Source organism: Hypanus sabinus, chromosome 32, assembly GCF_030144855.1.
Source record: "Hypanus sabinus isolate sHypSab1 chromosome 32, sHypSab1.hap1, whole genome shotgun sequence".
Lineage (NCBI taxonomy): Eukaryota > Metazoa > Chordata > Chondrichthyes > Myliobatiformes > Dasyatidae > Hypanus > Hypanus sabinus.
This window is the reverse complement of record NC_082737.1, coordinates 4,759,100-5,027,302: the sequence shown is the minus strand read 5'-3', so window position 1 is coordinate 5,027,302 and position 268,203 is coordinate 4,759,100. Positions and strand designations below refer to the sequence as shown.

General features: G+C 41.8%; 2 protein-coding genes, 1 long non-coding RNA gene and 1 pseudogene across 16 annotated transcripts; 2 read left to right on the top strand and 2 right to left on the bottom strand.

Annotated features, from left to right (window-relative positions):
- Positions 1-8,250: 8,250 nt before the first annotated feature.
- On the bottom strand, positions 8,251-14,747 carry LOC132384379 (zinc finger protein 229-like; annotated as a pseudogene).
- A 9,894-nt stretch (positions 14,748-24,641) lies between these two features.
- On the top strand, positions 24,642-72,028 carry LOC132384418 (gastrula zinc finger protein XlCGF57.1-like). 7 transcript variants are annotated; one of them, XR_009508886.1, is made up of 3 exons: positions 24,642-25,204; positions 26,170-26,337; positions 70,953-72,028. XR_009508886.1 is itself a non-coding variant. In XM_059955552.1 (3 exons), the coding sequence occupies exon 3, from the start codon at positions 53,040-53,042 to the stop codon at positions 54,999-55,001; it is 1,962 nt and encodes a 653-aa protein (XP_059811535.1). In that variant the 5' UTR covers positions 24,642-25,204; positions 26,173-26,337; positions 52,800-53,039; the 3' UTR covers positions 55,002-56,398. The 7 variants fall into 7 exon arrangements, 6 of the variants coding, with proteins under 6 accessions (XP_059811535.1, XP_059811534.1, XP_059811539.1 ...); XM_059955552.1 differs by lacking the exon at positions 70,953-72,028 and adding an exon at positions 52,800-56,398 and having other exon boundaries at positions 26,173-26,337; XM_059955551.1 differs by lacking the exon at positions 70,953-72,028 and adding an exon at positions 52,800-56,398.
- A 30,407-nt stretch (positions 72,029-102,435) lies between these two features.
- On the top strand, positions 102,436-170,434 carry LOC132384415 (gastrula zinc finger protein XlCGF57.1-like). Of its 8 annotated transcripts, none has more exons than XM_059955547.1 (3): positions 102,436-102,540; positions 103,417-103,581; positions 145,758-150,486. In XM_059955547.1, exon 3 carries the CDS (start codon positions 146,070-146,072, stop codon positions 147,915-147,917), a length of 1,848 nt encoding a protein of 615 aa, XP_059811530.1. In that variant the 5' UTR covers positions 102,436-102,540; positions 103,417-103,581; positions 145,758-146,069; the 3' UTR covers positions 147,918-150,486. The 8 variants fall into 8 exon arrangements, 6 of the variants coding, with proteins under 6 accessions (XP_059811530.1, XP_059811528.1, XP_059811533.1 ...); XM_059955545.1 differs by having other exon boundaries at positions 102,447-102,540; positions 103,414-103,581; XM_059955550.1 differs by lacking the exon at positions 102,436-102,540 and adding an exon at positions 102,964-103,048.
- On the bottom strand, positions 156,539-235,049 carry LOC132384416 (uncharacterized). Its single transcript, XR_009508884.1, has 3 exons — positions 234,918-235,049; positions 233,470-233,632; positions 156,539-162,817 (listed from the first exon to the last, which is right to left on the bottom strand). It is a non-coding gene; the product is annotated as an uncharacterized LOC132384416 (long non-coding RNA).
- Positions 235,050-268,203: the final 33,154 nt, after the last annotated feature.

Below are 268,203 nucleotides of genomic sequence, written 5' to 3'. Positions count from 1 at the left end.
CAGGGCCACCCCACCCCCTCTTCCCATATTTCTGTCTCTACGATAGCACGTATACCCTGGTACACTCAATTCCCAGGCCTGATCCCCTTGCAGCCATGTCTCCGTTATCCCAACAATATCGTAGTTCCCCATTTTCATCTGAGCTTCAAGCTCATCTGTCTTATTTCTGACACTACGCGCATTCAAGTATAGAATTCTTAGCCCATTCCTCCTCTCTTTGCTTAAAACACTGTCTACTGTACCTAACCCAGCTCCTTGAACTTCCATCGGGCAAATTGCACCCTGAATTTTGATGACCTTCTCAAAATCACCCAAACCTTGTACACATTTAACCCCATGCACCTTCTGACCAATCCTCTGGATCTGGATCCCTGCCCCCTGCACATCTAGTTTAAACCTCCCCCCCCCCCCCCCCGAGCAGCACTGGCAAATACTCCTGCAAGAATGTTAGTACCCCTCCTGTTCAGATGTAGACCATCCCTTCGAAACAGATCCCAATGTCCCTGGAACAAAGACCAATTATCCAAAAACCTGAACCCTTCCTTCCTGCACCATGCTCTCAGCCTCGTATTAATGTGCATAATCATTCTATTCTTCGCCTCACTCGCACGTGGCACAGGTAGCAATCCCGTGATTGTCACCCTGGAGGTCCTGCCTTTCAGCTTCACTCCTAACTCCCTGAACTCTCTAAGCAGGACCCCCTCACTCACCTTACCTACATCATTGGTCCCTACACGGACCACTACATCTGGGTTCATGCCCTCACTCTCAAGAATAGCCTGCACCCGATCTGAGATGTCCCGGACCCTGGCACCAGGGAGGCAACATACCATCCGAGACTCCCGATCTGCCCCACAAAATCTCCTATCTGCCCCCCTAACTATAGAGTCCCCTAAAACTATCGCTCTCTTCTCTTCCCTCCTCCCCTTTCTAGTTGAGTGTTCAACCTCTGTGCCAGAGGCAGGACCACTACAACTCATTCCTGGTAGGTCATCCCCATCAACAGTATCCAGTACGGTATACTTATTGTTAATGGGAATGGCCGCAGGGGTGCTCTGCTCTCTCTGCCTGCTCCCCCTGCCTCTCTGGACCGTCACCCATCTGCCTACTTCTTGGTTTTTTGGTGTGACTACCTCCTGATAACTCCTATCTATCTGTGTGGCAAGGTTTGCTCCAGAATGTGTGTCTGTCACTTCGTATAAACCAAAGGAGTGGATTTAGGAATGTAATGTGGGACCACTTGAAGTTAACCCTTGCCTGGATATGTTATGTGGTAGTCACTTGAAGACGACATTCGTCTGACAGATTTTGGATCAATTCAACAGACAAGATCTTCGACGATGGTTTGCGTCTACCTGTGGAATTCGACATAATTGCCTTCTCTCTACATTTACCCTGGACTACATATATATCTCTCTGATCATTTATTCCTCGGATTACTGAACTTTCCTACGTTACCATCTCAAGACACTAAGCCTTGATCCCCCAGGCTCGATAGTTTAGGAGTTATATTTACACATATTTATACGCATAACACTGTTAACTTTATAAGTAGTTACTAATAAAGATAATAGTTTTAACATCAAAACCAGACTCTGGTGTGAATTGTATTGCTGCTGCTTGTTTCTAAAATGTTACACAGGACTCTGGGATGTACACCATCTGGTCCAGGTGTCCTATCCACTTTAAGAACCTGAATTTGCATCGCACGTTTTCCTTTGTAATAACAATGGCATTTACTCCTGCTCCCTGACACTCACGAATCTCTGGCACACTGCTGTGTCTTCCATAGAGAAGACTGATGCAAAGTTCCTGTCAAGTTCATCTACCATCTCTTCCCCATTTCTACCCCATGAGCATAATTTTCCAGAGGTCCAAAATAAACTATCGCCTTCCTTTTGCATTTTTATAGTGGTGTATATTATTGTCTAGTTTGCTCTGATATTTCACCTTCATACAGTTTTTTTTCAGTTGCCTGTTGTTATATTTTCAAAGCTACCCAATTATCTAACTTCCTACTCGCTTTTGGTACCTGAAGTCCATAACTTCCTTTGTCAGCCACGGTAGCCTAGCACCGCTGTTTGCAAAATACTAATGTGGGACATTATGACCTATTCTGTTCATTATGAACTATTCCCAGAAACGTCAGCCACTTCTGCTTTAATGACATCTCCACCAGTATCCTTCTTAAATCCACCTGGGGAATCACGCCTCTCATGCCTCTGTAATTCCCTTTATTCGATCGTGATATTATGCATGTGACCTATGTTTCTCCCTCACAAACTGTTGTAGGAATTCAATCATTATGATCACTGCTTTCTGATGGTTCCTTTACATTAACCTCCCTAATAAGATCTGAGTTATTACACGACACCCAATATAAGATACCGGTTTCCCGAGTAGGCTCATCAATCAGCTGCTCTACAAATCCATTTCATAAGCATTCAATACATTCCCTCTCTTGTGACTTCACACCAATCTGACTTTCCCAATTCTCCTGCAGATTGAAGCCACCCACTGCTGTTACAAAGGAGGGAACGTGTTTTGGAAGCTGAAAAGCCTGAAGGCAAACACACCAGGGTTCAGAAAGAGGCAGCAGAAGAGATTGTGAAGGCATTAGAGTCATAGAATACGACAGCACAGGAAAATCTTGTCCGTCCTGAAGCATTAATCTGCCGAGTTCCAACAACTTCCACCTGGCCATAGCCCTCCATATACTTCTCATCAATGGACATAAGCAAACTTCTCTTAAAGGTTGAAAACGTCCCTGCCACTTGCTCTGGCAGCTCGTTGCACACGCTCCGACTCTGAATGAAGAACTTCCTCCTAAATTTTCTCTTAAAGTAATGAGTACTGATCTATCACCAATGACTAGATTTTGGAACGGTTCTGGCAGACTGGAAAGTTGCAAATATTATTCCACTCTTTAAGAAGTGAAAGAAAATTATAGAGCAGTTAGTCTGACCTCAGTGGTCAGGAAGATGTTAGAGTGCATTAAGGGTGAGTGTTTTTGGGTACTGTATTTGGGGATGCATGATGAAATAGGCCAAAGTCAGCAGGATGCCTTTCGAGAAAATAGTGTTTGACAAATCACTTGGAATACTTTGAGCAAATAACAGGCAAGATAGATAAAGCAGAAGCAACGGATGTTTCTCGCTTGGATTTTCAGATGATCTTTAACAAGGTATCCCATGCAAGGCTTATTGAGAATGCAAGCAGGCATGGGATCCAAAAGAACATTGTTTTGTGGATCCAGAAGTGGCTTGCCCACAGAAGGAAAAGAGTGGTTGTAGTTGGGTCATATTCTGCATGGAGGTCGGTCACCAGTGGAACACCTCAGGGATCTGCTCTGGGACCCAAACTCTTCGTGATGTTTATAAATAACATGGATGAGGAAGTGGAGGGATAGGTTAGCAAATTTGTTGGTAACACAAAAGTTGGGGATGTTCTGGATAGAGTGGATGACTGTCAGAGGTTACAGCGGGTTAGTGATAGGATGCAAAACTGGGCTGAGAAGCGGCAAATGGAGTTCAGTCCAGAAAAGTGTAAGGTGGTTCATTATGGTAGGTCAAATCTGATGGCAGAATATAGCAATAATGGTAAGACTCTTGGCAGGGAGGAGGATCAGAGGAATCTTGGAGTCCGTGTCCATTGGACACTCAATGCTGCTATGCAGGTTGACTCTGTGGTTTAGAAGGCAAGCGGTGCATTGGCCTTCAGTGGGATTTAGTTTAAGAGCCGATTGGTAATGTTGCAGGTTTACAGGACCCTGGTCAGACCCCACTTGGAGTAAATTCTGGTTGCCTCACTACAGGAAGGATGTGAATATGATAGAAAGGATGCAGATGATATTTACCCAGCACTGGTCATGACCTGCCAAGAATCACTTGCTTCTGGCATGGTCCCGGAGGACAGGAAGATTGCAAATGTCAATCGACTCTTTGAGAAGGGAGGAAGGCAAAGGAAAGCAAATTATAGTCCAGTTAGCCTAACCTCATGCTGGGGAAGCGTTTGAGTCTATTATAACAGATGAGGTTTTGGGGTACTCGGAGACTAATGATAAAATAAGTCAAAGCCAGCATAGCTTCTGTACAGGGAAATCTTGCCTGACAAATCTGTTAAGAGTTTTTCGAGCAAGTCCGCTGCTTTTCACATTATTTGTCAATGATTTGGATAATGAAATTGCTGGCCTTGTGGCAAGGTTTGCGGATGATTCAGAGATAGATGGAGGCGTTGTTAGTGCTGGGGAAGCAATGCGATTGCAGCAGGACATACAAATTTGAAGAATGGGCAAAAACTGAGAGAGGGGGAGTAGTGAAGGAAGAAACTTCTTTGGATATAATGACAAACAGCCGTGCTTTATTGATCCCAAGGGAAATTGCGTTTTGTTACAGTCGCACCAACCAAGAATAGCATAGAAATATAGCAATATAAAACCATAAATAATTAAATAATAATGTAAATTATGCCAAGTGGAAATTAGTCCAGGACCAGCCTATTGGCTCAGGGTGTCTGACCCTCCGAGGGAGGAGTTGTAAAGTTTGATGGCCACAGGCAGGAATGACTTCCTACGACGCTCAGTGTTGCATTTCAGTGGAATGAGTCTCTGGCTGAATGTACTCCTGTGCCTAACAAGTACATTATGGAGTGAATGGGAGACATTGTCCAAGATGGCATGTAACTTGGACAGCAACCTCTTTTCAGACACCACTATCAGAGAGTCCAGTTCCACCCCCACATCACTGGCCTTACGAATGAGTTTGTTGATTCTGTTGATGTCCGCTACCCTCAGCCTGCTGCCTCAGCACACAACAGCAAACATGATAGCACAGACTCATAGAACATCCTCAGCATCGTCCGGCAGGTGTTAAAGGACCTCAGTCTCCTCATGATATGGAGACGGCTCTGACCCTTCTTGTAGACAGCCTCAGTGTTCTTTGACCAGTCCAGTTGATTTGCAATTCATATCCCCAGGTATTTGTAATTGTATTTGTAATGGAAACAGAGGTCACCGGTGCCTTTGCCCTCCCCAGGTCCACCACCAGCTCCTTAGTCTTTTTCACATTAAGCTGTAGATGATTCTGCTCACACTATGTGACAAAGTTACCCACCGTAGCTCTGTACTCAGCCTCATCTCCCCTGCTGATGTATCCAACTATGGCAGAGTCATCAGAAAACTTCTGAAAATTTCCTTAACGATTCTCGAAAGATCATTGCTAATGCCTTCAGATCTCTTCAGCCATCTCCGGTTGGTATACCACCTGGTCCAGGTGACCTATTTACCTTCAGACAATCGGTTCCCCAAGAACCTTCTCCTGGGTAACGTAACTTTAAACATTCTGACCACTAACATTTGGGACTTCCTTATTCCTGCAAATGTTGCGACAGATAAGTGTGATGCATAATACTTATTCAGTTCATCTGCCAACACCCCCACCCCATTACTACCTCTCCAGCATTATTTTTCAGAGGTCTGATATTCACTTCAGCCTCTCGTTTACCTGAAGAACAAATTGGTATCCTCTTTAATATTGCTGGCTAGCTCATCTATGTATTCCATCTTTTCCTTATTAATTATTTTAGTTGCATTCTGTTTGTTTTTAAAAGCTTCCCAATCATCTAGCTTCCTAGTAATTTTTGCTCTAAACCATCTCTTTGGTTTTTATTATTGTCTTTGGTTTCTCTTATCAGCCATGGTTTTGTTACCTTACCTTTAGAATCCTACTTCTCTTTGTGATGTGTATATCCTGTGCCTTCCGAATTGCTTCCAGAAATTCCAGCCATTGTGGCTCTGTTTTTAACCCTGCCTATGGTCTTTTCAAATCAATTTTGACCGATTTTTGTCTCATGCCTCTCTAATTCTCTGTATTCCCCATTTGACTTTAGCCTCCCCTTTTCTAATGTCGGGGTGAATTTGATCACATTAAGATCATTTGCCCCTAAGGGTACTTTGAACCTGAGTGACCTAATTAATTCCAGTTCATTACAACACCCAATCCAGAATAGCTGATCCCCAAGTGGGCTCAACCACGAGCTGCTCCAAAAAGCATCTCGTAGGCATTCTAGGAGTTCTTCCTCCTAAGACCAACACCATCCTAATTTTCCTAATCACCTACATGACAATACCCCATAACAGTGCCCTTTTGTCACGCATTTTCTATCTCGCATTCTAATTTGTGGACCACATACTTACTACTGTTTGGAGGTCTCGATACAATTCCCATCAGGAATTTTTGTTTACATTTGCTATTTCTTAATTCTACACACAGTTTCTACAACTCCCAACCCTATGTAATCTCTTTCTAATGATCTTATTGAATATTTTAACAACAGGGCCACGCAACCCCATGACCAGCTTGTTCTTGGCTTGTTCTTTCAAGAAACATATAAGTATCTGGAAAACAAGAGGACCTGAAGATGCTAGAAATCTAGAGAAATACACACAAAGTGCTGGAGGGGCTCAGATGTCAGGCAGCATCTATGGATGGGAATCAACATTTTGGGCGAAGACCATTTATCAGGACTCTTGATACCCACGTATCTGGAATATCAAGAAGCAAAGAAAATAGGAAGTAGTGCGAAATAGGGAAAACCTTTCACAAAATTTATTTCAAGGCTTTAAAAAAACCTGTCAGAGCTCAATAGTTAACAAACACAACAAAGGCAATAAACACTTACATCAACACTGACATTGAATTATTTGTTATAAAAATATCTTGGTCCCATTTCAATCAGTAGAATTTGCAAAGATAAATAAGAACTTTAGAAAAGACAATTTACACCCAAACCCACTTAGATTAACACTAGCTTGGACAGAAGGAGGAAGAGAAATAACACACATGAACAGGATTCAGCACTTCATGTGTGTATATGCAATCGTGATAAGCAATACAGACCAGAAAACTTAAATTAAAGGACAACTCAGAAAAATGAATCACCACTATGGAAGAAAGCATTAACCAGTGGAATGAGTATGATCCTCCATGGGAGGCATCCCAACAATCTGAGCAGATGAGATGTTGACAAGGAAGCATGGAGCACTCCACTGAGAGTTGGAGACCTCTTCCCAGAAACAGGGTTCCTTGCAGAAATACAGGACAAGGTGGTTAACAACATGAAAAAAAATCGAAAATACATGAAATACAAAAAAAAACAAAACAGTAAGTGCAGAAAATGCCAAGAGAAACTAGACACAGTCCAACACATTCCAGGATTCTGCTGCAGTTGAACTCAATCTGATCACTTGTGCAGGTACAATCAAGTGGTAAACATCATTCACCCACATCTTGCTTGAAAATATAAACTCATGAATGACCTCCAGCACTTCATCAAGGCACCATGAATTCAAGCCTGATCCAGCTTTAGAGATAAAATCTAACAAATTATATGATAATCAATACATTATGTCAGATAGAGAATACGTAGGAATTCCTGATGAAGGGTCTCGGCCTGATACGTTGGCTGCTCTTTTCTCACAGATGCTTCCTGATCTGCTGAGTTCTTCCAGCATTGTGTACATATTCTTTGATCCACAGCATCTGCAGTTGTATTTTTGTATTATGTCAGATAGGACAATCCATAATAATTATCCGGATATAATATTACAGGATAAATAAGCAGGAACAACCCCGTCAATAGATAAAACCATTCCCAACACACAAATGTTCCTTGACCAGCAAAGCACCTCACCACAGCTATTGTTTGTATTATCAGACAACCGAAAGATTTTCTCTGTCAATCAGCTTCCAAATGTTGCAAATCTGTCAAACGTTGCCACGCCCTGCTGAATCCCTTCTCCTGATCATACATTCTTACACCAACCATCATCCAGAGCCCCAAACTGCCCTGTGCAGTCCCGCCTCTGGCTTCTGACCCTCCCTCGTTTCCCATTCTGCTTTCAGTCTTTAGAGGACAGTGGTGTTTTCTTAAGAAGCAGGGAGAATTACTCATAATGTGGAAATGAGCCCTGAATAAGGAGATTAACTATGAATAGCATTCTTCCTCAGCTCAGACATTAGAGGGCCGAAGGACATCTCAGACAGAACTGCAGTCAGCTCGACTTCTTCAGTCTGCAGAAAATTCAAGGGAAACCTCTTCACCCACTGTTTGGAACCCATCACGACGGAGAGCAAGAGGGGAACAACAGGGGAGGATTTAAAAGGACTGTCGTGGAACAGAATCCCTGGCAGTGTAGGCCAGCCTGAGTTGACTCACACCAGGTGAGTTATAAATTCACTAAGTACTCCGGTACAGAGTTCAAAATAGAACAGATTTATTTGTCTCCAATCCAGAATATTAAACTCCAGTCCCATTAAAGGTAAATATGCAGCAGAAGAAACTCCTCCTATGCCCAGTGACCAGGGTGCAGAAATGGGTGTGGTGAGCAGCAGCAATAATTGCAGAGTTCAGCACCGACAGTCACTCTCAAAATTGCATTCAGCAACAGTGATAGACAAATATCCAACATTCAGCTTATTGAAACTTTCTCCCCAATGTGAACCCGGAAGTACGTCATAAGTGTAACATGCTGCAAGGTTTCACTGCTAATGTAATGGCCTCTATGTAATTTTTCACTGCTGAGGTAAAGGTTTCTCTGTAGCAGCATTGTTTAGGTTACAACAAGGGATAAAAGTGTTTGGAGTGCGGGGCTATCCAATGACAGCAATGTTCTTTCTTGTGAGACTGGAAGAGAGATTTTCATGGTCTTTTGATGTGGAGAGATGAGAAAACTCAAATGGTGAGAGTGGGCCCTTTCTCTCTTTTTTGGTTTATTTCACTAACCTTATAGTCAAAGTAATAATTATAAAGCTCAATTGTTTAATTGCATATTGTGTACCATTTGTTATTTCAGGGTATTGATTTGTAACAGGGGACATCATGCAGCATCCACCCAAACAAGATTCCTTACATTTGGCTGGGCCAGTGGGCTATCACGCCCTATATTAAGCTACTAGCCAAAGCGAGAGTTACACGAGGTTTAATGACTGAGTAAATTGCTTCCCACATTCACAGCAGGTGAATGGCCTCTGCCTGTGTGAACTCAATGATGCACATTTGGTTGATTTGACTGAAATATTCTCTTCTGAAAGCCTGAGCAGGTGAGCAAGTCTACCCAGTGTGAAATTGCTGGTGTCTCTGTAGTTGAGATGACCGACTGAATCCTCTCCCACAGTCTCAGCATGTGAACGGCCTCTCCCCTGTGTGAACTCGCTGATGTACTTTCAGCTTAGATGAGCAAGTGAATCCCTTCCCACAGTCTGAGCAGGTGAATGGCCTCTCTCCAGTGTGAACTCGCTGATGTAACTTCAGTTTAGATGAGCAAGTGAATCCCTTCCCACAGACTGAGCAGGTGAAAGGCCTCTCCCCAGTGTGAACTAACTGGTGTGCCTTTAGTGTGTATGACTGAGTGAATCTCTTCCCACAGACTGAGCAGGTGAAAGGCCTCTCCCCAGTGTGAACTGACTGGTGTCTCAGCAACTGAGATGACAAAGTGAATCCCTTCCCACAGTCTGAGCAGGTGAATGGCCTCTCCCCAGTGTGAACTCTCTGATGTACCTTCAGTTGGGATGAGCAAGTGAATCCCTTCCCACAGTCCAAGCAGATGAATGGCCTCTCTCCAGTGTGAACTCGCTGATGTACCATCAGTTTAAATGAGCAAGTGAATCCTTTCCCACAGTCCGAGCAGTTGAACGGCTGCTCCCTGATGTGAACTCGCTGGTGTACCAGTAGGTCGGATGACCGAGTGAATCCTTTCCCACAGACGGAGCAGGAGAATGGCCTCTCTCCAGTGTGAATCCTCTGATGTACCTTCAGTTGGGATGAGCAAGTGAATCCCTTCCCACAATCCAAGCAGGTGAAAGGCCACTCCCCAGTGTGAACTGTCTGATGTACTTTGAGTTGGGATGAGAAAGTGAATCCCTTCCCACAGTCTGAGCAGGTGAACGGCCTCTCCCCAGTGTGACCTCTCTGATGTACCTTCAGTTGGGATGAGCAAGTGAATCCTTTCCCACAGTCCGAGCAGGTGAATGGCCTCTCTCCAGTGTGAACTCTGTGATGTACCTTCAGTTTAGATGAACAAGTGAATCCCTTCCCACAGTCTGAGCAGGTGAATGGCCTCTCCCCAGTGTGAACTCGCTGATGTAACTTCAGTTTAGATGAGCAAGTGAATCCCTTCCCACAGTCTGAGCAGGTGAATGGCCTCTCTCCAGTGTGAACTCGCTGATGTACCTTCAGTTGGGATGAGCAAGTGAATGTCTTCCCACAGTCCAAGCAGGTGAACGGCCTCTCTCCAGTGTGAACTCGTCGATGTACCTTCAGTTTAGATGAGCAAGTGAATCCCTTCCCACAGTCTGAGCAGGTGAACGGCCTCTCTCCAGTGTAAACTCGCTGGTGAGCCATTATGTCAGATGATCGAGTGAATCCTTCCCCACAAATACAGCAGATGACCAGCCTCTGCCCAGTGTGAACTGACTGGTGTGTCCACAGGTGGGATGACCGACTGAATCCCTTCTCACATAGAGAATAGGTGAATGGCCTTGCCCAGTGTGAACTCGCTGATGTACCTTCAGTTGGGATGACTGAGTGAATCACTCCCCACTGTCTGAGCAGATGAATGAGTTCCCCCGTGTAAAATGACTGGTATGTCAGTCGGTCAGGTGATGGAGTAAATCGCTCCACGTAGTCTGAGCAGGAAGGATGATCCAGTGAATCCCTTGCTCCGCTTCTTAAATATCTGGACAGAGACAGCAAAACTGGTGTGTTGTGTTCGAGATTCCTGCAGACAAATTCCTTTTCATTCTTAACCTGTAAAAAGATTTATTAAATCCATCAATGGGTGTAGGACAGATAAGATCACTTGATTTCTTAAGGTGTGATTTCAACCCAAGATGCAGCGAGAAGTCATCTTCTAACTTGGTACAGTTCTGGTATCTGGAATGACCATCAAATTCTCTGATGCTCTACCTGTCTCTGTAAGAATGGGACATTTCTGCCATCTCCAACATGTGATCTGGCTCAGTTTGTCTCTGGCCATTGGCATTATTCCCTGTTCCCACTGAGCTGCATGGGAGCCTGGCCCCACAGTAACTGAAACACTCTGGGAATAATACTCTGGTTATCCACGCGATCAATGCCACTCATCATCTTATACACCTAAAAAAGCTCTAAACATAAACAAGAAAATTATATATTGTTTTGAGGATTTGTTGTAAGTATACAATGTTATGAGGGTATAGATAAGGTAAATGCAAGCAGGTTTTCCACAGAGGTTGGGTGGGATAAGAACCAGAGGGACATGGGTAAGAGGGAAGGTGAAAATTTAATGGAAACATTTGGAAAAGCTCTTTACTGAAATGGTCGTGAGAGAGTGGAATGAGATGCCAGCACAAGTGGTGAATTGAGCTCAAATTCATCATTTAAAAAAAGTTTGGATGGGAGCCTGGATGGTAGGGGAATGGAGGGTGATGGTCCCAGTGCAGGTAGTTGCATAAGGCAGCTAAATCTTTTTTTCAGCATTGGCAGGATGGGCCAGATAGCCTGTTTCCAAACTGAACTTCTCCATGATTCTATGACAGAGAAACTGGCCAAACTTGTTTGGAAGGGAAAAGTTAGGACTGACAATGGAGCAGCAATGTCTGGAGTTTCTGGGAGCAATTGAGGAACTGAGTGATCGATACATCCCAAAGAAGTGGAAGCATTGGAAGTGCAGGAGGACACAACCGTGGCTGAAATGAGAAGCCAAAGCCAACACAAAAGCCAACTAGAAAGCAAACAAAAGAGCAAAAACTATTGGGAAGCTTTTAGAAACCAACAGAAGACAACTAAAAAATAAGTCAAATGAGCTCAGGGCATGAAATTATGATATTGTAGTTATTAATGAGTCTTGGTAGCACCCAACACTCTGTGGCATTTGGAGGAACACAATATCTCTTGAAAACCAATGTTGCCTGCACCAGTTACACTTCAACATTTATTTCGACAAGCACATACACACTCTACATTCTCAAAACTTCACCTGAACAACTGCCAAGTACTCCTTTGCCAGAAAATGGCCTGACCCAAGCCACATTTGTTAGATCCCTTCTGATACCATCAATATTGACCTTTCTCCAACTTAGAATCTCAACCCATGGTCCAGACCTCTCTCCTTCCATCTTTACTTGGAACCTCATGGCCTTATGATTACTAGATACAAAGTGTTCCCATACACTAATTTCTGTCACTAGCCCTGGATCAGTTCCTAATAGCTTTTTGCACACTTCTATGTCTGGAATTCTATGAACTGATTAAGGGCATTTGATCTCTAGTCAAATTAGTTCCTCTCAATCCCTCAGACTGTTGGGTGCAATCATGTCCCAGTAATGGCTACAATATCATAATTCCCTGTCCTGAGCTCATCAGGCTTTCCTATGTTAATTCTTGCATTGTGATATACACAGCTCAGGACAGTCTTCACACCATGCTCAACCTTTTGATTGATGACTTTGTCTGAGGTCTGAACAACATCTGTCCAGTGTCAAAACAAACTCTCTGGGACAGATTCTTCCACCAGTCCATCAGACTGATTAATTCAATGCTGAAAGAATTGTATTTCTGTATAATATTGACTGTGCTGTTGTACATACAATTTATTATAAATTACTATAAATTGCACATTGCACATTTAGATGGAGATGTAACATAAAGATTTTTACTCTTCATGTATATGAAGGGTATAAGTAAGAAAATCAATTCAATTCACCCTCTCCAGTATCTGTTCTGGCATTCTGGCCCATACCCCTTGAAACTTTAGTTTAACCTCTAACCCCCCCCCCCCACCCCCACTAGCAGTAGCAAGCCTCACCCCTAGGATATTAGTCCCCTTCTAGTTCTATTCCCCTAACAAACAAATCCTGTATCACAACTTTGACATTCCACTGCCAGCTAATTCCCTTCAACAGATTCTAAAGTGGACCACCTATTGTTATGGGATATGGCCACAAAAGTACTCTGCAATGCCTACTTAACATCGTTCCCCTTCCTAACTTTCATCCAGTTTCCTTTGTCCTGCACCTTGGGTGTAACACCTCTCTTCTTGTCATACCTATCACCCCCTCTGACTCCCGGATGATCCGGAATTCATCCATTTCCAGTTCCAACTCCTTAAAGTGCAGGGTTACAAGCTGCAGCTGGATGCACATCTTGTAGGTGAGGGTGTCAGGGACACTGGAGGTCTCTTCACCTTCCCACCAGTCCCTTCTGATATGTGAAGACCAGTGTGTGCAAAAATCTTATGCTGTGCAATTTTGACCCAGTGACAGCAATATGTGAACACTGAATTTTATATAGAGAGATGTTCATTTTGACAGCTAGTAAATCATTGTCAATAAGAACTTCTATTTCCTCTGGGTTTGATCGGGTTCATCTGCACTCTCACACAACCTTTGTAGCAGGCCTCTAGTGGATAATTAAGGATTTTCTCATCAGAGCATTTGGACACCATCCATATGTGATTTGCTTACTAATCAATGCTTTAAAAAGTCAAATTTCCAAATATCACTCCACTTCTTCTCACTTGCAAATTCTCCAGCAACTTCTACATCACTACAATACATGCAGGTAACAGGTTTTTGCTCTGTACGTAAATATTCCCTCTGAACCCTCCCCCAGGTGACAGACGGTGCTGAATTCATTGACAGCAATGCCAATGAATATGAACGGAAGGGCAGTAGTCTGTCTCACTGGAGTCTGGCACATCTGTGATGTGAAAGCTACTTGATGCCCAGGGCAAAGGTGTTTGATATCATTATGTACCAAGAGAAAATGGGACAAAACATGTACTCACGGGTAGAAAGGTCCAGAGCAAGACGAGATAGAACAAGCAACACACTCAAACTGCTGGAGGAACTCAGCAGGCCAGGCAGCGTCTATGGAAAAGTGTACTAATGCTGAGTTCCTCCAGCATTTGTGTGCGTTGCTTGGAATTCCAGCATCTGCAGATTTCCTCTTGTTTGTGATTATATAGACATCCGCTAGTCTCGTGAGACCATGGATTTGCGCCTTGGAAGGTTTCCAGGGCGCAGGCCTGGGCAGGGTTTTATGGGAGACCGGCAGTTGTCCAAAGCTGCAAGTCTCCCCTCTCCACGCCCCCGATGTCGACCAAGGGAAGAGCATTAGGACCCATACAGCTTGGCATCGGTGTCGTCGCAGAGCAATGTGTTGTTAAGTGCATTGCTCAAGGACGCAACGGGCTGCCTCAGCCGAGGCTCGAACTAGTGACCTTCAGATCATTTAGCCACGCGCCAAGTGAATAAGTGTTTGTAATTGGAGGTAGAACAAAGGTGATTTTCTCAACTGGTGATGGAAACGATTTTGTTCCCTTTCTCCGAGTTCCCAATCCTTGCATTCAGGTAGCGGGAGCTCAGCTCTGTCTGACAGATCCATCGGCTCCCATTCCCTCATCAGACGGAAGCTCCCCGGGGCTGGCGTACGGGTCGTGGGGCTGTAGAGATGGAAGAGGGGAGGACTGTCCCGGGATTGTGGGGTGCAACGTTGGGAAGTCAGAGCAATTGTCCCGAGGTCGGAGCTTAAGATGTCTCACGGAGAATCGCTCTTACCTGCTTCCGACATTTTCCTCTGCTTTTTGTGTACTGCGCGCATGCGTGATGTTCGGGGACCGCAACAGCCCTGACGCCTGCGCATTTGATCGGTGCTTCACAGGTAATCACGCTGCAGTTAAAAGTTTCTGTATGTACTGGTTCAATGTCCATACCTCAGTTTTTTTCTGTGTGTATAGAAAACTCAGCAGTTGTTTTAATGCAGAAAGCGGCTCCCATAAGAATATAATCAATATCAACGTGTATCTAATGGCAAAGTACAATCCTCTTAAAATGCAGAAAGGCAGACAAAATATTCTGCAGTTGCTGGAAATACAGAGACGCACACACACAAAATGCTGCAGGAACTCTGCAGTTCAGGCAGCAACTAAGCACAGTCCAGCTATGCTGAAGGGAGTCGGCCGAAACGTTGTTTATTTATTCCTCTCCACATTTGCTGCCTGATCTGTTGATTTCCACCAGTATTTTGCAGTAATTAACCACGATTTTTCGGTCAACCGTTTTCCAAATGTTTCTAATCTTTCATTTTTAGCAACATCCTGCTGGTCTGATTCCTCCTCCTCCTGCCCTTGCACTTCCTCCCTCACCACAATTCAGGGCCCCAGACAGTCTCGACAGTGAGGCGACACTTCACCTGTGAGTCGGCCGGTGTGGTATACTGCGTCCGGTGCTCCCCGTGTGGCCTTTTATATATTGGTGAGACGCAGACTGGGAAACCGTTTCGCTGAACACCTACGCTCGGTCCGCCATAAAAGCAGGATCTCCCAGTGGCCACACATTTTAATTCCACGTCCCATTCCCATTCTGATATGACTATCCATGGCCTCCTCTACTGTGAAGATGAATCCAAACTCAGGTTGGAGGAACAACACCTTATATACCGGCTGGGTAGCCTCCAACCTGATGGCATGAACATTGACTTCTCTAACTTCCGTTAATGCCCCTCCTCCCCTTCTTACCCCATCCCTGATATATTTAGTTGTTTGCCTGTTCTCCATCTCCCTCTGGTGTCCCCCCCCCCCACCTCCTTTCTTTCTCCTTAGGCCTCCCGTCCCCTGATCCTTTCCCTTCTCCAGCTCTGTATCACTTTCGCCAATCACCTTTCCAGCTCTTAGCTTCATCCCACCCCCTCCCGTCTTCTCCTATCATTTCGCGTTTCCCCTCCCCCCACTACTTTCATTCTCTTACTATCCTTCCTTTCGGTTAGTCCTGACGAAGGGTCTCGGCCCGAAACGTCGACAGCGCTTCTGACTATAGATGCTGCCTGGCCTGCTGTGTTCCACCAGCATTTTGTATGTGTTGTTCACATTTTATTTACACGGCTGCGACTAAAGACTTTCTGATTATTGTGCCCCTCCTGGCATTTGACGGTGGTAAACTCAGAGTCAGCAATGATATTGATCCTCAGAAGTAGGTGATGAGGCTTTTTCATTGGAGATCGATAAACTGCCGGTAGTGTGTGTCTGGATGAGTGGCTGGTTTTCAGACTGGAAGGAAGTAGCGTTTGGAGTTCCCCAGAGATCAGTCCCTGACCACAGTTGTTCACAGTTTAATGTCCTGGCGGAGGCAGCGAGATGTGAGTTATCCCAGTCTGCTGGTGATGCAGAAAGAGTGGATTTGGGGGAGTGGATCCTATTCATAATTTCGTAGCTTTGCAATCAGTACACAGTGCACTGTGGGGCTGCAGTGGCGGGTTCCATTGCTGGGATCAGTGCACAGTCACTGGGGGCTATGAGGATTTTGTGAACAAAGCCCCATTCTCCAATTTAGAATCTCCAGCCGAGGAGCAAACCTATCGTTTGTATACTTAAGTTGTATTTATTGCATTGTGATAACCTGATACTATAGCCCACCACGACCTCTTTATCCAGTCCTTTCAATATCGACTTCATTCGTTTATTTGGCCACAGGGCAATCAATACTTTCACCCGATGCAATGACACAGAACGTAAACAGAAACGTTGCCAACTCAGACCCCTATGGGCCTCTGGGGTAGTAATCTCGGGATTGCTGCCTGCGCCACGTGCTAGCGATGAAACAATAGCATGATCAGATGTATTAATGTGGGGCTGAGAGTCTTGTGTAGGTCTTCAGATTTCTGGATCATTGGAGCCTCTTCCGGGGAGGTACGACCGGTACAAAAAGGACGGGTTACACCTGAATACAAAGGGGCGCAATATCCAAGCAGGCACATTTAATAAAGCTGTTAGTGAGAGTTTAAACGAATTTGGCCAAGGGATGGGAACCGGAGTGATTGGGCTGAGGAAAGGGAAAACAGAAATAAATCAAATATGGCGTGCAACAGAGATTATAGAAAGAACAGGCAGGAGATAAAGCTTGATCAAAGCCAGTGGCATGAGTTACAGGGCAATGGAGTCATGATGCGATTAAAACAGAAAGCAGCAAATACTGGACTGAGAGTGTTGTATTTGAATGCACGCAGCATCAGGAATAAAATGGACACTCTTGAAATCCAGCTACAGATTGGCAAACATGACGCTGTAGCTATCTGTGAGACTTGGCTAAAGAGTGGCTGCCATTGGGAGCAGAAAGTCCAACGATGTACGGTGTATCTGAAAGAGAGGTGAGTAGGCACAGGAAGTGGTGTGGCCCTGTGTTCAATATTAAATCATTAGAAGGAGATGACATATGATTGGAAGGTGCAGGGTCTCTATGGGTTGAATTAAGAGCAGGGATGCGATGGTGAGGCTCTGTCAGGCACTCATGAGATCACACAGCCCATTCTGCACAGTTTTGGGATCCTTATTTTAGAAATGATATACTGGCATTGTAGAGGGTTTAGAGAAGATTCACTAGAATTATTCCAGCAATGAAAGGTTTACCATATGAGAAGGGTCTGACAGCTCATGGGCTGTGTCCCCTGGAGTTCAGGAGAATAATAGGGTACTCATAGAAATATTCTGAATGTTAAAAGGCCTTTACAGATTAGATATGGCAAAGTAAATTTAAAATGGTAGGGGATACTAGGACAAGAGGGCATGTCTTCAGAATTGAAGGACATCCATTTAGAATAGAGATGCGGATAAATTACTTAAGTCAGTGGGTTGTAAATCTGTGGAATTTGTTGCCATGAGTGGCTGTGGAGCAAAGTCATTGGGTGTATTTAAGGCAGAGATAGATATGTTCTTGATTAGCCAGCGCATCAAAAGGTTTGGGGTGAAGTCAGGGGAGTGGAGATGACTGGAAGAATTGGAACAGCCCATTATTGAATGACGGAGCAGACACGGTGGGCCGAATGGCCAATTTCTGCTCCAATATTTTATGGTCTTATGGTCTATTCCACTGTTTCTCCCTGCCAAAGTGCTGCTAATATTTCTGGGTATATGACCCATTCATATGAGAATATACCCTTTTCTATTTTTCTGAGTTTCTCCTCAATGTGTACAGATCAGTTAAGCTGTGCTCCAGAATTTCCACACTATTAAAAAAGTTTAGCGCAGTTTTAATTTTTTATGTTGCGTTACTTATATAACTTAACTATTTAATATTTATATTATTGTAATTCATAGTTGTTAAAATCTATTGTTATGAATTACGTTCTCCTGTTGCCGCAGAGACAACGAATTTCATGACATATGCCGGTGCTGTTAAACCTGATTCTGATATTGATATGGGAGATCGCCTGATCCCAGTTTGCACAGATCGTAACGCGAGATCGAAGCCTTTTCCATTTATTCGCATTCCCCAGAAATGACAGCAGTTCAGTTCAGTTTCCTTATTAGGTTCCAGAGCAGAAGCTCAGTCTGTCTAATGTTTCCACACAATTAAAATGGGTAATTTGTTTATTCTTATCACGTACTGAGCTACAGTGAATAGCTTGTATGAAGTACCATCCACACAGATCAATACATTACGACAGTACATTCAGCTGATATACGACAAAACAATAACTGTATGGCTGCAGAGCGGTGCAGTGCAGATAGACATATGGTGCAGGGTCAAGTCGAGTTACATTGTGAGGTCGAGTTCATTTTATCATTCATTTGTCTTATAACCACAGACAGAAAACCGTCCTTGAACCTGGTGGTACTTGCTTTAAGGCTTTTGTATCTCTTACCCGATGGGGGAGTCGGTTTGCAGCAAGAATATCCAGGTTGTGAGGATCTTTGAGTTCATATCCTGCTTTTCTGAGGTAGTGGAATTGTAGGAAGAGTCCATGGAGAGGAGGCTTGTTTCTCTGATGTTCTCTGTTCTCCAAAGTTCTCTGCAGTTCCTTGCAGTGATGGACAGAGCAGTAGCCACACAAAGGCGTGAAGTGTCTACAAGAAGCTCAGAGACTTCGGCCTTCACCCTGTCTTGTGTAGCTGGATCCTGGTCTTCCTGTCAGATCGCCAGCAGGTGGTAAGAGTGGGCTCCTTCACCTCTGTTTCTCTGACCCTCAGCACACAAACCCCATTGGGTTGTCTCCTTGGCCTCCTCCTTTACTCTTTGTGCACCCATGACTGATGTCGCCACCCACAGCTCCAATCTGCTAACTAATCTTGCTGACGACACTACACTAACTGGCCTAATCAGTCATCACCCCGACACAGTGGTGTTGTAGCGGTGTGCTACACGCAGCGCTAAAATTACGAGTCGAAGGAAAAAACTTTATTCGAAATCCTCAGCCTCACTTTTAAGCCTCCCTCAACCTGCCCCCCGTGGCGCAGAGGCTCCAAAGCTCTGTGCTCGCAAACCCCCGTAGGCTATCTAATTGTGAGCCGGTTCGGATGTGCCAGGAAATGGGTCGCCACATAACCCCCCCCCCCAGAACCGGCGATACACCCCCCAATGTCCACAGTCTGGGCCAGAACCTGCTTGGGAGGTCGGCCTCTGCGCCGAAGTGCCGGAAACTCGGCCGGTTGCGCCAGGTCCACATGGGCCGGTTTGAGGCGGTCCACCGTGAAAACCTCCTCTTTCCCCCCAACGTCCAGCACGAACGTGGACCCGTTGTTCCGGAGCACCATAAACGGCCCCTCGTATGGCTGTTGCAGCGGTGGCCGATGCCCGCCCCTTCGTACAAACACAAACTTACAGTTCTGCAGGTCTTTGGGTACGCAGGTCGGGTTCCGCCCGTGCTGTGAAGTGGGTATGGGGGCCAGGTTACCGAGCTTCTCGCGTAGTCTGCCCAGGACTGCTGCGGGATCTTCCTCTTGCCCCCGTGGGGCTGGTAGGAACTCCCCGGGGACGACCAGGGGCGCGCCGTATACCAACTCGGTCGACGAGGCGTGCAGGTCGTCCTTGGGCGCTGTGCGGATGCCGAGTAGGACCCAGGGAAGCTCATCCGCCTAGTTGGCTCCTCGCAGGCGGGCCATGAGGGCCGACTTCAGGTGACGGTGGAAACGTTCCACTAGTCCGTTCGACTGTGGGTGGTAGGCAGTTGTGTGGTGCAGCTGAGTCCCCAAAAGGCTGGCCATAGCTGACCACAGGCTGGAGGTGAACTGGGCGCCTTTGTCGGAGGTAATGTGGGCCGGTACACCAAAGCGAGATATCCAGGTGGTGATCAGGGCTCGGGCGCAAGATTCGGAGGTGGTATCGGTGAGCGGGTCCGCCTCTGGCCATCTTGTGAACCGGTCCACGATAGTCAGGAGGTGCCGCGCTCCGCGCGACACTGGCAGGGGGCCCACGATATCCACATGAATGTGGTCGAAACGCCGGTGGGCGGGATGGAACTGCTGCGGTGGGGCTTTGGTGTGCCGCTGCACCTTGGCCGTCTGGAAGTGCATGCTCGTTTTGGCCCATTCACTGAGCTGTTTGCGGAGTCCGTGCCAAACGAACCTGCTGGAAACCATCCGGACAGTTGTCCGGATGGAGGGATGCGCCAGGTTATGAATGGAGTCGAAAACACGGCGCCGCCAGGCTGTGGGGACGACGGGACGGGGCTGGCCGGTGGCGACGTCACAGAGTAGGGTCCTCTCACCTGGGCCCACGGGGAGTTCCTGGAACTGCAAACCGGAGACTGCGGTTCTGTAACTCGGAATCCCCTCATCCGCCTGCTGCGCCTCTGCCAGTGCCTCAAAGTCTACCCCTTGGGAAAGGGCATGAACGGTAGGGCGAGAGAGCGCATCCGCCACGACATTGTCCTTACCCGAAACGTGCCGGACATCCGTCGTGTATTCCGAGATGTAGGACAGGTGGCGTTGCTGGCGGGACGACCAGGGGTCGGACGCTTTCGTAAACGCAAAGGTAAGCGGTTTGTGGCCCGTGAACACGGTGAAGGGCCGACCTTCTAGGAAGTACCTGAAATGCCGGATTGCCAGGTACAGCGCCAACAGTTCCCGGTCGAAAGCACTGTACTTGAGCTCGGGTGGCCGCAGGTGTTTGCTGAAAAACGCCGGGGGTTGCCAGCGACCTGCGATGAGTTGGTCCAGCACCCCACCCCCTGCCGTGTTAGATGCGTCCACTGTGAGGGCGGTAGGGGCGTCCATTCTGGGATGTACTAGCATTGCGGCGTCCGCCAAAGCTTCCTTCGTTTGAACGAAAGCGGCGGCGGACTCCTCGTCCCAGGTAATGTCCTTGCTCGGACCCGACATCAGGGCGAACAGGGGGCGCATGATCTGGGCAGCTGAAGGGAGGAAGCGGTGGTAGAAATTGACCATACCTACGAATTCCTGAAGCCCTTTGATCGTGGTGGGTCGGGGAAAGTGGCGGACCGCATCTAACTTAGCGGGCAGAGGGGTTGCCCCGTCTTTAGTAATCCTGTGGCCCAGGAAGTCAATGGTCAATGGTCCGAACTGGCATTTGGCGGGGTTGATTGTAAGACCGTACTCACTCAGTCGGGCGCAGAGTTGACGGAGGTGGGACAGATGCTCCTGACGACTGCTGCTGGCTATGAGGATGTCGTCCAAATAGATGAACGCGAAGTCCAGGTCCCGTCCCACCGCGTCCATTAACCGCTGGAACGTCTGTGTGGCATTCTTCAGTCCGAACGGCATGCGGAGGAACTCAAAAAGGCCAAACGGGGTGATGAGAGCCGTTTTGGGGACGTCGTCAGGATGCATCGGGATTTGATGGTACCCTCGGACGAGGTCTACCTTGGAGAAGATCCGTGCGCCGTGCAGGTTTGCTGCAAAATCCTGAATGTGCGGCACAGGGTAGCGGTCCGGTGTGGTAGCCTCGTTCAGCCTGCGGTAGTCGCCGCACGGTCTCCAGCCTCCCGTCGCTTTGGGCACCATGTGCAGGGGGGAGGCCCATGGGCTGTCGGACCGCCGGATGATCCCCAATTCCTCCATCTTCTGGAACTCCTCCTTCGCCAGTCGGAGCTTGTCGGGGGGAGCCGCCGAGCGCGGGCGTGGAGGGGTGGTCCCTGGGTCGGGATGTGGTGCTGTACGCCGTGTCTGGGCATGGCCGCTGTGAACTGCGGTGCCAGAACCGATGGGAAATCCGCCAGGACCCTGGTGAAGTCGTTGTCGGACAGCGTGATGGAGCCGAGGTGAGGGGCTGGCAACTGGGCTGCACCCAGGGAGAACGTCTGAAAGGTCTCAGAGTGTACCAGTCTCTTCCTGGGCAGGTCGACCAGTAGGCTGTGAGCTCGCAAAAAATCCGCACCCAGAAGCGGTTGGGCTACGGCGGCCAGTGTAAAGTCCCACGTGAACTGGCTGGAGCCGAACTGTAGCTGCACCTGACGGGTGCCATAGGTCCTTACTATGCTGCCATTCACGGCCCTCAGGGGGGGGGGGCCCCGGTGCCCTGCTGCGGGTGTCGTAACTCGTCGGAGGTAAAACGCTGATCTCCGCACCAGTACTGACCAAAAACCGGCGTCCCGACCTTCTATCCCACACATACAGGAGGCTATCCCGATGGCCAGCCACCGTAGCCATCAGCGGCGGCTGGCCCTGGCGTTTCCCGGGAACTTGCAGGGCGGGCGACAACGGCGGGCTTCTGCGCCCCACCGCTGGTGGTAGAAGCACCAGTGTTCATTGACCGGGGGTTGGCGGGCTCTGCGGCCGGGCCTGGACTGGTTTGCTGCTGGGAGCGTGGCTGGGAGATCTGTGCGATGGACGCCCCGCTCACCTTTTTGGCGTTCCACAGCAAGTCCGCCCGGGCTGCCACCTTCCGGGGGTCACTGAAATCCGCGTCGGACAGCAACAGACGTATGTCCTGGGGCAGCTGCTCCAGGAATGCCTGCTCAAACATGAGGCAGGGTGTGTGTCCGTCGGCTAGAGACAACATCTCATTCATTAAAGCCGATGGAGGTCTGTCGCCCAAGCCATCCAGGTGCAGTAAACGGGCAGCCCGCTCGCGCCGTGAGAGTCCGAAAGTCCTGAGGAGCAGGGCTTTGAATTCCGTGTACTTGCCGTCTGCCGGGGGCGACTGTACGGACTCCGCGACCTGGGCCGCTTTGTCCTGGTCGAGGGAGCTCACCACGTAGTAGTAGCGGGTGTCTTCTGAGGTGATCTGGCGAACGTGGAATTGGGCTTCGGCTTGCTGGAACCATAGGTTCGGTCGCAGTGTCCAGAAACCCCGCAGTTTCAACGAAACCGCATGAGCAGAGGCGACGTCGGTCATTTCTGGTCCAAAAATCGTTTGGACGGTCGGGGTCACCAATTGTAGCGGTGTGCTACACGCAGCGCTAAAATTACGAGTCAAAGGAAAAAACTTTATTCGAAATCCTCAGCCTCACTTTTAAGCCTCCCTCAACCTGCCTCCCGTGGCGCAGAGGCTCCAAAGTTCTGTGCTCGCAAACCCCCGTAGGCTATCTAATTGTGAGCCGGTTCGGATGTGCCAGGAAATGGGTCGCCACAGTGTCAAGAAAACAACCTCTCCCTCATTGTGACAAAAACAAAGGAGCTGGTTGTGGAATACAGGAGGAATGAAGACAGGGACCAAATTCAACATTTCCAAGTCTGTTATTGCACATTTTATATTGATCATGACAGAATGCACTGTATTTTATATACGGTTAATGACGTATTTATGGACTCCAGATTGTTACTGACAGAGAAACGTATAATTTGTGTTTCGTGTGTTATCTGAATGTACTTGTCTGCGATGCTGCCACAAGTCAGTGATTCTCTGTACCTGTGCCTTCCCGTACTTGCGCACTTGGCAATAAATTCAACAGGACCTGAGAAATCTGAGTGAGATTTGATTAGTGATGATCATCTTTGCAGCTCGGTAGGTCGAATGTATAAGACAGCGAGTACACTGTTAAATGCAAAACCCTGAATCAGAGGGATCTTAGACTCCAAGTTCATCGCTCCCTGAAAGAGACTGCACAGATTGATCGGGTGGTTAAGAAGTCAAATGAAATGTTTGTCTTTATTAGTTGAAGCATTGAGTTCAAAAGTCGGGAGGGTGTGTTGCAGCTGTTACGAGCCTGCGGTCGTACTGTGACTGTTTCTTTAAGAGCGCCGGCGTCAGGAGGCGGGACTATGACGTCAGTCACAGGCTGACAGCGCGAACTGTGGACTAACCATGAGAGGGAGAGAGAGATCTGCAGACAGGCAGTCAGTCAGTCTAAAGAGAGAGAGAGAAAGACCGGAAAAGCTGATAGCTTCAGTTTGTCGCAGCTGAGGCTTGGAACTCTCCGATGCCCTCAAGTGTGGGGTGATCATCGGTACACGGAACAACAACGAATGTGTGTGGCTGTCAATTCGTATAATCCATAGGAATGGATTGTGGAATATCTTGTGTTAACCCTTGCCTGGGTATGTTGTACGGTAACCCCCAGAAGACGGTATTCCTGTGACAGGTCACTTTCGCTGATAACTGGTATATGGACGGATTCAACGGATAAGAACTTCGTTATTTTGAAGTAACGGCCTTTTCTCTACGTTTCACCCTGGATTACAAATATCTCTCTCCCATCATTAATTCCGTGGATTACTGAATTTTCCTACTTTACCATCTCAAGACTCTAAGCTTTGTTCCCTCAGGCTCGATAGTTTAGGACTTATAGTTGCACATATACACACATAACACTGTTAACTTTCCTTTATTTCGTTGTTATTATAAGTAGATCCTAATAAAGAAGTGGTTTTAACATCAAAACCAGACTCCAGTATGAACTCTATTGCTGCTGGTTCGTTTCTAAAACGTTTCATTTCGTAACACAGCTTTATAAAACCAGTTAGGCCGCATCTGGAGTATTTCACACAGTTCTGGTCGCACCCATTCTCGGAAGGATGTCGGGGCTTTGGAGAGGGCGCAGAAGCGGGTTACCAGGATATCGCCTGGATTAGAGGCATGAGCTATAACGAGAGGTTGGACAAACTTGTGTTGTTTACTCCAGAGCGGCGCAGGCTGGGGTGAGACTGGATGGGCGTTTACAAGGTTACCAGTGGAATAGATAGAGTGGACAGACGATATATTTTTTCTGGGGGTGAAATGTCTAATACATTTAGGGTGAGAGGATATGTGAGCGGCAAGTTTCCTTCTGTCCACAGAGAAATGGATAGCTGGAGTCACTGCCCGGGGGTGTAGAGTCACGTGATCCCATTTGCCCCTCCCATTTAACTGCAGATGGGCAGCATCTGTGCATCGCTTCCGAGGCCCCGCCCTCCGGATGATGCACCGATCACTTTGCGCATGCTCACAGTCTCCAGTCAGGCGGCGTTCTGCGGATGCGGGGCTACTGACTGCAGGCCGAAAATATCACTTTCTCATCGGTGAGTATTTAGAGCGATCCCGTGCGGGGAGATCTGATGTTTGCCGTCAGCCCCGAAATGAGGGCCAATTACTCATTAGTACCCAGTTATCTGGGCTCGTCAGAAATGTGTTGACTTCACTGAATCTGCATTAAGCGATCCAAACCAGGAGCCTACGCTGTCTATTTCCTCAGCACTGAAAGGGGAGTCCCGCCAACAGGTCACGTGAGGCTGTGTGCCGCAGATCTGCCCCGCCCCCCGCTTTGTGTCGCAAGATCACGTGGTGTGTTGCTCAGAATGTTTACAAGAATAATCTTCAGGAATGATCGGCTTTCTGCATGAGGAGCATTTGATGGTTCTGGACCTGTGCTCAATAGAGTTCAGAGGGACGGTGGGGTTGGTGGAGGGATGTGTGGTTAAGTAAATCTACCGAATGCTGAAAAGCCTGGATACAGTGGACATGGAGAGCATGTTTCCATTAGACGGAGAGTCTGTGATCTGACGGCACAGGCTCAGAATAAAGATGAGAAAAAAATTGGGATTAGAAAAACTTTTTGGCCAAAAGATGTCTGATCTGTGGAATTTGTTGTCACGGAGGTTGGTTGAGGCTGCAATTTGGGTATATTAATGACAGAGATTAATAAATTCATGATTGTTAAGTAGTTTCGGGATTACAGGAGAAAGGCAGGAATATGATGTTGGAATAAAAATCAGCCATGGTTGAGTGGTGGAGCAGACCAGATGGATCGAATCACCTAATTCTGTTCCTGTGTCTTATGTCTTACCATGACTGAATGATGGCTCCTTCTTATCCCATATCGTTTTGTGACGTGTGAGGGATAATAAAAGATTGTTCACAGAGATCATTATATCTGCCTTCAACGTTTAAATTTCAGTGAGTTTGGTTTTGTTCTTAGTAACATTAAGCAGATATGTTTGTTTCTCCTTTCTATTGTTAATGTGCTTCATTATCTTTCATGTTAAAGTAGACCTGAGGTGAGAGATTTATTGGAAGAAAAAAACCCAACTGGAAGCAAACTACAACTGAAGACAGGGGAACATCAACAAGCGAACCAGCCCGAGGATTGTGAGCATCAACTGGGTAGAACTCATCTGACTCAGAGATTCCAGTGATTCAGTCAGGAGAAAGTTTGGTGAGTTTCATTTACTCAAACACTGGTCCTTTAGATATCACATATCTGTACAAAGGAAGGTAGGAAATAGTTGGAGTGAAACTGAATGTGCCCAGAACAACCAGTTATGTGTCTGTCAGATCCAGTTGCAATCATTCCAGGTCTGGTAATGTGCTTCCAGCAGCCCGGTCCTCTCCCATTCTGTGGAAATCGAATCTAGTAAAAGTCACTCAGAGACCATATAAATACAAACTCTTTACTCCAAGCACCTGGGACTTACTCAGTTAGTCACTCAAAAAGGAACAGTCTATGACTGTTCCCACCCAATCCACTAACTGACTAACAATTCTCCTTACACCACAGATATATCTGTCCAGATACCCACCACACAAGAGAGGCTGGAGCTAAAGTTATTTACTACATGACAGCCCCTAAAGACAAATTACAAAATAGTCATAATGGCTTACACACACAGAACAGTCTGAAGGTGTCCTATCTCTATGCATTAGTGTACAAGGAAATGAGGATCCTGAAACCCTAGCTGGCTTCCCTCAAGAAGAAATATGCATCAGCATGGCTTAGCACATCTGTTCATCATCAGCAGTTTCTTTCGGAAAAACAGGCTGCTATTGTTTAACAAAGTGTTAATCCTTTTACATACTTTATCATTCCCTCCTTTTGACCACTGCATGATCAACAAAGCCGTAATTTTTTATAGAGAAAGCAACCCAGTACAGCATTGACTTATCAGTAGGAAGAAACAGTGTATAACAGTTATTATTACAATGATATGTACAATTATTAGACCATAATGCAATATCATGCCTCACAAACAGGACTTCAAATCCCACCATTTCGACCCTTCAGTGAACCTCTGTACATCCTGCCCTACTTTCTTGATGCTGTCAATCTCCTTGGCAGTGTGCTCAGAGAGGGATATAATGTTAGTAGACTCATCAGGGATATAGGTGCAGCATTCTGTGTCACTAATAGCACAGGTTCCCCCTTTCTCAGCTAGGATAAAATCTAAAGCCATAAAATTCTGTAGGACTGTTTGCGGATTGCAATCATTTCAGTGGATATTTCTGTTACTTGGACCTGTGTTTCTGTCAGTGCCCCTGCAGTATTGAGGCCAGCTCCTCAAATGCTGTAGCCAAATTCATTATCCCTTGTTAATTCCTAGAAACTCCATAGGAGAGAAATGTGATCATCCAAAATCACTCAGTCTCAGTTATTTCTTTCCACTGCTGGGCACCTGCAAGTATGGCCATGCTTCATGTTTCCCAGTGTACTCTGACTGAACCACAGTTCATTATCTCTCTTCCCTGGGTGTTATTTGAGAAAGCCCAGGCTGAGAGTTCCTCTCTCTGATTGAGCGGGATTACTGACATTGGAATCATAGTTTTACCATGCTGCAGAATTTTGACACAAACCCAGCAGGCCCCTAGTTCTACCTGCTTGGCATCGGTGTGACAGAGAGACAGAAAGGTGTTAACATGGGGGCCCCCGGATGCTGGTGTGAGCCCTTTCAAAGACATAAACACGAACACCACTATCAACCAAAACATTTTCCTTCAGTCAGAGAGAGTCCTTCTACTCAGTTAACTTCAGTAACACTTCTGCAGTCTGTTCAATGTATCCAAAGAAATTGCCCCTTCAGTTTCATAGCCATGAGAGTGGTCAGTAACACCTGATATGGTCCTCTCCACTGTAATACCTGTGAATGTAATGCTTCAAAAATCTTGGTTAGTTGGCATATATATTTCCCCATCTCTTCCCCTAGGGTATGCATATCTGATTTTGCCGATAGACTTTCTGGGAGCAATGGTGCACAGGTTTTAGGTCCCCAGGGTGTCCTCATGGGCTGTCCATAAATGATTTCAGCTGGTGACAACCCTGTTTTCCCCTGTGGGGTGACCCTCATGTGGAATTGTGCTTGCCAGGTGAATCCTGTCTCCGCTGTTCATTTGGCCAATTTAATCTTCAGAGTGCCATTGGCTGTTTCCACTATGGCAGCCCGCGGGTGGTGTACACAGTAGAATTATTGCCTGATAGCTAGTTTGTTACATACCTCTTTGTCACTTTCACCAGCAGTGTGGGCCATTGTCAGAGCTCAGCATCTCTGGCAGGCTGTACCTGGGAATTATTTCCCGTAATAATACCTTCACAACAGTCATAGCTGTATTAGTGGTCATTGGAATAGCTTCAAATCATCTACTAAACATGTCTATAATAACTAAGCTGTATCTATAGCAATGTACTCCAGGCAATTCAATAAAATAAACTTGTAGACAGGATAAAGGTCCACCTGTCAAGGGAGTCATACCTGGTGTGCAAGGTACAGGTTACCACCCATTCCCTCCTTTCTCAGTTGTGTACAATTATGTATATAATTGGCCGATGTTGGTAAAAACTGTGTAGGAACACAAACCTGTCCCGCTGGGGTGATCCAAAGACCTAGATTGGGGTCTTTCTGGCATCCCATCTGGGATCACAGTTAGCACTCCTCCTCAGAGGCATCCCACTGACGTATGTACCTCCCACGTCTGACAAATCTGTTCTGCTTAAGTCATGGAAGGTTGCTTGACAGGAGCCTGAGGGGACTAAAACTACTGTGATTGTGCCGCACTTCTCGCTATCTTATCTGCTAAAGCATTGCCTTTAGTGACCCAGTCGGACATGTGGGTGTGGGCCACACATTTAATAATAGCCAAAACTCGAGGTAGCTATAGAGCAGTGAGTTGTTTACAAAGTTGTTTACAAAGGTGGCATTACTAATGGGGTGGTCAGAGGAAGTCAGGAATCCCCATGTTCCCAGAGAGCCCCGTAGTCATGTACAATTCCAAAAGCATAATGGGAGTGTGTGTAAATGTTCACACTTTAGTCTGTTGCTAAGATACAGGCACGAGTCAGAGCAAACATCTCAGCTTTCTTGGCGGAGACAGTCGCTTCAAAAGAGGCCTGTTCAATTACTTCAGTCTGTCATTATCACATAGACAGAATATTGCTGCCCTGCTGGATCCACAAAAGAGCTTCCATCCTCATAAAACGTTGCCTTGGGCTTGAGGGGGTATTGCAGAATGGATGGGAGAGTCTTTCTTTCTTTCACGGTGATCCAGACAGGGGGGCAGTTGGTGCAGCCGACTTCATGGCCTGAAATTGCACAGAGATAGGGTACAATGTCTTGGGTTCGGTCACTATTAAAAGAGTTTCTTACCAGATGTCCTGTCTTCACCTCAGACTCCTTCCAATATCAGAGTTGACCCGCAGCCAAGTCTTGCCAGTCTCCATCAGGAACCACCAGTCCTGTCTGTCGCCAAAGGAAATTCAGAATTTCAGCCAGTAATGCATTGTCCTCTCGTCCGTTAACCTCTCCAAACTCCGTGATTGGGCACATCTGTCCATGGAGGAGAACAAAATATTGGCTTTCCTCAGTTGAGCCCGTAGGGTCAAAGAACCATAGAACCATAGAACATTTACAGCACAGATTTAAAAAATTAAATCTAAATAAATCTTTATGGTTTTTTGTGATTTTGATCCCTAAATAAATAAAAGAATCATTAACTACTTTAAAAGGTAAATTTCCATAAATTGGGACCTATCTATTCAAAGGAAACAATTCACTTTTATTAAGATTTAACTTATACCCAGAAAACTCACTAAATTAAGCCAATAATGATAAAACTGCTGGGATAGATTTCTCAGGGTTAGAAATGAATAGTAATAATTCATCTGCATACAAAGATAACTTATGAATGTCTGTCCCACGATTAATACCCAAAATATCCTGTGATTGTCTGATGGCAATTGCCAAAGGTTCTAAAGCAATGTTAAATAGTAATGGACTAAGAGGACATCCTTGTCTAGTGCCCCGAAATAGGCGAAGAAAAGGGAGATCTTTGATTATTGGTAAACACTGAGGCTACTTGAGTGTGATAAATCAATTTATTCCATGATATAAATATCGGACTAAAATCAAACTTCTCCAACACATGAAATAAGTAAGGCCATTCAACTCTATCAAATGCTTTCTCCGCATCTAATGAAATCACGCATTCTGAAATATCATGTGTGGGAGTATAAACAATATTCAATAATCTCCTAATGTTGAAAAAAGAATAGCGATTTTTAATAAAACCGGTTTGATCTTCTGAAATAATTTTGTGTAATACCTTCTCCAATCTGGATGCCAGTAACTTGGAAAAAATCTTGGAGTCTACATTCAATAAAGATATTGGTCTATAGGATGCACAGTTAGTAGGGTCTTTATCTTTCTTCAATATTAGAGAAATGGAAGCTCTATAAAAAGATTGTGGCAAATTCCCCAATCTAATTGCTTCCTCAAAAACCTTACATAACCAAGGGGAAAGAGTAGCGGAAAATTTTTTTAAAAATTCAACTGTATAACCATCTGGACCCGGTGCTTTCCCAGAATTCATTGAGGAAATAGCCCCTTTAATTTCTACATCCGTAATAGGAGTATCCAATATTGAAAGATCATCAAATAATAATCTTGGAAAATTTAATTTCCCAAGAAAATCACACATTGTATTACGATCCTGAGGAAATTCAGATTGATACAGGGAGGTATAGAAGTCTTGAAATGCCTTATTTATCTCATCATGATTAACTGTCAAATTCCCATTCTGCTGACAAATCTTAGTGATTTGATGTTTAACCAAAGCATTCTTCAATTGACTAGCTAACAGTTTACCAGATTTATCACTATGTATATAAAAATCAGATCTAGTTTTCATTAATTGATTTTCAATCGAGGATGTAAGTAATAAACTATGTTCCATTTGAAGTTCAACCCTTTGTTTGTAAAGCTCCTTACTAGGAGCAATTGAATATTTCTTAGCAATCTCTTTAATTTTATCGACCAATAAAAGAGTTTCCGTCTTAGTACGTTTTCTCAAACCGACAGAGTAAGAGATAATCTGTCCACGTATATACGCTTTAAAAGTGTCCCAAAGTGTTCCGCAGGAGATATCATCTGTGGAATTAGTTGAAAAGAAGTCGATCTGCTCCTTCATAAATTTTATGAAGTCCGAGTCTTGCAATAAAGTAGAGTCAAATCGCCATTGTCTGGTATTAGAAGCTGTATCCATAATTTTCATAGAAAGTAATAATGGAGCATGGTCACAGATAGCTATAATATCATAGTTACAACCGATTACCGATGGAATAAAACAAGAGTCTACAAATAAATAATCAATTCTCGAATAAGAGTGATAAACATGTGAGAAAAAAGAAAACTCTTTGTCGTTAGGATGCTAAAATCTCCAAACATCAAAAACTCCTTTGTCAGTCAAAAAAGAGTTAATACAAGTGGCCGACTTATTAGGTAAAGTCTGAATAGATAAAGATTTATCCATCAAAGGATTTAAACAACAATTAAAGTCACCACCCATTATTAACTTATATTCATTTAGATTAGGTAAAGAAGTAAATAAGGACTTAAAAAAGTCAGGACAATCCACATTTGGAGCATAAACATTAACCAAAGCAACCTTTTTATTACAAAGTAAACCCATAATTAACAAAAATCTACCATTCGGATCTGAAAAAATATCATGTTGAACAAATGGAATAGAGGAGTCAATAAAAATTGAAACTCCTTTTACTTTAGCGTTCGAATTTGCGTGATACTGTTGACCCCACCAAAATCTAAAAAAACAAAATTTGTCCTCCTTCCTCACATGAGTTTCTTGTACAAAAATGATATGAGCATTAAGTCTTTGGAATACTTTGAAAATCTTCTTTCGTTTAATTGGATGATTTAAACCATTAGTATTCCAAGACACAAAATTAATGGTTTGAGCCATAATTCTAAAATCAACCCTTTGGTATAAAAAGGGTTAACCAACTTGTAAACTCATGCACCCGGAAGAGGAACAAAAGTAAAGAGAGGACCCGGAAGTGACGACAACGCAGACATATTTGAAGTTCAAAAACAGCCCAAATGAAAAAACTAACAGAAACTGATGCAAGAAAAAAGAATTAAGAAACAGACCATACCCCCACCCCCCAAGAAAAAGAGAAAAAGAAAAAGGAAAATATGACTTAAAAAAGGAAAGAATGAGACTAATTCTACCCCTATGTCAGTGGAAGAACACTCCGTATTTAAAGGATATATATATATATAAAAAAATCACCCCAACTTTAAAAATTAAAATCGCTATAATTAAAACCATATTTCTAAGTATAGTTAGTTGTAAAAAATAAGAATATAGTCACTAAAAAAAACCTTATAAATCGGGCTCTAGCCCAGACAAAACAAAAAATATTTATGCTATGATAAGCGATGCATTGTAGGAAGAAGTCGAAAGAAAGAAAAAAAAAACGCCATCTTAAGCAAAACCAAAAATCTTTTTCAAAAAACCACCATCTTAATCAAAAAAAATTCACCTTCAAAGGGTTAAAAATATACCTTCAAAGGAACAAAGTTAATAGACAAGAATGTAGTATAATGGTTAAAGTGTATATGGCAAAGCAATTGATATAACGAAAACACACTTTAACTTCAGTATAAAGTATAGGATGAACCTACACCAATTACCAGAGGTTAATTCTGGTTTAAGAAATCGAGAACCATCTTACACGATCAGAATCATTCATTTATTAGAGAGTGGTGTCTATAGCAGTAGGAAAGTTCTTCTCCAGTTAATTTCTCGCTTCTGAAGTTGAAACGAAAACCTGGCGTGGAGCATTCAACGGAGAAATTCGAAGCTTCGCAGGGTAAAGGAGTGCAGGTTTCAAATTTTTCTCTTAACATTCAGCCATCAACGGTTTAAAAAGAAGCCTTTTTTTTAAAAGATCAGGACTAAAGTCTTCAACCAGATGGAAGCAGTAATCTTGAAATTTAAACATCCCTGCCCGACGAGCTGCACGTATAAGTTGTTCTTTGTCGTGTACATAATGGAACCGGACAATTACAACCGAAGGTTTGTCTGTAGCACTCGGTGATCGACGCCGAATTCTATGTGCCCGATCCAATAAAGGAGGGTTATTCGGGAAAATCGTCAGAAACGCTTCTTTTAATAGTTGAGCAAAATATTTTGAAGGGTCATCTTTTTCTATGCCGTCTGGAAGACCAAGTATACGTAGGTTCTGTCTTCTGGGCCGATTCTCAAAATCGTCACTCTTGCCTTTAAGGGCTTCCATCAGCTTAATGGTCGAAATTAAATCCTGTTGCAGTTTATCAATAGTCAAATCTCGCTTCCGAGCATCTTCCTGCAGAGATGCGATAAGAGCTTATTGCTGGTTAATTACTGAATCCATCTTAACCATGTACTCTTGAAAAGCCTTTATATCTTCTTCAAAAAATTGTTGTAGTTGATCAAATTTTTTGTCCAAAACCTCCATAAACAATTCATAAGTTAATTGAGTGTTTTGTGGCTCAGCCTGCTTCTTTCCGTTACCGTTCGGATTGCGTCCAGGTTCTCGTCCCTTAGACCTGAGAGACATTTCTGTTTGCATATTTTCAAAAGTACATGACAAACTCTTAGCAGTAAGTTAAAAAAAAAATTAACAAAGAAACTTTCGGTATAGGTAAAAATAAGCTGAATATGGGTGATCCAAGGTTATAAAAAAAGTAAAGGTTATGGAGCGAATCCAAAACAGTACTCACTCCATGAGCGTCTCCCACTGACTCCTTCGGCAATTTAGAAAGAGCAAAAGGGAGAGAAGTCCCTAAAGTAGAACCCAGAGCATAACCTGGTACCGATTTAATTTCCAAACTTACCCAATGAGGGCTAAAAGATCCATCCCAGTCTTTCAACCAACATAACAAATATCTAATATTAACTGTCCAATAATAAAATCTGAAATTAGGTAATGCTAACCCACCTTTCTTTGCCTTCTGTAAGTATATTTTACCTAACCTGGGATTTTTATTCTGCCATATATATGAGGAAATTTTTGAATCAACATTAGTAAAAAAAGATTTCGGAATAAAAATTGGTACCGCTTGAAAAATATATAAAAACTTAGGTAAAATAACCATCTTAATAGCATTAATCCTACCTATCAGAGATAAAGATAATGGTGACCACTTAGTAAACAAGCATTTAATCTGATCAATTAAGGGTAGAAAATTAACCCTAAGTAAGTCTTTATGGTTTTTTGTGATTTTAATCCCTAAGTAAATAAAAGAGTCATTAACTAATTTAAAAGGTAAATTTCCATAAATTGGGACCTGTCTATTCAAAGGAAACAATTCACTCTTATTAAGATTTAACTTATACCCAGAAAAATCACTAAATTGAGCCAACAATGATAGAACTGCTGGAATAGATTTCTCAGGGTTAGAAATGAATAATAATAAATCATCTGCATACAAAGATAACTTATGAATATGTCCCATGATTAATACCCAAAATATCCTGTGATTCTCTGATGGCAATTGCCAAAGGTTCTAAAGCAATATTAAATAATTACAGGCTAAGAGGACAGCCCTGTTTAGTGCCCCGAAATAAACAAAAAAAGAGAGATCTTTGATTATTAGTAAACACCAAGGCTACTGGAGTGTGATAAATCAGTTTAATCCAGGAAATAAATGTCGGACTAAAATTAAACTTCTCCAACACATTAAATAAGTAAGGCCATTCAACTCTATCAAATGCTTTCTCCGCATCTAATGAAATAACACATTCAGAAGTGCTATGTGAAGGAGTATAAACAATATTCAATAATCTCCTAACATTGAAAAAAGAATAACGATTTTTAATAAAACCGGTTTGATCTTCCGAAATAATTTGGGGTAATACCTTCTCCAACCTGGATGCCAGTAACTTGGAAAAGATCTTTGAGTCTACATTCAATAAAGATATTGGTCTATAGGATGCACAGTCAGTAGGGTCTTTATCTTTCTTCAGTATTAAAGAAATGGAAGCTCTATAAAAAGATTGTGGCAAATTTCCCAATCTAATTGCTTCTTCAAAAACCCTGCATAGCCAAGGAGAAAGAGTAGCAGAAAAACATTTTAAAAATTCTACTGTATACCCATTTGGACCTGGTGCTTTCCCAGAATTCATTGAGGAAATAACCCCTTTTATTTCTGCATCCGTAATAGGAGTATCTAATATTGAAAGATCATCTGATGATAATTTTGGAAAATTCAATTTCCCAAGAAAATTACACATGGTATTACGATCCTGAGGGAATTCAGAATGATACAGGGAGGTATAAAAATCTTGAAATGAATTATTTATCTCATCATGGTTAACTGTCAAATCCCCATTCTGCTGATGAATCTTAGTGATTTGACGTTTAACCAAAGCATTCTTCAACTGACTAGCTAACAGTTTACCCAATTTATCACTATGTATATAAAAATCAGATCTGGTTTTCATTAATTGATTTTCAAGCGGAGATGTAAGTTATAAACTATGTTCCGTTTGAAGTTCAACCCTTTGTTTGTAAAGCTCCTTACTAGGAGTGATCGAATATTTCTTATCAATCTCTTTAATTTTATCAACCAATAAAAGAGTTTCCTTCTTAATGCGTTTTCTCAGACCAACAGAGTAAGGGATAATCTATCCACGTATATATGCTTTAAAAGTGTCCCAAAGTGTTCCGCAAGAAATATCATCCGTGGAATTAGTTGAAAAGAAGAAATCGATCTGTTCCTTCATAAATTTAATAAAATCCGGATCTTGCAGTAAGGTAGAATCAAATCGCCATTGTCTAACATTAGAAGCTGTATCCGTAAATTTAATAGAAAGTTTTAATGGAGCATGGTCAGAGATGGCTATAGTATCATAATTACAACCAATTACCGATGGAATAAAACAAGAGTCAATTAAAAAATAATCAATTCTCGAATACGAAAGATACACATGTGAGAAAAAAGAAAACTCTTTGTCCTTAGAATGCCGAAATCTCCAAATATCAAAAACTCCATTATCAGTCAAAAAGGAGTTAATACAAGTGGCCGACTTATTGGGTAAAGTCTGAATAGATATAGATTTGTCCATCAAAGGATTTAAACAACAATTAAAGTCACCACCCATTATTAACTTATATTCATTTAGATTAGGTAAAGAAGTAAATAAGGACTTAAAAAAATCAGGACAATCCACATTTGGAGCATAAACATTAACCATAGCAACCTTTTTATTACAAAGTAAACCCGTAATTAACAAAAATCTACCATTCGGATCTGAAAAGACAAATGCAATAGAGGAGTCAATAAAATTGAAACTCCCTTTACTTTGGCATTCGAATTCGAATGGTACTGTTGACCCCGCCAAGACCTAAAAAAGCAATATTTGTCCTCCTTCCTCACATGAGTTTCTTGTACAAAAATGATATGAGCATTAAGTCTTTGGAATACTTGGAAAATCTTCTTTCGTTTAATTGGATGGTTTAAACCATTAGTATTCCAAGACACAAAATTAATGGTTTGAGCCATATTTCTAAAATCAACCCTTTGGTATAAAAAGGGTTAACCAACTTGTAAACTCATGCACCCGGAAGAGGAACAAAAATAGAGAGCGGACCCGGAAGTGACAACATCGTAGACATATTTGAAGTTCAAAAACAGCCCAAATAAGAAAACCAAAACAAACTGGTAAAAGAAAAATAAAATTAGAAAACAGATCATCCCCCACCCCCACAAGAAAAAGAAAAGAAAAAGCCAAAATATGGCTAAAAAAAGGAAAATATGAGACTAACTCTACCCCCATATCAGCGGAAGACCACTCCGTATTTTAAGGATATATATATATAAAAAAAACACCCAGACTTTAAAAATTATAATCACTATAATAAAACCACACTTCTTTATATACTTGGTTGTAAAAAAAAACAAAAAGAATATAATCACTAAAAGCTTATTAATCGGGTTATAAACCAAACAAATCAAAATATTTAAACTGTGATAAGCGATGCATTGTAGGAAGAAGACGAGGGAAAAAAAACGCCATCTTAAACAAAACCAAGAATATTTTTCCAAAAAACCACCATCTTAATAAAAAAGAATTCACCTTCGAAGGATTAAAAATACACCTTCGAAGGGTTAAAAATACACCTTCGAAGGAACAAAAATAATAGTCAAGAATATAGTACAATGGTTAAAATGTATAAAACAGAGCAATTAATATGACGAAAACACACTTTAACTTAAATATAAAGTATAGGATAAACCTACACCAATAGCCAGAAACTAAATCTGGTATGAGGAATCGAAAACCATCTTACACGATCAGAATCACTCATTTATTAGAGATGAGAGACTGTAGCAATAGGGAAGTTCTCCTTCAGAAAACTTCTTGCTTCAGATGTAGAAAGGAAAATCTGGCATGGAGCATTCGGCGGAGAGATTCTAAGCCTCGCAGGGTACAAGAGCGCAGGTTTTAGATATTTCTCATAACATTCAGACATCAGAGGTTTAAAAAGAAGCCTTTTCTTCATTACTTCAGGACTAAAATCTTCAACCAAACGGAAATAGTAATCTTGAAATTTAACCATTCCTACCCGTCGAGCCACACGAATAAGTTGTTCTTTGTCATGTACGTAATGAAACCGGACAATTACAACCGAAGGTTTAGCTGGAGCACTCGATGATCAACGCCTAATTCTATGTGCGCGATCAAGTACCAGAGGATTATCTGGAAATACCGACGGGAACGCATCTTTTAAAAGTTGAGCAAAATATTTCGAAGGGTCGTCTTTTTCTATGCCGTCTGGGAGACCAAGTATATGTAGGTTCTATCTTCTGGACCGATTCTCAAAGTCGACACTCTTGGCTTGAAGTGTTTCCACCAGTTTAGTGGTCGAAGTTAAAACTTGTTGCAATTTTTCAATGATCAAATCCCGTTTTCGAGCGTCTTCTTGCAGAGATGTGATAAGAACTTGCTGCTGGTAATTACTGAATCCGTCTTAACCATATAATCTTGAAAAGCCTTTATATCTTGTTTAAAAATTTGTTGTTGTTCAATAAACTTTTTATCCAAAACTTCCAGAAACAATTCATAAGTTAATTCAGTGCGAGGCTGATGGGATTGCTTCTTTCTGTTACCATTCGGGGTCCGCCCAGGTTGCCGATCTTTAGATCTAAGAGACATTTCTGTTAGCATATCCTCAAAAATTCACAATAAACTCTTAACGATAAGTCCAAAAAAATAGCAAGAGTCTTTTGGTGTAGTTAAAAATAAGTTGAATAAGGGTGATCAAAGGTTAAAAAAAGTAAAGGTTATGGAGCGAATCTGAAACAGTACTCACTCCATGAGCGTCTCCCGCTGACTGCACATTTTATTTTTTTATTGGTTTTTTTATGCATTTTCTAGAACAGTACAAAGAAAAACCCAAGAACAAAATAGGAAATTAATACAGTGCAAGATAAATATAATACAGAATATAATAATTGAAAAAGCATCCATATTAAAGTTGTGTAAAGTTAGTGTCCACCCCCACCCCCACAAGAAAAAAAACTCCAGACCAACCACAGCAAAATGTAGGAAATATAAATCAGAACATTCGTTTCATTTCAATGGACATTTACAAAATGGAGAAGATAACATCATCTGTTAATCATAGGCTGGAACAATTTGATTCGTACTGGGTAAAATGGTTTAACTACATAATGCCTCATAGGCCTGATTTTATTCTCACAGATAAATGAATCTGTTGTAAAAAAAATCATTCCCTACTTATACATAGTTCTTTCCTTTCGCTTGTTTTTTTTCTTTGCACTCTTTTCTATAAGTGTATACCTCAGATAAATACTTTGTGGAGATTTTGTGATATATATGATTATATGATATATATGTACAATGTCTGAAATACATCTTATGGAAATGTTTGTTTGATGATGAACTTCAATAAAAAATAAATTTTTTAAAAAATCAGAACATTCAAACCCCCCAAAACTGTAAATACTATTAAAAATAGAAGATAATAGTGCCTACTACCAAAAAAAAAGCTGAAAGTAAGGGACTGAAAAAGAAACTTAATCAAAAGGAAAGTTATGAAAATATTCAAGAAAATGTCCCCAGACCTTATGAAACTTTATGTCCAAATTAAGAACTGAGTAATGAATTTTTTCAAGGTCTAAACAGGACATAATATCATTGAGTGTGCGTGGGTAGGGAAACATCTCTCCATCTAAGAAGAATTGAACATCTAGCCAGGAGAGAAGCAAAGGATAGTGTTCGACATTTAGTCGAACTCAAATGTATATCTGTCTCACCCAAGAAACCAAAAAGAGCAGTTAAAGGGTTAGGTTCTAAGTGGCAATTCAGAATATATGATAAAGTTAAGAAAACGTCTCTCCAAAATTTCTCTAGACCAATACATATGAAGGAGAGAACCCTCATAATCCTCACTTTTGCATTTATTACAAAGAGGACTAATATTAAGGTAAAATTGAGATAATTTAGATTTGGACATATGAGCCCTATTAACAATCTTAAACTGTAAAAGACAGTGGCAAGCATAAAGAGAAGTTGAGTTAACCAACTTGAGAATTGAGTCCCAAACCTCATCAGATAAAGGGATATTTAAGTCATGCTCCTAAGCCATTCGGATTTTATCCAAAGGGATACTAATTTATCAGGAATAAAAGATATTAAGCCTTTACCCAATGGATTAATAGAAAGAAACAAGTCCATAGCATTTTTCTCGGGCATTTCAGGAAAGTTGGGTAGTAAAGGATTAATGAAATGTCTAATTTGGAGATATCTAAAGAAATGGGCATTATGTAGATTAAACTTAGCAGAGAGTTGTTGAAAAGAAGCGAAGCGATTATCAATGAAAAGATCTTCAAAATACCTAATGCCCTTTCTATACCAATCATAGAATGTCGAATCATTCATAGAAGGTAGAAAAAGATGATTATGTAAAATAGAACTAGAAAGGGAAAACCATAGAAACCATTAAATTTCCTAAACTGGACCCATATTTGCAGAGTATGTCTAACAAGAGGATTAACAATTAGTCTAGGCAAACTACTAGGGAGTGCAGATCCAAGAAGTGCAGAAATAGAGAGATCCTTAGTAGAATTTAGCTCCATTGCTACCCATTTAGAGCAGTCAGACTGGCTATGAAAAAAAGACCAGAAGATAAGACAATGAATGTTGGCTGCCCAGTAGTATAGACGAAAATTAGGTAAGACCATGCTACCCTCTATTTTAGATTTTTGAAGGTAAGCTTTGCTAATTCTAGAATGCCTACCCTTCCACAGATAGGACAAAATAATAGAGTCTAAGGAGTCAAAAAAGGTTTTAGAAATAAAAATTGGAATAGATTGAAATAAGTATAAAAATTTAGGGAGAACATACATTTTAATAACATTAACACGACCTACCAAGGACACAGATAAAGGTGACCATTGTGACAAACTCTGTTTTGTAGAGTACAAAAGATTGGCAAATTTTTCACAAAAAAGATCCTTAAAATTCCTTGTAACTGTAATACCAAGATAGGTAAATTGATTATCGACTACTTTAAAGGGGAGGTCATGAAATACTAATACTTGTGCTTCTTTATTAATTGGAAAAAGTTCACTCTTATGTAGATTAAGTTTATAGCTAGAGAACTGGCTAAATTGATCAAGAAGTGAAAACATTGGAGGTAAGGATGTGGGGATGTGGACAGATTTGAAAGAAAAAGTAATAGACCGTCAGTGTAAAGAGACCCCCCCCCCCACCCCAGATCCCCATCAATACAGGACAGCTTTGAAATGCAATCGCCAGAGGCTCTACAGCCAAATCAAAAAGAAAGGACTTAAGGGGCATCCTTGATGGGTACCACATTTAAGTTTGAACAACCAGGATTTCTGAGAATTAATCAAAACAGAGGCAGTAGGACATAAATATAGTAATTTGATCCAAGAGATAAAACTTTGACCGAGGCCAAATTTTTCTAAAACCGCAAAGAGGTAGTTCCATTCTATATGATCAAACGGTTTCTCCGCATCGAGAGAAATAACACATTCAGGAGTCCCAGTTGAAGGTGAGTATAAAATATTAAATAAACGCCGTATATTGAAAAAGGGAAGACGATTTTTAATAAAACTAGTTTGATCATCAGAAATAATAGAGGTTATAACAGTTTCTAATCTATGAGCCAAAACTTTGGCCAAAATTTTAACATCAACATTAAGCAAAGAAATCGGCCTGGAAAAGAAGCACTCTGTTGGATCTTTGCACTTTTTGAATAAAAGAATAATACATGCCTCATTAAATGAGGGTGGCAATTTACAATAGTTAAACAAATCAGATAGTACTGAGAGTAACTCAGATGAAGGAAGTGAAGAGAATTGTTTATAAAATTCTACGGGGAACCCATTAGGTCCAGGAGATTTGCTGATGACAGTGCAGAGATTGCAAAAGATACTTCTTCTAATGATATAGGCTCATTAAGTTTTGCTTTAGAATCAGATGAAAATGAAGGGATATTCAAGCTATTTAAAAAAAGGTCAACAGAAATATTCTCATTCAGGGATTCGGAGGAATAAAGCCGAGAATAAAAATTCTTAAATAAGTCATTAATTTTTGAGTGATTTGATGTAATATCCCCGTTCTCCTTCTGAATCTTTGTAATATGTTGTTTAGCTTTAGAATGTCTCAACTGATTAACTAGAAACTTGCCAGATTTGTCACCGTGAATATAAAAGTGACTCTTACTTTCAGGAAGTTGACGTTCAACTGGTTGAGTAGAGAGAAGGTCAAATTTAGTTTGGAGTTCTACAAGCTTCTTATATAATTCAGGGTTTTTAGTCTGAGCATATAATTCTTTAATCTGATTAATCAAATCTATTCACTCTGAACGGGACTTTCTATTAAGATTCACTGTGTATGGAATTATTTGACCCCTCAACTATGCTTTCATAGCATCCCAAACGATCTGGGATGAAATTTCAGCTGACGTATTAATGTTTAGGAAAAAAGTTATCTGATCCTTAATAAATTTTACAGAATCATCATCCGATAATAAAGTCAGGTTAAAACGCCAATGTTTATTCCTCTGAGGGAGACCAGGAAAATTTAGAGACAAAGTGACTGGGGCATGATCGGAAATCAGTATACTCTGATAGTCACAAGAATGAACAAATGAAATAAGTTGATTATCAATTAAGAAAGTCAATTCTAGTAAAGGTATGATGAACATGTGAAAAAAAGGAATAATCTCTCTTAGTAGGATGAAGGAAACGCCATATATCGGAGATAACATAGAAAGAAAAGAGTGAATAGCTAAAGGAGATTTACTAGGTAATCTAGGAATAGAGGACAATTGATCCAAAGCTGGGTCTAACCAGCAATTAAAATCACAACTCAGTATAAGAGAATATAGATTCCGATCTGGTAATGAGGAAAAAAAGTGTTCAAAAAAGTTAACATAGTCAAAATTGGGAGCATACAGATTAGCTAGTACTACCTTAGTATTATATAATTTGCCAGAAACAATAATAAAATGTCCATTTGTGTCAGATATCTTACTATGGAGTTCATAAGGAACATTTGAGTTGATAAGAATGGAAACTCCCCCCTCCCCCCAGCTTTGGCTGGGAAGGATGAATACTCCCCCCCCCCCCCAGCTTTGGCTGGGAAGGATGAATAAAAATGCTGACCCACCCACTTTGACATAAGCTGAGAATTGTTGAAACAATGAATATGAGTTTCTTGGAGGAAGGCAATGTCCGCTTTAAGTTGCTTAATATGGGAGAAGACCTTTCTTCTTTTAACAGGATGATTCAATCCCTTCACATTCCAGCTCACAAATTTCAATGGACTAACCATTATGAATTGTTAAAATGTAAAAGGTAGTAGGCATATATAAGGTCAAACATTGCAATAACAGTTTGGAAGCAAGAATATAAACATAAATCAATAAAGTCAGGACACAGACAAGTCCTGAATAACAAGGAAAAACAAAAAAAAAACAATAGATAGTGTTGGTACTGGAGAACCCACCCCACCCTCACAACCCAAAACTAGATGGCTACCCAAAAAAGCAGCTAGCTGTATAAAAAATAGGACTCCCCAAAAACTAACTTCTAGTTCCGTAACATTAACATAAGCTCCATGTAAATAATATAGCAAACACTAATTTATGCACTACAAATGAATATTACAAATAGGAACAACTTCCTCAGAAAGAATATAAACCTTAATACAAAATAATAATCAAGAGCCATGAGAAACCATGAAAAATTTGAAAAAAAAAGGTAAAGGGGGGAAAAGGGGAAATTTTACATATAAAGAGAGTACATATCAGCCGTTTAAAAAAAAGGCAAGTCTTCTACAGTAAATTGACAGGGAGACCTTCAATAAAAAAAACTCTAAGCCTCACAAATAAATTAAGACCAATTGTAGTTCTCTAAACTTAAAGTTACTCAAAAGTAAACTAAATTACACAAATGCAATCTAAGTCCACAGGAAAGCATTTAATTCAAACCATCTATTTAAGAAAATCACACCAAGTCCAAGGAGAGACCAACTAAAACCCTTAGGTTCTCAGTTCTAAAGGACTAAATTACTCAAATAGAATCTGAGTTCGCAAAAAGACTTTAATTCAAGAAGTACTTATCAGCCATTTTAGGAAGTCACACTGGGTCCGAAGAAGTCACGATGGCTGGGAGATTTTCAACAAACATCCCAGCCTCCCTAACTGACTTAAACCATTTATAATCTCCAGTAGTAAGTGTAATTCGAAAATCAGCAGGATTGCAAAGGGAAAGTTTGAATCCATGAATATAGAACTCTTTCATAACGCCTTTGAAATCGGCACACATCTTCATAACCTGGGGACCATAGTCTTCCACGATACGAATGGTATTATTTCAGAAAGTCAGAGTTCCTCTTCGGCATGCCTCCATAATCAAATGGTTTTTCACCTGATAGCGATGAAAACACAGGATAACTGGCCGTGCTCTGGAACCCAAAGCAGCTCGAGAGACATAAACTCTGTGAGCTCTTTCTAGCTCAGGTGGAGTCAGGAGAAATTCATTCCTGAAAATCTCACAGAGAAGAGAAGAGAAAAATTCAATGGAAGAACCCATTTCTGTGTCCTCTGGCAAACCAAGAATTCACAGATTGCAGTGCCTGCTCCGATTTTCGAGATCCGCCATTTTGGAAATAAGTTTGCTGTTTTGCTCCATTAAGCTGGAGCAGAGAGTTTCCAGATGCTGAATGTGGCATTTTAAATCTTCAGAGGTTAGGTTAATGTGAGATAAATGTTCGGCTTGATCATCCACTCTGGAGTTAATTTGATCCAATTTTGACTCCAGCTGAATGATAGCGGCTCTAAATTCAGTCTTGATATCAGTTAGAATGTCTTGTTGATTCTGCTCCAGGATAGAGAGAATCTCGGCAGACAGAGACATGGAAGCTTTTTTTTTCCCGGATTTAGAAATCTTTGTAGCCACTGTAGGATAGACATATTTGCTGGCAGATAAGAAAGCACAGATAGATTAACGAACTACAGTTTAAAAAGGGAGACACGTAGTGCAAAGGTAAGAAATGTAATGGAGCAGAAGTTTGAAGCGACTAAACAATTGCCATCTTACCGGAAGTCCCCCCTTCCACATTTTAAAACATCTATTTTGATCGCCCGTTTTGATATGTGGTTTTTGAGCAAAAATTTTATTGGGTTGGAATCGATTAATGATTTTAAAAGTCTCCTTTTGCTTAATAGGCTAATTCTAACTTGTAATGTTTATCTGTTTAGTTACCATATAAAAAATATTGTATTTAACACGTAAATACACACATACCAGCGCGGGCAAATCAGAACTGGCTGCGATAAGTATAACCATATACAAATCATGCATGCTCCGGAACTCCGTAATGGGAAAAAATACAAAAAAGAAAACTAAAATTAATCTTACAGTTAATTGTATAAATCAAAACTAACCCCAATCCTCCCACCACCCCAAAAAGCCCAAAATTTGGCAAAAAAAGCTGAAATGCATCTGATAGATTAAAAAAGAGAGACTCCGTGAGCTGCCCATTTTATAATAATAGTTTTTAAAAACTTTCCTTAACTACTCCCCATTACCAAAAAAAGGCCCTAAAACAGAAAAGCCCTACAGAGAAAAAAATTTTTGCTAAATATAAAAAGCCAAACACTACAAAGCAACACACCACCCTATCAAGTCATGTTAACTAGTTCTCACTTACATGTTACCCACTTACAGCCCTTGCTTCTAACTGATACATCTGCAATTTAAATATCAATTTACTTTGATGCCTTCCATTGCTTTACAGTGTATTATTGTGCTGGGAAATTGAACATGGAACAGATTCCTAGCTGAAATGGCTAATAGAAGAAGGCATAATTTTACTGTGATCAGAGGAAAGTATAGGGATCTTAGAGATTTTTTTTTCATAGACCAGTGGGTGTGTGGAAAGATCTGCCATGGGTAGTCATAGAGGCAGACACAGTAAGGTCATTTAAGAGACTCCTAGATTTGGCTCATACTGAAAGACGAATGGAATTCTCTACTGGACAGAAGCATTAGATTAATCATGAAGTAGATTGAAAGGTAAGCAGAACATCATGGCCCAAAGGACCTGTACTGTGCAGTATTTCCCCACAACATCTGGCTCCCCATATCCAGCATGAAAGTTCAGACAAAAACAAACATGCTGGTGAATGCAGAAACAATCTCCAAAGACACCAAAACAATAACATTAAACAAAGAGAAAAATGCCTATGTAATCTCTAGTGAAGAAAAATCAGCACCATTTTCCATTTAACTGACACACCCAATGAAAACCTGTTTTTAGACAAAACTAATTATCACTCTACTAAGCACTCCCAACTAAGTATATATCAGAAAAGGTCCTTATGAACTATGGAAACTATCACTTAATTAATGATAAAAAAGGAGGATAAAAACAAATAATCAAACAATCTGTCCATTGTGTTAATTCGCTCAGTAGACCAAACAGATTTCAGGAAACTCATTCATCATTCACATCTAAAAGTTCATATCTTCTTTAAATGGTCGATCGATCAAAGGACATCTTAAGTAAATCAGCAATCTTCAAAGCTAATCTTATAGACAATAGACAGTAGGTGCAGGAGTAGCCAGTACTGCCATTCACTGTAATCATGGCTAATCATACACAATCAGTACCCCGTTCTTGCCATCTCCCCATATCCCTTGACTCCACTATCTTTAAGAGCTATATCTAACTCTCTCATGAAAGCATCCAGAGACTTGGCCTCCACTGCCTTCTGGGGCAGAACATTCCACATATCCACCACTCTCTGGGTGAAAAAGTTTTTCCACATCTCTGTTCTAAATGGCCTACCCCTATTATTAAACTGTGCCCTCTAGTTCTGGACTCAACCATCAGCAGGAACATGCTTCCTGCCTCCAATGTGTCCAATCCCTTAATAATCTTATATGTTTCAATCAGGTTCCCTCTCATCCTTCTAAATTTCAGTGTATACAAGCCCAGTTGCTCCAATCTTTCAACATATGACAGTCCCGCCATTCCGGGAATTAACCTTGTGAACCTACGCTGTACTCCCTCAATACCAAGAATGTCCTTCCTCAAATTTGGAGACCAAAACTGCACACAATACTCCAGGTGGGGTCTCACCAGGGACCTGTACAGCTGCAGAAGGACCTCTTTGCTCCTATACTCAACTCCCCTTGTTATAAAGCCCAGCATGCCATTAACTTTCTTCACTGCCTGCAGTACCTGCATGCTTGCTTTCATTGACTGATGTACAAGAACACCTAGATCTCGGTGCACTTCCCTTTTTCCTAACTTGACTCCATTTAGATAGTAATCTGTCTTCCTGTTCTTGCCACCAAAGTGGATAATCTCACATTTATCCACATTAAACTGCATCTGCCATATCTTCACCCACTCACCTAGCCTGCATTCTCATAAAATCCTCCTGACATTTCACACTGCCAGCCAGCTTTGTGTCATTGGCAAATTTGCTAATGTTACTTTTAATCTCTTCATCTAAATCATTAATGTATATTGTAAACAGCTGTGCTCACAGCACCGAACCTTGCAGTACCCCATTGGTCACTGCCTGCCATTCCGAAAGGGACCTGTTGATCACTACTCTTTGTTTCCTGTCAGCCAGCCTATTTTCAATCCATGTCAGTACTCTGCTCGCAATACCTTGTGCCCAAATTTTGCCAACTAATCTCCTATGTGGGACTTCATCAAAGGCTTTCTGGAAGTCCAGGTACACTACATCCACTGGCTCTCCCTTGTCCATTTTCAAAGTTACATCCTCAAAGATTCAGATGATTAGTCAAGCATGATTTTCCCTTCGTAAATCCATGCTGACTTGGACTGATCCTTCTATTGCTATCCAAATGTGTCGTAATTTCCTCTTTTATAATTGACTCCAGCATCTATCCCACCACTGACATCAGGCTAACTGGTATATAATTCCCTATTTTCTCTTTCCCTCCTTTCTTAAAAAGTGGGACAACATTAGCCACAGAAACCAATCCACAGAAACTAATCCTGAATCTATAGAACATTGGAAAACGATTACCAATGCATCCATGATTTCCAGAGCCACCTCCTTAAGTACCATGTGTTGCAGACCATCAGGTCCTGGGGACTTATCAGCCTCCAGACCCACCAGTCTATCAAACACTGTTTCTTGCCTAATATAAATTTCCTTATCCATCCATTTCATCCATTTCCCCAGTTCATTTGGCCACTATTACATCTTCTTACTGAAATAATAATTATTCAGCAGAGCTAAAACCATTCAAACCAGAATAGAGTTAACATAATCCAATGCCTTTTTGGGGACCAGCTAAACATGCGGAGTTGAAGCTTTGGGAAATAATTTTAATCGGGCTGGATATTGAAGTGATGGGAATATTCCCTTATCATAGGCTATCTTCATGGTTGGAACAAATTTAGACCGGAGGTCCATAACTTCCCTTGGTTTATCTTCATATAAACGAATCTCGGAACCTTTGTTTCCTTGCGTATTTTATGATTTGGTCTTTAACTTTAAAACGAAGGAAGCAAACCAAAACTTGACCTTGGTTTATTCAGGTCCTGGGATTTCGAATTGAAAATGCTCTGTGCTCTTTCGATGTTGGGAGGTTGAGGTAAAATATCCAGAAACAGAGATTGAAACATGTTAGCAAAATAGTCTAATAAATCTCCACTCTCAAATCCTTCCTTCAATCCAACAATATGAATATTATTCCATCGGGATCTTGCTTCCAAATCAATAACCTTATGTTGAGACTTTTCCAAGTGAGCTGAAATATCCGCTATTTTGCGCTTCACTGCTTTAAGTTCAGAATTCAGGGGAGTAATATTTTCCCACACAAAATGAAAACTCTCGTAACAACTTCATTTCAGAAGATGTAGCATCAAGTTTTACCATGTTGTTGTCTATTTTCTTGTCGAGGCCCATCAGTGAATATTCTAGATTCTCGACCCAAGTCTGTGTTTCCTCTGATTTTTTTTCCCCTTTCCATTGCTGTATTCAGGAAGCTGCTTTCCACTTCTTAAAGATTGTGATATAGTAACAACCATTCCCCACTAAGATCCGACAAGTAAAAGTTAAAAATTCCAAGTTTAAACTGGGGAAAAGAAAGAATTAATTGCAGCGACACAAATTTGTGTTTCACTCCATTAGACAGTAGGCCGAGTCTCCCCAATTTATAGTAATTTATGATAGACAGTTTGTATATAGGACAAAGATGATGTTCCGGATTCTGTGGGTCCTTTTGCTGTGGTACCATTTTCTGGATGGTAGCAGCAGGAACAGTTTGTAGTTGTGGTGAATTTCATCCCCGATATCCTTTGGGCCCTTTTTACATACCTGTCTGTGTAAATGTAATGAATAGTGGAAAGTTCACATCTACAGATGCACTGGGCTGTCCACACCACTCTCTGCAGTTTCCTGCGATTAAAGGAAGTACAGTTCCCATACCAGGCTGTGATACAGCCAGTCAGGATGCTCTCAGTTGTGTCCCTGTAGATAGTCCTCAGGATTTGGGGCCCCATCCTGAACATCTTCAACCATCTGAGGTGAAAGAGGTACTGCTGTGCTCTTTCCACTACACAGCTGGTACATACAGACAATGTGAGATCCTTGGTGATGTTTATGCCAAGGAACTTAAAGCTGTTCATCCTCTCAACCCCAGATCCATTGATGTCAATGGAGGTTAGCCTGTCTCCATTCTTCCTGTCATCCACAATCAGCTCCTTTGTTTTTGTGATAATGAGGGAGAGTTTGTTTTCTTGATTCCAGTCAGATGTTGTTCAGACCTCAGACAGAGTCAGCAATCAAATGGTTGAGCATGGTGCGATGAATGTGCTGAGCTGTGTATATCAGAATGCAAAGCCAGATGAGCTCAGGACAGGGAATTATGATATTGTAGCCATTATTGGGACTTGGTTGAACCCAACATTCTGAGGGATTTTGAAGAACAAATTTATACAGAGATCGCAGACCGTGCCAAGAAACAAAGGTTGATTCAGTAAGCAATTTTAACTTTCCATATATTGACTAGGACTCCCATACTGTAAAAGGAATAGATGGAGTAGAGTTTGTCAAATGTGCCCTTAAACAGTATGTAGGATTCCTGACGTAGAAGTGATCCAGGACTGTTAGGAAATGATCTAGGACTGCTGACAGAAATTAGTGATCATAATGCCATGAGATTCAAAGTAAATATGGAAAAAGAGAGGTTTGGACCATGGGTTGAGATTCTAAGTTGGAGAAAGGTCAATTTTGATGGTATCAGAAAGGGTCTGACATGTGTGGTTTGGGACAGGCTGTTTTCTGGCAAAGGTGTAGCTAGCCATCTGGACACAAGCTGGGGTCTGATCAGCCCCAGTTGGGTCACCTGTAGAAAGGTGTATGATGCTGAAAGACCTGAAACACCTGACGATTCCAGGAACATCACTGATGATGTGTCCAGAACCAACAACAGATGTAGCACACAACAGGTAAGTGGGAGGCCTTCAGAAGTGAAATTTTGAGGGTGTAGAGTTTGTATGTGCCTGCCAAAATAAAGGTTGAAAGGTAACTGGTTCAGGAACCTTGGTTTTCAAGAGATATTGAAGCCCTGGATATTTTGTTCCTCTAAATGTCTCAGACATCTAAATGTCTTGGTTCTGCCAAGACTCATCAATGACTGACTCATTAATCATCATTCCACGCCCTGAGCTTATCTGACTTTTTTTGAGTCTTCTGCTGGTTTCTAAAAGCTTCTCAATAGTTTTTGTTTGCCCTCTCTTCGGCTTTTATGTTGGCTTTAGCTTCTCATTTTAGCCATGGTTGTGTTCTCCTGCCTTTCCAATGCTTCCACTTCATTGGGATGTATCGATCACTCAGCTCCCGAATTGCTCCCAGAAACTCTAGCCATTGCTGCTCCATTGTCAGTCCAAACAAATTTTTCCAGCTTCTCTGTCATAGAAACATGGAGAAGTTCAGTACAGAAAAATTCAAGTCAAGTCATTATATTGTCATTTCGACAATAGCTGCTGCTACAGTACACAGTAAAAATGAGAATGTTTTTCAGGAACATGGTGTTACATGAAACAGCTCAGAAACTAGACTGGACTACGTAAAAAACAACACAGAAAAAAAAAGCTACTCTATACTACAGACCTACCCAGGACTGCAAACAGTGTGGGCATTATAATATATAATAAAAAAGACAATAGTGTAGTAAGGTGTCAGTCCAGGCTCTGGGTATTGAGGAGTCTGACAGCTTATGGGAAGAAACTGTTACATAGTCAGGTCGTGAGAGCCTGAATGCTTTTCCCAGATGGCAGGAGGGAGAAGAATTTGTATGAGGGGTGCATGGAGTCCTTCATAATGTTGTTTGTATTGCGGATGCAGTGTGTAGTGTAAATGTCCATAATGGCAGAAAGAGAGACCCCAATGATCTTCTCAGCTGACTGCACTATCCACTGCAATACAAGATGGTGCAATTTCCAAACCAGACAGTGATACAGCTGCCCAGGATACACTCAATACAACCACTGTAGACTGTGATGAGGATGGGGGCTGGGAGTTGGGCTTTCTTTGCTATGGCGCTGGTGTTGAGGGACCAGGTGAGATTCTTCGCCAGGTGAACACCAAGAAATTTGGTGTTCTTAACGATCTCTACCAGTGGGGAGTGGTCGCTCCATGCCCTCCTGAAGTTGTCAACCATCTCTTTTAAGCAACACACACAAAATGCTGGTGGAACACAGCAGGTCGGGCAACATCTGTAGGGAGAAGTGCTGTCGATGTTTCGGGCCGAGATTCTTCGTCGGTCTCAGGGCACAAACGTTGACAGCTCTTCTCCCTATAGATGCTGCCTGATCTGCTGTGTTTCACCAGCATTTTCTGTGTATTGCTTGAATTTCCAGCATCTGCAGATTTCCTCGTGTTATCTATCTCTTCTGTTTTGTTCACGTTCAGAGACAGGTTGTTGGCTCTGCACTAGTCCGTTAGCCGCTGCACTTCATCTTCATAAGCTGACTCATCGTGCTTGCTGATGAGACCCACCACGGTCGTGTCATTGGTAAATTTGATGATGTGGTTTGAGCTGTGACTTGCAGCACAGTCGTGGGTCAGCAGAGTGAATAATAATGGACTGAGCACACAGCCCTGAGGGGCCCCGTGCTCAAAAGATGGTGCTGGAGATGCTGCCTCCAATCTGGACTGATGATCTGGGCTATTTGGCCCATCTAGTCAATGCTGAAAAAACACTTCTGTCTAATGCAACTACCTGCACTGGGACCATCGCCCTCCATACCCCTGCCATCCAGGCTCCCATCCAAACTTCTTTTAAATGGTGAAATTGAACTCATTTTCACCACTTGTGCTGACATCTCATTCCACGCTCTCACGACCATTTCAGTAAAGAGCTTTTCCAAATGTTTCCATTAAATTTTCACCTTCCCCACTTACTCATGAACTCTGGTTGTCATCCCACCCAACCTCAGTGACTAAAGCTGCTTGCATTTACACTATCTATACCCACATAATTTTATATCATCCTAACAAATCCTCAAAGGGAATGTACAAGTCCTTGTTTATGTTTACAGCCTTTTTAGGTATATAAGATGATGAGGGGCATTGATTATGTGGATAGCCACAGGTTTTTCCTAGGGCTGAAGTGGCTAAGTTGAGGGGGCATAGTTTTAAGGTACCAAGGGGATGTTTTTTACACAGAGTGGTAGGTACATGAAATGTACTGCTGGCTATTTCTGTGAGAGTGTTTCAGTTACTTTGAGGCCAGAAACCCAGGGCAGCTCAGTGGGAACAGAGAATAATACCAATGGAGACAGTCAGTCTGAGCCAGGTCACAGATTGGGGATGGCAAAAATGCCCCATTCTTATAGAGAGCATCAGAGAATTTGATGGTCATTCCAGATACCAGTACTGTGCCCAGTTAGAAAATGATTTCTCTCTCCAACTTGGGTGAAACTTCACTGTAACAGTGGGATGCCAGATCGCACCTTGAAAACTCAAGTGATCTCTTCTGAAATTGATGGATCTTGTAAATCTTTTTACAGGTTAGAAACGACAAGGAATTCGTGCATGGGAATCTAGAACTCAAGACACCAGTTTTGCTGCCTGTATCCAAGTATTTAACAAGCGGAGCAAGGGATACTTTCGACTATCCTTCCAGCTCAGACTGTGGCGAGGGATTCACTCTATCATCTGACTGACTGGCACACCCGACATTCTACACAGGACAGAGGCTGCTCACCTGCTCAGACTACGGGAAGGAATTCACTTGGTCATCCACCCAAATGGCACACCAGCAAATTCACAATGTGGAGAAGCTGTTCACCTGCTCGGACTGTGGGAAGGGATTCACTTGCTCATCCCGACTGAAGGTACACCAGTCAGTTCACACTGGAAAGAGGCCATTCACGTGCTCATACTGTGGAAAGGGATTCACTTTGTCATATCAACTACTGAGACACCAGTCAGTTCACACCGGAGAGTGGCCATTCACCTGCTCAGTTTGTGGGAAGGGATTCTCTCGGTCATCTCAACTGGAGGTACATCAGAGATTTCACACTGGAGAGAGGCCGTTCACCTGCTCAGACTGTGGGAAGGGATTCATTTCATCATCTCAACTGAAGGTACATCAGCGGGTTCACACCAGAGAGTGGCCGTTCACCTGCTCAGACTGTGGGAAGGGATGCATTTCATCGTCTCAACTGAAGGTACATCAGCGAGTTCACACTGGGGAGAGGCCATTCACCTGCTCAGACTGTGGGAAGGGATTTGCTTCCTCATCTCAACTGAAGGTACATCAGCGAGTTCACACTGGAGAGAGGCCGTTTACCTGCTCAGACTGTGGGAAGGGATTTACTTCGTCATCTCAACTGAAGGTACATCAGCGAGATCACACTGGAGAGAGGCCGTTTACCTGCTCTGACTGTGGGAAAGGATTCACTCAGTCATCTCATCTGAAGCAACATCAGCGAGTTCACACCAGAGAGAGGCCATTCACCTGCTCAGACTGTGGGAAGGGATTCACACTGTCATCTCATCTGAAGGAACATCAGCGAGTTCACACTGGAGAGAAGCCGTTCACCTGCTCAGACTGTGGGAAGGGATTCACTCAGTCATCTCAATTGAAGGTACATCAGCGGGTTCATACCAGAGAGTGGCAATTCGCTTGCTCAGACTGTGGGAATGGATTTACTTTGTCATCTCAACTGAAGGTACCTCAATGTGATCACACTGGAGAGATGCTGTTCACCTGCTCAGAATGTGGGAAAGGTTTCACTCAGTCATCTCATCTGAAGATACATCAGCGAGTTCACAGTGGAGAGAGGCCATTTACGTGCTCAGACTGTGGGAAGGGATTCCCTTCGTCATCTCAACTGAAGTTACATCAGACAGTTCACACTGGAGAGAGGCCGTTCACCTGCTCGGACTGTGGGAAGGGATTCCCTTCATCATCTCAACTGAAGGTACACCAGTCAGTTCACACTGGAGAGAGGCCATTCACCTGCTCATACTGTGGAAAGGGATTCACTTTGTCATATCACCTACTGAGACACCAGTCAGTTCACACCGGAGAATGGCCATTCACCTGCTCAGTCTGTGGGAAGGGATACTCTCGGTCATCTCAACTGAAGGCACATCAGAGATTTCACACTGGAGAGAGGCCATTCACCTGCTCAGACTGTGGGAAGGAATTCACTTCATCATCTCAACTGGATATACATCAGCGAGATCACACTGGGGAGAGGCCGTTCACCTGCTCAGACTGTGGGAAGGGATTCGCTTGCTCATCTAAACTGAAGGTACATCAGCGAGTTCACACTGGAGAGAGGCCATTCACCTGCTCAGACTGTGGGAACACATTCATTCTGTCATCTCATCTGAAGGAACATCAGCGGGTTCACACTGGAGAGAGACCGTTCACCTGCTCAGACTGTGGGAAGGGATTTACTTCATCATCTCAACTGAAGGTACATCAATGCAATCACACTGGAGAGAGGCCATTTACCTGCTCAGACTGTGGGAAAGGATTCACTCAGTCATCTCATCTGAAGGTGCATCAGCGAGTTCACACTGGAGAGAGGCCATTCACCTGTTCAGACTGTGGGAAGGGATTCCCTTCGTCATCTCAACTGAAGGTGCATCAGTCAGTTCACACTGGAGAGAGGCCTTTCACCTGCTCAGGCTGTGGGAAGGGATTCAGTCGGTCATCCACCCTCCAGAGACACCAGCGAGTTCACACTGGGTAGAAGCTCCTGTTCAGACAATGGGAAGAGATTCTCTCTGCCAAATCAACCAAATATGCATCATTGAGTTCACACTGGGGAGAGGCCGTTCACCTGCTGTGAATGTGGAATCAATTCACTCAGTCATCTAACCTTATGTAACTCTCACTTCGACTAGCAGCTTAATACCAGCAGTCCCCGGGTTACGAACAAGATCTGTTACTAAGTCTGTCTTTAAGTCAGAATTGTGTGTAAGTTGGAACAAGTTGGCCTATCCTTCGATGCATTTTGCCCTGGTGCACTTTTCTCCTCTTTCGAAAAGTGGTTCCTTTCAGGCATAAGTCAGTCTCATCTACATTAAATATTTGGTCTGGCAAATAATCTCCCTCAATAATTTTTTTCAACATTTTAGGAAAATTACTAGCAGCACTTACATCAGAACTCGCTGCTCCACCTTGTACTTTAATATCATGTAAATTTGCCTTCACCTTGAAACGATTGAACCAACCCCTATTTGTAACAAGTTCTTTATCACAATCACCTTCACTTAGTGCACGTGCAGCTTTTAAGTCATTGAAAAGGCTTCCAGCCTTTTCTTACACTCAACTAAGTCTAATAGGCAAATTACGCTGATTTTGATCATCTAGCCAAATTATCAATAGCCTTTCCATTTCAATAATTAAACCCCTACATTGTGTAGTCATAATTATAGCTTTCATCAGGGCAGGGCTGTAGCTTTATTCTTTTGCAAAGACCGATGGTGTTTCACCTCTTTCCGATTGCTTTATTATTTCCACTTTCTTTTCAATTATGATAATTTTCCTTTTCCTTGATGCATCACCAGCTCTTGCATCGGTTTTATGCTTTGGAGGCATGGTTACACACATGGTAAAGTCCCTGTAAATGTAATTGTGTGCAGAGTGAAATAAGCACGAAATGGGAATTACCAATCCATAATTTTAACTTGTTTACCACATCCATCAATGGAACAGAAACGCTGCAGTTTCAGAAGCAGCTGTGGGCAGTGGGTTCTAAGCTGCCCCAGTTTCTAAGGTCCACCCGCACTGAGACAGGTTAAATGGGCCAAATGGGGGCAGTCCTGACTAGGAAAGGGGGGGGGGGTTCCAAGGTGAATCTTACTAAGAACAATTCAAGCCAAATAAAAGTTACACACTCACAGCAGTGTTAACAGCAATGTGATCCAATTTAAAATGGCAGAAGGCGTTCTCCTTCCTCGAGCCGATGAATTTTTAATATAATAGGCTTTGTGGCAGTCCGTTCATCAGTACAAGTTGTCTGTAAGTCGGATGATTGTAACTTGGAGACTGCCTGTATAGGTGGTGATAGCCCCACAGCCCAGCCAAATTTAAGTAATGTCAGAGAATACGTACACAACACTGGAAGAACTCAGCAGGTCAGGCAGCATCTGTGAGAAAAGAGTAGCCAATGTTTCGGGCTGAGACCCTTCACCCTTCATCAGGAATTTCCTGATGAAGGGTCTCGGCCTGAAACATTGGCTACTCTTGTCTCACGGATGCTGCCTGACCTGCTGAGTTCTTCCAGTGTTGTGTACGTATTCTTTGATCCACAGCATCTGCAGCTGTATTTCAGTGTTTTAAGTAATGTCAGTTGTGTGGATGCTGCGCGATGTGTACTCTGAAAAAACAAACAGTACACAATATGTGATTAAACGATTCAGATTTATACTTCTTACTTTGAATATAGGGTTATTAAAGAAAACAAAGAAAAAGGGCCCACTCTCTCCGTTCGCGTCTTCTCATCTCTCCCCGGCAAAAGACCGTGAAAACCTCTAGTCCAGACTCACAAGAAAGAAAAGCATTTCTGTCATTGGATAGATCAGCAGTCCAAAACCCTGTTATCTCTAGTTGTAACCTAAGCATTCCTGCTACAGAGAAACAATTACCTCAGCAGTGAAACATTACAGAGAGGCCATTACATTAGCAGTGAAACCTTACATATTATACTTATGACACACTACCAGGTTCACACTGGTAAGAAAGTTTCAATAAGCTGCATGCTGGATATTTGTACATCACCATTGCTGAATGTGATTTTTAGAGTAACTGTTGGTGCTGAACTCTGCAATTATTGCTGCTGCTCACACCCAATTCTGCACCCTGGTCACTGGGCATGGGAGGAGATCCTTCTGCTGTATATTCACCTTTAATGGGACTGGAGTTTAGTATTCTGCATCTGAGACAAATAAATCAGTTCTATTTTGAACTTTGTCTCTGGTACTTAATGAATTTATAACACACTGTATACAGTGGAGAGTCAACTCAGGCCAGCTGAACCATGCCAGTGATTCAATTCCACGACAGTCCTTTTAAATCCTCCCCTGTTGTTCATCTCTTGCTCTCCCTGTGGTGATGAGTTCCAAGCAGTCACCACTCTGTGGGTGAAGAGGTTTCCCTTGAATTTTCTGCAGACTGAAGATGTTGAGCTGCCTGTAGTTCTGTCTAAGAGGTTCTTTGCCCCTCTAATCTCTGGGCTGAGGAGGAATGATATTGGGAGTTAACATCCTGATTCATGACTTATTTCTACATTATGGGTCATTTTCCCTGCTTCTAAAGGATTGCTGAAAGCACCACGGTCCTTTAAAGACTGAAAGCGGAATCGGAAACCATTAGTTGAATGTTCGAGCAGGGTCAGAAACCAGAGGCAGGTCTGCACAGGGCAGAGTTTGGGGCTCTGGAGGATGATCGGGGTAAGAACGTATGATGAGGAGAAGGGAATCAACAGCGGGGCGTGGCAACGAATGATAGAGTAGCAACATTTGGAAGCTGATTGATAGAGGAAATATTTCGGTTGTCCGACTGATGACACAAACAATGCATGTTGTGAGGTGCTCCACTGGTCAAGGAACGTGTGTTGGGAATGGTTTTATCGATTGAGGGAGTTGTTCCTGTTGTTTATCCAGTAATATTAAAAGTTTTGATGTTAGGGGATTTTAATTTTCCACATACTGATTGGGACTCCCATACTGTTAAAGGTCTAGATGGGTTATATTTTGCAAAATGTGTTCAGGACAGTTTTCTAGATCAATATATAGAGATAGGAGGTGCTTGCTGTCTTGAGGCAAATTCAGTGCAGATGAATCCCCAGAACCTGACAGGGTATTCCCTCGGACCTTGAAGGAGACTAGTGTTGAAATTGCAGGGGCCCTGGCGGAAATTTCTAAAATGTCGGTATTTACGGGTGCCGGAGGATTGGAGGATAGCTCATGTTGTCCCTTTGTTTAAAAAAGGCTCTAAAAGTAATCCAGGAAATTATAGGCCATTAAATTTGACGTTCGTAGTGGGTAAATTATTAGGTTTATTGGATAAGATCTACTAGTATTTAGATAGACAAGGACTTATCAGGGAATGTCAACATGGCTTTGTGCGTGGTAGGTCATGTTTAATAAATCTTTTACTATTTTTCAAGGAGGTTACAAGGAAAGTGGATAAAGGGAAGGCAATGGATATTGTCTACATGGACTTCGGTAAGGCCTCTGACAATGTCCCGCATGGGAGGTTAGTTAGGAATATTCAGTCACCAGGTATACTTATCTAAATGGTGCAGATGTTGAGCTCCTGTTTTGATCTGATTTGTGTAGTAGTGGAGCTCCCGTACTGATCAAAATTGTGGAGACGAGGAGCTCCTGTGCAGATCTAAATTGTGGAGATGTGGAGCTCTTGTACTGATCTAAATTGTGGAGATGTGGAGCTCCTGTGCAGATCTAAATTGTGGAGATGTGGAGCTCCCGTACTGATCTAAATTGTGGTGATGTGGAGCTCTTGTACTGATCTAAATTGTGGTGATGTGGAGCTCCCGTACTGATCTAAATTGTGGTGATGTGGAGCTCCCGTACTGATCTAAATTGTGGAGATGTGGAGCTCCCGTACTGATCTAAATTGTGGAGATGTGGAGCTCCCGTACTGATCTAAATTGTGGAGATGTGGAGCTCTTGTACTGATCTAAATTGTGGTGATGTGGAGCTCCCGTACTGATCTAAATTGTGGTGATGTGGAGCTCCTGTGCAGATCTAAATTGTGGAGATGTGGAGCTCCTGTGCAGATCTAAATTGTGGTGATGTGGAGCTCCTGTGCAGATCTAAATTGTGGTGCTGTGGAGCTCCTGTGCAGATCTAAATTGTGGTGATGTGGAGCTCCTGTGCAGATCTAAATTGTGGAGATGTGGAGCTCTTGTACTGATCTAAATTGTGGAGATGTGGAGCTCTTGTACTGATCTATATTGTGGTGATGTGGAGCTCCTGTACTGATCTAAATTGTGGAGATGTGGAGCTCCTGTGCAGATCTAAATTGTGGAGATGTGGAGCTCCTGTGCAGATCTAAATTGTGGTGATGTGGAGCTCCTGTGCAGTTCTAAATTGTGGAGATGTGGAGCTCTTGTACTGATCTAAATTGTGGTGATGTGGAGCTCCCGTACTGATCTAAATTGTGGTGATGTGGAGCTCCCGTACTGATCTAAATTGTGGAGATGTGGAGCTCCCGTACTGATCTAAATTGTGGTGCTGTGGAGCTCCTGTGCAGATCTAAATTGTGGAGATGTGGAGCTCCCGTACTGATCTAAATTGTGGAGATGTGGAGCTCCTGTGCAGATCTAAATTGTGGAGATGTGGAGCTCCTGTACTAATCTAGATTGTGGACATGGTGAAGTGGTAAATTGGATTAGACATTAGCTTAGTGGGAGAAGCCAGAGAGTGGTAATGGAGGATTGCTTCTCTGAGTGGAGGCCTGTGACTCGGGGATCACGGGGGATCAGTGCTAGGTCCATTGTTATTTGTCATCTATATCAATGATCTGGATGATAATGGGGTAAATTGGATCAGCAAATTTGCTGATGATACAAAGATTGGAGGTGTGAATAGTGAGGAAGGTTTTCAAAGTTTGCAGAGAGATCTGAACCAGCAGGAAAATTGGGTTGAAAAATGGCAGATGGAGTTTAATACTGATAAGTGTGGGGTCTTGTACATTGGAAGGACAGAACAAGGCAGAACGTACAAGATAAATGGTAGGACACTGAGGAGTGCAGTAGAACAGAGGGATCTAGGAATACAGGTACAAAATTCCCTAAAAGTGGCGTCACGGGTAAATAGGGTAGTAAAGACAGCTTTTGGTAAATTGGCCTTTATAAATCAAAATATGGAGTATAAGAGTTGGAATGCTATGGTGAGGTTGTATAAGGCATTGACGAGGCCGAATTTGGAGCATTGTGTGCAGTTTTGTTCACGGAATTACAGGAAGGATATTAATAAGTTTGAAAGAGTGCAGAGAAGGTTTACAAGGATGTTGCCGGGACTTGAGAAACTGAGTTACCGAGAAAGGTTGAATAGGTTAGGACTTTATTCCCTGGAGCGTAGAAGAATGAGGGGAGACCTGATAGAAGTATATAAAATTATGATGGGTCTAGGTAGAGTGAATGCAAGAAGGCTTTTTCCACTGAAGCCAGGGGAGAATAAAAAACAGAGGACATGGGTTAAGGGTGAAGGAGGAAAAGCTTAAAGGGAACATTAGGGTGGGGGGGCGCTTCTTCACACAGAGAGTGGTGGGAGTGTGGAATGAGCTGCCAGATGAAGTGGTAAATGCAGGCTCACTTTTAACATTTAAGAAAAACTTGTATGAAAGGTTTATGGAGGGATATGGGCCAGGTGCAGGTCAGTTGGACGAGGCAGAATAATATTTCGGAGGGTGTCTCTGGGCCTATTCCCGCCGGAGTTTAGATTGACGAGGCGGGGTGGGTGGGTGTTGTTCTCGAATACTGCAAAGCCGAGATAAATTGGATGTGCAGAGGACTTTTCCTATAGTGGGGGAAGTCTAGGACCAGCTGACACAGATAGAGTGGATGTCGAGAGGGTGTTTCCTACAGTGAAAATCCAGGATCAGGGGGACCACTTTTAGAATAGAGGGGCCTTAATTTAGAACAGAAATGAGGAGGAATTTTCCTGCTGTCTTATGATTGTGGCTAATCTAGTCTCCTGTGCCCATTCCACCTGCTCCCGGTGTGGCCTTTTATATATTGGTGAGACCTGACGCAGACTGGGAGACCGTTTCACCGAACACCTCGCTCAGTCTGCCAGAGAAAGCAGGATCTCCCAATGGCCACATATTTTAATTCCGAGTCCCACTCCCATTCTGATACATCTATCCATGGCCTCCTCGATTGTCAAAATGAATCCAAACTCAGGTTGGAGACACAACACCTTATATACCGGCTGGGTAGCTTCCAACCTGATGTCATGAACTCTAACTTCCGTTAATGCCCCTCCTCCCCTTCTTACTCCATCCCTGACATATTTAGTTGTTTGCCTGTTCTCCATCTCCCTCTGGTGCTCCCCCCACCTATCTTCCTCCTGAGGCCTCTCGTCCCATGATCCTTTCGCTTCTCCAGCTCTGTATCACTTTCGCCAATCACCTTTCCAGCTCTTAGCTTCATCCCACCCCCTCCGGTCTTCTCCCATCATTTCGCATTTCCCCCTCCCCCAGTATCAAATCTCTTACTATCTTTCCTTTCGGTTAGTCCTGACGAAGGGTCACGGCCCGAAACGTCGACAGCGCTTCTCCCTATTGATGCTGCCTGGCCTGCTGTGTTCCATCAGCATTTTGTGTGTGTTGTTGTTTGAATTTCCAGTGTTACGTATTCAGGCAACAATAAATATATGAGTTCGGCAAGGGTTTATATAACAAATAACACGTTTATTAAACACTGAAAACAAACCCCCCAAAAGTAAACAAACACTAACGTAACCGGAAACAGCTGCTATGTGGCAGCTCAAACAGTTCTTAAAGCGATGTTGCAAAAACAGTTCTTTAAAGTAGTATTGCCAAAAGTTCGAAATGCTCACGGTCTATTTAAGGGAGAGACTTTATAAGACAATTTAAATTCTCTTTCACGTCGCTTTGCTTCGATCCCCGACGTCGAACTTTTCCCACGAAGAATTTACGAAACGAAACGGCTTAAAGGCACTGACCTTTCCTTTATCACACTGTCCTCAATCTTCTGCTATCCCACAGAGATTAACACGAGAACAGTCAACGAACTCCTTTCCGAATAAGGATTAAATAAGGTTGAACCCGTTACACCGTCGAAAATAGATTCTCCTCGATCTTTTAACTCCCGAACTCCGATCTTCACTCTCCACTGATCCTCAAACTAGCAGTATTGTAAAGAACCTGCTGGCAATGACCTTTTAAACTTCAGGTATTAGATAAAACTTCAACTAAACTGCGTCATCACATTAAAATCACGCAGCGGCATGAAGTCAACTTGGCAAATCCAGCCACGAACTGCCCCTCCTCACAGGGTGGGGTCTTCCTTTTATAACCTGTAAAAAAAAACCTGTCACGTGATCTCTACTGGCGAGAAAATGACATCACTCTACCATCACAGGACCATTACCCCAAGTCCAGTATAGCTTCAACCCCAGTCACGTGACAAGGGTACCACTGTCATGTCATGAGTACGTAACACCTCCCTCCAAAAAAACATTTTTGGCCACAAGAACAAAAATTTCAAAAATTATTTACAAGAAAAACAAATATATAAATATTATAACATACACAATATACCATACCATAATATAACATCTTACAATACAGTAGGAGTGTTACAATGTAAAAAAAACCACTCCATAAAAAATTACATTGTACATTTAACATCGAGATAGACAATCAGCAATCACATTATCTTTACCTTTAATATGCGTTCTCATAATATTGTACTCTTGTAACATCAAACTCCAATTTAATAATCTTCTGTTTTTGTTTTTCATCTTACTCAGAAAAACTAATGGATTATGATCAGTGTAAACAATAAGTGATTTTTGAGTTGTACCAACATATACCTCAAAATATTCCAAAGCTAAATCAAGAGATAACAATTCCTTCTCTATTGTCGAATAGTTTCTTCGATGCTTATTAAATTTCTTAGAAAAGTAAGCTACTGGATGATCAACCTCATCACCCTCATTCCTTTGCATTAATACTGCTCCTGCAGCCTCATCACTAGCATTTACAACTAATGAAAATGGTTTTTCAAAATCAGGTGCTTTGAGCACAGGTTGTTGACGTATCATTGTTTTCAATTTTTCAACTGCTTCTTGACAAGGCACTGTCCACACAAACTTCACATTCTTCTGCAGAAGGTTAGTTAATGGAAGGGCAACATTAGCAAAATTCTTACAAAATTTTCGATAATATCCTACCATTCCCAAGAATCTTCTGAGTTTTTTTTTCCCCCGTTGGAGTGGGAATCTCTAAAATTGCCCGAACTTTTGCCTGAACAGGAGCTACCTTACCTTGACCCACAACATAACCAAGGTAAGTCACAGTGGCATGTCCAAATTCACTCTTAGCTAAATTAATAGTTAAGTTAGCTTTTGAAAGCCTTTCAAACAATTTCTCCACCGCAGTAATGTGTGCTTCCCAAGTATCATTTCCTGTCACTAAATCATCAATATAAGCATCAGTATCTTTCAATCCCTGAATCACAGAGTTAATCATCCTCTGGAAAGAACCTGGGGCATTCTTCATCCCAAATGGAAGAACATTATACTCATATAACCCAGATGCAGTTACAAATGCAGAAATCTCTCTACCTCTATCCGTTAATGGAACCCACCAATATCCTTTCAATAAATCAATCTTTGTAAGGAACTTTGCTTTTCCAACTTTATCTACACAATCATCCACTCTAGGAATTGGATATGCATCTGATTTCGTTACAGCATTCACCGTCCTATAGTCCGTACAATATCTAACACTACCATCTGGTTTTGGCACCATAACACATGGTGAACTCCAATTCCAGTTAGAATGTCTAATAATATTATTCTCTAACATATATTCAATTTCTTTCTCAGCAAGTTCACATTTTTCCTATATGGATGTTGTTTAATAGGTTTGAATCTCCAACATCTACATCATGTGAAGCTATAGTAGTCCTTCTCGGAACAACTGAAAACAACTCCTTATATTTAAAAATTAATTCCTTCATCTGTTGTTTCTGCTCTAGCTGTAAATGTGCTAATTTCTCATCAATATTTTCCAGAATGGTTGAATTTGGTAACCTAACAGAAACAATGTTGGATTTAGAATGAAAGTCAGATGAATCATCTATCATGTTCCTAGTTAAATCAAACTCATTCTCAGTAACCACAACAGTCAGAGTATCAGATTGTTTCTCAACATATGGTTTTATCATATTTATATGGCAAAGCTGTGTTGACCTTCTACGATCTGGAGTTTTAACTCGTCATCCACATCATTGATTTCAGACACAATTTCATAAGGACCATGAAATCTAGCTTGTAAAGGATTTGTCTGCACTGGAAAAAGAACCAACTCCTTATCTCCAGGCTTAAACATTCGCATCCTAGCTTCTTTTTCATACCAAGTCTTCATTTTCTCCTGAGCCAACTTTAAATTTTCCTTGGCTAAGCTACAAGCTTTATGTAACCTGTCCTTAAATTTCAAAACATAGTCCAACAAATTAGTGTGTACTTCCTTATTAATCCATTGTTCTTTCAATAAAGCTAAAGGTCCTCTAACTCTATGCCCAAACACAAGTTCAAATGGATTAAAACCTAAAGATTCCTGTACCGACTCCATTACTGCAAATAAAAGAAAATTTATACCCTCATCCCAGTCACTTTCATTTTCCACACAATATGTCCTAATCATATTCTTGAGGGTAGAATGAAACCTCTCCCAGGCACCTTGCGATTCTGGATGGTATGCAGACGAAGTGATTTGCTTAGCTCCCAATTTATAAACTATCTGTTGAAACAATCCAGACATAAAATTACTGCCTTGATCAGTTTGTATCTCCTTAGGTAATCCAAAGTAAGTAAAGAATTTTATAAGAGCCTTTGTCACAGTTTTAGTTTTTATATTCCTAAGTGGTACTGCCTCTGGAAACCTAGACGAAGTACACATGATAGTTAACAAATACTGATAACCAGTTTTTGTCTTTGGTAATGGACCAACACAATCTACAATAACTTTAGAAAGCAGTTCTCCAAATGCTGGAATAGGTTGTAATGGAGCTACCTGTGTAACCTGATTTGGTTTACCCACAATTTGACAAGTAGGGCACGTTTTACAAAACATCGCCACATCTTTTCTTAAACCAGGCCAGTAAAAATGTTTTAGAATCTTGTCCACAGTTTTCCTTACCCCTTGATGTACACCGGAAGACACACTATGAGCTAAAGTCAAAACCTCATTTCGATAAACTCTCAGGACAACTACCTGGTAAACAACATTCCAATCCTCACTTGCAGGAATCATAGGCGATCTCCGCTTCCTCATCAACACTCCTTTTTCCAAGTAATATCCTAATGGCACCTTCTCAATTTCACTACCTGCTAAAGCTTGCTCTTTTAATTTTATAATCTCAGAATTTCTATTCTGCTCTGCTATCATATTTCTCCGAGACAGAGATAAATCTTCATAGTCAGACTTACTCCAAGAATCTTGTTCCAACAACGAAGATAAGAAAGTCTCTGACACATCCTCAAAACAAGAATTCTGAGTTGAACAGTCCTGAATAACAACCTCATTAAGCACATAAATCTTTTTAGCCATAGCTCTAGTCACAACACAGGAAGAATCTATGTTAGAATTCATCTCTGGTTCCTCTGACTCCATTGTCAAATGCACTTCAGGAAAAACTTGTCCACCTGCCAAGTCATTACCTAACAATAAAGAAATACCCTTCACAGGTAAGCTATGCTGTAATCCTACTTTAACAAATCCCGTAACTAACCCTGACTTTAAATTGACTTTATGTAAACGTGCAGGCATAAAATCACTCCCAACACCTCTTATGTAATTTACCTCACCAGTATCAGACTCTTCATTAAACTTCAACACACTGTCTAACGTCAGTGATTGAGAAGTTCCAGTATCCATAAGGATTTTTATTGGCACCAGAGTAGATCCTTCTTTCAAGGATACAAATCCTTCAGTTATAAAATGATCATATCCCTTTCTAACCTGGTCAGACTCTAACAAAGCCTCATTTGTTTTTATCAAACCCTGTAACTTTACAGGTGCTTCAGTATGTTGCACACAAGCATCTGGAACTGCTTCCTTCTCCTTCTTTTTCAATCAGAAACAGTTAGCTATTACATGGCCAGGCTTCTTACAATAGTTACAAATAAGACCAAACTGTCTTTCCTTCACAGGTTTTCCTTCCTCCTTACCTTTCTCATTAACATCTGATTTAATTTCTGATTTACCTCGAGTCTCCATGTTATTTTTCCTCTTAAAGTTTCTGCCCTGAGGAAATTTATTCTTATGGATTAAAACATACTCATCAGCTAATCTAGCACAGTCCTGGAATTTATCACTATCCCTCTCATTTAAGTATATCCTTACTTCAACAGGAATGCTTCTTTTAAATTCTTCCATTAAAATCAGCTCTCTCAATGTATCATAGTCCCCATTTACATTTTTAGAAGAAACCGATCTCTCAAAACACACAGCTTTATCATAGGCAAATTCCACATAAGTTTTATCCACAGATTTTTTCAAACTTCTGAATCTTTCCCTATAAGCTTCTGGGACTAATTCGTATGCGTTTAGGATATGCCTCTTTACAATATCATAATCAAATGCTTGCGCAGCAGTTAAAGCTGTGTAAACTTGTTGTGCTTTACCTTTAATTACACTCTGTAACAACACTGACCATTTATCTTTCGGCCACTCTGCCATCCGAGCAATAGTTTCAAAATATCTTTCCACTTCTGTTTCACTAAATGGAGGGACCAATTTAATTTCTTGACTAGCAACAAACGGTTTTTTAGAACCAGAAGACTGTTTCCCACACCTTAATTCCTCTATTGCATATGCAAATTCTCTCTGCTTTTGTTCAGCCTCTAATTTACAACGCCCGAACCTCATTTGTTCGATTTGCAACTGCATCACCAGATTACTTATTGGAAATGACTCAAAACCGATTCATCAAAAACACACGAATCCACATAGTGTGACGCGATTTTTCTCTGTATGACAGCCTTAGATGTAGTGGACAAAATACCTTTAAGTTGCAATCTACTAGATATCTCAGACACCTCAGTTTTTTTCGCCTTCGCTAACAACTTCGCGCCTGGCGAAGCCAGAAGCTCATCAATATTCATTGTTGCCGAATAACACTCACAAGCCAATCAAACAAAAGAATCGAGTATTCCCCTTTTCCAAAACACCGACGCAATAGTTAGCAAGCATTTAAACGATCCAATCCGGACGCTGCCCCCATATTTATGTTAAGTATTCAGGCAACAATAAATATATGAGTTCGGCAAGGGTTTATATAACAAATAACACGTTTATTAAACACTGAAAACAACCCCCCAAAAGTAAACAAACACTAACGTAACCGGAAACAGCTGCTGTGTTGACAGGTTAAACAGTTCTTAAAGCGATGCAGCTCAAACAGTTCTTAAAGGGATGTTGCAAAAACAGTTCTTTAAAGTAGTATTGCCGAAAGTTCAAAATGCTCACGGTCCATTTAAGGGAGAGACTTTATAAGACGATTTAAATTCTCTTTCACGTCGCTTTGCTTCGATCCCCGAAGTCGAACTTTTCCCACAAAGAATTTACGAAACGAAATGGCTTTCGGGCGGAGACCCTTCGGCAGGATGCTGCCCGGACCGCTGAGTTCCTCCAGCATTTTGCGTGTGTTGCCCAGAACCATTTGTGTTTTTGTGACCCAACTCGAGGCAAACACAACGCTGCCCACTCCACCAACATCACGGCACAGCCGGGCACAGGACAACAGGGGATTCAGTCATAAAACCCCAATTTAATTCTGTTGTTGCAAATCGTACGAAACAAAGTAAATAGAAATAAATACAAACAACAGCTGGACACATAAAAGGGACTTTACATCACACAACAGTCATGAAACCCTAATTTAATTTAATGTTTTTCCACATCGTACGAAACAAAAGGTGTTTTAAAATAGAAACGCTCCCCCTCACGTGACTTCACACAGCAGCCTCCACGTGCCTGACGTCACCCATGGTCTCCTCGTATCTGCATTTACTGTCACGAGCACGGTGCCTTACGTCACACACGCGCTGCTGTGTTCGAGCTAACGGCTGAGCTACCAAGCATGAGCCAACGCCTCTCGCCCAGCTTCCACAGAGGATTCAATTGATTCAACACGTACAATTGAATTGATTGCCTGCCTGTGCTATTCCCATTACTGCGAAGCGCTGTCAATCATTACTTACACCCATTACTGGAGGTGGACCAGTCGAGAGGGCGTGGCCGCCACTGAGGCCATTTTCTGCTGCAGCTCGAACTGCACGCGAACGAGGAGCAAAGAAAATGTTCCGCTTTTTGATTTATTTCTATTTCCCTCCAAGGGAAGTTGGGGGCATTTGTGAAGCGTCTCCTGCGGCCGGAGTCTGATGTATCGCTGAGAAGTAGGAGGAGACCGCACAGCCTATCGCTTGATGCCGCTTCGCAGGAGATGGATCCCGCCAGGAGAAGGAGGAAGAGGGAGATTTTATTGATGGTGTGAGAGAGGCGGACAGGATGTTTGTCCCGGTGAGGACAGCAGAGGCTCATCTGTGGAAATGTCTGAGCCCACAGTGGTGGCGAGAAGAGGGATTCACCACATTGGGGGGCAAACACCGGCAGACTGTTGACCTGCAAGCGGGGCCAATGGTCCGGACAAAGAGACAATTATTTGGGATTTGTTGATATTGTACCTGGAATATGGTGTAAAATCCTACTCCCCATACTAACCAAAGAACAAACTGCCAGAGGAACTCAATGGGTTGGGTAGCATCTGTGGAGGGAAATGGACCGTCAACATTTCGGGCCGAGACCCTCCGTCTGGACTGAGAGTGGACGGGAAATAATAGAGAAAAGCGGTGGGGTGGGGCAAGAGCTGAGGAGTGAGAGGTGAATCCAGGTGAGGGGGTGGGAAGGTGGAAATAGTGATAGGGGTGGGAGGTGAGTGGTTGGAGCAACACGGGGCTGCAGAAGATGGAAATTGATTCCATAGAGGATTAGCAAAGAGGTTAGAGAGCATTTGTTATAGAGAGTGCAATGAAGATTCACCAGACTGATCCCTGGAGTGGTAGGGCCATCATATGAAGAAAGATCAAATGTGATAACCCTTTCACTTAGAGAATCGAGGACTGGGAGGTGAACACATTGAAATGCCCAACATCATTACCGGTATCCCAGGGATCCCAGTCTCTGAAAAAGGGGGTGGACTGCCCAGGACTGGGATGAGGGGAAATGTCTCCACTCCGAAGGTGGTGAATGTCTGTAAATCCCCACCACAGAGGGCAGTGAAGACTTGGTGACTGTCCTCACATAAAACAGAGGCCGGCAGATGTGTGGATACCGAAGGGATCGAGGAAATGAGGATCGGGCAGAGACGTGCGGTTGAGGTGGGAGAGCAGCCATAATCTTGTTGATGGTTAGAGGGGCTGAATGGCCACAGATAGAAAAGAGCAGATAGATCGAATAGACCTGCGAGGTAATCTCAATACACAGAGGGAGTGAGTACATGGAATGAGTTGTTCAGTGTTTGCATCGTTAGTTATCTACCTCGGGTTCAGTATCCTCACCGTGTTTGGGAATTCCCACTCACTGTCATCTGTCTGTGAGTAGCTGGAAATGAAAGAAACACACAAGTTGCTGGAGACCTGAAATCACATCAGAAATTGTTTGAAGCCATTCCGACACAGGGTGTTGGAGCCGAAACGCTAACTTTGTTCCTCACAACAGATATTCTTTATCTGTTGAATGATTTAAGTCTCCTGGGAAATGTGTCGGACGCACAATGTAATTCACTCTCTTACAGCACAGAGACAGGGCTTTCGGCCATCTAGCCTGTGCCATTTTCTGCCTGGGCACATCCACGAGCACCCAGACTTCAGATATCAATACCTCCCTCATCCATGTACCCAGATAAATTTCATTGCATTACAGTAAAAATCACAATTGCATTGCAGTAAAAATCACAACGAACAGTGTTGTCGGACAGATTGCTTCCGAACACTTCCAGACTTCCAGAGAGAATACGCTTCTCACTCGACCACCACCCTCTGCTATCTGTGGTCAATTAATTTCGGTATCCACAAAGCCAAGTTACCCTGGATCTATGCTTCCTGCCACCCTGATCCGGCCTAATTTGGGGAACATTATCAAAATTCTTACTAAAATCCATTTGGCTCTTCTGCATGAATTTCAATAAATATTCCCTTAATTGCAGTGAACAGTGAAAATATAAACGCAGAATATATGAAACAGACTGAAAAAAAAATGAAGTCCCATTGGGACAAAGATATATATGTGTGTGTGTGTGTGTGTGTGTGTGTGTGTGTGTGTGTGTGTGTGTGTGTGTGTGTGTGTGTTATCATGGGAATGTGTGCATTTTTATGAGGGAGAAATGAACAGAAAAATAGATGGACAGAAGCACAGATAGAGAGAGAGATGTTTCCCCATCACAGGAAAATTTATTGTTGTAACATGAGAGAATTAAAGAGATCGGCGTAGACAGAAACACCAGCATTGGACATCATCGACCTCACTACACACATCGATGCTGTGAAACTCCATGGACAAGGTGGTGTGAGCTGCCCGCTTGCATGAGCAGAATTTGCTGATTATGGAATGTCATTGTGTGGTAGATCAGGACAAGAGGAACTCTGTCGCTATTGCTCCACTGTCCTCTTACCAGATTGCTTCCTCTCCAACCCCTGACCCTTCATACTCACCTGGCTTCATCTGTCACTTTTCCCCTTCCCATGACATTTTATTCGTTACTTTCCAGAACTGAAGAAAGGTCTCGGCCCGATACGTCGACTTCATATTCATAAATGCTACCCGACCTGATGAGTTCCTTCAGGATTTTGTGTGTGTTAATTTGGATCTGCTGAAATCCACGTGTTTAACATTTTGAAATAAACATTTTTTTCAGGTATGTCGCATCTGGAATCTAGCATCAGGCTGGATTCGAACTCAGGACCTCTCGCCTCGAAGTCCAGCGCTGATGCCAGTACGCAGCGGCCGTAGTGGCAGCAGAAATGTACATATTTTGTGAAAGTTTCAGATGCATGGAGACGCACGGAGAAGTGAATCCATAAGACAATCAGATATAGGTGCAGAAGTAGGCCATTAGTCCCAACGGGTCTGCTAAGCCAATGAATCATGGGCTGATCTAATTATTCCAGACATCTGCACTCCCCTGCTTTCACCCCATACACTTTGACACCCTGCCTAATCAAGAACCTATCTATCTCGGTCTTAAATACACCCAATGACTTGGCCTCCACGGATGCTCGTAGCAACAAATTATACAGATTTACCACCCTCTGACTACAGTTATTTCCCCGCATCTGAGTTCTAAATGGACGGCCTTCAAGTTCGAAGTCGTGCCATCTTGTTCTAGAAATCGCCTGCCATGGGAAGTTAACTTTGCCGTATATAATCTGATCAGAACTTTCAACATTTGAAATATTTCTATAAGATCCCCCTCATTCTCCTGAACTCCAGGGAATACAGCCCAGGAGATGCCAGGCGTTCTTCAAACGGTAAACCTTTCATTCCTGGAATCATTCTTGTGAATCTTCTCTGAACCCTCTTCAATGTCAGTATATCATTTCTAAAATAAAGATCCCGAAACTACACACAATACTCTGTGTGGTCTCACGATTGTCCTATACAGCCTCACCATCGCATCCCTGCTCTTATGTTCTATACCTCTGGAAATCAATGCCAACATTGCATTTGCCTGCTTCACCTGGAAGTTGACCTTTAGGGTATCCTGTACAAGGACTCCCAAGTCCAGTTGCATCTCTGCATTTTGAAATCTCTCCACATCTAAATAATAGTCTGCCCGCTTATTTCTTGCACCAAGGTGCATGACCATACACTTTCCAACTTAGTGTTTCATTTGCCACTGCTTTCCCCATTCCCCTGAACTATCTAAGTCTCTCTGTTTCCTTAACACTACCCGCTCCTCCACTTATCTTTGTATCATCGGTAAATTTAGCCACAAATCCATTAATACTGTAGTCCAAATTATTCACAGACATCATAAAAGCTGCGCTCCCAACACCGACCCCTGTGGAACTCCACTGGTAACCGGCAGCCTGTCAGAATAGGATCCCTTTATTCCAACTCTCTGTTTTCTGCCGACTAGCAGTGCTCTACCCACGCAAATAAGTTCCCTGTAATTCCAAGGCATCTTATCCGTTGGCACCTTGTCAAATAGTTTCTGAAAATCCAAGTTGACTGTATCTATTGCATCTCCTTTGTCTACCCAGCTTGTATTTTCCTCGAAAAATTGCAGTAGGTTCCTCAGGCAGGATTTTCCTTTCAGGAATCCATGCTGGCTTTGGCATATCTAGTCATGTGTCTCAAGTGCTCCGTCATCTCATCCCTAACAATCGATTCCAACAACTTACCAACCACTGATGCCAGGCTAACAGGACTATGCTTCCTTCCTTCTGCCTCCCAAACTTCTTAAATTGTGGATAGCATTTGCAATTTACCAGTCATCCAATATAACGGCAGAATCTGTTGATTCTTGATAGATGGTCGTTAATGCCTCTGCAAACTCTCCGGTTACTTCCTTCCGAACCCGAGGGTCCATTCCATCATGTCCAGGAGATTTATCCACACTCAGACCATTAAGCTTCCTGAGCACCTTCTCAGTCGTGATTGTCACTGTACAGACTTCACTTCCATGACACTCTTGAATGCAGACGTCCTCTGCTGTGTAGACTGATGCAAACTATTCATTCAGTTCCACTGCCATCTCTGCACTTCTCCTTACAATATCTCCAGCGTCATTTTGTATTGGTCCTTTTTCTACCCTTGATTCTCTTTTACCCTTTAGATACTTAAAAAAGCTGTTAGTATCTTCTTTGATATTGGTCGCCTGCTTCCTCTCATAATTCATCTTTTCCTTCCGAATGATCTTCCTAGATTTCTTCTGCAAGTTTTTAAAAACTCTCCAATCCTCTATCTTCCCTCTAGCTCTGGTTTCGTTGTACGCCCTCTCGTTTGCTTTCGCTTTGGCTCTGACTTCAGTTGTCAGCCCCTGTTGTGTCCTTCTTCCCTTTGGAATTTTTTTTTCTTATTTGGAAGGAAATCTGTCTAGCACATCCGTCATTTTTCTCAGAAATTCCAGCCATTGCTGCACTGTTGTCCTTTCTGCAAAATGTCCCCTTCGAGCCAACTTCTGCCAGTTCCCGTCTCATGCCATTGTAATTTCCTTTATTCCACTGAAATACGACACATTGGATTTTATTCTCCCTCTCAAATTTCAATGAGAACACGATAATGTTGTAATCACTGTTCCCTACGGGTACCTTAACCTTAAGCCCCCTTATAACTTCCGGATCATTGATATCCTAGTGGGCTCAACAATGAGCTGTTATAAAAAGCCACTGTAAGACTCGTTGCATCTAGTTGCATGATCTCGGGGGTGGCGCCCGCTAGCCGGCCAAACTTTAGCACCCTTGTTTGGGTGGATGCTACGTGTTGTGTCCCCTGTGTAACATCAGTACCCCGAAATAATATTCAGTCCACAATATGCGGCGAAACGATTAAGATTTTATATTTAAGTATGGGGTTAGTAGAGAAACAAAAGAAAAAGAAAACAAATTAAAGGCGCCAATAATCTCATAAACATGTCTATTGCACAAACGTGGGAGCTCACAGATTCCCTTTCCCTGATCCTCCATCCCTAGTCGTTCCCTGATCTCCCGCCCCGACCCCAGGTCCAGCGGGTCCGGCAAACGACTCCTCAAGCCACGTCTTCTTTCTTCATCCTCTTCGCGCCTTCTCCCAAATCCCGCACAATAATCAGCTTTCAGATACAGAAGAAAGAGTAACATCTATCCCAATTGGTTAGCAAATGAATACAAGTCCCATTATCACTAATTATAACCCAAATACGCTGCCACAGAGAACATAGCCTCATCAGTTAGCATTACAGGGAAGCCATTTTATTATAACACGACAGAAAAACTATTCTATTAGCCTTAGCAAGTAACATGAAAGAAGAAACCCCTCACACTATCCTTTAGACACTCGGCAAATGATCTCCCTTGAGGTTCAGAACTGACCTGGTTTTCCCAAACCACCTTCTTGTTAAAATCCCCAACGCTTATCATGACATTGCCTTTCTGACACTCCTTTTCTATCTCTTGCTAAATTTGCAATCCACATCCCGGCTGCTGTTTGTAGGCCGTTATACAACTGTCATTAGTGTCCTTTTATCCTTGCCATTTCTCAATTCAGTCCATGGAGACTACACCTTCCAATCCTACGTCATCTCTTTCCAATGATTTAATATTTTTTCTTCTACACAGGGCCACACCACTTCCTTTGCCTGCAAACCTATCTTTCTGATACACTGTATATCGTTTGACATTCAGCTCCTAATGGTAGCCATTATTTAGCCAAATTTCACAAATGGCCACAACGTCATATTTGTCAATCTGTAGCTGAATTTCAAGATTGTCCATTTTCTTCCTTATGCTGCGTGCATTCATATACGACACTCTCAGACCTGTATCTGCTGCTTTCTGTTTTACTTGCACCACGACTCTATTGCCCTGTAACTTTCATTGCAAGCTTTGATTAAGCTTTATATCCCGACTGTTATTCCTATAATTTCTGTTGCACGGAATTTTGATTTATTTCTATTTTCCGCTTCCTCAGCCCAATCACTCCGTTCACCAACACTTGAATGCCACCGATCCTTGAATGTGAAGGCAGAGATGCTGGAGAAGACAGCACCCCACTCTCTGCAAGGAGAACACGATCACGTGTCCATGTCTGGGATCTGATTGGCTACATTGCCATGTCGTTGATAGCAGTGAGATGTCATTCACTGGCTCTCATTCTTGTAGGGATTCAGGGGGACATCGCAGATACACCAACAGCTTCGCACTGGGAAGCGGCCGTTCACCTGCTCCGTGTGTGCGAAGAGATTCCTTCAGTTACCCCACCTTGATGCTTCGGTGAGTTCACAATAAGTAGAGACCACATTTCTGTCCGGAGTGAGCAAAGAGTTTTACTCAATTATCCCAGCTGCGGCAACACCAGCAACTTCACATCAGGGAGGAAGTTCATATTAGCTCCGTGTGAAATGTTTAACCATCACGGTAACTAAAGGCAGCTGCGGGTTAATGAGGGACTGTTACTGTCAGATTCTGCAGTTCTTGCGGCTGCTCAGCGCACACAGGACTGAACTCTGGTCACTGAGCATTGAACGAATCTGTTCTGCTGATGTTAGACTTAAATTAAACTGATGTTCAATATTGTGGATCTGTGAAAGATAAATCACTCCCGTGTCTCAAGTACTTACTGTCTCTACCACACTTCCGATGTACAGTAGAGAGACCACTCGGTACATCTGGTCCTTGCCCATGTTTCTGTTCCATATCAATTGAGCAAAATCCATCCCTGCCGTTCCCCTCTCACTCTCCCTGTGATGACAGATTGCAACTAGTCACCACTCCGAGGATAGGAGATTTCCCTTGAATTTCAAAAGACAATAGACAGTAGATGCAGGAGTAGGCTATTCGGCCCTTCTAGCCAGCACCGCCATTCACTGTGATTATGGCTGATCATACACAAATAGTACCCCGTTCCTGCCCTCTTCCCATATCCCTTGACCCCGCTATCCGTAAGAGCTCTATTAACTCTCTCTTGAAAGCATCCAGAGACTTGGCCTCCACTGCCTTCTGGGGCAGAGCATTCCACATATCCACCACTCTCTGGGTGAAAAAGTTTTTCCGCATCTCTGTTCTAAATGGCCTACCCCTTATTATTAAACTGTGCCCTCTAGTTCTGGACTCACCCATCAGCAGGAACATGCTTCCTGCCTCCAGCGTGTCCAATCCCTTAATAATCTTATATGTTTCAATCAGATCCCCTCTCATCCTTCTCAATTCCTGTGTATACAAGCCCAGTCGCTCCAATCTTTCAACATATGACAGTCCCGCCATTCCAGGAATTAACCTTGTGAATCTACGCTGCACTCTCTAAATAGCAAGAATGTCCTTCCTCAAATTTGGAGACCAAAATACTCTAGGTGGGGTCTCACCAGGTCCATGTACAGCTGCAGAAGGACCTCTTTACTCCTATACTCAGTTCCTCTTGTTATCAAGGCCAGCATGCCATTAGCTTTCGTCACTGCCTGCTGTACATGCATGCTTGCTTTTATTGACTGATGTACAAGAACACCTAGATCTCGTTGTACTTCCCCTTTTCTTAACGACTCCATTTAGATAGTAATCTGCCTTCCTGTTCTTGCCACCAAAGTGAATAACCTCACATTTATCCATATTAAACTGCATCTGCCATACGTTTTCCCACTCACTTAGCCTGTCCAAGTCACCCTGCATTCTCATAACATCCTCCTGACATTTCACACAGTCACCCAGCTTTGTGTCATCGTCAAATTTGCTAATGTTACTTTTAATCCCTTCATCTAAATCATTAATGTAAATTGTAAACAGCTGCGGTCCCAGCTCGGAACGTTGCAGTATCCCACTGGTCACTGCCTGCCTTTCAGAAAGGGAAATCGCTACTCTTTGTTTCCTGTCAGCCAGCCAGTTTTCAATCCATGTCAGTACTCCGCCCCCAATACCATGTGCCTTAAGTTTGCCCACTAATGTGGGACTTTATCAAGAGCTTTCTGAAAGTCCAGGTAAAGTACATCCACTGGCTCTCCTTTTCATAGAATCATAAAAATCTACAGAACGTTAATGGCTCTTTGGCCCCATGTGACTTACTCTAGAAACTGCCTAGAATTACCCTACCGTATTGCCCTCAATTTTCCTAAGTTCCATGTACCTATCTAAGAGTCTTTTAAAAGACCCTATTGTATCTGCCTCTACCACCGTCGCTGGCAGTACATTCCACACACACACCACTCATTGTTCACAAAACGTAGCTCTGGCATCTCCTCTGTACCTGCTTCCAAGCAGAATAATCCTTTGCCCCCTCATGTTAGCCGTTTCAGTCCTGGGAAAAGCCTCTGGGTATCCATACGATCATTGCTTCTCATCATCTTATACACCTGCATGAATTTCCTGTACGATTTTCTCCAGGATGAATAAGAGGATGAGCACACTGTGGTTTCGAAATTCTTCAGGGCTCTGGACTAAGGTGGTTACACTCCTTCGTCCCTGCTCTTTTCAACTTTTTGAGCCATTTTCACTCATTTTAAAGGATTGTGCCTCATACAGCTGAGTTGTTGCAATGCATCTCTAAAGTCTGACAGCAGACGAGCGAGCGAATCTTCAAAGAGCAGAGTCAGAAACCAAAGAGTTGCCAGCCTGAGTCAGGGTTTTGGGGCTCCGGAAAGAGATAGGATCTCGAGTTTATAAGGAGGAGGAAGAAGAGGAATCAGACTAGTAGGAGGTGGCTACATATGAAAGATCAGAAACATTTAGAAACTGGTTGATCGAAAAAAAAGTGGTTAATTCCTGCAAAATACTGGTGGAAGTCAGCAGATCAGAAAGCAGATGTGGAGAGGAACAAAAAGACAGCATGTAGATCGAGCCCCTTCAGTAGGCCTAACCCAATTGCTATCCAGATATCAATGTATCCAGGGTTGAGAGGGTGATCAGCTTTAAGTTCCTTGGTAGAAACATCACCAAGGATATCACATGGTCTGTACATACCGCTGTGTTGTGAAAAAAAGAACAACAACAACTCTTTCACCTGAGACAGTTGAAGAATTTTGGGATGGAGCCCCAAATCCTCAGAACTTTCTACAGGGAGACAATTGAGAGTATCCTGACTGGCTGTACCAATGCCTGGTATGGGAACTGTACTTCCCTTAATCGCAGGAACCTGCAGAGAGTGGTGCGGACAGCCCAATGTATCTGTAGATGTGAACTTCCTACTATTCAGCACATTTACAAAGACATTTACAAAAGGGGCCCAAAGGGTATTGGGGACCCAATTCACCACAACCACAAACAGTTCCTGCTGCTACCATCCAGGAAATGGTACCACAGCAAAAGGACCCACAGGCTCCAGACCATCAGACTGATTAATTGATTTCTACATTATATTAACTCTCTTATGTTCAAGCTATTTATTCTAAATTACACATTGCACATTTAGACAGCGACATAACATGAAGATTTCTACTCCTCATCTATATGAAGGATGTATGCAACAAAGTCAATTGAATTCACGCTCTCCACTATCTGTTCTGTCATTTGGTTGCATTCCCCCTACAACTTATTTTACCCACATCATCCCCCTACACATACTAGCTCTAGCAAGCCTTACCACTAAGATATTAGCCCCTCTTGTTCTGTTCCCCTATCTAACAAATCCTCTATCACCCCTTTGACTTTCCTCTGCCAGGTAATTCCCTCCAACAGTTTCGAAAGTGTTCCATTTGTTGTTGTGCAGGATAGCAACAAGAGTACTCTGCGATGGCTATTTAACCTCTATCCCCTTCCTGACTCTCACCCAGTTTCCTGTGTCCTGCGCCTTGGGTGTAACTCACCTCTCTTCATGTCATATCTATCACCCCTTACAACTCCTCGATGATCTTGAATTCATTCATTTCAAGTTCCAACTCTTTGAAGTGCAGGGTTACGAGCTGCAGCCAGATGCACATCTTGTAGGTAGGGGCATCAGTGACTCGGGACGTCTCCCCACCTTCCCAACAATGTCCCCTCTAATTTGTAGTAACCAGTGTGCACATAAATCTTGTACTGTCCAATTTTTACCCAGTGACAACAATGTGCACAGTGGATTTTATATAGAGAGTTATTCATTTTAACAGCTAGCAAATCACTGCCGATAGGAACGTTGAACTCCTCTGTGTTCAGTCGAGTTCATCTGAACTCTCGCACAACCTATGTAACAGGCCTGTAACAGGTAATGAAGCATTTTCTCACCAAATCTTTTGCACAATGTCCATATGTGATTTGCTTGCTAAATTATGTTTTAAAAAGTCAGATTTCCAAATATCACTCCACTTCTTCCCACCTGCAAATTCTCCAGCAACTTTTGCATCACCACAATCAATACACACAGGTAAAACCAGTTTCAATATGGTACATAAATATTTCCCCTGCTTCCCCCAAAAGACTGACGGTGGTTAACTCAGTGATTGTAATGCCAATAAGCATGAAGGAAAGGGCAGTCGTCTGTCTCACCAGAGTCTAGCACATATGTGATGTGAAAGCAACTTGTTGCCCAGGACAAAGGTGTTCGATATCAGTATGTACCCAGAGAGAATGGCTCAAAACATGTCCTCACCGGTAGAAAATTCCAGAACAAGAGGAGGTAGAACAAGCAACACACACAAAATGCTGGAGAAACTCAGCAGGCCAGGCAGCAACCATAGAAAAGAGTACTAATGCTGAATTCCTCTGGCATTTTGTGTGTGTTGCTTGGATTTCCAGCATCTGCAGATTTTCTCTTGTTTGTGATTGGAGGTAGATTTTCTCAACAGCTGATGGAAACGATTTTGTTCCCTTTCTCCGAGTTCCCAATCCTTGCACTTAGATAGCTGGAGCTCAGCTCTATCTGAGCGATCCATCGGTTCGCATTCCCTCATCAGCCGGAAGATCCCCAGGGCCCATGTACGAAACGCAGGGCTGTGAGAGAGGGAAGAGAGTAGGACTGTTCCGTAATTGCGGGTCACGATGTCCGAAGATCACAATTGCCCCTCAGTCGGCGGTGAAATACTTAACTTCGTCGATCATCTCAAGGACTTTTGAGTACTGCGCGCATGCGCAATATTCGGGAACATCCGAAACCCTGACGCCTGCGCATTCGATCAGTGCATCAGTGACGTGAAAATTGTTCCGCAGAGCTTTCAGGGTAATCACGGTGCCATTAAAGGTTTCTGCAAGCACCGGTTCCATACCAGACCTCAGCTTTGTTTTTGTGTGGAAAACTCAGCAGCTCTTTTCACGCAGAAAGCAGCTTCTATAAAGCAATGCACTTAATATCAGCAAATGTTCCGTGTTTCTAATGCCAAAGTAGAACCTTCCTCCCATTGCAGGTATAAAACACAAGAAATTATGCTGTTGCTAGAAATGTAGACACATGCACACAAAATGCTGGAGCTCTGCAGTTCAGGCGGCAACTAAGCACGCAGTCTACTGTCTCCATTCCTCCTGTAGTCCACAATCAGGTCCTTTGTTTTTGTGCCAATGACGGAAGGGGTTGTTTTCTTGACCCCAGTCAGATGTTGTTCAGACTTCAGATAGAGTCAGCAATCAAGTGGCTGAGCATAGTGCGATGAATGCACTGAGCTGTGTATATCACAATGCAAGAAGCATCGTAGGAAAGCCAGATGAGCTCGGGACAGGGAATTATGATATTGTAGCCATTATTGGGACTTGGTTGCACGCAACAGTCTGAGGGATTTAGACGAACAAATTTGTAGAGAGATCATGCCAAGAAACAAAGGTTGATTTTAATATTCCATATATTGACTGGGACTCACATAATGTAAAAGGACTGGATGGGGCAGAGTTTGTCAAATGTGCCTTTAATCAGTACGTAGAATTCCCGACGGAGAAGTATGTAATAAGCTGTTAGAAAATGATCCAGGGCTGGTGACAGAAATCAGTGATCATAATCGATGAAATTTAAAGTTAAGATGGAAAAAGAGAGCTCTGGACCATGGATTGAGATTCTGAATTGTAGAAAGGTAAATTTTGATGCTATCTGAAAGGGTCTGACAAGTTTGGTTTGGGAATGGCTGTTTTCTTGCAAAGGAGTACTTGGTCACTGGTAGGCCTTCAGAATTGAAATTTGAGTGTATGGAGTTTGTATGTGCCTCACAATATAAAAGTTGAAAGGTAACTGGTGCAGGGAACCTTGGTTTTCAAGTGATATTGAGGTCCGGGATATTTTGTTCCTCCAAATGACTCAGACTTCTGTGTGCTTTCAAGACTCATTAATGACTACCATATCATAATTCCACTCCCTGAGCTCAACTGACATTTTTTTACTTGTTTTCTGTTGGTTTCTAAAAGCTTCCCAATAGTTTTTGCTCTTTTGTTTGCCCTATCTTTGGCTTTTATGTTGGCTTTGTCTTCTCATTTCAGCCACGGTTGTATCCTCCTGCCTTACCAATGCTTCTGCTTCTTTGGGATCTATCGATCACACAGCTCCTGGATTGCTCTCAGAAACTCCAGCCATTGCTGCTCTGTTGTCATTCCTACCTTTTCCCTTCCAAACAAGTTTGGCCAGCTTCTCTGTCATAGAAACATGGAGAAGTTCAGTACAGAAACAGGCTATTTGGCCCATCTAGTCAATGCTGTAAAACATATAAGCTGTCTAATGCAACTGCCTGCACCGGGACCATTGCGCTCTATACCCCTACCATCCAGGCTTCCATCCAAACATCTCTGAAATGGTGAAACCGAGTTCATATTCACCACGTGCTGACATCTCATTCCACACTCTCACAACCACTTCCGTAAAGAGCGTTTCCACATGTTTCCATTAAATTTTCACATTTCCCACTTACCCATGACCTCTGGTTGTCATCGCACCCAACCTCAATGGAAAATGCTGTTTGCATGTATACTTCCAACAAATCCTCAAAGCAATGTTTATGTTCCTTGTTTATGTTAAGAGTCTTTTGATGTATAAGATAATGAGGGGCATTGATCATGTGGATAGCCAGAGTTTTATTCCCAGGGCTGAACTGGCTAACACGAAGGAACATAGTTTAAAGGTGCTTTGAATTAGATACTGAGGGGATATCAATGGTAAGGTTTTTACACAGTGAGTGGTGGGTGTGAAATGCACCGCCGGGTATTTGCGTGAGAGTGTTTTAGTTACTGTGGGGCCAGAAACCCAGGCAGCTCAGTGGGAACAGGGAATAATACCAATGGAGAAAGTCAAACTGAGCCAGGTCACAGATTGGAGATGGCAGAAATGCTCCATTCTTATAGAGACAGGATGAGCATGAGAGAATTTGATGGCCATTCCAGATACCAGCACTGTGCCTAGATAGAAGATGGTTTCTTTCTCCAACTTGGGTTGAACTTTACTGTAACACTGTGGTGCCAGATCACACTTTGACAATTCAAGTGTTCTCATCTGAAATGTTGTCCTAATTGATGGATTTTATGAATTTTTTTACAGGTTAAAAATGACAAGGAATTTGTCTTTGGATTTTCGAACACAACACGCCAGTTTTGCTGTCTCTGTCCAGATATTTAAGAAGTGGAGCAAGGGATTCACTCGATCATTCTTCCGGCTCAGACTGTGGGGAGGGATTCACTCGATCATCTGACCAACTGGCATGCCCATCATCTTACTCGGGAGGAATATATTCATCTGCTTAGACAGTGGGAATGGATTCAGTTGATCATTTCAATTGTAGGTACATCAGGAATTCATACTGGGACAAGGCCATTCACCTGTTCTGTGGGTGAGAAGGGATTCATTCTGTCCTCCCATCTGTGGACACACCAGTCAGTTCACACTGGGCAGAGGCTGGTCGCCTGCTGAATTTATGGGGAAGGATTCACTTGGTCATCAGACCTAATGCGTCACCAGCAAATTCACACTGGGGAGCGGCCTTTCACCTGCTCAGACTATGGGAAGGGGTTTACTAAACCATCTAAGCTGAAGGTACATCAGCGAGTTCACACTGGAGAGCGGCCATTCACCTGCTCAGACTATGGGAAGGGATTCACTCGGTCATCTAAACTGAAGGTACACCAACGAGTTCACACTGGATAGAGGCTATTCTCCTGCTGTGAATCCGGGAAGGGATTCACTCAATCATCTAAAGTTATGTAACTCTCGCTTCGGCTAGCAGCTAATGTAGGGAGTGATAACCCCCCACCAGCCCAGCCAAACTTAAAAAATCTCATTTGGGTGGATGCTGCATGATGTGTCCCCTGTTACAGATCAGTACCCTGGAATAACAAACAGTACACAAAATGTGATTAAGTGACTGAGCTTTATTATTCTTACTTTGACTATAGGGTTAGTAAAGAAAAAATAAGGGCCCACTTTCTCCATCTGTCCTGGCAAGAGACCATGAAAATCTCTTTTCCAGAGTCACAGGAAAGAACGTTTCTCTCATTGGATAGCACTGCACTCCAAAATCCTGTTATCTCTGCTACAGAGAAACCATTACCTCAGCAGTGAAACATTACAGAGAAGCCATTACGTGAGCAGTGAAACCTTACAGTGTGTTACACTTGTGACGCACTACCGGATTCACACTGGGGAGAATGGTTCAATAAATTGCATGCTGGATATTTGTCCATCACCGTTGCTGAATGCAATTTCAAGAGTGACTGTCAGTGCTGAACTCTGCAACTATTGCTGCTGCTCACCACACCCAGTTCTGTACCCTGGTCACTGGACTTGGGAGGAGTTTCTTCTGCTGCAAATTCACCTTTAATGGGACTGGATCTGTGACAAATAAATCAGTTCTATTTTAAACTCTGTCTCCAGTACTTAGTGAATTTTTAACACACCTAGTGTACAGTAGAGATTCAACTCAGGATGGCTGGACCCTGCCAGTGATACTGTTCACAACAGTCCTTTTAAATCCTCCCCTGTTGTTCATCTCTCACTCACCCTGTGGGAGGGGTTCTGGTCACCACTCTGCAGGTGAAAAGGTTTCCCTTGAATTTTCTGCAGACTGAAGAAGTCGAGCTGATTGCAGTTCCGTCTGAGGTGTTATCCGCGCCTCCAATCTCTGGGCTGAGGAAGAATGACATTGGTTGTTAACCATATTCAGGGCTCTTTTTCCAAATTAGGCGTCATTTTCTCTGCTTCAGAAAAGTTGTTAGAAAGTACCACTGTCCTCTAAAGACTGAAAGCAGAATGGAAAACCATTAGTTGGATGTTCAACGGAGCAGGGTCAGACACCAGAGGCGGGTCTGCACAGGGCAGAGTTTAAGGCTCTGGACGATGGTCGAGGTAAGAACGTGTGATGAGGAGAAGGGAATCAGCAGCGGGGCGTGGCAACGAACGACAGAGTAGCAACATTTGGAAGCTGATTGACAGAGAAAATCTTTCGGTTGTCCGACTGATGACACAAACAATGCATGTTGTGAGGTGCTGCACTGACCGAGTAACATGTGTGTGTTGGGAATGGTTTTATCTATTGAGAGAGTTGTTCCTGTTTGTTTATCCTGTAATATTATATCCAGATGGTTATTATAGATAGTCCTATCTGATATAATGTATTGATTATCATATAATTTGTAAGATTTTGACTCTAAAAATGGATCAGTCTTGAATTTACGGCGCCTCTAAAAGTGATGGAGGGTATTCATGAGTTTGTATTTTAAAGCAAGATTTTGGTGAATGATATTTGCCACTGATTGTACCTGCATAAGTAATGTGTTGTATTGTGTCTGGTTTCTCTTGGCACTTTCTGTATTTCACGTACTTTCGATTTTTTCTTTCCTTTTGTTAACCACATTGATGTGTATTTCTGCATGGAACCCCTTGTCAAGTGATTTTTGACAGGTCATGACCATTGCATCTGTTATCTCTGCAGCAACCTCTCTCAGGTATTACGAATCCCTCGGTTTCGATTGCTGTGGACTGTCACTTTAAGAAAGTTCCTGAGTCAGGCGAGGCTAACAGTGACGTCAGCCGGCAGCTTTCTCAGCTCAGAGATAGATAAAGCAATATATATATATATATATATATATATATATATATATATATATATATATATGTGTGTGTGTGTGTGTGTGTGTGTGTGTGTGTGTGTGTGTGTGTGCGTGTGTGCATATATATATATATATATATGAGACGCGCGCGCGCGCACACACACACACACACACACACACACACACACGGAACAAGGGAGACAGATCAGCTACTCTCGTAGTCTGAGTAAAACTTTTATTTAAGAACTGCCGGGGCAAGTTTTGCTCCAGAATGTGTGTCTGTCACTTCGTATAATCCAAAGGCGAAATTTAGGAGTAATTACATTCCTACAATTTAGGAATGTAATGTGGGACCACTTGAAGTTAACCCTTGCCTGGATATGTTATGTGGTAGTCACTTGAAGACGACATTCATCTGACAAGTCAATGGTGAGATATCAAAGTGGATTTCGGATCGATTCAACGGCCAAGATCTTCGACAACAGTTTGCGTTTACCTGTGGAATTCGATATAATTGCCTTCTCTCTACATTTACCCTAGACTACAAATATCTCTCTCTGATCATTAATTCCTTGGATTACTGAACTTTCCTACGTCGCCATCTCAAGACTCGAAGCCTTATTCCCCCAGGCTCGATAGTTTAGGAGTTATATTTCCACATATTTATACGCATAACACTTAACTTTATAAGTAGTTACTAATAAAGATAATGATTTTAACATCAAAACCAGACTCTGGAGTGAACTGTATTGCTGCTGGTTTGTTTCTAAAAGGTTACTCAGGACTCTGGGATGTACACCATCTGGTCCTGGTGTCTTATCCACTTTAAGAACCTGAGTTTGCCTCGCACGTTTTCCTTTGTAATAGCAATGGCATTCACTCCTGCTCCCTGACACTCACGGATCTCTGGCACACTGCTGTGTCTTCCACAGAGAAGACAGATGCAAAGTTCCTGTCAAGTTCGTCTACCATCTCTTCCCCATTCCTACCCCATGAGCATAATTTTCCAGAGGTCCGAAATAAACTATTGCCTCCCTTTGGCATTTTTATAATGGTGTATATTGTTGTCTAATTTGCTCTGATATTTCACCTTTCCCCTTCATATAGCTTTTTTCAGTTGCCTGTTGTTGGATTTTCAAAGCTACCCAATTATCTAACTTCCGACTCACTTATTGCTACCTGAAGTCCATAACTTCCTTTGTCGGCCACAGTAGACTAGCCCCACCATTTGCGAACTACTACTGCGGGACATTATGACTTATTCTGTACTTTATGAACTATTCCCAGAAACGTCAGTCATTTCTGCTTTGACGTCATTCCCACCAGTATCCTTCTCAAGTCCACCTGGGGAATCACCTCTCTCATGCCTCTGTAGTTCCCTTTATTCCGTTGCATGTGACCTCTATGTTTCTCCCTCACAAACTGCAGTTGGAATTCAATCATTACGATCACTGCCTTCTGATGGTTCCTTTACATTAACCTCCCTGATAAGATCTGAGTTATTGCACAACACCCAATCTAAGATAGCAGTTCCCCGAGTAGGCTGAACCTTCAGCTGCTCTAAAAATCCATTTCGTAAGCATTCAATACATTCCCTCTGTTGTTATCTCACACCAATCTGACTTTCCCAATTCTCCTACAGATTGAAGCCACCCACTGCTTTTACAAAGGAGAGAACGTGTTTTGGAAGTTGAAAAGCCTGAAGGTGAACACACCAAGGTTCAGAAAGAGGTAGCTGAAGAGATTCTGAAGGCATTAGAGTCATAGAATACTACAGCACAGAAACCGCTTGTCCGTCCTAAAGCACTAATCTGCCGAGTTCCAACAACTTCAACCTGGACCATAGCCCTCCATATACTTCTCATTCATGGACATAAGCAAACTTCTCTCAAAGGTCGAAATCGTCCCTGCCACTTGTTCTGGCAGACTGGAAAGTTGCAAATGTTATTCCACTCTTTAAGAAGTGAGGGAGGGCAGTAGAAAGAAAATTATAGGACAGATCGTCTGACCTCAGTGGTCAGGAAGATGTTAGAGTGTATTAAGGCTGAGTGTTTTTGGGTACTGTAATTGGGGATGCATGATGAACTAGGCCAAAGTCAGCAGGGTACCTTTAGAGAAAATAGTGTTTGACAAATCACTTGGAATACTTTGAGGAAATAACAGGCAAGATAGATAAAGCAGAAGCAACGGAAGTTTCTCGCTTGGATTTTCAGGTGATCTTTAACAAGGTATCCCATGCAAGGCTTATTGAGAATGTAAGCAGGCATGGGATCCAAGAGAACATTGCTTTATGGATCCAGAAGTGGCTTGCCCACAGTGGTTGTAGTTGGGTCATATTCTGCATGGAGGTCGGTCACCAGTAGAACACCTCAGGGATCTGCTCTGGGACCCAAACTCTTCGTGATGTTTATAAATAACATGGATGAGGAAGTGAAGGGATAGGTTAGCAAATTTGCTGGTAACACAAAAGTTGAGGATGTTCTGGATAGAGTGGTTGGCTGTCAGAGGTTACAGCGGGATATTGATAGGATGCAAAACTGGGCTGAGAAGCGGCAAATGGAGTTCAGTCCAGAAAAGTGTGAGGTGGTTCATTATGGTAGGTCAAATCTGATGGCAGAATATAGCGATAATGGTAAGACTCTTGGCAGGGAGGAGGATCAGAAGAATCTTGGAGTCCGTGTCCATTGGACACTCAATGCTGCTATGCAGGTTGACTCTGTGGTTTAGAAGGCATGCCTTCAGTGGGATTTAGTTTAAGAGCCGATTGGTAATGTTGCAGGTATACAGGACCCTGGTCAGACCCCACTTGGAGTAATTTGCTAAATTATGGTTGCCTCACTACAGGAAAGATGTGAATATGATAGAAAGGGTGCAGATGAGATTTACCCAGCACTGGTCATGACCTGCCAAGAATCATTTGCTTCTGGCATGGTCCCGGAGGACAGGAAGATTGCAAATGTCAATCGACTCTTTGAGAAGGGAGGAAGGCAAAGGAAAGCAAAGTATAGTCCAGTTAGCCTAACCTCATGCTGGGGAAGCGTTTGAGTCTATTATAACAGATGAGGTTTTGGGGTACTCGGAGACTAATGATAAAAATAAGTCAAAGCCAGCATAGCTTCTGTACAGGGAAATCTTGCCTGACAAATCTGTTAGAATTCTTCGAGGAAGTCATAAGCAGGATGGACAACTGAGAGGCGGTGGATCTCATTTACTTGGATTTTCAGAAGGCATCTCATAAGGTATCACACACGAGACTGTTTAACAGGATAAAACTCAGAACAATTACCGGCATGGATAGGAGGAATGGCTGACAGCCGAGAGGGAGCGAGAGGGAATTAAAGGAGACTTTTCTGGTTGGCTAGCAGTGACTAGTGGTCTTCATGGGGCAGTAATTAGTCCGCTGCTATTCACATTATTTGTCAACGATTTGGATAATGGCTGGCTTTGTGGCAAGGTTTGTGGATGATTCAAAGATAGACGAAGTCGTTGTTAGTGCTGGGGAAGCAATGTGATTACAGCAGGACATAGACAAACTTGAAGAATGGGCAAAACATTTCCAGATGGAATACAATATTGCGAAATGTACGATAATGCATTTTGGCAAAAGGATCAATAGTGAACTATTGACTGGGGAGAAGGTTCAAACAATAGAACTACAGCAGGAAATATGAGTCCTTGGGCAAGATTTCCAGAAGGTTAATTTACAGGTTGAGTGTGTGGTAAAGAAGGCAAATGCAATGCTGGCATTTATTTAAAGTGAACTTGAATATATAAGCAAGGAGATAATGCTGGGACTGTGTACGACACTACTTAGGCCTCACTTAGAGTATTTGGGACCTATATCTCAGAAAAGGTGTGTTGACATGGAGAGACTCCAGAGGATGTTTCTGGGAATGAAGTGGTTAAGATATCAGGAGCATTTGCCACACTGCACTGACCTAAGTTTAATAAATGAGGGTGGGGGTGCTAATTCTCACTGAAAACCATCGAATGTGGAAAGGTCAAGATAGGCTGGATGAGGAGAAGACTTTTTACATGGTGGGGGTAGGCATACCAGAGGGCACAGCCTCAAAAATGAGGAGCGACCTTTTAGAGTAGTTAAGGAGGATTTCATTTAGTCAGAGAGCAGTGAATCTGTGGAATTCTCTGACACAGACGATGGCAGAGGCCACGTCGGTGGTTACATTTAAGGCAGGAACTAATATTTTGTTGATCAGTCAGGGAATTACAGGATATGCCGAGGAGGCTGATGCATGGGATTGAGTGAGACCCAGGATCAGCCATGATAAAATGGCGGAGCAGACTCGATGGGACTGAATGGCCTAACTCTTCTCCTATGCCTTATGCTGTTATACTGCTAGTGTCTTACACAGTGAAGATTTCCACCAAATATCTGTTACGTTTGGCTGCTATTTCTTTGCTCTATTAATAACTCGCCAGCATCATCTTCCAGTGGTACAACATCAACTCTTGCCTCTCTTTTACTCTTTATATATCTGAACAATTTTTTATACTTGATATTATTGGCTCACTTACCTTAATTTTTCATGTTGTCTCTCATGTGTGTGTGTGTGTGTTTTTTTTTAGTTGTCTCCTGTTGGTCATGTAAAAGCTATCCAATCCTCTAACTTCCCACTATTTTCTTGCTATATTATATGACCCCACTTTTGTTTTTATGAAAAACAGGGCAAAATGTGTGGATGCTGGAAATCCAAGCAACACGTACACAAAGCGCTGGAGGAACCTAGGCGCCAGGCAGCATATATGGGAAATAGTAAACAGTCTACGTTTCGGGGTGAGACCCTCCATCAGGGCTGTGGGAGAAAAAGATGAGACGTCAGAGGAAGAAGTGTGGGGGTGAAAGGGATGGAAGAATTGGTAGGTAATAGGTGAAACTGAGAGAGGGGGAGTAGTGAAGGAAGAAAGTACTTGGGATATAATGACTGACAGGCATACTTTATTGATCCCAAGGGAAATTGGGTTTCGATACAGTCGCACCAACCAATTAGTGTTGCATCTCAGTGGAATGAGTTTCTGGCTGAATATACTCCTGTGCTTAACCAGTACATTATGGGGTGGATGGGAGACATTGTTCAAGATAGCATGCAACTTGGACAACATCCTCTTTTCTGACACCACTATCAGAGAGTCCAGTTCCACCCCCACAACATCACTGGTCTTCCGAATGAGTGTTGATTCTGTTAGTGTCTGCTACCCTCAGCCTGTTGCCCCAGCACACAACAGCAAACATGATAGCACTGGCCACCACAGACACGTAGAACATTCTCAGCATCGTCCGGCAGATGTTAAAAGACCTCAGTCTCCTCAGGAAGTAGAGACGGCTCTGCCCCTTCTTGTAGACAGCCTCAGTGTTCTTTGACCAGTCCAGTTTATTGTCAATTCATATCCCCAGTATTTGTAATCCTCCACCATGTCCACACTGACCCCTTGGATGGAAATATGGGTCATCGGTGCCTTCGCCCTCCTCAGGTCCATCATTAGCTCCTTAGTCTTTTTCACATTAAGCTGCAGATGATTCTGCTCACACTATGTGACAAACCGTAGCCCTGTACTCAGCCTCATCTCCATTGCTGATGCATCCAACTATGGCAGAGTCATCAGAAAACTTCTGAAAATTTCCTTAACGATTCTTGAAAGATCATTGCTAATGCCTCCATATCTCTTCAGCCATCCCTTTCAGATCTTCTGCTGGTGTACTATCTGGTCCAGGTGACCTATTAATCTTCAGACCATCTGTTTCCCAAGAACCTTCTCCTGGGTAACCTAACTTTAAACATTCTGACCACTAACATTTGGGACTTCCATATTCCTGCAAGAGTCTTCGACAGATAAGAGTGATGCACAATACTTATTCAGTTCATCTGCCATCACCTTCCACCCCCACCCCATTACTACCTCTCCAGCATAATTTTTCCGAGGTCTGATATGCACTTCAGCCTCTTGTTTACGCTATATGTACCTGAAGAAAAAATTGGTAACTTCTTTAATATCGCTGGCTAGCTCACCTATGTATTCTATCTTTTCCTTCTTAATTATTTTAGTTGCATTCAGTTTGCTTTTAAAAGCTTCCCACTCATCTAGCTTCCTAGTAATTTTTGCTCTAATCCATCGCTTTGGTTTTTATGTTGCCTTTGGTTTCTCTTATCAGCCACAGTTTTGTCACCTTACCTACAGCCATTGCTGCTCTGTTTTCAACCCTGCCTGGTTTCTCTTCAGATCAATTTTGATCAATTTTTCACTCATGTCTCTCTAATTCTCTGTATTCCACATCTGACTTTAGCTTTTCCTTCTCCAATGTAAGGGTGAATTTGATCACATTAACATCACTTGCCCCTAAGGGTTCTTTGAACCTGAGTGACCTAATTAATTCCAGTTCATTACAACACCCCATTCAGAATAGCTGATCCCCAAGTGGGCTCAACCATAAGCTGCTCTAAAAATGCATCTTGTAGGCATTCTAGGAATCCCTCCTCTTGAGAACAACTCCGTCCTAATTTTCCTAATCACCTACATGACAATACCCCATAACATTGCACTTTTGACACGCATTTTCTATCTCGCATTCTAATTTGTGGACCACATACTTACTACTGTTTGGAGGTCTCGATACAATTCCCATCAGGAATTTTTGTTTACATTTGCTATTTCTTAATTCTACACACAGTTTCTACAACTCCCAACCCTATGTAATCTCTTTCTAATGATCTTATTGAATATTTTAACAACAGGGCCACGCAACCCCATGACCAGCTTGTTCTTGGCTTGTTCTTTCAAGAAACATATAAGTATCTGGAAAACAAGAGGACCTGAAGATGCTAGAAATCTAGAGAAATACACACAAAGTGCTGGAGGGGCTCAGCATGTCAGGCAGCATCCATGCATGGGACTCAACATTTTGGGTCAAGACCCTTTATCGGGACTCTTGATACCCACGTATCTGGAATATCAAAAAGCAAAGAAAATAGGAAGTAGTGCGAAATAGGGAAAACCTTTGAAAAATTTAGTTCAAGGCTTTAAAAAACCTGCCAGATCTCAATAGTTAACAAACAAAACAAAGGCAATAAACACTACCATCAACACTGACATTGAATTATTTGTTATAAAAATATCTTGGTCCCATTTCAATCAGTAGAATTTACAAAGATAAATAAGAAGTTTAGAAAACTTTAGAAGAGACTATTTACACCCTAACACACTTAGATTAACATTAGCTCGGACAGAAGGAGGAAGAGAAATAATGCACATGAAAAAAAAATCACACAACTGTCAGATAAAGCTAAGTATATATTTTCATCACAAATGAACAGGATTCAGCACTCCATGTGTTTGTATGCAATCGTGATAAGAACTACAGACCAGAAAACTTAATTGAAAAGCCAAACTTGTTTGGAAGGGAAAAGTTAGGACTGACAATGGAGCAGCAATGGCTGGAGTTTCTGGGAGCAATGCAGGAAGTGAGTGATCGATACATCCCAAAGAAGTGGAAGCATTGGAATGCAGGAGGACACAACCGTGGCTAAAATGAGAAACCAAAGCAAACATAAAAGCCAACGAGGCAAACAATAGAGCAAAAACTATTGGGGAGCTTTTAGAAACCAACAGAAGACGACTGAAAAATAAGTCAAATGAGCTTAGGGCATGAAATTATGATATTTTAGTCATCAATGAGCCTTGGTAGCACCGAACAGTCTGAGGCATTTAGAGGAACACAATATCTCTTGAAAACCAATGTTGCCTGCACCAGTTACACTTCAACATTTATTTCAACAAGCACATACAGACTCTACATTCTCAAAACTTCACCTGAACAGCTGCCACTTACCAAGTACTCCTTTGCCAGAAAACAGCCTGTCCCAAGCCACACTTGTCAGATCCTTTCTGATACAATCAAAATTGACCTTTCTGCAACTTAGAATCTCAACCCATGGTCCAGACCTCCCTTTTTCCATATTTACTCGGAATCTCATGGCCTTATGATCACTGGATACAAAGTGTTCCCATACACTGATTTCTGTCACGAGCCCTGGATCAGTTGCTAATAGCTTTTTGCACACTTCTATGTCTGGAATTCTATGAACTGATTAAGGGCATATTTGATAAACTCTACCCCATCTAATTCTTTTACAGTATGGGAGTCCCAGTCAATATATTGAAAGGTAAAATCACCAAATATGTCATCCTTTGTTTCTTGGCATAGTCCATGATCTCTCTACAAATTAGTTCCTCTCAATCACTCAGACTGTTGGGTACAACCATGTCCCAGTAATGGCTACAATATCATAATTCCCTGTCCTGAGCTCATCAGGCTTTTCTATGTTAATTCTTGCATTGTGATATACACAGCTCAGGACAGTCTTCACACCATGCTCAACCTTTTGATTGATGACTTTGTCTGAGGTCTGAACAACATCTGTCCTGTGTCAAAACAAACTCTCTGGGACAGCTTTCTGTGTAATATTGACTGTGCTGTTGTACATACATTTTTTAAATATAAATTACTATAAATTGCACATTGCACATTTAGATGGAGATGCAACATAAAAGATTTTCACTCCTCATGTATATGAAGGATATAAGTAAGAAAATCAATTCAATTCACCCTCTCCAGTATCTGTTCTGGCATTCTGGCCCATACCCCTTGAAACTTTAGTTTAACCTCTAACCCCCCCACCCCCACTAGCAGTAGCAAGCCTCACCCCTAGGATATTAGTCCCCTTCTAGTTCTGTTCCCCTAACTAACAAATCCTGTATCACCATTTTGACATTCCAGGGCCAGCTAATTCCCTCCAACACTTTCCAAAGTGGTCCACCTATTGTTATGGGGGATGGCCACAAATGTACTCTATGATGGCAATTTACATCTTTCCCCTTCCTGACTTTCACCCAGTTTCTTGTGTCCTGCACCTTGGGTGTAACACCTCTCTTCATGACATATCTATCACCCCCTCTGACTCCCGGATGATTTGGAGTTCATCCATTTCCAGTTCCAATTCCTTAAAGTGCAGGGTTACAAGCTGCAGCTGGATGCACATCTTGTAGGTGAGGGTGTCAGGGACACTGGAGGTCTCTTCACCTTCCCACCAGTCCGCTGTGATTTGCGATGACCAGTGTGCCCAAAAATCTTACGTTTGGCAATTTCGACCCAGTGACAGCAACATGTGCACACTGAATTTTATATAGAGGGGTATTCATTTTAACAGCTAGCAAATCAATGTCAATAAGAACTTTTATCTCCTCTGGGTTTGATCGAGTTCATCTGCACTCTCACACAACCTATGCAGCAAGTCTACAGTGGATAATTAAGGGTTTTCTCGTCAGAGCATTTAGACACCGTCCGTATGTGATTTGCTTGCTAAGCAACGCTTTAAAAAGTCAAATTCCCAAATTTGACTCCACTTCTTCCCTCTTGCAAATTCTCCAGCAGCTTTTGCATCACCACAATACACGCAGGTAACACCAGTTTTTATACTGTAATAAATATTCTCTCTGTACCCTCCCCCAGGTGACAGACGGTGGTGAATTCATTGATGGCAATGCCAATGAATATGAAGAGAATATGAAGACAGTAGTCTGTCTCACCGGAGTCTGGCACATTTGTGATGTGAAAGCTACTTGTTGCCCAGGACAAAGGTGTTTGATATCATTATGTACCTAGAGAAAATGGGTCAAAACATGTTGTCACAGGTAGAAAAGTCCAGAGCAAGAGGAGGTAGAACAAGCAACATACACAAAATGCTTGACTCAGAAGGCCAGGCAACATCTATGGAAAAGAGTACTAATGCTGAGTTCCTCCGGCATTTTGTCCCGTTGATTTCCAGCATCTGCAGATTTCCTCTTCTTTGTGATTATATGGGCATCCGCTAGTCTCGTGAGACCATGGATTTGCGCCTTAGAAGGTTTCCAGGGTGCAGGCCTGGGCAGGGTTTTATGGGAGACCGGCAGTTGCCCAAAGCTGCAAGTCTCCCCTCTCAACGCCCCCAATGTTGTCCAAGGGAAGGGCGCTAGGACCCATACAGCTTGGCACCTGTGTCGTCGCAGAGCAATATGTGGTTAAGTGCATTGCTCAAGGACGCAACGGGCTGCCTCAGCCGAGGCTCGAACTAGTGACCTTCAGATCACTTAGCCACGCGCCAGGTGGATAAGTGTTTATTATTGGAGGTAGAACAAAGGTGATTTTCTCAACTGGTGATAGAAACGATTTTGCTCCCTTTCTCCGAGTTCCCAATCCTTGCATTCAGATAGTTGGAGCTCAGCTCTGTCTGAGAGATCCATCGGTTCCCATTCCCTCAGCAGACGGAAGCTCCCCGGGGATGGTGTACGGATCCTGGGGCTGGAGAGATGGTAGAGATTGCGGGGCGAAATGTCTGGAACTCACAGCAATTGTCCTGAGGTCGGTGCTTAAAATAGGTTCACGGAGAATCGCTCGTACCTGCATCCGACAGTTTTCTAGGCTTTTTGTGTACTGCGCGCATGCGTGATATCCGGAGACCGCAACAGCCCTGACGCCTGCGCATTTGATCGGTAATCACGCTGCAGTTACAAGTTTCTGCATGGACTGGTTCGATGTCCAAACCTCAGTTTTTTTCTGTGTGTATAGAAAACTCAGCAGTTGTTTTAATGCAGAAAGCGGCACCCATAAGAATATAATTAGTATCGACGTGTATCTAACGGTAAATTAAAATCCTCTTACAAATGCAGAAATGCAGACAAGACATTCTGCAGTTGCTGGAAATACAGAGACGTACACACACAAAATGCTGAAGGAGCTCTGCAGTTCAGGCAGCAACTAAGCAGAGGAGTACACAGACTCGGCATGCTGAAGGGAGTCGGCCGAAACGTTGTCTGTTTATTCCCCTCCATATTTGCTGCCTGATCTGTTGATTTCCACCAGTATTTTGCAGAAATTAACCACGTTTTTTCGGTCAACCGTTTTCCAAATGTTTCTAATATTCCATTTTTAGCCACATCCTGCTGGTCTGATTTCTCCTCCACCTAGTAAATTCTAGACCCCATCTCTCTCTGGAGCCCCAAAGCCCTGACAGTCTGGCAACTCTTTGGTTTCTGACTCTGCTCCATCGTAGCTGGTGTTCTGGCAGACTTTAGCAATGCATTGTGTCAAGACCGCAGGCTCTTTTGAAGACAGGGGCTGATCAGAGTCCTGACGAAGGGTCTCGGCCCAAAATGTCAACAGTGCTTCTCCCTATAGATGCTGCCTGGCCTGTTGTGCTCCACCAGCATTTTGTGTGTGTTGTTTGAGGTTCGTTCACTGTAAGAGGCGGGACTATGACGTCGGAGACAAGCTGCGGCGGCCTGCTTGAGAGACAGACAGAGAGAGAGAGAGAGAGAGAGAGAGAGAGAGAGAGAGAGAGAGAGAGAGAGAGAGAGAGAGAGAGAAAGAGAGAGAGAGAGAGAGAGAGAGTTGGAACTTCAGCTTGTCACTGCTACGGGTTGGAGCTCTTCCATGCCCAGAAGGTCGGGTTTGATCATCGGCACGCAGTGTACAACGGATGTGTGACTGTCACTTCGTATAATCCATACCTGTGGATTTGTTGGAGTATCCTGTGGTATCACTTTTGTTTGCCATTACCTGGAATCGGGATGTTCTGTGGTAACCACCTGAAGACGGTATTCCTGTCACTGTCACCTGGTGATAGTTCGAAGTGGATTTCGGAACGAATCAACGGATAAGATCTTTGGCGACTGATATTTCGTTTACCCAGCGTGGAATGTGTGTTGAATTCTTCGTAATTGCCTTCGTAACATCCACACATGTTCGTCTGGATTTGCAAATCTCTCCTCTCACTCACTTATTCCGTGGATTACTGAACTTTTCTACTTTACCATCTTAAGACTTTAAGCATTGGTTTCCCAGCTTGATAGTTGATGTTGGAAGAAGGAAAGCCCCTTTGTTTAAAAAAGGAAGACATTTCCTTCGTCCTGAAGTGAAAAGCTTCATCCTGAGAGCAGATGCAGCGGAGGGAGGAATTATGAGAAGGAGATAGCATTTTTGCAAGATACAGGGTGGGAGTCTGTAGGCTTATAGTAGATATCAGTAGATAAGCCGTCTCCAGAGATGGAGACAGAAACATCAAGAAAGGGGAGGGAGGTGTTGGAAATGGACCAGGTAAATTTGAGGGCAGGGTGAAAATTGGAGGCAAAGTGAATGAAGTCAACAAGCTCAGCATGCGTACAAGAGGCAGCGCCAATGCAGTCGTCGATGTAGCGAAGGAAAAGAGGGGGACGGACACCCATATAGGCTTGGAACATGAACTGTTCCACAAAGCCAACAAAAAGGCAGGCGTAACTGGGACCCATGTCGGTGCCCATGGCTACGCCTTTGGTTTGGAGGAAGTGGGAGAAGCCAAAGGAGAAATTATTGAGAGTAAGAACTAGTTCCTGTTGTGTTTGTCATTCCCAATCACAAATCCTTTGATTTTTCTACACTGTTAAAAGTTTAAAAAAGCACGTCAGTGGGTGAAGAACAACATTTCAACTCAGATAGTTTTAGTCCCCATGGTGCCTTCCGATAAAAACACTAAAAGTTCAAAACAATTTGGAGGAACAAAACTTCATCTTCCAACTGTCACAGTTCCGGCATCAGGCACAATATCAAACTCTCTGCTTCCCTCTCTGCATTAAAATAGATCATTGCTCCCCTTCATCAGTCTGTGACCTGGCTCAGTTTGTCTGTCTCCTTCGCATTCTGAGCAAGCGCCACACACCTACTGAGCCCTCTACACATTTTATTTACACGGCTGCGACTAGAGACTTTCTGATTATTATGTCCCTCCTGGCATCTGACGGTGGTAAACTCAGAGTCAGCAATGGTATTGACTCTGAGTAGGTTATTAGTCTTTTTCGTTAGAGATCGATAAACTATCGGTACTGTGTAGCTGGATGAGTGGGTCGTTTTCAGACTGAATGGAGGCAGCGTTTGGAGTGCCCCAGAGATCAGGCCCTGACCACAGTTGTTCACAGTTTAATGTCCTGGCGGAAGCAGCGAGATATGAGATGTCCCAGTCTGCTGGTGACGCAGAAAGAGTGGAGTTGGGGAAGGGGAGGCTATTCAGATGAAATTTCGTCGCTTTGCAATCAGTACATAGTGCACTGTGGGGCTGCAGTGGCGGGTTCCATTGCTGGGATCAGTGCGCAGTCATTGTGGGCTATGAGGATTTTGTGAATAAAGCACCATTCTCCAATTTAGAATCTCCAGCCGCGGAGCAAACCTATCATTTGTATATTTAAGTTGTATTTATATCATTGTGATAACCGGGTGCTATAGCCCTCCACGACCTCACTATCCAGGACTTTCAATTTTCGACTTCATTCGTAAATTTGGTCATAGGGCCACCAATACTGTCATCCGATGCATTGACATAGAACCTAAACAGAAACGTTGCCAACTCAGACCCCTGTGGACCTCTGGGGTAGTAATCTCAGGATTGCTGCCTGCGCCACGTGCTAGCGCTGAAAGAATAGCATGATCAAGCGTATTAATTTGTGGCTGAGAGACTTGTGCAGGGGGCAGGGCTTCAGATTCCTGGATCACTGGGGCCTCTTCCGGGGGAGGTACGACCAGTACAAAAAGGACGGTTTACACCTGAATACAAAGAGGTGCAAATTCCTAGCAGCCATATTGAATAAAGCTGTTAGTGAGGATTCAAACGAATTTGGCCAAGAGATGTGAACCGGAGTGATTGGGCTGAGGAAGGGGAAAACAAATAAATCAAAGATGGCGTGCAACGGAGATTATAGAGAGAACAGACAGGAGATGAAGCTTAATCAAAACCAGTGGGATGTGTTACAAGTTAATAGCGTCATTGTGCAATTAAAACAGAAAGCAGCACATACTGGACTGAGAGTGTTGTATTTGAATGCATGCAGCATAAGGAATGAAATGGACAATCTTGAAATCCAGCTACAGATTGGCAAACATGACGCTGTGGCTATCTGTGAAACTTGGCTAAAGAGTGGCTGCCATTGGGAGCTGAAAGTCCAACGATGTACGGTGTATCTGAAAGAGAGGTGAGTAGGCACAGGAAGTGGTGTGGCCCTGTGTACAATATTAAATCATTAGAAGGAGATGACATATGATTGGAAGGTGCAGAGTCTCAATGGGTTGAATCAAGAGCAGGGATGCGATGGTGCGACTCTGTAAGGCACTCGTGAGATCACACAGCCCATTGTGTGCAGTTTTGCGATCGTTATTTTAGAAATGATACACTGGCATTGTAGAGGGTTCAGAGAAGATTCGCTAGAATTATTCCAGCAATGAAAAGTTTACCATATGAGGAAGGTCTGACAGCTCATGGGCTGTGTCCCCTGGAGTTCAGGAGAATAATGGGGATCTCATAGAAACATTCTGAATGTTAAAAGCCCTTTACAGATGAGATATGGCAAAGTAAATTTGAAATGGTAGGGGATACTAGGACAAGAGGGTATGTCTTCAGAATTGAAGGACGTCCATTTAGAATAGAGATGCGGATAAATTACTTAAGTCAGTGGGTGGTAAATCTGTGGAATTTGCTGCCATGAGTGGCTGTGGAGCAAACTCATTGGGTGTATTTAAGGCAGAGATAGATATGTTCTTGATTAGCCAGCGCATCAAAGGGTTTGGGGAGAAGTCGGGGGAGTGGAGATGACTGGAAGAATTGGAACAGCCCATTATTGAATGACGGAGCAGACACAGTGGGCCGAATGGCCAACTTCTGCTCCAATATTTTATGGTCTTATTGTCTATTCCACTGTTTCTCCCTGCCAAAGTGCAGCCAATATTTCTGGGTATATGACCCATTCATATGAGAATTTAGCATTTTCTATTTTTCTGAGCTTTTCATCAATGTGTACAGAGCAGTTAAGCTGTGCTCCAGAATTTCCACACTATTAAAAGAGTTTAGTATAGTTTTAATTTTTATGTTGCACTACTTATATAAGTTAACTATTTAATCTGTATATTATTGGAATTCATAGTTGTTAAAATCTATTGTTTTATGAATGTCTCTGTCGCAGAGACAACAGATTTCATGACATATGCCGGTGGTATTAAACCTGATTCTGATATTGATATGGGAGACCCACCACCGGTCATCTGATCCCAGTTACTGCAGATCGTAATGCGCGATTGAAGCCTTTTACATTTATTTGCATTCCTCAGAAATGACAACATTTCAGTTAAGTTTCCTTCTGAGGTTCCAGAGGTTCTAATGTTTCCAAACAATTAAAATGGGGAATTTGTTTATTCTTATCACGTACTGAGCTACAGTGAATAGCTTCCGTGACGTACCAGCCACACAGATCGATACATTACGACAGCACATTGAGCTGATATACGACAAAACAATAACTGTAACAAAGCATTATGGCTGCAGAGCAAGTGCAGTACAGATTGACGTATGGTGCAGGGTCATATATAGTTACATTGTGAGGTCGAGTTCATTTTATCATTCATTTGCCTTATAACGACAGACTGAAAATCGTCCTTGAACCTGGTGGTTACGCGCTTTAAGGCTTTTGTATCTCTTCCCCGATGTGGGAGTTGGTTTGCAGCAAGAATGTCCAAGTTGTAAGGATCTTTGAGTTCATATCCTGCTTTTCCGAGGCAGGGGAAGTATAGGAAGAGTCCATGGAGGGGAGGCTTGTTTCTCTGATGTTCTCTGCTCTCCAAAGTTCACTGCAGTTCCTTGCAGTCATGGGCAGAGCAGTAGCCATACGCAGGCGTGAAGTATCGACAAGAAGCTCAAGGACCTTGGCTTTCACCTTGTCTTGTGGATCCTAGAGTTCCTGTCAGATCGCCAGCAGGTGGTAAGAGTGGGCTCCTTCACCTCTGTCTCTCTGACCCTCAGCGCACATACCCCATAGGGTTGTCTGCTTAGCCCCTTCCTTTACTCTCTGTGCACCCATGACTTATGTCGCCACCCACAGATCCAATCTGCCAATTAAATTTGCTGACGACACTACACTGACTGGCCTAATCTCAAATAATAACGAGACAGCCTACAGAGGAGTCATCACCCCGACACAGTGGTGTCAAGAAAACAACCTCTCCCTCATTGTGACAAAAACAAAGGAGCTGGTTGTGGATTACAGGGGGAATGGAGACAGGAACCAAATTCAACATTTTCAGGTCTATTATTGCGCATTTTAATATTGATCATGACAGAATGTACTGTATTTTATATACCGTTGATGACATATTTATGGATTCTAGATTGTTACTGACAGAGAAACGTATAATTTGTGTTCCTTGCGTTATCTGAATGTACTTGTCTGCGATGCTGCCACAAGTCAGTGTTTCTCTATACCTGTACCTTCCCGTACTTGTGCACTTGGCAACAAATTCAACAGGACCTGAGAAATTTCAGTGAGATTTGATTAGTGCTGATCATCTTGGCAGCTCGGTAGGTCGAATGTATGAGACAGTACACTGTTAAGTGCAAAACACTGACTCCATCGCTCCCTGAAAGAGACAGCACAGATTGATCGGGTGGTTAAGAAGTCAAATTGAATGGTTGTCTTTATTAGTTGAAGCATTGAGTTCAAAAGTCGGGAGGGTGTGTTGCAGCTGTTACGAGCCTGCGGTTGTATTGTGACTGTTTCTTTAAGAGCGCCGGCGTCAGGAGGCGGGACTATGACGTCAGTCACAGGCTGACAGCGCGAACTGTGGACTAACCATGAGAGGGAGAGAGAGATCTGCAGACAGGCAGTCAGTCAGTCTAAAGAGAGAGAGAGAAAGACCGGAAAAGCTGATAGCTTCAGTTTGTCGCAGCTGAGGCTTGGAACTCTCCGATGCCCTCAAGTGTGGGGTGATCATCGGTACACGAAAACACAACGAATGCGTGTGGCTATCACTTCGTATAATCCATAGGAATGGATTGTGGAATATCTTTGTGTTAACCCTTGCCTGGGTATGTTGTACGGTAACCCCTGGAAGACGGTATTCCTGTGACAGGTCACTTTCGCTGATAACTGGTATATGGACGGATTCAACGGATAAGAACTTCGTCGACGGTTATTTTGAAGTAACGGCCTTTTCTCTACGTTTCACCCTGGATTACAAATATCTCTCTCCCATCATTTATTCCGTGGATTACTGAATTTTCCTACTTTACCATCTCAAGACTCTAAGCTTTGTTCCCGCAGGCTCGATAGTTTAGGACTTATAGTTACACATATACACACATAACACTGTTAACTTTCCATTATTTCGTTGTTATTATAAGTAGATCCTAATAAAGAAGTGGTTTTAACATCAAAACCAGACTCCAGTGTGAACTCTATTGCTGCTGGTTCGTTTCTAAAACGTTACAGTTCGTAACACAGCTTTATAAAACCAGTTAGGCCGCATCTGGTGTATTTCATACAGTTCTGGTCGCACCCATTCTCGGAAGGATGTCGGGGCTTTGGAGAGGGCGCAGAAGCGGGTTACCAGGATACTGCCTGGATTAGAGGCATGAGCTATAACGAAAGGTTGGACAAACTTGTGTTGTTAACTCCAGAGCGGCGCAAGCTGGGGTGAGACTGGATGGACGTTTATAAGATTACGAGAGGAATAGATAGAGTGGACAGACGTATATTTTTCCTCGGGGTGAAATGTCTAATACATTTTGGGGTGAGAGGAGATGTGAATGGCATGTTTGCTTCTTTCCACAGAGTAATGGATAGCTGGAGTCACTGCCGGGGGGGCGGGGTGGGTGGGCACGTGATCCCATTTGCCCCTCCCATTTAACTGCAGTTGGGCAGCATCTGTTGGTCGCTTCCGAGGCCCCGCCCTCCGGATGATGCACCAATCACTTTGCGCATGCTCATAGTCTCCAGGCAGGCGGCGTTCTGCGGATTCGGGACCACTGTCAGCGGGCCGAAAATATAACTTTCTCATCGGTGAGTATTGAGACCGATCCCGAGCGGGGAGATCCGATATTGGCCTTGAGCCCCGAAATGAGGGCCGATTACTCATTTAGTACCCAGTTTTCTGGGCTCGTCAGAAATGTGTTGACTTCACTGAATCTGCATTAAGCGATCCAAACCAGGAGCCAAGGCTGTCTATTTCCGCAGAACTGAAAGGGGAGTCCCGCCAACAGGTCACGTGAGGCTGTGTGCCGCAGATCTGCCCCGCCCCCCGCTTTGTGTCGCAAGATCACGTGGTGTGTTGCGAACAAGGTTTACAAGAATAATCTCAGGAATGATCGGCTTTCTGCATGAGGAGCATTTGATGGTTCTGGACCTGTGCTCAATAGAGTTCAGAGGGACGGTGAGTCTGTGATCTGACAGCAGAGTCTTAGAATAAAGATGCTTCCCTATAAAACTGAGATGGGAAAAACTTTTTGGCCAAAAGCTGTCTGATCTATGGAATTTGTTGTCACGGAGGCAGGTTGAGGCTGCAATTCGGGTATATTAATGACAGATTAATAAATTCATGATTGTTAAGTAGTTTCGGGATTACAGGAGAAAGGCAGGAATATGATGTTGGAATAAAAATCAGCCATGGTTGAGTGGTGGAGCAGACCAGATGGATCGAATCACCTAATTCTGTTCCTGTGTCTTATGTCTTACCATGACTGAATGATGGCTCCTTCTTATCCCATATCGTTTTGTGACGTGTGAGGGATAATAAAAGATTGTTCACAGAGATCATTATATCTGCCTTCAACGTTTAAATTTCAGTGAGTTTGGTTTTGTTCTTAGTAACATTAAGCAGATATGTTTGTTTCTCCTTTCTATTGTTAATGTGCTTCATTATCTTTCATGTTAAAGTAGACCTGAGGTGAGAGATTTATTGGAAGAAAAAAACCCAACTGGAAGCAAACTACAACTGAAGACAGGGGAACATCAACAAGCGAACCAGCCCGAGGATTGTGAGCATCAACTGGGTAGAACTCATCTGACTCAGAGATTCCAGTGATTCAGTCAGGAGAAAGTTTGGTGAGTTTCATTTACTCAAACACTGGTCCTTTAGATATCACATATCTGTACAAAGGTAGGAAATATTTGAAGTGAGACTGAATGTGCCCAGAATAACCAGTTATGTGTCTGTCAGATCCAGTTGCAATCATTCCAGGTATGGTAATTTGCTTCCAGCAGCCCAGTCCTCTCCCATTCTGTGAAAATTGAATCTAGTAAAAGTCACTCACAGACCATATAAATACAAACTCTTTACTCCAAGCACCTGGGGCTTACTCAGTTAGTCGCTCAAACAGGAAGAGTCTATGACTGTTCCTGCCCAATCTACTAACTGACTAACAATTCTCCTTACACCACAGATATATCTGTCCAGATACCCACCACACAAGACAGGCTGGAGCCAAAGTTATTTCCTACATCACAGCCCCTAAAGACAAATTACAGAATAGTCATAATGGCTTACACACACAGAACAGTCTGAAGGTGTCCTATCTCTCCGCATGAGTGTACAAGGAAATGAGGATCCTGAAACCCTAGCTGGCTTCCCTCAAGAAGAAATATGCATCAGCATGGCTTAGCACATCTGTTCATCATCAGCAGTTTCTTTCAGAAAAACAGGCTGCTATTGTTTAACAGTGTTAATCCTTTTACATACTTTATCATTCCCTCCTTTTGACCACTGCAACAAAGCCATAATTTTTTTATAGAGAAAGCAACCCAGTACAGCATTGACTTATCAGTAGGAAGAAACAGTGTATAACAGTTATTATTACAATGACATGTACAATTATTAGACCATAATGCAATATCATGCCTCACAAACAGGACTTCAAATCCCACCATTTCGACCCTTCAGTGAACCTCTGTACATCCTGCCCTACTTTCTTGATGCTGTCAATCTCCTTGGCAGTGTGCTCAGAGAGGGATGTAATGTTGGTAGACTCATCGGGGATATAGGTGCAGCATTCTGTGTCACTAATAGCACAGGTTCCCCCTTTCTCAGTGAGGATAAAATCTAAAGCCATAGAATTCTGTACAACTGTTTGCCGGATTGCAATCATTTCAGTGGATATTTCTGTTACTTGGACCTATGTTTCTGTCAGTGCCCCTGCAGTATTAAGGCCAGCTCCTCAAATGCTGTAGCCAAATTGATTATCTCTTGTGAATTCCTGGAAACTCCATAGGAGAGAAAAGTGATCATCCAAAATCACTCAGTCTCAGTTATTCCTCTCCACTGCTGGGCACCTGCAACTATGGCTATGATTCATGTTTCCCAGCATACTCTGACTGAACCACAGTTCCTTATCTCTCTTCCCTGGGTGTTATTTGAGAAAGCCCAGGCTGAGAGTTCCCCACTCTGGTTGAGCGGGGTGACTGACATTGGAATCATAGTTTTACCATGCTGCAGAATTTTGACACAAACCCAGCAGGCCCCTAGTTCTACCTGCTTGGCATCAGTGAGTCAGAGAGACAGAAAGGTGTTAACATGGGGGCCCCCGGATTCTGGTGTGAGCCCTTTCAAAGACATAAACACGAACACCACTATCAACCAAAACATTTTCCTTCAGTCAGAGAGAGTCCTTCTACTCAGTTAACTTCAGTAACACTTCTTCAGTCTGTTCAATGTATCCAAAGAAATTGCCCCTTCAGTTTCATAGCCATAAGAGTGGTCAGTAACACCTGATATGGTCCTCTCCACTGGGGCCTGAGTTTCCCTCAATCCCAGTTTTTGGTCAGGACAAAATTCCCAGGTTCTTTGAGGGGATAGTCACTCCACTCTGCAGGGTTGTTCTTTTCCTTGTACGCCTGTCATACCTGTAAATGTAATGCTTCAAAAATCTTGGTTAGTTGGCATATATGTTTCCCCATCTCTTCCCCTAGGGTATGCATATCTGATTTTGCCGGTAGACTTTCTGGGAGCAATGGTGCACAAGTTTTAGGTCCCCAGGGTGTCCTCATGGGCTGTCCATAAATGATTTCAGCTGGTGACAACCCTGTTTTCCCCTGTGGGGTAATCCTCATGTGGAATTGTGCTTGCCAGGTGAATCCTGTCTCCGCTGTTCATTTGGCCAATTTAATCTTCAGAGTGCCATTGGCTGTTTCCACTATGGCAGCCCGCGGGTGGTGTACACAGTAGAATTATTGCCTGATAGCTAGTTTGTTACATACCTCTTTGTTCACTTTCACCAGCAGTGTGGGCCATTGTCAGAGCTCAGCATCTCTGGCAGGCTGTACCTGGGAATTATTTCCCATAATAATACCTTCACAACAGTCATAGCCGTATTAGTGGTCATTGGAATAGCTTCAAATCATCTACTAAACACGTCTAAAATAACTAAGCTGTATCTATAGCAATGTACTCCAGGCAATTCAATAAAATAAACTTGTAGACAGGATAAAGGTCCACCTGTCAAGGGAGTCATACCTGGTGTGCAAGGTACAGGTTACCACCCATTCCCTCCTTTCCCAGTTGTGTACAATTATGTATATAATTGGCCAATTTTGGTAAAAACTTTGTAGGAACACAAACCTGTCCCGCTGGGGTGATCCAAAGACCTAGATTGGGGTCTTTCTGGCACCCCATCTGGGACCACAATTTGCACTCCTCCTCAGAAGCGTCCCCCTGACGTACGTACCTCCCACATGTCTGGCAAATCTGTTCTGCTTAAATCACAGAAGGTTGCTTGACAGGAGCCTGAGGGGACTAAAACTACCGGGATTGTGCCTCACTTCTCGCTGTCTTATCTGCTAAAGCATTGCCTTTAGTGACCCAGTCGGTCATGTGGGTGTGGGCCACACATTTAATAATAGCCAAAACTTGAGGTTGCTGTAGAGCAGTGAGTAAGTTGTTTACAAACGTGACATTACTAATAGGTTGGCCAGAGGAATTCAGAAATCCCCATGTTCCCAAAGAACCCCGTAGTCATTTACAATTCCAAAAGCATAACGGGAGCCTGTGTAAACGTTCGCACTTTAGTCTGTTGCTAGGATACAGGCACAAGTCAGAGCCTTCTGGGCGGAGACACCTGCTTCAAAAGAGACCTGCTTACTTCATTGAGTCCCAAAAGGGACTTACTTGATTGTCCATCACTATCGCATAGCCAGAATATAATTTCCCTGCTGGATCCACAAAGGAACTTCCATCCTCATAAAACGTTGCCTTGGGCTTGAGGGGATATTACAGAATGGATGGGAGAGTCTGTCCTTCTTTCACAGTGATCCGGACAGGGGGGCAGTTGGTGCAGCCGACTTCATGGCCTGAAATTGCACAGAGCTGGGGTACAACGCCATGGTCAATATCAAAAGAATGTCTTTCCAGATGTCCTGCCTTCACTTCAGACTCCTTCCAATATCGGAGTTGGCCTGCGGCCAAGTCTTGCCAGTCTCCCTTGGTGCTGGAGGCTTGTTTCATCAAGGTACAAGCAAGGAACCTGAGGCTCTTTGGCTTGAATCCAGGGCAAACCCTAACAGTGGTATGAGGAACCACCAGTCCTGTCTGTCACCAAAGGAAATCCAGAATTTCGGCCAGTAACGCACTGCCCTCTATTCCGTTAACCTCTCCAAACACCGTGACTGGGAACATCTGTCCGTCGAGGAGTACAAAATATTGGCTTTGCTCAGTTCCTCAGTAGGGTCAAAGAACCGTAGAACCATAGAACATTACAGCACAGAATTAGGCCTTTTGGCCATTCTTGGCTGCATCAAGCCATGTGTTAAACATTTGTGTAATACTGCAGACATACTGAGCAAACTGTGCTGGTTTATCTTTTATATCTGCGGTCTGATTCACAATCACTATCAACTCCTGAAGCTTCCAGGTTGCATACACAGGAATCACTGTGGACTGACATTCTTCCTGTTCATGGATTGGGCAGCATTCAGGAGGGCAACTGTCTTTGTGGAGCCATTAACTCTGGGGTTTCATTGGATTCTTCCCACCCTGTCTCGGAATAATCCTCGGTATTCCCTTTCTGGATCTCAGTGTATAGGGACATCCCATTCCCTGCACCACTGTTTCACCCGAGTGGCCACCGTATCAGAGCACTGGGAGGATTGTGGTTCAGGAGCACTGGGTGCACTTGGCTCCTGGTAAAGTGGAGGAAGTACGGTAGGTGCCCACTCCTCATCATTGTCACTGTCCTCAAACAGGGTCGGTATGCCAAACATGGGTTTGGGATCCCTTGTTTCCCTATCAGTTTGAACTTCAGACTGATGTTCCTGCCATTCTCTCCTATCTAGGCCGGCCTTCGTTTGCTTACATTGTTTTTCCTGCTCTCATTTTCGGCACCCATCCACTCATTCATGCTCTCATGCTTTCATGCTTTTAGTGTCTCCCAATCTTTGGCATTCCTTCTGCAGGACCTACCTCTATCCCTTTGTCACATGCATTATTCCTCCAACTTGCTAATAGCATACTGTTCCACTTTGCATCTGCCTTATCTTTCCAATCCCATTTCAACAATTTCCACTTCTTTCTACGGTTCTTTTTACATATCTAATTTATTGCTTGCTCACATGAGGTAATATCCCAGTTTCCCCCCACACCCCCCAGTGGCCACATTTTGTTCCCCAATTACTTATTCTGTGCAACATTCGCAAATCTTTTTCCTTGTCTGGAAAACTCTCACATATATTGTGTAGGGCTGCTCCTGGCCCACTTGTATCAATTGACTGCAATTGACCCATGTTCTCTATGTAATTTACCCAGCACAAAGCCTCCTGCTCAATTAAAAGTGGAGTGATATTTGTAATTTAATTTCATTTAAAAATCTTTTTTATTAATTATATTGAAGATCAACAAAAAATATATATTAAGGCAATATGTCATTATGTACAATAAAGAATTAAATTAGCAAATAACTGATTAACAAAGCTAAGCAATATATCAATAACAAAAAGCAAAAATAAAATATGAAGAATATTTTTTGAAAGAAAGAAGAAGGGAAGAAAAGGAACCCCTACCAACTAACTAACTGAAAAAACCCCAAAAAAACACAGGAAAAACCCATTGGAAGCGCAACCCCGGAGTTCCATCATACGAGCTTTTATAATAAAACAACAGCAATCCGCCAACTCAAGTCCATTTAAAGAAAAATCAGAAGGAAGCAATATTAATTAACTCAAATCAGATGATAGTAGCAGACGAATGAACCCCAGCTTTGTCAAAATCAAGTTGAAGGATTTGAAGTTTGACTTCTGATTTTCTCCAAACTAAGACATAGCATCACCTGAGAAAACCATTGTATCAAAGTTGGAGCAGGAACATTTTTTCATTTCAACAAAATAGCCCTTCTGGCCAATAATGTAACAAATGCAATTACATATTGGTCTGATGGAGAAATATTGAGGGATTATACCAAATAGAACTGTCAATTTATTAGGTTGTAAATTATTTTTTAAAACTTTAGAAATTGTTGAAACAATAGACTTCCAAAAATGTTTCAGTACAGAACACGACCAAAACATATGTGTCAATGTGGCTGTCTCAGATTTACATTTATCACACTGACTGTCAACATTAGGAAACATTTAAGACAGTCTCTCCTTTGTCAAATAGTAATGATGTGCAATTTTAAACTGAATTAAAGAGTGACTGGCACAAATTGAAGAAGCGTTAACCAACTTCAAAATCTCCAACCAATCTTCTGTTATCAAGGTCATGTTAAGCTCTCTGTCCCAATCTTGCCTAATCTTAACTGAAGGGCAATTGTGCTGTTGTAACAATAAATTAAATATTTTCCCAATAAAACTCTTCACTAAAGGACTCATTTTTAAAATAATATCTAACAGGTCATAATCCTGTATATATGGACAATTACTTAATTATTTTTGTAAGAAGTGTCTGACTTGAAGATATTGCAGGAAGTGTGATTACGAGAGAGAGTATTTAGTTACTAATTTCTCAAAAGACATAAATCAGCCATCTTGGAACAGATCCGTGAAAGAATAAACTCCTTTATTCCCCAAACAAGAAAGGTAGGATCACTTAATGAAGGTTTAAGTAAATAATTTTGATAAATTAAACCAAAAAGTTTAAATTTTTTTGAGATTAAGAAAATTACAAAACTGGAACCAAATTCCTAATGACTGCTTAATCACAGAGTATAAATTTAAAGTAGTAATCTTGGCCAGTTGTGCAGGTAGAAAATCTCGTAATAATGAGGTTAAGAGAAACTGTTTCACGGCATTCAATTCCAAATCAGGCCAAGGTGGTCGTTCATTTCTATCAGCCCAATATAACCAAAAACACATGTAACTTATATTAACAGCTCAATAATACATTCTTAAATTAGACAAAGGAAGACCTCCATCTTCTTTTGATTCTTGTAAATTATATTTACCAATTCTTGGTCTGTTATTATTCCAAACAAAAGATGAAATAATAGTGTCAACCTGATCAAAAAACTTTTTAGTTAAAAAATACAGTTATTTTGAAATGCATATAAAAATCTTGGTAAAATCATCATTTTAACTACATGAATTTGGCCGGCTAGTGAAATTGCAAGTGGATTCCAACTGCAAAATAATTCCTTCATAAAATCCACTAAAGGAACCAAATTAGCTTTATAAATGTCTTTATGATTTTTAGTAATAATAATACCTGAATATTTAAATGTCTGTAACTCTAAAAGGAACGTCATCATACATAAAAGCAGAATAATTTACAGGAAATAATTCACTTTTATGAAGGTTTAGTTTATGTTTCGAAAACTTTCTAAAATCATTTAGTAGTTTTGATAAACTAGGAATAAATTCTTCACAATTCAAAATATAAACTAAGAGATCTATAGCATAAAGGGAGATCTTATGAACAGTTCCATTTAAGAGAATTCCATGAATATCTTTAGCTTCATGGTGCAATAGCAAGGGTTCCAGCACCAAATTAAATAATGGACTTAACAGACATCCATGTCTCATACCCCACAAGAGTCAGAAAAAAGATCTGCAATTATTAGAAATAACAGTAGCAATAGGGCTTTTATATATCATTCTATTCCACTTATTAAAATTAATACCAAAGTCGAATTTCTCTAAAACATTAAATAAGTATTTCCATTCAACTCTGTCAAATGCCTTTTCAGCATCGAGAGACAACACATTGGGGAGTCTTAGAAAAGGATGAATATATAACATTGAACAGTCTCCGAACATTAGAGAAGGAATAACAGCCTTTTACAAAACCTGTTTGGTCTTGAGATATAATTTTAGCTGGTTATTCTCCAGCCGATTGGCCATTATTTTTGAGAGAATTTTATCATCCACACTTAATAATGAAATAGGTCTAGATGAAGCACAGTCAGTAGAGTCTTTATCTTTATTAAGAATTAAAGAAATAGAAGCTTCATAAAATGTAGGAGGTATCTCTCCTATGAAAAATGAATCTTTAAGCATTTCCAACATATATGAAGAGAGCAATTTTTCAAATTTTTTATAAAATCCTACAGATTAACCATCCAGTCTAGGAGCTTTACCAGATTGCATTGCAAAAATAGTTTTCTGTATTTCACTTTCAGTAGTAGGAGTATCAAGAGTTTGTTGATCTTCAACAGAAATTCAAGGAAAATCGATCTTTAGTAAAAACATATTCATTTTAGAAGAATCAACTGGAAACTGAAATTTATAAAGTTCAATATAAAAGTCTTATACAATTTTATTAATATCTTCATAATTGCATGCTAAACTACCATCTTATGAATTTTTAAAATTTGTCTTTTAGCTCTAGCTGCTTTAAAACAAATTTATTTCAATAATATAAGTTAATAATGAATTATATTGTGATTGGAGTTCAATTCTTTGTTTGAATAAATCAATGTTAGGAGAAATTGCATAAATATTATTCGTCTTTAATTTGTTTGGAAATCCTAACTAACTGTTTTTGTCTGTTTCTTAAGCTTAGCTGAATAGCAGATTATCTGACCACGCAAATATGCTTTAAATGTATCCCATATAATCAATTTCAACACATCTCCCATATTATTAAAAAAAATCTTTTATCTGAGTCTCAATAAATTTGACAAAGTCTGGACTTTGTAATAAATTTTCTGGAAAATGCCAAGGCAAATTTGCAATAACGACATCATTCAATTCAAAAGCTATGCTCAAAGGCGCATGATCCGAGAGAGCTATAGCATCATATTCTCATTATGGACTTCGGACAAAAATCGGGGATCAGCTATAAAGTAATCGATTCTGGAATTTTTTTTGTGAACATTTGGAAAAAAAGAATAAACATTAGGATGTAAATGTCTCCAAATTTTAACCAGGCCAAAATCAATTAAAAAAAGAGTTAATAAGTGATGCAGAAAAACTCAGAAGCTGCTGATTGGTTGAACTCTTGTCAATCAAAGGATATAAACAAAAGTTGTATCAACACCAACATTTACAACATATATTCATTTAAATCTGGAAATAAATCAAATACATTTTTTAAAAAAAGATCATCTGCATTAGGTCCATATAGTTTAACCAGAACATTTTTTCAATTACAAATTCTTCCTTTAACAATTATAAATCTACCATTAATTTCAACACATCTCCCATATTATTAAAAAAAATCTTTTATCTGAGTCTCAATAAATTTGACAAAGTCTGGACTTTGTAATAAATTTTCTGGAAAATGCCAAGGCAAATTTGCAATAACGACATCATTCAATTCAAAAGCTATGCTCAAAGGCGCATGATCCGAGAGATCTTCTTGGATAAATAAAATATTAGATTTAATAAAAATACATACACCCTTTGTTTTATTTTGATAAGTATGAAATTGAAGGCCCATTCATATTTTAAAACATCTATTTTGATCTCCGGTTTTGGTTTGCATTTCTTGAGCAAAAATTATATCAGGTTGGAATCAATTAATGATTTTGAAAGTCTCCTTTCGCTTAATAGGAAGATTCTAACTTATAACGTTTATCTGTTTAGTTACCATAAAAAATTATTTTATATAACACATAAATACATGCACACCAGCGCGGGCTAATCAAAACTGGCTGTGATAAGTATAACCGTGTACAAAGCATGCATGCTCCGGAGCTCCATAATGGGAAAAAAAATTACAAAAAAGAAAACTAAACTTAATCTTACAGTTAATCGTATGAATCAAAACTAATCACAATCCTCCCAACAGACCAAAAGCCCGAAATTCAGCAAAAAAAGCTGAAATGCATCCCCATAGAGTAAAAAAGAGAGAGACTTCGCAAGCTGCCCATTTTATAAGAATGGTTTTAAAAAGCTTTCCTTAATTCCTCCCCCCATTACAAAAGAAAACATATGGCCCTATAATAGAAAAGCCCTGCAGAAGAAAAAAAATATTTTGCTAAATATAAAAAGCCAAACACTACAAAGCTAAACACCACCCTATCAAGTCATGTTAACTGCTTCTTATACCCACTTACAGCCCTTGCTTCTAACTGATATATCTGCAATGTAAATATCAATTTACTTTGATGCCTTCCATTGCTTTACAGGGTATTATTGTGCTGGGAAATTGAACACTGGTGAGGCTGAGTAATCATTAAAACATGGAACAGATTCCCAGCTGAAATGGCTAATACAAGAGGGCATAATCTTACTGTGATCAGAGGAAAGTATAGGGATCTCAGAGACTTTTTTTCATAGACTAGTGGGTGTGTGGAAAGATCTGCCATGAGTAGTCATAGAGGTAGACACAATAAGGACATTTAAGAGACTCCGAGATAGGCTCCTAATGAAAGACAAATGGAATTCTCTACAGGACGGAAGCATTAGATTAATTATGAAGTAGATTGAAAGGTAAGCAGAGCATCATGGGCCAAAGGGCCTGCACTGTGCAGTATTTCTCCACAACATCTGGCTCCCCATATCCAGCATGAAAGTTCAGAGAAACAAAAATGTTTATACTTAATCATTAAAAATCATGCTGGTGAATGCAGAAACAATCTCCAAAGACACCAAAACAATAAAATTAAACAAAGAGAAAAATGCCTATGTAATCTCTAGTGAAGAAAAATCAGCACCATTTTCCATTTAACTGACATGCTCAATGAAAAACTGCTTTTAGTAAAAACTAATTATCTCTCTACTAAGCACTGCCAACTAAGTATATATCAGAAAAGGTCTTTATGAACTATGGAAACTATCACTGAATTAATGATAAGAAGGAAAAAAACAAATAATCAAACAATCTGTCCATTGTGTTAATTCACTCAGTAGACCAAACAGATTTCGGGAAACTCTTTCATCATTCACATCAAAAAGTTCACATCTTCTTTAAATGGTCGATTGATCAAAGGACATCTTAAGCAAATCAGAAATCTTCAAAGCTAATCTTATGAACAGTAGGTGCAGGAGTAGGCCATTCGGCCCTTCTAACCAGCACAGCAATTCACTGTCATCATTGCTGATCATACACAATCAGTACCCCGTTCCTGCCCTCTCCCCATGTCCCTTGACCCTGCTATCCATAAGAGCTCTATCTAACTCTCTCTTGAAAGCATCCAGAGACTTGGCCTCCACTGCCTTCTGGGGCAGAGCATTCCACTTATCCACCACTCTCTGGGTGAAAAAGTTTTTCAGCATCTCCGTTCTAAATGGCCTACCCCTTATTCTTAAACTGTGGCCTCTAGTTCTGGACTCACCCATCAGCAGGAACATGCTTCCTGCCTCCAGCATGTCCAATCCCTTAATAATCTTATATGTTTCAATCAGATCACCTCTCATCCTTCTAAATTCCGGTGTAGACAAGCCCAGTTGCTCCGATCTTTCAACATATGACAGTCCCGCCATTGCGGGAATTAACCTTGTAAACCTACGCTGTACTCACTCAATAGCAAGAATGTCCTTCCTCAAATTTGGAGACCAGAACTGCACACAATACTCCAGGTGGGGTCTCACCAGGGTCCTGTACAGCTGTAGAAGGACCTCTTTACTCATATACTCAATTCCCCCTGTTATAAAGGCCAGCATGCCATTAGCTTTCTTCACTGCCTGCTGTACTTGCATGCTTGCTTTCATTGACTGATGTATAAGAACACCTAGATCTCGGTGCACTTCCCTTTTTCCTAACTTGACTCCATTTAGATAGTAATCTGCCTTCCTGTTCTTGCCATCAAAGTGGATAACCTCACATTTATCCACATTAAACTGCATCTGCCATATATTCGCCCACTCACCTAGCCTGTCCAAGTCACCCTGCATTCTCATAACATCCTCCTGACATTTCACACTGCCACCCAGCTTTGTGTCATCAGCAAATTTGCTAATGTTACTTTTAATACCTTCATCTAAATCATTAATGTATATTGTAAATAGCTGCGGTCCCAGCACCAAACCTTGTGGTACCCCACTGGGCACAGCCTGCCATTCTGAAAGGGACCCGTTAATCACTACTCTTTGTTTCCTGTCAGCCAACTTACAATCCATGTCAGTAATCTGACGCGATACCATTAGTAATTTTGCCCTCTAAACTCCTATGTGGGGCTTTATCAAAGGCTTTCTGAAAGTCCAGGTACACTACATCCACTGGCTCTCTGTATGCTTTCATAGTTACATCCTCAAAAAACTCCAAAAGATTAGTCAAGCATGATTTTCCCTTCGTAAATCCATGCTGACTTGGACTGATCCTTCTACTGCTATCCAAATGTGTCGTAATTTCCTCTTTTATATTTGACTCCAGCATCTTTCCCACCACTGACATCAGGCTAACCGGTCTATAATTGCCTGCTTTTTCTTTCCCTCCTTTCTTAAAAAGTGGGACAACATTAGCCACCCTCCAATCTGCAGGAACTGATCCTGAATCTATCGAACATTGGAAATGATTACCAATGCATCCACGATTTCTAGAGCCACCTCCTTAAGTGCCCTGGGATGCAGACCATCAGGTCCCAGGGACTTAGCAGCCTTCAGACCCAACAGTCTATCCAACACTGTTTCTTGCCTAATATAAATTTCCTTATCCATCCATTTCATCCATTTCCCCAGTTCCTTTGGCCACTATTACATCTTCTTTCTGAAATAATAATTATTCAGCAGATCTAAAACCATTCAAACCTCGGCTACAACAGGAATAGTGTTAACATAATCCAATGCCTCTTTGGGGTCCAGAAAAACACGCGGAGCCAAAGCTTTGGGAAATAATTTTAATCGGGCTGGATATTGAAGTGATGGGAATATTCCCTTATCATAAGCTATCTTCATGGTTGGAACAAATTTAGACCAGAGGTCCATAACTTCCCGTGGATAATCTTCATAAAAACGAATCTCGGAACCTTTAAATATAAAATTTTTTTTTCTTGCATATTTTATGATTTGGTCTTTAACTTTAAAATGAAGGAAGCAGACCAAAACTGACCTTGGTTTATTCGGGTCCTGAGATTTCGAATTGAAAATACTCTGTGCTCTTTCGATGTTGGGAGGTTGAGGTAAAATATCCGGAAACAGAGATTGAAACATGTTAGCAAAATAGTCTAATAAATCTCCACTCTCAGATCCTTCCTTCAATCCAACAATATGAATATTATTCCATCGGGATCTTGCTTCCAAATCAATAACCTTATGTTGAGAGTTTTCCAAGTGAGCTGAAATATCCGCTATTTTGCGCTTCACTTCTTTAAGTTCAGAATTCAGGGAAGTAATATTTTCCAGCACAAAATGAAAACTCTCGTATCGACTTCATTTCAGAAGATGTAGCATCAAGTTTTATCATGTTGTTGTCAATTTTCTTGTCGAGGCCCATCAGTGAATATTCTAGATTCTCGACCCAAGTCTGTGTTTCCTCTGATTTTTTTTCCCCTTTCCATTGCTGGATTCAGGAAGCTGCTTTCCACTTCTTAAAGATTGTGACATAGTAACAACCATTCCCCACTAAGATCCGACAAGTAAAAGTTAAAAATTCCAAGTTTAAACTGGGGAAAAGGAAGAATTAATTGGAGCCACACAAATCTGTGAGTCACTCCATTAGACTGTAGGTGGAGTCTCCCCAATTTATAGTTATTTATAACAGATAGTTTGTACATAGGACAACGAATATAACATCGAAATGCAATTGTATCAGCATGAATTAATCAGTCTGATGGCCTGCTAGAAGATGATGTTCTGGTCCTTTTGCTGTGGTACCATTTTCTGGAAGGTAGCAGCAGGAACAGTTTGTAGTTGTGGTGAATTTCGTCCCTGATATTCTTTGGGCCCTTTTTACACACCTGTCTGCATAAATGTAATGAATAGTGGAAAGTTCACATCTGCAGAAGCACTGGGCTGTCTGCACCACTCGCTGCAGTTTCTTGCGATTAAGTGAAGTACAGTTCCCATACCAGGCAGTGATGCAGCCAGTCAGGATGCTCTCAGTTGTGTCCCTGTAGATAGTCCTCAGGATTTGGGGCCCCATCCTGAACATCTTAAACCATCTGAGGTGAAAGAGGTACTGCTGTGCTCTTTCCACTACACAGCTGGTACATACAGACAATGTGAGATCCTTGGTGATGTTTATGCCAAGGAACTTAAAGCTGTTCACCCTCTCAACCCCAGATCCATTGATATCTTGATGTCAATATGGGTTAGCCTGTCTCCAATCCTCCTGTCGTCCACAATCAGCTCCTTTGTTTTTGTGATAATAAGGGAGAGTTTGTTTTCTTGACACCGGTCAGATGTTGTTCAGGTCTTAGACAGAGTCAGTAATCAAATGGTTGAGCATGGTGCAATGAATGTGCTGAGCTGTGTATATCACAATGCAAGAAGCATCGTAGGAAAGCCAGATGAGCTCAGGACAGGGAATTATGATATTGCAGCCATTATTGACACTTGGTTGCTCACATTTGTCTTAGAGATTTGAGGAACAAATTTGTAGAGAGATCGCAGACCATGCCAAGAAACAAAAGTTGATTCAGTAGGTGATTTTAACTTTCCATATATTGACTGGGACTGCCATACTGTAAAAGGAATAGATGGGGTAGAGTTTGTCAAATGTGCCCTTAAACAGTACGTAGAATTCCTGACATAGAAGTGATCCAGGACTGTTAGGAAATGATCCAGGGCTGGTGACAGAAATTAGTGATCATAATGCCATGAGATTCAAAGTAAATATGGGAAAAGAGAGGTTTGGACCATGGGATGAGATTCTCAATTGGAGAAAGGTCAATTTTGATGGTATCAGAAAGGATCTGACAAGTGTGCTTTAGGACAGGCTGTTTTCTGGCAGAGGAGTACTTGGTAAGTGGGAGGCCTTCAGAAGTGAAATTTTGAGGGTGTAGAGTTTGTATGTGCCTGACAAAATAAAAGTGGAATGGTAACTGGTGCAGGGAACCTGGGTTTTTAAGAGATATTGAGGCCCTGGATATGTTGTTCCTCTAAACGCCTCAGACTGTTGGGTGCTACCAAGACTCATTAATGACTATAATATCATGATTCCACGCACTGAGCTCATCTGACTTTTTTTTAATTGTCTTCTGTAGGTTTCTAAAAGCTTCCCAATAGCTTTTGCTCTTTTGCTTGCCCTCTCTTTGGCTTTGGCTTCTCATTTCAGCCACGGTTGTGTCCTCCTGTCTTTCCAATGCTTCCACTTCATTGGGATGTATTGATCACTCAGCCCCCGAATTGCTCCCAGAAACTCCAGCCTTTGCTGCTCTGTTGTCACTCCTACCTTTTCCCTTCCAAACAAGTTTGTCCAGCTTCTCAGTCACAGACACATGGAGAAGTTCAGTACAGAAAAAGTCAAGTCAAGTCACTTTTTATTGTCATTTTGACTATAGCTGCTGGTACCGTACACAGTAAAAATTAGACAAAAGTTTTCAGGACCATGGTGTTACATGAAACAGTACAAAATCTAGACTGGACCATGTAAAAAAATAACACAGGAAAAAAAAGCTACACTAGACTATAGACCTACCCAGGACTGCAAACAGTGCAGGCATTACAATAAATAATAAACAAGACAATAGTGTAGTAAGGATTCAGTCCAGGCTCCGGGTATTGAGGAGTCTGATAGCTTGGGGGAAGAAACTGTTACATAGTCTGGTCATGAGAGCCCGAATGCTTCAGTGGCTTTTGCCAGACGGCAGGAGGGAGAAGTGTTTGTATGAGGGGTGCATGGGGTCCTTCATAATGCTGTTTGCTTTGCAGATGCAGTGTGTAGTGTAAATGTCCGTAATGGTGGGAAGAGAGACCCCGATGATCTTCTCAGCTGACCTCACTATCCACTGCAGGGTCTTGCGATATGAGATGGTGCAATTTCCAAACCAGGCAGTGTTGCAGCTGCCCAGGATACTCTCAATACAACCCCTGTAGAATATGAGGATGGGAGGTGGGAGATGGACTTTCCTCAGCCTTCGCAGAAAGTACAGACACTGCTGGGCTTTCTTTGCTATGGCGCTGGTGTTGAGGGACCAGGTGAGTGATCAGTGGGGAGTGATCACTCCGTGTCCTCCTGAAGTCGTCAACCATCTCTTTTAAGTAACACACACAAAGGGTCTCGGCCCGTAACATCGACAGCGCTTCTCCCTATAGATGCTGCCCGACCTGCTGCGTTCCACCAGCATTTTGTGTGTGTTGCTTGAATTTCCAGCATCTGCAGATTTCCTCATGTTATCTATCTCTTTTGTTTAGTTCACGTTCAGAGACAGGTTGTTGGCTCTGCACTAGTCCGTTAGCCGCTGCACTTCCTCTTCATAAGTTGACTCATCGTGCTTGCTGATAAGACCCAATACGGTCGTGTCATCGGCGAATTTGATGATGTGGTTTGAGCTGTGACTTGCAGCACAGTCGTGGGTCAGCAGAGTGAATAACAATGGACTGAGCACACAGCCCTGAGGGGCCCCGTGCTCAATGTGATGGTGTTGAAGATGCTGCCTCCAATCTGGACTGATGATCTGGGCTATTTGGCCCATCGAGTCAATGCTGAAAAAACACCTAAGCTGTCTAATGCAACTAACTGCACTGGGACCATCGCCCTCTATACCCCTACCATCCAGGCTCCCATCCAAACTTCTTTGAAATGGTGAAACCGAGCTCATATTCATCACTTGTACTAGCATCTCATTCCACACTCTCACGACCATTTCAGTAAAGAGCTTTTCCACATGATCCCATTAAATTTTCACCTTCCCCACTTACCCATGAACTCTGGTTGTCATCCCACCCACCCTCAGTGGCTAAACCTGCTTGCATTTACACTATCTATACCCTCATAATTTTGTATCATCCTAACAAATCCTCAAAGGGAATGTACAAGTCCTTGTTTATGTTTAGAGCCTTTTTAGGTGTACAATATTATGAGGGGCATTGATTATGTGGATAGCCACAGGTTTTTCCCAGGGCTGAAGTGGCTAAGATGAGGGGGCATAGTTTTAAGGTACCGAGGGGATGTTTTTTACACAGAGAGTGGTTGGCCCATGTAATGCACTGCTGGCTATTTGCGTGAGAGTGTTTCAGTTACTGTGGGGCCAGAAACCCAGGGCAGCTCAGTGGGAACAGAGAATAATACCAATGCAGACAGTCAAACTGAGCCAGGTCACAGATTGGGGATGGCAGAAATGCCCCATTCTTATAGAGAGCATCAGAGAATTTGATGGTCATTCCAGATACCAGTACTGTGCCCATTTAGAAGATGATTTCTCTCTCCAACTTGAGTGAAACTTCACTGTAACAGTGTGATGCCAGATCGCAACTTGAAATCTCAAGTGATCTCATCTGAAATGTTGCCCTACACACATTGATGGATCTTGTAAATCTTTTTACAGGTTAGAAATGACAAGGAATTTGTGCACGGGAATCTGGCACTCAAAACGCCAGTTTTGCTGTCTGTATCCAAGTATTTAACAAGCGGAGCATGGAATACATTCGACCATCCTTCCGGCTCAGACTGTGGCGAGGGATTCACTCTATCATCTGACTGACTGGCACACCCGAATTCTACACAGGACAGAGGCTGCTCACCTGCTCAGACTACGGGAAGGAATTCACTTGGTCATCCACCCAAATGGCACACCAGCAAATTCACAATGTGGAGAAACTGTTCACCTGCTCGGACTGTGGGAAGGGATTCACTTGCTCATCCCGACTGAAGGTACACCAGTCAGTTCACACTGGAAAGAGGCCATTCACGTGCTCATACTGTGGAAAGGGATTCACTTTGTCATATCATCTACTGAGACACCAGTCAGTTCACACCGGAGAGTGGCCATTCACCTGCTCAGTTTGTGGGAAGGGATTCTCTCGGTCATCTCAACTGAAGGTACATCAGCGAGTTCACACTGGAGAGAGGCCATTCACCTGCTCAGACTGTGGGAAAGGATTCACTTGGTCATCTCAACTGAAGGTACATCAGCGAGTTCACACTGGAGAGAGGCCGTTCACCTGCTCAGACTGTGGGAAAGGATTTACTTCGTCATCTCAACTGAAGGTACATCAGCGAGATCACATTGGAGAGAGGCCGTTCACCTGCTCAGACTGTGGGAAGGGATTCGCTTCGTCATCTCAACTGAAGGTACATAATCGGGTTCATACCAGAGAGTGGCCATTCACCTGGTCAGACTGTGGGAATGGATATACTTTGTCATATCAACTGAAGGTACCTCAATGCAATCACATTGGAGAGAGGCCATTTACCTGCTCAGACTGTGGGAAAGGATTCACTCAGTCATCTCATCTGAAGGTGCATCAGCGAGTTCACACTAAAGAGAGGCCATTCACCTACTCAGACTGTGGGAAGGGATTCCCTTCATCATCTCAACTGAAGTTACATCAGTCAGTTCACACTGGAGAGAGGCCATTCACCTGCTCAGACTGTGGAAAAGGATTCACTTTGCCATATCACCTACTGAGACACCAGTCAGTTCACACTGGAGAGTGTCCATTCACCTGCTCAGGCTGTGGGAAGGGATTCACATCATCATCTCACCTGAAGGTACATCAGTGGGTTCACACTGGAAAGAGGCCTTTCACCTGCTCAGACTGTGGGAAGGGATTCACTCAGTCATCTCATCTGAAAGGACATCAGCGAGTTCACACTGGAGAGAGACCATTCACCTGCTCAGACTGGGAAGGGATTCGCTTCGTCATCTCATCTGAAAGTACATCAGCGAGTTCACACTGGAGAGAGGCCATTCACCTGCTCAGACTGTGGGAAAGGATTCTCTTCATCATCTCAACTGAAGGTACATCAGTCAGTTCACACCAGAGAGAGGCCTTTCACCTGCTCAGGCTGTGGGAAGGGATTCACTCGGTCATCCACCCTACAGAGACACCAGCGAGTTCACACTGGGTAGAAGCCAAGCTCCTTCTCAGACATTGGGAAGAGATTCTCTCTGCCAAATCAACCAAATATGCATCATTGAATTCACACTGGGGAGAGGCCGTTCACCTGCTGTGAATGTGGGAAGCAATTCACTCAGTCATCCAACCTTATGTAACTCTCACTTCGGCTAGCAGCTTAATACCAGCAGTCCCCGGGTTACGAACGAGATCTGTTACTAAGTCTGTCTTTAAGTCAGAATTGTATGTAAGTTGGAACAGGTTGGCCTATCCTTCGATGCCTTTTGACCTGGTGCACTTTTCTCCTCTTTCAAAATGTAGGTCCTTTCAGGCATAATCCAGTCTCGTTTACATTAAATATTTGGTCTGGCAAATAACCTCCCTTCTCAATAATTTTTTTCAACATTTTAGGAAAATTACTAGCAGAAGTTACATCAGAACTCGCTGCTTCACCTTCTACTTTAATATCATGTAAATTTGCCCTTACCTTGAAACGATTGTACCAACCCTTATTTGTAACAAGTTCTTCATCACAATCGCCTTCACTTAGTGCACGTACAGCTTTTAAATAATTGAAAAGGATTCCAGCCTTTTCTTGCACTGTCTAATAGGCAAATTACGCTGATTTTGATCATCTAGCCAAATTATCAATAGCCTTTCCATTTCAATAATTAAACCCCTGCATTGTGTAGTCATAATTATAGCTTTCATCAGGGCAGGGCTGTAGCTTTATTCTTTTGCAAAGACCGATGGTGTTTCACCTCTTTCCGATTGCTTTATTATTTCCACTTTCTTTTCAATTATGATAATTTTCCTTTTCCTTGATGTATCACCAGCTCTTGCATCGGTTTTATGCTTTGGAGGCATGGTTACACACACGGTAAAGTCCCTGTAAATGTAATTGTGTGGAAAGTGAAATAAGCACGAAATGGGAATTACCAATCCATAATTTTAACTTGTTTAGCACATCCATCAATGGAACGGAAACACTGCAGTTTCAGAAGCAGCTGCGGGCAGTGGGTCCTAAGCTGCCCCAGGTTCTAAGGTCCACCCGCACTGAGACAGGTTAAATGGGCCAAGTGGGGGCAGTCCTGACTAGAAAAGTGGGGGGAGGTCAAGGTGAATCATACTAAGAACAATTTAAGCCAAATCAAAGTTACACACTCAACACAGTGTTAACAGCAACGTGATTCGATTTAAAATGGCAGATGGCATTCTCCTTCCTCGAGCTGATGAATTTTTAATACAATAGACTTTGTGCCGGTCCATTCATAAGTACGAGTTGTCTATAAGTCGGATGTTTGTATAGGGGGTGATAGCCCCCAGCCCAGCCAAATTTAAGTAATGTCAGTTATCTGGATGCTGCGCAATGCTTACCTTGAAAAAACAAACAGTACACAATATGTGATTAAGTGATTAAGATTTATAATTCTTACATTGAATATAGGGTTATTACAGAAAACAAAGAAAAAGGGCCCACTCTCTTCATTCGCGTCTTCTCATCTCTCCCTGGCAAAAGACCGTGAAAATGTCTCGTCCAGACTCACAAGGAAGCAAAACATTTCTGTCATTGCATCGATCTGCATTCCAAAACCCTGTTATCTCTAGTTGTAACCTAAACATTGCTGCTGCAGAGAAACAATTACCTCAGCAGTGAAACATTACAGAGAGGCCATTACATTAGCAGTGAAACCTTACAGCATATTATACTTATGACACACTACCAGGTTCACACTGGTAAGAAAGTTTCAATAAGCTGCATGCTGGATATTTGTCCATCACCATTGCTGAATGTGATTTTTAGAGTGACTATCAGTGCTGAACTCTGCAATTATCGCTGCTGCTCACCACACCCAGTTCTGCACCCTGGTCACTGGGCATGGGAGGAGTTTCTTCTGCTGCATATTCACCTTTAATGGGACTGGAGTTTAGTATTCTGCATCGGAAACAAATAAATCAGTTCTATTTTGAACTTTGTCTCTGATACTTAATGAATTTATAACACACTGTATACAGTGGAGAGTCAACTCAGGCCAGCTGAACCATGCCAGTGATTCAATTCCACGACAGTCCTTTTAAATCCTCCCCTGTTGTTCATCTCTTGCTCTCCCTGTGGTGATGAGTTCCAAGCAGTCACCACTCTGTGGGTGAAGAGGTTTCCCTAGAATTTTCTGCAGACTGAAGATGTTGAGCTGCCTGTAGTTCTGTCTAAGAGGTTCTTTGCCCCTCTAATCTCTGGGCTGAGGAGGAATGATATTGGGAGTTAACATCCTGATTCGTGACTTATTTCTACATTATAGGTCATTTTCTCTGTTTCTAAAGGATTGCTGAAAGCACCACTGTCCACCACTGAAAGTGGAATGGGAAACCATTAGTTGAATGTTCAAGCAGGGTCAGAAACCAGAGGCAGGTCTGCGCAGGGCAGAGTTTGGGGCTCTGGACGATGGTCAGGGTAAGAACGTATGATGAGGAGAAGGGAATCAGCAGCGGAGCGTGGCAACGAATGATAGAGTAGCAATATTTTGAAGCTGATTGATAGAGGAAATATTTCGGTTGTCTGACTGATGATACAAACAATGCCTGTGGTGAGGTGCTCCACTGGTCAAGGAACGTGTGTTGGGAAATGTTTTATCGATTGAAGGAGTTGTTCCTGTTGTTTATCCAGTAATATTAAAAGTTGTGATATTAGGGGATTTTAATTTTCCACATATTGAATGGGACACCCATACTGTTAAAGGTCTAGATGGATTAAATTTTGTAAAATGTGTTCAGGGAAGTTTTCTAGATCAATATATAGAGATGGAGGTGCTTGCTATCTTGAGGCAAATTCAGTGTAGATAAATCCCCAGAACCTGACAGGGTATTCCCTCGGACCTTGAGGAGACTAGTGTTGAAATTACAGGGACCCTGGCAGGAATTTTTAAAATGTCAGTATCTACGGGTGCCAGAGGATTGGAGCATAGCTCATGTTGTCCCTTTGTTTAAAAAAGGCTCTAAAAGTAATCCAGGAAATTATAGGCCGGTAAATTTGACGTTCGTAGTGGGTAAATTATTGGAAGGATTATTGGATAGGATCTACTAGTATTTAGATAGACAAGGACTTATTAGGGAAAGTCAGCACGGCTTTGTGCGTGGTAGGTCATGTTTAACAAATCTTTTACTATTTTTCGAGGAGGTTACAAGGAAAGTGGATGAAGGGAAGGCAGTGGATGTTGTCTACATGGACTTCAGGAAGGCCTCTGACAACGTCCCGCATGGGAGGTTACTTAGGAATACATGTCACCAGGTATACATGGTGAAGTGGCAAATTGGATTAGACATTGGCTCAGTGGGAGAAGCCAGAGAGTGGTAGTGGAGGATTGCTTCTCTGAGTGGAGGCCTGTGACTAGTGATATGCCACGGGGATCAGTGCTTGTTCCATTGTTATTTGTCATCTATATCAATGATCTGGATGATAATGTGCTAAATTGGTTCAGTAAATTTGCTGATGAGACAAAGATTGGACGTGTAGTGGATAGTGAGGAAGGTTTTCAAAGCTTGCAGAGTGATCTGAACCAGCTGGAAAAATCGGCTGAAAAATGGCAGATGGAGATTAATACTGACAAGTGTGAGGTATTGTACTTTGGAAGGACAGACCAAGGTAGAACATACAAGGTAAATGGTAGGGCACTGAGGAGGAATCTAGGAATACAGATATAAAATTCCCTGAAAGTGGCGTCACAGGTAGATAGGATAGGAAAGAGTGCTTTTGGTACATTGGCCTTTATAAATCAAAGTATTGAGTATAAGAGTTGGAATCTTATGGTGAGGTTGTATAAGGCATTGACGAGGCTCAGTTTGGAGCATTGTGTGCAGTTTTGGTCACCGAATTACAGGAAGGATATTAAGGTTGAAAGAGTGCAGAGAAGGTTTACAAGGATGTTGTCGTTACTTGAGAAACTGAGTTACCGAGAAAGGTTGAATAGGTTAGGACTTTATTCCTCGGAGCTTAGAAGAATGAGGAGAGACTTGATAGAGGTATATAAAATTATGATGGGTCTAGATAGGGTGAATGCAAGCAGGATTTTTCCACTGAAGCTGGGGAAGAAAAAAAAACAGAGGACATGGGTTAAGGAGGAAAAGTTTAAAGTGAACATTGGCGGGGGGGGGGCTTCTTCACACAGAGAGTGGTGGGAATGAGCTGCCAGATAAGAAAAACTTGGATGAAAGGTGTATGGAGGGATATGGGCCAGGTGCAGGTCAGTGGGACTAGGCAGAAAAATGGTTCGGCAAGGTGTCTCTAGGCCTATTCCCGCTGGAGTTTAGATTAACGAGGCGGGGTGCGTGGGTGTTGTTCTCGAATACTGCAAAGCCGAGATAAATTGGATGTGCAGAGGCTAGTTTCTAGAGAGGGGGAGTCTAGCACCAGAGTGGATGTGGAGACGATGTTTCCTATGGTGGGGGAGTTCAGGACTAGATGACACAGATGGAGTGGATGTCGAGAGGGTGTTTCCTACAGTGAAGATCCAGGATCAGGGGGACCAACTTTAGAATAGAGTGACCTTAATTTAGAACATAAATGAGCAGGAATTTTCCTGCTGTGTCTTATGATTGTGGCTGATCTATTCTCCTGTGCCCATTCCACCTGGTAACTTAAATTATTATTTTTATCTACCTCAAATATGCCCAGCCAGCTGGCCTTAACACTCTCCGGGGCAATGAACCCCAAAGATTGTACACTCAGCTAGATAGATAGATAGATAGATAGACACATCATTGATCTCAAAGAAAATTTTATGGATGATTCCTGAGATTTCCATCCATCTCCAGTTACAATAAGTGGCACTTACCGATTCCTGTCGTGCTTCTCTCATGCAGAGAGATATCAAACCTCTTTCCCTCGTTTATCTCACCCGTCTGTCTGCCTGGTTTTTATACCAGCTTAACTCCCCCATCTCTTCCACTCTACTATGTCCTCCCCACTCTCCTCCGTCACTCTCTCCCCACGCCTCTTTTTGCCCTGTCTTCACTCCTCGTTTATTTCGCAGTGACCTCCATCTCATTTCCCGCTAATCTTTCCTCTCCCTGTCGACTCCACCTCTGTCCTCTCCCTGTTTCTCGCCTCCGCCTCTCTCCTCCCATCCTTCCTCAGTCTGTCCCGCTGACTCTCCCTAGTCGCTCTCTTCCTCTTGGAATCTTTCCCTATATGCTTCTGGGACTAACTCATATGCGTTTAAGATATGCCTCTTTACAATATCATAATCAAGTGCTTGCGCAGCTGTTAAAGTTGTGTAAACTTGTTGTGCTTTGCCTTTAATTACACTCTGTAACAACACTGACCATTTATCTTTCGGCCACTCTGACATCCAAGCAATAGTTTCAAAATGTTGAAAATACCTTTCCACTTCTGTTTCACTAAATGGAGGGACCAATTTAATTTCTTGACTAGCAACAAACGTTTTTTTAGAACCAGAAGACTGATTTCCAGTCCTTAATTCCTCCATTGCATATGCAAATTCTCTCTGCTTTTGTTCCGCCTCCAATTTACACCTCTCCAATTTCATTTGTTCGATTTGCAACTGCATCTCCAGATTACTTATTGGAAACGACTCTAAAATCGATTCATCAAAAACACCCGAATCCACATAGTGTGACGCGATTTTTCTCTGTATCACAGCCTTAGAAGTAGTCTGCAAAATACCTTTAAGTCGCAATCTACTAGATATCTCAAACACCTCAGTTTTTTTCGCCTTCGCCAACACCTCCGCAGCTGGCGAAGCCAGAAACTCATCAATATTCATTGCTGCCGAATACCACAACAAGCCAAACAAAAGAACCGAGTAATCCCCGTTTCCAAAACACCGATTTAAAAGTCAGCAAGCATTCAAACTCAAAAGTTTCAATCCAGACGCAGCCCCCATATTTAATGTTACGTATTCAGGCAACAATAAATATATGAGTTCGGCAAGGGTTTCTTATAACAAACAACACGTTTATTAAACACAGAAAACAAACCCCCCGAAAGTAAACAAACACTACCGTAACCGGAAACAGCTGCTGAGCGGAAGCCCAAACAGTTCGTAAAGTGATATTCCAAAACAGTTCTTTAAAGTGGTATTGCCAAAAGTTCGATATGCTCACATTCCATTTAAAAGGAGAGACTTTATAAGACGAGTTAGGTTCTCTTTCACGTCGCTTGCTTCGATCCCCGACGTCGAACTTCCCACGAAGAATTCACGAAACAGAACGGCTTAAAGGCACTGACCTTTCCTTCTCCACTACCTTCAATCCTTTCTGGATAAACCTAGGGATTAACACAAAGATAGTCAACGAAATCCTTCCAAATAAGGATCAAACAAAGGTCGCCCCCGTTTCACCGTAGAAAGCGATTCTCCTCGATCTTTAACGTCCAACTTCGAATCTTCACTCTCTAATTTCCTCGAACTAACAGAATCATAAAGAACCTGCTGACAATGACCTTTTAAACTTTAGGCATTAAATAAAAACTTCATCCTTCAACTAAACTGCGTCATCTCTTAAAACACGCAGTGGCATGAAGTCAACCCGGCAAATCCAGCCCCTCCTCACAGGGTGGGGTCTACCTTTTATAACCTGTAAAAAAAACCCGTCAGATGATCTCTACTGGTGGGAAAATGACGTCACCACCATCACAAGACCATCACCTCAAGTCCAGTACAGCTTCAACCCCAGTCACATGACAAGGGCTCCACTGTCATGTGTCACGAGTACGTAACACTATCCATCTAGTAATCTTATAAACGTCCATCCAGTCTCACCCCAGCCTGCGCCGCTCTGGAGAAAACAACACAAGTTTGTCCAACCTCTCGTTAAAGTTCATGCCTTCTAATCCAGGCGATATCCTGGTAAACCTCTTCTGCACCCTCTCCAAAGCCCAGACATCCTTCCGAGAATGGGGGCGACCAGAACTATATCAAACACTCCAGACGTGGTCTAACTACTTTTATAAAGCAGCAACACAACTTCCCGACTTTTGAACTCAATGCTTCAACTAATAAAGGCAAGCACGCCATTTGCCTTCTTAACCACCCGATCAATCTGAGCAGTCTCTTTCAGGGAATGACGAACTTGGAGTCTAAGATCCCTCTGATCATCAACACCGTTCAGGGTTTTGCATGTAACAGTGTACTGCCTCTTTACATTCGACCTACCGAGCTGCAAAGATGATCATCACTAATCAAATCTCACTGAGTTATAACCATATAACAATTACATCACGGAAACAGGCCATCTCGGCCCTTCTAGTTCCGTGCCGAATGCTTACACTTGCCCAATCCCACTGACCCGCACTCAGCCCATAACCCTCCATTGTCCATATACGATCCAATTTTGCTTTAAATGACAATAGCGAACCTGCCTCTACCACTTCTACTGGCCTCATGTTACACTTAAAATTTTGCCCCCTAAGTCTCAACTCATGTCCTCTTGTTTCAATCTCCGCTACTCTCAATGGAAAAAGCCTATCAACGTCAACTTTATCTATCCCCCTCATAATTTTAAATACCTTTATCAAGTCCCCCCTCAACCTTCTACGCTCCAAAGAATAAAGACCTAACTTGTTCAACCTTTCACTGTAATTTAGGTGCTGAAACCCAGGTAACATTCTAGTAAATCTTCTCTGTACTCTCTCTATTTTGTTGGCATCTTCCCTATGATTCGGTGACCAGAACTGTACACAATATTCCAAATTCGGCCTTACCACTGCCTTGTACAATTTTAACATTACATCGCAACTCCTATACTCAATGCTCTGATTTATTAAGTCCAACATAACAGAAGTTTTCTTCACCACCCTATCCACATGAGATTCCACCTTCAGGGAACTATGCACCATTTTTCCTAGGTCACTCTGTTCTACTGCATTCTTCAATGCCCCACCATTTACAATATATGTCCTATTTCGATTATTCCTACCAAAATGTAGCACCTCACACTTATCAGCATTAAACCCCATTTGCCATCACTGAGATTCTTCGAACTGGCCTAAATCTTTCTGCAAACTTTGAAAACCTACTTCATTATCCACAACGCCACCTACCTTAGTATCATCTGCATACTTACTAATCCAATTTACTACCCCACCATCCAGATCATTAATGTATATGGCAAACAACATTGGACTCTGTACAGATTCCTGAGGCACACCACGAGTCACGAGCCTCCAACCTGACAAACAGTTATCACCGCTACTCTCTGGCACCTCCCATCCAGCCACTGTTGAATAAATTTTACTACTTCAAAATTAACACCTAACGATTGAATCTTACTAACTGGCCTTCCGTGCAGAACCTTGTCAAAGGCCTTACTGAAGTCCATATAAACAACATCCACTGCTTTATTACCCTCGTCAACTTTCCTCGTATCCTCTTCAAAAAATTCAATAAGATTTGTCAAACATGACCTTCCACGCACAAATCCATGCTGACTATTCCTAATCAGACCCTGTCTATCCAGATTTCTCAGGTCCTGATGAATTTATTGCTAAGTGCACAAGTACGGGAAAGTACAGGTGCAGAGAAATACTGACTTGAAGCAGCAACACAGACAAGTACATTCAAATAACATACAGGACTTAAATTATACGATTCTCTGTCAGTAATCTATAAATATGTATTATGTCATTAACAATATATAAAATACAACATTTTATCAATATTAAAATTTACTGTTACGGATTCAGCAACAATAAATATATGAGTTAGGCAGGGGTTTTTATAACAAAAAAAAGATTTATTAAACACTGAAAAACAAACTCCCAAAAGTAAACAAATCACTAACATAACCGGAAATCAGCTGCTGTGCGACAGCTGAAACAGTTCTTAAAGCAATGAAGCTTAAACAGTTGTAAAGCGATGTTGCAAAAACAATTCTTCAAAGTAGTATTGCAAAAGTTCAAAATGCTTACAGTCCATTTAAGGGAGAGACTTTTGAAGATGATTTAAATTCTCTTTCACGTCTTGTCGCCGCAGTTCCAAATCGAACTTTTCCCACGAAGAATATACGAAGATGGAAAATGAAATGGCTTAAAGGCACTGACTTTTCCTTTACAAAACTGCTCCCAGTCCTTTCTGCTATTCACAGGGATGAACACGGGGACAGTCAACGAATTCCTTCGGAATGAGGATCAAACAAGGTCGAACCTGTTTTCACCGTCGAAATCGACTTTCCTCGATCTTTTAACTCCCGAACTCCGATCTTCACTCTCCACTGATTCTCAACTAGCAGTGGTATAAAGAAACGGCTGGCAATGACCTTTTAAACCTTAGGCATTAGATAAAACTCCATCTTTCAAGTAAACTGCGTCATAACATTAAATCACGCAGTGGCGTGGTCAACATGGGAAATCGAGCCACGAACTGCCCCTCCATACAGGGAGGGGTCCTCCATTTATACCCTGTTAAAAAAAAACCTGTCACATGACCTCTGCTGGCGGGAAACTGCCGTCACTCCACCATCACAAGACCATTACCTCAAGTCCAGTATAGCTTCAACACCTGTCACGTGACAAGTACACTACTGTCACGTGTCACGGTTACGTGACACCTCACTGCAAAAAAAATTGTCTGTCCAGAACAAAAATTTTAACAATTATTTACAAGAAAAACAAATGTATAAATTTTATAACATACACTGTATACAATACAGTATCATCATATAACATATTACAACTCACAATACAGTAGGAGTGCTACAATTGAAAAAAAACACTCCATTAAAAAAATTACAATGTACATTCAACATAGAGATAGACAATCAGCAACCACATTATCTTTACCTTTAATATGAGTTATCACAATATTGTACTCTTGTAACATCAAACTCCAATTTAATAACTTTCTGGTTTTGTTTTTCATCTTACTCAGAAAAACTAACGGATTATGATCAGTGTAAACAATAAGTACTTTTTGAGTTGTAACAGCATATACCTCAAAATATTCTAAAGCTAAAACAAGAGATAACAATTCCTTCTCTATTGTCGAATAGTTTCTTCGATGCTTATTAAATTTCTTAGAAAAGTAAGCTACTGGATGATCAACCTCATCACCCTCATTCCTTTGCATTAATACTGCTCCTGCAGCCTCATCACTAGCATTTACAACTAATGAAAATGGTTTTTCAAAATCAGGTGCTTTGAGCACAGGTTGTTGACGTATCATTGTTTTCAATTTTTCAACTGCTTCTTGACAAGGCACTGTCCACACAAACTTCACATTCTTCTGCAAAAGGTTAGTTAATGGAAGGGCAACATTAGCAAAATTCTTACAAAATTTTCGATAATATCCTACCATTCCCAAGAATCTTCTGAGAGTTTTTTTCCCCGTTGGAGTGGTAATCTCTAAAATTGCCCGAACTTTTGCCTGAACAGGAGCTACCTTACCTTGACCCACAACATAACCAAGTTAAGTCACAGTGGCATGTCCAAATTCACTCTTAGCTAAATTAATAGTTAAGTTAGCTTTTGAAAGCCTTTCAAACAATTTCTCCACCGTAATAATGTGTGTTTCCCAAGTATGATTTCCTGTAACTAAATCATCAATATAAGCATCAGTATCTGTCAATCCCTGAATCACAATCATCCTCTGGAAAGTACCTGGGGCATTCCTCAACCCAAATGGAAGAACATTATATTCATATAGCCCAGATGGAGTTACAAATGCAGAAATCTCTCTACCTCTGCCCGATAATGGAACACACCAATACCCTTTCAATAAATCGATCTTTGTAAGGAACTTTGCTTTTCCAACTTTTTCTACACAATCATCTACTCCAGGAATTGGATATGCATCTGATTTCGTTACAGCATTCACCGTCCTATAGTCCGTACAAAACCTAATACTACCATCTGGCTTTGGCACCATAACACATGGCGAACTCCAATTCGAGTTAGAATGTCTAATGATATTATTCTCTAACATATAATTAATTTCTTTCTCAGCAAGTTCACATTTTTCCATGTACATCCTATATGGATGCTGTTTAATAGGTTTGGCATCTCCAACATCTACATCATGTGAAGCTATAGTAGTCCTTCTCGGAACAACTGAAAACAAATCCTTATATTTAAAAATTAATTTCTTCATCTGTTGTTTCTGCTCTGGCTCTAGTTTCTCATCAATATTTTCCGGAATGGTTGAATTCGGTAACCTAACAGAAACAATGTTGGATTTAGAAAGAAAGTTAGATGAATCATCTATCATGTTCCTAGTTAAATCAAACTCATTATCATTAACCACAACAGTCACAGTATCAGATTGTTTCTCAAAATATGGCTTTATGATATTTATACGGCAAAGTTGTGTTGACTTTCTACGATCTGGAGTTTTTATCACGTAATCCACATCATTGATTTTAGACACAATTTCATAAGGGTCATGAAATCTAGCTTGCAAAGGATTCGTTTGCACTGGAAAAAGAACTAACATTTTACCTCCAGGCTTAAACATCCTCATCCTAGCTTCTTTATCATACCAAATTTTCATTCTCTCCTGAGCCAAATTTAAATTTTCCTTGGCTAAGCTACAAGCTTTATGTAACCTGTCCTTAAATTTCAAAACATAGTCCAACAAATTAGTGTGTATTTCCTTACTAATCCACTGTTCTTTTAATAAAGCTAAAGGTCCTCTAACTCTATGCCCAAATACATGTTCAAATGTACTGAAACCTAAAGATTCTTGTACCGATTCCCTTACTGCAAATAAAAGTAAGTTTATACCCTCATCCCAATCACTTTCATTTTCCACACAATACGTCCTAATCATATTCTTGAGGGTAGAATGAAACCTCTCCAAGGCACCTTGCGATTCTGGATGGTATGCAGACGAAGTGATTTGCTTAGCTCCCAATTTATAAACTATCTGTTGAAACAATCCAGACATAAAATTACTGCCTTGATCAGTTTGTATCTCCTTAGGTAATCCAAAATAAGTAATGAATTTTATAAGAGCCTTTGTCACAGTTTTAGCTGTTGTATTCCTAAGTGGTACTGCCTCTGGAAACCTAGACGAAGTACACATGATAGTCAACAAGTACTGATAACCAGTTTTTGTCTTTGGTAATGGACCAACACAATCCATAATAACTTCAGAAAACTGTTCGCTAAATGCTGAAATAGGTGGAAATGGAGCCACTGGTGTAACTTGATTTGGTTTACCCACAATTTGACAAGTAGGGCACGTTTTACAAAACATCGCCACACCTTTTCTTAGACCAGGCCAGTAAAAATGTTTTAAAATCTTGTCCACAGCTTTCCTTACCCCTTGATGTCCACCTAAAGGCACACTATGAGCTAAAGTCAAAATCTCATTTCGATAAACTTTAGGGACAACTACCTGGTAAACAATATTCCATTCCTCACTTGCAGGAATTGTAGGCGATCTCCACTTCCTCATCAGCACTCCTTTTTCCAAGTAATATCCTACTGGCAATTTCACAATTTCACTATCTAGTAGAGCTTGTACTCTTAATTTTATAATCTCAGGATCTTTATTCTGCTCTGCTGTCATCTCCTTCCGAGTCAGAGATAAATCTTCATAGTCAGACTTACTCCAAGAATTTTGTTCAAACAACGAAGGTAAGAAAGTCTCTGACACATCCTCAAAACTCGAAACCTGAGTTGAACAGTCATGAGTAACAACCTCATTCTGCCCATCAATCTTTTTAGCCACAACTCTAGTCACAACACAGGAAGAATCTTGTTCACCTGCCAAGTCATTACCTAACAATAAATAAATATCCTTCACAGGTAAGCTAGGCTGTTATCCCACTTTAACAAATCCTGTAACAAACCCTGATTTTAAATTTACTTTATGTAAATGTACAGGCATAAAATCACTCCCAACACCTCTTACGTAATTTACCTCACCAGTATCAGACTCTTCATTAAACTTCAATACACTGTCTAACATCAGTGATTGAGAAGCTCCAGTATCCCGAAGGATTTTTATTGGCACCAAAGTAGATCCTTCTTTCAAAGATACAAACCCTTCAGTTACAAAATGATCATATCCCTTTTTAACTTGGTCAGACTCTAACAAAGCCTCATTGGTGTTTATCGAACCCTATAATTTTACAGGTTCTTCAGTATGTTTCACACAAGCATCTGGAACTGCTTCCTTCTCTTTCTTTTTCAATCTGAAACACTTAGCTATTACATGGCCAGGTTTCTTACAATAGTTACAAATAAGACCAAACTGTCTTTCCTTCACAGGTTTTCCTTCCTCCTTACCTTTCTCATTAACTTCTGATTTCATTTCTGATTTACCGTGAGTCTCTGTGTTATTTTTCCTCTTAAAAATTCTGCCCTGAGGAAATTTATTCTTATGGATTAAAACATACTCATCAGCTAATCTAGCTGAGTCCTGCAATGTATCAGTATCCCTCTCATTTAAATAAGTCCTTACTTCAACAGGGATGCTTCTTTGAAATTCCTCCATTAAAATCAGCTCTTTCAATGTATCATAGTCCCCATTTACATTTTTAGAAGAAACCCATCTCTCAAAACACACAGCTGTCTTACGCAGAGAGATTGGAGAGATTGGGCTTGTACACACTGGAATTGAGAAGATTGAGATGGGATCTGATTGAAACGTTTAAGATAATTAAAGGATTTGATAGGATTGAGGCAGGAAATATGTTCCAGATGTTGGGAGAGTCCAGTACCAGAGGGCATGGATTGAGAATAAGAGGTCAGTTATTTAAAACAGAGTTGAGGAAAAACTTATTCTCCCAGAGAGTTGTGGAGGTTTGGAATGCACTGCCTCGGAAGACGGTGGAGGCCAATTCTCTGGATGCTTTCAAGGAGGAGCTAGATAGATATCTGATGGATAGTGGAATCAAGGGATATGGGGACAAGGCAGGGACTGGGTATTGATAGTGAATGATCAGCCATGATCTCAGAATGGTCTACTTCTGCACCTATTGTCTATTGTCTATTGTCTATTGTCTATTTATCATGGGCAAATTCCACATAAGTTTTTTCCACGGACTTCTTCAAATTTCTGAATCTTTCTCCATACGCTTCTGGGACCAATTCGTATGCTTTTAAAATGTGCTTTTTCACAATATCATAATCAAGTGCTTGCGCAGCAGTTAAAGCTGTATAAACTTGTTGTGCTTTGCCTTTAATTACACTTTGTAACAACACTGACCATTTATCTTTGACCACTCTGAAACCTGAGCAATCGTTTCAAAATGTTGGAAATATCATTCCACTTCTGTTTCACTAAATTGTGGGACCAATTTAATTTCTTGACTAGCAACAAACGGTTTTCTAGAACCAGAAGACTGATTACCAGACCTTAATTCCGTCATCGCATATTCAAATTCCCTTTTTTTTCTGATCAGCTTCTAACCTATAACGCTCCAATTCTGCTATACTTTGTTCCAACTTTATTTGTTCGATTTGCAACTGCAACTCTATATTACCTATTGGAAACGACTCTAAAATCGATTCATCAAAATCACCCGAATCCACATAATGTGACGCGATTTTTCTCTGTATTAGAGCCTTTTAATGCAACTTCAAAATACCTTTAAGTTGCAATCTACTAGCTATCTCAGACATCTCAGTATTTCTCGCCTTCGCTAACAACTCCGCGCCTGGCGAAGCCAGAAACTCATCAATATTCGTTGTTGCCGAATACCACTCACAAACCAATCAAACAAAAGAATCGAGTATTCCCCTTTTCCAAAACACCGATTCAAAATTTAACAAGCATTTAAACTAAAAAATGATTCTTCTCCATATTTACGTTACGGATTCAGCAACAATAAATATATGAGTTAGGCAGGGGTTTTTATAACAAATAAAACATTTATTAAACAAACCCCCAAATGTAAACAAATCACTAACGTAACCGGAAATCAGCTGCTGTGCGGCAGCTTAAATAGTTCTTAAAGCAATGAAGCTTAAACAGTTTGTAAAGCGAAGCTGCAAAAACAATTCTTCAAAGTAGTATTGCAAAAGTTCAAAAGTCGCCGCAGTTCCAAATCGAACTTTTCCCACGAAGAATATACGAAGATGGAAAATGAAACGGCTTAAAGGCACTGACCTTTCCTTTACAAAACTGCTCCCAGTCCTTTCTGCTATTCACAGGGATGAACACGGGGACAGTCAACGAATTCCTTCGGAATGAGGATCAAACAAGGTCGAACCTGCTTCACCGTCGAAATCGACTTTCCTCGATCTTTTAACTCCCGAACTCCGATCTTCACTCTCCACTGCTTCTGAACTAGCAGTAGTATAAAGAAACTGCTGGCAATGACCTTTTAAACCTTAGGCTCCATAAAACTCCATCTTTCAACTAAACTGCGTCATAATATTAAAACACGCAGTGGCATGAAATCAACATGGCAAATCCAGTCCCGAACTGCCCCTCCTCACAGGGAGGGGTCCTCCTTTTATACCCTGTAAAAAAAAACCTGTCACAAGACCTCTACTGGCGGGAAAGTGACGTCACTCCACCATCACAAGACCATTATAGCTTCAAGACCTGTCATGGGACAAGGACACTACTGTCACGTGTCACGGGTACGTAACAGTACATTTTGTGTCAATAACAGACATAGAAATGTTGAATTTGGTCCTTGTCTCCATTCCTCCTGTAATCCACAACCAGCTCCTTTGTTTTTGTCACAATGAGGGAGAGGTTGTTTTCTTAACACCACTGTGTCGGGGTGATGACTTCTTCTCTGTAGGCTGTCTCGTTATTATTTGTGATTAGGCCAGTCAGTGTAGTGTCGTCAGCAAATTTAATTAGCAGATTGGAGCTGTGGGTGGCGACACAAGTCACAGGTATACAGAGAGTAAAGGAGGGGGCCCAGGAGACAACTCTGAGGGGTATGTGTGCTGAGGGTAGGGACAGAGGCGAAGGAGCCCACTCTTACCACCTGTGGTGATCTTACAGGAAGTCTATGATTCAGCTACACAAGGCAAGGTGAAGGGCGAGTTCTCTGAACTTCTTGTCGATACTTCACACCTTCGTATGGCTACTGCTCTACCCATGACTGCAAGGAACTGTAGAGAACTTTGGAGAACAGAGAACATCAGAGAAACAAGCCTCCCCTCCATGGACTTCCCCTGCCTCGGAAAAGCAGGCCATGTATTCAAAGATCCTCACAACCTGGACATTCTTGCTTCAAATCCAGCCCCCTTGGGGGAAGAGATACAAAAGCCTTAAAATGTGTACCACCAGGCTCAAGGACGGTATCCTGTCTGCGTTTATAAGCCAAATGAATGGTCTCCAGTCCAATAAAATGGACTTAACCTCGCAATGTAACTCGACCTGACCTCTGCACCATATGTCTATCTGCACTTTCTCTGCAGCCATAATTGCTACAGTTATGTAGCATTGTTACAGATATTGTGTTGTCGTATATCAGCTCATTGTACTGTTGCAGTGTATTGACATGTGTGGATGGTACATCAGGCAAGATTTTCGCTGTAGCTCAGTACGTGATAAAAATAAGCAAATTCTTCATTTTAATAGTGTGGAAATATTAGACAGACAGAGCTTCGGCTTGAAACCTCATAAGGAAACTTAACTGAACTATTGTCATTTCCGACGAATGCAGATAAATGGAAAAGGTTTCACTCTCGCATTAGGATCTGCAGTAACTGGGATCAGGTGACCGGTGGTGGGTCTCCCATATCAATATCAGAATCAGGTTTAATAGCACCGGCATAAGTCATGAAATTCATTGTCTCTGTGGCAGCAGTAACAATTCGTAACAATAGATTTTAACAATTGTGATTTAAAATAATAATATACATATTAAATAGTTAAATTATATAAGTGGCGCAAAACTAAAAATTAAAAATGTAATATACTCTTTTAATTCTGTGAAAATTCTGGAGCAAAGCTTAAATAAACTGTACACTTTTATGAGAAGCTCAGAAAAACAAAAAAGTGCTAAATTCTCATATGTATGGCTCTGTGTTAAATGTTTAACCAACATGGTGACTGAATGTAGCTGTAGGTTCATGAGGGTCTATTACTGTCAGAATCTGCAGTTCTTGCGGCTGCTCATCGCACCCAGGACTGAACCCTGGTCACTAAGCGTTGGAGGAGTTCGTTCTACTGATGTTAGCCTTAAATTGGATTGATGATAAATTTTGCGGATCTGTGAAAGATAAATCAGTTCTGTATCAAATCCCGTGTCTCCGGTACTTACTGTCTCTAACACACTCACAGTGTACACTAGAGAGACCACTCGGCCCATCTGGTCCCTGCCCATGTTTCTGTTCCATATCAGTATATTAAAATCTATTCCTGCCGTTTCCATTTCACTCTCCCTGAGATGACAGGTTGCAACTAGTCACCACACCGTGGGATGGGAGATTTCCCTTAAATTTCATAGAATCATAGAAAACGACAGCACATTACGGACCCTTTGGCCCACAATGTTTTGCCGACCATGTAACTTACTGCCTAGAATCACTCTACTGCATAGCCCCCTATTTTCCTAATCTCCATGTACCCATCTAAAAGGCGCTTAAAAGACCCAATTGTATCCGCCTCTACCACCGTCGCTGGCAGTGCATTCTACACACATACACACACACACACACACACACACACACACACACACACACACACACACACACACACACACACACACACACACACACACACTCTTTGTTTAAAAAAACTTAGCTCTGACATCTTCTCTCTACCTATTTCCAAGCAGCTTAAACCTGTGCCCTCGTGTTGGCTGTTTCAGCTCTGGGAAAAAGCCTCTGGCTATCCAGACGACCAATCCATTTCATCATCCTATACACCTGCATGAATTTCCTGCATGCTTCTCTCCAGACTGAATAAGACGATGAACACACTGTGGTTTTAACGTTCTTCAGAGCTCTGGACAAAGGTTGTTAAGCTCCTTCTTCTCAACACTTTTCAACGGTTTCGGTAATTTTCACTCATTTCAAAGGATTGTGCCTCAGACAGCTGGGTTGCAGCAATGCACCTCTAAAGTCTGACAGCAGACGAGCAACTGAATCTTCGATGAAGCAGAGTCTGCACCCAAAGAGTTGCCAGCACGAATTAGGGCTTTGGGGCTCCAGAAAGAGATGGGGTCTGGAGGTTACTAGCAGGAGGAGGAAGGCGACCCAGACCAGCAGGATGTGGCTATGCATGAAAGGTGAAAAGCATTTGGAAACTGGTAATTGCAAAACAAAATGGTTAATTTCTACAAAATATTGCAGGTAATCAGCAGATCAGGCAGCAAATGTGGAGAGGAATAAATGGACAACATTTAAGCCGAGTCCGTTCAGCATGCCTAGACTGTGTCCTCCTCTGCTTAGTTGCTGCCTGAACTGCAGAACTCCTTCAGCATTGTTCATGTTTTCGTCCCTTTTTTTTCCAGTATCTGGAGAATCTCATGTGCTTCATATCTGCATTTGTAAGCGGATTGTACTTTGGCATTAGATACACGAAATGCATGTTGATATTGAGGGTATTGTTTATGGGAGCCGCTTTGCATTAAAAAAGCTACCGAGTTTTCTACACACAAAATAAAACTGAGGTATGGACATGGAACTGGTGCTTGCAGAAACTTTTAATGGCAGCATGATTACCCATAAAGCCCTGCGTTTAAAATTTCGCTGTCGCTTGAAGCACAGATCAAATGCGCAGGCGTCAGGGCTGCGGCTGTCTCCGAATAATACGCATGCGCGCAGTAAACAAAAGGCCTCGGAAAGGTCGGAGAGGTAAGAAGGGGTGCTGGGTGGACTTTTTCGACTCTAATTGAGTGATAATTGCTGTAAACTTTGGACACCGGGGCCCACAAACGCGTGACAGGCCAGGTCCCTGCACCGGCGTTGTGGAGCTTCCGGCTAATCAGGGAATGGGAGCAGATAGATCTCACAGACAGAGCTGAGCTCTACCTGTCTAAATGCAAGGATTAGGAACTCGGAGAAAGGGAACGAAATCTTTTACATCACCAGTTATGAAAATCACGTTTGTTCTATTTCCAATCACAAAAAAGAGAAAATCTGCAGATGCTGGATATCCAAGCAGCACACACAAAATGCCGGAGAAACTCAGCATTAGTACTCTTTTCAATAGATATTGCCTGACCTGCTGAATTCCTCCAGCATTTTGTGTGTGTTGCTTGTTCTGCCTGCTCTTGTTCTGGACTTTCCTACCCATGAGAACACATTTTGATCCATTCTCTCTAGGTAGTTAATGGTATCAAACACTTTTGCACTGGGCAACAAGTAGCTTTCACATCACACGTGTGCCAGACTCCAGTGAGACAGACTACTGCCCTTCCCTTCATAGTAATTTGCATTGCCATCAGTTGGGGGAGGGTTCAGGGGAAACATTTATGTACAAAACAGAAACAGGTGTTACCTGTGTGTATTGTGGTGATGCAAAAGTTGCTGGAGAACTTACAAGTTGGAAGAGGTGGAGAGATATTTGGAAATCTGACTTTTCGTAGCATCATTTAGCAAGAAAGTCACACACAGTGACATGCAAATATTTGGGCACCCCTGGTCAAAATTTCTGTTACTGTGAATAGCTAAGGGAGTAAATGATGACCTGATTTCCAAATGACATAAAGTTAAAGATGACACATTCTTTAATATTTTAAGCAATATTTACTTTTTATATTTCCATCTTTTACATTTACAGTTTAAAAATTACAGAAAAGGAAAAGGCCCGAAGCAAATATTTGGGCACCTTGCATGGTCAGTACTTAGTAACAACCCCTTTGGCAAGTATCACAGCTTTTAAATGCTTTCTGTAGCCAGCTAAGTTGGGTGACTTTCGCCCGTTCTTCCTTGTTTCTTGTTCTGTGAGATTAATGGGCCGTCTTGCATGCACTGCTCTTTTGAGGTCTATGCACAGATTTTTGATGATCAGGAGACTGTGAGGGCCATGGCAAAACCTTCAACTTGCGTTGCTTGAGATAGTCTATTGTGGACTTTGAGGTGTGTTTAGGATCATGATCCCGTTGTAGAAGCCATCCTGTTTTCATCTTCAGCTTTTTTACATGGTGATGTTTGCTTCCAGAATTTTCTGGTATATAATTGAATTCATTCGTCCCTCTACCAGGGAAATGTTCCCCATGACACTGGCTGGAACACAAGCCCAAAGCATGATCGCTTCACCTCTGTATTTAACAATTGGAGAGGTGTTTTTTTCATGAAATTCTGCACCCTTTTTTCTCCAAGCATTCCTTTACTCATTGTGGCCAAAAAGTTATATTTTATCTTCATCAGTCCACATGAGTCATTTCCAAAATGCATCAGGCTTGTTTAGATGTTCCTTTGCAAACTACTGATGCTGAAATTTGTGGTGAGGATGCAGGAAAGGTTTTCTTCTGATGACTCTTCCATGAAGGTCATATTTGTGCAGGTGTCGCTGCACAGTAGAACAGTGCACCACCACTTCAGAGTCTGATCAATCTTCCTGAAGGTCTTTTACAGTGAAACTGGGGTTTTGATTTACCTTTCTAGCAATCCTACGAGCAGTTCTCACAGAAAGATTTCTCAGTTTTTCAGACATGAACTTGGCCTCCACCGTTCCTGTTAACTGCCATTTTTTATTTACATTACAAACTGAGGAAATGGCTACATGAAAACACTTTGCTATCTTCATATAGCCTTCTCCTGCTTTGAGGGCATCATTTATTTTAATTTTTAGTGTTTGGCAGCTGCTTAGAGGAGCCCATGGCTGCTGGTTGTTGGGACAAGGTTTGAGCAGTCAGAGTTTTGAAATTTGCATCACCTTGCCTTTCCTAACGAAGATTGTGAACAAGCATTGCCCTAACAAGCTAACTATGGTCTGAGACCTTGGTAAAAATTACCTGAGAGCTCAAATCTCCTTTTGCATGATGCTCCTTTCATTTTTTTCATTCTAAAATTGTACAGAACAAAATAGTACACTGGTCTTGCTTAAAATGTTGAAAAGAATGGTTCAAATTTAACTTTATGACTTTTAGAGATCAATTCATCTACTATCCACTTAACTATTCACAGTAACAGAAATTTTGACCAGGGGTGGCAAACTTTGGCATACCAATGTATACGGTGTGCAAAATACTTGTGAGAAAATCCTTCATTATTACTACAGGTCTGTTACATAGGTTGTGTGAGAGTGCAGATGAACTCGATGAAACCCAGAGGAGATCAAAGTTCATATTGACTGTGATTTGCAAGCTGTTGAAATAAATACCTCTCTATATAAAATTCCGTGTGCACATGTTGTTGTCACTGGGCAAAAAATTGCGCAGTACAAGATTTATGTGCACACTGGTCATTGCACATTAGAGGGGACATTGGTGTGAAGGTGGGGAGATCTCCAGTGTCTATGATGCCCTCACCAACAAGATGTACATCCAGCTGCAGCTTGTAACCCTGCACTTTAAGGAGTTGGAACTCGAAATGGATGAATTCTGGATCATCCAGGGGCTGGAGTGCAAGATAAATATGACATAAAGAGAGGTGAGTTTCACAAAGGTGCAGGATGCAGGAAGTGAGTCAGGAAGGGGAATTAGGTTAAATAGCCTTCGCAGAGTACTCTTGTGGTCATCCCCCACAACAACAGGTAGACCATTTTAGAAACTGTTGGAGGGGATTACCTGGCAGAGGAAAGCCAAAGGGGTGATAGGGGTTTTGTTAGTTAGGGGAACAGATCTAGAAGGGGACTAATATCCTAGTGATAAGGCTTGCTAGTGCCAGTGGGTGAGTTAAACTAAAGTTGCAGGGAGGGTGAGAGCCAGAGTGACAGAACAGATAATGGAGAGGGTGAATTGAACTGAATTGACTTTATTACTTATATCCTTCATGTACATGAGGAGTAGAAATATTCACTTTATGTCTCTGTCTAAATGTGTAATGTGTAATTAATTGAAATTTATAATAAACAGCATGTATGAAAGGACAGTCAATATAGCATAGAAATACAGTTGTATCAGCATGAATTAATCAATCTGATGGCCTGGTGGAAGAAGCTGTCCCGGAGCCTGCTGGTCCTGGCTCTTATGCTGTGGTACCATTTCCCGGATGGTAGCAGCTGGTGGTTGGGTTGACTGGGATCCCCAATGATCCTTCTTGACAGCCCTGAATAGTGGGAAGTTCACATCTACAGGTGGGCTGGGATGATCGCACCACTCCTTGCAGAGTCCTGCAATTGAGGGATGTACAGTCCCCATACCAGACAGTGACACAGCCAGTCAGGATACTTGCAATTGTGACCCTGTAGAAAGTTCTTAGGATTTAGGTCTCCCATTTCAAACTTTTCAATGGTCTGACATGAAAGAGGCACTATTGTGCCCTTTTTCACCACACAGCCGGTGTGTACAGACCACATGAGATCTTCGGTGATGTGTATGCCGAGGAACTTAAAGCTGTTCACCCTCTTAACCCCAGAACCACTGTCATAACTAAGACTTAGACAGTCTGCATTCCTCCTGGAGTCCACAATCAGCCCCTTTGTTTTTTGTGACAATGAAGGAGAGGTTGTTTTCTTGACACAACACAGATGTTGTTCAGACCTCAGGACATGGAATTATGATATTGTAGCCATTAATGGGAATTGGTTGCACCAAACAGTCTGAAGCATTTAGAGGAACAAATTTTTCTCTCGAGATCGCAGACCATGTTAAGAAACAAATGTTGATATATTAAGTGATTTTAATTTTCTATATATTGACTGGGACTTCCATATTGTAAAAGGACTAGATGGGGTAGAGTTTGTCAAATGTGCCCTTAATCAGAACGTAGAATTCCTAATGTATAAGTGTGTAATAAGCTGTTAGGAAATGATCCAGGGCTGGTGACAGAAATTAGTGATCATAATGCCATGAGATTCAAAGTAAATATGGAAAAAGAGAAGTCTGGACCACAGGTTGAGATTCTAAATTGGAGAAAGGTCAATTTTGATGGTATCAGAGAGGATCTGACAAGTCTGGTTTGGGACAGGCTGTTTTCAGACAAATGAGTACTTGGTGAGTGGGAGTTCTTCAGAAGTGAAATTTTGAGGGTATAGAGCTTGTATGTGCCTGCCAAGTAAAAGCTGAAAGGTAACTGGTGCAGCGTTGGCTTTCAGAGATATTGTGGCCCTGGATATTTTGCTCCTCTAAATGCCTCAGACTGTTGGGTGCTACCAAGACTCACTAATGACTATAATATCATAATTCCAGGCCCTGAGCTCATCTGACAATTTGGTTTTCAGTTGCATAGAAACATAGAAAACCTATAGCCCAATACAGGCCCTTCGGCCCACAAAGTCGTGCCGAACATGTCCCTATTTTAGCAATTACTAGGCTTACCCATAGCCCTCTATTTTTCTAAGCTCCGTGTACCTATGGAAAAGTCTCTTAAAAGACCCTATTGTACTCATGACTCTGAGTAAAATCTTACCCCTGACTGTACCTACTCCCCAGCAACCTGTGTCCTTTTGTGGAAACCATTTCAGCCCTAGGAAAAAAAGCCTCTGACTGTCCACACGATCAATCCTCTCATCATTTTATGCACCTCTATCAGGTCAATTCTCATTCTCCGTCGCTCCAAGGAGAAAAGATTGAGTTCATTCAACCTATTCCCATAAGACATGCTCCCCACTCCAGGCAACACCCTTGTAAATCTCCTCTGTAAATCTTCTGTAGAAGTTTGAGGGGAGATTGGATGGAGGTATACCAAAATTATGAGGGGTATAGATAAGGTAAATGCAAGCACTCTTTTTCTACTGAGATTGGGTGGGACTACAACCAGAGGTCATGGGTTAGGGGTGAAAGGTGAAATGTTAAGGGGAACATGAGGGGAAGCATCTTCACTCAGAGGGTTGTGAGGGTGTAGAATGAGCTTCCAGCAATGTGCCCAGTACATGATGATCACTTGGGTCGCAACTCACTGTAACAGTGTGGTGCCAGATCACATCTTGGTGACTAAAGTGATCTCATCTGAATTGTTGTCCTTCACACATTGATGTATTTTATAAATCTTTTCTTAGGTCAAAAAGGACTAAAATTTGTCTAACAGAACCTTAAACGCAACACACCAGTTTTGCCGTTCATCTCCAATAAGCAGTGGAGCAAGGGATTCACCCAGTCATCCTTCCTGCACAGACAGTGGGAATGGATTCACTCGGTCATCTCAACTGAAAGTCCATCAGCAATTCCACACTGGAGCAAGGCCACTCCCCTGTTCTGTATGTCAGAAATTCTTCAGTTGGTCATCCCACCTATGGACACACCAGTCAGTTCACACTGAGGAGATGCCGGCCACCTGCTGAGTTTGTGGGGAAAGATTCATTTCTGACCTGATGGCTCACCAGCAAGTTCACACTGGGGAGCGGCCGTTCACCTGCTCAGATTGTGGGAAGGGATTCACTCGCTCATCGAACCTACTGGCACACCAGTCAGTTCACACTGGGGAGAGGCCGTACACCTGCTCAGAATGTGGGAAGGGATTTGCTCGGTCATCCAACCTGCAGGCACATCGGTCAGTTCACACTGGGCAGAGGCCATTCACCTGCTCTGACTGTGGGAAGGGATTTATTCTGTCATCTCAACTGAAGGTACATCAGCGAGTTCACACTGGGGAGAAGCCATTCACCTGCTCAGACTGTGGGAAGGGATTCATTCTGTCATCTCAACTGAAGATACATCGACGAGTTCACACTGGGGAGAGGCTGTTTACCTGCTCAGACTGCGGGAAGGGATTCACTCGGTCCTGTCAACTGAAGGTACATCAGCGAGTTCACACTGAAGAGAAGCCTTTCACCTGCTCAGTCTGTGGGAAGGGATTTACTCAGTCTTCCCACCTACAGGCACACCGGTCAGTTCACACTGGGGAGTGGCCTTTCACCTGCTCAGACTGTGGGAAGGGGTTTACTCGGTCATCTGGCCTAAAGACGCACCAATCAGTTCACACTGGAGTGTGGCCGTTCACCTGCTCAGAATGTGGGAAGGGGTTCTCTCAATCATCCAACCTTCTGGCTCACCAGTCAGTTCACACCAGGGAGAGGCCGTTTACCTGCTCAGACTGTGGGAAGGGATTCACTTCATCATCTCACCTACTGAGACACCAGTCAGTTCACACTGGGGAGAGGCCATTCATCTGCACAGACTGTGGAAAGACATTCACTCAGTTATCCAGCTTACAGACACATCAGGCAGCCCATACTGGAAAGAAGCCATTCACCTGCTCAGACTGTGGGAAAAGATTCACTCACTCATCCACCTTACAGAGACACCAGTCAGTTCACACAGGGGAGTGGCCGTTCAGCTGCTCAGACTGTGGGAAGGGATTCACTCGGAGATTTCAACTGAAGGTACATCGGAGAGTTCACACTGGGGAGAGGCCGTTCACCTGCTCAGACTGTGGGAAGGGATTCACACAGTTAGCTAGCCTACAAGCACATCAGTCAGTTCACTCTGGGGTAAAGCCATTCACCTGCTCGGACTGTGGGAAGGGATTCGCTCAGTCTTCTCAACTGAAGGTGCATCAGCATGTACACACTAGGGAGAGGCCATTCTCTTGCTCAGTCTGTGGGAAAGGATTCACTTTGTCATCTCACCTACTGACACACCAGTCAGTTCACACTGGGGAGAGGCCATTTACCTGCTCAGATTGTGGGAAGGGATTCACTCAGTTCTCCAGTCTACAGACACACCAGTCAGCCCATACGGGGAAATGGCTATTCAACTGCCCAGACTGTGGGAAAGGATTCACTCACTCATCCACCTTCCAGAGACACCAGTCAGTTCACGCTGGAGTATGGCCGTTCACCTGCTCAGACTGTGGGAAGGGATTCACTCGGTCATTTCAACTAAAGGTCCATCAGAGAGTTCACACTGGGGAGAGGCCTTTCACCTGTTCTTTGTGTGGGAAGGGATTCACACAGTTATCTAGCCTACAAGTACACCAGTTAGTTCATACTGGAGAGAAACCATTCACCTGCTCAGACTGTGGGAAAGGATTCACTCAGTCATCTCACCTGAAGCTACATCTGCGAGTTCACACTGGAGAGAGGCCATTCAACTGTTCAGACTGCGAGAAGGGATTCACTCGGTCATCTGACCTACTGGCACACCAGTCAGTCCACATTGAGAAGAGGCCATTCACTGCTCACACTGAGAGAAGGGATTCAACCAGCTATTTGGCCTAAGAGACACCAGCGAGTTCACAGCAGAGATGTTGTTCACATGCTGTGACTGTGGAAGGGATTCAGTCACTTGTGTAACCTTACGACACAACTGAATTCAGAGACGGTTTCAAGAAGTTTAAAACTGTATTTCTCATCCAGATCTGCACTCTGGTTAATGGGCATGGGAGGAGTTTCTTCTGCTGCATATTCACCTTTAATGGGACTGGAGTTTAATATTCTGGATCTAAGACAAGTAAATCAGTTCTATTTTAAATTCTGTCTCTGATACCTAGTGAATTTATAATACAACTAGTGTACAGTAGAGAGTCAACTCAGGCCAGCTGGACACGGCCAGTGATTCTATTCCACGACAGTCCTTTTAAATCCTCCCCTGTTGTTCCCCTCTTGCTCTCCCTGTGGTCATGGGTACCAAAGTCACCACTCTGTGGGTGAACAGGTTTCCCTTGAATTTTCTGCAAAGTGAAGAAGATGAGCTGACTGTAGTTCTGTCTGAGATGTTCTTCACCCCTCAAATTCTGGGCTGAGGAAGAATGACTTTGGTAGTTAATCTCCTTATTCACGACTCAGTTCCACATTATGGTTCATTTTCCCTGCTTCTACAGGGTTGTTAGAAAACACCACTGTACTCTAAAGACTGAAAGCAGAATGGGAAACCATTAGTTGGATGTTCAACTGAGCAGGGTTAGAAACTAGAGGCAGGCCTGCACAGGGCAGAGTTTAGGGCTCTGGAGGATGGTCAAGGTAAGAATATGTGATGAGGAGAGGGGAATCAGCCGCGGGGCGTGGCAACGAATGACAGAGTAGCAACATTAGGAAGCTGATTAACAAAGGGAATAATTATATTGTCTGACTGATGACACAAATGATGCCTGTTGTGAGGTGCTCCACTGGTCGAGGAAGATGTGTGTGTTGGGATGTGTGTTATCTATCAAGGAAGTTGTTCCTGCTTGTTTATCCTGCAATATTATATCCTGATGGTTATTATGGATTGTCCTGTCTGAAATAATGTATTGATTATTGTATAATTTGTAAGATTTTGACTCTAAAACTGGATCAGGCTTGAATTGATGGTGTCTTTATGAAGTGATGGAGGTCATTCATCAGTTTGTATTTTAAAGCATGATTTTGTTGAATGATATTTGCCAAGATTGAGTTCAACTGCTGCAGGATCCTGGAATGTCTTGGATTGTGTCTGGTTTCTCTTGGCATTTTCTGCACTTACTACCTTGTTTGTATTTTATGTATTGTTGATTTGTTTGTGTTAACCACCTTTTCCTGTAATTCCCTTGGTTTCTGGGTAGTGGTCCCTAACGCTCAGTCGGACACTCGATGTTTCTTTGTCAACACCTTGTCTGCTCAGATAAACCAAGGGAATAACAGCAGGATTCCTCTGTCCAATCGAGTCTGCTCAGCCATTCAATTATGGCTAATCTTTATTTGTCTCCTCCTCAACTCCATTTCCCAACCATTTCCCGGTAATCTTTGATGCCATGTCAAATCAAGAACCTATCATCTCTGCCTTAAATACACCCAATGACGTGGCCCCTGCAGCTGTGTGAGGCAACAGATTCCATCAATTTACCACCCTCTGGCTAAAGAAATTTCTCTGCATCACTCGTTTGAATGGACTCCCCTCTATCCTGAAGCTGTGCCATCTTCCTAACCGGAAGACCACAATCTGTGTGGACTAGTGATAATATCTCCTCCTCGCTGACGGTAAACACTGGCACACCTCAAGGATGTGTGTTTAGCCCTCTGCTCTATTCTCCATACACACATGACTGTGTGGCTAGGCATAACTCAAATAACATTTACAAATTTTCTGACAATACAACATTGTTAGAATCTCAGGTGGTGATGAGAGGGCGTACAGGAGTGAGATATGCCAACTAGTGGAGTGGCGTCGCTGTAAAACCTAGCACTCAACGTCAGTAAGCCATAAGAGCTGATTATGAATTTCAGGAAGGGTAAGACGAAGACTCACATACCAATCCTCACAGAGAGATGAGAAGTGGAGAGAGTTCGCGTTTTTTCCCCTCGAATAAGAACCTCTACATGCGAGATTCATGTTGATTTGCCCATAATTTACTGTTACCGTTACAAAATATTTCCCTACACTCCAATTGGAAAATTGGCAGAAATTTCTAATTGTGAAAAACATTCCCTCGTATTCCAGGTATCACTCCTGAAATGATTTACTTTCTGAACGGCCCATCCACATTGAGTGCAGCGCTACTCTCGACAGTGGTGGGGAGAGAACAATCCACCATGTGGGAATCTAATCCAAGTTCTCAGCGGCACGGGGTTGAATGAAAAAGATTTAAATGTGTTGGCAATTCAATATAACACATTTTTGTTACCAGTTTGGTGATGTTTTATTACTGTCCTGGCCAAAGCCCGACTAAAATGTTCCATAACCACAGACGCTGTATCGGCCCGTGGTACTGGAGGCCTTTGATCTTGTCTCCATCTGTTTGCACAACACAAATAAAATGCTAGTGGGACACAGCAGGTCACGCAGCATCTAAAGAGAGAATCATTGTCGACGTTTCGGGCCGAGACCCTTCATCAGGACAAACGAAGGACTAACGTTAGTCCTGACGAAGGGTCTCAGCTCGAAACGTCGGCAGTGCTTCTCTCCATAGATGCTGCCCGGCCTGGTGTGTTCCACTAGCATTTCCACTGGTGTGTGTTGTTTGAATTTCCAGCATCTGCAGATGTCCTCGTGTTTGCTCCATCTGTTTGCATTCGGATCTGATGACCCTGCCTTTTGAGACAGTGATTATAATTGACTGTACATTTACTGATATTTTATTAACATTCTCGAAGCTGACTGGTCTGAATTGATTGTGACAGTCTCTGTGTTATTTTGAGGTGCACCACCGTTGTGAGGTGACGTGTTATTCCAGAGTGCTTCTCGTTCGTATAAAATCCATTCCTGTTAGGAGCAGAAAATCAGACGCGATACTGTTTTGCTTATTTTTGTGGTGAATTTTATTCCTGCTGAAATTATGATTACAGATGATTTTCTTCTCTTCACGTTTTCTCCGACAACGGAATCTCTGAAAACATGTACAGCGTGAATTATTTCTGAATGATTCATCCGTCCGAGCATCTCCATCCATTTCAAATGTTCAAAATATACATTTTAAACATAACTAATTCAGCAGATGCTACACACACACACACACAAAACGCTGGATGAAGTCAGCAGGGCGGGCAGCATTTATAGAAATGGATAAACGGTTGACATTTCGGGTGGAGAGATTTTTCAGGTCTGCAAAGGGGGAAGACGCCGGAATATAATGACGTGAGGAGAGGAAAGGTGATAGATGAAGCCCGGCGAAAGGCGAAGGGCTGGAGCGGAAGGAATCTGATAAGAGAGGACAGTGGAGGACAGGAAAAACAGAAGCAGTTAGGAAGTGATAGGCACGATCCCAGAGTGGTGAACAGAAGAAAAGAGTGGGGGGGTGGATATTTTTTTGATTGTCATTCATGACACTAGGTTGGAGGCTACCTAGACGGAAAATATTTTGTCACTTCTCCATCTTGAGGCTAGCCTCACCGTGGCACAAGAGGAAGCAATGGACTGAAAATGTCGGATCGTGAATGGGAATCAGAATTAAAATGTTTGGACGCCGGGAAGCTCCGCTTTTCACGCTGCAGTGATGGTGCTCGACGAAATGAGATCTACTTTATCCCGGGTCTCACCAATGTATAGAAGGCCGCACCAGGAACTCCACACTCAACAGACCACCACAGCAGATTCTCAGGTGAACTGTTCCCTTACCTGGAAGGAACTGTGTGGAGCCAGGACTAATGGTGAAGGAGGAGATGAATGTGCGGGTGAAGCACTTCGGGTGCTTGCAGGGATGAGCGCTGTGAGGGAGGTAGGTGCGGAGGGCTGAATGAAACAGGAGAACATGGAGGGAGCGATCCCTGCAGAAAGCGGAGAGATGGGGACGAGTGGTAGTGATATCTTTTCTGGAGGCATTGCTTTACAAGTGGGATCAGCCCATCTGTGCTCACCATGTCTTCCACCACCTCAACAACGATGGAGTTCCTCTTGCTATTACCTACGACCCAATGACGTTCCGCACCCACAAATCAGAATTTGCAACTTCAGTCTCTTCCAAAGAGATCGTAGAAACAAACTTACCTTTACCTCCCGATCACCGCCACACAACTACTCCCCGCTTTCCACAGGGATCACTTCCTCCGTTATTCCATTTCCCTTCCGTCCCTTACTATTCATCTCCCTCCCGGCGCTTATCCCTGCAAGAGGCCACAGCGCTACACCTGCCCATCCACCTCAGCACCTGTCTCTGTCCCCAAACAACCCTCTCAGGTGAGGCAACAATTTACGTACAAACCCACTTCGGTAGTCTGTGTGTCCAATGTTCCCGAGGCAGCCTTCGCTACATTGGCGAGACCCATCGTTAATTGGGGACCATTTCGTCGAGCAGCTCAGCTCCATGCGCCAAAAACAGATCTTCCCCCAGGCAAAAATTATTAACTCTGATTTCTATTCCTGTCTCGCAGCATCCTCTTCTTCCATAATGAGACCACCCCCACGGTGGAGGAGCATCAATCTACAGTCTATGTTGTATGGGTAGCCTCCATCTTTATGGCATGAGTAGCGATGCTCCTTCCAGTAGAGAGAATGATCACCCTTCCCCTTTTATTCTATTCCCCAATCTGGCCTTTTACATCTTCTCACCTGCCTCTCACCTCCTCGTCCTCTCCAGCTTCCCTTTCTCCAGTCCAATCAGATTCCTTCCTCTACATCCCTTTACTTTTCCCGTCCACCAGGCTATCCTTCTCCTCCGTTAACTTTTTATTCTGGCGTTGCACCACTTCGTTTCCGGTCCTGGGGAAGGTTCTCGGTCCGACACTTCGGCAGTTTATTCATTCCCATAGATGTCACCTGACCTGCGAAGTTCCTCTCGCGGTTTGTTTGTGTTACTTATAGTACTTTTGTTGAGAGTTATCTTGACGGAGGGTGCAAGTCAAATTTGTTATTTCAATGTTTTTGAGCCATTGATGCCTCACTGCATTTCAATAATGAAGTTGAATTAAAAGCCGGGTGAATGTTCACGTTATTAATGACTCTGAGAACCTGTACTCGGATAAAGTGCTTTGACGGCCAGGAGCTTTCCAGCCTTGCAGCTACAAACATGTGGAACTAGTTCCTCCCAGAAACATGAAGCTGCCATTGTTCTCACGATCTGATTCTGAGGTGGTCAGTAGTCTAATGATACATTAGTAGATTTGTAGGTCTACAGTGTGTAATTTACTTGTCAGTTTCATAGCTGCCGATTTGTGACTATCCCACTGACGGGCTGTATATTATGAGCAAGTTTATTAGGTTGTGGTGCGTTATAACTTTGAGACTTTCAATGTGTTTGAACATTGCTCGATCTTAAATGTATTCTATACTTATTCTGTTTGTCTGGTGCAACCCTTGTACGTTTCTGGCGCTAACATTTGGGATGATGTAAGAGAATGTTTGTGGTACTAGTTTACTCCATGTCATGCATTCGAGACGTTACCGAGTGTTTCAGCCTCCTTGACGAAAAGTTGCACTGGACAATGAATGAGGTTGGTAGGGATCATCAGGGAAGAGTGAGGAACATGAAGATCTGAAAAAGGGATAATTTGGAGCGGCACAGTTAATCAATGGACAACAACTGTACCTCCTTCTTGACAGCAGAAGAGATGTTCGCTGGCCATATGGTCCCTCAAGTGTCGAATAGTTTACAAAATGAGTGTCAGGGGAGAATTCAGCACCTCCTTCAGCTGCTCCCTGAACATTCTGACTGACGAGGTAAAGAGCTCAGATGTTGCAGCATGTAGCACAGTCCGCTGGAACATGAAGGTATCTTCAAACAATGGGGGTCGTCCGCTGCGTTAACCATCCTCTTCCAGACACGATGAAATCTCCTGCGACGACTACACAGACAGGCATACTTTATTGATCCCGAGGGAAATTGAGTTTTATTACAGTCGCACCAACCAAGAATAGTGTACAGATGTAGCAATATAAAACCATTAATAATAATAATATTATTAATAATAATAATATTCCAAGTGGAAATTAGTCCAGGACCAGCCTATTGGCTCAGGGTGTCTGACACTCCAAGGGAGGAGTTGTAAAGTTTGATGGCCAAGGGCAGGTATGACTTCCTCTGACGCTCAGTGTTGCAAATCGGTGTAATGAGTCTCTGGCTGAATGTACTCCTGTGCCCAACCAGTACATTATCGAGTGAATGGGAGACATTGTCCAAGATGGCATGCAACTTGGATAGCATCCTCTTTTCCGACACCACCGTCAGAGAGTCCAGTTCCACCCCCACATCACTGGCCTTACGAATGAGTTTGTTGATTCTGTTGGTGTCTGCTACCCTCAGCACACAAAAGCAAACATGATAGCACTGGCCACCACAGACTCGTAGAACATCCTCAGCATCATCCGGCAGATGTTAAAGGACCTCAGTCTCCTCAGGAAATAGAGACGGCTCTGACCCTTCTTGTAGACAGCCTCAGTGTTCTTTGACCAGTCCAGTTTATTGTCAATTCGTATCCCCAGGTACTTGTAATCTTCCACCATGTCCACACTGACCCCTTGGATGGAAACAGGGGTCACTGATGCCTTAGCCCTCCTCAGGTCCACCACCAGCTCCTTAGTCTTTTTCACATTAAGTTGCAGATGATTCTGGTCGCCCCATGTGACAAAGTTTCCCACCGTAGCCCTGTACTCAGCCTGATCTCCCTTGCTGATGCATCCAACTATGGCAGAGTCATCAGAAAACTTCTGAAGATGGCAACACTCTGTGTGGTAGTTGAAGTCCTCGGTGTAGATGGTGAAGAGAAAAGGAGACAGGATAGACCCCTGTGGAGCCCCAGTGCTGCTGACCACTCTGTCTGACACACAGTGTTGCAAGCGCACGTACTGTGGTCTGCCAGTCAGGTAATCAATAATCCATGACACAGGGAAGCATCCACCTGCATCACTGTCAGCTTCTCTCCCAGCAGAGCAGGGCGGATGGTGTTGAACGCACTGGAGAAGTCAAAAAACATGACCCTCACAGTGCTCGCCGGCTTGTCCAGGTGGGCGTAGACACGGTTCAGCAGGTAGACAATGGCATCTTCAACTCCTAGTCGAGGCTGGTAGTACCAGTAAAACCCAAGATTTTGTGAGGTTCTGCATCTCGGGGTTGCTGAAACTCTGATTCCTACTTGGAGCCCGGAGTCTGCCGCGGGCTCTGCTCAATTGTTCGTAATGGTGAAAGCATTGAGCAGGATAACAACAAGGAACGGGATCACAATTGAAACGACAGAACGAAGAACACCCAATACTGTCCAAAATAGTGACACAAGCAATTCTAATCTCTGCATGCAAAGGCATGTTATAGGAAGAATACACGTCTTGGACCATGAAGAACCAGAAAACGTTCGTTAAGCAAGTCAGTGAAAGCGCAAATGTCGGAACCACACACCCGCCGTTCTCCCAGTGCAATATTTAGCGTTTAGATCTTCGAAGAAAATGGCCACAAATCAATCAAAGGTGAAAGCGACAGTGAGCAAAACAGAGTCATCTGTGGCGGCTTGCAATAAGAAGGCGTAGATTCTATGAACGCGGGCGTAAAGCAGGGAGGAAAGCTTACCCGGAAAAGCTTTCGGAATTTTCATCAATATAATGCCGAAGCAAACGTCCGCTCGGTCTGACACTGACATGGCCGGCAGATAAGAGATTGCGCTCTCTACCCGCGACAGTGTGACAATCGTCACCACGTTCACTGTGAAAAGCTGAGGTACAGAAATTATACATCAAACTGAGAGCATGTATGTTTAATCGCCCCGATATATCAGCCTCCGTTTTCGTCTTTCACAGCGTTTTCTCCTTGTATAGAAAACCTATAACCACCCTCCCGCCGTAATTTCCCACTCGTATTTGTCATTTCCATCCTAGAAAAAAAAGACACAAGCGGTTGAGTCTAACTATGCCTCTTACGATCATGTATAACTCTATCAAGTCACCTCTCATCCTTCAAAGAGGAAATCCCAGGCTCGCTCCAGAGCTTTCCAATCCAGAACGAACCGATTATTGCTTCGCAGCAGAAACGTATCGACCTCGATCAACAGCTCTATTTTTCCACCATTGTATCATTGAATAATCAATCTGAAGAGTTATACAGAGATATGTAAAGTATTCGCCCCCTTGGAAGTTTCAATGTTTTATTGTTGTACAGCGCCGGATCAAAATGGATTTAATTTGGATTTTTTAACGCTGATGAACAGAAAAAGTCTCGTCATGTCAAAGTGCAAATGGATCTCTACAACGTGATCTAAATTAAGAAGAAATATAAAACAGAAAATAATTGTTTGTGTAAGTATTCGCTCCCGTTAAAATGGCACACCATATCATCACTGCTGCAGCCAATTAGTTTCAGAACTCAAATAATTAGATTACTGGCGATCACCTCTGTGCAGTCAACGTGTTTCAATCGATTGTATTAAAAATACACCTGTCCTGATAAAACTACACCATGACGCCAAAAGAACACTCCAAGCACCTCCGCGAAAAGTTTATTGAACAGCACAAGTCTTGAGGTGGATATCATAAAATTTCCAAGTCACTGAGTATCCCTTAGAGTAGAGTTAAGTTCGCATCTCGTTTATCCTTCATGTATCTGAAGAAACTCTTGGTATCCCCCTTCAAATTGCGGGCTAGCTTACCTTCGTATTCCATCATTTCGAAGTCATCATATCTTAATTACTTCGTTAGTTGCCTTCTGCTTTAAACGAGATTACCAGTGCTTTATCACTTTTCTTCTATAAGATATGTCTTCTCTCTGGGTTTTACGTTGGCTTTGACTTCTCATGATAGCCATATTCCCTTTAGAAATCTTCTTCCTTTTTTGATGTACATATCATTCGCGTTCCCAAATGCTTCCAGAAAGCCCAGCCGTTGCTGCTGTGCAGTCATTCCTGCCAATGTTATTTTCCAAGCAATTTTGGCCAGCTCCTCTCTCAAGACTCTGTAATTCACTTTACTTCACTGATATATCTGACTTCAGTTTCCATTTATTAAATTCCAATTTGAATTTTATCACCTTATCAGGAGGACCCTAGGGAGAGATAGAGGAGAAAACCAGAGGAGAGGAACATGGCGGAGAGACGAACAGACGTGGGAGAGAGCAAAGGGAAAGAAATAAACGAATAGACAGGGAGTAACAGTGAGAGAGAACCGGGGAGAAAATAAGACGGGATTGGGCAGAGAGGCAGGGTGAAAGAGAAATGGTTGATACACTGATGTGGTGGCGAGAAACAGGGATAAACAGATAGTGGTGGGGGGAGTAGACTAGGGAGATAGACTTAGGGGACAAAGAAACTGGGGAATAGAGACTGGGAGAGAGATTGGGGTATGGAGAGAGAAACTCCGGGGACCGAGGGAGACTGCTGTGCGGGTGATAAGAGTAGGGCTGGGAGAAGCGACAATGGGGCAGAGTGAGAGATTGGAGAATGTGAGCATGACTGCGTCAGGAGAAAGAGTGTGTCGGAGAGAGATACTGTGGTGAAAGATGGGGTAGTCAAGATCCCGGAAGAGGGAGAGTAGGTGAGCGATGTTGAAGTGAAAGACTTTTAGTGAGGGTCCCAGTAGAGAGACGCGGAGAGAGAAAGACAGGAGTAGGGAAGAGAGAGAGAGAAAGAGAGAGACGTAGAGTAGGACTGGGGGTAGAGAGCGCTAGGGGATTTAGTGACACTGGAGGGAGAGGGAGACCCGGGGAGGGAGACAGGGTCAGAGAGACTGAGGGAGAGGCCAGACGATGAGAGTGATAGAGCTTGAAACGTACTGAGTTGAGAGAGGGACTGAAGTATAAGGGACAAATTGTGGAAAGATAGACTGGACTGGGGACAATGACATTGGACGAAAGAGACAGAACCGGGACGGCCGAGAAGGCGAGGGAAAGGGGGAGGGCCAGAGAAGGCGAGAGAAAGATTGGGATAGAGGCATGTCATGGAGCTATACTGGGGGAGAATGAGACCAGGGAGAGAGCGAGAGACGGGCGAGGGAGTGGTGGGGAAGGGAGTCTGGTGGAGGGAGAGAGAGAGAGATTGGGTAAAAGCGAGAGGAAGGTTTAGGAATGGAAAGACAGAGTAGAGGAAGAATCTGGGAGAGAGAGACTGGAGCTGAAAGTGGAGAAGAGAGACGGGAGGTACGAGAGAACAATGGGGAGTATGTGATCAGGAGAGAAGGACCGGGAGTGGAGAGGGAGGACGAGGTGATGAGAGATTTCGGATGGGTAGCGAGGTCGGACTTTGGGAAGCGCTAAGAGAGCGCTGGGAAGAGATCAGTGGGTGGAGAAAAGACACTGGAACGGTATAGAGACAGGGAGAGAGAGATAAATGGGAAAGAGAGACAATGAAGAGATACAGGGCACAGTGTACAGCGGGATGGGGGAGAAAGATCCTGGGGGAAGAGCGAAATGGGGGGTGTATGAAGAGACTGGGATGAGAAAGAGACCGGAGTTCAGCAGAGAGAAGGAGGATAAACAGTGGGGGGCGGGAAAAGTCTGCGATGAGTGTGTGTGGGGAAGTGTGAGCCAAAAGCCAGAAAAAAAAGTACCGTGAGGGGCTAACATAGAAACATAGAAAAACTATATCGCAGTACAGGCCCTTCGGCCCACAAAATTTGCCGAATAGGTCCCTACCTTAGAAATTACTAGGTATACACATAGCCCACATTTTTTTAAGTTCCATGTACCTATCCAAAAGTCTGTTAAAAAGAACCTGTTGTATCCGACTCCACCATTATTGCCAACAGCCCACGCACTCACCACTCTCTGCCTACAAAACGTATCCCTGACATCTCTGCACCTACTGCCAGCACCCTAAACGGGTGTCCTCTTATGGCAACGATTTTAGTCCTGGGAAAAAGCCTCTGACTATCCACACAATCAATGCCTCTCATCATCTTGTACACCTCTATCAGGTCACCTCTCATCCTCCTTCGCTCCAAGGAGAAAAAGCCAAGTTCACTCAACCTATTCTTATAAGGCTTGCTCCCCAATCCTGGCAACATCCTAGTAAATCTCCTCTGCACCCTTTCTATGGCTTCCACATCCTTCCTGTAGTGAGGCGTCCAGAACTGAGCACGGTACTCCAAGTTAGGTGTGATCAGGGTCCTATGTAGCTGCAACATTACCTCTCGGCTACTAAATTCAAGTTTACGATTAATGAAGGCCAGAATACCGTATGCCTTCTTAACCACAGAGTCAACGTGTAAGAGTCCCAGAGCAGATCCCTGAGGCACACCACTGGTCTCCAGCCTCTATGACCCGTCTACAACCACTTTTTGCCTTCTGTGGGCAAGCCAGTTCTGGATCACAAATCAATGTCCCCTTGGATCCAATGCCTCCTTACTTTCTCAATAAGCCTTTCAATGAGGTACCTTATCAAATGCCTTGCTGCATCTACTGCTCTTCCTCCGTCAATGTGTTTAGTCACTTACTGAAAAAAAAATCAATCAGGCTGGTAAGGTACGAACTGCCCTTTACAAAGCCATGCTGACTGTTCCTAATCATATTATACCTCTCGAAATGTTTATAAATCCTGCCTCTCAGGTTCTTCCGCATCAACTTACCGACCACTGATGTAAGACTCACTGCTCTATAATTTCCTGGGCTATCTCTACTCCTCTTCTTGAATAAAGGAAGAACATCTGCGACACTCCAATCCTCCAGAACCTCTCCCATCCCCATTGATGATGCAAAGATTATCGCTAGAGGCTCAGCCATCACCTCGCTCGCCTCCCACTGCCTCTTTCCTAATGTCTACATGCTCAAGCTTTTCGGTCTTCTGCAAGTCATCACTACAATCACTGATATCCTTTTCCATAGTGAATACAGAAGTAAAGCATTCATTAAGTGCCTCTGCTATTTCCTTTGATCCCATACACACTTTCCCACTGTCACACTTGATAGGTCCCATTGTTTCACGTCTTACCCTCTTGCTCTTCACATACTTGTAAAATGCCTTTGGGTTGTCCTTAATCCTGCCAACCAAAGCCTTTTTATGGTCCCTTCCTGCTGCCCTAATTTCTTTTTGTTAGCCTTATAATCTTCTAGATCTAACATCAGCTAGCACTCTGAAGCTTTCGTAAGCTTTTCTTCTTGTCTGGATTTATTCCAGCCTTGGCTCCTGTACTCTATCATAGCTTTCCTGTCTCATTGGAACTCCACACAAGCATCCCCTGAATATTTGCCACATTTAATCCGTACTTTTCCCTGAGAACATCTGTTCCCAATTTAAGCTTCCAATATCCTTCCTATATAGTCTCATAATTTCCTTTACCCCAATGGAACACGTTTCTAACTTGTCTGCTCTGATCTCTGTCCAATTTTATTGAAAAGGAGATAGACCTGACAGACCTGACACCCGACTAGGTTCATTTCTCAATACCAAATCAAGTACAGTCTCTCCTCTTGTAGTCCTCTTGTAGGATTATCTACATATTGTGTCAAGAAACCATCCTGAACCTACATAACAAACTCTACCTCATCTATATCTCTTGCTCCAGGGAGATTCCAGTCTATTTTTGGGAAATTAAAATCTCCTATCACGACAACTCAATTATTGTTACACCTTTCCAGGATCTGTTTCCCTATCTGCCCTTCGATATCCCTGTTACTAATGGGCGGCCTATAAAAACACGCTATAAAGTTATCGACCACTTCCTGTCCCTAACCTCCACCCACAGAGAATCCGTAGACAATCCCTCCACGGCGTCCAACTTTTCGGCAGCCGAGACAGTATATCTGATTAACAGTGGCTCGCCCTCAACCTCTTTTGTCTCCCTCCCTGTCCTTTTTGAAACATCAGAGAGCCGGCACTTGAAGTAACCATTCCTGTCCCTGAGCCACCAATTCTCTGTAATGGCCACCACATCATAGCTTCAAGTACTAATCCACGCTCTATCCTCATCCGCTTTGTTCACAATACTCCCTGCGTTAAAATGGACACATCTCAAACCGTCCGTCTGAGCGCGTCCCTTCTCTATCACCTCCCTATCCTCCCTCACACACTGTCTCCAAGCTTTCTCTATTTGTGACCCGAACGCCTCTTCCCCAGTCTCTTCATTTCGGTTCCCACCCCAGAACAATTCTCGTTTAAACTCTCCCCATTATCTTTAGCAACAACCCCCCCCCCCCCCCCACGCCAGGATATTTGTCCCCTTGGGATTCAAGTGCAACGCGTCCATTTTGTAGAGGTCAACGAGGGAACCGTTCGGAGATGGAGATTGAGATGAAAAAAAGAAGAAAAAAACACGCTATTTTTCAGCCCTATCATGTTTCCCTCACGGTGAAGCTCACTAGTCTGCAATGAGATTACATTTTGTTCAGAAGGGGACCGGACGCGTGGACAGAAAGAAACAGAGAACAGAGGAAACAGATTATCACGGGACCTCAGGATGTGAACGGAGGTAAAGAGGCAGACATTAAAGGACAAAACGGATTAGTCCGGAGATAGAAAAGGAGAACACACACACCCACCCTCCCTCCGCTATGTTGCAGTCTGATAACGTTTCCTTCACCGGCGTGGAAGGAGGAGTAAGCGAGGGATGTTGTGAGGAAAAACACCCTGAGCATCACTAAAAAGGATGAATTAGAAACAACGAAGAGAATGGAGAAAAGAGAGAATTCTTCCAAAATTGACCAACCCAGAGAAAAACACTGTTAGATGCAATGGAGTTTATTTAAATAAATCGGGCGGGACCAGACTATAGATCCTGAATCGGGGTGAATTACAGCTGAGGTGAACGTTACCTATTACGTATTTGAAGAAGGACGCATGTCACCTGTACGGGGTAAGCAGCGAGTGAAATACATAATCACAAAAATGCATGCACATTTCAGAGCGCTCAGTTGTTACCCGTGGTTCTACATATCGGCAAGCGACTATGAAGGAACCATGGCGTTTGACTTAAACCCGGAAGAAAGCAACGAGTCGCTCTATGATTTAAGGAATTTTGTTTACAGTTTCAGTAGGTATTTCACCGCGTTCTTCAGCTCCTCTCTAAACTTACTCTGAGTCACGGCGTAAATACATGTGTTGGTGCAGGAGCTGATGATCTGCAGCATCGTCGCCGTGGATTCTGCGATTAAAATCGGATCATTGTCCCAGATATGAACGATGTTTGCAATTCGTAAGTAAATGTGAAAAACCAGCCGAGTTAACCACAGAAATATAAAACTACCGGTTATACTAAATAGCAAAACGACGGATTTCATTCGGTCCTTGTCATTCTTTCCGTTGCTGTGGCCCCGGAACCCCATCCGGCCCTTATTGGTGGAAAGGATCCGTCTAACTATGAGCATTGAACAATAAAATCAGAACAAACGGGAGAGAAGGCATTAAAATACGATGAATCATTACAAATGCGACCCATGATGAGGACGTATACAAGTTCTCTTTGGTCACACACCCATAGAAAACGCCGTTGAATATTATCCAAAGTTCCAATGTAAAGCAGAAAGGGATACTTTCTAAACAGCCCAGAACACTCACTGTCCCCATAACCGCAGCTGCCGTTCTTTCGGTGCAATATTTTGTTTTCAGCTTTTCACAACAAATGGCCACAAATCTGTCACAGGTGAACGCGACCGTCAGACAGACAGCGAACCCGGTGCTTGCTAAAAACAGGCAACGAATGACGCTACAAACAGGGGTCATAAAGAGGAAGGAAGACCTGAAATATATGTAAACAATCCACTTCAGCAGAGGTTCAGAGATAACAACCAGGAGATCGGCCGCTGCCATTCCCAGCAGGTAGCGAGTGATGCATTTGGAGAGACCGCACTTTCCTCGGGACAGGATAACAATCGCCACCAGGTTCACTGCAAGAGGGAGGGAAAGAAGCAGAGAAATTATATAACCATATAACAATCACAGCACGGAAACAGGCCATCTCGGCCCTCCTAGACCGCGCCGAACTCTTAATCTCACCTAGTCCCACCTACCCGAACTCAGCCCATAACCCTCCACTCCTTTCCTGTCCATATACCTATCCAATTTTACCTTAAATGACACAACTGAACTGGCCTCTACTACTTCTACAGGAAGCTCATTCCACACAGCTATTACTCTCTCAGTAAAGAAATACCCCGTCGTGTTTCCCTTAAAATTTTGCCCCCTAACTCTCAAATCATGTCCTCTCTTTTGAATCTCCCCTACTCTCAATGGAAACAGCCTATTCACGTCAACTCTATCTATCCCTCTCAAAATTTTAAATACCTCGATCAAATTCCCCGTCAACCTTCTACGCTCCAATGAATAGAGACCGAACTTGTTCAACCTTTCTCTGTAACTTAAGTGCTGAAACCCAGGTACCATCCTAGTAAATCGTCTCTGCACTCTCTCTAATTTATTGATATCTTTCCTATAATTCGGTGACCAGAACTCTACACAATATTCCGAATTTGGCCTGACTAATGCCTTGTACAATTTTAACATTACATCCCAACTTCTGTACTCAATGCTCTGATTTATAAAGGCCAGCTTTTCAAAAGCCTTCTTCACCACCCTATCTACATGAGACTCCACCTTCAGGGAACTATGCACTGTTATTCCTAGATCTCTCTGTTCCACTGCATTCCTCAATGCCCTACCATTTACCCTGTATGTTCTATTTAGATTATTCCTGCAAAATGTAGAACCTCACACTTCTCAGCATTAAACTCCATCTGCCAACGTTCAGCCCATTCTTCTAACCGGCATAAATCTCCCTGCAAGCATTGAAAACCCACCTCATTATACACAACAACTCCTACCTTAGTATCACCGGCATACTTACTAATCCAATTTACCACCCCATCATCCAGATCATTTATGTATATTACAAACAACATTGGGCCCAAAACAGATCCCTGAGGCACCTCGCTAGTCACCGGCCTCCATCCCGATAAACAATTATCCACCACTAATCTCTGGCATCTCCCATCGAGCCACTGTTGAATCCATTTTATTACTCCAGCATTAATACTTAACGACTGAACCTTCTTAACTAAAGGCCTTGCTGAAGTCCATATCTTACCCACTGCCTTACCCTCGTCAACATTCTTCGTAACGTCTTCAAAAAATTCAATGTTTGTCAAACATGACCTTCCATGCACAAATCAATGCTGGCTACTCCTAATCAGATCCTGTCTATCCAGATAATTATTAATACTATCTCTAAGAATACTTTCCATTAATTTACCCATCACTGAAGTCAAACTGACAGGTCTATAATTGCTAGGCTTACTTCTAGAACCCTTTTTAAACAATGGAACTACACGAGCAAAACGCCAATCCTCCGGCACAATTCCCGTTTCTAATGACATCTGAAAGATCTCCGTCAGAGCTCCTGCTATCTCTACACAAACTTCCCTCAAGGTCCTGGGGAATATCCTGTCGGGACCCGGAGATTTATCCACTTTAAAATTTCTTAAAAGCGCCAGTACTTCCACCTCTTTAATTGTCACAGGTTCCATAACTTCCTTACTTGTTTCCCACACCTTACACAATTCAATAACCTTCTCCTTAGTGAATACCGAAGAGAAGAAATCGTTCAAAATCTCTCCCATCTCCCTCGGCCCCACACATAGCTGACCAACCTGACTCTCTAAGGGACCAATTTTATCCTTCACTATCCTCTTGCTTTTAATATAACTGTAGAAACCTTTCGGATTTACTTTCACCTTATTTGCCAAACCAACTTCGTGTCTTCTTTTAGCTTTTCTAATCTCTTTCTTAAGATTCCTTTTACATTCTTTATAGAATGTAAAATTCCTTTACTCCATGTTGCCTATATCTATTGTAGACATCCCTCTTTTTCTGAACCAAGTTTCTAATATCCCTTGAAAACAATGGTGCTTTAACCTTTCCTTTCAACCTAACAGGAACATAAAGATTCTGTACCCTCATAATTTCACCCTTAAATGACCTCTATTTCGCTATTACATCCTTCCCATAAAACTTGACCCAATCCACTCTTTCTAAATCCCTTCGGATCTCCTCAAAGTTAGCCTTTCTCCAATCAAAAATCTCAACTCTAGGTCCAGTCCTGTCCTTCTCCATAATTATATTGAAGCTAATGCTATTGTGATCACTGGACCCGAAGTGCTCCCCAACACATACATCTGTCAGCTGACCTATCGTATTCCCTAACAGGAGATCCAACACTGCCCCATCTCTAGTCGGTACTTCTATGTATTGTTGCAAAAAACTATCCTGCACACATTTCACAAACTCTAAACCATCCAGCCCTTTTACAGAATGAGCTTCCCAATCTACGTGTGGAAAATTAAAATCTCCCAAAATCACCACCTTGTGTTTACTACAAATATCTGCTACCTCCTTACACATTTGCTCTTCCAACTCACGCTCCCCATTAGGTGGCCTATAATACACTCCTATCAGTGTTACTACACCTTTCCCATTCCTCAATTCCACCCAAATAGTCTCCCTAGAGGAGCTCTCTAATCTATCCTTCCATAGCACCGCCATAAGATTTTCTCGGACAAGCAATGCAACACCTCCTCCTCTGGCCCCTCGTGCTCTATCACACCTGAAGCAACTAAATCCAGGAACATTTAGTTGCCAATCACACCCTCCCTGCAACCATGTTTCAGTAATAGTTACAACATCATAATTCCAGGTATCAATCCACGCTATAAGCTCAGCCACCTTTCTTACAATGCTCCAGGCATTAAAATAGATACATTTAAGATACTCTCCACCTCCTCCTCTCTTTTCATCCCTAACAATGCATTCAAATTTATTATCCTTTTCTTTCTTCTCCCCTACATCTTCGGGCTGAGCGCATCCCTTCTCCATCACCTGCCTTTCCTCCCTCACACACTGTCTACTTACTCGCTCTACTGGTGAACTAACCTCCTCTCCCATAGTTTCCTCAAATTGATTCCCGCCCCACCATCTTACTAGTTTAAAGTCTGCCCTGTAGCCCTAGCAAACCTCCCCGCTAGGATATTAGTCCCCCCAGGATTCAAGTGTAACCCGTCCTTCTTGAACAGGTCACGCCTGCCCCATAAGAGGTCCCAATGATCCAGAAACTTGAATCCCTGCCCCCTGCTCCAATCCCACAGCCACGCATTCATCCTCCACCTAATTCCATTCCTACTCTTACTGTCGCGTGGCACAGGCAGTAATCCCGAGATTACTACCTTTGCGGTCCTTCTTCTTAACTGCCTTCCTAACTCCCTATACTCTCGTTTCAGGACCTCTTCCCTTTTCCTACCGATGTCATTGGTACCAACATATACCACGACCTCTGGCTCCTCACCCTCCCACTTCAGGATATCTTGGACGCGATCGGAAACGTCCCGAACCCTGGCACCAGGGAGGCTACCTCCTCACTTTCCCTGACCAGGCGAAGGTCATCGAGCTGCAGCTCCAGTTCCCTAACTCGGTCCCTCAGGAGCTGCGGTTCGGCGCAACTGGCGCAGATGTGGACGTCCGGGAGGCTCGGAGACTCCAGGATCTCCCACATCCGACACCGAGAACAACAAGCTGCCCTCACACTCATACTTCCCGAATAACTGAAAGTAACAAAGAGAACTAAAAGGTAAGCCTACTGTGCCCTCTTCCGCCTAAGCCCTACACTCTGCTCCCGGCTCACTCCGCTGCCCGCTGCTTAAGGCTGCGTTCTTTTAATATATTCCCTCCTTCCCAGGCCTCCTTCACGCGCCCTCGCAATCCCGCCCCTCAGAACTCCGATCTGAGAAGCAATTTGAAAAAGGCCGCCGCCGCACTTCCTCTCAATGCCTCGCTGTCTTCTTCCAAAAGAGAACTACCTCACTCTTTCTCTCCTTTTTATATCTTCCCTCCTTCCCAGGCCTCCTTCACGCGCCTGCGCAGTCCCGCCTCTCAGAACTCCGATCTGAGAAGCAATTTGAAAATGGCCGCCGCCCCACTTCCTCTCAATGCCTCGCTGTCTTCTTCCAAAAGAGAACTACCTCACTCTTTCTCTCCTTTTTATATCTTCCCTCCTTCCCAGGCCTCCTTCACGCGCCTGCGCAGTCCCGCCTCTCAGAACTCCGATCTGAGAAGCAATTTGAAAATGGCCGGGGCCGCACTTCCTCTCAATGCCTCGTTGTCTTCTTCCAAAATGACTGACGTCAGGGCAATAGAGCAAAATTATAATAATATTAAACTTGATTGTGTGTTTTCTTTCCTGCTTCAAATGGTGGAAACCGTACCAAGGACATTTGAAGACACTGACAGTATGAAATATCAGTGTGACAAAGAAATTTCCGTGAGTTTTTAAATGGATTAAGTTGACAGCTGTGTTAATGCTCCTTAGTCCGCAGTAAGGAATGGACAATAAATATCGCTAGCTCTGAGCAGCACAGAAATGAAATGAAATTCATATCTGCAGTTCCCTCTGATCACATTTCTAAAATAAATGACCTATTTGCATTGTTCAATCACTCAGTCACGCAATTCAGTCCATTTATACGACAAAACAGAAGTCGGCTGGCTCCCACAGATGCAGTGTTGCCCGGTCTCGTGCTATGTAATTCACAATTATTCCATGACATTGAGGCACCGGAGAGGATTTCAGTCAAAGGCAGCATCTCGGCTCCAATATGGAACGCTACTTGCTAAGCAGGCAATGGGATTAATATTGTCAGCGCCTTTCTTCCATGACTGAAATGCGGGGACTGGGCAGGTGACTGTGGAAACAAATAGCGAGGGAAACAAGTAGAGAGAGAAACACTTCAGATCATCGGAATTAACTCTCGGTTTCTGCCGTTCGCAGGTGTGTCAGCGGCTTACCGCGAATTCCAGCGGCTGAAATAACAGGGTCGTAAATGTCATCAATCCGCCAGATCACTGGATATCCCATTTGAGTGACGCAGTGAACGCTATTGCTCTGAATTCCACAGCCTGGCAAGACACTCTGGGCTGACGTACTGCAACAGGCTCTGATTTATGCAGGGGATCAATCTCCAGTGACAAGGTCCCACTTCTGACCATCGTTATTGAACAAAATTAAGTGTCACAGATGCCAATGCTGTGGGGATGTAACAAGAACACGTCAATATCAGGGGCATTAGCTCATTCAGATCCCTCTGTGTAATTCGACCAAAATGTGTAACGAGACCAGTAAATGAGCCACTTCATTGACCACATTCCACAGCTGTATTGGCAGCGGTTCCGACTGTTCCAATTTTCCAAACAGAAACTTTTTCTGTAGTTCCCTTTCCACAATTGTTCTGGAATCGATGTTTCCAGCACTTCCGGCAATTTTCATTGTCACGCCTACTGTTTCATCTACAAAGAAATCCGGTTTCCCCTCAGTGTGGTCTGGATCCAGGGATACATGGAAACTCCTCTCAGTCTCCGCCTGCAGACTTTAATTTAAAATCATTCACTTTTCATAATTCAGCAGTCCACTTTGGCCGCTCTTAAACCAAACTCATCCTACCCTGTCCGACTCTGCATCACCTTATGCAAAACATACTCGTTGTGTACACAGGTACTCTGTCCAGTTCTCCTTCAGCCCTGGACGACATCGATGTTAACGTCATTTTGATCAGCTTCCCAGTATAATGTTTATTTTCGACACCTTCGATAATTCCAGAACTGTCCCCGGTTCCCTCCATTTCTTAAACTATCTTCACATCTGTAGTATCTGTGTGTATCTATGTTTATGCGTATATATATATGCCTGTTTGTATGCGCGTATGCCAGTGTGTGTGGTTTTGTTGATAGGTCTGTCTGTGTGTTTTTACTGTGTGTGCGCATGTGTAAGTATGTTTGTGTGTAAATCTTATACCTCTCATAATGTATATGCATGAAATATGTTATTCGTCCTGTGGGATTTGAAACGGTAAAGTGACGGACAAAGCTGCTGTTGAATCCACCTGGGGAACAGTTAGATGCTGAAATATCGTGGCGTTCAATTAGCTGTAGGAATATAATGGGCTGATAACGCTGCCTTTCACTTCCCTGTGGGTTACGAGGTTGGTGTAACGTTTCTCCATGGTGTAAATACCGGCATGATTTAACAAAATACCGTCTGCTATGTATAGATTCCATTCCGCTTTGATCTCATGGTTTAACATAAAAATGTCCCTGTCTTTGACACACTCTCGCTCTCATAGTGTGTGAGTCTATGCATTTCATTCCGGATATACCAGTCTCTTCTACAGTGTGAGAGGGTGCGTTTCATTCTGTATCTGACAGTCTCTGCTACAGTGTGAGAGTGTGGGTTTCATTCTGTATCTGACAGTCTCTGCTACAGTGTAAGAGTGTGGGTTTCATTCTGTATCTGTTAGTCTCTGCTACAGTATGAGAGAGTGGGTTTCATTCTGTGTTTGTCAGTCTGTTACAGTGTGAGACTGTGGGTTTCGTTCTGTTTCTAACAGTTTCTGTTACAGTGTGAGAGTATGGGTTTCATTCTGTATCTGTCAGTCTCTCCTACAGTGTGAGATTATGGGTTTTATTCTGTGTCTGTCACTCTCTGATACAATGTGAGAGTCTGGGTTTCATTCTGTATCTGTCAATCTTCTACAGTGTGAGATAGAGGGTTTCATTCTGTATCTATCAGTCTCTTCAACAGTGTGAGAGGGTACGTTTCATTCTGTATCTGACAGTCTCTGCTACAGTATGAGAGAGTGGGTTTCATTCTATATCTCTTATTGTCTGCTGCAGTGTTAGTGTGTTGTGTCATTCTACACCTGTCAGTCTCTGCTTGAGCGTTAAGTGTGTCTTCTCAGTCCTGTACCTGTGAGCCTCTGATTTAGCGGGTTCTGGTGAATTTTTTTCTCCTACCTTCTCACTTCCTCAAATCTAGTATCTACTCTTAAAATAGTTGCTGTCTTCCCGATGCTATTTTTGTAACAAGAGTCTCCTACAGTTGGTTTATGTTAAAATCATGATACAGAGAGATCACTGATGAATAATGGAGGTTGTATTGTACAGTACAGTCCGGAGAATAGATTTTTCGGGCAAGCAGTCGATTCGGCCCGGCATCATTCCGCATGCTATTCGTTCGTCAACCACATACAGCTAACCGAACAGCAACTGATCAGTAATTTTCTTGTGCTGACAACGCAACTACTTTAACGTTGATTGAAAATAAATACTTCAAGTGAATGCTTTAATTTAAATATATCAGTAAGTAAATTCATGAATTGATAGACGTAAAACCCACAGAGGCAGGATGTTTCATGTTCCAGCAGCATATATGTGAATAGACTTCCCTCAACATTTCTAAATTGCTGCCTTCACCGTTTATCTCTGCTCTCTTAAGATTGCCGATTTTTTAATCCGTTCTTCAATGTGCACAACAGTGTGAGTTTATTCGAGTGATGTCCCGTTCTTAAACAATGTAATAATAATTTTGATTTTCATGTGTGAGCTTCAGACCGGTCTGTATAACGCCATCCATATTTTAGTGATAAAATAGTGACAGCCTTGTTCAGTGTGGTACTGAGAGAGTTTGTGAGTATGAATGTGAGGGAAGCTCAGGTTTCACATTTGGAATAATCCAATGTTCCACGTTGCAGCATGCGGCTGACTGATGAACTACTGAGAAACTGGCGTCACTGCTCAGGCAATAAAACCATCACACCCCGCCCCATTATGTGCCAATGGATATAAAACTTACTCGCTGTTTACATAGATACTTGTCCATGTTACACGAACGAGGCGCTGGACGAACCCAAGTGCCGAACACGGGCGCGGAGGCAGAGTCGGGAGGCCTTCTTGACTTAGTGAGCGTGGAATCGGTATCCAGAAGCGATGAAACATGAAACGAGGTTACTCACACCGGTCGACCAACAAACTGGCATCTCTTTGTTGTTATTACAGGGTTTTTGTCCTCCATTTGCTGATAGAAAGCAGGTGTGTGTAGTTTGTGGAACCTGGAAATGATTGGAAACTACGCGAGGTGATTGAGGCCCAATTCCTGAGGAAAATAGCCAGGTGGGCGATTGCCAGAAGGGACCATAACATTACCCCTCCCTCAACGGGAGCCTCCCGGCGTGTCTGGATGGTCCCGAAGAAAATCCTAGATGAGGAAAGGGTCTAGAATGAAGCAGCGGGGTATCCAGGAACGCTCTTCTAGACCATACCCTTCCTAATCTCACAGGTATTGGAGACCCCTGCCCCTACGGCGCTCATCCAGTAGTCTTCGGACGCTGTATGCCGGATGGTTATCGATGGTACGGGCAGGTGGGGGAGTCTCAGCCGGGGGACACAAGGGGCTAACAGAGACTGGCTTTAACTGGGAAGCATGAAAAGTCAGGTGGATGCGCATAGATCATGGCAGTTTTAGGCAGATCGTTGCGGGATTGATAACATTTTCGACGGATAATGGTCCGAGGAGGCGAGGGGTGAGTTTCCTATGCTCGTTCTTCAGCAAGAAGCCACACCATCTGCCCCGGTTGGTATTCAGGCAGCGGAGTCTGCTGTCGGTCGGCCGTCTTCTTATTACGTTTTGCTGATCTGAATAGGGTCGTGCATGTCTCCTCCCACACCTTGAGGCACTGATCGATAAGATCCTGAACCGATGGCACCGCAATATCCTCTTCCTGCGCGGAGAATAGTGTGGGTTTTTACCCCAGGGAACACTCGAATGGAAACCTTCCAATGGCTGAGCTCACCAGAGTGTTGTGGGCGTACTCAGCCTACGGGAACTTGTCGCTCCGGGTCGAAGGTTTGTTTGCTGTTGAAATTCAAGATTCAAAAACTTTATTGTCATTTCAAACATACACCAGCTCTGCAGGGCAAAGATGAGACAGCGTTTCCCAGGGGCAAGTGCAATCATAACATAACAAACGCAACAATAAATAGTAAAACACAACAGTCACGTGCCGGTTAAAATCAAGTTATAAGTGTCCAGTGCAAGCTTAAAATGTCCAAAGTCAGGTAGAGCAGCTATTTAGCGGTCTGAATGCCTGTGGGAGGAAGCTGTTTAGTAGCCTTGTGTTTTTTGTTTTGATGCTCCTATAACGTTTGCCTGATGGCAGAAGAACAGTTTATGGAGAGGGGGTGAGGAGTCTTTAATGATATACCATGTCTTCTGGAGGCATCGACTCTGAACGAGGTCTTGGACAGAAGGTAGGGAGACCCCAGTAACCTTCTCTGCTCCCCTAACCACCCTCTGCAGGCATTTTTTGTCGGCAGCACTGCAGCTGGAGTACCAGGTTGTGATGCAAAAGCTCAGCACACTATCAACCACGCTCTGCAGAATGTAGTTAAGATGTTAGTGGGGAGTGATGATTGTTCAAGTTTCCTCAGAAAGTGCAATCTCTGCTGGGCCCGTTTCACAATCCCAGTGGTGTTCCTGGACCAGGTGAGATTTTCTGAGATCTGCACTCCAAGGAACTTGATGTTTTCCACTCTCTCCACTGTGGAGCCGCTGATGCTGAGGGGTGTATGCTCAGGCTGAGACCGTCTGAAATCGACGATCATCTCCTTGGTTTTGGTAACGTTAAGCATCAAGATGTTGTCACTGCACCAGCTCTCTAGGTGTCTGACCTCCTCCCTGTACATTGTTTCATCATTTTTGCTGATGAGCCCCACCACTGTGTTATCATTAGCAAATTTAACAATCAGGTTCCCCTTGAATCTGGCTGCAAAGTCATGTGTTAGCAGTGGGCTGAGCACACAGCCTTGTGGGGATCCAGTGCTCAGTGTGATGGAGTCAGAGATGTTCTTGTCAACACGGACTGACTGTGGTCTCTCTGTTAAGAAATCCAGAATCTAGCGACACATGGCAGTGTTAAGGCCAAGCAGCGACACTTTCTCCACTAGTCTCTGCGGGATGATGGTATTGAACGCTGAACTGAAATCAATGTACAGGATTCTGGCATAAGTGTCTTTATCGTCCAAGTGAGAGAGAACTGTATGCAGTGTGGCGGATATTGCGTCCTCCGTAGAGCGGTTGGGCGATAAGCAAACTGCAGAGCGATGAGGGGAGGCTTGCTATGATATGAGGCTTGACCAGCCATTCAAAACATTTCATCACTATAGGAGTCAGGGCGACGGGACGGTAATCATTCAAACAGGCTACAACTGATTTCTTTGCTACAGGGATGATTGTGGAGGTTTTGAAGAATCTGGGGCCAGTGGCCTGACTAAGGGAGAGGTTAAAAATGTTTGTCAGGACATCTGCTAATACATCAGCACATTCCTTGAGCACACGTGCAGGAATGTTGTCGGGATCTCCCGCTTTTCTCGGTTTGACCCTGGCAAGGGTCCTCCTTGTGTGCTCTGAATCAATGATTGGAGCCGGCTGGTCAGATGGTAAGAAGGAACTGGCTCTCCCCCTTGCTGTAGTGTTTGATGCTTTGAAGGGTGCAAAGAACTTGTTGAGCTTGTCCGGAAGAGAGGCTTGCAGTCAGTCAGAGCTTGAATTCCCTGCTTCATCCCTCTGTTGTCACCTGTGTCACAGAAGTGTCGAGGTATTTTGCCCACCTAGGCTCTTTTCGCTTTTCTGATCCCCAATGAAAGCGCAGTCCTGGCTGAGCGAAGCGCTCTCTTGTCCCCCGATCAGGGACCCAAATGCAGGTAAGAGTGAGTCTCCGGGTGCAGCTTTTCAACACCGACGGTGGGACAATTGCTCTAAGATCTGGACACTGTGGTCCACAATCTCGGGACAGTCCTCTTCTCTTCCCTCTCTCTCAGCCCCACGATCCGTACACGGGCCCCGGGGAGCTTCTGGCTGGTGAAGGAATGGGAGCCGATGGATCATTCAGGCAGAGCTGAGCTCCAGCTATCTAAATGCAATGATTATGAACTCGGAGAAAGGGAACAAAATCTTTTACATCACGAGCTGAGAAAATCACCTTTGTTCTAACTCCAATCACAAACAAGAGAAAATCTGCAGATGCTGGAAATCCAAGCAAATCACTCAAAATTCTAGAGGAATTCAGCATTAGTAGACTTTTCCGTAGATGATGCCTGGCCTGCAGAGTTCTTCCAGCATTTTGAATGTGTTGCTTGTTCAACCTCCTCCTGTTCTGAGCTTTTCTACCGGTGAGAACATGTTTCAACCCATTCTCTCTGGGTACATAATGATATCAGACACCTTTGCCATGAGCAACAAATAGCTTTCACATCACAAATGTGCCAGACTCCAAGAGAGACTATTGTCCTTCACTTCATATTCATTGGCATTGCCATCACTGAGTTCACCACAGTCAGTCACTTGGGGCAGAGCTCAGTGGAAATATTGGTGTAGACTACTGAAAGTGGTGTTACCTGTGTGGATTGTGGTGATGCAAAAGTTGCTGGAGAATTTACAAGTGGGAAGAAGTGGAGTTATATTTGGAAATCTGACTTTTTCCGCATCATTTAGCAAGAACATCACACATTGGCGGTGTGCAAATGCTCTGGTGAGAAAATCTTTCTTTACTCGCTCTAGGCCTGCTACATAGGTTGTGTGAGAGTGTAGATGAACTCGATCTAACCCAGAGGAGATCAAGGTTCTTATTGACAGTGGTTTGCTCACTGTTGAAATGAATACCTCTCTATATAAAATTCAGTTCACACACGTTGTTGACACTGAGTAACATTGCACAGCGCGAGATTTTTGCACTGGCTTGTCATTACAAATTACAGTGGACATTGGTGGGAACGCGGGGAGACCGCCAGTGTCCCTGTTACCCTCACATACCTGACTCCGCATAACCCTGTATGTTAGGGATTTGGAGCTGGAAATGGATGAATTCTGAATCATTCGGGAGTCAGAGGGGAAGATGGATAAGACATGAAGGGAGGTGAGGTACACCCAAGGTGCAGGAAAGAGGAAACTGGGTGAGAGTCAGGAAGGGGAATGAGGTTAATTAGCCACCGCAGAGTACTCTTGTGGCTATCCCACACAGCAAGAGGTAGACCACGTTATACTCTGTTGGGGGGGGGGGGAAATTACCAAGCAGATAGGGGTTTTGTTAGTTCGGGAATTAAAACCAGCAGAGGTCTAATTTCCTAGTGGTAAGGTTTGCTCGTGCTAGTGTGCTGAGGAGGTTGTGTGGTTAAACTGAAGTTGCAGGAGGGATTGGTGTCAAAATACCAGAACAGATAGTGGAGAGGGTGAATTGAATTGACTTATATCATTCATATACAAACGTTTGCACATGAGGAGTGGAAATCCTTACATTACTTCTCCATCGAAATGTGCAATGTGCAACTTATAATAATTTATAATAAATGATTTGTACATAGGACAGTCAATATAAGATAGAAATACAATTGTATCAGCAAGAATTAATCAGTCTGTTAGCCTGGTGGAAGAAGCTGTCCCAGAGTCTGTTGATCCTGGCTTTTATGCTGTGCTACCGTTTCCCGGATGGTAGCAGCTGGGAAAGTTTGTAGTTGTGGTGAATTGGGTCCCCAATATCCTTCGGGCCTTTTAACGCACCTGTCTTTCTAAATGTCTTGAATAGCGGGAAGTTCACATCTACAGATGTGCTGGGCTGTCCGCACCACTCTCTGCAGAGTCCTGCGATTGAGGGAAATACAGTTCCCATACCAGGCAGTGATGCAGCCAGTCAGGATGTTCTCAGTTGTGTTCCTATAGAAAGTTCTTAGGCTTTGGGGCCCCATCCCAAACTTTTTCAACCATCTGAGGTGAAAAAGGTTCTACTCTGTTCTTTTCACCACGAGAGATCCTGGATGATGAGTATGCCAAGGAATTTAAAGCTGTTTATCCTCTCAACTCCAGATCCATTGATGTCAATAGAGGTGAGCCTGTCTCTATTCCTTCTGTAATCCACAACCAGCTCCTTTGTTTCTGTGACATTGAGAAAATGTTTTTTTTTCTTGACACCAATCAGATGTTGTTCAGACCTCAGAAGATAGTGTCAGCAATCAAGTGGTTGAGCATAGTGCAATGAATGTGCTGAGCTGTGTATATCACAATGCAAGAAGCATCGTAGGAAAGTCAGATGAGCTCACTGCATTGAATTATGATATTGTTACCATTACTGGGAGTTGGTTGCACCCATCAGTCTGAGTGATTGAGAGGAACAAATTTAGAGAGAGATCACAGACTATGCCAAGAAACAAAGATTGATATATTTCTCCCATTTCCCGCACATCTGCCCTCACCACATCCACCCACCACCCCATTCGGGATAGGGTTCCCCTTGTCCTCACCTACCACCCCACCAGCCTCCAGGTCCAACGTATAATTCTCCGTAACTTCCGCCAACACCAAAGGGATCCCACTACCAAGCACATCTTACCCTCCCCCCCCCTATCGCTCCCTATGCGACTCCCTTATCCACTCGTCCCCGCCCCCCCCCCATCCCTTCCCACCGATCTCCCTCCTGGCACTTATCCTTGTAAGCAGAACAAGTGTGACACCTGCCTTTACACTTCCTCCCTCACCAACATTCAGGGCCCCAGACAGTCCTTCCAGGTGAGGCGACACTTCACGACTATGATCACAAAGAAGATGTCATCGTTCTGGTATGCTTTCAAATCTCTTAATATCTTTCCTTTCAGTTAATCCTGACGAAGGGTCTCGGCCTGAAGCGTCGACAGTGCTTCTCCTTATAGATGCTGCCTGGCCTGCTGTGTTCCACCAGCATTTTGTGTGTGTTGTTTGAATTTCCAGCATCTGCAGATTTCCTCGTATTTGTTCAATAAGGTTGATCCTTTATAAAATCGCCGAATGACACCAACTTTACTCAATTCTTCGGGTTCCGGTACTTTAGTGAGGCCTTCACTCCAGAATATTAGATTATAGAGGTAAAACAAAGTTACAACAAACAAAAACTGGCAGCGATTGGTGACGCTGCCAGCAAAAACCTTTGCTCCTAAAAATGGAAATTAAAACTACACTTCAAAACGAAACTACGTCAACAAAACCAACTAACAAACTGACTGCATGTCAACAGGGGTTTCCCCTTATATACCTCTTGGAAAAAGCCATCACTTGACCTCATACCAGCGTGAAAGCTACATCACGTGACCTCACACTGGTGAGGAAATTACATCATGCTCACAAGATGCATCATGATCATGAGACCGTCACCAGAAGCCCAGGATGCAACTCTTTAAAAATGTAGGAAGATAACAGAAAGGGATACCAGATAGTGGTTGGGACGATGTTGGATTCAAGTGTTAAGGATGTTGCAACAAAGGAGGCCAAAGTCAGCATTTTTCTCTGCTGTCTCTTTCAGTATCCGGTGCAGATATCATTAGGCCCAAGGGACGTTACCATCTCAGAAATCTGCTAAAATCTTTCCTGACGAACTTGCTGTATTTCCTTGAGGGGAGTACATGTAGGATAGATGAAGGGGATGCAGTAGATGTTGCATATTCGGACCTTTGACAAGGTGCCACACATGAGGTTGCTTACCAAATTAACAGACTATGGTATTGCAAGTAATACGAGGGGCAATGGGTGAATGGTTGGAGGCAAAGAGTGGGAATGAAAGGATCCATTTCTGTTTGGCTGCAATGTCTAGTGTTGTTCCCCACGTGTCGAAGTAGAGAACACTTTTTATGCACTATGTCAATGATTTATGTAATTGAATAGATGGTCTTGTTGCCAAGTGTGCAGATGGTACGAATGCCGGGTTCGGTGCACGTACTATTGAGGAATGAGGTAATTTGCAGTGAACCTGATGAGACTTGGAAAGAAAGTGGCAAGTGAACATACAATGTTGGAAAATGCATGCTTAAGCACTTTGGTAATGTATTTTAAAAGTGCAGACTATTTTCTAACCGTGCAGAAAATCCACCAAACATTGGTGCAAAGGCAACTGGGAGTCATCGTGCAGAACACCTAAAGGGTTAACATGCAGATAGAATTGGAGATAAGGAAGATATAACGTTAGCAATGTGACGAGATCCTAAGGTTTACTCATTATGGACTGTGTCTTCAAAGAGAGAGAGAGAGAGAGAGAGAGAGCGAGTGTCTATACTAGTTCAGAGAGAAAGAGAGAAAGAGAGAGAGAGAGCAGCGGGAACCTTGTGAGTCGCTATGGTAACGGAAGGGCGGAGCTATGTAATGGTCAGCAGCCGTTCAGCGTTTCGGGGATATATACAAGGTCAGCAGGCTTTTCAGACAGACACACGAGACATACAGAAGAAATAGACAAAGGATGAGCTTTAAGTGCCTACGGCAGGGTGCGTTTTGATCGCAGTGTGGAAAAGGGATGGCCGGTGGAAGGTTATCGGTATGTTTACCCCTTGCCAAGGTTGATAGCTTTACCGCGTGCAGACGGTACCATTTTGTGGAGGCACAGTCGGTGACTACGGAGGACAACGGAAAGATCGACGGCATCTGCATTCTTGGGAAACAAATCACCTCTCTTTCTCTCGTAATACTGTATCACTTATCACCTAAGCTTGAAGAAGTTTGGGTTTTATATTTACACACTCACAAATGTATAAACTCTGCTAACCCGTTCGATTTATCTGGTTTTATATTACTTTATTTCGTAGATACTAATAAATAGTGTTCTGTTTGGTGCAAAACCAGACTCCAGGTGTTTTCCATTTCAGCTGGTGATTTTAACCCGTTACTGTAGATGTAACAACATTCATTTCAAAGGGTCTAGAATATTGGAACTGTGGTGCAATGCTGAGGATTTACAAGACAGTTGTGAAGTCTCAGCGTGAGAATTGTGAATGTTTTCTTATCCCCACAAACAAAAGATGTGCAGAGATTGAACAGGGTCCAGGGGAAGTTCACAGGGATGATTTCAGGAGTGAAAGGTTTAAATGAATACTTTCTGAGGACTCTGGGTCTGTACTCGCCGGAATTTAAGAAGGATGAGTTGTGATCTCATTTAAACCTTCCGAATGTTGAAAAGTCTTGGCAGAGTGGATGTGGAAAGGATTTTCCCAAGGTTGGAGTGTCTAAGACAAAAGGGTATAGCCTCAAAATAGAGAGGCAGCATTCGAACAGAGATGCGGAAAACTTTCTTTCACCACAGGCTGGTGAATTTGGGGAATTACCACATTCAGCTGTGGAGGCCGTGTCGTTGTGTTTATTCAAGGCAGATATTTATAGATTGTCAATTGGACACGGCATCAATCGTTATGGCGAGAAAGCCGGGAAATGGAGATGAGCAAGAGAAATAGAGGATCAGGCATGATTGAGCAGACTCAATGGGCCAAGTGGCATAAATCGGTGGGAATCAGGGACATTGTTTTTTATCCGTTTTTCCTAAGTTCTCTTTTGGAAACTAGATGCAAATGCCTGTGATGAGCAGGGAACTGATTGAAACTATGCAGAGAGAAACAGTACATTGCTGCTGTCAAGTCCCAATGAATGGAGCTGGACCGAAAAATCAAGCGCTTCTTTATTTCCAGAGTTGCTGTCTGACCCGCTGAGTTCCCACAGCATTTTCTGTGTGATTCTGCTCTAATTTTAAAAGTCAAAGGCCAATGATTATCAAAATACTGTAATGACCTGGTTCATATATGTTGTATGTATTTCATTTAGCAGTTCGGTAAGAGCAGTCCGTTCTGCTGGCAACCTGCTTGGATACTGTTAAAGTTAAGGAAAGTGTGCCATCCAGTTAGCATGGTCGAATTAGGGGAGAATTTCTTGGTGAGGGACACTGTGTTTGGTCTTGTTTTTCTTTGGTTGGGTGGAGATGAGGAAAGAAAACGCTGGGAGAACCGACCGTCGGATAGAATGCAGTGGGAGACCAGTTTGTTGGAGATGGATTGCGAGCGACATCCGGAAGGTGGTGTGTGCTTTCCAGTTGACCGAGGGTCCAGCAGGCGAGTGATAAGGAAGTTCAAGATGAGCTCTAACTGGTTATACATTTGACTGTTTAGTTTGGAATTTAGATTTTCTTAAAAACTGTAAAACTCTGGCTTGGTGTCCTGCAAAATAGAGGGAGGGAGAGAGGGAGGGAGAGAGGGAGGGGGAGAGGGAGGGGGAGAGGGAGGGGGAGGGGGAGAGGGAGGGGGAGAGGGAGGGGGAGGGGGAGGGGGAGGGGGAGAGAGGGGGAGAGAGGGGGAGAGAGGGGGAGAGAGGGAGAGAGAGAGAGAGAGAGAGAGAGAGAGAGAGAGAGAGAGAGAGAATGACACAGATGAACCGATTGCCAGTTACCCAGCGAACGTATGCGCAAAATGATAAATGGCCAAGTCAATGATTTGCCGCTGGTTATGAAAGGGCAGGATGGTTTAAATATTGTGGGCCGTCAACATGCTCCTGACGGATTTCCTTGTCCTTTCAGGAACTAAAGAGGGAAGGGTGCCTTCTTAGCCGCATCTCAGCTGGACTTTGCTGAATTTTTGGAGTGTTTTTATTTGCTCTTTGAACCCGGGACCTCATGTCCGGACACAGCCAATCACGCTCATTTCTCATTTGGTCGGAACTTTCAGACTATCCTGCTGGTGTTTAATATGGTAGTGCTCTGGAGATGTCCATAAACAGTACTGAGTAAGCCCTTTTCTGATTGGAAATCAGATGATCAGTGGAGTTCCACAGCACTCGGTGTTGAGATCGCTTCTTATCCCGTTATGTGTCGATGATTTGAATGAAGGATTTGATTGCTTTGTTGCAGGGTTTGCCGATCCTCGGAAGATAGATGGAAGGGCAGGTAGAGTTGATGAAGCAGGATACTTGCAGAAGGAGTTATACAGACTGGAGAAATTGGCAAAGAATTTGCAGAATGAATATATGTAGGGAAGTGCTCAGTCTTACTCTTGGACTGACTAAAAAAAGGAGTGGCCCATTTCAACATTGGGGTGAACATTGAAACAAGCAGAGGTGCAGAGCAGCCTGGGAGGATTCCACACAGGAAACAAATGCAGAAAGGTGAGGAAGCCGAATTCAAAGTTACCATCCATCTGCAGAGGGCTGGAATATAAAAGGCACTCTTTTGCAACCTATTAATCTTTATATTCTCCCTGGGTCCGGTCACAAGCACGCGGCACGGCTAGCAATCCTGAGATCACAACCCCGCAGGCCCTGCCGTTTAACTATGCTCTTAACTCCCCGAAATGCCTGTGCAGAACATCGTCATTCATCGTACCCATGCCACTTTCACCTACATATACCACGACTTTCAGCTGTTCACCCTCCTACTTAGGAATGCTGTAGACTGGATCCAGGATGTCCCTGATGTCGCCGACAGAACCTCCTGCCCGTGCAGAGTGCATTCCCCCTGTCTCCACACACGCCACCCTCTTCCCTTCTTAGTCACAGTGGCAAACTGATTGGCAGAGACACGAGCACTGTGACTGAACTCTGTTAGGGCGCCGGAGCAGGGATCCAATCGCACACCCTGCACTGTGCACACTGTGATATTTATTGAGTAACAAATCTCGATGTGCAAACAAAGCCGGAGTCAAAGTTCAGGCAGAGAAATTCAAAAATCGGAATCGAGAAACGGGCAGAGTCGATATTCAGACGAACAGATATGAATGCTGGAAAGACACAGACAGACAGACATACACACACACAGCTAATTTATTTTACAGGAAAAAAACGCGATTTCCATTGTATGCTAATTTTGCGATAACCTTTGTTTCAAAAGCATACTTATCTTAGCACAAAAGTTGCTCCTGCAGAACGGAGGTCGTCGATGCGAAGGAAGAATTGAAGTGTGGTACGACGGGACGTGGGGAACAGTGTGCTCCACGGAACCTGATGCCAAATCTACAGAAGTGATTTGCAAACAAATGAAATGTGGGCCAATAAAAAATAATTATCCTGACTCATATCAATTTGGAAAAGGACTTGGACGTATATGGTTGGATGAGATTGAATGTACTACACATGAATCGACCCTTTGGTAGTGTGAGTCACAACAGTGGGGAAAACACCAGTGTGACCATTCGCACGACGGAGGAGTTGTATGTGAAGGTAAATAAGAGAGTCTTATATCTATTTACGTTTTACATCTTTATGTATAAAATCAGCAAAATATTCATTTTGCCAACAGAATTCACTGAAAAAGCCTGCTTGCAAGAAAACGCACTCTCCTCTTTCCCTTCAGAAGGTAACGATTTCGAAAATGCCTTTGCTGAAATCAGAAAACTTTGCATAAACGTTGCTATTAGAAAAATTAATTTCGTTCCTTTTGCCCTCAACGAAATTGTGCCACATTGACTAGAATCCTGGTTTTCCACGACTATGTGGAGCACTGCCAAATGGGAGGGTCTTTGGAAAAATTCCATTCCCAGACAGAAGATAGAGGGAGTTAATTGGAATTAATTGGGAGCATTTGTTATCTAGCAAGATTATAAATGATATTCAGGAATTGTCTTATGACCAGCTGGACGGACTTGGGAATCGGTATTACCTGGGAAGGAGGGGAGTGAACGATGGAAGTAATGAGGATATTCAAAGGCGAGAGATATTGTTGGTTTGGTAAAAACAAATGAAGTAACTATATGTAAACCGCAGGATACATAAAAGCAGTTGGGCTATTGGGCAATATAGAAAGAAGAATAAAGGCTGCGATCAATAGAAAAATGTATCTATTTGGTTGGAAATATGAGGAAAGGAAACTTCAAGGCATACTGTGTTACATTACCAAACTAACACAAGTGGTTAACTAGAGAGAACATAGGACGACGTATGTACAAAGCGTGCAATTTATGGCTGGAGTTGAAAGATATGCATGAGCTGTATTCGACTATTTTCTTCGCCGGTATGAACTAAAGGCAGAAAAAACAGTAGCTAATAGTGTCATCATCATTTGTTTGAGCATTTCATGATGAAGTATGAGTTGAAGAGGAAAGTCTGTGACTTGCCTTCATTAATCGGACACTGATGGTAGGAATAAGGTATGTTGCGTGTTCATTCAACAATGAATTGACTGCAAAAAGTGTTTGTGGATATGTAAAGCAATGGTTTCACATTATTTATATTGCCATTCGTCGCATTTCAAGAAGCATGTGGGGGCTATAAAAGAGACGTACTCAGAGTCTGCCTGGATAAGAAAGGACGGAAACACTTCAGACTCACTCTGCGGACCTAAAATTAGTCCTTACAAATGCATAACATTAGGTGAGACAGATCAGGTAGAGAGCCTGAATCATTGTAAAAAAAAAACAAATATTAACGGACGCATTTAAGGTGACAGACGACAGCTTAAATGAAGTGTTAGAGGAAAACCTTTATTCGTAGATTGAGAGTGTCTTTGCTTGGAACGGGCTTCGAGGAATGATATAAGAAATATTTACAATTATCGTCTTTAAAAGGATTTCCGCTGGAGTAGGAAAGTGTAAATATTTGAGCGATATCGATTATATGAGGCAGAAGAGAGGTGGTATAATTTGCATAGTGTTGGATTAAGAAATGGTGGGCCGAGGTGCCTGTCCTTACGTTCTATAATTAGTTCTATTTTCCCTCTGATGAACTTCAGATTCCAAGGCTAATTATTCAATAATTTTTCATTTTATTGTTTCATACCTAGATGTTCCATTGCAACTTGTTGGCGGCAGTCACAACTGCTCCGGAAAGCTTGAGATACGGTTTAGTAACAGTTGGGGCACGGTGTGTGACGATTCTTGGGATCTGGCCGATGCCAATGTAGTCTGCAGACAGCTAGGGTGTGGCCTTGCTCTCTGGCCTCCAGAAGATGTTAAAATGACCCAGCTGGCTGATGCTGTCTGGCTTGATGAAGTAAAACGCACGGGAAGTGAATCTTTTCTGTCCAGCTTTCCTTTCTCATCATTTGGTCAACACGACTATGATCACAAAGAAGATGTCATCGTTCTGGTATGCTTTGTGCCATTAGGAGGTAGTGATCACAATATGATAAGCTTTTATGTGCAATTTGAGAAGGATAAGGGAAGCTCGGAGGTGTCAGTGTTGCAGATGAACAGGGGAAACTATGGAGCCATGAGGGAGGAGCTGGCCAAAGTTGACTGGACGGATAGCCTAGCAGAAAAGACAGTGGAACAGCAATGGCAGGTATTCTTGGGAATAATGCACAAGGTACAAAATCAGTTCATCCCCCAGAGAAGGAAGGATTCAAAGGGGGGAAAGGGGCCACAGTGGTTGCCAAAGGAAGTCAGAGATTGCATAGCATTAAAAAAAAGGAAATATGATAGAGCTAAGGTGAGTGGGAGGACAGATGATTGGGAAGTTTTTAAGGAACAACAGAACTTAACTAAAAAGACAATACGGGGAGAAAAAAATGAGGTACGAATGCAAGCTAGCCAGGAATATAAAGGAATCTTAAGAAAGAGATTAGAAAAGCTAAAAGAAGATACGAGGTTGGTTTGGCAAATAAGGTGAAAGTAAATCCGAAAGGTTTCTACAGTTATATTAAAAGCAAGAGGATAGTGAGGGATAAAATTGGCCCCTTAGAGAATCAGAGTGGTCAGTTTTTTTGTGGAGCCGAGGGAGATGGGAGAGATTTTGAATGATTTCTTCTCTTCGGTATTCACTAAGGAGAAGGATATTGAATTTTGTAAGGTATGGGAAACAAGTAAGGAAGTTATGGAACCCATGACAATTAAAGAGGTGGAAGTACTGGCGCTTTTAAGAAATTTAAAAGTGGATAAATCTCCGGATCCTGATAGCATATTCCCCAGGACCTTGAGGGACGTTTGTGTAGAGATAGCAGGAGCTCTGACGGAGATCTTTAAGATGTCATTAGAAACGGGGATTGTGCCGGAGGATTGGCGTATTGCTCATGTGGTTCCATTGTTTAAAAAGGGTTCTAGAAGTAAGCCTAGCAATTATAGACCTGTCAGTTTGACTTCAGTGATGGGTAAATTAATGGAAAGTATTCTTAGAGATAGTATTAATATTTATCTGGATAGACAGGATCTGATTAGGAGTAGCCAGCATTGATTTGTGCGTGGAAGGTCATGTTTGACAAACCTTATTGAATTTTTTGAAGAAGTTACGAGGAATGTTGACGAGGGTAAGGTAGTGGATGTAGTCTATATGGACTTCAGCAAAGCCTTTGACAAAGTTCCACATGGAAGGTTAGTTAAGAAGGTTCAGTCGTTAGGTATTAATGCTGGAGTAATAAAATGGATTCAACAGTGGCTAGATGGGAGATGCCAGAGAGTAGTGGTGGATAATTGTTTATCAGGATGGAGGCCGGTGACTAGCGGGGTGCCTCAGGGATCTGTTTTGGGGCCAATGTTGTTTGTAATATACATAAATGATCTGGATAATGGGGTGGTAAATTGGATTAGTAAGTATGCTGGTGATACTAAGGAAGGAGGTGTTGTGGATAATGAGGTGTGTTTTCAAAGCTTGCAGGGAAATTTATGCCGGTTAGAAGAATGGGCTGAACGTTGGCAGATGGAGTTTAATGCTGAGAAGTGTGAGGTTCTACATTTTGGCAGGAATAATCCAAACAGAACATACAGGGTAAATGGTAGGGCATTAGGAATAACAGTGCATAGTACCCTAAAAGTGGAGTCTCATGTAGATAGGGTGGTGAAGAAGGCTTTTGGAACGCTGGCCTTTATACATCAGAGCATTGAGTACAGAAGTTGGGATGTAATGTTAAAATTGTACAAGGCATTGGTAAGGCCAAATTTAGAATATTGTGAGCAGTTCTGGTCACCGAATTATAAGAAAGATATCAATAAATTAGAGAGAGTGCAGAGACGATTTACTAGGATGTTACCTGGGTTTCAGCACTTACGTTACAGGGAAAGGTTGAACAAGTTAGGTCTCTATTCATTGGAGCGTAGAAGGTTGAGGGTAGGGGAGATTCAAACGAGAGGACATGATTTGAGAGTTAGGGGGCAGAAGTTTAAGGGAAACACGAGGGGGTATTTCTTTACTCAAAGAGTGATAGCTGTGTGGAATGAGCTTCTTGTAGAAGTAGTAGAGGCCAGTTCAGTTGTGTCACTTAAGGTAAAATTGGATAGGTATATGGACAGGAAAGGAGTGGAGGGTTATTGGCTGAGTGCGGGTAGGTGGGACTAGGTGAGATAAAGAGTTCGGCACGGACTAGGAAGGCCGAGATGGCCTGTTTCCGTGCTGTGATTGTTATGTTGAAGATAGCAAAAGCATTTTTAGGTATGTGAAGAGAAAGAAGATAGTTAAGAACAATGTTGGGCCCTTGAATAATGAATTCGGTGAAATTATTATGGGAAACAGAGAAATGGCAGAAGAATTTAATGAGTACTTTAGATCTGTTTTCATTAAGGAAGACACAAGCAAGCTCCCAGATGTATGGATGGGCCAAGGACATAGGGTAACAGAGGAAATGAAACAGATTGACATTCGGAAGGAAACGGTGATGAGTAGACTGATGGGACTGAAGGCTGACAAATTCCCAGGTCCAGATGGTCTGCACCCTAGGGTACTAAAGGAGGTGGCCCTGGAAATTGCGGATGCATTGGTAATCATTTTCCAATGTTCCTTAGATTCAGGATCAATTCCTGAGGATTGGAGAATGGCTAATGTTATCCCACTTTTTAAGAAAGGAGGGAGGGAGAAAACAGAGAACTATTGACCTGTCAGCCTGACATCGGTGGTGGGAAAGATGCTAGAGTCCATTATTAAGGATGAAATAGTGGCATATTTAGATAGCAGTGATAGGATTGGGCCGAGCCAGCATGGATTTACCAAGGTTAAAACATGCTTCACTAATCTGTTGGAGTTTTTCGAGGATGTAACTAGGAAGTTAGACGGGGGAGATCCAGTGGATGTATGTACCTCGATTTTCAGAAGGCATTTGATAAGGTCCCACATAGAAGATTGGTGGGTAATTGGTGGGGAATGCACTGCCTCCAAAGGTAGTGGAGGCCAATTCTCTGGATGCTTTCAAGAAGGAGCTAGATAGGTATCTGATGGATAGGGGAATCAAGGGATATGGGGACAAGGCAGGAACCGGGTATTGATAGTAATTGATCAACCATGATCTCAAAATGGCGGTACAGGCGCAAGGGGCCGAATAGTCTACTTCTGCACCAATTGTCTATTGTCTATTGTCTGACATTTCCAATTTCTCTAAAACTGATTTGTTAATTTCGTAATTAGAAATATTAAATATAAACACCATTAAAGATACGTTTGTTGAAACTTCTTTTCAATATGTACACAGGTTCCACAGTGATTCCTACTGAACGCAACAATTCAGGTATGGATGATGACGCTTACATATCACATTTATGCTGCAGATATCAAAAATTGATTATTCGTATTTCCTAACTGCTAAGTTCGCAATGGATGCTTTAGAAACTGTATGGGATCCTGATCGTCTCGTCAATTATTTTAAGAAGGAATATGCAGAATTCTTAAAAACATGAACTCCACTCCCGTTCAAACATTTTTTGTGACTCAACTAGTTGCACATTCGAAACTCTTGAGAAAGTTTTGATGTTTGCAGATAGTAAAGATTAAAGTTAAAAGGAAAATTGTTATCAGATATCCATATATCGTCATATACTGCCTTGAGATTCATTTCCTAACAGCATTCAGTGTACATACATAGAAGTATAACAGAAATTGTAAAGAAATTCTCAAAATAAGCGCGAAAAAGTAACAAATACCAAAAGGCAACAAAGTACACAAATGCAAAATTAGAACAAAATGTCAACAAATGGATCAGTAAAAATTAATACTGAGAACAAGAGTTATGTAACCCTTGAAAGAAAATATAGTTTGTGGAATCTGTTCACTAGAATAATTGAAATTACGTACCCTAGCAGGATCATGGCTGTTGATAGATAATAAATATTCTTTAGCCCAGTTGTGTGGAGCCAAGGCTCCGATGTATCCTTCCTGATGACATCAGCGCTAAGAGTGCATGGCCTGATGAGTATTTAGTTATCCTGCGATGGCGCAGCATGTAATGTGTGCTCAACGGCAGTATAGTTGAATGATATTTTGGACCCGAAATATTATCCGAGATTTGGTGAGGTTCTGTAAGAGTGCAAGTGCTCAGTCTTATTTTTGAACCCTGCATGCACCCGTTGAGGAAGAAATATTAAGGCTATGAGATCCCATTTCCTCTGTATTGCTCTGACTTCATTAAGACCGACATCACTATGTGGACCTGGCCTATAAATGCATATTTGGAATGAAATCAATGCCACTACTGCTAGTTACATACAGACTGCCAGCGGTAATAATCGGCAGCTTACCAACATTTTCTGGATCCATTGTATGTCGTATGGGTTGACTTAATCGTGTTAACTCACTCCCCTGCCACAGCATTCCCTCCTCATCCCCTTCCACAATGTCCCACCTCTCTTCCCTCCCACAGTTCCCTCCTAATCCCTGTGGTCCTCCGTCCTCGCCACAGCAGAGGTGAATGTGGAGGCTGGTGGAAGAAAAGAGAGGTGTGGAGTTCCAAGAGTGACTTTATCTTTTAAATTATTAGTTAAATCTCTGTTTGCTGATTGGAAGCGGAAAAGAGAAAAAAAATGCATGGATAAGTACGTTGAAACAATTTCTTCCTAGAATTCTTTTCATTAAAATTAAACTCACTTTCCTTCTTGCTGTCCCAATCCAGCAATGTGACGGAAAATGGAATTTGAACACAACGTTGCTGGGGGTGTTTATCCTGATTTGATACCAGGTGGCTGGAGAGAACGTTTATTGCTCTCGGAAATACTTCTGACATATCAGGCTTTATTCTGAAATAGTCCTTGTGTCTCTGCTCTGCTCTTTCTCTCATAAAATGTATAGGGATATAACTTTCAAAAACCATGATAACTGAATATATGATTAAATTCATTAAACATCGCTCAAAATTTCGTATCATTGGATCTATAGTGTTTGTTTTCTGTTTATCGAAATATATATTTTTACTTTTCGTTTTCAGATTTTGGAAGCTGGACCCCATCCATCATGGTTACTGTCTGCATAACTCTTGGAATTATATTCATCATTGAGTTATTAATACTGTTCACGATAGCATGGAGACGATCAGCAATCAGTGGTGAGGACCAACCTTTACATCGACCTTTTATTGTGATGTTTTCAGTTTGTTGGGGTATTCCCCAAAAAATTATTTTTGTGCAAAAATGTCTAAATTAATTTTTTTTCACCGCTTTAGTTCGAAATTAATTTGACTTCCGTGGGACATTTATAACGGTGGCTTTCACTGTCCCTTATTGTTCGTGGATTTACGATAAATTTTCATTATGTAGTTATGGAAATTGAAGGTTAAAACTGATTTGGTAAGTGACTGCTTCACTGTTCATTTCACTGTAATACATCCATGCGCTGAACATCTGGATGTATAAGTTTCAATTATCTGTTGTGTGTCCTCGAATATTCTGATTCGGTTCTCCCAATAGAAGTAAGAGAATGCATTTTCCCCCTTCTTTTTCTTCTTATCATTTTATCATTGAATATTCACGATGCTCTTAAATTTCTTTGACACAGCCAAACTTTCTTTGTCATGTGCTGGGGTGACGTGTGAATTTCCATCCTGTCTTCTTCCACTGCCATACTGATGGCTTCTACATGTATCTAATAATAATAATATTAAACTCGTCATCGATTCAAATGTGATGTGTATTCATTAGGAAACAATGATCAGAAATATACCCGTTCTTCTGCCCCTTTCCTTTTGTCTTTCTGATGCCAAATTTATTCGGTTGATTGGCCAGGGACATGATACACAAATCAGTCCGATTCAACGATCACGTTCACTGACTCTTCACCTTGACTAAGATCATTCTGATTTATTTTAGTTTAATCATATTGTTCATGTACAAATTCGTTGATGCCGCTGTTCATCTCAACTCCTTCTTCATTAGATACACTAATGAGTGACCTGCTGACTTTTACCAAGCAGTTTATGAGGAAATTGAGATATTCCGCCATTCAAGAATTTTACTGAAATGGAAGATGCAGATGTGTATTATGACATAGAATCCATTATGTACAAATTGATGCCGTCTCAATTCATCCAATATTGTTATCAAAATCAAGAGATAACAAAACCTCATGGCTCTATAGGTACTTCAGATAATAATAGGATGTCAATACAACAAACACAAGAGAGTCTGCGGATGCTGAAAATTGGACCTGTAATGGAGTTACAGAAGCCAAATTAAGGAGGGGCAGCATGGGGAAGGAGGGCAGGTTAGCAGATGATAGGTGAGACCGGCTGAGGGGCAAGGAGGCCTCATAGCACCTAGGAAATTAAGTCAGAAGCTTTGAGGGCATAAATTAATGCAGTACATAGACGATGAAAATGCATATCTATGGTTCCATAGCACAATAGATATGAATTATGAGGGATGCTGAGAACCAGGTTTCAGCTATCTCAGTCTGGTGTCTAGGGTGGTATGATATCACTCACGATCATTGTACGGAACCGCAATGAATAATATAAATCCGAATCATACTCTGCCAGCATCTGCTGATATCGTCTCCAATACTTCAGAGTATTAGAGGCATTCGCTTTCTTCTTTCCTGAAACAACTAGCACTTTTTTCAGCAATTTCGAAGAGCCTTCTTTCTATCCCTTTCTCTGTTCGGCAGTAGAATGTACCCCGTAACTGGGTGTCTAACCAGCATAGAAAGAAGAATTCGTTGGAGTCTAGTGGTACTATACAAAAGGTGTTTATTAATAAAAAATAAGCAAAACCATATCAATAATGCAAATAAACATATAAAACAAGTTAGCAGTAATAAACCTAAAAGTGTAGGAATAATAATAATCAATAATAAACAAGCTCTATCGAAGTCTAGGGGTACATAAATTGTCATAGAAAAGTATAAAGTTCAGTTCAGTTCATAAGTGCTGATGTAGTTATGGTTGTTGTATTGTAATTTTTGGAGAGAGAGAGAGAGCGAGCGAGATGTAACAGCTACAGTCAGGCAAACCTTCCTTTGCTTTCTTAATCCGTCGTATCGGTGTGGTCATTCAGTTATGACCTCTCCGTCCTTCTGCTAGACCGTTCTTCCGTGGTGGACTCGTCACTCTGGCATGAGTGGACACACACACACACGTCCCCACCGACCCTGATAGCCTTAATGACCGACCTCCTGGTTCGATCTCCGAAGCCCCCACCTTTCTTGTGGGTTCCAACACTCAATCAGTGTTTGACTGGCGTGTCTGGAGGGTGTCTCTCCAGACCTGTCTTTTATCCCTACTCACGGGGACTCAGCTATCAATCACTCCTGAATGACTGCGTCCATCAAATAAGGCCACTCCTTCAGTCCACTGAGGAATGTTTATGAGCAAACTATTGTCCTTGCAGTGGAACAGTAAATAATTCAAAAAGGAGTCACAATACGGTTAATCAGCAATTTCCCCCTCTCTCTTATCTGTCGCCGATGTTCTTGCTTCTTTTTCCATCTCTCTTTCTCATGGTCAGCATAGCAACAGTAATAGTTCGTGTTTCTTGGGGGGGGGGGGGATGGTTAACTCTGTACCCCATTGTCCATCAGGTCTGTTCATCACTCATTTCAGAGGACATTGAACATCGAGTAATATGGCACAGTACGGTTCATTACGCTCACGATGTTGTGCCGACTTGTTAACTTACACGGGATCAATTTTGCTCTCCCATCCTACACATTCTTTAGTTGCTTTCACATAAAGCAATTGACCACACGTGGCCACATAAAAAGTTTCCTAAATGGCCCTAATATATCTATCTCCAATACCAGACTCGAAAGGGCGTTCCACGCTTTCACCGCTAGCAAAATTACCACTGACAACACTGCATTATTCCTTCGAATCAGATTAATGGTAGCTCTCTCATATTAGCCATTTCCGATCTGAAAAGGCTCTAAGGAGGAGCAGTCTATCCTGAACAATCTATAATTTCAAATGGTGCCCCACACATCGGGCATAATTCTGTTAAAACTCTTCGACACAGCCTCTGAGGATTCATACCTTTCCAAAAATGAGCTAACCAGAAGTGAGCGTGATATTCCAAGTGTGGTTTAAGATGGTAAATTATTTCACAGACTATCCTCTCGAATAATTTACCCACCACAAACTATGGCTCAAACTTCCAACCTTTCCAGGGACATACCTACTCACATTCTAGTACGAAGACATTAATTAGAAATGTGAACTCATTCTCCCTCTAAACATATTCTGCTAACTGGATGACAACTTCGGTCACTGTCGCTTACTTTATTTCTACTTAATATATGGACTGAACTGTAACCGAACATTAACTATCCCCACTTAAAGAAAAGCCGTGATAAGTACCCTTTCATCGTATTACTTTAACAATCTATCTGTCTTTCTTTCTATATATTTTCCTCATTTTCCTCCTACAGGATTGCCGTTCAGCGTTTCAAAAAGCAATAGACGCACAAGTTAGCAATAAAATCGATTCCATGTATACGTATCGATTGTTTTATTATCAATTCAAGGCAGAACACACATCTTCCTTTTACCTTCTATTGAACAGTATTCAACGATTATGCCATATATGGTAAAGATGATACTGTCATTGACGCGATGATTGCTCGTTACAAAAACAATAAACATACCAAATAAATATCTTGCAACAACATACACAAAATGCTGGTGGAACACAGCAGGCCAGGCAGCATCTATAGGAAGAGGCACTGTTGACGTTTCGGGCCGAGACCCTTTATCTTGATGATAAATAAATATCTTGAATATCTCTTTCATTGAATTCTAGTTCCTGGATCCATTCATTCCATTAATGAAGTCGAATATTACACCGACAACTATCTAAATAGTACATGTCATGCTCCACAAGACCCTGAAGGTTTGTTTTCTAATATACACGGTCGGTACACTTATTTTCATTTGCTGTACTTTTGTTCAATCTGTCTGTGATCATAAACCGACAAAGAAAATTGTCGTACCATGTGCGTATTGATGTGATTTAACAATCTCGTGGTTTTGTGAGCATCTTGCTTTACAAGAAGCGTGTTATTAAAGCCTGTAGTCAGCATTCAATTTAATAAATGACTGATTTACCCCTTTTAAATCACTTTGAATTATAGTCCTTTAAATATGAAATAAATGAGCATGTTTGGAGTATGACAAAATAGTTCATCATCCCAAGTTATTTGCTGCACAGCGGCAATCGTCGAGAATAATGTTTTATTTATAATCGCTCCCTGATCTGGTTCCTGACGATCGGAATGATGTTGTGAGTGCCATAATTTATTCCTTAGACTGTGTGAACGTGACGGACAGTTGTTGTGCTGATATTCTGCTGTCCTGTATTGCCGATATTGTTCAGAGCAAACAAGATGAGTTCTTTCTTTTCTTCTAGCCTATCCACAGTAACCAGACGTATATATTCACTGATTGCCTTGCAGTTCGAATCGTCGACGGTTCACTCTCATACTTCCTGTCAGCCCGATGAAGACCAAAAAAACAAACTGTGCCCTCTTTTGCCTGCATTTTCTATATGTTATTGTCTGTGAAGTACGCTGTTGTAGAATTGTTCAATATAGGCACAATAAAAGTTGCGGTGTTCAAATATTAGCGATAGGCTATGAAATTAATATAATAAATTGAGGGAAGAATTCCATATGATGGTTTTGAATTAAATTGCACATTTATATTGAGGTTGCACACTTGAGCAATGCTTGTAATCCATTTTGAAGTGAATGTCACTGTCAGTGCGATTACATTGCATATTTAAAATCTAGACACTTTAATATATTCACGAAAACAATATTCCTATCGGTATTGACATTTAATCACAATCCCTTTTATACAACAAGTAATAACTTCGATTTATTTGGCAGGCCAACTTTATAAACAAGTGCACAACTTCTTCTACTATTGGCAGTATTGATTTTACATCAAATAAAATGTATTACACTGACAGCATGTCCATTCCTCCAATCCAGAAAGATGAATATGCAGATTTTCAGATTGTTTTTTTCTATTGCTCTATTCCCACTAACGGACGTATTGATGACAAAATAGAAACTCGGAAATCTACGGCACATTATAGGGTCTTTTGCCCAGAGAGTTGTACTCATAATATAAACTGTTCAGGAAACTGCCGAGAATTTCCCTACCGCACGGCTCTCTATTTTCCAAGCTTCATCTACTTATCTCTGTTCAAAGAACTTATTTAATCAGCGTCTCCCACCTAATACTTCACGTGGGGTCTAAATATGGTCTTGACTTTCTCGAACATTACCTCAAGGCTCTTGAATAGCCATCACGCTATGCGCCTTCTGAACAACACTGTCAACATGAGCAGCAGCTTTGCCTGTTCTATGGGGACAGAGCACAAGCTCTCGTTGATCCGCAACGCTGCCAAGACTCTGAAGATTAATATGTTTTCTTCAAATTTGACCTACCTTCATGAAGGTATCTGAGCTAAACTCCACCTTCCACTTCCCAGCCCCTGTCCTTCATCCTGTCAACGCCCCACTGGAACCTGCGACAACCCTCCAGATTATCCATTACAACACCAACTTTTGTACCATCAGAAAACTTGCTAACCAGCCTCCCCCTCCCCACCCACTTCAACTAACTTTTCCAGGGCATTTATAATAATTACAAAGAGGAGAGATTCCGGAACAGATAACTGTGGACCACTACTGGTCACCGTCCTCCATGCAGAATATGAAGCATGGACAACCGCCCTTTCGCTTTGTTGGCAAGCTAGTTCTGGATCCACAAAACAATGTCTCCTTGGATCCTACTCATTACTTTCTGAATGAGCCACGCATGGGGGACCATACCAAATAAGTTACTGAAATCGTTATAATCCTTAGTATCCACTGCTCTGCTTTATCAATGTGCTTTGTTACATCCTCAAAATAATTCAGTCAGTGTCATTAGGCATCTACCCTTGAAAAGGCCATGTTGCTTCAGCAGATTATGTCTCTCCAAATGTTCATAAATCCTGCCTTTCAGGATTCTCTTCAATGACTTGCCCACCACTGAAGCAAGACAGATGGGTCTATAATTTCTGATCTATTCTCTCTTTCTTGAACACATGGACAACTTTTGCAACCTTCCAATCCTGCAACCTCTCCCGTTCCTGCTGACGATGAATCATCGCCAGTGTCTCAGCAATCCCTCCCTTCGCTTCCCACAGTAGTACAACTCATTCGGTCCCGGCGACTTATCGAACTTAATACCTTCAAAATCTCCAGTGTATCCTCTTTCCTAATGTTTATACACTCAAGCGTTTCAGTCCGCTGTAAGTCATCCCCACAATTGCCAAGGTCGTTTTCACTGGTAACTACTGAAGCAAAGTATTTTTAAAGGGCCTCTGCTATCTCCTCCAGCTCCATGCGCATGTTTCCACTTTCGCTCCTGATTGGTCTTACACTCACAAGGCTCATCGACTTGCTCCTCACATACTTGTAGAATGCCTTGGGGTTTCCTTAATCCTGCTCGCCAAGGCCTTCTCGTGGCTCCTTCTAGCTCTCCTAATTTCATTTTTGCGCTCCTTCCTGGCACCCTTATAATTTTCTAGAGTTCTAAAAGTACCTAGTTTCTTGAACATTTCAGAAGCTTTTCTTCACTTATTAACTCGATTTTCTACAACTTTTGTACGCTATGGTTCTTTTACACTATCATCCTTTCCTGCCTCAGTGGAAGATACCAATTGCAGGAAGCAATGTAAATGATCCCTCAATATTTGTTACATTTCTGCCATGAATTTCACTGAGAACATCTGCTCCCAATTTATGTTCCCAAGATCTTGTCTAATGACATCATATTTCGCCCGCTAATCCAATTAAATATTTTTGAAAATTGTCTGCTCATGCACCATGGTAAAGGAGATAGAGTTGCGATCATTACCTCCAAAATGCACTTCCACCGAGACGAGGTTAATTTACCAATAACAGATCAGATACAGCCCCTCCTGTAATTGGTTTACCTACGTATCACTCCACTCCATCAAAACTCCTTGCTCTACGGAGATTACAGTCAATATTTTGAAAGTTAAAATCACCCAACACATCAACCCCATTATTATTGCAGCATTCCAGAATCTGCCTCCCCATCCGTTCCTCAATGTTTCTGTTACGATGGCAGGGTTGGGGTGTCGACTGCAAAAACAACTAGTAGAGTTATTATCCGATTCCTGTTTCTGACTACCATTCACAACGACTCAGTAGACAGTGCCTTCATGACTTCCACCTTTTCTGCAGCCGTGATAATAGCCCTGATACCGCTCCCACACCTCTTCTCCTCCCTCCCTGCCCCTTTTGAAACATCTGACTCCCGGAACACTCAGCAGTCATTCCTGCCCCGAGAGATCAAACTTTCGGTAATAGCCAAAATATCATAGTTTAACATATTGATCCCAGTTCATCCGCCCTGCCTTGTTTATGGTTCAACTTGCATTAAAATAGTCAGCAAACTTAACTTCCAGGATATTGACTCTGTTCCAGTTCAAATGCCTCCCGTCACACTTCTACAGGCCACTACTTTCCCAGAAAAGATTCCAATGATCTGAGAACATGAAACTCTGCACCATATCCTCAGTGACCTATTCATCTGCCTATATTACTGGTGTGATATTCACTAGCTTGTGTCACCGGGAGTAATCCGGAGATTACCACCTTGGAGGTCCTGCTCTTCAGCCTCCCTCCTAACTCTATAAACTTACAGCCCAGGCCTCTACCTCTCTCCTGCTTATGTCATTGGTACCAACATATACCACGACCTCTGGCTGCTCACGTTCATTTTCAAAAATATTCTGCAAACGTCCGGAGACATCCTGGAGCCAACACACTACTCCGGCGCCCTTTTTGCTGCCGCAGAATCTTCTATCTGCCCCCTAATTATCTAATCCCCTATAACTATTGCTCCGCTTGAATTCACCTTACAGTTCTGAGGATCAGAGCTGACCACAGTGCCCAGATATGTCATCGCCCTCAGCAGTATCCAAAGGGGTATACATCTTGCTGAGGGAAATGGCTACAGAAAGACCTTGCACTTACTTCCTCCTTTACCTCTCTCGGTTTTCATACATCGATTGTCCGAATTCTGCCCTCTGGGTGTAACCAACTACCCAGTAGTCCTATCTATTAAATGCCCTGTCTTCCGGATGATCCTGAACTCACCCAGCTTCTTTATGCGGTATTTAACACTAGTTCCAGCTTCTTAATGTGGTATTTCATGAGCTGGAGTTGGTTGCACTTCTTGCATGCGTAGTCATCGGGGAGATCCTGAGGTCCCATGATTTTCAACATCCTGCAGGAGGACCATTCCACTACCATCCTGCCAGCCTTGTACAATGGGCAACCACGACCAAGTTCTCTAATTTATTTCATTGGCTTCTGTTTCCTTTTGTCCAAGCCTCATGAGACAATGTATGAAGCCCCTAGTCTCTCCGCAGGTCTGTACAAGACAATGCCGCCACAGTTGCCCCTTCCATACTTTTATTTAATTCAAACAGCTCTATTCCAACACTGATTGGATCTCTAGAATGCCCACAAAACTCTACGTTTATACCAGATTCGCCACCCTACGAATAATCTCTTCGATGTCCTCTGCTCCCAACGCTGATCGCACCTCTGGAATCTGCTGATTGGACCTCCGTGTATGGTCAGAATATACTTAAGTTGTTTGCTGTCCTTTCCTTATGTAACTTGAAAAAGATAACCTTTAATATGTTTAGTACTCATAGGTGGAATGAATAAATTATGATAGTCAAACTCTGGAAAAGAATTACATTCCTTTATCAATTAATTAATCTCGTTCATTTTCGTAAGCGTTTTTGCGGCCTTTGCAGTTGCAAATAGATCCTGGGGTGTGGGCAAAGTTTGGGAGAGCGCTCAACTGGACGGAGGTTGGTTTCAGAAAGCATTACCCTTTAATGGTTATGGACTTTCAACGTTGCATCGTCCAACATAAAGATCAAGGAAACATTATATATTAAAAAAATCAGATGGAATTTGATATCAAAGTTGTCATTTCGGTTGAAAAACAATGACAACTGCAAGACAACAAAACTATATTCCAACGGATGCTAATCCATTCAAAGTGAAAACAAAAGACATCAAACAGACATTTTTAACTACTGTTCCTATTCGGATTCCTTACTGAAAAGCAATGAAAGCAACTTTTCATTATCGCGTGGAGAGACCGATGAAGCATCAATTAGCTTATAAGAATCTCAGTTCGTAGAAGTGTTTCAACGACGTCAAAGGCCATCAGATGGAATAGATAAACATTGTACATGAATTTAGAAAGTGGGTGTCATGTGCCATGTTCAAATTAACGGGTAGTAGACGCAGACTACTCTGAGATCAATGTTCTGCTTTTCAAACATAGAAATATCAAATACCTACAGCACAATGCAGGCTTTTCGGCTCACAATGTTGTGCCAAACGTCCCTGCCTTAGAAATTGTTCGGCTTATTTATAGCCCTCTCTTTTTCTAAGCTCCATGTACCTATCCAAAAGTATCTTAAAATACCCAATCCAATTTCTGGCAACCCATTCCACGCACTCACCACTCTCTGAGTGAAAGACGTACGCCTGACATCTCCTCCTTACCAACTCCCCAGCACAATAAACCAGTGTCCTGACGAAGGGTCTCGGCCCGAAACGTCAACAGCGCTTCTCCCTATAGATGCTGGCTAGCCTGCTGTGTTCGACCAGCATTTTGTGTGTGTTGTTGTTACAATAAACCTTTGTCCTCTTGAGGCAACCATTTCAGCCCTGGGAAGAAGACTCTTATCATCTTGTACACCTCCATCAGTTCACCTCTTATCCTCCGTCGCTGCAAGGAGAAAAGGCCGAATTCACTCAATCCGTTTTCATAAGGCATGCTCCCCAATCCTGGACACATCCTTGTAAATCTCCTCTGCACCCTGTCTACGTTCCACACGTGAAAACTGAAGATCTCACATTCAAACTCAGGATTATTTTCCCTGACATATGTCATGAAAGGTCTTGTTTTGTGCAGCAGTTCACAGCAATATTACATTATTCACTGCAATAAGAAATTTCCTACGTCTGCGTCGCGAGGGGTGGAAGCGGGCAAGGGCGGACCACAGGGCTCTTATATGCCTGTAAAGCTGATGGAATGCATTGCAGAAGCGTTGATGAACTTCAGCCATGTCACGACTTCAGAGAACGATAGAGATAGGAGTTCGTTAATGATCTGTGCTCCACAAGGATCGAAATGGCCAGGGAAATAACAACATGAAGAGATATGCTGTAAAATAAATACTGCAAAAAGTGATCAGAATATTGAGGTAGTGTCTATGAGTTAATGATCCGTTCAGAAATCAGATGGAATAGGGGAAGCAGCTGCTACTAAAATATTGATGTGAGTTCTCATGCTCCTGTTCCACCTCCCTGATGGTATTATTGAACAGAGGTCATAACCTTGGTGATGGGAATCCTGAATAATGGATGCTGCCTCCTTGAGGTATTGCTTTTTGAAAATATCCATTAGGCCAGTGCTCATGATAAAACCTGTTCAGTTTACATCCCTCAGCTGATTTTCTTCCAATCCGGTTAAGTAGACTCTTCATAACACACCGTGACACAGTCATTTGGAATGCTCTGCATTGTATATCTGTCGGGATTTCCTAAACAGTGACATGCAAGACATCCTAAATTCGTCATGTCTTATAAGTGCAGTACTGGTTTCTTTGTGATTATATCTTTTGTCCAGGGTAGGTCTTCAATTTTGTGACACACGAGAAATTGCAATTGCTCGCCTTTTCCACCCCTTACTTATGATCAGAATTGGCCTATGTTTCCTTGACCTTTCCTTACAGAAGTGCACAATTAATTTGTTACTCCTACTTACAATGAATCAAAGTTGTTGCTGCGACACCAAACATCCAGGCAACATATGTCACTCATGTACTCTTCGTCGTCACCTTCTGATATTCTGACACCAGTTGAGTAATCGCCGAAATTCTAGTTTGCATTGGTGTCTAGGAACACAGTAGTGGATTTACTGACAGTAGATCAGCGGGTTGGAGGGTGGTCATACGGCCCTAACTAATGTGGTTAAGACTCTCCTTCATTCCGCTATCCAGCGGGTCAGAAGTCGAAAGGTGTTGCAAATGCACAACTACCCCAGCCCCGACATGGTCACTTGAATCAGATGTTGGGTGGTTGTATAAGCAGCTGATGAACATTACAATCCATCGTTATGCCACCACTGACGGCAGTCAGGAAATATCTAAAGAAAGTGTGCAAATTGAGACGAGTTTTAGAAAACGATCTCAAATTGTGTATGGGTCAGTGTTCAATAATCTCCATTACTTAACTGCTGTTGTCAGTTACTGAATTTTCACACACAGAATCTTTTATCCGTCACCGTTTTAGAAATTTCCATTCGCTGCGGATCCCCTCGGTAGGTTGTTCCCCTTAACAGTCTCCGAAGTGGTATAGCTATTATTGATAGGAAAAAAATCAGTGTTACTCTGCATTGGCTGCCCGTACCCCTTCCTTCTGACAGTCACCCAGTTACATTCCACTTGCATCCAAATGGTAATTAGTCTCTGTAACTCCTACCTATCACTTCCTCAGTACTAACTAGGTACCGAAGGGCATTAAGCTACAGGTCGGTGCAGGTGTTACAAATGTGATTATCTGGGAGGCTGTGGGTCTCCCAGAAATCCCAGGCACCACACACAAAACAAACACAGTCCAAGCAGCCAGTTAACTGTGCCGTAATACACAAGGTAGAAAAAATGTAAAGAGAAAGAAGAAACCTTCCAGATAGTTATCTTTCTCCAGCCTGATCTCGCTTAATCCTTTGGCAGTGTTTTTTTCTCAACTAAGTTGTGGCAGCACGAGTTACAGCCCTGTTTACCCCACAATACATCGAGAAACACAACCAACGGTTTTCATTCGTGAAGAACAGTCCATTATTAGATGAAATAAAATGGAAGTTAATTTGAATTAACTGGGGGCTACTGCCATCGGGGAAGTCCACAACAAAAGTGTGGACAACAAAAGTCCACAACAAAAGAGCATCTGACAAGAGTTATGAGCTGATATGTTCCATTAAAGATCTGATCCCTTAGTGCAATGGATGAGAAGCTTGAAGGCCGAGAAACGTTTTTGGCTTAGTTCAACAACAGAGTAAAATGTACACATTACACATGCTGCACGCCGTTGGAGAATATAGGGAAATCATGAAGGACCGGAAGTGGTATATCATGCAGTGAAAATATATAGCCGACCACTCTGATCTTCAAGAGGACCAATTTTATCCCTTACTCTCCTTTTGCTCTTAACATACCTGTAGAAGCTCTTAGGATTATCCTTCACTCTGCCTGTCAAAGCAACCTCATGTCTTCTTTTCGCCCTCCTGATTTCTTTCTTAAGTATTTTCTTACTCTATTTATACTCACCAAGCATTTTATTTCCTCCCTGTTGCCTAGACATGTTACACATCACTCTCTTCTTCTTTATCAGATTTCCAATATCTCTCGAGAACCAACGTTATTCTTGTTCATTTTGCCTTTAACCCTGACAGGAACATACAAACTTAACACTCCCAAAATTCCTCCTTTTTAGGCCTCCTGCTTACTAATCACATCCTTGTCAGAGAACAACCTGTCTCAATCTACGCATTTTAGATCCTTTCTCATTTCTTCAAAGTTGGCCTTTTTCCAATTTAGAATTTCAACCCGAGGACCAGATCTAACTTAATCTATGATCAAGTTCAAACAAATAATGTCACTGACATTCATCAAGGTCTCACTCACTGGTGAATACCGAAGCAAATTATCATAAAGGTCCTTCACTGCATCTATGCACTCCAGAACCATGTTACCAATTTAACTCTTATTTCTGTCCCTCGTCATCCTTTTGTTTTTCACCTGCCTTAATGCGTCTCTCCCATGCCTTCTCAGTTCCCTATAAATCTTCTTCCATTGTTAACTCCCTCCTGGCTAGATAGATAGATAGATACTTTATTCATCCCCAAGGGGAAATTCAATATTTTTCCAGTGTCCCATACACTTATTGTAGCAAAACTAATTACATACAGTATTTAGCTCAGTATAAATATGATATGCATCTAAAATCACCCTCCCAAAAAGCATTAATAAATAGCTTTTAAAAAGTTCTTAAATAGTTTACTAAAGTGCATTGAGTGGTAACTTAAGGTCAGTCCTAACCCCGGCACTTTAACATGTCTTGCCCCTGGTGGTTGAATTGTAGAGCCCAATGGCGTTGGGGAGTAATGATCTCTTCATCTTGTCTGAGGAGCATTGCATTGACAGCAACCTGCCACTGAAGCTGCTTCTGTCTCTGGATGGTGCTGTGCAGCGGATGTTCAGGGTTTTCCATGATTGACCGTGGCCTACTCAGCACCCTCTTCTCTGCCACCGATGTCATACTCTCCAGTTCTGTGCCCACGGCAGAGCCCACCTTCCTTACCAGCTTATTAAGACGTGAGGTGTCCCTCTTCTTAATGCTGCCTCCCCAGCACGCCACCACAAAGAAGAGGGCGCTCTCCACAACTGACCGATAGAACATCTTCAGCATCTCACTACAAACATTGAATGACGCCAGCCTTCTGAGGAAGTACAGTCGACTCTGTGCTTTCCTGCACAGGGCATCTGTTGGCAGTCCAGTCTAGCTTCTCGTCTAACTGCACTCCCAGATACTTGTATGTCTTAACCTGCTCCACACATTCTCCATTAATGATCACTGGCTCCATATGAGGCCTAGGTCTCCTAAAGTCCACCACCATCTCCTTGGTGATATTGAGACGCAGGTAGTTTGAGTTGCACCATATCACCCCTGTATCAGTTTCCTATACTCCCCACTATGGCCGTGTCATCAGCGAACTTCTGCACATGGCAGGACTCCGAGTTATATTGGAAGTCTGATGTGTACAGGGTGAACAGGACCGGAAAGAGCACGGTCCCCTACGGCGCTCCTGTGCTGCTGACCACCATGTCAGCATATTGTAACTTCCATAGCCCTGCCTGATTGTTTCATCCAAAACCTTAAGTATATGTCATTATCCTTCTTGATTAGGTGTTACATATCTTTTATCAACCAGGGTTACTTTACCGGGCCATCCGACCCCCCGCCTCAAGAAAACAAGCCAATGCTGATCCCCAGTTAAATGCTCCATTCACAATCTCCATGTACCTCTTTTGCATTTGAAGGGACAACCCGCTTCCCTAATTCGGCTCACACGTTCCTACCCAATAGAACCAACTAAATACATTCTATATTGTCTGATACTCTCCCAGTGTAAGGTATGTCGAATAGCTGTGCTCTATCGTTCTGAAATGCGGACACAAGGGGAAATCAGTTACCAGATCCATTTCACTTTCTGGTATTAGCTGACTGTTCACTACTCCGCCTCTCGCTACTTGTACCCGGTCTTGTTCCTGTACACAGCTGAGAAATTCTGTCACATCTAAACCTTAGAGGAATTGCTGATGATTATCAGTGAAGTTTAAGTTTCCTGTGACAACAGTCGTGTTAATAGAAGCACCGGTCCAAAATCTATGGTCCTGATCTGTCACTGTCTCTGTGTTGTTTTCGTTTTGGTGATGGAAATTCTGTGCAGAATCCTCTCAAACAAGTGTTTGTTCCCTTTCTACTTCTGAGTTCCACTCACAGTCTTTTAACATACAGTCCCACCATAGTGTCCCCGCTTTTCACAGCTGTGATACTATCACACTCTCCCTGTGTGAAAAAGGTCTTCAGCTTATTCTCTTTTACCCTACAATAAACATTCTGAAACATCTAAACCCCTAAAAGTCCACAAACTATTCCTCCCCTTGTGATTGAATTGGCTTTATTTCTTACATCCATCGTATACATGAGGAATACTCTTTAAGGTATGTCTTCATCTAAATGTGCAATGTGCCATCCCAGTAATTCATAAGAATTTATAATAAATTGAACAGCCAATGTAATATTGAAAAACTCTCAAATCAGCTTGCATTAATCAGTCTGATGGCCTGGTGGATGAGGCTGTCCCAGAACCAGGTGGTCCTGGCTTTTATGCTGCAGTAACATTTCGCGGATGACTGTCAAATGTCTGCGATAGTTTGGAATTTATTGATTTCAGGATGACCAGGCTGTTTGAAGTTATGACATTTGCCACACCTACTGATTTTTAATACTCTTTTATTCAAAATCTCTGCAGAATTTCAATTGGAGTGGGCGTTATCTGCACAGCCAGCCTTTTAACCTGAAAACATACTTCATTCCATCCTTCAGCTCTTGTCTGAATTTCCTCTGTGTCAGTGTATAGATGCAAGTATTGGTGCACACACTAAGAATTTGACACATTAACCCAAATTGCTGTAGTACATATGCCAGGGAACTCAAATATCTGTCCTGGTAATAGTAATTTTCCACTTGCCATTTCAGGGAATGAGCTACATAGGGCATCCAAAATAATATGAAATTGCAAACAATAAAATCATTGATTTTCTGCGGTTTTCTACCTCGGTATCTTTCTCTTTATCGCTGCTGTTCCGAAGCCCTCTGCGGACTGTATTTGCCGCAATTATATGTCTTACTGTTAACCCATTGAAGATAAGAATTAAGCCGATTGGTAGCAACGGTGTTAAAATGCTATCCAGTAATTCGATTCCTTTCCACACGGGCGAAGTAGCGTATTCATGTGAGAAGGCGCAACGCCACGGCACGTTGTCAATAATGACGTAAGGTTCAACAACAAAGTAAAACGGGACACTTCTCCCACAACTCACTAAAACCACGGTCACCATAACCACCGTTGCTGTTCTCTCAGTGCAGTATCGTTCCCCGAGCTTTCGACAACATATTGCGATGAATCGATCGAAGGTAAAGCTGACCGTAAACCAAACAGAATAGTCTCTCGTCACAAAGTGAAATACAAGTGTCATAGCACAAACAGGAGTGATGAGCAGGGATCTGGAATAAATGTAGATATTGTTGGTCTGATCCACTAAAGCGAAAACTATAACCGCCATAAGGTCTGCTGCTGCCATTCCGAGCAGATAACGGGTGATGCATTTGGAGAGTCCGCATTTTCCCCGAGATAGGATCACAATCGCCGTTAACTATAAGAAATTTGAAGGGGAAAAAAGAGTCAATACAGAATTATCATTAGCTGCAAATGTCTGAATGCCCACCATTTTTCCAATACTATGCAGGGTATGATTTTTCTCGGAAGTAAAAAGCAGAAATACAATTTGTGCGAACTCTGGCCGTGCAGATGGGCTGGACAATAATGGAGAGACTTTGTGACTTTGCCTTATGATTTCCACGACTCACGTTCCGGTGAAAGTCGGCCTCTCCATAAACAACAGCATTTCCAATATTTGATGTGAAATAGCTGAAGGGATTATTTGCGGTGAAATCATGAGATTTAATGTTTAAATTATAATTTAGTGGTTTATAGATATTCGACCGGTCTGTACATTCAGAAAGCCGAGCAAGGTGAAACTACAGAGCTATGGCACAAACGGCAACAACGCATTTGACAAAAGAAATAAAAAGCATCGCAAAGAAAAGATAGGGAAACTGAATAAAGTAACTATCATATGCTTGAATGTTCAATTCTGGAAACATATTTCAGTCGAAGGTAACATCTGTGCTCAGTAAAATTCCAAACAGTGCAGCGGAACAAAAGCAAGAAGATGACGGCACCATACACTGAGTGACCAGCTTCGGTACCTTACCAGGAATACCGATCGCTACAATTGCAGGATAGAAAAAGCCCACGATGTAGTAAATCGCAGGATATCCCATTATCCGTTAGAGACAGCGTTCAGTTGTACGGAACAATCCAACTGCTCATATGAACTGAACTCATATGGAGTTATATACGAGTTGGAGCAATTCCACTGAGGCAATTAGTGTGGTTATCACGTCTTCGCATTAGGGAGCAGCCAGCTACACAAACACTTGCATTCAAGTGTTTTTCTCACTCTGTCGCCGTGCCATGAATTCATATCCCCAAGGGATGTTACAAGTTATTAACTTCTAAAAAAAATGATAATACATGATAATAATAAGTGCTTTCTGACGTGCTGCTAAAACAGAACATTTTCTGATCCTTATTCTTTCTAATGTAACCATCCTGAACAATCAACATAGACAATCAACTTCAAACAGATTTATTTTGTCACTTTCAGCGGAGCACATTCGCTTCTGACATTCAGGGCTGGACATTCGTTTGGCAGGTGAAATGGAGTACATTTTATTGATGGGGAAGATAGGATCATTTTTTTCTGTCGCTTGTTCCAGACATTTCGAGTCATTTGAATGATGAAAGTCAAAGTATCACACGGTGATATGTATCACAATAAAACACGTTGTACGTTTATTCTTCAGAGCATATAAACGAGATCGAGAGCAATATTCCAGGGACCTTTGATAATAAAAGGATACGTGCCCACGCGAATTTAGCTGCGGCTTGTGCACAAATTGATGAACTTTCTTATCTGGATTAGCAGAGAATAATTCTTTGATTCTTTGACTCTAAGAAGTGTAGTGCAGGGATTGGTGTTCAGCTCGTTGTTATTTATCATGTATGTTAATGACTCAGACGTCGATGTAGATTACAGAGTCCTGATTAAGGGTCTCGGCCCGAAACGTCGACAGTGCTTCTCCTTATAGATGCTGCCTGGCCTGCTGTGTTCCACCGGTATTTTGTGTGTGTAGTAGATGTTATTCACTTAGAGGATGGCGGGAGTCTGGAGGGAACTCCAAGCGTAACTGACAGATGCGGATTCAATTGTATCATTTCAGTGTAGGTACAGGACCGGATGAGATATGTCCCTGGATACTGTGGGAGGCAGGGAAGGAGATTGATGAGTCTCTGGCGATGATCATTGCATCAGACGTCAGAGGTTGCGGAGGATTGGAGGGTTGTGAATGTTGTTCCTTTATTCAAGAAAGTGAGTGGAGATAGCCTAGGAAATTATAGACCAGTGAACCTTACCTCAGTGGTTGATAGGTTGATGGAGAAGATTCTGAGAGGCAGGATTTATGAACATTTGGAGACGTATAATAGGATTAGGAGTAGTCAGAGTGGCTTTGTCAAGGGCAGGTCGTGCCTTACGAGCCTGATTGAATTTTTTGAAGATGTGAAGGAAGGGAAGTAGATGTAGTGTATATAGATTTCAGCAAGGCCTTTGATAAAGTACCCTATGCAAGGCTTACTGAGAAGGAAAAAGGTATGGAATCCAAAGGGACATTGATTTGTGGATCCAGCGCTGGCTTGTCCACAGAAGGCAAAGAGTGGTTGTAGACGTGTCATATTCTGCATGGAGACGGTCACCAGTGGGGTGCCTCAGGGATCTGTTCTGGGACACTTACTCCTCGTGATTTTGAAAAATGACCTGCATAAGGAGGTGGAGAGATAGGTTAGTAAGTTTGCTGATGAGCCAAAGATCCAAGGTGTTGTGGATAGTGTGCAGGGTTGTCAGAGGTTACATCAGGACATTGATAGGGTGCAAAACTGGGCTGAGTAATGGCAGATGGAGTTTAACCCAGGTAAGTGTGAAGTTATTAATTTTGCTAGGTCAAATGTAATGGCAGATTATAGTATTAATATATTATTACAGTGCAGCTTGGAGGATCAGAGGGGTCTTCGGGTCCGAGTACAAACGACGCTCAAAGCAGCTGTGCAGGTTGACTCTGTGGTTAATAAGGCGTATGGTCTTTTTGCTTTAATCAATCGTGGAATATAATTTAGGAGCCGAGAGGTAATGTTGCAGCTACATGGGACACTGGTTAGACCAAACATGTGCTCAATTCTGGTCGCCTCACTACAGGAGGGATGCGGAAGCCATAGAAGGGGTGCAGCGAATATTTACAAGGAATTTGCCTGGATTGGGGTGCATGCCTTATGAAAATAGGTTGTTTGAACTCAGCCTTTTCTCCTTGGAAAGACGGAAGTAGAGAGCTGACCTGATAGAGGTGCATCAGTTGAAGAGAGGAGTCAGGCTTTTTCCTAGGGCTGAAATGGTTGCCATAAGACACAGGTTTAAGGTGCTGGGGAGTAGATACAGAGGAGATGTCAGCAGTAAGTTTTTTATGCAGAGAATGGTGAGTACATGGAATGGGCTGCCGGCAACCGTGGTGGAGGCGGATACGATGGGGTCTTCTAAGAAACCTCTGGATGACTTAGTAAAATACAGTGCTAGGTAAGCCTAGTAATTTCTAAGGTAAGGACATGTTCTATTTTCTATGTTTTATTTTTTCTAAATGGGGCGAGACAGAAGATCACAGAGGGATGACCTAGATAGACAAAACGTCCTATTTTTTCTGCAGTAATAATCTATGTCTACATGACTATCCCTTTCTTATTTCTTCATTTAGTTTCTTCTCACTTTCCCCTACTAAACCAACCTCAGTCTGTGCAGAACAGGATGCGTTCAAGCTCACCTTTCAATCTCATTTCCTTCTGCTCTGAAAGTAGAAACTACTCCGTGCCTGTTGTGGAACTCGTACCGATGAGCGACCCTCGGCATAATTGAAAAACAAAGTCTCACCATTTTGTATCCAATGTGGAACTTCTGCCAATGTGCAGCCTTCGGTTGCCTGGAGAAAGTTTCACTTATGTATCCATCGTGGAGCCGGCATCGATGACCAGAACTTGTATCATCACTGTGGACTGACTAACCCTGTATCCACTTTTCACTTTCACGGTTTGAATACGATTTGTGAGTCTGACTGCAATAATCTCACTGTGTGATTCTACTTTTCTGGTAAATTGTTCTCTATCAATAAATCGGAAACAGTTGACATTTGTTGCGACAATTAATTTCTATTCTTCTTCCTCCATTTTATTGTCAACTGCGCCATTAGGCAATGCATCCGGTTCAGTGATCAATACATCAATGCTCGTCCTAACGTTGTTGACTTCTGCTGTATTTGTGTTGCTACCAAGGCAACATTTATGATCTGTATCCAATTACTGCTCCGATAACAATGATTTTTAGGATTGCAACCTTTGAAGTGGCGAATAGGAAGAGCTAGAGAAGAACAGTGATGTTTGGAGATATACAGTATTTCTCAGCAAAGCAGGTTTCTGATTCAAACAGGAACTCTGCGACGGCGCGTTCCCCTGCATCTCTGGTCAAAGCACAGACGCTGCAGGTGCTGCCTGGACGAGCACTGAACACGGTTCACACTGCAGACTGAACTGTAATGAAGCGGTATCCTCTGCTGGATGGCATCAGCATTCCTATTTACTTGCTGAAGATTTAAGTATGGAATATTCCATCGTACTCTTGTTCCGTGTCATCTCAGGACGAAAAGTAGGATATTTTAGGAGGCAAGTCGTAGATCACATCTCGGACGTAAATCTATGCATCCTGTTGCAAGGCAGTATGAACATTATTTTGCCAATCTACCTGGAGTTCACTCGGTTTCATTCTTATAGACCGGACGCAGATCCACCTTGATAGGAAAACCGGGGCATGTTCACATGATCATTCGCTATTGCAAAAAGCTGTGATTTTAGAGGGTGAATGCGAAGCAATAGTGTTCCACAATGCGGTTCTGGAATCTGTTTTGGGACTTAACAATGTGGAATGAGGGAGTACGTGTAGGTGCAGATGGGGCACTTCTAACACTTGCAGTGATTAGTGCCAGGAAGGAGATTAGTAGGGAGGGATAGTGGACAAGGGAGTCGAAGGTCAGACAAATGTTGTGCAAATTCAAACAATAGAACCTGCAAAATGAGGATGATTTCTATCTGAAGTAAATGTGAATGCAAGAAGCTACACCAAACTTCAACCGTGTGATCTGGATCTTCAATGGGCTTTACATAAGATCAAGGACCAAACGCTATGTTTAAATGTTAGAAAGTGTTGTTCTGCCAACTCTGCAACAAAATTCCAGACGGTGCTTCTCTGGTGAATGCAATTACTGTCTGATGCACCATCAATAACTCACACTGAGACGTAGGCGAGATATCGGCTTTTATTGACTGGAAGAAGGAACCAGGAGTGAGTGTCTATCATACAAGGTCCTGGAGACTGAGGCCGATCTTCAGGCCGCAGGTCTCCTTTATACAGGGGCCTGTGGGAGGAGCCACAGGAGCAGTCAGCAGGGGCGTGTCCCGACAGGCACATAGTTCACCACACTGTCATTGTCATCCTGAAAATATTGATTACGTACTGGTCAAATAAACATTTATTATGCAAAATATCGTCAACTGCAACCAGCATTGAATTACTAACGGCTCAGCGAAAGGTGCATATTTCACCTGCAGGACTACATTTCACATGCTTAAAATGCTTCCTGTCGTTAACAGAGAACGATTGAGCTCTGCCAAATATCAGATTTGATATTTATTTAGTGCACGGTGCCTATGCTATGAAAGTGAATAATTATTAATGTTTCTCAAATAAGCAGCTCAAGTTTCGTGCTCCAAGACCTTTAATTTTAAAATTTTATAAACTTTGGAACTATTGCCGGGCTTGTCGTATTCTCCCCAGGGGCAGCTCGTCCACTTTTATTCCCCTTCTACACCCAGCTCTTACCGGTGGCTCCGAGTAACTGTTTGCATCCGACAGTGGCAACCCCTGGTATGGCGATTCAACAGGCAGGTGAGGGTAGCTGGAAAACTTGAATCCCCGTGGTTGGGGATTTGCCTACCACAGCATGTGCATCCAGTCCCGGACTACAAGATTCAACACCAAAGAAGGTGTGCTTCATGGAGAACGAAGGGCAAAACAAGGTACAGAAAACATCCCGGTTATCCACTGCAGCCGAGAAAGTCTCCAATATTGACGTTCTTTCTTGCCATTGGACCAAGACTTTTGAGGCCGAGGGAGAGGAATTTTCCCAGCGCAACAGCTTTTTCATTGTGAAATTCTTCCTTCAATTTGTACGCCATCGTGGGTAACGACGGGCAATCAGTACCGTTAAACAATAATTAAATATGATTTATAAATACATGTAAAGCAACAAACGAATCAGCTAGGACCTAAAGCATTGATATTCTTTCAGGATTAGACTTTGCACGGTTTTCGCAATCATCTGTTTTCTATTAATTAACAGCACGGCTATTTCAAAGAAAGAGGTTTTCAGTTTGTCGCCAATGTGCGTATATAAATAGATAGATAGCTGCATAAATAGACAGATATATGCATTAACTGATTGAGAAGGATTACATTTCCGAGAATTTAATTCCCTTTCTCGGCTGTGAGGAGCGAAGTGGTGTTACTTCCATCCTTGCAGTTAACTGGACCGTCACAGCTCAACAGGCACATCACTGACAACACTGGTGTTATCAGCGCTTAAGTCTAACATGCACCTACAACACAGATATTGTCTCTGCTTGTCATGTTCCATCCATACCGTAATGTTATTATGAAAGTTCATTCGGTGCCACGATCTCTCAGACAGAGAATATCACTGCTAATTCAGACCATCTCCAAGTAAACTAGCAATTTTGTTGTCCAACCTCATGGCAAACACAACGAAACAATATGCATGATCAGAAAACCATATTATTATCCTTCTTTAAAAAAAATGCGCTTCAGCACAATCACACTGTTTGTGATGATGCCTTGAAATCAGTGATCACAAGGCCGCTGGATCTCAGAACATGTCGTTTATGTACGAGTGAGGTTGATGTTCTGGAGCATGTTGATATTAAGGGAGAGGAGGTGTTGGAGCTGTTAAAATATATTAGGACGGTTAAGTCCCCGGGGCCTGAAGGAATATTCCCCAGGCTGCTCCACGAGGCGAGGGAAGAGATTGCTGAGCCTCTGGCTAGAATCTTTATGTCCTCGTTGTCCACGAGATTGGTACCGGAGGATTGGTGGGAGGCGAATGTTGTCCCCTTGTTCAAAAAAGGTAGTATGGATAGCCCGGGTAATTATAGACCTGTGAGTCTTACGTCTGTGGTGGGAAAGCTGTTGGAAAAGATTCTTAGAGATAGGGTCTATGGGCATTTAGAGACTCAGGGTCTGATCAAGGACAGTCGGCATGGCTTTGTGAAGGGCAAATCGTGTCTAACAAGCCTGAGAGAGTGTTTTGAGGAGGTGACCAGGCATATATATGAGTGTTGTGCAGTGGATGTGATCTACATGGATTTTAATAAGGCATTTGATAAGGTTTCACACGGAGCGCTTATTCAGAAAGTGGGATCCACGGAAGTTTGGTCAGGTGGATTCAGAATTGGCTTGCCTGCAGACGGCAGAGGGTCATGGTGGAGGGAGTACATTCAGATTGGAGGGTTGTGACTAGTGTTGACCCACAAGGATGTGTTCTGGGATCTCTATTTTTCGTGATTTTTATTAATGAGCTGGATGCAGGGGTAGAAGGGTGGATTGCAAGTTTGCAGACGATACAAAGGTTGGTGATGCTGTGGATAGTGTAGAGGATTGTCGAAGATTGCAGGGAGACATTGATATGATTCAGAAGTAGGCTGAGAATTGGCAGATGGAGTTCAACCCTGAGAAGTGTGAGGTGGTACACTTTGGAAGGACAAACTCCAAGGCAGAGTACAAAGTAAATGTCAGGATACTTAGTAGTGTGGAAGAGCAGAGGGATCTGAGGGCACATGTACACAGATCCCTGAAAGTTGCCTCACAGGTAGAATAGGGTAGTTAAGAAAGCTTATGGGGTGTTAGCTTTCATAAGTCGAGGGATAGAGTTTAAGAGACGCGAAGCAATGATGCAGGTCTATAAAACTGGTTAGGCCACACTTGGAATACTGTGTCCAGTTCTGGTCGCCTTACGATAGGAAGCATGTGGAAGAATTGGAAAAAATACAGAGAAGATTTCTGAGGATGCTGCCTGGTTTAGAGAGTATGGATTATGATCAGAGATTAAGGGAGCTAGGACATTAGCCTTTGAAGAGAAGGAGAATGAGGGGAGACATGATAGAGGTGTACAAGATATTAAGAGGAATAGATAGAGTGGACAGCCAGCGCCTCTTCCCCAAGGCGCCACTGCTCAGTACAAGAGGACATGGCTTAAGGTAAGGGGAAGGAAGTTCAAGGGGGATATTAGAGGAAGGTTTTTTTTAAACTCAGAGGATGGTTGTACGTGGAATGCACTGCTTGAATCAGTGGTGGAGCAGATACACTAGTGAATTTTAAGAGACTACCAGGTAGGTATACAGTGGAATTTAAGGTGGGGGGTTATATGGGAAGCAGGGATTGAGGGTCGTCACAACATTGTGGGGCGAAGGGCCTGTAAAGTGCTGTACTATTCTATGTTCTATATTCTATGATTCCTGAATACCAGGAGAGGGACTCAGTAATAATCATATTGGGGGTGGGATTGATTGATTACCTAACTGTCGAAAGGCAAACACAAAGTAACAACAAAGTAGAGAAGTATTAGCCTGAGAATGATGGATCTGTGCGTTAGTAGAGAAAGAATGCTGCATCTATACACCCAATGCTTCATAAAATATGACCCATGTGTTAGAACATATGACCGAGCTGCGAGATGGAATGAATAGACTGAGCTCTCAAGCCTCTCCAGAAGTCTGGGGTTTCTTTAGGTGGGTTAAATCTGTTAGGAGGGGGAATATTTTCCTGGCTGCAGCCCCTCTTAGTGACGGCATTGCCCTGGCCTGCTTAGCGGTGGTATTGCATAGTGTCATACAACTATGCATTCGCTCGGTCTGCACCCGTAGAAAGTCAAAGTCAGGGGAGACGGTGGTATTAGTCTATGCGGAATCACACATCACAGGAGACGGGAAAATAGAGGATAGTTACGATGAAGAGGATTGTTGCGCTTATATTCCCGATGCCGCAGAAAACATAACTGACTTAAGCCAGCACATTATAGAAAAGGTTAAAGGGATTAGGAAGGTGGGAGAACAGCTCAAAAACTTTAACAATGGAGGATCTTGGTGGGAAGGAATATGGGATGGTTTTCTGGCTGGTGAAGCTGGATAACGGATGGAATAATTGTAATGGTAATAATATGTGTTTTAGGGTGCTGTGTATGTGGATCACTAAGGTTGTGCTGTTATAAGTTGATAAAGAGGAAAGTCCGGCCCGAGGCTGTCGCGATGATATCGCAGATGGTAAAAGAGAGAGCTAGCAAGGAGCGCTGGTGGGATGAAGGGGTGCACTTGGTGAAGGAAAGACCTGTTCTCTATGAATTTAAGCCCTCTTCTGAGGAAAAGGAGGAAATACTACAGTAAGAAATGTTAATCTAGGAAACAACGAGGGAACTGTGGAAGAAGAGTAGACAGACTCTGTGACGAACGTTAAGTCACTTGTCTGTGACTAATGTACACTGTGCGACTGAAATGTGCTTTGTAGACGGAATGGGCAAATAACTATGTCTGTGCTTCCTTGTTTTAAGTATCATCAGGTGTCGGCGCTTGGGAAAGCCTGATATACTGTCCTGAGAACTAACACTTAAGACCACTCATGGAGATATAGTGCAACTTCGCTATTCTAACAAGTTGTAGTTGAAATTCCCTCCTTTTTCAGATTTAAGTGCTTCTCGTCACGTAAGCCTGGGGAATAAATAAGAGTGTAATCCATTGTTAAGCAGAGTCTCAGAACTCCACTTTAGTTGCCTGGGCTCTCCATGATTTCATGTAATAAAACCCCTTAGTCTGAAACAATTCTCTGAGTCGGCCTGATCTGTTCTGTCTGCTGCTCCCGTTTGTTTTTTTCCCCACAACAGAGTCTAACAAAACTGAGTCGGTATCTTACTTAGGGAAATTTTAAAAGCTTACTGAGGGGTTAAATAATATCCTATACTTCACATCCCAATAATGAGCGTAGGAAGGAATTGCAAGTGTTATTGCAATCTATTTTGGACCTGGATAGGCAATTTCTGAGGCACCCACTACGGAATTATATAAAGCCGGGCTGATTTGCAAGCAAAGTCTAATCTTCTATCTACAAACCTATCGGAACAATTAATTCTTAAGACACGTGGCCTCTATTATGAATATGGTGACAAGGGGAGCCGGCTTATAGCTCATCAGCTGAAGGGTCAAGCTGCATCACGACTTATTCCCCAGATAAGAGACACACACCAAAACTTGACAACCAACCAAAAATAAATTACCAACATTTCAGCTTTTTATTCCTCTCTATTCCTCAGATTTTCCCTCAGATGTAACAGATAAGGAACGTTTTTTAGATAATTTGGAAATACCGACACTTGAACCAGAGGAGGTGGATAATTTAGATCGGGCTCTTGGGCAGGATGAGAGTAATAATGCCATTATGGCTATGCCAAGTGGCACGACCCCAGGCCCTGATGGTTATCCGATAGAATTTTATGAAGATTAAGGATAGGCTCATACCGGCCCTCCTATAAATAGACAATAGACAATAGGTGCAGAAGTAGACCATTCGGCCACTCGAGTCTGCACCGCCATTCTGAGATCATGGCTGATCATTCACTATCAATACCCAGTCCCTGCCTTGTCCCCATATCCCTTGATTCCCCTATCGATCAGATATCTATCTAGCTCCTTCTTGAAAGCATCCAGAGAATTGGCCTCCACCGTCTTCCGCGGCAGTGCATTCCAAACCTCCACAATTCTCTGGGAGCTCTTCCTCAACTCTGTTTTAAATAACTGACCTCTTATTCTCAATCCATGACCTCTGGTACTGGACTCTCCCAACATCTGGAACATATTTCCTGCCACAATCCTATCATTTAATTATCTTAAACGTTTCTATCAGATCCCCTCTCAATCTCCTCAGCTCCAGCGTGTACAAGCCCAATCTCTCCAATCACTCTGCGTAAGACAGCCCTGCCATCCCAGGAATCAACCTAGTGAATCTACGCTGCACTTCCTCAATTGCCAGAATGTCCTTCCTTAAACCTGGAGACCAAAACTGTACACAATATTCCAGGTGTGGTCTCACCAAGGCCCTGTACAAATGCAAAAGGACATCCTTGCTCTTGTACTCAACTCCCCTTGTAACAAAGGCCAACATTCCATTTGCCCTCTTCACTGCCTGTTGCACTTGCTCATTCACCTTCATTGACTGGTGAACTAGGACTCCTAGGTTTCTTTGCATTTCTCCCCTACCTAACTCTACACCGTTCAGACAATACTCTGCCCTCTTGTTCCTGCTTCCAAAGTGGATAACTTCACTTTCTATAACGTTCTGTACAAAGCCTTTTGTGTTATGTATGACTGCATAACTACACAGGTAGCGTTGCAAGTGAACTGAAACTGCAACACTACTACTCTCAGCCATGGATTACTCTAATGTAAGCTGAATTCAAGAACCTACAACATAGCATTTACAATGGAGCTATCAATATGTTTCTTTACGATTGGAAACACGTATGTTCAATTGTGAATATTAGGAGATACTGCTGAATGTAACTTCTCTAACTTTATGAGCATACTCATTCAATTGGTTGCAGACAACTCTAAATCATATGATTAGTAAAATTAAATGGATTACAATGAGGTAGCAGTTAGCAGTTTCACTAAAAATTCAAATCTACACTCTATTCAAATGGAAGCATAACTTTCTATGCAAAGCCTTTTCTGTTATGTATGTCTACATAACGACCCTGGTGAGGTTCGAAGTGAACTGAAACGGCATCACTACTACTCTCAGCCATGGATTACGCTAATGTAAGCTAAATTCAAGAAACTACCACATAGCATTTACAATGGAGCTATCAATATGTTTCTTCATGATTGGAAAAGCTCATGTTCAATTCTGTATATTAGGAGATACAGCTGTATGAAACTTATCTAACTTCATGAGCATACTCATACAATTGGTTGCAGACAACACTACATCATATGATAAGTAAAATTAAATGGATTACAACCTGTTTGCAGATAGCAGTTTTAATAAAAATTCAAATCTACACTCTATTTAACTGGAAGCATAACTTTCTATACAAAGCCTTTTGTGTTATGTATGTCTGCGTAACTACACAGATAGCATTGCAAGTGAACTGAATGCATCACTACTATTTGGATTACTCTAATGTAAGCTGAATTCAGGAACCTACCACATAGCATTTACAATGGAGCTATCAATATGTTTCTTTAGGGTTGGAAACGCTTATGTTCAATTGTGTATATTAGGAGATACAGCTGAATGCAACTTCTCTAACTTTATGAGCATACTCATACAATTGGTTGCAGACAACTCTAAATCATATGATGAGTAAAATTAAATGTATTAAAACATGTTTGCAGATAGCAGTTTCACTAAAAATTCAAATATACACTCTATTCAACTGGAAGCATAACTTCCTATGCAAAGACTTTAGTGTTATGTTTGTCTGCATAACTACCCAGGCGGCGTTGGAAGTGAACTGAAAGTGCATCACTACTACTCTCAGCCTTGGTCTTACTCTAATGTAAGCTGAATTCAAGAACCTACCACATAGAATTTACAATGGAGCTATCAATATGTTTCTTTAGCATTGGAAACGCTTATGTTCAATTGAGTATATTAGGAGATACAGCTGAATGTAACTTCTCTAACTTTATGAGCATACTCATACATTTGGTTGCAGACAATAACTCTTATGATAAGTAAAATTAAATGGATTACAACGAGGTAGCAGTTAGCAGTTTCACTAAAACTTCAAATCCACACTGTTCAACTGTGGGCATAACTTTCAATGCAAAGCATTTTGTGTTATGTATGTCTACATAACTACCCTGATCACATTGGAAGTAAACTGAAACTGCATCACAACGACTCACAGCCATCCATTACTCTAATGGAAGCTGAATTCAAAGAACCTACCTCATAGCATTGGCCATGGAGCTATCAATATATTTCTTTAGGATTAGAAACACTTATGTTCAATTGTGTATAGTAGGAGATACTGCTGATAGTAACTTCTCTAACTTTATGAGCATACTCATACAATTGGTTGCAGGCAACTCTAAATCATATGATAAATTAAATGGATTACACAGTGTTAGCAATAAGCTGTTTCACTGAAAATTCAAATCTACAGTCTGTTCAACTGTGGGCCTAACTTTCAGTGCAAGATATTTTCTGTTATGTATGTCCTCATAATTACACAGGTGGCATTGGAAGTGAACTGAAACTGCATCACTACTACTCACAGCCATGGATTACTCTAATGTAAGCTGAATTGAACCTACCACGTAGCATTTACAATGGAGCTATCAATATGTTTCTATAGGATTAGAAACGCTTATGTTCCATTGTCTATATTAGGAGATACAGCTGAAATAAAATTCTCTAACTTTATGAGCATACTAATACAATTGGTTGCAGACAACTCTAAATCATATGATAAGTAAAGTTAAATGGATTACAATGTGTTAGCAGAGAGCAGTTTCACTAAAACCAAATCTAAACTATTCAACTGGAAGCATAACTTTCTATGCAACGTCTTTTGTGTTATGTATGTCTACATAACTATCCAGGTGGCGTTGGAAGTGAACTAAGACTGCATTTCTACTACTCACAGCCATCAATTACACTAATGGCAACTGAATTCAAGAACCTACCACATAGCATTTACAATGGAGCTATCAATATGTTACTTTAGGATTGGAAACGCTTATGTTCAATTGCGCATATTAGGAGATACTGCTTAATGTAACTTCTCTAACTTTATTAGCATACTAATACGATTGGTTGCAGACAATTCTAAATCATATGATAAGTAAAATTAAATGATTACAACGTGTTTGCTGATAGCAGTTTCATTAAAAATTCAAATCTACACTATTCAACTGGAAGCATATCTTTCTATGCAAAGCCTTTTGTGTTTGGTATGCAAATTGCAAATGAACTGAAACTGCTTCACTACTACTCTCAGCCATGGATTACGCTAATGTAAGCTGAAGTGAAGAACCTACCTCATAGCATTTGCCATGGAGCTACCAATATATTTCTAAAGGATTGGAAACGCTCATGTTCAATTGGGTATATTAGGAGATACAGCTGTATGTAGCTTCTCTAACTTTATGAGCATACTCAAACAATTGGTTGAAGACAACTCTAAATCATATGATAAGGAAAACTAAATGTATTACAATGTGTTAGCATTTAGCAATTTCACTAAAAATTCAAATCTACACTTGTTCAACTGAGGGCATTACTTTCGATGCAAAGCATTTTGTGTTATGTTTGTCTGCATACCTACCCAGGTGGCGTTGGAAGTGAACTGAAACTGCATCACTACTACTCTCAGCCATGGATTATAATGTAAGCTGAATTCAAGAACCTCCCACATAGCATTTATAATGGAGCTATCAATGTGTTCCTTTAGGATTGTAATCGCTATTGATCAATGTTGAATGTTACTGCTCTAACTTTATGAGCATACTCATACAATTGTTTGCAGACAACTCTAACTCATATGATAAGTACAATTAAATGGATTACAACGAGTTAGCAGTTAACAGTTTCACTAAAGATTCAAATCTACACTTGTTCAACTGAGGGCATTACTTTCGATGCAAAGCATTTTGTGTTACGTTTGTCTGCATACCTACCCAGGTGGCGTTGGAAGTGAACTGAAACTGCATCACTACTACTCTCAGCCATGGATTATAATGTAAGCTGAATTCAAGAACCTCCCACATAGCATTTATAATGGAGCTATCAATATGTTCCTTTAGGATTGTAATCGCTATTGATCAATAGCGCATCTTAGGAGATAATGTTGAATGTTACTGCTCTAACTTCATGAGCATACTCATACAATTGTTTGCAGACAACTCTAACTCATATGATAAGTACAATTAAATGGATTACAACGAGTTAGCAGTTAACAGTTTCACTAAAGATTCAAATCTACACTGTTCAGCTGTGGGCATAACTTTCAATGCAAAGCATTTTGAGTTTTGTATGTCTACATAACTACCCAGGTGGGGTTGGAAGTGACCTGAAACTGCATCACTACTACTCTCAGACATCGATTACTCTTACGTAACCGTATTTCAAGAACACACCACATAGCATTTACAATGGAGCTATCAATATGTTTATTTAGGATTGGAAAAGCTTATGTTCAATTGTGAATATTAGGAGATACTCCTGAATGTAACTTCTCTAACATTATGAGCATACTCATACAATTGCTTGCAGACAACTCTGAATCATGTGATAAGTAAAATTAAATGGATTACAACGTGTTAGCAGTTAACAGTTTCACTAAAGATTCAAATCTACACTGTTCAACTGCGGGCATATCTTTCAATGCAAAGCCTTTTCTGTTAAGTATGTCTACATAACTACCCAGATGGTGTTGGAAGTGAACTGAGACTGCATCACTACTACTCATAGCCATGGATTACTCTAATGGAAGCTGAATTGAACCTACCACACAGCATTTACAATGGAGCTATCTGTATGTTTCTATAGGATTGGAAATGCTTATGTTCCATTGTGTATATTAGGAGATACTGCTGAATGTAACTTCTCTAACTTTATGAGCATACTCATACAATTGGTTGCAGATAACTCTAAGTCATATGATAAGTAAATTAAATAGATTACAAAGTGTTAGTTAGCAGTTTCACTGAAAATTCAAATCTTCTCTCTGTTCAACTGTGGGCCAAACATTCAATGCAAGGTATTTTGTGTTATATATGTCCTCATAATTACCCAGGTGGCGTTGGAAGTGAACTGAAACTGCTTCACTACTACTCACAGCCATGGATTACTCTAATGTAAGCTGAATTGAACCTACCACATAACATTTACAATGGCGCTATCAATATGTTTCTATAGGATTGGAACGCTTATTGTGTATATTAGGAGATTCAGCTGAAATAAACTTCACTAACTTTATGAGAATATTCATACAATTGGTTGCAGACAACTCTAAATCATATGATAAGTAGAATTAAGAGGATTACAACGTGATAGATGAGAGCAGTTTCACTAAAACTTCAAATCTACACTCTATTCAACTGGAAGCATAACTTTCTGTGCAGAGCCTTTTGTGTTATGTATGTCTGCATTACTACCCAGGCGGTGTTGGAAGTGACCTGAAACTGCAACACTACTACTCTCAGCCTTGGTGTTACTCTAATGTACGCTGAATTCAAGAACCTACCACATAGCATTTACAATGGAGCTATCAATATGTTTCTTAAGGATTGGAAATGCTTATGTTCAATTGTGTACAGTAGGAGATACAGCTGAATGTAACTTCTCTAACTTTATGAGCATACTCATACAATTGGCTGCAGACAACTCTAAATGTTATGATAAGTAAAATTAAATGGATTGCAACGAGGTTGCAGTGAGCAGTTTCACCAGAAATTCAAATCTACACTGTTCAACTGAGGGCATAACTTTCAATGCAACGACTTTTGTGTTATCTATGTCTACATAGGTACGCAGGTGGCATTGGAAGCGGACTGAAACTGCATCTCTACTACTCACAGCCATCGATTACTCTAATGGCAGCTGAATTCAAGAACCTACCACTTAGCATTTACAATGGAGCTCTCAATATGTTTCTATAGGATTGGAAACGCTTATGTTCAATTGTGTATCAGGAGATACTGCCAAATGTATCTAATCTAACTTTATGTGCATCCTCATACAATTGGTTGCAGACAATTCTAAATCATATGATAAGTACAATTAAATGGATTACAACGGGGTAGCAGTTAGCAGTTTCACTAACAATTCAAATCTTCACTGTTCAACTGTGGACATATCTTTCAATGGAAAGGATTTTGTGTTTTGTATGTCTACATAACTACCCAGGTGGCGTTGGATGTGAACTCAAACTGCATCTCTACTACTCACAGCCATCGATTACTCTAATGGCAGCTGAGTTCAAGAACCTACCACACAGCATTTACAATAGAGCTAGCAATGTATTTCTTTAGGATTGGAAACACTTCTGTTCAATTGCGCATATTAGGAGATACTTCCGAATTTAACTTCTCTAACTTTATGTGCATACTCATATAATTGGTTGCAGACATCTCTAAATCATATGATAAGTAAAATTAAATGGATTACAATGTGTTAGCAGAGAGCAGTTTCACTAAAACCTCAAATCTACACTCTATTCAACTGGCATAACTTTCTATGCAACGACTTTTATGTTATGTATGTCTACATACCTACCCAGGTGGCTTTGGAAATGAACAGAAACTGCATCACCACTACTCTCAGCCATCGATTACTCTGGTGTAAGCTGAATTCAAGAACCTGCCACATAGCATTTACAATGGTGCTATGAATATGTTTCTTTAAGATTGGAAAAGATGATGTTCAATGGTGTATATTAGGAGATACAGCTGAATGTATCTTCTCTAAGTTCAAGAGCATACTCATACAATTGTTTGCAGACTACTCTAATTCATATGATAAGTACAATTAAATGGATTACAATGAGGAAGCAGTTAGCAGTTTCAGTAAAAATTCAAATCTACACTGTTCAAATGTGGGCATAACTTTCAATGTAAGGCATTTGGGCTATGTATGTCTACATAACTACCCCGGTGGCATTGGAAGTGAACTGAAACTGCATCTCTACTACTCACAGCCATCGATTACTCTAATGGCAGCTGAATTCAAGAACCTGCACAAAGCATTTACAATGGAGCTCTCAATATATTTTTTTAGGATTGGAAATGCTTACGTTCAATTGTGTCGAGTAGGAGATACTGCTGAATGTAACTTCTCTAACATTATGAGCATATACAATTTTTTGCAGACAAATCTAAATCATATGATAAGTAAAATTAAATGGATTACAACGTGTTAGCAGATAGCAGTTTCACTAAAAATTCAAATCTACACTCGATTCAACTGGAAGCGTAACTTTCTATGCAAAGCCTTTTGTGTTATGTATGTCTACATAACAACACCCAGGTGGCATTGAATGTGAACTGAAACTGCATCTCTACTACTCACAGCCATCGATTACCACATAGCATTTACAATGGAGCTATCAATATATTTCTTTAGGATTGGATACGCTTATGTTCAATTGTGTATATTAGGAGATACTGCTGAAAGTAACGTCTCTTCCTTCTTCAGCATACTCATACCCATTTCCCTAATGTAAGCTGAATTCAAGAACCTAACACATAGCATTTGCAATGGAGCTATCAATATGTTCCTTTAGGATTCAAAACGCTTCTGTTCAATTGCGTATATTAGCAGGTACTGCTGAATATAACTTCTCTAACTTTATGAGCATACTCATACAATTGGTTGCGGACAAATCTAAATCATATGATAAGTAAAATTAAATGCATTACGAGGTAGCAGTTAGCAGTTTCACTAAAAATTCAAATCTACACTCTATTTAACTGGAAGCATAACTTTCTATGCAAAGCCTTTTGTGTTATCTATGTCTACATAACTACTCAGGTGGCATTGGAATTGAACTGAAACTGCATCGCTACTACTCTCAGCCATGGATTACTCTAATGCTAGCTGAATTCAAGAACCTACCACATAGCATTTAAAATGGAGCTATCAATATGTTACTTTAGGATTCGAAACGCTGATGTTCAATTGTGTATATCATGTAATAGACCAACACAATCTACAATAACTTTAGAAAATGGTTCACCAAATGCTGGGATAGGTTGTAATGGAGCTACTGGTGTAACCTGATTTGGTTTACCCACAATTTGACAAGTATGGCACGTTTTACAAAACATCGCCACATCTTTTCTTAGACCAGGCCAGTAAAAATGTTTTAAAATCTTGTCCACAGCTTTCCTTACCCCTTGATGTCCACCTAAAGGCACACTATGAGCTAAAGTCAAAATCTCATTTCGATAAGATTTTGGAACAACTACCTGGTAAACAACATTCCAATCCTCACTTGCAGGAATTGTAGGCGATCTCCGCTTCCTCATCAACACCCCTTTTTCCAAGTAATATCCTACTGGCACCTTATCAATTTCACTATCTAGTAAAACCTGCTCTTTTAATTTTGTAATCTCAGAGTCTCTATTCTGCTCTGCTATCATCTCCTTCTGAGACAAAGATAAATCTTTATAGTCAGACTTACTCCCAGAATCTTGTTCAAACAACAAAGATAAGAAAGTCTCTGACACATCCTCAAAACTCGAATCCTGAGTCGAACAGTCCTGAATAACAACCTCATTCTGCGCATCAATATTTTTAGCCATAGCTCTAGTCACAACACAGGAAGAATCTGTGTTAGAATTCAACTCTGGTTCCTCTGACCCCATTGTCAAATGCACTTCAGGAAAAACTTGTCCACCTGCCAAGTCATTACCTAACAATAAAGAAATACCCTTCACAGGTAAGCTATGCTGTCATCCTACTTTAACAAATCCAGTAACTAACCCCGACTTGAAATTTACTTTATGTAAATGTACAGGCATAAAATCACTTCCAACACCTCTTATGTAATTTACCTCACCAGTATCAGACTCTTCATTAAACTTCAACACACTGTCTAACATCAATGATTCAGAAGCACCAGTATCCCTAAGGATTTTTATTGGCACCAGAGTAGATCCTTCCTTCAAGGATACAAACCCTTCAGTTACAAAATGATCATATCCCTTTCTAACTTGGTCAGACTCTAACAAAGCCTCATTTGTGTTTATCAAACCCTGTAACTTTACAGGTGCTTCAGTATGTTGCACACAAGCATCTGGAACTGCTTCCCTTCTCTTTCTTTTTCAATTTGAAACAGTTAGCTATTACATGGCCAGGCTTCTTACAATAGTTACAAGAAAGACCAAACTATCTTTCCTTCACAGGCTTTCCTTTCTCATCAACTTTCTCATTAACCTCCGATTTAATTTCAAATTTACCTGGAGTCTCCGTGTTATTTTTCCTCTTAAAAATTCTGCCCTGAAGAAATTTGCTCTTATGGATCAAAACATACTCATCAGCTAATCTAGCACAGTCCTGCAATTCATCAGTATCCTTCTCATTTAAGTAGGTCCTTACTTCAACAGGAATGCTTCTTTTAAATTCCTCCATTAAAATCAGCTCTCTCAATGTATCATAGTCCCCATTTACATTTTTAGAAGAAACCCATCTCTCAAAACACATAGCTTTATCACAGGGAAATTCCACATAAGTTATTTCCACAGACTTTTTCAAACTTCTGAATCTTTCCCTATATGCTTCTGGGACTAACATATGTGTTTAAGATATGCCTCTTTACAATATCATAATCAAGTGCTTGCGCAGCTGTTAAAGTTGTGTAAACTTGTTGTGCTTTGCCTTTAATTACACTCAGTAGCAACACTGACCATTTATCTTTCGGCCACTCTGACATCCGAGCAATAGTTCCAAAATGTTGAAAATACCTTTCCACTTCTGTTTCACTAAATGGAGGGACCAATTTAATTTCTTGACTAGCAACAAACGTTTTTTTAGAACCAGAAGACTGATTTCCAGTCCTTAATTCCTCCGTTGCATATGCAAATTCTCTCTGCTTTTGTTCCGCCTCCAATTTACACCTCTCGAATTTCATTTGTTCGATTTGCAACTGCATCTCCAGATTACTTATCGGAAACGACTCTAAAATCGATTCATCAAAAACACCCGAATCCACATAGTGTGACGCGATTTTTCGCTGTAACACAGAAGTAGTCTGCAAAATACCTTTAAGTCGCAATCTACTAGCTATCTCAAACACCTCAGTTTTTTTCGCCTTCGCCAACACCTCCGCAGCTGGCGAAGCCAGAAACTCATCAATATTCATTGCTGCCGAATACCACAACAAGCCAAACAAAAGAACCGAGTAATCCCCGTGTCCAAAACACCGATTTAAAAGTCAGCAAGCATTCAAACTCAAAGGATTCAAACCAGACGCAGCCCCCATATTTAATGTTACGTATTCAGGCAACAATAAATATGAGTTCGGCAAGGGTTTCTTATAACAAACAACACGTTCATTAAACACAGAAAACAAACCCCCCGAAAGTAAACAAACACTACCGTAACCGGAAACAGCTGCTGAGCGGCAGCCCAAACCGTTCGTAAAGTGATATTCCAAAACAGTTCTTTAAAGTGGTATTGCCAAAAGTTCGATATGCTCACAGTTCATTTAAAAGGAGACGATTTAAATTCTCTTTCACGTCGCTTGCTTCGATCCCCGACGTCGAACTCCCACGAAGAATTCACGAAACAGAACGGCTTAAAGGCACTGACCTTTCCTTCTCCACTAACTTCAATCCTTTCTAGGTAAACCTAGGGATTAACACCAAGATAGTCAACGAAATCCTTCCAAATAAGGATCAAACAAAGGTCGCCCCCGTTTCACCGTAGAAAGCGATTCTCCTCGACCTTTAACTTCCAACTTCTCCTCTAATTGCGAACTTGGCAGTGACCTTTTAAACTTTAGGCATTAAATAAAAACTTCAACTAAACTGCGTCATCTCTTAAAACACGCAATGGCATGAAGTCAACCTGGCAAATCCAGCCACGAACTGCCCCTCCTCACAGGGTGGGTTCTACCTTTTATAACCTGTAAAAAAAAACCCGTCACGTGATTTCTACTGGCGGGAAAATGACGTCACCACCATCACAAGACCATCACCTCAAGTCCAGTACAGCTTCAACCCCAGTCACATGACAAGGGCTCCACTGTTGCAGACAACTCTGAATCATATGATAAGTAAAATTAAATGGATTACAACGTGTTAGCAGATAGCAGTTTCACTAAAAATTCAAATCTACACTCGATTCAACTGGAAGCGTAACTTTCTATGCAAAGCCTTTTGTGTTATGTATGTCTACATAACAACCCAGGTGGCATTGAATGTGAACTGAAACTGCATCTCTACTACTCACAGCCATCGATTACCACATAGCATTTACAATGGAGCTATCAATATATTTCTTTAGGATTGGATACGCTTATGTTTAATTGTGTATATTAGGAGATACAGCTGAACGTAACTTCTCTAACTTTATTTGGTTGCAGACAATAACTCTTATGATAAGTAAAATTAAATGGATTACAACGAGGTAGCAGTTAGCAGTTTCACTAAAACTTCAAATCCACACTGTTCAATTGTGGGCATAACTTTCAATGCAAAGAATTTTGTGTTATGTATGTCTACATAACTACCCTGATCACGTTGGAAGTAAACTGAAACTGCTTCACAACGACTCACAGCCATCCATTACTCTAATGGAAGCTGAATTCAAGAACCTACCTCATAGCATTGGCCATGGAGATATCAATATATTTCCAAAGGATTGGAAACGCTTATGTTCAATTGTGTATTGTAGGAGATACTGCTGAATGTATCTTCTCTAACTTTATGAGCATACTCATACAATTGGTTGCAGACAACTGTAAGTCATATGATCAGTAAAATTAAGTGGATTACAACGTGATAGATGAGAGCAGTTTCACTAAAACTTCAAATCTACACTCTATTCAACTGGAAGCATAACTTTCTGTGCAAAGCCTTTTGTGTTATGTATGTCTGCATTACTACCCAGGCGGCGTTGGAAGTGACCTGAAACTGCATCACTACTACTCTCAGCCTTGGTGTTACTAATGTACGCTGAATTCAAGAACCTACCACATAGCATTTACAATGGAGCTGTCAATATGTTTCTTAAGGATTGGAAATGCTTATGTTCAATTGTGTATATTAGGAGATACAGCTGTATGAAACTTATCTAACTTCATGAGCATACTCATACAATAGGTTCCAGACAACTCTACATCATATGATAAGTAAAATTAAAAGGATTACAACCTGTTTGCAGATAGCAGTTTTAATAAAAATTCAGATCTGCATTCTATTCAAATGGAAGCATAACTTTCTATGCAAAGCCTTTAGTGTTATGTATAACTACATAACCTCCCAGGTGGCATTGGAAGTAAATTGAAACTACGACTCACACCCATCCATTATTCTAATTTAAGCTGAATTGTAGAACCTGCCTCATAGCATTTGCCATAGAGCTATCAATATATTTCTAAAGGATTGGAAACGCTTATGTTGAATTGTGCACATTAGGAGATACTGTTGAATGTATCTTCTCTAACTTTATGAGCATACTCATGCAATTGGTTGCAGACAACTCAAAATCATATGATAAGTAAAACTAACTATTACAACATGTCAGCAGTTAGCAATTTCACTAAAAATTCAAATCTACACTTGTTCAACTGAGGGCATAACTTTCAATGCAAAGCATTTTGTGTTATGTTTGTCTGCATACCTACCCAGGTGGCGTTGGAAGTGAACTGAAACTGCATCACTACTACTCTCAGACATGGGTTACTCTAATGTAAGCTGAATTCAAGAACCTACGACATAGCATTTACAATGGAACTATCAATATGTTCCTTTGGGATTGGAATCACTAATGTTCAATTGCGCATATTAGGAGATACTGCTGAATGTAACTTCTCCAACTTTATGTACATACTCATACAATTGGTTGCAGACAACTGTAAATCATATGATGTACAATTAAATGGATTACAACGAGGTAGCAGTTAGCAGTTTCACTAAGAATTCAAATCTACACTGTTCAACTGTGGGCATAACTTTCAATGCACATTTTGAGTTTTGTATGTCTACATAACTACCCAGGTGGGATTGGAAGTGAACATACCACATCTCTACTATTCACAGCCATTGATTACTCTAATGGCAGCTGAATTCAAGAACCTACCACACAGCATTTAGAATAGAGCTATCAATATATTTCTTTAGGATTGGAAATGCTTATGTTCAATTGTGCATATTAGGAGATACTGCCGAATGTAACTTCACTAACTTTATGTGCATCCTCATACAATTGGTTGCAGACAATTCTAAATCATATGATAAGTAAAATTAAGTGGATTACAACGTGATAGATGAGAGCAGTTTCAGTAAAACCTCAAATCTACACTCTATTCAACTGGAAGCATAACTTTCTGTGCAAAGCCTTTTGTGTTATGTATGTCTGCATTACTACCCAGGCGGCGTTGGAAGTGACCTGATACTGCAACACTACTACTCTCAGCCTTGGTGTTACTCTAATGGCAGCTGAATTCAAGAACCTACCACATAGCATTTACAATGGAGCTATCAATATGTTTCTTAAGGATTGGAAATGCTTATGTTCAATTGTGTACAGTAGTAGATACAGCTGAATGTAACTTCTCTAACATTATGAGCATACTCATACAATTGGCTGCAGACAACTCTAAATGTTATGATCAGTAAAATTAAAAGGATTACAACGTTTGCAGATAGCAGTTTTAATAAAAATTCAGATCTGCATTCTATTCAAATGGAAGCATAACTTTCTATGCAAAGCCTTTAGTGTTATGTATAACTACATAACCTCCCAGGTGGCATTGGAAGTAAATTGAAACTACGACTCACACCCATCCATTATTCTAATTTAAGCTGAATTGTAGAACCTGCCTCATAGCATTTGCCATAGAGCTATCAATATATTTCTAAAGGATTGGAAACGCTTATGTTGAATTGTGCACATTAGGAGATACTGTTGAATGTATCTTCTCTAACTTTATGAGCATACTCATGCAATTGGTTGCAGGCAACTCTAATTCATATTATAAATTAAATGGATTACATAATGTTAGCAATTAGCTGTTTCACTGAAAATTCAAATCTACAGTCTGTTCAACTGTGGGCCTAACTTTCAGTGCGATATTTTCTATGTATGTCATAATTACGCAGGTGGCATTGGAAGTGAACTGAAACTGCATCACTACTACTCACAGCCATGGATTACTCTAATGTAAGCTGAATTGAACCTACCACGTAGCATTTACAATGGAGCTATCAATATGTTTCTATAGGATTAGAAACGCTTATGTTCCATTGTCTATATTAGGAGATACAGCTGAAATAAAATTCTCTAACTTTATGAGCATACTAATAAAATTGGTTGCAGACAACTCTAAATCATATGATAAGTAAAGTTAAATGGATTACAAAGTGTTAGCAGAGAGCAGTTTCACTAAAACCAAATCTAAACTATTCAACTGGAAGCATAACTTTCTATGCAACGTCTTTTGTGTTATGTATGTCTACATAACTATCCAGGTGGCGTTGGAAGTGAACTAAGACTGCATTTCTACTACTCTCAGCCATCAATTACACTAATGGCAACTGAATTCAAGAACCTACCACATAGCATTTACAATGGAGCTATCAATATGTTACTTTAGGATTGGAAACGCTTATGTTCAATTGCGCATATTAGGAGATACTGCTTAATGTAACTTCTCTAACTTTATTAGCATACTAATACGATTGGTTGCAGACAATTCTAAATCATATGATAAGTAAAATTAAATGATTACAACGTGTTTGCTGATAGCAGTTTCATTAAAAATTCAAATCTACACTATTCAACTGGAAGCATATCTTTCTATGCAAAGCCTTTTGTGTTTGGTATGTCTGCATAGCTACCCAGGTGGCATTGCAAATGAACTGAAACTGCTTCACTACTACTCTCAGCCATGGATTACGCTAATGTAAGCTGAAGTGAAGAACCTACCACATAGCATTTACAATGGAGCTATCAATATGTTTCTTAAGGATTGGAAATGCTTATGTTCAATTGTGTATATTAGGAGATACAGCTGTATGAAACTTATCTAACTTCATGAGCATACTCATACAATTGGTTCCAGACAACTCTACATCATATGATAAGTAAAATTAAAAGGATTACAACCTGTTTGCAGATAGCAGTTTTAATAAAAATTCTGATCTGCATTCTATTCAAATGGAAGCATAACTTTCTATGCAAAGCCTTTATTGTTACGTATATCTACATAACTACCCAGGTGGCATTGGAAGTAAATTGAAACTACATCACTACGACTCACACCCATCCATTATTCTAATTTAAGCTGAATTGTAGAACCTGCCTCATAGCATTTGCCATGGAGCTACCAATATATTTCTAAAGGATTGGAAACGCTTATGTTCAATTGGGTATATTAGGAGATACAGCTGTATGTAGCTTCTCTAACTTTATGAGCATACTCAAACAATTGGTTGAAGTCAACTCTAAATCATATGATAAGGAAAACTAAATGTATTACAATGTGTTAGCATTTAGCAATTTCACTAAAAATTCAAATCTACACTTGCTCAACTGAGGGCATTACTTTCAATGCAAAGGATTTTGTGTTATGTTTGTCTGCATACCTACCCAGGTGGCGTTGGAAGTGAACTGAAACTGCATCACTACTACTCTCAGCCATGGATTATAATGTAAGCTGAATTCAAGAACCTCCCACATAGCATTTAAAATGGAGCTATCAATATGTTACTTTAGGATTTGAAACACTGATGTTCAATTGTGTATATCATGCAATAGACCAACACAATCTACAATAACTTTAGGAAATGGTTCACCAAATGCTGGGATAGGTTGTAATGGAGCTACTGGTGTAACCTGATTTGGTTTACCCTCAGTTTGACAAGTATGGCACGTTTTACAAAACATCGCCACATCTTTTCTTAGACCAGGCCAGTAAAAATGTTTTAAAATCTTGTCCACAGCTTTCCTTACCCCTTGATGTCCACCTAAAGGCACACTATGAGCTAAAGTCAAAATCTCATTTCGATAAGCTTTTGGAACAACTACCTGGTAAACAACATTCCAATCCTCACTTGCAGGAGTTGTAGGCGATCTCCGCTTCCTCATCAACACCCCTTTTTCCAAGTAATATCCTACTGGCACCTTATCAATTTCACTATCTAGTAAAACCTGCACTTTTAATTTTGTAATCTCAGAGTCTCTATTCTGCTCTTCTATCATCTCCTTCCGAGACAAAGATAAATCTTTATAGTCAGACTTACTCCCAGAATCTTCTTCAAACAACGAAGATAAGAAAGTCTCTGACACATCCTCAAAACTCGAATCCTGAGTCGAACAGTCCTGAATAACAACCTCATTCTGCGCATCAATCTTTTTAGCCATAGCTCTAGTCACAACACAGGAAGAATCTGTGTTAGAATTCAACTCTGGTTCCTCTGACCCCATTGTCAAATGCACTTCAGGAAAAACTTGTCCACCTGCCAAGTCATTACCTGACAATAAAGAAATACCCTTCACAGGTAAGCTATGCTGTAATCCTACTTTAACAAATCCAGTAACTAACCCCGACTTTAAGTTTACTTTATGTAAATGTACAGGCATAAAATCACTTCCAACACCTCTTATGTAATTTACCTCACCAGTATCAGACTCTTCATTAAACTTCAACACACTGTCTAACATCAATGATTGAGAAGCACCAGTATCCCTAAGGATTTTTATTGGCACCAGAGTACATCCTTCCTTCAAGGATACAAACCCTTCAGTTACAAAATGATCATATCCCTTTCTAACTTGGTCAGACTCTAACAAAGCCTCATTTGTGTTTATCAAACCCTGTAACTTTACAGGTGCTTCAGTATGTTGCACACAAGCATCTGGAACTGCTTCCCTTCTCTTTCTTTTTCAATTTGAAACAGTTAGCTATTACATGGCCAGGCTTCTTACAATAGTTACAAGTAAGACCAAACTATCTTTCCTTCACAGGCTTTCCTTCCTCATCAACTTTCTCATTAACCTCCGATTTAATTTCAAAATTACCTGGAGTCTCCGTGTTATTTTTCCTCTTAAAAATTCTGCCCTGAGGAAATTTGTTCTTATGGATCAAAACATACTCATCAGCTAATCTAGCACAGTTCTGCAATTCATCAGTATCCTTCTCATTGAAGTAGGTCCTTACTTCAACAGGAATGCTTCTTTTAAATTCCTCCATTAAAATCAGCTCTCTCAATGTATCATAGTCCCCATTTACATTTTTAGAAGAAACCCATCTCTCAAAACACATAGCTTTATCACAGGCAAATTCCACATAAGTTATTTCCACAGACTTTTTCAAACTTCTGAATCTTTCCCTATATGCTTCTGGGACTAACATATGCGTCTAAGATATGCCTCTTTACAATATCATAATCAAGTGCTTGCGCAGCTGTTAAAGTTGTGTAAACTTGTTGTGCTTTGCCTTTAATTACACTCAGTAGCAACACTGACCATTTCTCTTTCGGCCACTCTGACATCCGAGCAATAGTTCCAAAATGTTGAAAATACCTTTCCACTTCTGTTTCACTAAATGGAGGGACCAATTTAATTTCTTGACTAGCAACAAACGTTTTTTTAGAACCAGAAGACTGATTTCCAGTCCTTAATTCCTCCGTTGCATATGCAAATTCTCTCTGCTTTTGTTCCGCCTCCAATTTACACCTCTCCAATTTCATTTGTTCGATTTGCAACTGCATCTCCAGATTACTTATTGGAAACGACTCTAAAATCGATTCATCAAAAACACCCGAATCCACATAGTGTGACGCGATTTTTCGCTGTATCACAGAAGTAGTCTGCAAAATACCTTTAAGTCGCAATCTACTAGCTATCTCAAACACCTCAGTTTTTTTCGCCTTCGCCAACACCTCCGCAGCTGGCGAAGCCAGAAACTCATCAATATTCATTGCTGCCGAATACCACAACAAGCCAAACAAAAGAACCGAGTAATCCCCGTGTCCAAAACACCGATTTAAAAGTCAGCAAGCATTCAAACTCAAAGGATTCAATCCAGACGCAGCCCCCATATTTAATGTTACGTATTCAGGCAACAATAAATATGAGTTCGGCAAGGGTTTCTTATAAGAAACAACACGTTCATTAAACACAGAAAACAAACCCCCCGAAAGTAAACAAACACTACCGTAACCGGAAACAGCTGCTGAGCGGCAGCCCAAACCGTTCGTAAAGTGATATTCCAAAACAGTTCTTTAAAGTGGTATTGCCAAAAGTTCGATATGCTCACAGTTCATTTAAAAGGAGACGATTTAATAAGACGATTTAAATTCTCTTTCACGTCGCTTGCTTCGATCCCCGACGTCGAACTCCCACGAAGAATTCACGAAACAGAACGGCTTAAAGGCACTGACCTTTCCTTCTCCACTACCTTCAATCCTTTCTGGATAAACCTAGGGATTAACACAAAGATAGTCAACGAAATCCTTCCAAATAAGGATCAAACAAAGGTCGCCCCCGTTTCACCGTAGAAAGCGATTCTCCTCGACCTTTAACTTCCAACTTCTCCTCTAATTGCGAACTTGGCAATGACCTTTTAAACTTTAGGCATTAAATAAAAACTTCATCCTTCAACTAAACTGCGTCATCTCTTAAAACACGCAGTGGCATGAAGTCAACCTGGCAAATCCAGCCACGAACTGCCCCTCCTCACAGGGTGGGGTCTACCTTTTATAACCTGTAAAAAAAAACCCGTCACGTGATCTCTACTGGCGGGAAAATGACATCACCACCATCACAAGACCATCACCTCAAGTCCAGTACAGCTTCATCCCCAGTCACATGACAAGGGCTCCACTGTTGCAGACAACTCTGAATCATATGATAAGTAAAATTAAATGGATTACAACGTGTTAGCAGATAGCAGTTTCACTAAAAATTCAAATCTACACTCGATTCAACTGGAAGCGTAACTTTCTATGCAAAGCCTTTTGTGTTATGTATGTCTACATAACAACCCAGGTGGCATTGAATGTGAACTCAAACTGCATCTCTACTACTCACAGCCATCGATTACCACATAGCATTTACAATGGAGCTATCAATATATTTCTTTAGGATTGGATACGCTTATGTTTAATTGTGTATATTAGGAGATACTGCTGAAAGTAACGTCTCTTCCTTCTTCAGCATCCTCATACTGATTTCTCTAATGTAAGCTGAATTCAAGAACCTAACACATAGCATTTGCAATGGAGCTATCAATATGTTCCTTTAGGATTCAAAACGCTTCTGTTCAATTGCGTATATTAGCAGGTACTGCTGAATATAACTTCTCTAACTTTATGAGCATACTAATACAATTGGTTGCAGACAACTCTAAATCATATGATAAGTAAAATAAATAAATTACAAAGTGTTAGCAGTTAGAAGTATCACTAAAAATTCAAATCTACTCTCTGTTCAACTGTGGGCATAACTTTCAATGCAAAGCATTTTCTGTTATGTATGTCTACATAACTACCCAGGTGGTATTGGAAGTGAACAGCAACTGCATCACTACTACTCACAGCCATCACTTATTCTAATGGCTGCTGAATTCAAGAACCTACCAATAGCATTTACAAAGGAGGTATCAATATGTTTCTTTACGATTGGAAACGCTTATGTTCAATTGCGCATATTAGGAGATACTGCTGAATGTATCTTCTCTAACTTCATTAGCATACTGTTACGTACTCGTGACACATGACAGTGGAGCCCTTGTCATGTGACGGGGGTTGAAGCTGTACTGGACTTGAGGTGATGGTCTTGTGATGGTGGAATGACGTCATTTTCCCGCCAGTAGAGTTCATGTGACAGGTTTTTTTTTACAGGTTATAAAAGGTAGACCCCACCCTGTGAGGAGGGGCAGTTCGTGGCTGGATTTGCCAAGTTGACTTCATGCCACTGCGTGTTTGAAGTGATGACGCAGTTTAGTTGAAGGATGAAGTTTTTATTTAATGCCTAAAGTTTAAAAGGTCATTGCCAGCAGGTTCTTTATGATTCTGTTATTTCGCAATTAGAGGAGAGTGAAGATTCAAAGTTGGAAGTTAAAGATTGAGGAGAATCGCTTTCTACGGTGAAACGGAGGTGACCTTTGTTTGATCCTTATTTGGAAGGATTTCATTGACTATCTTCGTGTTAATCCCTAGGTTCACCTAGAAAGGATTGAAGGTAGTGGAGAAGGAAAGGTCAGTGCCTTTAAGCCGTTCTGTTTCGTGAATTCTTCGTGGGAGTTCGACGTCGGGGATCGAAGCAAGCGACGTGAAAGAGAATTTAAATCGTCCTGTAAAGTCTCTCCTTTTAAATGGACTGTGAGCATATCGAACTTTTGGCAATACCACTTTAAAGAACTGTTTTGGAATATCACTTTACGAACTGTTTGAACAGCCGCTCAGCAGCTGTTTCCGGTTACGGTAGTGCTTGTTTACTTTTGGGGGGTTTGTTTTCGGTGTTTAATAAACGTGTTGTTTGTTATAAGAAACCCTTGCCGATCTCATATATTTATTGTTGCCTGAATACGTAACACGTACTCATACAATTGGTTGCAGAGATCTCTAAATCATATGATCAGTAAAATTAAGTGGATTACAACGTGATAGATGAGAGCAGTTTCACTAAAACTTCAAATCTACACTCTATTCAACTGGAAGCATAACTTTCTGTGCAAAGCCTTTTGTGTTATGTATGTCTGCATTACTACCCAGGCAGAGTTGGAAGTGACCTGAAACTGCAACACTACTACTCTCAGCCTTGGTGTTACTAATGTACGCTGAATTCAAGAACCTACCACATAGCATTTACAATGGAGCTATCAATATGTTTAAGGATTGGAAGTGCTTATGTTCAATTGTGTACAGTAGGAGATACAGCTGAAAGTAACTTCTCTAACATTATGAGCATACTCATACAATTGGCTGCAGACAACTCTAAATGTTATGATAAGTAAAATTAATTGGATTACAACGAGGTAGCAGTGAGCAGTTTCACCAGAAATTCAAATCTACACTGTTCAACTGTGGGCATAACTTTCAATGCAAAGCATTTTGTGTTATCTATGTCTACATAAGTACCCAAGTGGCATTGGAAGTGGACTGAAACTGCATCTCTACTACTCACAGCCATCGATTACTCTAATGGCAGCTGAATTCAAGAACCTATCACGTAGCATTTACAATGGTGCTATCAATATATTTCTTTAGGATTGGAAACGCATATGTTCAATTGTGTATAGTAGGAGATACTGCTGAATGTAACTTCTCTAACTTTATGAGTATACTCATGCAATTGGTTGCAGACAACTCTAAATCATATGATAAGTAAAACTAAATCTATTACAACATGTTAGCAGTTAGCAATTTCACTAAAAATTCAAATCTACACTTGTTCAACTGAGGGCATAACTTTCAATGCAAAGCATTTTGTGTTATGTTTGTCTGCATACCTACCCAGGTAGCGTTGGAAGTGAACTGAAACTGCATCACTACTATTCACAGCCATCAATTACACTAATGGCAGCTGAATTCAAGAACCTACCACATTGCATTTAAAATGGAGCTATCAATATATTTCTTTAGGATTGGTAACGCTTATGTTCAATTGCGCATATTAGGAGATACTGCTGATAGTAACTTCTCTAACTTTATGAGCATACTCATACAATTGGTTGCAGGCAACTCTAAATCATATGATAAGTAAATTAAATGGATTACATAGTGTTAGCAATTAGCTGTTTCACTGAAAATTCAAATCTACAGTCTGTTCAACTGTGGGCCTAACTTTCAGTGTAAGATATTTTCTGTTATGTATGTCCTCATAATTACACAGGTGGTTTTGGAAGTGAACTGAAACTGCATCACAACGACTCACAGCCATCCATTACTCTAATGGAAGCTGAATTCGTGAACCTACCTCATAGCATTTACAATGGAGCTATCAATATATTTCTTTAGGATTGGAAACGCATATGTTCAATTGTGTATAGTAGGAGATACTGCTGAATGTAACTTCTCTAACTTTATGAGCATATACAATTGGTTGCAGACAACTAAGTCATATGATAAGTAAATTAAATAGATTACAAAGTGTTAGCAGTTAGCAGTTTCACTAAAAATTCAAATCTACAGTCTGTTCAACTGTCGGCCTAACTTTCTATGCAAGGTATTTTGTGTTATGTATGTCCTCATAATTACCCAGGTGGTGTTGGAAGTGAACTGAAACTGCTTCACTACTACTCACAGCCATGGATTACTCTAATGTAAGCTGAATTGAACCTACCACATAACATTTACAATGGCGCTATCAATATGTTTCTATATGTTTCTATATGTTTCAATATGTATCAATATGTTTCTATAGGATTGGTTTCCAATTCTTATTGTGTATATTAGGAGATTCAGCTGAAATCAACTTCACTAACTTTATGAGAATATTCATACAATTGATTGCAGAATCTCTAAATCATATGATAAGTAGAATTAAGTGGATTACAAAGTGATAGATGAGAGCAGTTTCACTAAAACTTCAAATCTACACTCTATTCAACTGGAAGCATAACTTTCTGTGCAAAGCCTTTTGTGTTATGTATGTCTGCATTACTACCCAGGCGGCATTGGAAGTGACCTGAAACTGCAACACTACTACTCTCAGCCTTGGTGTTACTCTAATGTAAGCCGAATTCAAGAACCTACCACATAGCATTTACAATGGAGCTATCAATATGTTTCTTAAGGATTGGAAATGCTTATGTTCAATTGTGTATATTAGGAGATACAGCTGTATGAAACTTATCTAACTTCATGAGCATACTCATACAATTGGTTCCAGACAACTCTACATCATATGATAAGTAAAATTAAAAGGATTACAACCTGTTTGCAGATAGCAGTTTTAATAAAAATTCAGATCTGCATTCTATTCAAATGGAAGCATAACTTTCTATGCAAAGCCTTTAGTGTTATGTATAACTACATAACCACCCAGGTGGCATTGGAAGTAAATTGAAACTACGACTCACACCCATCCATTATTCTAATTTAAGCTGAATTGTAGAACCTGCCTCATAGCATTTGCCATAGAGCTATCAATATATTTCTAAAGGATTGGAAACGCTTATGTTGAATTGTGCATATTAGGAGATACTGCTGAATGTATCTTCTCTAACTTTATGAGCATACTCATGCAATTGGTTGCAGACAACTCAAAATCATATGATAAGTAAAACTAACTCTATTACAACATGTCAGCAGTTAGCAATTTCACTAAAAATTCAAATCTACACTTGTTCAACTGAGGGCATAACTTTCAATGCAAAGCATTTTGTGTTATGTTTGTCTGCATACCTACCCAGGTGGCGTTGGAAGTGAACTGAAACTGCATCACTACTACTCTCAGACATGGGTTACTCTAATGTAAGCTGAATTCAAGAACCTACGGCATAGCATTTACAATGGAGCTATCAATATGTTCCTTTGGGATTGGAATCACTAATGTTCAATTGCGCATATTAGGAGATACTGCTGAATGTAACTTCTCCAACTTTATGTGCATACTCATACAATTGGTTGCAGACAACTCTACATCATATGATAAGTACAATTAAATGGATTACAATGAGGTAGCAGTTTGCAGTTTCACTAAAAATTCAATTCTACACTGTACAAATGAGGGCATAAAGTCCAATGCAAAGCATTCTGAGATATGTATATCTACATAACTACCCAGGTGCTGTTGGAAGTGAACTAAAACTGCATCTCTACTATTCACAGCCATCAATTACACTAATGGCAGCTGAATTCAAGAACCTACCACATTGCATTTACAATGGAGCTATCAATATGTTTCTTTAGGATTGGAAACGCTTATGTTCAATTGAGTATAGTAGGAGATACAGATGAATGTAACTTCTCTAACTTTATGAGCATACTCATACATTTGGTTGCAGACAAATCTAAATCATATGATAAATTAATTGGATTACAATGAGGTGACAGTTAGTAGTTTCACTAAGAATTCAAATCTGCACTTGTTCAACTGAGGGCATAACTCGCAATGCAAGGTTTTTTGTGTTCTGTATGTCTACAGAACCACACAGGTGGCATTGGAATTGAACTGAAACTGCATCGCTACTACTCTCAGCCATGGATTACTCTAATGCTAGCTGAATTCAAGAACCTAACACATAGCATTTAAAATGGAGCTATCAATATGTTACTTTAGGATTTGAAACGCTGATGTTCAATTGTGTATATTATGTAATAGACCAACACAATCTACAATAACTTTAGAAAATGGTTCACCAAATGCTGGGATAGGTTGTAATGGAGCTACTGGTGTAACCTGATTTGGTTTACCCACAATTTGACAAGTAAGGCACGTTTTACAAAACATCGCCACATCTTTTCTTAGACCAGGCCAGTAAAAATGTTTTAAAATCTTGTCCACAGCTTTCCTTACCCCTTGATGTCCACCTAAAGGCACACTATGAGCTAAAGTCAAAATCTCATTTCGATAAGCTTTTGGAACAACTACCTGGTAAACAACATTCCAATCCTCACTTGCAGGAGTTGTAGGCGATCTCCGCTTCCTCATCAACACCCCTTTTTCCAAGTAATATCCTACTGGCACCTTATCAATTTCACTATCTAGTAAAACCTGCTCTTTTAATTTTGTAATCTCAGAGTCTCTATTCTGCTCTTCTATCATCTCCTTCCGAGACAAAGATAAATCTTTATAGTCAGACTTACTCCCAGAATCTTCTTCAAACAACAAAGATAAGAAAGTCTCTGACACATCCTCAAAACTCGAATCCTGAGTCGAACAGTCCTGAATAACAACCTCATTCTGCGCATCAATCTCTTTAGCCATAGCTCTAGTCACAACATAGGAAGAATCTGTGTTAGAATTCAACTCTGGTTCCTCTGACTCCATTGTCAAATGCACTTCAGGAAAAACTTGTCCACCTGCCAAGTCATTACCTAACAATAAAGAAATACCCTTCACAGGTAAGCTATGCTGTAATCCTACTTTAACAAATCCAGTAACTAACCCCGACTTGAAATTTACTTTATGTAAATATACAGGCATAAAATCACTTCCAACACCTCTTATGTAATTTACCTCACCAGTATCAGACTCTTCATTAAACTTCAACACACTGTCTAACATCAATGATTGAGAAGCACCAGTATCCCTAAGGATTTTTATTGGCACCAGAGTACATCCTTCCTTCAAGGATACAAACCCTTCAGTTACAAAATGATCATATCCCTTTCTAACTTGGTCAGACTCTAACAGCCTCATTTGTGTTTATCAAACCCTGTAACTTTACAGGTGCTTCAGTATGTTGCACACAAGCATCTGGAACTGCTTCCCTTCTCTTTCTTTTTCAATTTGAAACAGTTAGCTATTACATGGCCAGGCTTCTTACAATAGTTACAAGTAATACCAAACTATCTTTCCTTCACAGGCTTTCCTTTCTCATCAACTTTCTCATTAACCTCCGATTTAATTTCAAATTTGCCTGGAGTCTCCGTGTTATTTTTCCTCTTAAAAATTCTGCCCTGAAGAAATTTGCTCTTATGGATCAAAACATACTCATCAGCTAATCTAGCACAGTCCTGCAATTCATGTATCCTTCTCATTTAAGTAGGTCCTTACTTCAACAGGAATGCTTCTTTTAAATTCCTCCATTAAAATCAGCTCTCTCAATGTATCATAGTCCCCATTTACATTTTTAGAAGAAACCCATCTCTCAAAACACATAGCTTTATCACAGGCAAATTCCACATAAGTTAATTCCACAGACTTTTTCAAACTTCTGAATCTTTCCCTATATGCTTCTGGGACTAACATATGCATTTAAGATATGCCTCTTTACAATATCATAATCAAGTGCTTGCGCAGCTGTTAAAGTTGTGTAAACTTGTTGTGCTTTGCCTTTAATTACACTCAGTAGCAACACTGACCATTTCTCTTTCGGCCACTCTGACATCCGAGCAATAGTTCCAAAATGTTGAAAATACCTTTCCACTTCTGTTTCACTAAATGGAGGGACCAATTTAATTTCTTGACTAGCAACAAACGTTGTTTTAGAACCAGAAGACTGATTTCCAGTCCTTAATTCCTCCGTTGCATATGCAAATTCTCTCTGCTTTTGTTCCGCCTCCAATTTACACCTCTCCAATTTCATTTGTTCGATTTGCAACTGCATCTCCAGATTACTTATTGGAAATGACTCTAAAATCGATTCATCAAAAACACCCGAATCCACATAGTGTGACGCGATTTTTCTCTGTATCACAGCCTTAGAAGTCGTCTGCAAAATACCTTTAAGTCGCAATCTACTAGCTATCTCAAACACCTCAGTTTTTTTCGCCTTCGCCAACACCTCCGCAGCTGGCGAAGCCAGAAACTCATCAATATTCATTGCTGCCGAATACCACAACAAGCCAAACAAAAGAACCGAGTAATCCCCGTGTCCAAAACACCGATTTTAAAGTCAGCAAGCATTCAAACTCAAAGGATTCAATCCAGACGCAGCCCCCATATTTAATGTTACGTATTCAGGCAACAATAAATATGAGTTCGGCAAGGGTTTCTTATAACAAACAACACGTTCATTAAACACAGAAAACAAACCCCCCGAAAGTAAACAAACACTACCGTAACCGGAAACAGCTGCTGAGCGGCAGCCCAAACCGTTCGTAAAGTGATATTCCAAAACAGTTCTTTAAAGTGGTATTGCCAAAAGTTCGATATGCTCACAGTTCATTTAAAAGGAGACGATTTAAATTCTCTTTCACGTCGCTTGCTTCGATCCCCGACGTCGAACTCCCACGAAGAATTCACGAAACAGAACGGCTTAAAGGCACTGACCTTTCCTTCTCCACTAACTTCAATCCTTTCTAGGTAAACCTAGGGATTAACACCAAGATAGTCAACGAAATCCTTCCAAATAAGGATCAAACAAAGGTCGCCCCCGTTTCACCGTAGAAAGCGATTCTCCTCGACCTTTAACTTCCAACTTCTCCTCTAATTGCGAACTTGGCAGTGACCTTTTAAACTTTAGGCATTAAATAAAAACTTCAACTAAACTGCGTCATCTCTTAAAACACGCAGTGGCATGAAGTCAACCTGGCAAATCCAGCCACGAACTGCCCCTCCTCACAGGGTGGGTTCTACCTTTTATAACCTGTAAAAAAAAACCCGTCACGTGATTTCTACTGGCGGGAAAATGACGTCACCACCATCACAAGACCATCACCTCAAGTCCAGTACAGCTTCAACCCCAGTCACATGACAAGGGCTCCACTGTTGCAGACAACTCTGAATCATATGATAAGTAAAATTAAATGGATTACAACGTGTTAGCAGATAGCAGTTTCACTAAAAATTCAAATCTACACTCGATTCAACTGGAAGCGTAACTTTCTATGCAAAGCCTTTTGTGTTATGTATGTCTACATAACAACCCAGGTGGCATTGAATGTGAACTCAAACTGCATCTCTACTACTCACAGCCATCGATTACCACATAGCATTTACAATGGAGCTATCAATATATTTCTTTAGGATTGGATACGCTTATGTTTAATTGTGTATATTAGGAGATACTGCTGAAAGTAACGTCTCTTCCTTCTTCAGCATCCTCATACTGATTTCTCAAATGTAAGCTGAATTCAAGAACCTAACACATAGCATTTGCAATGGAGCTATCAATATGTTCCTTTAGGATTCAAAACGCTTCTGTTCAATTGCATATATTAGCAGGTACTGCTGAATATAACTTCTCTAACTTTATGAGCATACTCATACAATTGGTTGCGGACAAATCTAAATCATATGATAAGTAAAATTAAATGGATTATGAGGTAGCAGTTAGCAGTTTCACTAAAAATTCAAATCTACACTCTATTTAACTGGAAGCATAACTTTCTATGCAAAGCCTTTTGTGTTATCTATGTCTACATAACTACTCAGGTGGCATTGGAATTGAACTGAAACTGCATCGCTCAGCCATGGATTACTCTAATGCTAGCTGAATTCAAGAACCTAACACATAGCATTTGCAATGGAGCTATCAATATGTTACTTTAGGATTCGAAACGCTGATGTTCAATTGTGTATATTATGGGATACTGCTGAATGTGTCTTCTCTAACTTTATGATCATACTCATACAATTGGTAGCAGACAACTCTAAATCATATGATAACTAAATTAATTGGATTACAACGAGGTGACAGTTAGTAGTTTCACTAAGAATTCAAATCTGCACTTGTTCAACTGAGGGCATAACTCGCAATGCAAGGTTTTTTGTGTTCTGTATGTCTACAGAACCACCCAGGTGGCATTGGAATTGAACTGAAACTGCATCGCTACTACTCTCAGCCATGGATTACTCTAATGCTAGCTGAATTCAAGAACCTACCACATAGCATTTAAAATGGAGCTATCAATATGTTACTTTAGGATTTGAAACGCTGATGTTCAATTGTGTATATTATGTAATAGACCAACACAATCTACAATAACTTTAGAAAATGGTTCACCAAATGCTGGGATAGGTTGTAATGGAGCTACTGGTGTAACCTGATTTGGTTTACCCACAATTTGACAAGTATGGCACGTTTTACAAAACATCGCCACATCTTTTCTTAGACCAGGCCAGTAAAAATGTTTCAAAATCTTGTCCACAGCTTTCCTTACCCCTTGATGTCCACCTAAAGGCACACTATGAGCTAAAGTCAAAATCTCATTTCGATAAGCTTTTGGAACAACTACCTGGTAAACAACATTCCAATCCTCACTTGCAGGAATTGTAGGCGATCTCCGCTTCCTCATCAACACCCCTTTTTCCAAGTAATATCCTACTGGCACCTTATCAATTTCACTATCTAGTAAAACCTGCGCTTTTAATTTTGTAATCTCAGTCTCTATTCTGCTCTTCTATCATCTCCTTCCGAGACAAAGATAAATCTTTATAGTCAGACTTACTCCCAGAATCTTCTTCAAACAACAAAGATAAGAAAGTCTCTGACACATCCTCAAAACTCGAATCCTGAGTCGAACAGTCCTGAATAACAACCTCATTCTGCGCATCAATCTCTTTAGCCATAGCTCTAGTCACAACACAGGAAGAATCTGTGTTAGAATTCAACTCTGGTTCCTCTGACTCCATTGTCAAATGCACTTCAGGAAAAACTTGTCCACCTGCCAAGTCATTACCTAACAATAAAGAAATACCCTTCACAGGTAAGCTATGCTGTAATCCTACTTTAACAAATCCAGTAACTAACCCCGACTTGAAATTTACTTTATGTAAATGTACAGGCATAAAATCACTTCCAACACCTCTTATGTAATTTACCTCACCAGTATCAGACTCTTCATTAAACTTCAACACACTGTCTAACATCAATGACTGAGAAGCACCAGTATCCCTAAGGATTTTTATTGGCACCAGAGTAGATCCTTCCTTCAAGGATACGAACCCTTCAGTTACAAAATGCTCATATCCCTTTCTAACTTGGTCAGACTCTAACAAAGCCTCATTTGTGTTTATCAAACCCTGTAATTTTACAGGTGCTTCAGTATGTTGCACACAAGCATCTGGAACTGCTTCCCTTCTCTTTCTTTTTCAATTTGAAACAGTTAGCTATTACATGGCCAGGCTTCTTACAATAGTTACAAGTAAGACCAAACTATCTTTCCTTCACAGGCTTTCCTTTCTCATCAACTTTCTCATTAACCGATTTAATTTCAAATTTACCTGGAGTCTCCGTGTTATTATTCCTCTTAAAAATTCTGCCCTGAAGAAATTTGCTCTTATGGATCAAAACATACTCATCAGCTAATCCAGCACAGTCCTGCAATTCATCAGTATCCTTCTCATTTAAGTAGGTCCTTACTTCAACAGGAATGCTTCTTTTAAATTCCTCCATTAAAATCAGCTCTCTCAATGTATCATAGTCCCCATTTACATTTTTAGAAGAAACCCATCTCTCAAAACACATAGCTTTATCACAGGCAAATTCCACATGTTAATTCCACAGACTTTTTCAAACTTCTGAATCTTTCCCTATATGCTTCTGGGACTAACATATGCGTTTAAGATATGCCTCTTTACAATATCATAATCAAGTGCTTGCGCAGCTGTTAAAGTTGTGTAAACTTGTTGTGCTTTGCCTTTAATTACACTCAGTAGCAACACTGACCATTTATCTTTCGGCCACTCTGACATCCGAGCAATAGTTCCAAAATGTTGAAAATACCTTTCCACTTCTGTTTCACTAAATGGAGGGACCAATTTAATTTCTTGACTAGCAACAAACGATTTTTTAGAACCAGAAGACTGATTTCCAGTCCTTAATTCCTCCGTTGCATATGCAAATTCTCTCTGCTTTTGTTCCGCCTCCAATTTACACCTCTCCAATTTCATTTGTTCGATTTGCAACTGCATCTCCAGATTACTTATTGGAAACGACTCTAAAATCGATTCATCAAAAACACCCGAATCCACATAGTGTGACGCGATTTTTCTCTGTATCACAGCCTTAGAAGTCGTCTGCAAAATACCTTTAAGTCGCAATCTACTAGCTATCTCAAACACCTCAGTTTTTTTCGCCTTCGCCAACACCTCCGTAGCTGGCGAAGCCAGAAACTCATCAATATTCATTGCTGCCGAATACCACAACAAGCCAAACAAAAGAACCGAGTAATCCCCGTGTCCAAAACACCGATTTAAAAGTCAGCAAGCATTCAAACTCAAAGGATTCAATCCAGACGCAGCCCCCATATTTAATGTTACGTATTCAGGCAACAATAAATATGAGTTCGGCAAGGGTTTCTTATAACAAACAACACGTTTATTAAACACAGAAAACAAACCCCCCGAAAGTAAACAAACACTACCGTAACCGGAAACAGCTGCTGAGCGGCAGCCCAAACCGTTCGTAAAGTGATATTCCAAAACAGTTCTTTAAAGTGGTATTGCCAAAAGTTCGATATGCTCACAGTTCATTTAAAAGGAGACGATTTAAATTCTCTTTCACGTCGCTTGCTTCGATCCCCGACGTCGAACTCCCACGAAGAATTCACGGAACAGAACGGCTTAAAGGCACTGACCTTTCCTTCTCCACTAACTTCAATCCTTTCTAGGTAAACCTAGGGATTAACACCAAGATAGTCAACGAAATCCTTCCAAATAAGGATCAAACAAAGGTCGCCCCCGTTTCACCGTAGAAAGCGATTCTCCTCGACCTTTAACTTCCAACTTCTCCTCTAATTGCGAACTTGGCAGTGACCTTTTAAACTTTAGGCATTAAATAAAAACTTCAACTAAACTGCGTCATCTCTTAAAACACGCAGTGGCATGAAGTCAACCTGGCAAATCCAGCCACGAACTGCCCCTCCTCACAGGGTGGGTTCTACCTTTTATAACCTGTAAAAAAACCCCGTCACGTGATTTCTACTGGCGGGAAAATGACGTCACCACCATCACAAGACCATCACCTCAAGTCCAGTACAGCTTCAACCCCAGTCACATGACAAGGGCTCCACTGTTGCAGACAACTCTGAATCATATGATGTAAAATTAAATGGATTACAACGTGTTAGCAGATAGCAGTTTCACTAAAAATTCAAATCTACACTCGATTCAACTGGAAGCGTAACTTTCTATGCAAAGCCTTTTGTGTTATGTATGTCTACATAACAACCCAGGTGGCATTGAATGTGAACTGAAACTGCATCTCTACTACTCACAGCCATCGATTACCACATAGCATTTACAATGGAGCTATCAATATATTTCTTTAGGATTGGATACGCTTATGTTCAATTGTGTATATTAGGAGATACTGCTGAAAGTAACGTCTCTTCCTTCTTCAGCATCCTCATACTGATTTCTCTAATGTAAGCTGAATTCAAGAACCTAACACATAGCATTTCCAATGGAGCTATCAATATGTTCCTTTAGGATTCAAAACGCTTCTGTTCAATTGCGTATATTAGCAGGTACTGCTGAATATAACTTCTCTAACTTTATGAGCATACTCATACAATTGGTTGCGGACAAATCTAAATCATATGATAAGTAAAATTAAATGGATTACGAGGTAGCAGTTAGCAGTTTCACTAAAAATTCAAATCTACTCTCTGTTCAACTGTGGGCATAACTTTCAATGCAAAGCATTTTCTGTTATGTATGTCTACATAACTACCCAGGTGGTATTGGAATTGAACTGAAACTGCATCGCTACTACTCTCAGCCATGGATTACTCTAATGCTAGCTGAATTCAAGAACCTAACACATAGCATTTAAAATGGAGCTATCAATATGTTACTTTAGGATTTGAAACGCTGATGTTCAATTGTGTATATTATGGGATACTGCTGAATGTGTCTTCTCTAACTTTATGATCATACTCATACAATTGGTAGCAGACAACTCTAAATCATATGATAACTAAATTAATTGGATTACAACGAGGTGACAGTTAGTAGTTTCACTAAGAATTCAAATCTGCACTTGTTCAACTGAGGGCATAACTCGCAATGCAAGGTTTTTTGTGTTCTGTATGTCTACAGAACCACCCAGGTGGCATTGGAATTGAACTGAAACTGCATCGCTACTACTCTCAGCCATGGATTACTCTAATGCTAGCTGAATTCAAGAACCTAACACATAGCATTTAAAATGGAGCTATCAATATGTTACTTTAGGATTTGAAACGCTGATGTTCAATTGTGTATATTATGTAATAGACCAACACAATCTACAATAACTTTAGAAAATGGTTCACCAAATGCTGGGATAGGTTGTAATGGAGCTACTGGTGTAACCTGATTTGGTTTACCCACAATTTGACAAGTATGGCACGTTTTACAAAACATCGCCACATCTTTTCTTAGACCAGGCCAGTAAAAATGTTTCAAAATCTTGTCCACAGCTTTCCTTACCCCTTGATGTCCACCTAAAGGCACACTATGAGCTAAAGTCAAAATCTCATTTCGATAAGCTTTTGGAACAACTACCTGGTAAACAACATTCCAATCCTCACTTGCAGGAATTGTAGGCGATCTCCGCTTCCTCATCAACACCCCTTTTTCCAAGTAATATCCTACTGGCACCTTATCAATTTCACTATCTAGTAAAACCTGCTCTTTTAATTTTGTAATCTCAGTCTCTATTCTGCTCTTCTATCATCTCCTTCCGAGACAAAGATAAATCTTTATAGTCAGACTTACTCCCAGAATCTTCTTCAAACAACAAAGATAAGAAAGTCTCTGACACATCCTCAAAACTCGAATCCTGAGTCGAACAGTCCTGAATAACAACCTCATTCTGCGCATCAATCTCTTTAGCCATAGCTCTAGTCACAACACAGGAAGAATCTGTGTTAGAATTCAACTCTGGTTCCTCTGACTCCATTGTCAAATGCACTTCAGGAAAAACTTGTCCACCTGCCAAGTCATTACCTAACAATAAAGAAATACCCTTCACAGGTAAGCTATGCTGTAATCCTACTTTAACAAATCCAGTAACTAACCCCGACTTGAAATTTACTTTATGTAAATGTACAGGCATAAAATCACTTCCAACACCTCTTATGTAATTTACCTCACCAGTATCAGACTCTTCATTAAACTTCAACACACTGTCTAACATCAATGACTGAGAAGCACCAGTATCCCTAAGGATTTTTATTGGCACCAGAGTAGATCCTTCCTTCAAGGATACGAACCCTTCAGTTACAAAATGCTCATATCCCTTTCTAACTTGGTCAGACTCTAACAAAGCCTCATTTGTGTTTATCAAACCCTGTAACTTTACAGGTGCTTCAGTATGTTGCACACAAGCATCTGGAACTGCTTCCCTTCTCTTTCTTTTTCAATTTGAAACAGTTAGCTATTACATGGCCAGGCTTCTTACAATAGTTACAAGTAAGACCAAACTATCTTTCCTTCACAGGCTTTCCTTCCTCATCAGCTTTCTCATTAACCTCCGATTTAATTTCAAAATTACCTGGAGTCTCCGTGTTATTTTTCCTCTTAAAAATTCTGCCCTGAAGAAATTTGCTCTTATGGATCAAAACATACTCATCAGCTAATCTAGCACAGTCCTGCAATTCATCAGTATCCTTCTCATTTAAGTAGGTCCTTACTTCAACAGGAATGCTTCTTTTAAATTCCTCCATTAAAATCAGCTCTCTCAATGTATCATAGTCCCCATTTACATTTTTAGAAGAAACCCATCTCTCAAAACACATAGCTTTATCACAGGCAAATTCCACATGTTAATTCCACAGACTTTTTCAAACTTCTGAATCTTTCCCTATATGCTTCTGGGACTAACATATGCGTTTAAGATATGCCTCTTTACAATATCATAATCAAGTGCTTGCGCAGCTGTTAAAGTTGTGTAAACTTGTTGTGCTTTGCCTTTAATTACACTCAGTAGCAACACTGACCATTTATCTTTCGGCCACTCTGACATCCGAGCAATAGTTCCAAAATGTTGAAAATACCTTTCCACTTCTGTTTCACTAAATGGAGGGACCAATTTAATTTCTTGACTAGCAACAAACGATTTTTTAGAACCAGAAGACTGATTTCCAGTCCTTAATTCCTCCGTTGCATATGCAAATTCTCTCTGCTTTTGTTCCGCCTCCAATTTACACCTCTCCAATTTCATTTGTTCGATTTGCAACTGCATCTCCAGATTACTTATTGGAAACGACTCTAAAATCGATTCATCAAAAACACCCGAATCCACATAGTGTGACGCGATTTTTCTCTGTATCACAGCCTTAGAAGTCGTCTGCAAAATACCTTTAAGTCGCAATCTACTAGCTATCTCAAACACCTCAGTTTTTTTCGCCTTCGCCAACACCTCCGTAGCTGGCGAAGCCAGAAACTCATCAATATTCATTGCTGCCGAATACCACAACAAGCCAAACAAAAGAACCGAGTAATCCCCGTGTCCAAAACACCGATTTAAAAGTCAGCAAGCATTCAAACTCAAAGGATTCAATCCAGACGCAGCCCCCATATTTAATGTTACGTATTCAGGCAACAATAAATATGAGTTCGGCAAGGGTTTCTTATAACAAACAACACGTTTATTAAACACAGAAAACAAACCCCCCGAAAGTAAACAAACACTACCGTAACCGGAAACAGCTGCTGAGCGGCAGCCCAAACCGTTCGTAAAGTGATATTCCAAAACAGTTCTTTAAAGTGGTATTGCCAAAAGTTCGATATGCTCACAGTTCATTTAAAAGGAGACGATTTAAATTCTCTTTCACGTCGCTTGCTTCGATCCCCGACGTCGAACTCCCACGAAGAATTCACGGAACAGAACGGCTTAAAGGCACTGACCTTTCCTTCTCCACTAACTTCAATCCTTTCTAGGTAAACCTAGGGATTAACACCAAGATAGTCAACGAAATCCTTCCAAATAAGGATCAAACAAAGGTCGCCCCCGTTTCACCGTAGAAAGCGATTCTCCTCGACCTTTAACTTCCAACTTCTCCTCTAATTGCGAACTTGGCAGTGACCTTTTAAACTTTAGGCATTAAATAAAAACTTCAACTAAACTGCGTCATCTCTTAAAACACGCAGTGGCATGAAGTCAACCTGGCAAATCCAGCCACGAACTGCCCCTCCTCACAGGGTGGGTTCTACCTTTTATAACCTGTAAAAAAACCCCGTCACGTGATTTCTACTGGCGGGAAAATGACGTCACCACCATCACAAGACCATCACCTCAAGTCCAGTACAGCTTCAACCCCAGTCACATGACAAGGGCTCCACTGTTGCAGACAACTCTGAATCATATGATGTAAAATTAAATGGATTACAACGTGTTAGCAGATAGCAGTTTCACTAAAAATTCAAATCTACACTCGATTCAACTGGAAGCGTAACTTTCTATGCAAAGCCTTTTGTGTTATGTATGTCTACATAACAACCCAGGTGGCATTGAATGTGAACTGAAACTGCATCTCTACTACTCACAGCCATCGATTACCACATAGCATTTACAATGGAGCTATCAATATATTTCTTTAGGATTGGATACGCTTATGTTCAATTGTGTATATTAGGAGATACTGCTGAAAGTAACGTCTCTTCCTTCTTCAGCATCCTCATACTGATTTCTCTAATGTAAGCTGAATTCAAGAACCTAACACATAGCATTTCCAATGGAGCTATCAATATGTTCCTTTAGGATTCAAAACGCTTCTGTTCAATTGCGTATATTAGCAGGTACTGCTGAATATAACTTCTCTAACTTTATGAGCATACTCATACAATTGGTTGCGGACAAATCTAAATCATATGATAAGTAAAATTAAATGGATTACGAGGTAGCAGTTAGCAGTTTCACTAAAAATTCAAATCTACTCTCTGTTCAACTGTGGGCATAACTTTCAATGCAAAGCATTTTCTGTTATGTATGTCTACATAACTACCCAGGTGGTATTGGAATTGAACTGAAACTGCATCGCTACTACTCTCAGCCATGGATTACTCTAATGCTAGCTGAATTCAAGAACCTAACACATAGCATTTAAAATGGAGCTATCAATATGTTACTTTAGGATTTGAAACGCTGATGTTCAATTGTGTATATTATGGGATACTGCTGAATGTGTCTTCTCTAACTTTATGATCATACTCATACAATTGGTAGCAGACAACTCTAAATCATATGATAACTAAATTAATTGGATTACAACGAGGTGACAGTTAGTAGTTTCACTAAGAATTCAAATCTGCACTTGTTCAACTGAGGGCATAACTCGCAATGCAAGGTTTTTTGTGTTCTGTATGTCTACAGAACCACCCAGGTGGCATTGGAATTGAACTGAAACTGCATCGCTACTACTCTCAGCCATGGATTACTCTAATGCTAGCTGAATTCAAGAACCTAACACATAGCATTTAAAATGGAGCTATCAATATGTTACTTTAGGATTTGAAACGCTGATGTTCAATTGTGTATATTATGTAATAGACCAACACAATCTACAATAACTTTAGAAAATGGTTCACCAAATGCTGGGATAGGTTGTAATGGAGCTACTGGTGTAACCTGATTTGGTTTACCCACAATTTGACAAGTATGGCACGTTTTACAAAACATCGCCACATCTTTTCTTAGACCAGGCCAGTAAAAATGTTTCAAAATCTTGTCCACAGCTTTCCTTACCCCTTGATGTCCACCTAAAGGCACACTATGAGCTAAAGTCAAAATCTCATTTCGATAAGCTTTTGGAACAACTACCTGGTAAACAACATTCCAATCCTCACTTGCAGGAATTGTAGGCGATCTCCGCTTCCTCATCAACACCCCTTTTTCCAAGTAATATCCTACTGGCACCTTATCAATTTCACTATCTAGTAAAACCTGCTCTTTTAATTTTGTAATCTCAGTCTCTATTCTGCTCTTCTATCATCTCCTTCCGAGACAAAGATAAATCTTTATAGTCAGACTTACTCCCAGAATCTTCTTCAAACAACAAAGATAAGAAAGTCTCTGACACATCCTCAAAACTCGAATCCTGAGTCGAACAGTCCTGAATAACAACCTCATTCTGCGCATCAATCTCTTTAGCCATAGCTCTAGTCACAACACAGGAAGAATCTGTGTTAGAATTCAACTCTGGTTCCTCTGACTCCATTGTCAAATGCACTTCAGGAAAAACTTGTCCACCTGCCAAGTCATTACCTAACAATAAAGAAATACCCTTCACAGGTAAGCTATGCTGTAATCCTACTTTAACAAATCCAGTAACTAACCCCGACTTGAAATTTACTTTATGTAAATGTACAGGCATAAAATCACTTCCAACACCTCTTATGTAATTTACCTCACCAGTATCAGACTCTTCATTAAACTTCAACACACTGTCTAACATCAATGACTGAGAAGCACCAGTATCCCTAAGGATTTTTATTGGCACCAGAGTAGATCCTTCCTTCAAGGATACGAACCCTTCAGTTACAAAATGCTCATATCCCTTTCTAACTTGGTCAGACTCTAACAAAGCCTCATTTGTGTTTATCAAACCCTGTAACTTTACAGGTGCTTCAGTATGTTGCACACAAGCATCTGGAACTGCTTCCCTTCTCTTTCTTTTTCAATTTGAAACAGTTAGCTATTACATGGCCAGGCTTCTTACAATAGTTACAAGTAAGACCAAACTATCTTTCCTTCACAGGCTTTCCTTCCTCATCAGCTTTCTCATTAACCTCCGATTTAATTTCAAAATTACCTGGAGTCTCCGTGTTATTTTTCCTCTTAAAAATTCTGCCCTGAAGAAATTTGCTCTTATGGATCAAAACATACTCATCAGCTAATCTAGCACAGTCCTGCAATTCATCAGTATCCTTCTCATTTAAGTAGGTCCTTACTTCAACAGGAATGCTTCTTTTAAATTCCTCCATTAAAATCAGCTCTCTCAATGTATCATAGTCCCCATTTACATTTTTAGAAGAAACCCATCTCTCAAAACACATAGCTTTATCACAGGCAAATTCCACATGTTAATTCCACAGACTTTTTCAAACTTCTGAATCTTTCCCTATATGCTTCTGGGACTAACATATGCGTTTAAGATATGCCTCTTTACAATATCATAATCAAGTGCTTGCGCAGCTGTTAAAGTTGTGTAAACTTGTTGTGCTTTGCCTTTAATTACACTCAGTAGCAACACTGACCATTTATCTTTCGGCCACTCTGACATCCGAGCAATAGTTCCAAAATGTTGAAAATACCTTTCCACTTCTGTTTCACTAAATGGAGGGACCAATTTAATTTCTTGACTAGCAACAAACGATTTTTTAGAACCAGAAGACTGATTTCCAGTCCTTAATTCCTCCGTTGCATATGCAAATTCTCTCTGCTTTTGTTCCGCCTCCAATTTACACCTCTCCAATTTCATTTGTTCGATTTGCAACTGCATCTCCAGATTACTTATTGGAAACGACTCTAAAATCGATTCATCAAAAACACCCGAATCCACATAGTGTGACGCGATTTTTCTCTGTATCACAGCCTTAGAAGTCGTCTGCAAAATACCTTTAAGTCGCAATCTACTAGCTATCTCAAACACCTCAGTTTTTTTCGCCTTCGCCAACACCTCCGTAGCTGGCGAAGCCAGAAACTCATCAATATTCATTGCTGCCGAATACCACAACAAGCCAAACAAAAGAACCGAGTAATCCCCGTGTCCAAAACACCGATTTAAAAGTCAGCAAGCATTCAAACTCAAAGGATTCAATCCAGACGCAGCCCCCATATTTAATGTTACGTATTCAGGCAACAATAAATATGAGTTCGGCAAGGGTTTCTTATAACAAACAACACGTTTATTAAACACAGAAAACAAACCCCCCGAAAGTAAACAAACACTACCGTAACCGGAAACAGCTGCTGAGCGGCAGCCCAAACCGTTCGTAAAGTGATATTCCAAAACAGTTCTTTAAAGTGGTATTGCCAAAAGTTCGATATGCTCACAGTTCATTTAAAAGGAGACGATTTAAATTCTCTTTCACGTCGCTTGCTTCGATCCCCGACGTCGAACTCCCACGAAGAATTCACGAAACAGAACGGCTTAAAGGCACTGACCTTTCCTTCTCCACTAACTTCAATCCTTTCTAGGTAAACCTAGGGATTAACACCAAGATAGTCAACGAAATCCTTCCAAATAAGGATCAAACAAAGGTCGCCCCCGTTTCACCGTAGAAAGCGATTCTCCTCGACCTTTAACTTCCAACTTCTCCTCTAATTGCGAACTTGGCAGTGACCTTTTAAACTTTAGGCATTAAATAAAAACTTCAACTAAACTGCGTCATCTCTTAAAACACGCAGTGGCATGAAGTCAACCTGGCAAATCCAGCCACGAACTGCCCCTCCTCACAGGGTGGGTTCTACCTTTTATAACCTGTAAAAAAAAACCCGTCACGTGATTTCTACTGGCGGGAAAATGACGTCACCACCATCACAAGACCATCACCTCAAGTCCAGTACAGCTTCAACCCCAGTCACATGACAAGGGCTCCACTGTTGCAGACAACTCTGAATCATATGATAAGTAAAATTAAATGGATTACAACGTGTTAGCAGATAGCAGTTTCACTAAAAATTCAAATCTACACTCGATTCAACTGGAAGCGTAACTTTCTATGCAAAGCCTTTTGTGTTATGTATGTCTACATAACAACCCAGGTGGCATTGAATGTGAACTGAAACTGCATCTCTACTACTCACAGCCATCGATTACCACATAGCATTTACAATGGAGCTATCAATATATTTCTTTAGGATTGGATACGCTTATGTTCAATTGTGTATATTAGGAGATACTGCTGAAAGTAACGTCTCTTCCTTCTTCAGCATCCTCATACTGATTTCTCTAATGTAAGCTGAATTCAAGAACCTAACACATAGCATTTCCAATGGAGCTATCAATATGTTCCTTTAGGATTCAAAACGCTTCTGTTCAATTGCGTATATTAGCAGGTACTGCTGAATATAACTTCTCTAACTTTATGAGCATACTCATACAATTGGTTGCGGACAAATCTAAATCATATGATAAGTAAAATTAAATGGATTACGAGGTAGCAGTTAGCAGTTTCACTAAAAATTCAAATCTACACTCTATTTAACTGGAAGCATAACTTTCTATGCAAAGCCTTTTGTGTTATCTATGTCTACATAACTACTCAGGTGGCATTGGAATTGAACTGAAACTGCATCACTACTACTCTCAGCCATGGATTACTCTAATGCTAGCTGAATTCAAGAACCTACCACATAGCATTTGCAATGGAGCTATCAATATGTTACTTTAGGATTCGAAACGCTGATGTTCAATTGTGTATATTATGGGATACTGCTGAATGTGTCTTCTCTAACTTTATGATCATACTCATACAATTGGTAGCAGACAACTCTAAATCATATGATAACTAAATTAATTGGATTACAACGAGGTGACAGTTAGTAGTTTCACTAAGAATTCAAATCTGCACTTGTTCAACTGAGGGCATAACTCGCAATGCAAGGTTTTTTGTGTTCTGTATGTCTACAGAACCACCCAGGTGGCATTGGAATTGAACTGAAACTGCATCGCTCAGCCATGGATTACTCTAATGCTAGCTGAATTCAAGAACCTAACACATAGCATTTAAAATGGAGCTATCAATATGTTACTTTAGGATTTGAAACGCTGATGTTCAATTGTGTATATTATGTAATAGACCAACACAATCTACAATAACTTTAGAAAATGGTTCACCAAATGCTGGGATAGGTTGTAATGGAGCTACTGGTGTAACCTGATTTGGTTTACCCACAATTTGACAAGTATGGCACGTTTTACAAAACATCGCCACATCTTTTCTTAGACCAGGCCAGTAAAAATGTTTCAAAATCTTGTCCACAGCTTTCCTTACCCCTTGATGTCCACCTAAAGGCACACTATGAGCTAAAGTCAAAATCTCATTTCGATAAGCTTTTGGAACAACTACCTGGTAAACAACATTCCAATCCTCACTTGCAGGAATTGTAGGCGATCTCCGCTTCCTCATCAACACCCCTTTTTCCAAGTAATATCCTACTGGCACCTTATCAATTTCACTATCTAGTAAAACCTGCTCTTTTAATTTTGTAATCTCAGTCTCTATTCTGCTCTTCTATCATCTCCTTCCGAGACAAAGATAAATCTTTATAGTCAGACTTACTCCCAGAATCTTCTTCAAACAACAAAGATAAGAAAGTCTCTGACACATCCTCAAAACTCGAATCCTGAGTCGAACAGTCCTGAATAACAACCTCATTCTGCGCATCAATCTCTTTAGCCATAGCTCTAGTCACAACACAGGAAGAATCTGTGTTAGAATTCAACTCTGGTTCCTCTGACTCCATTGTCAAATGCACTTCAGGAAAAACTTGTCCACCTGCCAAGTCATTACCTAACAATAAAGAAATACCCTTCACAGGTAAGCTATGCTGTAATCCTACTTTAACAAATCCAGTAACTAACCCCGACTTGAAATTTACTTTATGTAAATGTACAGGCATAAAATCACTTCCAACACCTCTTATGTAATTTACCTCACCAGTATCAGACTCTTCATTAAACTTCAACACACTGTCTAACATCAATGACTGAGAAGCACCAGTATCCCTAAGGATTTTTATTGGCACCAGAGTAGATCCTTCCTTCAAGGATACGAACCCTTCAGTTACAAAATGCTCATATCCCTTTCTAACTTGGTCAGACTCTAACAAAGCCTCATTTGTGTTTATCAAACCCTGTAACTTTACAGGTGCTTCAGTATGTTGCACACAAGCATCTGGAACTGCTTCCCTTCTCTTTCTTTTTCAATTTGAAACAGTTAGCTATTACATGGCCAGGCTTCTTACAATAGTTACAAGTAAGACCAAACTATCTTTCCTTCACAGGCTTTCCTTCCTCATCAACTTTCTCATTAACCTCCGATTTAATTTCAAAATTACCTGGAGTCTCCGTGTTATTTTTCCTCTTAAAAATTCTGCCCTGAGGAAATTTGTTCTTATGGATCAAAACATACTCATCAGCTAATCTAGCACAGTTCTGCAATTCATCAGTATCCTTCTCATTGAAGTAGGTCCTTACTTCAACAGGAATGCTTCTTTTAAATTCCTCCATTAAAATCAGCTCTCTCAATGTATCATAGTCCCCATTTACATTTTTAGAAGAAACCCATCTCTCAAAACACATAGCTTTATCATAGGCAAATTCCACCTAAGTTTTTTCCACAGACTTTTTCAAACTTCTGAATCTTTCCCTATATGCTTCTGGGACTAACATATGCGTTTAAGATATGCCTCTTTACAATATCATAATCAAGTGCTTGCGCAGCTGTTAAAGCTGTGTAAACTTGTTGTGCTTTGCCTTTAATTACACTCTGTAACAACACTGACCATTTATCTTTCGGCCACTCTGACATCCGAGCAATAGTTTCAAAATGTTGAAAATACCTTTCCACTTCTGTTTCACTAAATGGAGGGACCAATTTAATTTCTTGACTAGCAACAAACGTTTTTTTAGAACCAGAAGACTGATTTCCAGTCCTTAATTCCTCCGTTGCATATGCAAATTCTCTCTGCTTTTGTTCCGCCTCCAATTTACACCTCTCCAATTTCATTTGTTCGATTTGCAACTGCATCTCCAGATTACTTATTGGAAACGACTCTAAAATCGATTCATCAAAAACACCCGAATCCACATAGTGTGACGCGATTTTTCTCTGTATCACAGCCTTAGAAGTCGTCTGCAAAATACCTTTAAGTCGCAATCTACTAGCTATCTCAAACACCTCAGTTTTTTTCGCCTTCGCCAACACCTCCGCAGCTGGCGAAGCCAGAAACTCATCAATATTCATTGCTGCCGAATACCACAACAAGCCAAACAAAAGAACCGAGTAATCCCCGTGTCCAAAACACCGATTTAAAAGTCAGCAAGCATTCAAACTCAAAGGATTCAATCCAGACGCAGCCCCCATATTTAATGTTACGTATTCAGGCAACAATAAATATGAGTTCGGCAAGGGTTCCTTATAACAAACAACACGTTTATTAAACACAGAAAACAAACCCCCCGAAAGTAAACAAACACTACCGTAACCGGAAACAGCTGCTGAGCGGCAGCCCAAACCGTTTGTAAAGTGATATTCCAAAACAGTTCTTTAAAATGGTATTTCCAAAAGTTCGATATGCTCACCGTTCATTTAAAAGGAGACGATTTAATAAGACGATTTAAATTCTCTTTCACGTCGCTTGCTTCGATCCCCGACGTCGAACTCCCACGAAGAATTCACGAAACAGAACGGCTTAAAGGCACTGACCTTTCCTTCTCCACTACCTTCAATCCTTTCTAGGTAAACCTAGGGATTAACACCAAGATAGTCAACGAAATCCTTCTAAATAAGGATCAAACAAAGGTCGCCCCCGTTTCACCGTAGAAAGCGATTCTCCTCGACCTTTAACTTCCAACTTCTCCTCTAATTGCGAACTTGGCAATGACCTTTTAAACTTTAGGCATTAAATAAAAATTTCATCCAACTAAACTGCGTCATCTCTTAAAACACGCACTGGCATGAAGTCAACCTGGCAAATCCAGCCACGAACTGCCCCTCCTCACAGGGTGGGGTCTACCTTTTATAACCTGTAAAAAAAAACCCGTCACGTGATCTCTACTGGCGGGAAAATGACATCACCACCATCACAAGACCATCACCTCAAGTCCAGTACAGCTTCATCCCCAGTCACATGACAAGGGCTCCACTGTTGCAGACAACTCTGAATCATATGATAAGTAAAATTAAATGGATTACAACGTGTTAGCAGATAGCAGTTTCACTAAAAATTCAAATCTACACTCGATTCAACTGGAAGCGTAACTTTCTATGCAAAGCCTTTTGTGTTATGTATGTCTACATAACAACCCAGGTGGCATTGAATGTGAACTGAAACTGCACCTCTACTACTCACAGCCATCGATTACCACATAGCATTTACAATGGAGCTATCAATATATTTCTTTAGGATTGGATACGCTTATGTTCAATTGAGTATATTAGGAGATACTGCTGAAAGTAACGTCTCTTCCTTCTTCAGCATCCTCATACTGATTTCTCTAATGTAAGCTGAATTCAAGAACCTAACACATAGCATTTGCAATGGAGCTATCAATATGTTCCTTTAGGATTCAAAACGCTTCTGTTCAATTGCGTATATTAGCAGGTACTGCTGAATATAACTTCTCTAACTTTATGAGCATACTCATACAATTGGTTGCGGACAAATCTAAATCATATGATAAGTAAAATTAAATGGATTACGAGGTAGCAGTTAGCAGTTTCACTAAAAATTCAAATCTACACTATTTAACTGGAAGCATAACTTTCTATGCAAAGCCTTTTGTGTTATCTATGTCTACAGAACCACCCAGGTGGCATTGGAATTGAACTGAAACTGCATCGCTCCGCCATGGATTACTCTAATGCTAGCTGAATTCAAGAACCTAACACATAGCATTTAAAATGGAGCTATCAATATGTTACTTTAGGATTTGAAACGCTGATGTTCAATTGTGTATATTATGTAATAGACCAACACAATCTACAATAACTTTAGAAATGGTTCACCAAATGCTGGGATAGGTTGTAATGGAGCTACTGGTGTAACCTGATTTGGTTTACCCACAATTTGACAAGTATGGCACGTTTTACAAAACATCGCCACATCTTTTCTTAGACCAGGCCAGTAAAAATGTTTTAAAATCTTGTCCACAGCTTTCCTTACCCCTTGATGTCCACCTAAAGGCACACTATGAGCTAAAGTCAAAATCTCATTTCGATAAGCTTTTGGAACAACTACCTGGTAAACAACATTCCAATCCTCACTTGCAGGAATTGTAGGCGATCTCCGCTTCCTCCTCAACACCCCTTTTTCCAAGTAATATCCTACTGGCACCTTATCAATTTCACTATCTAGTAAAACCTGCTCTTTTAATTTTTTAATCTCAGAGTCTCTATTCTGCTCTTCTATCATCTCCTTCCGAGACAAAGATAAATCTTTATAGTCAGACTTACTCCCAGAATCTTCTTCAAACAACAAAGATAAGAAAGTCTCTGACACATCCTCAAAACTCGAATCCTGAGTCGAACAGTCCTGAATAACAACCTCATTCTGCGCATCAATCTCTTTAGCCATAGCTCTAGTCACAACACAGGAAGAATCTGTGTTAGAATTCAACTCTGGTTCCTCTGACTCCATTGTCAAATGCACTTCAGGAAAAACTTGTCCACCTGCCAAGTCATTACCTGACAATAAAGAAATACCCTTCACAGGTAAGCTATGCTGTAATCCTACTTTAACAAATCCAGTAACTAACCCCGACTTTAAATTTACTTTATGTAAATGTACAGGCATAAAATCACTTCCAACACCTCTTATGTAATTTACCTCACCAGTATCAGACTCTTCATTAAACTTCAACACACTGTCTAACATCAATGACTGAGAAGCACCAGTATCCCTTTTTATTGGCACCAGAGTAGATCCTTCCTTCAAGGATACGAACCCTTCAGTTACAAAATGCTCATATCCCTTTCTAACTTGGTCAGACTCTAACAAAGCCTCATTTGTGTTTATCAAACCCTGTAACGTTACAGGTGCTTCAGTATGTTGCACACAAGCATCTGGAACTGCTTCCCTTCTCTATCTTTTTCAAATTGAAACAGTTAGCTATTACATGGCCAGGCTTCTTACAATAGTTACAAGAAAGACCAAACTATCTTTCCTTCACAGGCTTTCCTTTCTCATCAACTTTCTCATTAACCTCCGATTTAATTTCAAATTTACCTGGAGTCTCCGTGTTATTTTTCCTCTTAAAAATTCTGCCCTGAAGAAATTTGCTCTTATGGATCAAAACATACTCATCAGCTAATCTAGCACAGTCCTGCAATTCATCAGTATCCTTCTCATTTAAGTAGGTCCTTACTTCAACAGGAAGGCTTCTTTTAAATTCCTCCATTAAAATCAGCTCTCTCAATGTATCATACTCCCCATTTACATTTTTAGAAGAAACCCATCTCTCAAAACACATAGCTTTATCATAGGCAAATTCCACATGTTATTTCCACAGACCTTTTCAAACTTCTGAATCTTTCCCTATATGCTTCTGGGACTAACATATGCGTTTAAGATATGCCTCTTTACAATGTCATAATCAAATGCTTGCGCAGCTGTTAAAGTTGTGTAAACTTTTGTGCTTTGCCTTTAATTACACTCAGTAGCAACACTGACCATTTATCTTTCGGCCACTCTGACATCCGAGCAATAGTTCGAAAATGTTGAAAATACCTTTCCACTTCTGTTTCACTAAATGGAGGGACCAATTTAATTTCTTGACTAGCAACAAACGTTTTTTTAGAACCAGAAGACTGATTTCCAGTCCTTAATTCCTCCGTTGCATATGCAAATTCTCTCTGCTTTTGTTCCGCCTCCAATTTACACCTCTCCAATTTCATTTGTTCGATTTGCAACTGCATCTCCAGATTACTTATTGGAAACGACTCTAAAATCGATTCATCAAAAACACCCGAATCCACATAGTGTGACGCGATTTTTCTCTGTATCACAGCCTTAGAAGTCGCCTGCAAAATACCTTTAAGTCGCAATCTACTAGCTATCTCAAACACCTCAGTTTTTTTCGCCTTCGCCAACACCTCCGCAGCTGGTGAAGCCAGAAACTCATCAATATTCATTGCTGCCGAATACCACAGCAAGCCAAACAAAAGAACCGAGTAATCCCCGTGTCCAAAACACCGATTTAAAAGTCAGCAAGCATTCAAACTCAAAGGATTCAATCCAGACGCAGCCCCCATATTTAATGTTACGTATTCAGGCAACAATAAATATGAGTTCGGCAAGGGTTTCTTATAACAAACAACACGTTTATTAAACACAGAAAACAAACCCCCCGAAAGTAAACAAACACTACCGTAACCGGAAACAGCTGCTGAGCGGCAGCCCAAACCGTTCGTAAAGTGATATTCCAAAACAGTTCTTTAAAGTGGTATTGCCAAAAGTTCGATATGCTCACAGTTCATTTAAAAGGAGACGATTTAATAAGACGATTTAAATTCTCTTTCACGTCGCTTGCTTCGATCCCCGACGTCGAACTCCCACGAAGAATTCACGAAACAGAACGGCTTAAAGGCACTGACCTTTCCTTCTCCACTACCATCAATCCTTTCTAGGTAAACCTAGGGATTAACACCAAGATAGTCAACGAAATCCTTCCAAATAAGGATCAAACAAAGGTCGCCCCCGTTTCACCGTAGAAAGCGATTCTCCTCGACCTTTAACTTCCAACTTCTCCTCTAATTGCGAACTTGGCAATGACCTTTTAAACTTTAGGCATTAAATAAAAATTTCATCCTTCAACTAAACTGCGTCATCTCTTAAAACACGCAGTGGCATGAAGTCAACCTGGCAAATCCAGCCACGAACTGCCCCTCCTCACAGGGTGGGGTCTACCTTTTATAACCTGTAAAAAAAACCCGTCACGTGATCTCTACTGGCAGGAAAATGACGTCACCACCATCACAGTACAGTCCAATTGTACAGTCCAGTACAGCTTCAACCCCAGTCACATGACAAGGGCTCCACTGTTGCAGACAACTCTGAATCATATGATAAGTAAAATTAAATGGATTACAACGTGTTAGCAGATAGCAGTTTCACTAAAAATTCAAATCTACACTCGATTCAACTGGAAGCGTAACTTTCTATGCAAAGCCTTTTGTGTTATGTATGTCTACATAACAACCCAGGTGGCATTGAATGTGAACTGAAACTGCATCTCTACTACTCACAGCCATCGATTACCACATAGCATTTACAATGGAGCTATCAATATATTTCTTTAGGATTGGATACGCTTATGTTTAATTGTGTATATTAGGAGATACTGCTGAAAGTAACGTCTCTTCCTTCAGCATACTCATACTGATTTCTCTAATGTAAGCTGAATTCAAGAACCTAACACATAGCATTTGCAATGGAGCTATCAATATGTTCCTTTAGGATTCAAAACGCTTCTGTTCAATTGCGTATATTAGCAGGTACTGCTGAATATAACTTCTCTCACTTGATGAGCATACATACAATTGGTTGCAGACAAATCTAAATCATATGATAAGTAAATTAATTGGATTACAACGAGGTGACAGTTAGTAGTTTCACTAAGAATTCAAATCTGCACTTGTTCTACTGAGGGCATAACTCGCAATGCTTTTTGTGTTCTGTATGTCTACAGAACCAGCCAGGTGGCATTGGAATTGAACTGAAACTGCATCGCTACTACTCTCAGCCATGGATTACTCTAATGCTAGCTGAATTCAAGAACCTACCACATAGCATTTGCAATGGAGCTATCAATATGTTACTTTAGGATTCGAAACGCTGATGTTCAATTGTGTATATTATGGGATACTGCTGAATGTATCTTCTCTAACTTTATGATCATACTCATACAATTGGTTGCAGACAACTCTAAATCATATGATAACTAAATTAATTGGATTACAACGAGGTGACAGTTAGTAGTTTCACTAAGAATTCAAATCTGCACTTGTTCAACTGAGGGCATAACTCGCAATGCAAGGTTTTTTGTGTTCTGTATGTCTACAGAACCACCCAGGTGGCATTGGAATTGAACTGAAACTGCATCGCTCCGCCATGGATTACTCTAATGCTAGCTGAATTCAAGAACCTAACACATAGCATTTAAAATGGAGCTATCAATATGTTACTTTAGGATTTGAAACGCTGATGTTCAATTGTGTATATTATGTAATAGACCAACTCAATCTACAATAACTTTAGAAATGGTTCACCAAATGCTGGGATAGGTTGTAATGGAGCTACTGGTGTAACCTGATTTGGTTTACCCACAATTTGACAAGTATGGCACGTTTTACAAAACATCGCCACATCTTTTCTTAGACCAGGCCAGTAAAAATGTTTCAAAATCTTGTCCACAGCTTTCCTTACCCCTTGATGTCCACCTAAAGGCACACTATGAGCTAAAGTCAAAATCTCATTTCGATAAGCTTTTGGAACAACTACCTGGTAAACAACATTCCAATCCTCACTTGCAGGAATTGTAGGCGATCTCCGCTTCCTCCTCAACACCCCTTTTTCCAAGTAATATCCTACTGGCACCTTATCAATTTCACTATCTAGTAAAACCTGCTCTTTTAATTTTGTAATCTCAGAGTCTCTATTCTGCTCTTCTATCATCTCCTTCCGAGACAAAGATAAATCTTTATAGTCAGACTTACTCCCAGAATCTTCTTCAAACAACAAAGATAAGAAAGTCTCTGACACATCCTCAAAACTCGAATCCTGAGTCGAACAGTCCTGAATAACAACCTCATTCTGCGCATCAATCTCTTTAGCCATAGCTCTAGTCACAACACAGGAAGAATCTGTGTTAGAATTCAACTCTGGTTCCTCTGACTCCATTGTCAAATGCACTTCAGGAAAAACTTGTCCACCTGCCAAGTCATTACCTGACAATAAAGAAATACCCTTCACAGGTAAGCTATGCTGTAATCCTACTTTAACAAATCCAGTAACTAACCCCGACTTTAAATTTACTTTATGTAAATGTACAGGCATAAAATCACTTCCAACACCTCTTATGTAATTTACCTCACCAGTATCAGACTCTTCATTAAACTTCAACACACTGTCTAACATCAATGACTGAGAAGCACCAGTATCCCTTTTTATTGGCACCAGAGTAGATCCTTCCTTCAAGGATACGAACCCTTCAGTTACAAAATGCTCATATCCCTTTCTAACTTGGTCAGACTCTAACAAAGCCTCATTTGTGTTTATCAAACCCTGTAACGTTACAGGTGCTTCAGTATGTTGCACACAAGCATCTGGAACTGCTTCCCTTCTCTATCTTTTTCAAATTGAAACAGTTAGCTATTACATGGCCAGGCTTCTTACAATAGTTACAAGAAAGACCAAACTATCTTTCCTTCACAGGCTTTCCTTTCTCATCAACTTTCTCTTTAACCTCCGATTTAATTTCAAATTTACCTGGAGTCTCCGTGTTATTTTTCCTCTTAAAAATTCTGCCCTGAAGAAATTTGCTCTTATGGATCAAAACATACTCATCAGCTAATCTAGCACAGTCCTGCAATTCATCAGTATCCTTCTCATTTAAGTAGGTCCTTACTTCAACAGGAAGGCTTCTTTTAAATTCCTCCATTAAAATCAGCTCTCTCAATGTATCATACTCCCCATTTACATTTTTAGAAGAAACCCATCTCTCAAAACACATAGCTTTATCATAGGCAAATTCCACATGTTATTTCCACAGACCTTTTCAAACTTCTGAATCTTTCCCTATATGCTTCTGGGACTAACATATGCGTTTAAGATATGCCTCTTTACAATGTCATAATCAAATGCTTGCGCAGCTGTTAAAGTTGTGTAAACTTTTGTGCTTTGCCTTTAATTACACTCAGTAGCAACACTGACCATTTATCTTTCGGCCACTCTGACATCCGAGCAATAGTTCGAAAATGTTGAAAATACCTTTCCACTTCTGTTTCACTAAATGGAGGGACCAATTTAATTTCTTGACTAGCAACAAACGTTTTTTTAGAACCAGAAGACTGATTTCCAGTCCTTAATTCCTCCGTTGCATATGCAAATTCTCTCTGCTTTTGTTCCGCCTCCAATTTACACCTCTCCAATTTCATTTGTTCGATTTGCAACTGCATCTCCAGATTACTTATTGGAAACGACTCTAAAATCGATTCATCAAAAACACCCGAATCCACATAGTGTGACGCGATTTTTCTCTGTATCACAGCCTTAGAAGTCGCCTGCAAAATACCTTTAAGTCGCAATCTACTAGCTATCTCAAACACCTCAGTTTTTTTCGCCTTCGCCAACACCTCCGCAGCTGGTGAAGCCAGAAACTCATCAATATTCATTGCTGCCGAATACCACAACAAGCCAAACAAAAGAACCGAGTAATCCCCGTGTCCAAAACACCGATTTAAAAGTCAGCAAGCATTCAAACTCAAAGGATTCAATCCAGACGCAGCCCCCATATTTAATGTTACGTATTCAGGCAACAATAAATATGAGTTCGGCAAGGGTTTCTTATAACAAACAACACGTTTATTAAACACAGAAAACAAACCCCCCGAAAGTAAACAAACACTACCGTAACCGGAAACAGCTGCTGAGCGGCAGCCCAAACCGTTCGTAAAGTGATATTCCAAAACAGTTCTTTAAAGTGGTATTGCCAAAAGTTCGATATGCTCACAGTTCATTTAAAAGGAGACGATTTAATAAGACGATTTAAATTCTCTTTCACGTCGCTTGCTTCGATCCCCGACGTCGAACTCCCACGAAGAATTCACGAAACAGAACGGCTTAAAGGCACTGACCTTTCCTTCTCCACTACCATCAATCCTTTCTAGGTAAACCTAGGGATTAACACCAAGATAGTCAACGAAATCCTTCCAAATAAGGATCAAACAAAGGTCGCCCCCGTTTCACCGTAGAAAGCGATTCTCCTCGACCTTTAACTTCCAACTTCTCCTCTAATTGCGAACTTGGCAATGACCTTTTAAACTTTAGGCATTAAATAAAAACTTCATCCTTCAACTAAACTGCGTCATCTCTTAAAACACGCAGTGGCATGAAGTCAACCTGGCAAATCCAGCCACGAACTGCCCCTCCTCACAGGGTGGGGTCTACCTTTTATAACCTGTAAAAAAAACCCGTCACGTGATCTCTACTGGCAGGAAAATGACGTCACCACCATCACAGTACAGTCCAATTGTACAGTCCTGTACAGCTTCAACCCCAGTCACATGACAAGGGCTCCACTGTTGCAGACAACTCTGAATCATATGATAAGTAAAATTAAATGGATTACAACGTGTTAGCAGATAGCAGTTTCACTAAAAATTCAAATCTACACTCGATTCAACTGGAAGCGTAACTTTCTATGCAAAGCCTTTTGTGTTATGTATGTCTACATAACAACCCAGGTGGCATTGAATGTGAACTGAAACTGCATCTCTACTACTCACAGCCATCGATTACCACATAGCATTTACAATGGAGCTATCAATATATTTCTTTAGGATTGGATACGCTTATGTTTAATTGTGTATATTAGGAGATACTGCTGAAAGTAACGTCTCTTCCTTCAGCATACTCATACTGATTTCTCTAATGTAAGCTGAATTCAAGAACCTAACACATAGCATTTGCAATGGAGCTATCAATATGTTCCTTTAGGATTCAAAACGCTTCTGTTCAATTGCGTATATTAGCAGGTACTGCTGAATATAACTTCTCTCA

What these genes read in the sequence shown, in the direction of transcription:
- LOC132384415 (XM_059955547.1), top strand. Translation starts at nt 146,070, where the DNA reads ATGGCTCACCAGCAAGTTCACACTGGGGAGCGGCCGTTCACCTGCTCA.
- LOC132384418 (XM_059955552.1), top strand. Translation starts at nt 53,040, where the DNA reads ATGGCACACCAGCAAATTCACAATGTGGAGAAGCTGTTCACCTGCTCG.